This window comes from Bufo gargarizans, chromosome 2 (assembly GCF_014858855.1).
Source record: "Bufo gargarizans isolate SCDJY-AF-19 chromosome 2, ASM1485885v1, whole genome shotgun sequence".
Lineage (NCBI taxonomy): Eukaryota > Metazoa > Chordata > Amphibia > Anura > Bufonidae > Bufo > Bufo gargarizans.
The window spans coordinates 67,511,794-67,800,151 of NC_058081.1; the positions used below are offsets into that span (position 1 = coordinate 67,511,794).

General features: G+C 46.0%; 1 protein-coding gene across 2 annotated transcripts; it reads left to right on the forward strand.

Moving 5' to 3' along the window:
• The first annotated feature begins 17,854 nt into the window (after positions 1–17,854).
• LOC122929443 (adhesion G protein-coupled receptor E3-like) lies at positions 17,855–192,724 on the forward strand. 2 transcript variants are annotated; one of them, XM_044283007.1, is made up of 24 exons: positions 17,855–18,165; positions 41,972–42,040; positions 65,010–65,132; positions 85,031–85,180; positions 88,513–88,563; positions 94,690–94,791; positions 120,731–120,889; positions 125,165–125,287; positions 125,964–126,086; positions 133,451–133,573; positions 134,532–134,654; positions 136,663–136,724; positions 138,363–138,443; positions 144,856–145,048; positions 159,308–159,421; positions 163,760–163,938; positions 164,662–164,832; positions 165,744–165,947; positions 174,890–175,125; positions 175,988–176,051; positions 187,485–187,576; positions 187,734–187,902; positions 190,018–190,110; positions 191,984–192,724. In XM_044283007.1, exons 1-24 carry the CDS (start codon positions 18,123–18,125, stop codon positions 192,062–192,064), a joined length of 2,928 nt encoding a protein of 975 aa, XP_044138942.1. In that variant the 5' UTR covers positions 17,855–18,122; the 3' UTR covers positions 192,065–192,724. The 2 variants fall into 2 exon arrangements, with proteins under 2 accessions (XP_044138942.1, XP_044138943.1); XM_044283008.1 differs by lacking the exons at positions 125,165–125,287; positions 125,964–126,086; positions 133,451–133,573.
• The last annotated feature ends 95,634 nt before the right edge of the window (positions 192,725–288,358 follow it).

Sequence of the window (288,358 nt, forward strand, 5' to 3'; positions counted from 1 at the left end):
GCTGCAAAAGGCAGCAACATGTAGGTAAATCCCCTGCAAACAAATGTGGATAGGGAAATGAATAAAAATAAAAATAAAATAAATAAAAATTAACCAATATCAATTGGAGAGAGGTCCCAAAGCAGAGAATCAGGCTTCACGTCAGCCACCAGTGCAACAGTCCATTGTCAGATATTTAGGCCCAGCACCCAGGCAGAGGAGAGAGGTCCCGTAACAGACAATCTGTCTTCATGTCAGCAGAGAATCAGTCTGCATGTCATAGCAGAGAATCAGGCTTCACGTCAGCCACCAGTGCAACAGTCCATTGTCATATATTTAGGCACAGCACCCAGGCAGAGGAGAGAGGTCCCGTAACAGAGGATCTGGCTTCATGTCAGCAGAGAATCAGTCTGCATGTCATAGCAGAGAATCAGTCTTCATGTCAGCAGAGAATCAGTCTGCATGTCATAGCAGAGAATCAGTCTTCATGTCAGCAGAGAATCAGTCTGCATGTCATAGCAGAGAATCAGGCTTCACGTCACCCACCACTGTAAGAGTCCATTGGCATATATTTAGGCCCAGCACCCAGGCAGAGGAGAGAGGTCCCGTAACAGAGAATCTGGCTTCATGTCAGCAGAGAATCAGTCTGCATGTCATAGCAGAGAATCAGTCTTCATGTCAGCAGAGAATTAGTCTGCATGTCATAGCAGAGAATCAGGCTTCACGTCACCCACCACTGTAAGAGTCCATTGGCATATATTTAGGCCCAGCACCCAGGCAGAGGAGAGAGGTCCCGTAACAGAGAATCTGGCTTCATGTCAGCAGAGAATTAGTCTGCATGTCATAGCAGAGAATCAGGCTTCACGTCAGCCACCACTGCAACAGTCCATTGGCATATATTTAGGCCCAGGCACCCAGGCAGAGGAGAGAGGTCCCGTAACACAGAATCTGGCTTCATGTCAGCAGAGAATCAGTCTGCATGTCATAGCAGAGAATCAGTCTTCATGTCAGCAGAGAATTAGTCTGCATGTCATAGCAGAGAATCAGGCTTCACGTCACCCACCACTGTAAGAGTCCATTGGCATATATTTAGGCCCAGCACCCAGGCAGAGGAGAGAGGTCCCGTAACAGAGAATCTGGCTTCATGTCAGCAGAGAATTAGTCTGCATGTCATAGCAGAGAATCAGGCTTCACGTCAGCCAACATTGGAACAGTCCATTGGCATATATTTAGGCCCAGGCACCCAGGCAGAGGAGAGAGGTCCCGTAACACAGAATCTGGCTTCATGTCAGCAGAGAATCAGTCTGCATGTCATAGCAGAGAATCAGGCTTCACGTCACCCAACATTGGAACAGTCCATTGGCATATATTTAGGCCCCGGCACCCAGACAGAGGAGAGAGGTCCCGTAACACAGAATCTGGCTTCATGTCAGCCGAGAATTAGTCTGCATGTCATAGCAGAGAATCAGGCTTCACGTCACCCAACATTGGAACAGTCCATTGGCATATATTTAGGCCCCGGCACCCAGACAGAGGAGAGGTTCATTCAACTTTGGGTAGCCTTGCAATATAATGGTAAAATGAAAATAAAAATAGGATTGAATGAGGAAGTGCCCTGGAGTACAATAATATATGGTTAAGGGGAAGTAGTTAATGTCTAATCTGGACAAGGGACGGACAGTTCCTGTGGGATCCATGCCTGGTTCATTTTTATGAACGTCAGCTTGTCCACATTGGCTGTAGACAGGCGGCTGCGTTTGTCTGTAATGACGCCCCCTGCCGTGCTGAATACACGTTCAGACAAAACGCTGGCCGCCGGGCAGGCCAGCACCTCCAAGGCATAAAAGGCTAGCTCTGGCCACGTGGACAATTTAGAGACCCAGAAGTTGAATGGGGCCGAACAATCAGTCAGTACGTGGAGGGATGTGCACACGTACTGTTCCACCATGTTAGTGAAATGTTGCCTCCTGCTAACACGTTGCATATCAGGTGGTGGTGCAGTTAGCTGTGGCGTGTTGACAAAACTTTTCCACATCTCTGCCATGCTAACCCTGCCCTCAGAGGAGCTGGCCGTGACACAGCTGCCTTGGCGACCTCTTGCTCCTCCTCTGCCTTGGCCTTGGGCTTCCACTTGTTCCCCTGTGACATTTGGGAATGCTCTCAGTAGCGCGTCTACCAACGTGCGCTTGTACTCGCGCATCTTCCTAACACGCTCCAGTGCAGGAAGTAAGGTGGGCACATTGTCTTTGTAGCGTGGATTCAGCAGGGTGGCAACCCAGTAGTCCGCACACGTTAAAATGTGGGCAACTCTGCTGTCGTTGCGCAGGCACTGCAGCATGTAGTCGCTCATGTGTGCCAGGCTGCCCAGGGGTAAGGACAAGCTGTCCTCTGTGGGAGGCGTATCGTCATCGTCCTGCCTTTCCCCCCCAGCCACGCACCAATGATGGGCCCGAGCTGCGTTGGGTGCCACCCCGCTGTGACCATGCTTCATCCTCATCCTCCTTCACCTCCTCCTCCTCATCCTCGTCCTCCTCATCCTCCAGTAGTGGTCCCTGGCTGGCCACATTTGTACCTGGCCTCTGCTGTTGCAAAAAACCTCCCTCTGAGTCACTTCGAAGAGACTGGCCTGAAAGTGCTAAAAATGACCCCTCTTCCTCCTCCTCCTCCTCCTGGGCCACCTCCTCTTCCATCATCGCCCTAAGTGTTTTCTCAAGGAGACATAGAAGTGGTATTGTAACGCTGATAACGGCGTCATCGCCACTGGCCATGTTGGTGGAGTACTCGAAACAGCGCAACAGGGCACACAGGTCTCGCATGGAGGCCCAGTCATTGGTGGTGAAGTGGTGCTGTTCCGCAGTGCGACTGACCCGTGCGTGCTGCAGCTGAAACTCCACTATGGCCTGCTGCTGCTCGCACAGTCTGTCCAGCATGTGCAAGGTGGAGTTCCACCTGGTGGGCACGTCGCATATGAGGCAGTGAGCGGGAAGGCCGAAGTTACGCTGTAGCGCAGACAGGCGAGCAGCGGCAGGATGTCAACGCCGGAAGTGCGAACAGACGGCCCGCACTTTATGCAGCAGCTCTGACATGTCGGGGTAGTTGTGAATGAACTTCTGCACCACCAAATTCAGCACATGCGCCAGGCAAGGGATGTGCGTCAAACCGGCTAGTCCCAGAGCTGCAACGAGATTTCGCCCATTATTGCACACCACCAGGCCGGGCTTGAGGCTCACCGGCAGTAACCACTCGTCGGTCTGTTGTTCTATACCACGCCACAACTCCTGTGCGGTGTGGGGCCTGTCCCCCAAACATATGAGTTTCAGAATGGCCTGCTGACGTTTACCCCGGGCTGTGCTGTAGATGGTGGTGAAGGTGTGTGGCTGACTGGATGAGCAGGTGGAAGAAGAGGAGGAGGAAGCCGAGAAGGAGGAGGTGGCAACAGGAGGCAAAGAATGTTGCCCTGCGATCCTTGGCGGCGGAAGGACGTGCGCCAAACAGCTCTCCGCCTGGGGCCCAGCTGCCACTACATTTACCCAGTGTGCAGTTAGGGAGATATAGCGTCCCTGGCCGTGCTTACTGGTCCACGTATCTGTGGTTAGGTGGACCTTGCTACAGATGGCGTTGCGCAGTGCACACTTGATTTTATCGGATACTTGGTTGTGCAGGGAAGGCACGGCTCTCTTGGAGAAGTAGTGGCGGCTGGGAACAACATACTGTTGGACAGCAAGCGACATGAGCTGTTTAAAGCTGTCTGTGTCCACCAGCCTAAATTACAGCATTTCATAGGCCAGTAGTTTAGAAATGCTGGCTTTCAGGGCCAGGGATCGAGGGTGGCTAGGTGGGAATTTACGCTTTCTCTCAAATGTTTGTGAGATGGAGAGCTGAACGCTGCCGTGTGACATGGTTGAGACGCTTGGTGACGGAGGTGGTGGTGGTGTTGGTGGTACATCCCCTGTTTGCTGGGCGGCAGGTGCCAACGTTCCTCCAGAGGTGGAGGAAGAGGCCGAGGCGGCAGCAGCAGAAGAGGCCGAGGCGGCAGCAGCAGAAGAGGTAGCAGGGGGAGCCTGAGTGACTTCCTTGGTTTTAAGGTGTTTACTCCACTGCAGTTCATGCTTTGCATGCAGGTGCCTGGTCATGCAGGTTGTGCTAAGGTTCAGAACGTTAATGCCTCGCTTCAGGCTCTGATGGCACAGCGTGCAAACCACTCGGGTCTTGTCGTCAGCACATTGTTTGAAGAAGTGCCATGCCAGGGAACTCCTTGAAGCTGCCTTTGGGGTGCTCAGTCCCTGATGGCGGCGGTCAGTAGCAGGCGGAGTCTCTTGGCGGCGGGTGTTCTGCTTTTGCCCACTGCTCCCTCTTTTGCTACGCTGTTGGCTCGGTCTCACCACTGCCTCTTCCTCCAAACTGTGAAAGTCAGTGGCACGACCTTCATTCCATGTGGGGTCTAGGACCTCATTGTCCCCTGCATCGTCTTCCACCCAGTCTTAATCCCTGACCTCCTGTTCAGTTTGCACAGTGCAGAAAGACGCAGCAGTTGGCACCTGTGTTTCGTCATCATCAGAGACTTGCTGAGGTGGTATTCCCATGTCCTCATCATCAGGAAACATAAGTGGTTGTGCGTCAGTGTATTCTATGTCTTCCACCGCTGGGGAAGGGCTAGGTGGATGCCCTTGGGAAACCCTGCCAGCGGAGTCTTCAAACAGCATAAGAGACTGCTGCATAACTTGAGGCTCAGACAGTTTCCCTGATATACATGGGGGTGATGTGACAGACTGATGGAGTTGGTTTTCAGGCGCCATCTGTGCGCTTTCTGCAGAAGACTGGGTGGGAGATAATGTGAACGTGCTGGATCCACTGTCGGCCACCCAATTGACTAATGCCTGTACCTGCTCAGGCCTTACCATCCTTAGAACGGCATTGGGCCCCACAATATATCGCTGTAAATTCTGGCGGCTACTGGCACCTGAGGTAGTTGGCACACTAGGACGTGTGGATGTGGCAGAACGGCCACGTCCTCTCCCAGCACCAGAGGGTCCACTAACACCACCACGACCATGTCCACGTCCGCGTCCCTTACTAGATGTTTTCCTCATTGTTATCGTTCACCACAAAAACAAAAATATTATTTGGCCCAATGTATTGTATTCAAATTCAGCTGAATATAAATTTGAGGCCTAGTATTTAGGCGCTGGGTGACAGGTATAGGTTTACTGACAGAATTAGACTTGGAAATGCACAGTAGCGGGTGTGTGAAGTTATTCTGAATGACCCTATGTGCACCTTGAATATGATATACCCTTTTAGGGATAGATTTCAAATAGCTCTGATACAGCAGAAACCACTAAATTATGAAATTGCTAAATTGGGAATTGTATTTCAACCCAGAACAAAAACTGTGCTTTGACGGACACTAAATAACTTGCCCAGCCACAACAGTACAGCAGTAACGACAGATTTAGCAGGATATAAATTTGAGGCCTAGTATTTAGGCGCTGGGTGACAGGTAGAGGTTTACTGACAGAATTAGACTGGGATATGCACAGTAGCGTGTGTGTGAAGTTATTGAGAATGACCCTATCAGCACCTTGATTCTGATATACCCTTTTAGGGATGTATTTAAAGTAGGCCTGATACAGCAGAAACCACTAAATTAGGAAATTGCTAAATTGGGAATTGCATTTCAACCCAGAACGAAAACTGTGCTTGGACGGACACTAAATAACTTGCCCAGCCACAGCAATAACCACAGATTTAGCTGGATATAAATTTGAGGCCTAGAATTTAGGCGCTGGGTGACAGGTATACGTTTACTGACAGAATTAGACAGGGATATGGCCAAAAAATAACCACACTATTGATGGTTAAATGCACTTTGTGTGACAGCTTGACCAACCACACTACTGAGGGTTAAATGCACTTGGTGACAGGCGCAGCTTGCCCCTGATGTAGTATATGGCCAAAAAATAAACAGACTATTGCTGGTTAAATGCACTTGGTGTGACAGCTTCACCCTGATGTAGGCTTTAGCCAAAAAACAACCACACCATTGAGGGTTAAATGCACTTGGTCGCAGCTTGTGCTGGCGCACCACAAGACACAAAATGGCCACCGATCACCCCAGAAAAAAGTGACTGACAAACGGTCTGGGCAGCCTAAAAACAGTAAGCAATTGAGTATCAGCAGCTCAATGATCCACAGCTGCAGATCGATCAATTAATCAAGTCCTTTGGAGGAGTTAATCACTGCCTAATCTCGCCCTACTGTCGCAGCCGCAACCTCTCCCTATGCTGATCAGAGCAGAGTGACGGGCGGCGCTATGTGACTCCAGCTTAAATAGAGGCTGGGTCACATGGTGCTCTGGCCAATCACAGCCATGCCAATAGTAGGCATGGCTGTGACGGCCTCTTGGGGCAAGTAGTATGACGCTTGTTGATTGGCTGCTTTGCAGCCTTTCAAAAAGCGCCAAGAAAGCGACGAACACCGAACTCGAACCCGGACTTTTACGAAAATGTCCGGGTTCGGGTCCGTGTCATGGACACCCCAAAATTCGGTACGAACCCGAACTATACAGTTCGGGTTCGCTCATCCCTACTCCTGACCCATCATGTAAGCTCAATTATGATGAATTCACCGTGAGAGGTCAGTCAATTAAGTTGATGGGGAGAAGCCTTAAGGGAGCCAAAATGTTTCAGAGTAAAACATATTTCTTTGTAATGAGGGTGCCTGTTGGTATTTGCTGCTGCCGGAACCAGCTTTAAGCATGGACATTTAGAATAGAGGTGTTGCAGCACTTCATAGACCCCTCAGAAATGTAATATACTGGAAATCACTGACACTGGCATTCTAAGAGACAAGGCACTTAAAGGGGTTGTCCAAGATATTTTTATTAGGAGAAACTGCCAGTAACCTAAATAGCCTAAACTAATTTATACTTACCTCCCCAGTCCCCTTCCATCCAGCACTGCTCCTCCATCTCTATTGGGCTGTAGACAGAAACATATTCTTACCAGGGGCGTAGCTAAAGGCTCATGGGTCCTGGTGCAAGAGTTCAGCTTGCCCCCCCTCCCTCTTTCACACAGCACTGGTGCACCTAGCTTTTCTGCTGCCCAAGTCAAATATTGAAATGCCCCCCCTTCCCTCCAGTCCTACTGTTAAAGGGGTTGTCCTATTTTTACTACTGATGACCTATCATCAGGATAGGTCCTCAAGATCAGCTATTTGAAGAGAGGGCAACGCTCATATGAGAGCGTATACTTTTCTATTATCCTCCTCACCTTCTCAACACCCCATCTCAGACCAAACCCCCTTTAGACCTCTGTCAGTCCCCATATAAGACCCCAGTTTTAGACCTCAGATCAGACCCCCATTAGACCTCCATGTAAAACCCTGACCCAATTTCAGACCTCAGGTAAGACCCCATTAGACCTCCAGACCCCCATTAGACCTCCAGACCCCCATTAGACCTCCAGACCTCCATTAGACCTCCAGACCCCCATATCAGACCTCTAGACCCCCATTTGACCTCCAGACTTCCACTAGACCTTCAGACCCCCATATCTGACCCCCATTAAACCTCCAGACCCCATATATGACCCCCATTAGACACCCAGACCCCATATCTGACCCCCATTAGACCTCCAGACCCCCGTTAAACCTCTAGACCCCCAATCAGATCCCCATTAGACCTCCATACCCCCAATCAGACCCCCATTAGACCTCCAGACCCCAATCAGACCTCTCCAGACCCCCAGTCAGACCTTTCCAGACCCCCCAGTCAGATGTCTCCAGACCCCCCAGTCAGATCTCTCCAGACCCCCCAGTCAGACCTCTCCAGACCCCCCAGTCAGACCTCCATACCCCCAGTCAGACCTCCAGATCCCCCATTAGACCACTCCAGACCTCCAGTCAGACCTCCAGACCCCCCCCCCAGTCAGACCTCCATATCAGACCTCAGATCAGACTGTAAAATAATAAAGTATAACTCACCTCACTCTCCTTGTCCTGGCTTCTCTTCTCAGGGCCCGCACTGCATCTGACATCCGGCAGCTTCAGGTCAGAGTGCGCTCTATATGTCCTGATGCTGCATGCAGCCAGGACACAGCAGCGCGGGCCCTGAGAAGAGCGAGCAGGAGGAGGGGTAAGTACTGTACAGCGCTCAAAGCACTTCTCTCCCCCTCCTCCTGCAGACTAGTGAGCGCTTCCATTATGGAATGCTCGCTAGTATTCCCTTTATAAGATGCACTTGGTCTTATAAAGGGAAAAGTACAGTACCACTGGCCCTCTGGGCCCCCCTGGCTTAGGGGCCTGGTCGCAACTGCGACTGCTGCGACCCCTATAGTTACGCCAGTTATTGTTACTGAAGCCAGTGATTGAGGGATGACATCCCATACACTGCTGCAGCCAATCACTGGCTTCAGTAGTCTTGTGCTCTTGGGCTGAGTAGGTGAGTGCAAGACAACTTTAGGTCAGTTTAATAAAAAAAAGTTTCTTGGGCAATCCCTTTAAATCAATAGGAGTTTGCTTAGTACGTTGTGTAAGAGATTTTCATTGATGAATGATTAAATTGTTAAAATTGTTAATAAAACAATTAATTAAATGTTGTCAAAGGAAACGGACTGCACTATAATTTTGGAAATCAGCCATTACAACTTACATACTCTACTGTATGATGCAATCTGCTAACAAGTCTCTTTGATATCGGAAATTTGGAGTACATTTCCCGGAAAGAGTACCTCCAAAATGCTGCACCTGATGAGTAACCATATGATCGCACCTGGAGTCCACAAGGGAGGCCATGTGTAGATCTACAGCTATATGACCATGACACTGGAAGTGGCCACGTAGTAGACAGAGATCACAAAGTGATCTTGTGATCTGTGACCCCATGCTCTGTGACTACCAACTCCATGCTTAAAGGGGTTCTCCAGGAATAAAGTTTTTTTTAATCTAATGCATTGCTCATAGACTGCCTTAAATAAAAAAAATCATAGTGTACCTGCTCCGCGCTGCTCCAGTCCTCCCCACTTGCTCCCGCATGTCCATGTCCCCAGACTGTTTACATCTGGTGCTACATGGGCATAGTCAAATGTTCTATAGCCAATAACTGGCTTCAGTGGTGATATGCCGCCTGTGGTCACATCCCCGCTGAAGCCTGTTATTGGCCCTAGCAACCCCTTTGAAAAGGGGTTGTCCATAATTAGAAAAGTATGGTTACTTTCTTCTAAAAACAGCACCACACCTGTCCATATGCTGTGTGTGCTACCGCAGATTAGTTGTACTGAAGTTTGCAGGGGAGATCTCCAATATCACATCTGTTTTCCTAATTCTAGACAACCTATTTACTATGGATGCTCAATGTATGAGTTTACTGTTGCCATATATTGAAATATGCAGTTAATGAAAGAAAATATTTCAATTTCCGACTCAGCCTCTAGGATTGACAAGCTGCAATATTTTGCCCTGGCTTAGACAAGACTTGTACTTTGTGTTTGCAGCCAGAGTTCCTATAACAATTTTAATAATCTCTCGTCAAAATGAATTGTTCGTCATTGCTTTTCCAATCTTGTGACTCAATGAACTTGATCTCCTGTCCTTGGTCACTTTGACCTTGTTTGGCCTTGTTTGGTCTTCATGCATGGCAGATACTTGAAATCATTTCATGGGCTTGGTCATTACATCAAGAGACATATTCAAAGGTCTCGTAATTTATCTGAAAAGGCTTATGTCTTGGTTCCACCACGCCACATAATTGCATCAAGACAAAAACAAAATTGAGAAAGACAGACTGCTTGATAGATGTTCTAAAAGTAATTAGTTTTGATCAAATTCCTCATATACAAGAGCATATCTCTGCTTATTGAACAATAAAAGCCATTCTAATATAGAAATATCTAAAAATGATAGAGATTCTAAAAGTAATTAGTTTTGATCAAGTGCCTCATATACAAGAGCATACCCCTTATTACTGAACAATAAAATCCACTCGAATATACAATGAGCTGAAATTAAGCCCTATTTATTATTTTAATGCTCAATTACAATTTAGCATTGTACAGTAGAGCATTGTCGTCTAAAAACAGAAGGTATTTCAACTGTAAGCAGCACAGAAAACCGCCAAAACAAGGGGTCTATTCCTTATATTTGGGTAATGGGTATGGCTTTATAAAATATTCTATTCCACTATTTTGGCTATTGGGTTAAGTATAGCATAGGTTGGGATATAAAATACAGATTGCTGTATGCATATTGTCACTGTTTCACAAAGTGGACGTGGATCCATTGTGTTGAAATGAATTTTCCTTGGAGCCAAACCTGGGTGTTAAATTTAAGGGATTCCATGTTGTTCACCTTTTAACCCCATGTAACCCCATGACTTCAGTGAATCCCCAGATCAAAATCGGAGGTCTTGTCTACATTAGCAATAGCTGACGGCATACATCAGAAGACAGTTAGTTAGCAAAAGACTAAGTCAAGTGGGCGGAGCAGGCAAAGTTCAGGCAGCACAGTAGCCAGGCAGAAGGTCAGGAAGGAAATGACCATGCCTTACCATGGAAAATAAAGCTGCTTCAACCCATTACCAGCTAATGAGTCAACATGCTTATAAAATGCAGACTGATGCGGCAAGGGGAGCTAACTGAGGATAGCTGCGTATAGTTGAGATATCTGTAACCAGTTTAGAAGTACTATGGGGTGTGGACAATGCTTATATGTAGTGTTCAGCGAATCAAAGTCAAACAAATTGACTTTGATCTTAATTTCAGGGAAAATGAAATTCACCATGAAGCCGAATTTCCCTAGGCTTCGTGGTAACTAATCAATTTTCCCTGAAGTGGTGGTAACAGAAAAACCAAAACATACTCTCCTCATCCGTTTGCACTCAAAAAGGCTGTCGCAGCTATTTTGATTGCAGAAACCACACAAAATCTCACAAGGGGTGACATGTGACATCACCACACTGGCCGACTGGCCAGGTGCAGTGACGTCATCAGTGATTGCACCTGGCCAGCGTAATGATATTATCACATCACTGTTCGATATTTTGCCCATTGTTTTTAATCAAGATGGAGTGCTGCAATCAGCAATGAATGTGGCATCTGAGGGGTTTAATGATGGGGGGCGGCACCAGGGGTGCACCACCAAAGAGGCGAGGTGAGGCGATTGCCTTCGGCAGCACCAGGTACGGGCAAGAGGGGGGCAGCAGAAGGGGGATTATCTGTTTCTGTAAAGTATTGGGAAGCACAGTGGGCACAGTATGTGACGCTGTATTACCCTGTATGCTTTGTAGCTCTGTATGTAATGTTTTCCAAGTATGTCTTTAACAGTAGGGCTGGAGGAAAGGGGTTAGATAAAGAAATTGGCATTGGGGGTTGGGGCGCCGTTTCAGTTTTCGCCTCAGGCAGCAGAAAGGTTAAGTGCAATCCTGGGCGGCACGATTGCCGTTCCCCATTGTTGCGCCTGCTAAACACAAAGAAATGCTCTTTAATTCTTTGTGAAATTCGTCAAACCAGTCAAATAGAATTTTTCCTAACTTCGCTCATCTTTGGTTATATGACATAGGGCTCCTTGAAAAAATGAGTTTTCGAGTCATGCTTTGAACTTGGAATGTTACAAGTAAGTTTATGGCTAGTTATACACTAGCGGCAAGGAACTCCGGAAGGCTGTTCCGGCTGGTGAACAGCCTGTCGGATCCGTGCTGCTGCTAGTGCACGCATGCCCCTGGACTACAGCTCTGGCCCCATTGACTATAATTCGGGCTGGGCGGACTTCTGGCAGCAGCACGGCAGCACATGCCGAGAGGCGGCCGGAATAAAACCACGCGCCAGAACTCCGGCCTGCCCCCATTATAGTCAATGGGGCTGGAGCGGTAGTCCGGGGGAATGCATGCACCAGCGGCAGCACAGATCCGACAGGCTGTTCACCCGCCGGAGTAGCCTGCCGGAGTTCCTTGCCGCTAGTGTGAAACTAGCCTAATAGTTTGGGGTAGTGAGTTCCACAGTATGAGTGCAGCATGGGAGAAGCATATAATAAGGGAGGATGAACTTTGTTGGTCATTTGTTTAGCAAGGAGAATGAAGGAGTTGAAAAATGGAGATAAATGAGAGCTATGATAGTGAAGCATGTCTACATGAAAACCTTGCAGCTCCACATCATTTACCGTAACATATTCTCTGTAGCTAAGCCATGTAGTAGGTGAATTTCTTTGCTTGTGCTGCAGTACCTCAGAATAGGGTACTTGCAAATTTGTATTGATGTGCAGTGTTATTTAATGCTATTTAAAGGGAACCTGTCACCTCCCAAGCCGCTGCCTCCTTGACTTCAAGCATGTGTGGAGAAGTGCGCCAAGCAGGGGATAAAACAACGTTTTAGGTACTTTTGCTGCATTTGCCTTTAGGAAGAAAGGCATAATCAGAAACACTCTGCTGGCTACACACAGGTACTGCTGGCGGCTTAGGATGGTTTTGGGAGGTGACAGGTTCCCTTTAATATGTTAATGCCTTGTAATGTACCAGCTTATCTCTGTATGAATCAGGCGAGCTGTGACGAATACCGTACCCCTCGTGCCCCGACTGACACCGGATGTCAACTACGTCGAGCTCACGAGATACGGTATGGTCACTGGTTACCAAGGCTCGACGTTACACCCTCCTGGAGGAGCGGGTAAGGTCAGTATTAGTACAGTTTTAACAGACTCCTCCTGTCCACACAGCAGAGAGAGGCAAGAAACTAAGAGAGCCTTTTCACTGCCCCACTGAAACAGCACATTCTCACCCCAGGAAGACTGCCACCAGTTTCTTTTTTGATATAAGCCCGGTCCGCTAACAGGATTATATAGGGTAAGAAACCAACCCGCGGTAGCGTATAACGAGGCCGAAACACGGACGTGGGGATTCGTGATCGAGATATAAGACAGCACAAGATTAAACTATATATGTAATCGCCTTAAGGGCACACTAGATACCACACTATACACAAAGAATATATACAGTGGTCTGAGGTTACGAATACAGGTAGTATGGTACAAACAGGATTACGCAGAGTACAAGTCAGTTACCGGGTAGATGAATGTTCCTTTGGGTTATGATGGTGGAATAGTCCTTGGCTGCGGTCATGTGGGGGCAGTGATGTCAGCAGTTTCCAGGTCTCTGCAAACACATGGTACGATGTGACCCCCTTTCAGAGAAAGACACACCTGCTTGCTGGCACAAGCCTTTTAAACTGTAGCCGGCCCTTCCTCTTCCTGCCTCTGGGAAGGGCCCCCACTCCCTGCTGATCCTGGCAGCTCAATGACCCACAAAATCCTTTAGGGTTCATAGCTCCGGACCAGAAGGTCACAGGGAGATGGTTCTAGGACCAACAGACCCGCCTGGGTTCCGGCTACAAGTAGAGTCCAAGCATGGTACCGGTATTTGGTTTCTGTGGGGAGATATGTATATCTCCCTTCCCTGGCCTCCCACCGCCAGACTTTGACCACGGGCCTGTTCATCATGGCCACAGGGACACAAATATGTATCCGGTTTGCACCTGTGATGGCCGGACGATTCATAATTCCTTATAAATTGCTGGTTCCATGCTGTCTGCTAGATTTGATTGAACTGGGGAATGGTTTAGACCACCTGCACAGAGGTATTTCCTGTTCTATTAGCTGGAGTTCCTGGCTGGTTGAATGGAAGTGTGAAAAGTTGTAAACACTAGTGGACTGCTAGAGGTCCTTGGCCATCTGCTGGTTTTGAAGCAGGCCCCCCCCTGTGGAGCTCACTACCTCTGCTACCTTTCAGCTGATGGCTGGTGTGGGGACATGGCTGACAGTAAATATTAATCCATATTCTTTACACTGGGTTAATATTCCTGACTTTGCCCCTTTAGGAAGCTAGTAGATGGACTTAGCTCCGCCCTAACGCAGCTAGTAGTGTGTTAGCTGAGACAGTGAGAGAAGCTACATGTGCTCACTCCTCAGAAGACCAGGCCTACATCCCAGATAATCACTAATCTTTGAGAGATCTACAGAGAGAAAGTGATCTCTACTCTATAGTACTCTAGGAAAAAGAGAGAGAAAGAACCAAGAAGGTCCAGAATCTGCATGGAGTCAGGCAGTAAGGTACGTGCTGCTTGAAGCTGATAAAGACTTTACTGCTGTGATAGGGACATTGCTAAGACACCATTCACACTTGGACATGGTCTGGTCCACTGTATCTTAATCCTGAACCCCTAAGCTAAGAATTATAGTGAAGCTTGCAAGAACATTTTTGCCAGCCTTAGATTCTGCACAGGAAGAGAGATAGAGGAAAGGAGAACTACAATCCACATTCTAGTCTATATCCACATATTGCTATCTGGGAAGATTTGCACTGTCAATTGTTTGGAACTGTGTTTGATACCGTTGGATGTACTACAACTCCCATTCTGTACTTTAGTAAAGAGAAAGTTGTTTATTTTCTGAAACTGGCCTAGTAACTGACTCCAGTGCTTTGTCCATTTCACTGGTTGCAATTCTCTTACTTTACCATATCAGATAAGGAAGACAAACCCACTTGTACACTGTAACTTCCTCTTAAATTTGCACAACCAGACAATAAGGAACTCCGGAAGGTTGTTCCGGCTGGTGAACAGCCTGTCGGATCCGTGCTGCTGCTAGTGCATGCATGCCCCCGGACTACAGCTCCGGCCCCATTGACTATAATTTCGGCTGGGCGGAGTTCTGGTGGCACCACATGCCGAGAGGCGGCCGGAGCAAAACTATGCGCCAGAACTCCGGCTCGCCCCCATTATAGTCAATGGGGCTGAAGCGGTAGTCTGGGGGCATGCGTGCACCAGCGGCAGCACAGATCCGACAGGCTGTTCACCCGCCAGAGCAGCCTGCCGGAGTTCCTTGCAGCTAGTGTGAAACTAGACTAATAGTGAGTTCCACAGTATGAGTGCAGCATGGGAGAAGCATATAATAAGGGAGGATGAACTTTGTTGGTCATTTGTTTAGCAAGGAGAATGAAGGAGTTGACAAATGGAGATAAATGAGAGCTATGATAGTGAAGCATGTCTACATGAAAACCTTGCAGCTCCACATCATTTACTGTAACATATTCTCTGTAGCTAAGCCATGTAGTAGGTGAATTTCTTTGCTTGTGCTGCAGTACCTCAGAATAGGGTACTTGCAAATTTTTATTGATGTGCAGTGTTATTTAATGCTATTTAAAGGGAACCTGTCACCTCCCAAGCCGCCAGCAGTACCTGCGTGTAGCCAGCAGCGTGTTTCTGATGACGCAGCAGCCTCCTTGCTTCAAGTCACGGTAACCACGCCCCCTTCCCTGCCCCTTCGCTGTGACTGACAGCTGGCTGTTCAGCAAAGGCAGCTGAACTTTCGTGCATAAGCGCTGTCAGTCACAGCGATGGGGCAGGGAAGGGGGCGTGGTTACCGTAACTTGAAGCAAGGAGGCCGCTGCCTCCTTGACTTCAAGCATGTGTGGAGAGGCACGCCAAGCAGGGGATAAAACAACGTTTTCGGTACTTTTGCTGCATTTGCCTTTAGGAAGAAAGGCATAATCAGAAACACTCTGCTGGCTACACACAGGTACTGCTGGCGGCTTGGGATGGTTTTGGGAGGTGACAGGTTCCCTTTAATATGTTAATGCCTTGTAATGTACCAGCTTATCTCTGTATGAATCAGACGAGCTGTGACGAATACCGTACCCCTCGTGCCCCGACTGACACCGGACGACAACTACGTCGAGCTCACGAGATACGGTATGGTCACTACTGGTTACCAAGGCTCGACGTTACACCCTCCTGGAGGAGCGGGTAAGGTCAGTCTTAGTACAGTTTTCACAGACTCCTCCTGTCCACACAGCACAGAGGCAAGAAACTAAGAGAGCCTTTTCACTTCCCCACTGAAACAGCGCATTCTCAGCCCAGGAAGACTGCCACCAGTTTCTTGTTTGATATAAGCCCAGTCCGCTAACGGGATTATATAGGGTAAGAAACCAACCCGCGGTAGCGTATAACGAGGCCGAAACACGGACGTGGGGATTCGTGATCGAGATATAAGACAGCACAAGATTAAACTATATATGTAATCGCCTTAAGGGCACACTAGATAACACACTATACACAAAGAATATATACAGTGGTCTGTGGTTACGAATACAGGTAGTATGGTACAAACAGGATTACGCAGAGTACAAGTCAGTCACCGGGTAGATGAATGTTCCTTTGGGTTATGATGGTGGAATAGTCCTTGGCTGCAGTCATGTGGGGGCAGTGATGTCAGCAGTTTCCAGGTCTCTGCAAACACATGGTACGATGTGACCCCCTTTCAGAGAAAGACACACCTGCTTGCTGGCACAAGCCTTTTAAACTGTAGCCGGCCCTTCCTCTTCCTGCCTCTGGGAAGGGCCCCCACTCCCTGCTGATCCTGGCAGCTCAATGACCCACAAAATCCTTTAGGGTTCATAGCTCCGGACCAGAAGGTCACAGGGAGATGGTTCTAGGACCAACAGACCCGCCTGGGTTCTGGCTACAAGTAGAGTCCAAGCATGGTACCGGTATTTGGTTTCTGTGGGGAGATATGTATATCTCCCTTCTCTGGCCTCCCACCGCCAGACTTTGACCACGGGCCTGTTCATCGTGGCCACAAGGACACAAATATGTATCCGGTTTGCACCTGTGATGGCCGGGCAATTCATAATTCCTTATAAATTGCTGGTTCCATGCTGTCTGCTAGATTTGATTGAACTGGGGAATGGTTTAGACCTCCTGCACAGAGGTATTTCCTGTTCTATTAGCTGGAGTTCCTGGCTGGTTGAATGGAAGTGTGAAAAGTTGTAAACACTAGTGGACTGCTAGAGGTCCTCGGCCATCTGCTGGCTTTGAAGCAGGGCCCCCCTGTGGTGATCACTACCTCTGCTACCTTTCAGCTGATGGCTGGTGTGGGTTACATGGCTGACAGTAAATATTAATCCATATTCTTTACACGGGGTTAATATTCCTGACTTTGCCTCTTTAGGAAGCTAGGAGATGGACCTAGCTCCGCCCTAACTTAGCTAGTAGTGTGTTAGCTGAGACAGTGAGAGAAGCTACATGTGCTCACTCCTCAGAAGATCAGGCCTACATCCCAGATAATCACTATCTTTGAGAGATCTACAGAGAGAAAGTGATCTCTACTCTATAGTACTCCAGGAAAAAGAGAGAGAAAGAACCAAGACGGTCCAGAATCTGCATGGAGTCAGGCAGTAAGATACGTGCTGCTTAAAGCTGATAAAGACTTTACTGCTGTGAAAGGGACATTGCTAAGACACCATTCACACTTGGACATGGTCTGGTCCAATGTATCTTTATCCTGAACCCCTAAGCTAAGAATTATAGTGAAGCTTGCAAGAACATTTTTGCCAGCCTTAGATTCTGCACAGGAAGAGAGATAGAGGAAAGAAGAACTACAATCCACGTTCTAGTCTATATCCACATATTGCTATCTGGGAAGATTTGCACTGTCAATTGTTTGGAACTGTGTTTGATACCGTTGGATGTACTACAACTCCCATTCTGTACTTTAGTAAAGAGAAAGTGGTTTATTTTCTGAAACTGGCCTAGTAACTGACTCCAGCACCATTTTCCGGCCATTGCACTAGGGAGAATTGATGAGAAGTTTGCCACTGTAAATAATAATAGCCAGAGCCACTACTACTCCCATTCTCCACTTCTTCTCCGGGGCTTGTGGCAGTGCTTTGTCCATTTCCCTGGTTGCAATTCTCTTACTTTGCCATATCAGATAAGGAAGACAAACCCACTTATACACTGTAACTTCCTCTTAAATTTGCACAACCAGACATGAGAAAAGAGATATAAACAGTTTAAAGGAAGAACACACTGATATAATGGCAAGAGGACACGTACAGAATAGCACCTAATGAAATACCAGGGCGGGAGATGCAGCTTATGAATGAAGCCTGAAATATTTATATGTAGCCCGTAGAACAGAAAACTTTTATGAAGAACTCCTAGGAGACCCAGACACTTTCTGGAGATATTGGACTGATATAGCAGTGGTGGTGTGGTCAGAACAGGACAGTCACCTTAGTTCTACATGACCTACTGTGCTAGACCTCAGTAAACAAAGAAAACCAGGCGTATCCTGAAGTTAAAGAACTTAAAGAACTTGGGATGGATCAGAGGTTCTCCACACATTTACTGCTGGTGATACTTGGTAATAGTCTATGTGTGTCTTATTACTGTATAAAAGTCTATGTCTGGTCACTGTCTATGACTAGTCACTGCATTCATTACCTAAACTCCAAAAACTGATCTTTCCACTTCATAGTTTCCAGAATCGGGTCACTCAATGAGAGGCTGTCAGAGTTGACTGAAAGCCTCCTACAGCCTCTCACTGAGCATATACCTGGATATTTTCGGGATAGAAAACATGTCCTGGCTGCACTATGTAACGCCCCAGAGTGCTGTTGCCACCTCTGCACCTTGCTACTGTCTCCTATGGTTAACCTAATGTCATCTGTGTATTTATTGCAGGTCATTCACAAGGTGCATTTCCTATTTTGTAACTGTTTAAGTGTAATCTGCCTGGTTCACCAGCAGACATGCAAACATGGCAGAGCTACAGGGACACAGAGGATGGCACCTTCTTTCCATTCTCTGCTCTCCCTCTAGGGAGGAGTTTAGTTTTAGGAGTCAGTCTAGCTTACCCCCTGCTAGGGGAAGGAAGCAGGAGCCCGTCCCGGCTGGACGAACTCTGTCTGGGCCAGCTTGAGCACCTTCAGCTCCGCTGGATAAGGAGGTCAAAGCTCAAAGCCTCAGAGAACAGGAGGAAAGTTCTCCCTGGTGCAACACCACCAGGTGCAACACCATTAAGGGACAGTTAGGCCACCCTAGACCACTCTGGCATTCCTACACCTGGGTACCACCAAATCCCTAAAAGGGGCCCTGTGCCCTTGTTGCTTCACTGCAACTGGCGTCGCGACAAAACAAGTAACTTTTTCCCTCTTAAAGGGACTAGCGGCGGCATAACGCTGCAATTACATAATATCTCATGGACTACGGGGTGTTATTATACACGGTTATATCTCATGAGGCTGCTATCACTGCCCTGCAGTGGCTCCTATCCATGTACAGTGATTACAGTTCTGATCTGAAGGATTTTTTTGTGTTCTGCTATCTGTTATCTCCTAAAACACAATAATTTTATGTTCAATAAGGAGTTTTTTTTTTTTGCAGATTTCCGTAGCGTCTATGACGAACGTATTTTTTTTCCTTGTCCGTTCCATTTTTTTTTTTTTGCAGACCGTATGCAGAACCATTCCTTTCAATGGGTCCAGAAAAAAAACCTGAAGTAACTCCGTATTTTCCTTCCGCCAAAAAATAGAACATGTCCTATTATTGTTCCGCATTACGGACTGCAAAATACATACGGTTGTGTGCATGAGCCCTAACCAAGGTGGCTGAACAGAGCAGCTAGCCCTGTCCACAAACAGACTGGGGGACAGTATCTGTGCTACAGATTTAGCTTTTTTTTTTTGTACACGACCATATGTATTTTGCGGTCTGCAAAAACCAGATCCGCAAAAAATACGTATGACGTCCATGTGCATTCCGTATTTTGCACGGAACAGTTGGCCCCTAATAGTACAGTTCTATCCTTGTCCGTAACTCATGAATAAAATGTTTAAATTAAATGGGTTCTGCAGTTTGTTATAACTGATGATCTATCCTCTGGATAGATCATCAGAATCTGATCGGTGGGGGTCCGGCACCCGGGACCCCTGCCGATCAGCTGTTTGAGAAGGTAGCGGCGTTCCAGCAGCGCTGCGGCCTTCTCACTGTTTACCGCTGGCCCAAATACTTATTGAGGGGTGCTATATTCCTGTTTCCGCCAAATGCTGATTGAGGGGTCCCATGTACCTTCTTCTACAAAATACTGATAGAGAGGTGCTATTGCTATATACCTTCTTCCACCAAACACTGATTGAGGGCTGCGATACACCTGCTTCCACACAATACTGATTGAGAGGTGCCATATACCTGTTTCTGCCAAATACTGATTGAGGGGTGCTATATACCTGTTTCCGCCAAATACTGATTGAGGGGTGCCATGTACCTTCTTCTACAAAATACTGATAGAGAGGTGCTATTGCTATATACCTTCTTCCACCAAACACTGATTGAGGGCTGCGATACACCTGCTTCCACACAATGCTGATTTAGAGGTGCCATATACCTGTTTCCACCAAATACTGATTGAGGGGTGCCATATACCTTCTTCCACTAAATACTGATTGAGGGGTGCTCCGTATAGTAGGTATAGTACCACTGTAATCCAGAATAATCTCTAATCCCTAGTTCTATTGTTTGCATGTATAACAGTGTGCTGCCATACATATTTTGTTTGCTGTCTGCATGTTAGCTTTATGGATGTGCACCTGTGACTTTTGATGTGCTAGTCTAAATTTTCTTGCATCAGCTTCCTAAAGGCAGAAGACTCTACTAAGTGGTATGGCAGAGACTGCAGCACTAGCAAGCTGGCCAGTGGGAGTTAAAACTGCACACAACCAGGTTGCTGGATGTGTAAAGTTGTATCTTGGCCGCACATTCTGTTATCAATGACTGAAGATGGAGCGGAGAAGGAGTCTGAGCAGGAGAAGCATTGGAGACTAGGAGAAGAAGGTTACTCTTGTTTGTGTCTTCCCTCCTCTGCTCTTTATTGCTGCTGCTGCCACCACCCTCCTCCTCTGATGTGTAACCCCCCTCAGCACCCCGATCCGACTTCCAGGTCCTATCCAACACACAATCATCACCAAATGCAGTGCGGTCTACAGTGCCTCGCCCAATAATATCATGAAGAAACAAACAGTAATCTAGTAGAAGAGACATATTTTAATGGTATGTTTATTTCCACAAAAACTGGAGTGCTTGTGGTTAGTAATAGACGAATATCGGCCGGGACGATTCGCGAACGCATGTTCGCGATCAAATGTTTGCGAACCTCGCGTTCGCGGCGGGCCCCATTTACTTCAATGGCAGGCGAACCTGAAAAACCTTCAGGTTATATTTGCAGCCAGCAAACACTTACTAGAAGTACACAAATAGTCCCACAACATGGACAGTAATAATACCAGAGCGGGATCATTGGCAAAAATTCCCACAAAAATATGTATTTTAATCAGAAGGCATTTCTATGTCTTAAAGGGAAACTCTCAAAAATGTGCCTTGCTGGAGCCTAGAAATTTTTTATTTCCTATTGGTTTGGTGTACATAAATGTGCAGCACCCCACTTTTTTGTATCCTGCAGAGTCCATAAAAAAATGCATATTTTAACATACATTTTTTTTCTACCATGGAACTGCATGGTGAACAGCCACAACTGTACGGCATCAGTCTGAGGCATCTGTTAACGCATACATTTTTGGTATACATTAAATGGATGTCAAAAATAGGATTTGAACCCAGCCCTAGTGTCAGAATAAGCACCAGTACACAGAGTAGCAGCGTGGCGGAGAGGGGAGGCCGCCATGTACTGACAGAGCGCTACCTGGTCCTGGTAGTCAAGGATGAGGACTGTGTTTCCCAAGGATCATTTTCTACTGGGAAATACAGGGCACAGTATAATACACTAGAATCTATATAATATAAAGATATCAGCCCTACCCCCAAATAATAATACAATTAGGTTGTCATTTATTATATACAAATACGTCTGTTAGGAGTATTTCTGACACAGATTGTTTCCCGCTCATGCCAGGTCTAAAAAAGGATGTCGTGGGCAGGGAAAGGGATACAGTTATGGCCATCAAGTTATTGGATACCACCGCCAAACATTGACCGGATAACACCTCTGTACAGTGACCGGATAACACCACCATACCGTGACCGGATAAAAGGGTATAAGAGGGCACAGTACAGGGAATGACTAGGGGGACTGCACAGGGTGTGGTAAGAGGGCACAATGCAGGGTATAAGGGGGCACAGTACGGGGTGAGGGGCACAGTCACATGACCCTGTGACATTAGAAGGTCCTTATGGTGAATGCGGTTCAAACGCCACCATAATGAGAGGCAGAGGAGTGAGACAGGGGTGTGATTATGAGGCTAGAGATAAAATAAATTTACAGTCGGCCAGTACAGGCCCCCAAATTTAGGCAATAAGCATTCACCTGACAGCATAGAACTTTGGATTCTGTGGCTGGATTTGCATTAGGCGGTCATAGGATAAATTTGTAACTGTTGGCCAGTACAGGCCCCAATAATTAGGCATTCACCTTTTATACCACTGTATATACATAAGGCAAGGACCATTCTTTGTTCAGGGTGGTGGCGGATATGTGTGGGCTGGCATGAGGAAATTCAATTACACATGGTCATCATAGGTGTTGAATTCCTCCGAGATCCATGCCTCGTTCATTTTTAAAAATGGGAGGTAGTCCACACTGTCGTGAGCTAGGCGAGTACGCTTATCGGTCATGATCCCCCCTGCTGCGCTGAATGTCCTTTCGGACAGGACACTCGATGAGGGGCAAACCAAGAATTCCATGGAAAACTGTGCCAGCTCTGACCACAGGTCAAGCCTGCACACGAAGTAGTCAAGGGGTTCTTCGCTTCTCAGAGTGTCCACATCAGCCGTTAACCTGATGTAGTCGGACACCTGATGGTCTAGGCATTCCCTGAGGCTGGATCCAGAGGGCGGCCGTCGATGGGTTGGATGCAAGATTAATCTCATATCCAAAGTGACCAACACATCTTCAAACCTCCCTCTATTTGCAGGCATGGTAGGATTGGTACTCGCACCTGTTTCGCTGTGGGTGGAAATTCCTTCGCCAGTGCCCACAACAGCAGAATGCAGCATCTCTTGCAGCAAGGCCTGGAAATGCTGCATTCTGACAGCCCTCTGTGATGCTAGTATCATGTCCGCCATTTTGTGTTTGTACCGGGGGTCTAAGTACGTTGCCACCTAGTACAGGTCCTTGAACCTTTATGCTTTTTATACGGGGGTCCCTATTCAAACACTGCAGCATGAAGGCCCCCATTTGCACTAAATTAGAAACGGTGGAGCGCACAGGCTTCTGCTCATCGCCTAGGAGAATGTCGTTCTCGGTCTCCTCCCCCCAGCCACGGACAACACCAGGGATCCCTGAAAGGTTTAAATCCTGCTCTTCTTGCTCCTCCTCCCCCCCAGCCACAATCCTCATCTGACTCCTCTTCAGACTCCTGCTGACTTGTCTCAGATGGAGTAGCCCCCTTGGAATTCATTCATCATTGCGACTTCCTCATCTTACAGCTCCTGCTCCTCCACAGCTTGATCAATGACACGACGCAATGCAAGCTCCAGAAAGAAGGTGTAAGGTACAATGTCACTGAAGGCGCCCTGGCTGCGACTGACCAGTTTGGTGATCTCATCAAATGCATGCGTCGCGCATGAGGAGCCACTGGCGCGGTGAAAAAAACCAAGCTCCCAGAGCCTGTCCTGGTAGCAATTAACGGCACGTTTCTGCTGGAGAAGCCTATCAAGCATATACAAGGTGGAGTTCCAGCGCATCGGGCAGTCACTAGGGATGAGCGAACTCGAACTGTATAGTTCGGGTTCGTACCGAATTTTGGGGTGTCCGTGACACGGACCCGAACCCGGACATTTTCGTAAAAGTCCGGGTTCGGGTTCGGTGTTCGTCGCTTTCTTCGCGCTTTTGTGACGCTTTCTTGGCGCTTTTTGAAAGGCTGCAAAGCAGCCAATCAACAAGCGTCATACTACTTGCCCCAAGAGGCCATCACAGCCATGCCTACTATTGGCATGGCTGTGATTGGCCAGAGCACCATGTGACCCAGCCTCTATTTAAGCTGGAGTCACATAGCGCCGCCCGTCACTCTGCTCTGATTAGCGTAGGGAGAGGTTGCGGCTGCGACAGTAGGGCGAGATTAGGCAGATTAACTCCTCCAAAGGACTTGATTAACTGATCGATCTGCAGCTGTGGATCATTGAGCTGCTGATCCTCAATTGCTCACTGTTTTTAGGCTGCACAGACCGTTTGTCAGTCTCATTTTTCTGGGGTGATCGGCGGCCATTTTGTGTCTTGTGGTGCGCCAGCACAAGCTGCGACCAAGTGCATTTAACCCTCAATGGTGTGGTTGTTTTTTGGCTAAAGCCTACATCAGGGTGAAGCTGTGACACCAAGTGCATTTAACCAGCAATAGTCTGTTCATTTTTTGGCCATATACAAAATCAGGGGCAAGCTGCGCCTGTCACCAAGTGCATTTAACCCTCAATGGTGTGGTTGTTTTTTGGCTAAAGCCTACATCAGGGTGAAGCTGTCACACCAAGTGCATTTAACCAGCAATAGTCTGTTCATTTTTTGGCCATATACAAAATCAGGGGCAAGCTGCGCCTGTCACCAAGTGCATTTAACCCTCAATGGTGTGGTTGTTTTTTGGCTAAAGCCTACATCAGGGTGAAGCTGTCACACCAAGTGCATTTAACCAGCAATAGTCTGTTCATTTTTTGGCCATATACAAAATCAGGGGCAAGCTGCGCCTGTCACCAAGTGCATTTAACCCTCAATGGTGTGGTTGTTTTTTGGCTAAAGCCTACATCAGGGTGAAGCTGTCACACCAAGTGCATTTAACCAGCAATAGTCTGTTCATTTTTTGGCCATATCCCAGTCTAATTCTGTCACTAAATCCATACCGGTCACCCAGCGCCTAAATACTAGGCCTCAAATTTATATCCAGCTAAATCTGTCCCTAGTGCTGTAGCTGGGCGAGTTATTTAGTGTCCGTTCAAGCACATTTCTTGTTCTGGGTTGAAATACAATTCCCAATTTAGCAATTTCATAATTTAGTGGTTCCTGCTATATCAGAGCTCTTTGAAATCTATCCCAAAAAGGGTATATAATATTGAAGGTGCACATAGGGTCATTCAGAGTAACTTCACACACACCCGCTACTGTGTATTTCCAAGTCTAATTCTGTCACTAAATCCATACCGGTGACCCAGCGCCTAAATACTAGGCCTCAAATTTAATTCCCTCTAAATCTCTCGTTACCCACCGCTGTACTGTTGTTGCTGGGCAAGATATTTAGTGTCCGTCAAAGCACATTTTTTGTTCTGGGTTGAAGTACAATTCCCAATTTAGCAATTTCATAATTTAGTGGTTTCTGCTATATCAGAGCTATTTGAAATCTATCCCAAAAAGGGTATATAATATTGAAGGTGCACATAGGGTCATTCAGAATAACTTCACACACACCCGCTACTGTGTATTTCCAAGTCTAATTCTGTCACTAAACCCATACCTGTCACCCAGCGCCTAAATACTAGGCCTCAAATTTAAATCCCTCTAAATCTCTCGTTACCGTTGTCCTGTTGTAGCTGGGAAAGTTATTTAGTGCCCGTCAAAGCACATTTTTTGTTCTGGGTTGAAGTACAATTCCCAATTTAGCAATTTCATAATTTAGTGGTTCCTGCTATATCAGAGCTATTTGAAATCTATCCCAAAAAGGGTATATAATATTGAAGGTGCACATAGGGTCATTCAGAATAACTTCACACACACCCGCTACTGTGTATTTCCAAGTCTAATTCTGTCACTAAATCCATACCGGTGACCCAGCGCCTAAATACTAGGCCTCAAATTTAATTCCCTCTAAATCTCTCGTTACCCACCGGTGTACTGTTGTTGCTGGGCAAGATATTTAGTGTCCGTCAAAGCACATTTTTTGTTCTGGGTTGAAGTACAATTCCCAATTTAGCAATTTCATAATTTAGTGGTTTCTGCTATATCAGAGCTATTTGAAATCTATCCCTAAAAGGGTATATAATATTGAAGGTGCACATAGGGTCATTCAGAATAACTTCACACACACCCGCTACTGTGTATTTCCAAGTCTAATTCTGTCACTAAACCCATACCTGTCACCCAGCGCCTAAATACTAGGCCTCAAATTTAAATCCCTCTAAATCTCTCGTTACCGTTGTCCTGTTGTAGCTGGGAAAGTTATTTAGTGCCCGTCAAAGCACATTTTTTGTTCTGGGTTGAAGTACAATTCCCAATTTAGCAATTTCATAATTTAGTGGTTCCTGCTATATCAGAGCTATTTGAAATCTATCCCAAAAAGGGTATATAATATTGAAGGTGCACATTGGGTCATTCAGAATAACTTCACACACACGCTTCTGTGCATTTCCAAGTCTAATTCTGTCACTAAATCCATACCGGTGACCCAGCGCCTAAATACTAGGCCTCAAATTTAATTCCCTCTAAATCTCTCGTTACCCACCGCTGTACTGTTGTTGCTGGGCAAGATATTTAGTGTCCGTCAAAGCACATTTTTTGTTCTGGGTTGAAGTACAATTCCCAATTTAGCAATTTCATAATTTAGTGGTTTCTGCTATATCAGAGCTATTTGAAATCTATCCCTAAAAGGGTATATAATATTGAAGGTGCACATAGGGTCATTCAGAATAACTTCACACACACCCGCTACTGTGTATTTCCAAGTCTAATTCTGTCACTAAATCCATACCGGTGACCCAGCGCCTAAATACTAGGCCTCAAATTTAATTCCCTCTAAATCTCTCGTTACCCACCGTTGTACTGTTGTTGCTGGGCAAGATATTTAGTGTCCGTCAAAGCACATTTTTTGTTCTGGGTTGAAGTACAATTCCCAATTTAGCAATTTCATAATTTAGTGGTTTCTGCTATATCAGAGCTATTTGAAATCTATCCCTAAAAGGGTATATAATATTCAAGGTGCACATTGGGTCATTCAGAATAACTTCACACACACACGCTTCTGTGCATTTCCAAGTCTAATTCTGTCACTAAATCCATACCGGTCACCCAGCGCCTAAATACTAGGCCTCAAATTTATATCCCGCTGAATTTGAATACAATACATTGGGCCAAATAATATATTTGTTGTTGTGGTGAACCATAACAATGAGAAAAACATCTAGTAAGGGACGCGGACGTGGACATGGTCGTGGTGGTGTTAGTGGACCCTCTGGTGCTGGGAGAGGACGTGGCCGTTCTGCCACATCCACACGTCCTAGTGTACCAACTACTTCAGGTCCCAGTAGCCGCCAGAATTTACAGCGATATATGGTGGGGCCCAATGCCGTTCTAAGGATGGTAAGGCCTGAGCAGGTACAGGCATTAGTCAATTGGGTGGCCGACAGTGGATCCAGCACGTTCACATTATCTCCCACCCAGTCTTCTGCAGAAAGCGCACAGATGGCGCCTGAAAACCAACCCCATCAGTCTGTCACATCACCCCCATGCATACCAGGGAAACTGTCTCAGCCTCAAGTTATGCAGCAGTCTCTTATGCTGTTTGAAGACTCCGCTGGCAGGGTTTCCCAAGGGCATCCACCTAGCCCTTCCCCAGCGGTGAAAGACATAGAATGCACTGACGCACAACCACTTATGTTTCCTGATGATGAGGACATGGGAATACCACCTCAGCATGTCTCTGATGATGACGAAACACAGGTGCCAACTGCTGCGTCTTTCTGCAGTGTGCAGACTGAACAGGAGGTCAGGGATCAAGACTGGGTGGAAGACGATGCAGGGGACGATGAGGTCCTAGACCCCACATGGAATGAAGGTCGTGCCACTGACTTTCACAGTTCGGAGGAAGAGGCAGTGGTGAGACCGAGCCAACAGCGTAGCAAAAGAGGGAGCAGTGGGCAAAAGCAGAACACCCGCCGCCAAGAGACTCCGCCTGCTACTGACCGCCGCCATCTGGGACCGAGCACCCCAAAGGCAGCTTCAAGGAGTTCCCTGGCATGGCACTTCTTCAAACAATGTGCTGACGACAAGACCCGAGTGGTTTGCACGCTGTGCCATCAGAGCCTGAAGCGAGGCATTAACGTTCTGAACCTGAGCACAACCTGCATGACCAGGCACCTGCATGCAAAGCATGAACTGCAGTGGAGTAAACACCTTAAAACCAAGGAAGTCACTCAGGCTCCCCCTGCTACCTCTTCTGCTGCTGCCGCCTCGGCCTATTCTGCTGCTGCCGCCTCGGCCTCTTCCTCCGCCTCTGGAGGAACGTTGGCACCTGCCGCCCAGCAAACAGGGGATGTACCACCAACACCACCACCACCACCTCCGTCACCAAGCGTCTCAACCATGTCACACGCCAGCGTTCAGCTCTCCATCTCACAAACATTTGATAGAAAGCGTAAATTCCCACCTAGCCACCCTCGATCCCTGGCCCTGAATGCCAGCATTTCTAAACTACTGGCCTATGAAATGCTGTCATTTAGGCTGGTGGACACAGACAGCTTCAAACAGCTCATGTCGCTTGCTGTCCCACAGTATGTTGTTCCCAGCCGGCACTACTTCTCCAAGAGAGCCGTGCCTTCCCTGCACAACCAAGTATCCGATAAAATCAAGTGTGCACTGCGCAACGCCATCTGTAGCAAGGTCCACCTAACCACAGATACGTGGACCAGTAAGCACGGCCAGGGACGCTATATCTCCCTAACTGCACACTGGGTAAATGTAGTGGCAGCTGGGCCCCAGGCGGAGAGCTGTTTGGCGCACGTCCTTCCGCCGCCAAGGATCGCAGGGCAACATTCTTTGCCTCCTGTTGCCACCTCCTCCTTCTCGGCTTCCTCCTCCTCTTCTTCCACCTGCTCATCCAGTCAGCCACACACCTTCACCACCAACTTCAGCACAGCCCGGGGTAAACGTCAGCAGGCCATTCTGAAACTCATATGTTTGGGGGACAGGCCCCACACCGCACAGGAGTTGTGGCGGGGTATAGAACAACAGACCGACGAGTGGTTGCTGCCGGTGAGCCTCAAGCCCGGCCTGGTGGTGTGTGATAATGGGCGAAATCTCGTTGCAGCTCTGGGACTAGCCAATTTGACGCACATCCCTTGCTTGGCGCATGTGCTGAATTTGGTGGTGCAGAAGTTCATTCACAACTACCCCGACATGTCAGAGCTGCTGCATAAAGTGCGGGCCGTCTGTTCGCGCTTCCGGCGTTCACATCCTGCTGCTGCTCGCCTGTCTGCGCTACAGCGTAACTTCGGCCTTCCCGCTCACCGCCTCATATGCGACGTGCCCACCAGGTGGAACTCCACCTTGCACATGCTGGACAGACTGTGCGAGCAGCAGCAGGCCATAGTGGAGTTTCAGCTGCAGCACGCACGGGTCAGTCGCACTACAGAACAGCACCACTTCACCACCAATGACTGGGCCTCCATGCGAGACCTGTGTGCCCTGTTGCGCTGTTTCGAGTACTCCACCAACATGGCCAGTGGCGATGACACCGTTATCAGCGTTACAATACCACTTCTATGTCTCCTTGAGAAAACACTTAGGGCGATGATGGAACAGGAGGTGGCCCAGGAGGAGGAGGAGGAGGATGAGGAAGAGGGGTCATTTTTAGCACTTTCAGGCCAGTCTCTTCGAAGTGACTCAGAGGGAGGTTTTTTGCAACAGCAGAGGCCAGGTACAAATGTGGCCAGCCAGGGCCCACTACTGGAGGACGAGGAGGACGAGGATGAGGAGGAGGTGGAGGAGGATGAGGATGAAGCATGGTCACAGCGGGGTGGCACCCAACGCAGCTCGGGTCCATCACTGGTGCGTGGCTGGGGGGAAAGGCAGGACGATGACGATACGCCTCCCACAGAGGACAGCTTGTCCTTACCCCTGGGCAGCCTGGCACACATGAGCGACTACATGCTGCAGTGCCTGCGCAACGACAGCAGAGTTGCCCACATTTTAACCTGTGCGGACTACTGGGTTGCCACCCTGCTGGATCCACGCTACAAAGACAATGTGCCCACCTTACTTCCTGCACTGGAGCGTGATAGGAAGATGCGCGAGTACAAGCGCACGTTGGTAGACGCGCTACTGAGAGCATTCCCAAATGTCACAGGGGAACAAGTGGAAGCCCAAGGCCAAGGCAGAGGAGGAGCAAGAGGTCGCCAAGGCAGCTGTGTCACGGCCAGCTCCTCTGAGGGCAGGGTTAGCATGGCAGAGATGTGGAAAACTTTTGTCAACACGCCACAGCTAACTGCACCACCACCTGATACGCAACGTGTTAGCAGGAGGCAACATTTTACTAACATGGTGGAACAGTACGTGTGCACACCCCTCCACGTACTGACTGATGGTTCGGCCCCATTCAACTTCTGGGTCTCTAAATTGTCCACGTGGCCAGAGCTAGCCTTTTATGCCTTGGAGGTGCTGGCCTGCCCGGCAGCCAGCGTTTTGTCTGAACGTGTATTCAGCACGGCAGGGGGCGTCATTACAGACAAACGCAGCCGCCTGTCTACAGCCAATGTGGACAAGCTGACGTTCATAAAAATGAACCAGGCATGGATCCCACAGGACCTGTCCGTCCCTTGTCCAGATTAGACATTAACTACCTCCCCATAACCATATATTATTGGACTCCAGGGCACTTCCTCATTCAATCCTATTTTTATTTTCATTTTACCATTATATTGCGATGCTACCCAAAGTTGAATGAACCTCTCCTCTGCCTGTGTGCTAGGCCTAAATATATGCCAATGGACTGTTGCAGTGGTGGCTGACATGAAGCCTGATTCTCTGCTATGACATGCAGACTAATTCTCTGCTGACATGAAGCCAGATTGTCTGTTACGGGACCTCTCTCCTCTGCCTGGGTGCTGGGCCTAAATTTATGACAATGGACTGTTGCAGTGGTGGCTGACGTGAAGCCTGATTCTCTGCTATGACATGCAGACTGATTCTCTGCTGTCATGAAGCCAGATTGTCTGTTACGGGACCTTTCTCCTCTACCTGGGTTCTGGGCCTAAATTTATGAAAATTGACTCTTACAGTGGTGGGTGACGTGAAGCCTGATTCTCTGCTATGATATGAAGACTGATTCTCTGCTGACATGAAGCCAGATTGTCTGTTACGGGACCTTTCTCCTCTGCCTGGGTTCTGGGCCTAAATTTATGAAAATTGACTCTTACAGTGGTGGGTGACGTGAAGCCTGATTCTCTGCTATGATATGAAGACTGATTCTCTGCTGACATGAAGCCAGATTGTCTGTTACGGGACCTTTCTCCTCTGCCTGGGTTCTGGGCCTAAATTTATGAAAATTGACTCTTACAGTGGTGGGTGACGTGAAGCCTGATTCTCTGCTATGATATGAAGACTGATTCTCTGCTGACATGAAGCCAGATTGTCTGTTACGGGACCTCTCTCCTCTGCCTGGGTGCTGGGCCTAAATATATGCCAATGGACTGTTGCAGTGGTGGCTGACGTGAAGCCTCATTCTCTGCTATGACATGCAGACTAATTCTCTGCTGACATGAAGACAGATTCTCTGTTACGGGACCTCTCTCCTCTGCCTGGGTGCCGGGGCCTAAATATCTGAGAATGGACTGTTCCAGTGGTGGCTGACGTGAAGCCTCATTCTCTGCTATGACATGCAGACTAATTCTCTGCTGACATGAAGACAGATTCTCTGTTACGGGACCTCCCTCCTCTGCCTGGGTGCTGGGCCTAAATATATGCCAATGGACTGTTGCAGTGGTGGCTGACGTGAAGCCTCATTCTCTGCTATGACATGCAGACTAATTCTCTGCTGACATGAAGACAGATTCTCTGTTACGGGACCTCCCTCCTCTGCCTGGGTGCTGGGCCTAAATATATGCCAATGGACTGTTGCAGTGGTGGCTGACGTGAAGCCTCATTCTCTGCTATGACATGCAGACTGATTCTCTGCTGACATGAAGCCAGATTCTCTGTTACGGGACCTCTCTCCTCTGCCTGTGTGTGCTGGGCCTAAATATATGCCAATGGACTGTTGCAGTGGTGGCTGACGTGAAGCCTCATTCTCTGCTATGACATGCAGACTGATTCTCTGCTGACATGAAGCCAGATTCTCTGTTACGGGACCTCTCTCCTCTGCCTGTGTGTGTGCTGGGCCTAAATATATGCCAATGGACTGTTGCAGTGGTGGCTGACGTGAAGCCTCATTCTCTGCTATGACATGCAGACTAATTCTCTGCTGACATGAAGACAGATTCTCTGTTACGGGACCTCCCTCCTCTGCCTGGGTGCTGGGCCTAAATATATGCCAATGGACTGTTGCAGTGGTGGCTGACGTGAAGCCTCATTCTCTGCTATGACATGCAGACTGATTCTCTGCTGACATGAAGCCAGATTCTCTGTTACGGGACCTCTCTCCTCTGCCTGTGTGTGTGCTGGGCCTAAATATATGCCAATGGACTGTTGCAGTGGTGGCTGACGTGAAGCCTCATTCTCTGCTATGACATGCAGACTGATTCTCTGCTGACATGAAGCCAGATTCTCTGTTACGGGACCTCTCTCCTCTGCCTGTGTGTGTGCTGGGCCTAAATATATGCCAATGGACTGTTGCAGTGGTGGCTGACGTGAAGCCTCATTCTCTGCTATGACATGCAGACTAATTCTCTGCTGACATGAAGACAGATTCTCTGTTACGGGACCTCCCTCCTCTGCCTGGGTGCTGGGCCTAAATATATGCCAATGGACTGTTGCAGTGGTGGCTGACGTGAAGCCTCATTCTCTGCTATGACATGCAGACTAATTCTCTGCTGACATGAAGACAGATTCTCTGTTACGGGACCTCTCTCCTCTGCCTGGGTGCCGGGGCCTAAATATCTGAGAATGGACTGTTCCAGTGGTGGGTGACGGGAAGCCAGATTCTCTGCTATGGAACCTCTCTCCAATTGATTTTGGTTAATTTTTATTTATTTAATTTTTATTTTAATTCATTTCCCTATCCACATTTGTTTGCAGGGGATTTACCTACATGTTGCTGCCTTTTGCAGCCCTCTAGCTCTTTCCTGGGCTGTTTTACAGCCTTTTTAGTGCCGAAAAGTTCGGGTCCCCATTGACTTCAATGGGGTTCGGGTTCGGGACGAAGTTCGGATCGGGTTCGGATCCCGAACCCGAACATTTCCGGGATGTTCGGCCGAACTTCTCGAACCCGAACATCCAGGTGTTCGCTCAACTCTAGCAGTCACAAATCGGACGTCTGACAGGCAAGTGGTGTCGCCGCTCAATGTCAGCAAGGAGAGCCATGGCCGTGTAAGATCTTCTAAAATGGCCAGAGATTTTCCTGGCCTGCGCAAGACGTCCTGGACCCCGGGGTATTTGGCAATGAATCGCTGCACGACTAAGCTCAGGACGTGTGCCATGCATGGCACATGTGTCATTTTGCCCTGTTTCAGCACGCTCAGCAGATTGGCACAGTTGTCTCACACCACTTTACCAACTGTCAAATTGAGCGGGGTTAGCCACTGATCGGCCTGTAACCACAGAGCTGAAAGGAGTGCAGGATCGGTGTGTCTCTCAGCTTCCGGGCACAACAGCCGCAGCACAGCATGACAACGTCTCACCTGGCACGTTGAATAGGTTCTGGGGAGCTTGGGGGGTACAGCGGTACGGCCTATATTTGTGGGAGGGGCGTCCTGGCCTATATCTGGCTCATACCTCTCTCCATGTGACGACTGACGGCAGCAGTGTTCCTGTTACAGCCGACGGCGTCAGCGTCTCCTAGGTTACACAGCGTCACTTCTGGTCGGCGCTTCCTCCGGCAGTCTGGCGTCCTGGTCCTCCTCGTGCGGCGGGTAAGTAGCTGCTGCCTCAGCGCAGCTTCGGTTCGTCAAGTCCGGTCAGTGGGGTCGGTCCCTCTAAGGTAAGAGAGGGACATCCCCACACCGGAGCGGCAGTCTGGCAGCACACCCCGCTCCCACGTGACTCGCACGCAGGTAGCAGGAGTCTGCGAGACTCCGATTCCTTCAATGTTCCTCCGTCCAGTTCGTTTTGATTTTTCAGGGTGATATTGCTAGAGGCCTGTGAGAGAGAGGGGGGGCATCAATAGCTCGACTCTCATAGAAGGAAGTATGTATGAAGATGTCTTTCCAATTCTTTCCTGATTGGCCTGGAATCCTCCTGACTCAGTAGTTCCATCATCCTGGCAGATGCCATACCCAACACATAACCTCAGGAGCACAATTGCCAGCTTGCAGTAGTTTATGCAGGTGTCTAAGCAGATGTACCTGCAGAAACGGCAGAAATACATTTGGGTTCTGGTGGTATTAATATTCACGTTTACTTCTACACATGTTTTTTCCCTGGTAAATGACTCCATCATACACTGGCAGAAATGTAGGAAATGTGACAGTTTTGAGTCCCGTCTCATCAACCATAGACATCACGTCAAGAATTGTATTTTATCAACAGAATGTTCACCTTGGGGCTCAAATGTTAACCCCTTAAAAGGGGTTATCCCATGATGAAGAAGAAAAAAAAAAAAAAAAGGGAACTTGCAGACAGCATTTTGTGGGGGGCAAAGTCTGGCACGGGCCGCCGTGCTGTTAGTTAGGTGGGGGGGGGGTTTATGCCATGCAGTGTGGTGGTGGTGATGAGTTTTTTGGGTGCCGTGCCCCCAGTAACAAGCGCCCCTAAAATGTTTGGCAGCAGGGGCACGCCGGACCCTTCACATTGCATGGCATTTAATTCATTGTTCTGCGGTAGTGGGGCAGGTTTTTTCAGTTGCCTGTCTTCATACACCTTCAACACTTTGCTACCACTTAGATAGCCGTGTTTTTTCTGGCGCTGGCTCGTCAGCCGTTCAGCCAACTCTGCGGTTTCTCCCGGTAATCAGACAGTCGTACCTCGTCACCCAGCCTGGGTCATTTGTACGCTGGCGCTAGCAAAAAAACCTTTTTTTTTAATTCATGCGTACAGGTCTACTTCCGCGGTTGATCCCTTTTGTGTTCTTCTCATACCAGCATCTTGTCCTGTCTCTGTAAGGTCTTTGGCTCCAAATTCGTCCACTGTCACACGTCTCTTCTTTCTCAATACCTCAGCTGTCAGGTGGTCACCAGGGTCGGTTTTTCTTTGCATGACTGTTTCTGCAGTGACGGTGGTGGTGTCAAAGCACGGGTGTTAGTCAATCTTGGCACTTAACAGTGGTAGTGACGGTTCGTCATTTTGCTTGTTTCAACAGTCCGGTCATGTCTCACGGGTCAGATATCGTGGATGCTTCTGGCGAAGACCTGGGTTCTAGGGCATCGGAATCCGTCAGTATTCCATCTCTGCGCAATTGGACTGTGCCAAAACTCATGTCTAAATTAGCCAAAAGAGGCATTCCTTTCCCGGCCGCTGCCCGGAAGGCGAAATGATATAGGCTACTGGTGTCCACCCCTGCAGAACCTGGCCAGCAAGAGGTCTCTATGGCCACGGTTCAGACCTCTTTAACTCAGCTCCACGTCATGCTGAATAGCCTCACCTCCTCCGTGTCCGGTGTGCAATCCAGATTGGAGTCGGTGGAGGCTAGGGTCGCTGGCTTGTCCTCACCCGCCACTCTGTTGCCAGTCATAGCGGCACCCGTTGCCAGTACTTCAGGTAACTTTGTTACAGTGCCCAACGTCACTCCAGCTCATTTCATTCCGGCTAACATCAAGAAGAACATCCTCGATGGCAGAGACGTGAACCTAGCCTCCCTCCTAATTGCCACTCGTGACTTATCGGACAATAGGGTCATTGCGTGCGGCGATGTTTCTGTCGTCCTGAAGGGACGCGATCTTAGGCTTAGCAGGAAGTTGACGATTCCGGAGTTTGTACTTGCCTTTAGTCTCTACCAAGATATCATCTGTTTGGTACGACCAGATAGGAGAGAAGAGTTGGACCTGTATCTCTTCAGGGTCACTGAGTTGGGCTACAAGTACGGAGGCTTCGGGTTTTATGATTACCATTGCTCGTTTTCTGCTAAGGCAGCAGCTGCGCTCAGTCAGTTCCAGTTTACTACCAACTGGGCCAACATAGACACAGAAATATTCTGTAGGCACTTCGCTGGGCTTAAAGCACCGGCATGCTCTTCATGCCAGTCTATCTATCATACTGGAGAATGGTGTCATAATGCCGCAAGCGCCCCAAGGTCCAATCCTTCTCCTCCTATTCCTGGTCCATCGACTGGCATCCAGCAGAATTCGGCGGTTGATAAACTCGGCCGGCCAATCAAGTATCTGGGCAGGTCGCAAATCTGCAACAACTACAATTTTGCCACTTGCAATTATAGTCAGTGCCGTCTGTTGCACATTTGCGCCAACTGTTTTCGAGCCCACCCGAAAGTTGCCTGCTCATTAAAAACCGATAAACATTGCATGAGCGTGGTAAATGTAGACCTCTTGGAATTGTACTTACAGGGGCATGAGGATGCTTCCTTCTGTGACTTTCTTGTGTCAGGTTTCACCCATGGTTTCCACACAGGTCTTGTGGCGTTACCGGACCACACCCATGAGTGTAGGAACTTGCAGTCCGCATCCCTCAACCCCGGGTCCATAGATAGACTCCTCCAGTTGGAGCTAGACAAGGGATACATCATCGGCCCCTTCTTGTCATCCCCATTCGAATGCTGGAGGGTCAGCCCCATAGGGGTGGTCACGGGAAAGTTCAGCTGCAAAGAGAGATTGATTTTCGATCTGTCAGCGCCTCACGGGTTAGCTACTCCCAGTATGAATTCACTTATTCCAGCGGAGGAGGTCAGCATGGTGTACGCCTCCATCGATCAGGCTATTGCACTCATCCTTGCCACAGGCCCTGGGGCAATCTTGTCCAAAGCGGACATATCAGACGCCTTCAAGTTGATGCCTATCAGGCCAGAACTTTGGCAGTGGCACGGGATCAAGTGGAATTCCCTTTATTATTTCGCCACAAAGTTGACTTTCGGGTCCCGTAGCAGCCCTTGGATTTTCGATCAGCTGGCGAAAGCCTTGCACTGGATACTCGAGAACAGGTTTTGTTGCGAACACGTGATACATTACTTGGACGATTTTTTGCTGATCGAATCTCCACAGGGCTCGCGTCGCGATCTTCAGAGCTTGTTAGCTTGTTTCGCCCAACTAGGGGTTCCCATTTCCCCCAAGAAGGTGGATGGTCCTGCGACCACCATCACCTTCCTGGGCATCGTGTTGGACACAGAGACCATGTCAGCAAAGTTGCCAGAAGACAAGTTGGCTAGGGTCCGGGCAGTTATTCGCAGTTTCGTCACTGGGAGGATCACCACCAAGGTGGAACTACAGTCGTTGTTAGGCATGTTAAATTTTGTTATGCGCGTCATTCCCCAGGGTATGTCTTTTGTAGCCAGATTGTTGCCACTTCTCTCAGCAGCTCCCTGTCAGGATAGTCCAGTATTCCTGGACAGTCAAGCGCAAGCAGATTTGAGCATGTGGGACCACTTCTTGAGTCATTGGAATGGCGTGTCCATGTTTGTCCCGGCGGTCTCGCATAGCTCCCCCGTCATATTCTCCAGCAGCGGGGTCAGCACTGGTTTCGCTGCTATTTTTGGCCCCCATTGGCTGAACGGGGCATGGCCGGAGGAGATTTGCGAGACCACGGGAGTTCCCCAGACAACGGAGGCTAGGGACTTGTATCCCGTAGTGGCGGCGGCTCGCGTTTGAGGTAACCAGTGGACAGGCCGTACCGTGGTCTTCGCCTCTGCTAGTCCCTCCTCCCTGGCTATCCTTGACAGTGGCAAATCCAGGTCCCAACTGGTCATGTCTTTGATGAGACGTCTGGTACAGTTGTCACTCCTACACAACTTCTTATTCTGTGGTTCCCTCATATGTGATGCGCAGGTAGTAGCAGTTGACGCCTTAGCTAAGCTGAATTACTCTTTATTTTCCCAGGTTTGCCCCGAAGCCGACACATCGAGAACCCCGTCTCCTCGTCCGGCCACGCTCTTTCTCAGTTAAACCAATACTTGACCACGGCCCATGGGCTGTTTGCCAGGTCGCTCTCGGCTAATACCACCAGGGCATACAACACCGGCTGGCGGTTGTACTGCAAATTCCAGCAGGAACACCCCCGAGGTGGCCTGGGCCATATAGACTTCATATTGGCGTTCATCGGGTACTGCCATGAGCACATGCACCTTTCTCCCGGCACCGTCAAAACTTACCTGGCAGGGGTCCAACATCATTTGTCTCGCTCTCAGCCAGAAAGAACGTCGTTGTTTTCCAGTCACGTGGTCAAGGCCACGTTGAAAGGTTTACAGAACTGTACCCCAGGTGTCACCTCCCGTAGACAGCCCGTGTCCGGCCCTATATTCAGCGGCATGTCCGATTTGTTAGACCTTAGGCCCTTCGGGGTTCTGCAAAGCTTAGTACTTAAAGCTGCCATTTACTTGGCCTTTTACGGCTTCATGAGGCCGGGGGAGTTCACGTCACTGTCACTTAGCGGCCCCTTCCTGTCCCGCCGACAGTTGGTTCCCAGCCCAGAGGGCTTTGTCTTGTCTTTGCCTGTGACCAAGACCTCCCAGTCGGGTCCCTCTACCCAGATCAAATTCTTCCCCACCTCACACAAATGGTGTCCGGTCCATGTTCTGCAGGAATTGTCAGAGGCACTGGCCAGTCGCGACACTGACACCCCACTGTTACCCTTCGGGACAGCAGCATTGTCCACATCCCAATTCATAGCGCACGCACGCATACTGGCGGCCAATTTAGGTTTAGACCCCCTCACGGTGTCAGGGCATTCGTTCAGGATAGGAGCAGCCTCTGCCGCTTCCAGGAATCAGGTGCCAGCTCACATTATTCGTAAGTTGGTCATCTTGTTACAGCCGGTATGTTCCGAACCCTGTCAGTGAGATTCATTGTGCCTTTCAGAATTTGGCGTTGTAATATGTCAATAAACACGTTTGTATTTTCATGCTGGGTTTTTGGCCTCTTTCAGGTGTACTCTCGACGGAAGCGGTTATGCCACAACTCAAGCCGCCAGTTCTGTTTGGGGGGTATTTCAGGGCGGTAGGTTCTTTCACACATAGCCCCGGCCACAAGTAGCAAGGCCGATTCATTGGCCTGTATTTGTGGGAGGGGCGTACTGGCCTATATCTGGCTCATACCTCTCTCCATGTGACGACGGACGGCAGCAGTGTTCCCCTCCCAGCCCGCCCCATTCCTTTACATTCTCCCATAGGGTATACCCTCTTTCAGGTGTACTCTCGACGGAAGCGGTTATGCCCCAACTCAAGCCGCCAGTTCTGTTTGGGGGGTATTTCAGGGCGGTAGGTTCTTTCACACATAGCCCCGGCCACAAACATACAATAACAAAAGGCACAAGGTACTGGGAGGATGGGGCGCCCTGTGTAATGGAGCCACAAACCCTCACCCTCACAAATACCATACTGACAGGGGAACATGCCAAGAATACCGGGTGCTGAATCACATAAACATAGGTGAGATGTAACCTCACCCAGAGTAACATATAGCTGCATGCATCTCACAGATGTACCAAATATCACCAATCACACACGCCATAGCTGCCAGCCACAAGAAGCGTCTGGGGCCTACCCTAGATATGGAGCAGGATACCCGGTAACAAGGGCAATAGCAACAGAAGCGTGTGTGAAAGGTAACCAAATCAGTATTTGGTGGAAACTTGTATATAGCACCCCTCAATCAGTATTTGGTGGAAACAGGTATATAGCACCCCTCAATCAGGATTTTGTGGAAGGTATATAGCACCCCTCAATCAGTATTTGGCGGAAACAGGTATATGGCTCCCCCCAATCAGTATTTGGTGGAAGCAGGTGTATCACAGCCCTCAATCAGTATTTGGTGGAAGAATGTATATAGCAATAGCACCCCTCAATCAGTTTTTTGTGGAAAAAGGTATATCGCACCCCTTAATCAGTATTTTGTGGAAGCAGGTGTATCTTAGCCCTCAGTCAGTATTTGGTTGAAGAAGGTATATAGCAATAGCACCCCTCAATCAGTATTTTGTGGAAGCAGGTGTATCGCAGCCCTCAATCAGTATTTGGTGGAAGAAGGCATATAACAATAGCACCCCTCAATCAGTATTTGGCAGAAACAGGTATATAGCACACCTCAACCAGTATTTGGCGGAAACAGGTATATAGCACCCCTCAATCAGTATTTGGCGTAAACAGGTATATGGCACCCCTCAGTCAGTATCTTGTGGAAGCAGGTGTATCGCAGCCCTCAATCAGTATTTTGTGGAGGAAGGTATATGGCACCCCTCAATCAGTATTTGACAGAAACAGGTATATAGCACCCCCAATCAGTATTTGGTGGAAACAGGTATATAGCACCCCTCAATCAGTATTTATATTATAGGTATATCACATCACTTCCTCAATTAGTTTATTTGGGGGGCAACTGGTATATCACACTAGTTGCAATTAGTTGTTCCAATAGCATTTGTCCCTCTGTATAGCTGCGATATCTCAGCAGAACCGCACACAAGTGCTGCACAATACAAATTCACTATATAGAAAGTATAATATAAGTACAGTATATCACACTCCTGCCTCAATCAGTTTTTTGGGGGGCAACTGGTATATCACACCAGTTGCAATTAGTTATTCCAATAGCGTTTGTCCCTCTATATAGCTGCAGTATTGCAACAGAACCACACACAACTGCTGCACAATACAAATGCACTATAATATACTTTCTATGTTAGAAGTATATTATAATTATATCACACCCCTCTGTATGTCACACCTATCGATAGCACACCTATACCAGTACTTAGAAGGACTTTTTTGACCCCATTAGCTAGCATTTGGTGTCCCTAACAGCCTGTCCCTGCTCCACACAGCAACCTCTCCCTACACTGGCAAAAAACTAAATGTAAAATGGCTGCCAGATCGGGTTCTGTTATAGGGTGGGGGTGTGTTCATGTGCTAAAACGTCTCAATTGGCTGTCCTGTCCCACCTGATGGATGTTTCATGGGTCAAAGTTCAGCTCTATGCAAAAAAATATGGCGCATGTGAATATCTCCATATGTTCACATGTCCGGCGAATCGCGAATGAGCAAAGTTCGCCGCGAAACGGGTGAACCGCAAGGCCATCTATACTTGTGGTCCTTTCTCTAATGAATCAGGGAATAATTAGTTATCAGTGTAAAAATTAAATTACCAAAGGAACATTCCATTCATGTCTTAAAGGTCATAAGCATCAAATAGGTTAAAACAGTAAAAAAAAAAAATAACAATAACAGTTCATCTTTTTTTTCTATTTATCAAACTATAGATATTTAAAGGGGTTCTGGACTTTGCTTAAACTGATGATCTATCCTCTGGATAGATCATCAGCATCTGATCGGCGGGGGTACGACACCCGGGACCCCCGCCGATCAGCTGTTTGAGAAGGCCGCGGCGCTCCAGCAGCACCGCGGCCTTCTCACTGTTTACCGCTGGCCGAGTGACGTCACGACTTGTATCAACTGGCCTGGGCGGGGCTAAGCTCCATTCAAGGGAACGTAGCTTAGCTGCGCACAGGCCAGTGATACTAGTCGTGACGTCACTGGCCCTGCAGTAAACAGCGAAAAGGCCGCGGCACTACTTCCAGTGCCGCTGCCTTCTCAAACAGCTGATCGGCAGGGGTCCCAGGTGTCGGACCCCCGCCGGATCTATCCAGAGGATAAAATCATCAGTTTAAACAAAGTGCAGAACCCCTTTAATGCTAACACACGAATGAAAAACCACAAAAAAACACAAGGTCTCAAATACTAATGCAGTCAATATTACAAGTTATTGCTGTCAGAATAGACTAAAGCAAAAAAAAAAGTGCTTTAAAGGGGTTCTGCACTTTCATTTAACTGATGATCTACCCTCTGTATCCAACCCACGGGATCCCCGCCGATCAGCTGTTTGAGAAGGCACCGGCGCTCCAGCGGCTCCGGGGCCTTCTCACTGTTTACCGCCGGCCCACTGACGTCACGACTAGTATCAACTAGCGTGGGCGCGGCTAAGCTCCAGTCAAGTGAACAGAGCTTAGCCCCACCCACGCTAGTTGATACTAGTCGTGACGTCAGTAGGCCGGCGGTAAACAGTGAGAACAGAGGATAGATCATCAGTTAAATGAAAGTGCCGAACCCCTTTAAGTATCTCTTCCCCTAAAGTTCTAGGGTTTTAATATTGATGACCTATCTGACAGATTTGGGGTTCCCTGGGACAAAAAAGTTTACATAATTTTTTAAATGTTTTATTTCCATTCTCAGGTCTTACAAGTGTCACCATCGCTCAACAAGATCAGCTTCAATGTGTGAAAGAAGATAACCCTCTAAAAGGTTAGAGAATCTTTCTGAAGTTACAGTATCTCGAGCTGAACCGATAAATTACATAATTAGAACTTGCTGCAATGATGAAAAAGAGAACTACAAATTATGGATGTTACACAAAAAGCCTGATATGTTAGAAAAAAACTGTGAAGCAATACTAAATTTTTCTCATAGAAAAGAGAACAATTGAAGCTTGACTGTTTAAATCAGACAGATATGCCACTAACCATAGACTTCTCAAAATGTAAGGTCAACTTTACACAAATATACCACTGAAATTTTAACTCGTACACAAATGGACAACATTGTTGGTACTAGTGATGATCGAGCATGCTCGGTCTACGCAGCCAATAAAAATGTGCAGATAAGTACTGCCCTCACTGTAATGCTGTAGCCATGTTGGCTGCTGGCATTACAGTGATTGGCTGGCTGGAACGCGTCATCGGGTGCTACATACAGTCAGGTCCATAAATTTTGGGCAAATCGACACAATTCTAACATTTTTGGCTCTATACACCACCACAATGGATTTGAAATGAAACGAACAAGATGTGCTTTAACTGCAGACTGTCAGCTTTAATTTGAGGGTATTTACATCCAAATCAGGTGAACGGTGTAGGAATTACAACAGTTTGCATATGTGCCTCCCACTTGTTAAGGAACCAAAAGTAATGGGACAATTGGCTTCTCAGCTGTTCCATGGCCAGGTGTATGTTATTCCCTCATTATCCCAATTACAATGAGCAGATAAAAGGTCCAGAGTTCATTTCAAGTGTGCTATTTGCTGTTGCTGTCAACTCTCAAGATGAGATCCACAGAGCTGTCACTATCAGTGAAGGAAGCCATCATTAGGCTGAAAAAACAAAACAAACCCATCAAAGAGATAGCAAAAACATTAGGCATGGCCAAAATAACTGTTTAGAACATTCCTAAAAAGAAGGAATGCACTGGTGAGCTCAGCAACACCAAAAGACCCGGAAGACCACAGAAACAACTGTGGTGGATGACCGAAGAATTTGTTCCCTGGTGAAGAAAACACCCTTCACAACAGTTGGCCAGATCAAAAACACTCTCCAGGAGGTAGGTGTATGTGTGTCAAAGTCAACAATCAAGAGAAGACTTCACCAGAGTGAATACAGAGGGTTCGCCACAAGATGTAAACCATTCGTGAGCTTCAAAAACAGGAAGGCCAGATTAGAGTTTGCCAAACGACATCTGAAAAAGCCTTCACAGTTCTGGAACAACATCCTATGGACAGAAGAGACCAAGATCAACTTGTACCAGAGTGATGGGAAGAGGAAAGTATGGAGAAGGAAAGGAACTGCTCATGATCCTAAGCATACCACCTCATCAGTGAAGCATGGTGGAAGTAGTGTCATGGCGTGGACATGTATGGCTGCCAATGGAACTGGTTTCTATTGTATTTATTAATGATGTGACTGCTGACAAAAGCAGCAGGATAAATTCTAAAGTGTTTAGGGCAATATTATCTGCTCATATTCAGCCAAATGCTTCAGAACTCATTGGACGGCGCTTCACAGTGCAGATGGACAATGACCCAAAGCATACTGCAAAAGCAACCAAAGGGAAAGAAGTGGAATGTTATACAATGGCCAAGTCAATCACCTGACCTTAATCCGATTGAGCATGCATTTCACTTGCTGAAGACAAAACTAAAGGGAAAATGCCCCAAGAACAAGCAGGAACTGAAGACTGTTGCAGTAGAGGCCTGGCAGAGCATCACCAGGGATGAAACCCAGCGTCTGGTGATGTCTATGCGTTCCAGACTTCAGGCTGTAATTGACTGCAAAGGATTTCCAACCAAGTATTAAAAAGTGAAAGTTTGATTTATGATTATTATTCTGTCCCATTACTTTTATTCCCTTAACAAGTGGGAGGCACATATGCAAACTGTTGTCATTCCTACACCGTTCACCTGATTTGGATGTAAATACCCTCACATTAAAGCTGACAGTCTGCAGTTAAAGGACATCTTGTCTGTTTCATTTCAAATCCATTGTGGTGGTGTATAGAGCCAAAAATGTAAAAATTGTGTAGATGTCCCAATATTTATGGACCTGACTGTAGCACCCGATGACGCATGTTCGGATGATTCTTATTCAGGGAGAGCTGTTCTGAGGAAGGGACAGAGAGTGTAGGGAGTGATTTAAGAATATTTTTACCACCAAAACTTTTCAGAGACCCAAAAGTTCTTTTAAGGACTATTGTGTGTGGCAGCAGCAATATCTTTTTTTTAGCACAAACTGCATTAAATAGCTAAAACTTTACAGACCCCCAGTCCTTCTAAGGACCATTGTGTGTGGCAGCAATATCTATTTTTAGCGCATCCTGCGCTAAATAGCGTACAATAGTTAGGCCGCTGGAGACAGCGACATTAGCTGCACCACATCTCTTGTGTAAAGTGTGCACATCCAAAAAATACCTGTGACATCTATTGTACTTTTTCAATAGACGGTGTTCGCTACGGATAGTGACATTACCATGGCCACATCTCCAGTGTAACGTGTGCGCTTAAAAAATGTATCTGTGACACAGATGTACAGTGTACTTTTTACGTAGACGCTTTGGACAGTGACATTACAGTGACATTACTGGTGGTACCTCTCCTGTATAATGTTTCCTCATTCCAAATACCTGTGACATTCCCTGTAATTTTTTATTAGCCGCTGGTGACAGCATTGAAATTATCTGCGGGATATCTCCTGTGTGACGTTTCCACATCCTAAATACCTTTTCAAATTTGTTTGCGCATACACTTCCAAATCCTATGCTACTGTACATGTGACAGACTTTCAAGAATATATAACATTTAATATAAAGAAGGCGAGCAGAAAAGGACGGGGAAGTGGCCATGATGCTGATGGTGCACGCAGAGGCATATAAAAATAAGAAAAACAATCATCCACGATACCTAGCTTCATGTCCCAGTTTGCAGGGTGGCGCAGGACACCACTTTTAAAGTCAGACCAGTGCGACCAGTTGGTCGGTTGGATTGCACAGATAATGCTTCCAGTCGCTTAAGCACCACCCTGTCTTCCACCAAGTCCAGTCTCGGTAGCCAAGCGTCTGCTCAACACAATCCTCACCCAGATCCTCCTTCCTCCCACCATGGAGAGTCTGGGCAAACAAGTGATCCCACACTCGGCAATTCCGAGGAGCTATTTTCTGCGCCATTTCTTTGAATTGGCCTTTTTGCTAAGCACACTTGAAGAGGGACAGATCTTGTGTCTGATTCCCAAACTCTTGAGCATCCCCAGTCACAAGAAGATGGGGGACAGCAATGACTGTTTAATGAGGTGTATGATGATGAGACACAGTTGCCAATAAGTCAACGGCAATTACTGTCTCAAGAGGTTGATGAAGAGGATGAGACACAGTTGTCGATCATTGAGGTTGTGGTTAGGTCAACAAGTCAGGAGGATGAGCAGAGTGAGGAAGTGGAAGAGGAGGTGGTGGATGATGAAGTCACTGACCCAACCTGGGAAGGTGGAAAGCCGAGCAAGGACAGCAGTACAGAGGGGGAGGGATCTGCTGCACCACAACAGGCTGAAAGAGGCAGTGGGTGTCAAAAAGGAGAAGGCGGGCCATACCAAAGAGGCCCGCAACTGTTGCACGGAGCACCCCCTTAAGGAAATCTCCCTTGCCAAGGGGTAGGTGTTTCACAGTATGGCGTTTTTTTAGGAAAGTGCGGACGACAAAAGAATAGTAACTTGCAACCTGTGCCATACCAAAATGAGCCGGGGCGTGAACACTATCAACCTCACCACCACCAACATGATCCGCCACATGGCATCCAAGCACCGTAATAAGAGGGCAGAACGCCTGGGTCCACAGTCTGTTTCTGAGGGTCACACCACTGCCTCCTATTCCCCTGTGTTACGTGCTGGCCAATCCCCTGTCAAAGGCGCAGGCCCAGATGCCTCCCGCCCTGCACCTGGACCTTCGCAAGCACCATCAGCAACTACATCCACTTCTGTGACCCAGTGCAGCGTCAAAATGTCCTTACCCCAGGCATTTGAACGCAAATACCCATCCACCCACCCACAAGCCATAGCACTAAATGAGCAACTTTCCAAATTACTGGCCCTGGAAATGTTGCAGTTTAGGCTTGTGGACACTGAGGCCTTCCGCAGCCTGATGTCGGCGGCCGTCCTGCAGTACGCACTCCTAAGCCGCCACTATTTTTCAAGGTCTGCCGTGCCCGCCCTACACCAACATGTGTCCCGTAACATCACACGTGCCCTGACCAACGCAGTTACTGAGAAGGTCCACTTAACCACGGACACATGTACAAGTGCATTCGGCCAGGGACGCTACATTTCCCTGACCGCACACTGGGTGAACGTTGTGGATGCCGGGAGCGAGTCATACCCTGGGATGGCACAGGTGCTACCGACACTAAGGATTGTGGGCCCTAATTCCATCAGTGTTTCCATCACCACCTACATTAGTGGTTGCAACCCCTCATTCTCCTCCTCCACTTCCACCTTTGAATTCTCATCTTGCAGCACCAGTCAGCCAGTAGCTGGAAGCAGAGTAGCACTGTAGCAGGGAAGCATCAACAGGCCGTGCTGAAGCTGATCTGCTTAGGTGACAAACAGCACACCGCCGCAGAGCTGTGGCAAGGGATAAGAGACCAGACTGAGCTGTGGCTCTCGCCACTCAACCTAAAACCAGGCATGGTTGTGTCTGATAATGGCCGTAACTTGGTGGCGTATTTGGAGCTTGGCAAGCTCACATACATCTCATGCCTAGCCCACGTCTTAAACTTAGTGGTTCAGCGGTTTCTGAAAACCTACCCCAATTTGCCTCAGCTACTGGTGAAGATGCGCCGTGTGTGTGCACATTTCTGCAAGTCATCTATAGTCATCTACAGTTGTGCGACGTGAGCATGCGCTGGAACTCCACGTTCCACATGTTGGCCAGGCTTTCTGAGCAGCAGAGGGCAGTAGTGGAATACCAGCTGCAACAAGGTCATTGCCTGCTTCTCCAGTCAGCTTCCGCTATTCACAAGTGAGGAGTGGGCATAGATGTCTGACCTCTGTGAGGTTTTAATAAACTTTGAGGAATCGACACAGATGGTGAGCAGTTATAACACTATTATCAGCGTAACCATCCCACTTCTGTGTCTACTCAAACGCTGACTGCTCACAATTAAGGACAACGCTTTGCATGTGGAAGAGGTGGAAATGGGGGAAGACATTACTCAGGGTGATAGTCAGACCACCCTCAGTTTGTCTTCTCACCGCTAATTGGACAATGAGGAGGAGGAGGAGGAGGAGCAGGAGACTGTTGCCTTCACTACAGAAGGTAGTACCCATGGAAGTTTAATTCCATCTGTTCTGCGTGGGTGGGCAGAAGAGGAGGAAGAGGATGAGAAGATTGAGAGTCTTCCTGATGACGACAGCGAATTCTTTCCTGTTGGTATTTTGGCACACATGGCAGACTTCATGTTAGGCTGCCTTTCCAGCGACCCGCGTATTATACGCATTTTAGACAACACGGATTACTGGTTGTTCACCCTTCTCGACCGCCGCTACAAAGAGAACTTCTCCTCTCTCATTCCTCCTGTGGAGAGGACGAGCAAAACGGTGCAATACCAGAAGGTCCTTGTTAAAAAATTGCTAGAAAAATTTCCATCTGACAACGCTGGTGGAAGAGTCCGTAGTTCCTTGGGCAACCGAGGAGGGAAGACAAAGGGAACAAACAGCAGTTTCAACAGAGACAGGGCAACACTCTTCAAAGCCTGGGACAGTTTCATGACACCCCACCAGCACCCTCACCCTGATGCGCGGCGTACTGTCACAAGGAGGAAAAATCTTTGGAAGATGGTGAAGAAGGAGTACATAGCAGACCGTGTCAGCGTCCCCAATGATCCCTCAGTGCCTTACAATTTCTGGATGTCCAAGCTGGACAAATGGCACGAACTGGCGCTCTACGCCTTGGAGGTGCTGGCCTGCCCTGCCGCCATCGTTTTGTCTGAGCGGGCATTTAGTGCGGCTAGTGGCATTATAACAGATAAGCGTATCCGCCTGTCAACTGAAAATGCTGACAGGTTGACTCTCATAAAAATGAACAAGGCCTGGATTGACCAAGACTTCTCAACTCCACCAGAGGAAAGCGGCTGAACATAAAGACACTTTAAATGTGTTGTTTATAATGTACTGAATATACTGTATTCTCATGCACCCCTTCCACCACAAACAAGGGTATATGGTTGAATCTTCCTTTTCTCATCCTCCTCCTCTTCCATCATATCAACATGCTTATTCGTCGCAAATAATGCCCCCGCATATATGCCCTTTGCATATATGTTTTATAGGGTCAGCTCCCCTGCAGGCCCTCACATATAATTTTTTAAAAGACCAGCTCGGCCGCAGGCCATCGCATATAATTTTTTAGAGGGCCAGCTCAGCTGCAGGCCCTCACATATATAATTTTTTAGAGGGTCAGCTCACCAGCAGGCCCCGACCTACAATATTTTACAGGGTCAGCTCACCTGCAGGCCCTTGCATATAATGTTTTACAGGGTCAGCTCACCAGCAGGCCCTTGCATATAATTTTATTGAGGGTCAGCTCAGCTGCAGGCCCTCGCATATAATTTTTTAGAGGGTCAGCTCACTACCAGGGCTTCACCTAAAATCTTTCACAAGTTTCGGCTCACCAACAGGCCCACACCTAAAATCTTTTACAGGGTCAGCTCACCAGCAGGCCATCAATCATAATTTTTCAAGGTTGTATGATGCCCTCCTTTATGTGTAATAAAGGGTGTATTTGAGCACTGGTTCCTTGTAATTTCTGGCAGCCCTTTCCCTTAGTGCATAGGCTTTATGATTGTAGGAGTCCCACTACCTAAACAATTGTAACACAATGTGAATGAGGCCCTCCTTTATGAGATATACATGTTGTATCGGAGTGCCTCTTCCTTGTAATTTTTGGCGAGTAAATATACAGAAAAGAATGTTTCCTAACAATTTTTTCTCCGTCTAAAATCGATTTTATCTTTGGTTTAGTGCGTATTATTGTCAGTCTGTAAAAGTGGCGTACTACTCGGACAACATCGTTCCCAGCAGAGACCTGGGAGTCTAAGATGCATCTAGACATCCACCCCATGCTGTTCCCAAACCATTTCAGTGGTGTTTCCATCAATTTAGGAACGTTTCAAATGAACCACACTCCCCTCTTCAGAGCAGGGGGTGCCTGGATTAATGCTCGGGTTCTCCCATTGACTTCCATTGTGCTTGGGTGCTCAGTAGAGCACCCTAGCATCCCCGGGTGTTCGGTCCGAGCCCCCTAGCACTATGGTGCTTGATCAACTCTAGTTGGTACCCTTCCATTAAACAAAGAAAAACTCAGTGGTCAGTAAAATAACTTGAAACTGACAAATAATGTACAGCATAAGAATAATACAGAATAATGTATACAACAAACTAATGAAACTGGTCTGGACAAATATGGTACCCTTAACTTAATATTTTGTTGCACAACCATTTGAGGCAATCACTGCAAGCCTGCAATCATGTGATATCTGTAACATTCATTCACCTGTCCACAGGTATTTTGGCCCACTTCTCGTGAGCAAACAGCTCTTGATGTCTCAGGTTTGTAGTGTGCCTTCTCCAGACGCATGTTTCAGCTCCTTCCACAGATGTTGAATAGGATTTAGATCAGGGCTTATCGAAGGTGTGTTTTGGGTTATTATCTTGTTGGAGGACCCATGACCGGTGAAAGAGACCAAGCTTTCTTACGCTGGGCAGAATTGCTTCATAGTCTTGAGATTTCATTGCATCCTGCACAGATTCAAGACACCCTGTACCAAATGGAGCAAAGCAGCCCAATAGCATAATTGAGAGCCTCCAGCATGTTTCATAGTAGGTGCAATGTTCTTTTCTTTGTATGCTTCATTTTTGCATTTGTGAACATAGAGCTGATGTGACTTGCCAAAAGGTCCAAAGGACATTCTCCCAGAACATTGGTTTCCTCCTTGGTTGTCTTCTATTACAGGAGTTCTTCAAGATTTTAATACTGATGACCTATCCTGAGGATAACCCATCAGTATCTGATTGGTGGGGGTCCAACACTCGAGACCCATGCTGATCAGCTGTTTGAGAAGGCACCAACGCTCCTTTGAGCATCTCAGCCTGCTATTAGCAATTACTAGGCCAGAGTCGACACGTTGTACTTGGTAAGTAGCAAGAAGGCCGTGGCATTCACAGGATCACTGGTACCTTCTCAAACAGCTAATCAGCGGAAGTAGTGGCTATTGGACCCCCACCGATCAGATACTGATGACCTATCCTGAAGATAGATCATCAGTGTTCAAATCTTTTAAGTCCACTTTGGATAAGACAAAAATACATGGTGTGATCTGACACTGATGTACCTTAACCTTATAGTTTACCTCTAATCTCTTTGGAAATTGTTCTGGGCTCTTTGTCACCATTTGTATTATCCATCTCTTCAATTTGTCATCAATTTTCCTCTTACGGCCACTTTCAGGCAGGTTGGCTGCAGTCCCGTAAACCTTAAACTTCTGAATATTATGTGCAACTGTAGTAGCAGGGCCATCAAACTGTTTGGAGCTGGTCTCATAGCCTTTTACGTTTAACCTATAATTTTCTTTATAATCCCCTGAGACAACTCTCTCCTTAGCTTTCTTTGGTCCATGCTCAGTGTGGTACTCACCATGAAACCAAACGGCACAGTGACTACTTTTTACAATTTAAATAGGCAGACTGACTGACTGATTACAAGTTTAAAAATACATGTGATGCTAATTATAGGACACACCATAGTTTAAGATATCCATTTTCACTTTTTTTCTAGGGGTACCATCATTTTTGTCCAGGCCAGTTTCATTAGTTTTTTATTATTATTATTATTCTGTTGAACACAATTCAAAACCAATGTCTGATTTTCAATGGCTGACTTTCAGTAATTTTAAAATGTATTATTACTTTTGTTAGTTTCAAGTTGTTTCAGTGACCATTGTGGGTTTTTCTTTCTTTAATGGAAGGGTACCAACAATTTTGCCCACCTGTGTATTTGCACATTCTCAGCCATTTCTACTATTGTCCTAATGCATTCAACAAAAATTAAGCAACTTTCCAGGTGTTGATTAAAATATCCAATCATTTTTTACTGTAGATTTCATTCCAGAGCAGGGACAGCTGGATGAAGCTACTAAATTATGACAATGCCTGCACCTTGTCAAAAATTAGACGCATCCTCAGGTAGAGCAGGTGATTTCAAAGCAAAAAATTCCATTCTTTGATAAATCACCCCCTTTGCGTCTACAGCTGCTATGCAGACCTATGCATCTCTGTGGTAACAAATAGCAGACATATCCTGTGTAGTCTGATCCTGCACTCATAATTCCTTCTATTTGCACCCTACCTTATGACCAGTTGCGTAGCTAGAAGTGACTGGGCCCCCCAGCTAATTTTTGTATGGCCCCCCACGCTTCGCAACTCCCTCCTCCTGTGTAAACCCCACTCCTTTGGCTAGTCACGATCTAGACCAGATCAGGCTGCCACGCCATCCTTTTCTTATATAATATATATATATACATATATACACACACACACTGTCTGTCATGTAGTGTCATTGTACAGGGCAGCCTCCCCTTTCTGCCCACTGTTCCGCCATGCACTAGTGCTTATTATGGCACATACAAGGGCACAACCTCTGCATATATAAGAGTAACAAAATAAGCAGTAGTAGATGGCAGAACAGCAAGCAGTGGGACGCAGAACGGGGCCAGGGGGGCACAGTACAGGGGGACACAGACAAGGCCCAGGGTAGGGGCAGGCAAGAGCCAGGGGGGTTCGCAGACAAGGGCCAGGGGGGCACAGGCCAGAGCCAGGGACGCAGATAAGGGTCAGTGGCTGCACTGAAAGGCCCAGGGTTGCGCACACAGGGGCCAAGTGGGCACAGACAAGGGCTAGGGAGGTGCACACAGGGGCCAGGGGCACAGACAAAGGCCAAGGGGGGCACAGATAAGGCCCAGGGGCGCAGACAAGGGCCGGGGGGGCACAGATAAGGGCCAGGAGCGCAGACAAGGGTCAGGGAGGGGGCACAGATAGGGGCCAGGGCACAGGGGTTAAGACAGGGGCCAGGGAGGTTCAGACATAAGCCAGGGGGGCACAGGCTAGGGGGGCACAGATAAGGGCCAGGGGTGCAGCTGCTCAGATAAGAGTCAGAGCAGGAATATGCTGAAAGAGCCAGGGAGGAGCAAGGGGGGCACACAGGCAGCGGGCACAGACATGCCTGAAAAGCGTAGTGACTGATGTGCGCTGCACTGCTGTTTCTCACGCCTGCTGCTCCCTCCTCCTCCTCAGGTCAGGTCAGAACTTGGTAGGTGGGCCTAATTAGACCAGCGTGATGCCGACTTGTACCGGCTTGCGCTGTCTGACAGTAAGATGCACCGGAGGGTCGAGCTGCACTGTATGTGAAGGGGTTGCCGCTGTATTAAATAATCTGAGACTTGTCAGGCCGAGCCCCCTGCTTCCCCGGTAGTTATGCCACTGCTTATAGCTAGAAGAAAGAGAGTATGACTGCAGGATCAGACTACACGGGGCTTGTTTGCTGTCTGTTACCATGACGACTGTTTCTGCACAAGAATAAATGAAATAAAACAATTTTTTTTTTACTCAAGACTTATAGCAAAATTGCTTGATTTTTCATTTTTGATGCCTTGGATAATATAGAAAAGGGACAAAGGAAACTTTATTTGTCAGCTTAATGGAAGACTTAACCATAATGGCCATCAATTGTAGACTTCCAATAATAAAAAGGAGCAATATCAATGTACAAAAACAAAACAGCATTATGCTGTTTCATGCCAATGATGCTCTATATTGTGCAGTAGATGACAAAATGATACCCATGATATGTGATGGAAACCAATGACAGCAGGGAATCTCATCTATTTAATGTTTCTTTCATAATCCCCTCACCAGAGACTAGAGAGTGACAGCGGTAAAAACACATAAAACTGCACAGCCCACCACCACATTAAGAGATTTGGATCAGGTATACACACATTTAGAACTATTATGGTCACAGATGATGTTCAGATCCTTCCATAGATGTGTAGTCGATCTCCACTTTGTGTTTCTATGGACAACCTCACATCACAGATGATATGCTAAACATCTTGAAAAAATGTGAACAAATTATGCAATAGTGAGGTATATTAACACATGGTCATCAGTGCAAGATCCAGTATACTCACAGGATGAAGATCTTTCAATCATGTTACTCAAATATTCCCACTTTAGCTACCCCCAGGAGATTCATTTTTTATTTTATTTGTCCTCCTTATGTCAAGGACTTGCAAAAGGATTGCAACACTGAAGCAACAGCAGGGATCTGTCATGTCAAATATTCTGTATAATAAATTGTGCATATTTGACCGTTCCTTGGCTTTGCATCACTATTGTGATCTTTTTGCATGTCCTTGACTTAAGGAGAGTCAGATTCTAAAGTCAGGTCCATAAATATTGGGATATCGACACAATTCTAACATCTTTGGCTCTATACACCATCACAATGGATTTGAAATGAAACTAACAAGATGTGCTTTAACTGCAGACTGTCAGCTTTACATCCAAATCAGGTGAACGGTGTAGGAATTACAACAGTTTGCACATGTGCCTCCCACTTGTTAAGGAACCAAAAGTAATGGGACATAATAATAATCATAAATAAAACTTTCACTTTTTAATACTTGGTTGCAAATCCTTTGCAGTCAATTACAGCCTGAAGTCTGGAATGCATAGACATCACTAGACGCTGGATTTCATCCCTGGTGATGCTCTGCCAGGCCTCTACTGCAACTATCTTCAGTTCCTGCTTGTTCTTGGGGCATTTTTCCCTTCAGTTTTGTCTTCAGCAAGTGAAATGCATGCTCAATCGGATTCAGGTCAGGTGATTGACTTGGCCATTGCATAACATTCCACTTCTTTCCCTTAAAAAGCTCTTTGGTTGCTTTTGCAGTATGTTTTAACCTCCTCAGGACTGCCGCACGCAGAATTGCATCCTGGCGGTGGCCCTGTTGTTCCTCCTGGACGTGCCAGCGCGTCATCTCGCGAGTCGCGGGCAGGGAATCGTTACATCCGAAGTTCGTCACCACCCTGCCAGCCAATGATCAGTGCTGGCAGGTTGGTGACTTTTAACAAATCGAATCAGAAGCCATTTAACACCTTATATTTATAAATATCAGGTGTTAAATGGCTTCTGTGCTCCTCTGCTGGTCCTTTTCGTCGGTTGGTCCCAGCAGAGGAGCAGGCATCACAGTGAGTAGCACCAAACACTACTCTTAGCCCCCAGATCACCCCCCATGACCCCAATTAACCCCTTGAACACCCCTGTCAATCACTAGTGAAAGGGGAAAAAGTGATCAGTGTAAACTGTCACTTTTTCTTTTTCACTAGTATTGACGGTTAGGTTTTAGGTTAGTTTAGGCCCCTTTGTTAGGTAGTTAGCGTCAGTTAGCGCCGAGCCCACCGCACCGCAGTCACTGATTCGCTGATTAGCGTATCGCTAATCAGCATTTGTACTTTTATAGTATCTGTAAGTGATCAGAACTGATCACAGTCAGATCTATAAAAGTATTAGTGTCACCTTAGTTCGCCCTCCACCCAAAACGCAGTGTTTGCCCGATCAGGCCTGATTGGTCGCCCACACGTGCGTTCCCCCACGCCCGCCCCGCCGCAGTGACAAAATTTTATTTATTTTTTTATCACTGCACAATCACTTTACAAGCGCTGCGGCGATAAAAAGAAAAAAACGTTTTGATATTTTTATCAATCGCAGCGGCCTCCGGTACTTCGTTAGCCTCCCATTTGTAAGACAGGCTTGCTGTTTTTTCTAGGGCAGTCTCAGGGAATACCCCCTAAATTTAGTTGACCAAATGGCAAGTAAGGGGTATTCTTCTGAAGAGGCCTACAGGCTTCTGACCCAGTCGGATGAGGAATGGGAACCTGTAGAAAGCAGTGGCAGTCTGACCCAAAGTTCGGACAATGAGGTTGAGGTCCCTGATACCACCAGGCGTACCCGGCCCCATGTTGCTAGACCACAGGTTGCGCAAGGGCAGCAGAGTGGGGCTGGCGCTGTCGGATTACGTGGTGAGGCATACACCAGCAGCGCAGCCCATCCTGGACCTAGTACCAGCACTGCCGTAGAACATGGTGAAGTGGCGAGCACCAGAAGGGCAGTTAAAGCTGGTACAGTGGCACGTGCATTAGTTCCCCCGTCGCAGCCACGCACAGACAGGCCCGTAGAGCTCCTAGAGTCCCTAAGGTGCTGGCAAACCCTGATTGGCAGCCCCCAACTTCAGCCACACCAGTAGTTCCCCCTTTCACCGCCCAGTCTGGAGTTCGGGTTGAGAAAGCTCAGATCGGATCGGCACTGGTTTTTTTTGAGCTGTTCTTGACTGCGGAGCTTTTGGACTTAGTCGTGGCAGAAACAAACCGGTATGCCACTCAACTTATAGCCGCCAACCCGGGAAGCTTTTATGCCCAGTCTTTCCGGTGGAAACCCGTCCAAGTTTCTGAATTTAAAACTTTTCTGAGCCTTCTCCTCAACATGGGCCTGACAAAAAAGCATGAATTATGGTCATATTGGTCCACGAACCCAATTCATCACATGCCCATGTTCTCTGCTGCCATGTCCAGGAAACGATTTGTTGAGACCATCATGCGTTTCCTGCACTTTAGTGACAACAGCACCTCTCGTCCCAGAGGCCACCCAGCTTTTGACCGGCTCCACAAAACTCGGCCCCTCATAGACCACTTTAACACCAAATTTGCAGATTTGTATACCCCTGAGCAAAACATCTGCATAGACGAGTCCCTTACACATTTTACTGGGCGCCTTGGCTTCAAACAATACATCCCAAGCAAGCGCATCCGGTGCGGGGTCAAATTGTATAAGCTCTGTGAAAGGGCCACTGTCACGGAAGGTGTACAGGAAACACGACAACACAAAATGAATATATGACTCACTGGATCCAAAACTAAGGAACAAAAAGGGAGACCCCTGCATCAGACCTGGCACTCTCCCTATGCGAAAATTCCAATGGTAGATGATCGCATATCCTCGTACCTCGACTGTATAACACCTGAACACCCTATAATAGTGAGGGGACACGACCACCGGCTCCCTACACTAAACACGGAGGGAGTCAGGGTCACCTGGGATCCAACAAACATAAAATCACAAATGAATGTACAACACTTATCTTGTAGAAGACTGGGAAATAGGATCAGCATGCACACACACTCCAGGAAGTTGTATAAACCGCACACTAATGCATTATGGGGAAGAATTTAAAGGGATGCAATCAGTCCAACTACATGACAGCTGAGAGAGGCTAACGAGATGAGGAACTGAAAACCAAAACAAAGGAAGCTCAAGGAGGAGGTTCTGAAAGGCATCTGTCAGAGCTTCTCAGTTGTCTGGTGGTGACAGTACCCCTCCCTCTACGAGTGGACTCCGGACACTCAGAGCCCACCTTCTCAGGATGGGACCTATGGAAAGCCCTGATGAGACGAGTGGCCTTAATGTCCATCACTGGGACCCACATCCTCTTCTCAGGACCATAACCCTCCCAATGAACGAGGTACTGGAGAGAACCGCGGACAACATGAGAATCGACAATCCTAGAGACCTGAAATTCAAGATTACCATCAACCATAATCGGAGGAGGAGGCAAAGGCGAGGGTACAATGGGTTGAACATAAGGTTTTAATAAGGACTTATGAAAAACATTATGGATCTTCCAAGTCTGAGAAAGATCAAGACGGTAGGCAACAGGATTGATGACAGACAGGATTTTGTAAGGCCCAATAAACTTAGGACCAAACTTCCAGGAGGGAACCTTCAATTTGATATTCTTGGTAGACAACCACACCAGATCACCAACATTCAGGTCCGGACCAGGCACACGTCTCTTATCTGCCACACGCTTATATCTCTCACTCATGCTCTTTAGATTATCCTGAATCTTTTGCCAAATAGATGACAAAGAATAGGAGAATCTGTCCTCATCAGGTAAACCAGAAGACCCCTCTCCCGAGAATGTCCCAAACTGCGGATGAAACCCGTATGCATCAAAAAATGGTGACTTATCAGAGGACTCCTGACGACGGTTATTTAAAGCAAACTCAGCAAGGGACAAAAAAGAACACCAATCCTCCTGATTCTCCGCCACAAAACAGCGCAGATATGTCTCCAGATTCTGATTGACGCGCTCTGTCTGGCCATTCGACTGCGGGTGGAAAGCAGAAGAGAATGACAACCGAACCCCCAAGCGAGAACAGAAAGCCTTCCAGAATCTGGAAACAAACTGCGTGCCCCTATCAGAGACTATGTCTGAAGGAATACCATGCAATTTGACAATGTAATCAATAAATGCCTGCGCCAGCGTCTTAGCATTGGGCAAGCCAGGAAAAGGGATGAAATGCACCATTTTGCTAAAACGGTCCACCACCACCAGAATCAGTCTTCCCCAAGGAACGAGGCAGGTCCTTTATGAAGTCCATGGACAGATGTGTCCAAAGACGGGAAGGAATGGGTAAGGGAAGGAGAGGACCTGATAGCCGCGAATGAGGGACTTTGGCACGAGAGCAAATCTCGCAGGCTGCCACAAAACCCTCAACCGACTTACGAAGCGCAGGCCACCAGAATCTCCGAGCGATGAGATCCAATGTGGCTCTTGCCCCCGGGTGCCCAGCAAGGACAGTATCGTGGTGTTCCTTAAAAATCTTGTGTCTTAAAGCGAGAGGCACAAACAACCTCCCAGGAGGACAAAGATCAGGAGCCTCTGACTGGGCTACCTGCACCTCTGCCTCCAATTCAGGATAAAGAGCAGAGACCACCACACCTTCAGCCAAAATGGGACTCGGGTCTTCAAAATTCCCTCCTCCCGGAAAACAACGTGACAGGGCATCTGCCTTCACATTCTTAACCCCAGGGCGGAAGGTGACAACAAAATTAAACCTTGAAAAGAACAAAGACCATCTGGCCTGTCTCGGGTTCAGACGCTTGGCTGACTCCAAGTAGGCCAGATTTTTATGGTCAGTAAACACGGTAATAGGGTGTCTGGCTCCCTCTAGCCAATGGCGCCATTCCTCAAAAGCCAACTATATGGCCAACAACTCCCTATCTCCCACATCGTAATTTCTCTCTCTGCGGAGGAGAGTTTCTTTGAGAAAAAGGCACACGGTCGCCATTTGGCAGGAGAGGAACCCTGAGACAAGACCACACCCACACCAACCTCAGAAGCATCAACCTCAACTATGAAGGGTAGAGAAATATCAGGTTGTACCAAGATGGGAGCGGAAGCAAAACTCTCCTTGATATTAGAAAAGGCCTTACGCGCCTCTACCGACCAGGAAGAAAAATCTACCCCCTTTCTGGTCATATCAGTGAGTATTTTAACAACAGAGGAATAATTAAAAATAAACTTCCTGTAATAATTGGCAAAGCCCAAAAAACGCATCAGTGCCTTCTGATTCTCAGGAAGCTCCCACTCAAGCACAGCGCGGATCTTCTCAGGGTCCATGCGAAAACCAGAAGCGGAGAGAAGAAACCCCAGAAATTGAATTTCTGGAACTGCAAACACACATTTTTCCAGTTTCGCGTATAATTTATTCTCCCGCAGGATGAGCAAGACTTGACGTAAGTGTTGCTTATGAGTTTTGAAATCAGGAGAAAAAATCAAAATGTCATCCAAATACACTAATACAAATTTTCCCATTAAATGATAAAAAATGCTGTTCACGAAATGCTGAAAAACGGCTGGGGCATTCATCAAACCAAAAGGCATAACCAAATTCTCAAAATGGCCCTCAGGGGTATTGAAGGCCGTCTTCCATTCGTCTCCTTCTCTGACCCTGACCAGGTTGTATGCCCATCTTAGATCTAATTTGGAAAAGACTTTAGCCCCAACAATCTGGTTAAACAGGTCCAGGATCAGAGGAAGCGGATAAGGGTCACGAATAGTGATACTGTTCAGCTCCCTGAAATCCAGACAAGGTCTTAAAGAACCATCTTTTTTCTTAACAAAGAAAAAGCCAGCGGCAACAGGTGACTTTGAGGGTCGTATGTGTCCTTTTCTTAGACTCTCAGAGATATAAGCACGCATAGTGACCCTTTCAGGTTGGGAGAGATTGTATAAACGAGATTTAGGCAGCTTGGCGCCTGGGATGAGATTAATAGGGCAATCGTACTCCCTGTGCGGGGGCAAATCCTGAACTCCACTCTCAGAGAAGACATCCGAAAATTCAGAGAGAAAAGATGGTACAGTCTTAGTAGAAACCTCAGAAACAGATGTCGTGAGGCAATTCTCTCTGCAAAAGTTACTCCAACCATTTATTTGCCTCGCTTGCCAATCAATGGAGGGGTTATGTTTAGTGAGCCAGGGTAGCCCCAACACAAGAGGAGTAGGCAATCCGCTAAGGACGAAACATGACACATTCTCAACATGAGTATCACTCACAATTAAACGGATATTGTGAACTATGCCCTTTAATGATTTCTGAGAAAGTGGAGCGGAATCAATAGCAAAAACAGGAATATCCTTTCCCAAAGTGCATACCTGGAAATCATGAGTTATCGCAAATTGATTATCAATGAGATTGACAGCTGCTCCACTATCTACAAAAATCTCACGAAAAATGTTCTTGCTCTCTAGCGCCACCCTGGCAGGCAGGACAATACGGGAACTACAAGCAAACGGAAAACCTTCAATTTCCGCCTGAACCCTGCCAATAGTAACAGATGGAACATTTTTAAAAGATTTTTTACTTTTTGTTTTTTTATTACTCCCAAAAAACTGCCTGAATCTCCTAGAGGGACAAACATTTGCCAAATGATTTATACCTCCACAACAAAAACAAACCTTCCCATGCGGGCTAAATCTTCTATTGTCAGAGGCAATCAACCCCAGCTGCATGGGCTCCTGCTCAGAAGGGGCTGACAGCGACTGAGACCCCTGCGCACAGAATGAGACCGCTGCACTGTCCTGGGATTGAGTATGACAGGAAGGAGTGATCTCTCCTCTCTCTCTAAGACGCCTGTCAATACGAACGGCCTGAGACATAGCAGAGTCCAAGGAGATAGGCCTCTCATGAAAGGCAAATGCATCTTTCAATCCCTCTGAAAGACCATGGCAAAATTGACTTCGGAGTGCAGCATCATTCCAACCAGTATCAGTTGCCCATCTCCGAAATTCTGAGCAGTATATCTCTGCGGATTGTTTACCCTGGCATAACAGACGTAGTCTAGACTCAGCCAAAGCTATACGATCCGGATCATTATATATCTGACCCAGGGCTAAAAAGAATTCATCCACTGAACAGAGGGGCCACGCCCCCACCGGCAGCGAAAAGGCCCACGACTGAGCGTTACCCCTGAGCAGCGATATAATGATCCCCACCCTCCGTTCCTCATCACCAGAGGAATGGGGAAGAAGGCGAAAATGGAGTTTGCAAGCCTCTCTAAAACGCACAAAATTCTCACTACCCCCGGATAACGTATCCGGGAGCGAGATCTTAGGCTCAGAACAAACTCCATGAACGCAAGCTGAACTGGTCACTTGAAACTGAGAAAGAATCTTACGGAGATCTGCTACCTCCAATGAAAGACCCTGCAAGCGTTCAGTCAAAAGTGAAACCGGATCCATGCTTGAGACGGTTTTGGCGGTTTATAATGTCACGGAAGGTGTACAGGAAACAAGACAACACAAAATGAATATATGACTCACTGGATCCAAAACTAAGGAACAAAAAGGGAGACCCCTGCATCAGACCTGGCACTCTCCCTGTCTGCTCAGCCTATGCGAAAATCCCAATGGTAGATGATCGCATATCCTCGTACCTCGACTGTATAACACCTGAACACCCTATAATAGTGAGGGGACACGACCACCGGCTCCCTACACTAGACACGGAGGGAGTCAGGGTCACCTGGGATCCAGCAAACATAAAATCACAAATGAATGTACAACACTTATCTTGTAGAAGACTGGGAAATAGGATCAGCATGCACACACACTCCAGGAAGTTGTATAAACCGCACACTAATGCATTATGGGGAGGAATTTAAAGGGATGCAATCAGTCCAACTACATGACAGCTGAGAGAGGCTAACGAGATGAGGAACTGAAAACCAAAACAAAGGAAGATCAAGGAGGAGGTTCTGAAAGGCATCTGTCAGAGCTTCTCAGTTGTCTGGTGGTGACAGCCACAGGCTATACACACAAATTTCGAGTCTATGAGGGTAAAGATCAGACCCTGGAGCCGGTCAGTTGCCCTAACTACCTGGGGAACAGTGGGAAGACTGTCTGGGACTTGGTGTCACCCTTATTTGGCAAAGAGTACCATCTTTATGTGGACAAGTGTGCCCCTCTTCAGGCATTTGTTTTTAGAACGGCTTGGCTGCTGTGGCACCGCGCGACCTAGTCGCCGGGGCTTCCCACAACGGCTCATTACCACCCGTCTTGCAAGGGGGGAGAGGGCTGCTTTGTGTAACGAAGAACTGCTCGCGGTGAAATGGAGAGACAAGCATGACGTTTACATGCTCTCCTCCATTCACGCAGACACGACAATCGAAATTGAATGAGCAACTGGAGTCATTGAAAAGCCCCTCTGTGTCCACATCTATAATTCGCTCATGGGAGGGGTGGGCTTCAATGACCAGATGTTGGCTCCTTATTTAGTTTCCCAACGCACCAGACGCTGGTATAAGAAGGTGTCTGTATATTTAATTCAATTGGCGATATATAATAGTTTTGTTCTCTACAGTAAGGCCGGGAGAACAAGATCCTTCCTCAAATTTCAGGAAGAGATCATCGAGAACCTCCTGTATCCAGGAGGTTCCGTGGCCCCAACCACCAGTGTAGTGAGCCGTCTACACGAGCAATGTTTCCCCAATGTCGTTGCTGGTACCTCAACCCAAGCACCACCCCGAAAAAAATGTTGTGTCTGTTGCAGGAGTGGAATAAGGCGTGACTCCCGCTATTTCTGTCCTGACTGCCCTGACCACCCTGCCCTATGCTTAGGGGAGTGTTTCCGGAAGTACCACACACAGGTACACTATTAGTATAGGGATTGCGTCACACAGAACAGGCACACAGGGCTCTTAGGGCCCTTTCACTCACAGCTGCTGCAAACCTCTCCTTTCACCTGGGACAAAGTGCATAATGTACTTCGCCACATCTCTGGGCGCTTTGCGCTTTGTACATTGTCCCTTGGGGAAGGAGAAGTTTGTCCTATAAAGGTAAAAAAACAAAAAATAAAAATAAAATAACAGGTAAGCAAAAAAGTTAATGTTCCAAAAGTTCAATAAATTTATTGCGTTGCGGCCTGTTTTTTTTTTTTTTTTTTACCTTCTAGGTGGACCAACCGATTGACCAGCTGCAGCACTGATGTGCATTCTGACATAAGCATTGCGCTGCTGTCAGATTACACAAAAGTCTGTGTATACGAGATTTCTCCTCTGCAGTAAAAAAGATACGTTTGCCGAGGCTTATGATCTGAGGGGCGGTGTTCATATGCTTTGGCAAACACTTTGTATATAAAAAAATAAATAAAAAATTCCGGCAATAATTTATTCATCCACATCGGCATACGATCTAAGTGGGTTTGGATGCTGGGCGGAGCTCCTATGTCCTGGCAGATGCCTTTCCCCTCCTTTTTTTTTGCACATTTTTTTGGCAGAGATTTTTACATCCACATTGATCGATGCAAATGAAGAAATCTGTGCCGTTCATTTTTTCTTTCAGCCCAGAGGCTGAACGGAAAAAAAAATCTCATTACCCGTATGCTCAATATAAGGAGAATAGCAGAAACTCCTAATGCCATACATGTAATGATTGTGGAGACCCTCAAATGCCAGAGCAGTACAAACACCCCAAAAATGACCCCATTTTGGAAAGAAGACACCCCAAGGTATTCGCTGATGGGCATATTGAGTCCATGAAAGATTGAACTTTTTGTCCCAAGTTAGCGGAAAGGGAGACTTTGTGAGAAAAAAACAAAAAAAAATCAATTTCTGCTAACTTGTGCCAAAAAATTAAATCTTCTATGAACTTGCCATGCCCCTCACAGAATAGATTGGGGTGTCTTCTTTCCAAAATTGGGTCATGTGGGGTATTTATACCGCCCTGGCATTTTAGGGGCCCTAAAGTGTGAGAAGAAGTCTGGAATCCAAATGTCTAAAAATGCCCTCCTAAAAGGTACTCAATTGAATTTGGGCTCCTTTGCGCACCTAGGCTGCAAAAAAGTGTCACACATGTGGTATCGCCGTACTCAGAAGAAGTAGGGCAATGTGTTTTGGGGTGTATTTTTACATATACCCATGCTTGGTGAGAAAAATATCTGTCAAATGACAACTTTGTATAAAAAAAATGGGAAAAATTGTCTTTTAGAGAGATATTTCTCTCACCCAGTATGGGTATATGTAAAAATACACCCCAAAACACATTGCCCTACTTCTCCTGAGTACGGTGATACCATATGTGTGACACTTTTTTGCAGCCAAGATGCGCAAAGGGGCCCATCATTAGGTTGCCACCACCACACCACTCCAGTCCTGCTGTGTCAACATTCGGTTTTATGGCCCCTGCAGCCAATCACTGGCCGTAGCGGGGACACATCACCCTTGCGTCACATGAGCCATTGAAGTGACTCAAGGGGGACATTTCATCACTGCGGCAATTGATTAGCTGTAGCAGCCATCAGACCAGATGTTGACACACAAGGTCTAAAGCGCTGCACTGGCACCAGGGGAGCAAAAGAGCTAGAACCAAGCATTGAGGAGCAAATAAGTATGTTTCCCTCCGCAGGTCCAGCCACGTGGGGGGTTCTGCCCAAAAATCCCCAAAGATGGAAATCCCCTTTAAAGGGGGTGATTACGCATTACAAACACATGCCGCATTCTAATTGTCTAATTCAGGGAACCATCTTCAGTGGTCGACTAAGGTACAAGATGTGTCACACGGCACCATTTAGTCCATAAGGCAGGGAATATACTGCAACTCCAGGGTCTAGTGGCAAAATCACTATGTCAAAATTAAATAATGGCTTAAATGTGTATACACTAGAAAAAGAAAGCCACTCATTTCTTTCGAGCTGTTCTTTATACCATCTATGGTTCCATCCCCGTTGCTTCTGGTCCCCTGTGACCCAAAAGTGCGGCGTCTCATCCGTCATCACATTCGCCACTGCAATCATTCACTGGCCTAAGTGGTTATGTGCCGTTTGTGTTTACGTCACCACTGAGGCCCGTGAATAACTCCGGCGGTGCAAATGAAGACGGACAAGGGAACCAGAAACAGTGGGAATAGGATGTAAACCTAAAGCCAATCTCTAGTTAGCAATGCTATAACCAATTGATGACAGAGATTGATCCACAGATGATTGCCTTCCAACATGTCGGGAAAGTATATTTCCTGCGTTGTCAGAACAAATGGCCAAGTATTTTACATGGGCTTTGCTTTTATATTATCTATCACCTCTCCTGACATGTCTGTTGTAGTAACTACTTGCATGCCCCATGTAATAACAATTCTGGAACATCTATTCTTATAGCTCTAAAGGTAAAGCTGGGTGTTACCAGTAGTGGGTGGGTCTGGCTCTATCCACTCAGTGCTGCTGGTGTCAGACTGTACAGGGACACACGCCCACATGGTAACACCCATCCATACCTTTACTCCAAGCTGCTGGCAATTCATTCATGCATTTCTAGTAGAGATAATAAAGGAATGGCACAAGAAGAATAAAAGCTCCAGAATAGGTATTACATGGGGTATGCAAGTAGTCACTAAAACTGACATGTCAGGGGAGCTGACAGCTCTTCTTTAAGATTAACAGAGCAGCCAAATACAATTGACCGTTTCAATGTATAAAAGAAAACTGTGTAATCATATGAAATAATGCTCTGTTCTCAGATGAAAAAGCATGCCCCAACGACTGGATCTGCCCATCAAATGAAACCTGTGACAACAGCACCATGTGCCGCTGCAGAAAAGGATATCGCCAGCGTTATATAGAAGGTGCCGTCCTTTGTTTCGGTAAGTGATTTGTTATCCAGCAAAGTTGATCCAGAGGAAAAAAATAACTCATGAGACAGAAGCCAATTTCCTCATTTTAGGGGACAAAATTCCTTCCTGACTCTAATCACAATACAGAGTTCCATAGCGTCACTGCTCTTACCGTAAAGAGAATCCTCTTCTATGTCTGTGTACAAACCTTCTTTCCTCCAGACGCAGAGGATGTCCCCTCGTCACAGTCACAGTCCTGGGGATAAATAGATGATGGTAGAGATCTCTGTACGGACCCCTGATATATTTATACAAGGTTATTAGATGTCCCCTCAGTCATCTTTTTTCTAAAGTGAATAACCCTAATTTTGATAATCTTTCTGGGTATTATAGTCCACCCATTCCAGTTATTACTTTAGTTGCCCTCCTCTGAATCCTCTCCAGCTCTGCTATGTCTGCCTTGTTCACAGGAGCCCAGAACTGTACACAGTACTCCATGTGTGGTCTGACTAGTGATTTGTAAAGTGGTAGGACTATGTTCTTATCACGGGAATCTATGCCCCTTTTGATGCAACCCATTATCTTATTGGCCTTGGCAGCAGCTGCCTGACACTGGTTTCCACAGCTTAGTTTGCTGTCCACTTAAATTCCTAGGTCTTTTTCCATGTCAGTGTTACCCAGTGTTTTACCATTTAGTATGTACGGGTGACTTGCATTATTCCTTCCCATGTGCATAACCTTACATTTGTCAGCATTAAACCTCATCTGCCACTTATCTGTCCTAGCCTCCAATCTATCCTGATCTATCTGTAGCAGTGTACTGTCCTCTTCCATGTTAATTACTTTACACAGTTCAGTGTCTTCTGCAAAAATGTATATTTTACTGTGCAAGCCTTCTACAAGATCATTAATAAATACAGTTGTGTTCAAAGTTATTAAACCCCCACTGAAATTGAGTGTTTTGGCCAGTTTGACATTGATTTTGATCATTTCAGTCATCTTGTTTACAATTAAATCAAAGAGGCCCTTGTAAGTCAGACAAATATCACATAACATTTATAATGAAATAACCACAAATGTATTTTCTGTGCTCACATCATTATCAGTTTTATTCAACCCCCAAGTGACATTCAATCTTAGTACTTAGTACAACATCCTTTTCCAGTTATAACAGTTTTTAAACGTGAAGCATAGCTTGACTGTCACGACCCATGGTTATGGTCGTGACTCTTGTGGTTGCATGCGGTTATCAGCGGTTTGGTCTGGTTGTCAATCACAGGTGAGGGCGGTAGTATTTGCCTCACCTGTGGTTGCCGCTGGCAACATTATTTATGTGGCAGCATAGCAGCCTGAGCTGTATCGTGGCAGCTTGCTATGTTGTGCATGCGGTTGCACCTAGCAATCTCTCTTTTTAGGTGTGCCTTTTATCGGTGTGCACGGGGTGTTATATGTGTTGTGTGAACTTCCCCTTTAAGTTGATGTCTTCCCTTCCCTGGTGTTGGAAGGGTTAACTTCCACCCTAGTGTGTGTGTGTGCACAGGGTTTGTCTCACTGTGGGTGTGGCTACTTGGCCCTATAAAGCCTCAGTGAATAGCAGTAGTCAGTGGGGGTGCTTCAGCCATGCTTGCAGGAGACATCCTCCTGGTTACTTACCATCTGCCAGTGAGGGCCACCCTGGTGGTCATAAACATTATGTCTGGTGTTAGTTTATGGTTTATCTGTTATTGCAGCATATGGTTTACTGGGTTCCCGTGTGATGTCAGTTGTGTGCTGTGTCCTTTGTTTTGGTTGTGGATAGCAGCACTTGGACGTGGGTTCCAGGTTGTGTGTCTGTGGCAGGTAAGTGTGGTACTAGTCTCACTTACCTGTCATTGCCATATGTCTGTTTATGTTCCCCTTTCTATGTAGCTTGGCCAGTGAGACTACTGTTCCTCCGTGTCTAGGAGGAACGGGTCGTCTTACCCTGCTCCTAGTCCAGGGCCACCCTGAGGGCGAGCAGGAATATCAGGTTCCGGAGTATGAGCCCTCCTACCTTCAGGGTTGGCTCATACGGATAGGAGACAGGGTCAGAATTAGGGATGTGTAGGAGGTGACCTTCTCCCTTATTCCTGTCCTGGCCATGCTCTGACCATCCATCTTCTGATACCATCCTCAGCCGTGACAGTATGACCACCCTGGCTCCTCACATGGCGGGCCTTCGAAAGAGGGTGCAGCATGTATTGCCAGCCGTTTTCGGCATACATGCGCGTTCTCCGGAGGGAGAGCGTTATGGGGTTCACCGTTAACGGCGCGGTTGGTGGCTTATTCCCCGCCACCTTGCTAACCGTGTCCGTGTTGGTGACCCCTCGTCCCTCTCAGGGTTCCTTGCTCTGGTCGTCTGCTGGCAGTATTCCTTGGTATACCTGCTCGGTGCTGGTCTGGGAATCTCTGCTGGCAGCGACTTGAAGTAGGAATGTTTTCCTGAGTTGGACACGGTGTCCAGTGTCCCTCCTCCAGACTGCTTTGGTAGCTGGCTGCCTGGGACCTAGGTGTCGGTCCAGGTATATTGGCGGCAGTTCTGGAGGAGGATACGGGTACCTGTCTGGCAGTGCCTCCAGTTGTTCTTTCCTCCAGTCTGCTTTGGTGGCTCACGACCTGGGACCGTTGTGTCGGTCCAGGTTTGTTGGCAGGCAGTTCTGGAGGGAGACACTGGTGGTTATCAGGCATTCCCCTCCCCCCTCCCTGTTGTTTGGCCCCACCAGCTTCCCTTTTCGGTTGGGGGGGCTTTGAGGGGTGGGAGTGTCACGACCCATGGTTATGGTCGTGACTCTTGTGGTCGCATGCGGTTGTCAGCGGTTTGGTCTGGTTGTCAATCACAGGTGAGGGCTGTAGTATTTGCCTCACCTGTGGTTGCCGCTGGCAACATTATTTATGTGGCAGCATAGCAGCCTGAGCTGTATCGTGGCAGCTTGCTATATTGTGCATGCGGTTGCACCTGGCAACCTCTCTTTTTAGGTGTGCCCTTTATCGGTGTGCACGGGGTGTTATATGTGTTGTGTGCACTTCCCCTTTAAGTTGATGTCTTCCCTTTCCTGGTGTTGGAAGGGTTAACTTCCACCCTAGTGTGTGTGTGGGAGACAGGGTTAGAATTAGGGATGTGTAGGAGGTGACCTTCTTGTCATGGTCTTACCTTCTTGCTGTTCTCCTTCGTTTGACATGTGCTGGTGGCCATCTTGGTTTCTGGGTTTCTTGTAGCCTCCCACCCTGCGGCTTCTCCTTCCCACTGGGAGGAGCTGGATGCCTAGCTCATATATATAGGAGGTCTGTGGCTTCAGTTCCTTGCTTGGTCCTCCTGTGTTCACATGCTTCTAAGACTGCTGCTGCTTCTGGTTCCTGATCCTGGCTTCGTCTGACTACCCTGCTGGTTCCTGATCCAGGCTTCGTCTGACTACCCTGCTGGTTCCTGATCCAGGCTTCGTCTGACTACCCTTCTGGTTCCTGACCTCTGGCTTCGCAAGACCCTGCTTCGGTTTAGCCATCCGTTTGGACTTTTGCCTTACAGCTTGATTTTCAATAAAGCCTTCTTTTCCACTTATCTCTTGTTGTACGTTTGGTTCATGGTTCCATGACATTAGGACCAAGCCATGAATTCTGACGGTACAGGGCCATCCTCGCTACCTACGCTGGTTGCCAGACTTGATCAGCAGGATCACCTGTTGGGTCGGTTCGCTGTGGCGTTGCAAACCCTGCTTGAACGCACGGCTCATTTAGCTTCCGTTGCCGATGGGTCGGTTGTCGCTCCTGGGCCCGCTCCTACTGCCGCTCCGGTTCTTGCGCCAGAGTCTACCCCGACACCTGTTGCTGCGCCTGCGGTGTTTCGGAGTATGACCGGTTCTGCCCCCCTTCCACAGCGCTTTGGGGGAGAGCCAACTCAGTGCAGAGGTTTCCTTAACCAGGTGGGCATTTATTTCGAGTTGCTGCCACATGCCTTTCCTACTGAGAGATCGAAGGTGGGCTTCTTGATCTCGCTGCTCTCGGACAAGGCCTTGGCCTGGGCCAGCCCTTTATGGGAGAACAACAATCCGGTGGTTGCCGAGTTTTCCGGTTTTGTTGCTTCTCTTCGGAAGGTATTCGATGTGCCGGCTCGTGCTGCCTCTGCTGCGAAGCTCCTTATGTCCATCAGACAGGGTTCACGATCCGTAGCTGAATACGCCATTGAGTTTCGTACCCTGGCAGCAGAGGTGGGCTGGAATAATGAGGCTCTGGTCGCTGCTTTCTCTCATGGTCTCTCGGATGCCTTGAAGGATGAGGTTGCAGCTAAGGACCTACCAGTGAAGCTCGAGTCTCTTATTTCTTTCCTGATTTTGATTGACACCAGACTCAGGGAGAGACCTTCCTTTAAGGAGAGCCTGCGGAGGTCTTCTAACAGATTGGCGCCTACGTTTGCTGTCCCACCCGTGCCTCCCTCTCCTCCCACGCCTCCTGGGGATGACTTGTCTGGGGGTGAACCCATGCAGCTGGGGTTTGCTCGCCTGTCCGAGGGGGAGAGGGTACTCCGGAGACGCGAGGGCCGATGCATGTACTGTGGTCTCGGTGGGCATTTTCGGTTGGCATGCCCGAACCGTCCGGGAAACGCTCGCACCTGAGATCCTGTCGGGGGCAGATCTTGGGTGGAGTCTCCTCGTCCCCGGTTTCCCGTGTTGACAAACCACTGATTACTGTTGTCCTCTCCTGGGTCGGGGGCTCGGTGACGACCCAGGCGTTGGTGGACTCTGGTGCTGGTGGTTTGTTCATTGATAGTGTGTTCGCTGCCGCCAATTCCATTCCTCTGCAGCCTCGAGGTTCCCCACTGGCTCTTGAGGCGATAGACGGCAGACCCCTTCTGCCGCCACACGTGACTCATGAGACCCTTCCAGTGGGGATGGCCATTGGTGCCGTTCACAGAGAGTCGGTCTGTCTCCAGGTTATTTCGTCTCCACACTACTCGGTGGTCTTGGGGTACCCCTGGCTCCAGAAGCATAATCCGACTTTCGATTGGAGATCGGCCAAGATCCTCTCGTGGTCACCGCAGTGTGGGGCTAGTTGCATCCATGGGCCTGTCAAGTTGCTGTGTACTTCCTCGGACTCTCTGTTGCTTCCTGAATACGAGGAGTACCGGGATGTATTCGATAAGGTGCGTGCGGTTGCCCTACCTCCGCACCGCCCATACGATTGTGCCATAGAGTTACAATCTGGTGCCGTTCCTCCTCGTGGCAAAGTCTATCCACTGTCGGTAGCGGAGAATGAGGCCATGGAGGAGTACGTGAGGGAGGCGCTTTCACGCAGACACATTCGCAAATCCTCGTCCCCGGCAGGGGCTGGATTTTTCTTTGTGAAAAAGAAGGGCGGTGAGTTGAGGCCTTGCATCGATTACAGGGGTCTCAATCGCATCACGATCAAGAACGCTTACCCGATACCCTTGATTTCCGAGCTGTTCGATCGCCTCAAAGGGGCCACGGTCTTTACCAAACTCGACCTGAGGGCGGCATATAACCTGGTAAGGATCAAGGCGGGCGATGAGTGGAAGACCGCGTTTAACACCAGGACCGGTCATTATGAATCCTTGGTTATGCCCTTTGGGTTGTGCAATGCGCCCGCAGTCTTCCAGGAATTCATCAACGATGTTTTCCGTGACCTGTTGCAGCAGTGTGTGGTGGTCTATTTGGATGACATCTTGGTATATTCTGAATCCATGGAGGCCCACATTCTGGATGTCAGACGAGTGTTGCAACGGTTACGAGAGAACAAGCTGTTCGGTAAGCTTGAGAAATGCGAATTTCACCAATACCAGGTAACCTTCTTAGGTTACATCATTTCCGCTGAGGGGTTCTCCATGGATCCTGAGAAGGTTTCGGCTGTCTTACAGTGGCCCCAGCCCAGTGGTCTTCGTGCCCTGCAGCGCTTTTTGGGCTTCGCCAATTATTATCGGAAGTTCATCAGGGACTTTTCCATGCTAGCCAAGCCTCTCACGGATCTGACCAGGAAGGGCAGTAATCCCCAGGTCTGGCCGCTCGAGGCCATCCGAGCTTTTGAGGCTCTAAAGTCCGCCTTTGTGTCGGCTCCGATTCTGTCGCATCCCAACCCTGGGTTGCCTTTTGTCCTCGAGGTGGACGCGTCTGAGACGGGAGTAGGCGCCCTTCTGTCTCAGCGTAGAACACCAGAGGGTCCTCTGCTTCCTTGTGGGTTTTACTCCCGGAAACTGTCTTCCGCGGAGCGCAACTATCAGATTGGTGACAGGGAGTTATTGGCCATCGTGCAGGCCCTTAAAGAATGGAGGCACTTGCTCGAGGGCTCGGTGGTTCCGGTTCTCATCCTGACGGACCACAAGAATCTGACCTACCTCTCTGAGGCCAAGAGATTGACACCACGTCAGGCCAGATGGGCTCTGTTCTTGTCACGTTTTAATTACGTGGTCTCCTACCTACCCGGTTCCAAGAACATCAGAGCGGATGCCTTATCACGGCAGTACTCCGAGCTGTCCGGGGAGGAGTCGATTCCGACTTCGGTCATACCTCCGAATCAGATCCTGGCCGCCATTCGCACCAGCCTGACCTCTCCCCTGGGTGAGCAGATTTTGGCGGCTCAATCTGGTGCTCCCTCTGGGAGACCCAACGGCAGATGTTTTGAGGAGTTGCGCACTCGGTTGTTGCGAACCTACCATAACTCCAAGGCCACGGGGCATCCTGGAAAGAATCAGCTGTCCTGGGCTGTTTCACGTCTGTTCTGGTGGCCTTCTCTACGTTCCGACATCGCCGCATATGTAGCGGCATGCTCTGTTTGTGCCCAGAGTAAGTCCCCTCGGCACCTTCCGTTGGGCCTTTTGCAACCCATAGCCACCGGGGAGCGTCCATGGTCACACCTGGGGATGGATTTCATTGTGGACCTCCCTGCATCCCGAGGCCATACGGTCATCCTCATGATTGTGGATCGGTTTTCCAAAATGTGCCACTGTGTTCCTCTCAAGAAGTTACCCTCTGCACAAGAGTTGGCCACGATTTTTGCCAGGGAGGTCTTCCGGTTGCACGGTTTGCCCAAGGAGATTGTGTCGGATCGGGGGAGTCAGTTTGTGTCCAGGTTCTGGCGCGCCTTTTGCTCCCAGTTGGGGATTCATCTCTCTTTCTCCTCGGCCTACCACCCTCAGTCCAATGGGGCCGCAGAACGATCCAATCAGGCCTTGGAGCAATTCCTTCGTTGCTATGTCTCCGATCACCAAGACAATTGGGTTGACCTCCTGCCTTGGGCTGAGTTTGCCAGGAGCACGGCGGTGAACTCTTCCTCTGGGACGTCTCCCTTCATGGCCAATTATGGGTTCCAACCTGCCGTGTTACCGGAGGTATTCTCTCCCCAGGATATTCCGGCTGTGGAGGATCACCTTTCCGTCCTACGTGCTTCTTGGTTACAGATCCAGAGGTCCCTTGAGGTCTCTGCGCAGCGCCAGAGACTCCAGGCTGATCGCAGACGAGCGCCAGCTCCTTCCTACCAGGTCGGAGACCGCGTATGGTTGTCCACCCGCAACCTCAACCTTCGAGTGCCCACTCCCAAGCTGGCGCCTCGCTTTGTTGGTCCCTTCCGAGTGCTTCGCAGGGTAAACCCGGTAGCCTATGCTCTTGCGCTTCCTCCTGGCATGCGGATCTCCAACGTGTTTCATGTCTCCCTGTTGAAGCCACTGGTGTGTAATCGTTTCACTTCCTCGGTTCCTCGGCCTCGTCCGGTCCAAGTGGGCAATCGTGAGGAGTATGAGGTGAGCAATATCCTGGACTCACGCCTGGTCCGCGGTCGGGTGCAGTTTTTGGTCCATTGGCGTGGTTATGGTCCAGAGGAGCGTTCCTGGGTTCCCTCCGCAGATGTCCATGCTCCTGCCTTGCTCCGAGCCTTCCACGCACGCTTCCCTCAGAAACCGTTCTTTACTCCGCAGAGGAGGGGCCCTTGAGGGGGAGGTACTGTCATGGTCTTACCTTCTTGCTGTTCTCCTTCGTTTGACATGTGCTGGCGGCCATCTTGGTTTCTGGGTTTCTTGTAGCCTCCCACCCTGCGGCTTCTCCTTCCCACTGGGAGGAGCTGGATGCCTAGCTCATATATATATAGGAGGTCTGTGGCTTCAGTTCCTTGCTTGGTCCTCCTGTGTTCACATGCTTCTAAGACTGCTGCTGCTTCTTGTTCCTGATCCTGGCTTCGTCTGACTACCCTGCTGGTTCCTGATCCAGGCTTCGTCTGACTACCCTGCTGGTTCCTGATCCAGGCTTCGTCTGACTACCCTTCTGGTTCCTGACCTCTGGCTTCGCAAGACCCTGCTTCGGTTTAGCCATCCGTTTGGACTTTTGCCTTACAGCTTGATTTTCAATAAAGCCTTCTTTTCCACTTATCTCTTGTTGTACGTCTGGTTCATGGTTCCATTACACTTCTCCCTTATTCCTGTCCTGGCCATGCTCTGACCATCCATCTTCTGATACCGCACGGCTGAGGGTTTTCCCCATCCTCAGCCGTGACATTGATACAAGTGTCTTGCAGCAATCTACGGGTATCTTCGCCCATTCTTCATGGGCAAAAGCCTCTAGTTCAGTCACATTCTTAGGCTTGCACGCTGCAACTGCTTTCTTTAAGTCCCACCAGAGGTTCTCAATCGGATTTAAGTCTGGTGACTGCAATGGCCACTTCAAAATGTTCCAGCCTTTAATCTGCAACCATGCTCTAGTGGACTTGGAGGTATGCTTGGGATCATTGTCCTGTTGAAAGGTCCAACGTCTCCCAAGCCTCAGGTTTGTGACGGACTGCATCACATTTTCATCCAATATCTCCTGGTACTGAAGAGAATTCATGGTACCTTGCACACGCTGAAGCTTCCCTGTACCTGTAGAAGCAAAACAGCCTTAAAGCATGATTGACCCCCCGCCATGCTTCACAGTAGGCAACGTGTTCTTTTCTTCATAGGCCTTGTTCTTCCTCCTCCAAACATAGCGTTGATCCATGGGCCCAAACAGTTCTAATTTTGTTTCATCAGTCCACAGAACACTATCACAAAACTTTTGTGGTTTGTCCACATGACTTTTGGCATACTGCAGTCGACTCTTCTTATTCTTTGGAGACAGCAAGGGGGTGCGCCTGGGAGTTCTGGCATGGAGGCCTTCATTGCGCAGTGTGCGCCTTATTGTCTGAGCTGAAACTTCAGTACCTACATTTGATACTTTTCTCCACTTTGCGCTTCAGGTAGCGCACAGCAGTCAGTCAGCATCTTCTTTCTGTCACGACCAGGTAGCGTTTCAACAGTGCCCTTTGCCTTGAATTTGCGAATGATGCTCCCTATGGTGTCTCTTGGTATGTTTAACATCTTTGCAATTTTCTTATAGCCATTGCCCTTCCTGTGAAGAGAAATCACCTCTTCTCTTGTCTTCCTGGACCATTCTCTTGACTTCACCATGTTTGCAAACACACCAGTAAATGTCTAGAAGGATCTGAGTATCACAGTCCTTTTAAATCTGCCTAATTGGTGCTTATTATGCTTGATTGCTGCTCCTTGACATCCACAGGTGTTTTCAATACCTGATCGAAAACACTTGAATGAACCTCTGTTCTTAAGAGTGGTAGTCGTTAAGGGGTTGAATAATTGTGTCAATGAAGAAATCACAAAAAAAAAACCATTTAATTCTGTATTACAAAAACAATTGATGTCATTTTAGTTGCATTTGGTTCTTTAAAAAGTCCTTGTAAGATTTCATTCTGAACACAATTACAAATGTACGCTAAATTCCCTAAAACCCTTTACAGCATTGGGTGTTGAATACATTTGAACACAACTGTATATTGAGGACAATAGGGACCAATACTGACCCCTGTGGTACAGATGTAGCAGGGTTAGCACTCAAATGTCTTAACTCATCGCATTATCTTGAGACAAAAGCCATTGAAAAGCAATTGAAGGTGTTTGCTTAACGCATTTAGTTTAGTAACACGTCTCATAAATCATGAGTGTTAACTCTACTACATCCGTACCTTCATTAGTGACAGTGACCCAATGTAGTATGAACTGTTAATAACCACCCTCTATTTTGTATTACTGACCCACTTAATTAGCAACATACACACATTTTTCCTCAGCCCAAGCTTCCTCATCTTATGTACAAACCTTTTATGTGGTACAGTATCAAATGCTTTGGAGAAGTCAAGATATATGACATCCATTGACTCGCCACGGTCAAGCTTAGAACTTACCTCCTCATAGATTAATCCCTTATGAAGCCGTGCTACTGTTGATATGGTGTTATATGCTTAATTTTATTGAGATAGTCCTTGATAGCATCTCTTAGAAAACCCTGAAACAGTTTACCCACGACAGATGTTAGAATTACAGGCCTATAGTTTTAACCCTTTTTGAATATTGGCAACACATTTGCTAAACACCAATCCTGTAGAACATTTAAGTCCTTAAATATCAGAAATAAGGGTCTATCTATGACATTACTTAATTCTCTTAGGATACAGGGGTGTAGTCCATCTGGACCCAGTGATTTGTTTATTTTAATATTTTTTAAGACGCCGCTGCACTTCTTCCTGGGTCACATAGGCCACTTTTAATTTGGAGTTTCATTTTGAAGAACTTTTATTTTCCTCAGTATATACAGTTCAGAAAAAATATTTAGTAGATTCACTTTCTCCTTATCTCTTTCTATAACTCCTCCCTTATCACTCTTTAATGGACCAACACTTTTTCAGGTTTAAACTTTTTACCATTGATATACTTAAAGAACATTTTAGTATTAAAAATTTAGTATTGCACTCTTTGGCACTGAGCCTCTCTCTAATGACAGGGTTGCATCACAGACGCCATTGGCTCCAGATGGACCCCATTGACTTGACATCATCTGTCAGAGAGAGTGAAAACACTCCCATAATAAAGATGAGCAAATCAAATCTAAATTAACAGGATTTGTTTCGTATTTCGCAGAAATTCATCCTCCAAATGAATCCAAAGCTTTTGCAATTCAGTTCGAATCAATTGCGTAAAAATGGTGCCCAGTTCCATTTTACTGTTAATATTGCCAGGGAAAAACCATGAGGGAGGAAGCAGACGGAGGATCACGTGACACTGGAAAGAAAGCCTCATTGATAATTAGGGGGGCAGTAAGCAGGGAGGTACCTATACTGAACAAGCAGAAGAGCCATAGTGTGTTCAGCTTCTAATCTGGAAGGAGTGTGTCTGCATGGTGTGCCTAAAATGTATTACAGAGTCACAAGCGACTATTGTAGTGTGATAGGTGGTTAAGGTTGAAGCTCAGCCTGTGTTTGTGGGAGGGCTAAGGAGGCCTATATAGCGCCGCCTCGCTTTCCCATCACTTCCGGGTCAGGTTCGCATGCCGCCGCTCCAGCCTCGTTGCCACTCTGTACTCTCCGCTCCGAAGTTATACCCGCACTCAGTCGGTCCTCTCACCTCCGGTAAGCCAAGCGGCGCCTTGAGCTGCTCCCCATCCTGGGAGCCCCGGCGCCGTTCTTTCTGCGTCTCCTGTTACATCCAGCTCGCCGCACGTGTTCCCGCGAGACTGGGCCCCGACTCTCATGCACCAGTCTCCTAGGCAACGCCAGACGCTCACGTCACTGCTTTGCTTACAGGTGATCGGCGTCTCATATACTCCTTCTGCACAAACAGTATACATACATTTTTTCCACAACCATCAGTGCAGCATTGAATAAGCTATTTGACGGCAGGTTCGGTGTCTGTCACACATGTAGTATACCAATCATCTCAGCCCTTCGGTCCTATCCAGACACTGCATAATAGCAACAATGCATGAAATAACGCTTGATAATAGGCTCAATACTGTGATATCATAAGGCCGGCCATCCCTCTGGGGGTCGGTTTTAGTAATTACTTACATTTAAATGCACAGAACACATATCAGGCACTCGTGTCTGTATCAGGTCACCCATATGAAAGATCAGGTCCCTCAGAAGTGTATCACTGATTAATTTTTTCTCAGGGATTGTCCCATGGTTGGCGCAGGCGGCGATCGGATATGTGGTGCATGCCGATATCTTTCTAGCGGCCTTGAAGCCGGCCATGCGCATCACATGGGATCCGACGATTCCCCATTTATTCACTGCAAAAGTAGGAAAAAAAAAAAATTTAAAAATCTGGTGGCCTGCCACACATCTGGTCCATCCGGTCATTTGTCTGCCACGCAGCAGTTTCATGTCATTCTATTTTTTCCTGGCACGCGTCAGGTTCATCAGGTAATTTTTCTGCCACGCAGCAGATTCATGTCATTTCATTTTCCTGAGACGCAGCAGGTTTTATCCGGTCATTTGTCTGCCACGCAGTAGATTCATGTCATTTTATTTTCCTGACACGCATCAGGGTTTATCTGGTCATTTGTATGCCACGCAGCAGATTCATGTCATTATATTGTCCTGACACGCATCAGGTTTTATCCAGTCATTTGCAAGCCACACAGCAGATTCATGTCATTTTATTTAATTTTTTCCTGACACGCATCAGGTTTATTCGGTCTTTTGTCTGCCACGCAGCATTTCCTGTTTTATTTTTCTGACACGCATCAGGTTCATTCGCCGCCCTGACACGCATCAGGGACATGTTTTTCTTTTTCTGTCATTTTGTATTTCCTGACACGCATCAGGTGCTTTCTTTACGGTCCTGCCACGCAGCATGTACATCGGTCGTCTGACACGCATCCGGCATGTTTCAATCTTGTCTTACCCTGATGCGCGTCAGGTGCATTTGCCACTAGCCACGCAGCTAGTTCACGTGTTCTTGACCGCCTGACACGTATCAGGTTATTCATTTTTCTGATTCCAGGTGAACGCTCACTTGCCTCACATGTATCAGGCACGGTTCAGTTCCTCGACATTTCGGGCTCCCACCCCCTGATCCACGTCGGGTTCTAAATTATCTCCAGCATCTCTCAAGCCTCACCCCATGTTTTCCAGGGTCATCCCAGAGGTCTGTCTGGTTAGATTTCCGTTTAGCTGGTTTCCTCCAGGTACCAGTCTTAGGTCCCTCTCCATCCAGGTCATTCCAGTTCCACGGTATCATATGCCAAGTCCAGGTAAGTTTCGGCTTTTCACTACTTCGTCCTTCAGAATCTGTCCGGAATCATGTATGTTGCCTTTCTTTCAGGTAATCTAGGCCAGCTCGTCAGGTGGGTCAGCCCTCTTACCCCTCTTCTTGGTGACGGCTTTTTCTGTCACACTTCGGTGTTTACATTCAGAGGGTTCCGCAGGTTCACTCGATGGTGTCAGGTGGCTCTACCACCCTCCTTACTTTCCCTCATTTATTTTACAGCACAATGTCCCACGCTTCCGATATCGCTGAGACTCGCTCCATTCTGGAATCACCCAGCTCGGCCCATGGAAGCAATCTTTCATTCAGGCAGTGGACCATTCCAAAGCTAATGACCAAACTAACTAGTAGAGGCATCCGCTATCCTGCCTCGGCTTGCAAAGCAAAGTTGTACAGACTGCTAACTGCTGAGCCTATCTTAGCTGCGGAAGAACAAGTGTCCCTGTCCACAATCCAGACAGCGCTGGCCCAGCTTCACTCAACCATCAACATGCTTGCCAGTTCAGTGTCTAACATCCAGACCAGGTTGCTGGCTGTGGAGACCAGGCCGTCAATTCCGAACATTCCTACCTCTCCGGTTCCAGGCCCCTCCGCCACTCATGCCCAAACCCCAGGTAGGGCTCCCAGCTCCTTTACCATTGCCCCGTCACACTTCGTTCCTGACAACATCCGGAAGGATATTTTAGCAGGTAAAGACATAAACCTGGCTTCCATACTCATTTCTACCCACGACTCCAACGAAAACAAGACCATTGCATGTGGAGACGTGTCAGTGGTTCTTAAATCCAAAGATGCCCGCTTGCACAAAAAACTGTCCATTCCGGAGTTTGTGCTGGCATTCAGCCTATTCCGGGATATTCTATGCTGTGCCCAACCACACCGTAGGGAGTAACTCGACACCTACCTATACAGGGTCACTGATTTGGGTCACAAGTATGGAGGTCATGCTTTTTATGACTACCATTACTCGTTCTCTGCCAAAGCCGCTGCTGCTCTGTCCCAATTACAGCACATCACGGATTGGTCCACACTAGACATGGAGCTATTCTGCAGGCATTTTGCGGGTCTAAAAGCGCCCACCTGTTCCACCTGTCAATCTATCTCGCATTCCTCCGACTGGTGTCCCAATTCAGGATCTCTGGCCCAAGGTAGACCCTCTGCCATCCCTTCCAGTTCCTCAAGGAATTGGTCTGACTGTTATTTTGCAAAATGCAAGGCCTTGCACGTTTGCTCCATTTGTTTCAGGGCCCATCCCCAGTCATCCGGTCCGCAAAGATCGTCCAAACATCTATGACTAGCCGGAGTCAATATCGATCTATTAGCTGCCCTTCTTTTGCATCATCACGAAACCACATTTGTGCATTTTTTGATTTCTGGGTTTCTACAGGGGTTCCACACAAGGCTAGTTTCCTCCCCGCAGACATCATGGGAAGGCTCCAATCTTCATTCCGCCTTGGCAGATCCAGAGTCAGTGGACTCCCTCATCCAGTCCGAAATCAGCAAGGGTTTTCTCCTAGGTCCATTTGCAGTCCCCCCTTTGACATCTGGAGGGTCAACCCCATTGGTCTGGTCACAAAAAAGTTTTCAAATAAAAAAAAGGCTGATATTTGACCTCTCTGCTCCTCATGCTTCCAGCACACCTAGTTTAAATTTGCTAATTCCTTCGGAGGACTTCTCCATGCAGTACTCTTCCTTGGATGAAGCCATTCGGTTGATTCTCCAGCTGGGGCCAGGCGCTTGGCTTTTCAAGGCAGACATTGCTGACGCCTTTAAACTACTTCCAGTTTCACCTCAATTATGGAAGTTTTATGGCATCAAGTGGAGGGAACTGTACTATTTTGCAGACAGATTGACCTTTGGATCAAAGAGCAGCCCCTGGCTATTTGATCAATTTGACATAGCACTCCACTGGGTCTTGGTCAATCACAGCGGATGTTACAGGGTCATTCACTACCTTGATGACTTCCTGTTGATCGAGACCTCAGATCAAGCACCCAATTATCTCTAGGTACTTCTTGACATATTTTCAAAACTAAACGTCCCGGTTGCCCCGGCAAAAGTTGAAGGTCCATCTTCAGTAATAACCTTCCTGGGTATCATCTTGGACACTGGTAAGATGGAAGCCAGACTGCCCGACGACAAGCTACAAAAAATCCAAGATTCCATCAGGAAATCAGTCACGGCCAGGACCCTCGCCAAGGTCGAACTCCAGTCTCTTTTGGGAATGTTAAATTTTGCCTCAAAGATCATGCCTCAGGGGCGAGCTTTCATTTCCAGATTGCTGCAACTTTTACCTGCTGCCTCGGATCAGGACGCTTTGATCCATCTCGATGCCGCCGCAACGGCCGATTTACACATGTGGCACCATTTCCTTTCTAACTGGAATGGCGTCTCCCTCTTTGTCCCTTCGTGGGACCACAATTCACCTACAGTCTTTTCCGACGCAGCAGCTTCAAAAGGTTTTGCAGCCATATTTAACAACTACTGGTTTGCAGGTCCTTGGCCGCTTCAGATTTCTTCCGTTCAGAGTGCCATCAAATCCTCTCCACTTCTAGAAATTTATCCCATTGTCGCAGCTGCCCAGATCTGGGGGGAGAGTTGGAGGAATAAGCCAGTCATCTTCGTCACAGACAATCAGGCAGTCGTAGAAATCCTCAGCAAAGGCCGTTCCTCTTCTCCACAAATCATGCCTTTTGTCCGCAGACTAGTGTGTCTTGCTTTACAGTTCAATTTTCATTTCTCATGTAGGTTCATACATGGTTCAGCAAACACGGCGGTCGATGCCCTCTCTCGTTTCAACTTCCCTGTTTTCTTTCAGGTAATGCCAGACGCAGATCCATCAGGGGTCCCTCCACCCACCCTCGAGACACTGACAATGGACTAAGCAAGCACGTCAGAACGGCTAAGTCACTCATCCATAATTCCTTGTCCCTCAATACAGCCAGGAACTACAAGACAGGGTGGGAATTCTCCCTCAGACATCCACAAGAACAATTGGACCGAACAACTTACGTCATGGCATTCCTGGCTTATTGTCATACAGACCTTCACCTATCATTCAATACCATCAAGTTATACCTAGCAGGGGTACAACATTTTTTCACTTTACATCATCCAGCCAGACGGTCCATATTTTCTTCTCAAGCCATAAAATCCATCCTGAGAGGAATTCAAAAGAACAGCAACAAGCCAGAGTCCCGCAGGAAACCAGTCACCGGGGCAATGTTCAGGGCCTTTCCCACCTCCCTAGACAATGATCCTTTCGGGCCATATAAAAGCATAGTGATCAAAGCAGCCATGTACCTCTGTTTTTACGGGTCCTTATGGCCCAGGGAATTCACCAGGTCTCCTGGACACGCAGGCCCCACATTAGATCAATTAGCCTGGCAGCAGACGCATTGCACCCTATCACTCCACTCCACCAAAACCTCTCGAGTGGGACCACCAGTTAAAATTCGCTATTTCCAGACCTTCAATGACTGGTGCCCGGTTGCTGTGTTTAAACAGCTATTCGCCACCTCAAAAGATCCCACGCCAGACAGCCCTCTTTTTCCCTTCAACTCCAAACATCTCACGGCATCACAGTTCGTTCACCACATCAGAATCTTAGCTTACGGACTAGGGTTCGATGCCAAGGCCATTTCGGGGCATTCGTTTCGCATAGGGGCGGCATCCGCAGCGTCAAGTCATGGGGTCCCAGCGCATGTCATCCAAAAAATGGGCAGATGGCAATCCTCCTGTTTTACGCACTACGTTCCGAACCCGCAGGTCGAGATTGCCAAAGCCTTTACCAGATTAGCTCTATGAGTCCCGTAATTAACCATTTCCTACCTGATTGATTTTTGCCCCTCATTTAGCTCACACACGGCCATGGCTTCCGGCACACCTCAGCCATTTATAGTTGACAGTCAAGTCACTCTTCCCCAACTTGGTTCGTCCACTCTGTTCCCACCGTAGCCAGGACGACAAGTGGTTAAGGCTGAAGCTTAGCCTGCGTTTGTGGGAGGGGCGAAGGAGGCCTATATAGGGCCGCCTCTCTTTCCCATCATGGACGCCGCGCTCTTACCCCTCCCACCCTTCCCCTTTTTTCACCTCTCTCACCATCAAGGCATGCCCCTCATTTAGCCCGTACACGACCATGGCTTCCGGCACACCTCAGCCACTTATAGTTAACAGTCAAGTCACTCTTCCCCAACTTGGTTCGTCCACTCTGTTCCCACCGTAACCAGGACCACAAGGACACTATATGGAAAGAAAAGAAAGATATAATTGTGTAGATTTTAGGAAATTTAATGACAGAAAGCTTTTAGGTAGTGAGCCTCCAGTGTCATCTCAGATGAGGGTTTCATAATGGCAGGTGGCCCTGGAAGAAATACTAAAAGTGGCCCTGTTTTGTAGTCTGGTCCAAATTGATGGAAGGCAGGGCCAGCAATACTATATTCTGGCACATTATACCACCTGAACAGAGCCAAATACCACAGTCCATCACAAAATACTGCCAGCAGCACAAAATACATCCCAAAAAACTTCCACTGGCCGGCCGTGAGGAGGGCTCAGATAGCCCTCTGGGCATCGGCCCAACAGGAAATTTCCCTGTAAGGTCTATGGCCAAACTGCACCTGATTGTGACACCCAGACAAGGTTGTCCTCCATCAGTGTACAAAACATCATTTTTTTCAAAATGAACAAGGCATGGATCCGTGAAGATTTTCACACACCTCCAGCTGAGGCTGATGAATAGATATGCGCTTGCAGACAGTGCCACATCATACTATTGCTGCCTACTATCATCTTCTGTACTGTATGGCTGCTGCTACCGCCAGTTGCCATTATGACACTGCTGTTGTCTGCCTGCCTACCATCATGTTGGATGCCATATAGCTGGTGCTGCTTCTTCCACGGTGGCTGCTAGTCTTTGCTGCTAATCCCCCTACTGCCACTTCCATTACCACTACTGAGACATACATTACCTGTACACAGTCATCACTACTACTACTATTGCCCCTAAAGTGTTGCACACACATTTACTGCCTTGGCTGTTCCATGCGGTGCTGCTACTGATGCCGCTACTATTACTCTGCCCTTTCCATATCCACACTGTACTACTGCTGCTCCCAATTAAAAAGGAGAAATTTGCCACTCTCGTTCAGACCAAGCTACTCTTTCTTCTGACAATTATAGTTTGTGCATGAATAAATATGGGCAGACATTTAGGCTTAATTTTTGTATGCTTGTGCAGAACAAGCCACACTTTCTTCTGACATTAACCTGTATAAAGAGGGGTAAGTATTTGCCCCAGCAGAATCCCAGACCTAGGGGTATCTGCAGTTCTTTGTTATATGTTGTTCATGTTGTGCAATGTTAGTGTTGTGCTATGCCCAGCACACAATCATTAGAGGTATGGTTGTCAGGGACAGGATAGGGTTAACCACCCTGTTCCCCCCCTCTTGGTAGGAGTAGACTGGTCATATTTTCTGCCAATAGGGGGAGTCCAGGACCAGACAGAGTGGAGAAAGGAAGCAGATCCTTGAGCTCCTTCTTCAAGGGACATTATCCAGTTCTCCTGTACTCCTACTCTTGAGAGTAACCAAGACTACTTCCATCCTAAAATCTACTACGTGTTTAATTAGCAGAGCGACCAGCAACCACAGCTTCACAGACACTGCTGCAGGTGAGGGAAAACAGATCGGACAGCCATTACCTAAGAAGAATTCAGGCCAGATTAATTCCAAGCCTGTATTATACTGTGGACACCTATCTCCATACGTGCCAGCATACTGCTGTTATCCAGAATTACAAAAGAGAATTACATTAGCAAGACGGCACATTTGAACTAACATTTAATTGCTACATATCCAGCCACCATACCTCATCATCTGGTGATAGACTCTGCACTTTTTTACTTAAAGGGTGTGGGGATCCGCTCTGGTAGGCAGTGGTAGCGAGTGCACGTACCCCCGGTGGCACGTACCTCCCGTCTACTACCACCCCAGGTACTCTCCTACAAGGGGTTGTCTGACTTCAGCAAATAGCATTTATTATGTAGAGAAAGTTAATAAAAGGCACTTACTAATGTTTTGTTATTATCCATATTGCCTCCTTTGCTGGCTTGATTCTTTTTTCCATCACATTATACACTGCTTGTTTCCATAGATAGGGTCACCCTGCAATCCACCATGCCATCCAAGACCTCCACACCAGCTGTGGCAATAGTGGGGCTCTCACTCATATAAGCCCTTGCTCCAGTCACCAAGTATAATTAATCTAAGCGCCATGGTTCTGCGGTTCAGATCACATGGAAAAGGAAAGCTTCCAACTAACCCTCCCCTGAAAAGAAAACCATGGCTCCCTCTTTTCTCTAGCCTTGCCAATCCTATTCCTGCTATCAAGCCTAAATCCACCCAAACTTCAAGAAACCCTGTCCTAGCCCTGTTCATCCCTACAAACCCAGTCATTTTCATGCTTTCGCTAAATCTTTGCCCACTCTGTCCCTCTTACATCCAATGGATTGGGTCAGCCCAGACTTCGTACTTGTGTGCATGTGCATCACCTTACAGTTTTGTCTGTAATTAATCTTTTGCCAGACTTTCCAAGACATCTGTAGACAAAAGATCACTGTCGGCCAAATGCAGTCATCAGGCTGTGTATATAGACATGTATATTATCAATACCAACAGGTGAGTCCATGTGAGAGGATCATCAATGGAGAATGGACTATGCTTACATGTGTTCGACATTACCAATTCTATTGTTTCCCATTCAAGTCACGGTTAATATCACTAACTGAGATGCCAGAGTTATACACAGTTAGGTACAGTCTCTGCTTTCTCATCTCTTTCAGATATAAATGAATGTGCTGAGAACTATAGATGCGGGAATGGAGCAAAATGTAAGAACACCATCGGGAGCTTCTACTGTGAATGTGACACGAATCTCCAGGAGAATGACACTCAATTCTGCCCAAATCAAACTAATGAGAATTACTGTAAAGGTAGGCAAGAAATGTTTGGTATTAGCAATAATTATCCTTTTTTACAGCAATAACCAGCCATCTTCTCAATCCGTGAGGGGAGTATCAGGCGCTACTGTCACATACAATGTAATGGATGGTGTCAGATCCCTTTAAGAAAGACTGCAGACCATGGGTCAGATTTACTAATCCTGTAGATCAGGGATGGCCAACCTGCGGCTCTTCAGTTGCAAAACTACAGAGTGCTTAAAGGTATCAACCTACAGCAGGGCCTGGTGGAAATTGTAGATCTACAACATCTGGAGAGCCGCAGGTTGGCCAGCCCTGCTGTAGAGGAAGTAAATGTAGACGGCAGGCTAGACCCTGCACCAGATTTATCACAGGGGCTCAGGCTGGATGATAAATGTGGTGCAGGGATAGAATATGTGATGAAAAACAAAACAAAGGAAAAACTATATACATTTGGTATTGCCGTAATCGTACTGACCTGGAGAATAAAGGTAACTTATCAATTTTATCGCACAGGACACGTCGTAAAAACAAAAGCCATAAAACTGTGTTTTTTTTTTTTCCAATGGCATCCAATTTGGAATTTTTTCTACAGCTTCCCACTACACTGTATGCAATATGGTGCCATTACAAAGTACAACTTGTACAGCAAAAAAAAAAAAAAACTAACATCTCTGAATATACAGTTATAAAAATTATCCAGAAAAATGTTGCACTAGTGAAACCCAGACACCAAAGTAGGTGTACCTGTCCAAACGAGAGCACTCAAAGAAATCCGGGACCATGTGATTACACAAGAAATGTAATTTTATTTAATTATGCTATTGGGTCAGCACACAATAAAATCAATAAATGAATAACAGCCTAAGGTGTAGATAAAATACTTGGCTCTATAGATAATAGATAGCAGCACCATACAAATATAAACAATGCATAATGTAGCAGCCAAACAACAGAATTTAGTATTGATAGCCGGAGACAATGCAAATGATCATAAAATGCCAGATACAATATTCGATAAAATATTGGACCCAATGTCCATAGAAGGGGTATGGATCTCCCTAAAAAAAATCGATGGTACTAAAAATCGATCCTATCCAAAGTCCTGCAGACAAACAATCGATTAGCTCCAATAGATTTTCGAGACCAAGAGAAATGTTCATATGGCGATTTACCCACAACTGGAAACAGCGGCGTCCCGCTAAAACGGGGTAGGTAGCGGCATCCCGCTACTTAACAACTTGCAAGTAATTTTTACCTTTAAATCGACCTGACCTTTTGCCAGACCTCGAGATGTTCTCACTCCCCAATCGTGCCTCTGTTGTTTGTAGCACTATATTATCGGGAGATTCTTGCTGGTGAAGACCACGCTAATGGACTTTTCGTCGACACCTAGGCCAATGCTTGCCGTCCTTCTGTTTATTAATCCACGAAAGTACTGTGTTGGAAACTTTTGTCAATTTAAAGCAACACACCTCTGGTGAATGGCAGTCGATAGTTAGTAATCAATCTTTCGGCACAACAATAGGGGGGGGGGATGTAGCACCAAGTCGATGGTTAGTAGTCAATCTTTTGGCACAACAATAGGGGGGAGTTCTACATCCCCCCCCAATTGTTGTGCCGAAAGATTGACTACTAACTATCGACTGCCATTCACCAGAGGTGTGTTGTTTTAAATTTACGAAAGTTTCCAACACAGTACTTTCGTGGATTAATAAACAGAAGGCCGGCAAGCATTGGCCTAGATGTCGATGAAAAGTCCATCAGCGTGGTCTTCACCAGCAAGAATCTCCAGATAATATAGTGCTACAAACAACGGAGGCACGATTGGGGAGTGAGAAAATCTCGAGGTCTGGCAAAAGGTTAGGTCGATTTAAAGGTAAAAATTACTTGCAAGTTGTTAAGTAGCGGGATGCCGCTACCTACCCCGTTTTAGCGGGACGCCGCTGTTTCCAGTTGTGGGTAAATCGCCATATGAACATTTCTCTTGGTCTCAAAAATCTATTGGAGCTAATCGATTGTTTGTCTGCAGGACTTTGGTCAGGATCGATTTTTAGTACCATCGATTTTTTTAGGGGGATCCATACCCCTTCTATGGACATTGGGTTGAATATTTTATCGAATATTGTATCTGGCATTTTATGATCATTTGCACTATCTGCAGCTATCAATACTAAATTCTGTTGTTTGGCTGCTACATTAGGCATTGTTTATATTTGTATGGTGCTGCTATCTATTATCTATAGAGCCAAGTATTTTATCTACCGTATTTTTCGCCCTATAAGACGCACCGGCCTATAAGACGCACCTAGGTTTTTGAGGAGGAAAATAAGAAAAAAAATATTTTGAACCAAAAGGTGTGCTTTTGGTGGGTTTTGAACTAATTGTGGTCTGTGGATGGCACTGTTATGGGGGATCTGTGGGTGACGCACTGTTATGGGGGATCTGTGGGTGACACTTATGGGGGATCTGTGGGTGACACTTATGGGGGGTGTGTGGGTGGCTCTTATTGGGGTCTCTGTGTATGACAGTTATGGGGGGGATCTGTGGATGACACATAGCATCTTATGCTATGTGTCATCCACAGAACCCCTCCATAAGTGTCCCTGTAGTGAATGACCCTCAATACAGGGCTGGGGGCCGGCATCTGGCTTTATAATGACAGCGGGGCCCGTGCAGTGACTGTATTCTACTACACGGGCCCCGCTCACTGTATAATCGTATGTCTAATAGTAAATAGTTATGTGCATAATCGCATAATGAGCGGAGTACTTACAACTACAAGCGCTCGCCGAGAGGAGGGAGGAGGCAGGCCTCCCTCACAGCTGATCCCTCCTCCCTCACAGCTGATACACCCGCCGCGCGGCATCGTGGCGGGTGTATCATTGAAAATCGAAAAAATAATTAGTGCAAAAAATTCGCGAAAAGACTTTTGGGGGGGAAAAAGTGCGTCTTATACGGCGAAAAATACGGTACACCTTAGGCTGTTATTCATTTATTGATTTTATTGTGTGCTGACCTAATAGCATAATTAAATAAAATTACATTTCTTGTGTAATCACATGGTCCTGGATTTCTTTGAGTACTCTGCCCACATTTATTCACAGTTATAAAAATAGTAGACTATTTGTTAAGTGCCCCCAAAAAATATATAGTTGGTGTATCGTGATATTTTTTAGCCAAAATGATGCCAACCCTGTCTTGGGAGGGTGGGGGCTTTCAGCTTTGTTCTAGATTTTAGATTGCTATCTGGTCTAGTTCTTCTGTAGAATATGTGTACATCATAGGGTCACTTCATTATATTATGTGCAAACACTGACTCTTGCTCTTTTCTTTTTTTGTAGATGTTAAAAAGGAGCTGTCCTTGACCTGTCTTGTTGGGACTCTACCTCCAAGTAGGTCTCCTTGCTGTCCTGTACGAGCTGCTACCTATAGACAATATTTTCTTGCAAATGTTTGGCTGCATTTAGTTCTGCTCTGTTAGGACACAAGTAGCTTAGCTGCACTGTCTAAAATCTAAAATCTACCTTGTGCCCAGTCACAGGTTCAGGTAACCTTTTCGATTCCATGCTTTACACTGCATCTCAACTGGTTCAGGTGGACTGCTGTGTCTTAAGCCTCATTCACACGTCTGCGTTTTGGTCAGTGTTTTCCATCAGTGATTGTGAGCCAAAACCAGGATTGGAGCCTCCACAGACATAAGGTATAAGGGAAAGATCTGCACCTGTTCTGTGTTTTGAGCCGTACCTGGTTTTGGCTCAAAATCATGGAAATCACTGACCGAACACTGACGAGTGAATGAGACATTAGTATAACTCCACCAAGAGTTCCGTTTATTGGAAGCTGATTACATCGAGAATACAATTATTGCAATCTACAAAAATGTGCATCTCTCTCCATTCGCTTCTATGTGAGTTCTGAATATAGGTGAGTGAGGACCTCCCATAGAAGAGAACAGAGAAACCTGTCCATGCACGATAACCTCTCCTTTCACTGAGGCTGCAAGATCAGGTTCCAGAGATGGGACCTACATCTATTGGACATTAATGCCATAAATGGGTGTTGAAAACATTACAGGTCACTGAAATAAAGAGTTCGACAAACTCAGTGGGATCTCCTGAGAGAGATGGGGTTAACCATGGATTTATAGATTACGAGCCCGTCTTCAGCTAACGAGGAGACCCAATCCCTTGGTTTCAACTTTTCCACCATTTGTATTACCAAGAAGGGGGGAAAGATGCTACTAATGTATTGTGATCAGGGGCGAGCAAATTTAATATTTTGAAATTTGTTTTCGGTTCGGGTTGTGGTATAATGTGAATTGCGTTATGGATTCCGTAACCACGGACCACCACTGATGGATTACAGGGTGGTCTTAACCATGGAAATGAGAAGTGTATAATATAATGGAAAAATGAATCCAGCCAGTAAAGGAAGCAATATGGACAATCTTCTGTACTGTATCACAGCGCACTCACTCTGAAATGAACGACCCCTTTACAACACTGGAGCCGTTTCCCTAACCTGGCTAATATTCCCTGCAGTCATGGATATGTGTATGGCTACTGTACAGTATATTTCGCTAGTTTCTCTGACTCATCAGGAAGCACAAGATTCAGTTGCAGCAGAAAACTCAAGGACAGCAGTCCTGGCACTGGGTCATTTGTTTACTATGAGGGATAAATGCTTTTTACAGATATATAATACCAATTTTAAGACCCCCACTGAAGGGATATTAATGACCTATCCTGAGGATGAGTACCAGAAAGAACATTTAATATTTTTAGAGTTTGAAAATGTATTTCAATTTATTTTCTATCAAACTTTTGACACTACTGATGTATGCATTGTTCTCAGCTCCTGAGTCTGCTCCATGAACTCTCCTGTGACATGTAACATAGATGTATGTCATGTCGGGAAGGGTTTAAGGTGTCTAGTCTGGGGTCTGTATTTATTTAGGAAGTCTAGGGTCTGTATTTATCTAGGCAGCTTGGGGTCTGTAATTATGTAGGCAGTCTGGGGTCTGAATTTATGTAGGCAGTCTGAGGTCTGTTTTTATTTAGGCATCCTGGGGTGTGTATTTATTTAGGAAGTCTGGGGTCTGTATTTATTTAGGCAGTCTGTGTTCATGTAGGCAGCCTGGGGGGTGTATTTATTTAGGCAGCCTGGGGTCTATATTTATTTAGGCAGTCTTGGGCCTGTATTTATTTAGGCAGTCTGAGGTCTGTATTTATTTAGGCAGTCTTGTGTCTGTATTTATTTAGGCAGTTTTGGGTCTGTTTTTATTTAGGCAGCCTGGGGTCTGTATTTATTTAGGCAGTCTGAGGTCTGTATTTATTTAGGCAGTCTGGGGTCTGTATTTATTTAGGCAGTCTGAGGTCTGTATTTATTTAGGCAGTCTGGGTCTGTATTTATTTAGGCAGTCTGGGGTCTGTATTTATTTAGGCAGTCTGGGGTCTGTATTTATTTAGGCAGTCTTGTGTCTGTATTTATTTAGGCAGTTTTGGGTCTGTTTTTATTTAGGCAGTCTGGGGTCTGTATTTATTTAGGCAGTCTGAGGTCTGTATTTATTTAGGCAGTCTGGGGTCTGTATTTATTTAGGCAGTCTGGGGTCTGTATTTATTTAGGCAGTCTTGTGTCTGTATTTATTTAGGCAGTTATGGGTCTGTTTTTATTTAGGCAGTCTTGTGTCTGTATTTATTTAGGCAGTCTGGGGTCTGTATTTATTTAGGCATCCTGGGGTGTGTATTTATTTAGGAAGTTTGGGGTCTGTATTTATTTACACAGTCTTGTGTCTGTATTTATTTAGGCAGCCTGGGGTCTGTATTTATTTAGGCATCCTGGGGTCTGTATTTATTTAGGCAGCCTGGGGTCTGTATTTATTTAGGCATCCTGGGGTCTGTATTTATTTACACAGTCTTGTGTCTGTATTTATTTAGGCAGTCTGGGGTCTGTATTTATTTAGGCATCCTGGGGTCTGTATTTATTTAGGAAGTTTGGGGGTCTGTATTTATTTACACAGTCTTGTGTCTGTATTTATTTAGGCAGCCTGGGTCTGTATTTATTTAGGCATCCTGGGGTCTGTATTTATTTAGGCAGTCTGTATTCATGTAGGCAGCCTGGGGGGTGTATTTATTTAGGCAGCCTGGGGTCTGTATTTATTTAGGCAGTTTTGGGTCTGTTTTTATTTAGGCAGTCTGGGGTCTGTATTTATTTAGGCTGCTTTCACACTAGCGTTCGGGTGTCCGCTCGTGAGCTCCGTTTGAAGGGGCTCACGAGCGGACCCGAACGCAGCCGTCCAGCCCTGATGCAGTCTGAATGGAGCGGATCCGCTCAGACTGCATCAGTCTGGCGGCGTTCAGCCTCCGCTCCGCTCGCCTCCGCACGGACAGGCGGACAGCTGAACGCTGCTTGCAGCGTTCGGGGGTCCGCCTGGCCGTGCGGATCCGTCCAGACTTACAATGTAAGTCAATGGGGACGGATCCGTTTGAAGATGCCACAATGTGGCTCAATCTTCAAGCGGATCCGTCCCCCATTGACTTTACATTGAAAGTCTGGACGGATCCATCCCAGGCTATTTTCACACTTAGCTTTTTTTTTGCTAATATAATGCAGACGGATCCGTTCTGAACGGAGCCACCGTCTGCATTATTATGAGCGGATCCAATCAGAACGGATCCGCCCGAACGCTAGTGTGAAAGTAGCCTTAGGCAGTCTTGTGTCTGTATTTATTTAGGCAGTCTTGGGTCTGTTTTTATTTAGGTAGTCTGGGGTCTGTATTTATTTAGGCAGTCTGAGGGTCTGTATTTATTTAGGCAGTCTGGGGTCTGTATTTATTTAGGCAGTCTTGTGTCTGTATTTATTTAGGCAGTCTTGTGTCTGTATTTATTTAGGCAGTCTTGTGTCTGTATTTATTTAGGCAGTCTTGTGTCTGTATTTATTTAGGCAGTCTTGTGTCTGTTTTTATTTAGGCAGTCTGGGGTCTGTTTTTATTTAGGCAGTCTTGTGTCTGTATTTATTTAGGCAGTCTTGTGTCTGTATTTATTTAGGCAGTCTTGTGTCTGTATTTATTTAGGCAGTTTTGGGTCTGTATTTCTTTTTAGGCAGTCTGAGGGTCTGTATTTATTTAGGCAGTCTTGTGTCTGTATTTATTTAGGCAGTCTTGTGTCTGTATTTATTTAGGCAGTCTGGGGTCTGTATTTATTTAGGCAGTCCTGTGTCTGTATTTATTTAGGCAGTCTGGGGTCTGTATTTATTTAGGCAGTCTTGGGTCTGTTTTTATTTAGGCAGTCTGGGGTCTGTATTTATTTAGGCAGTCTGGAGTCTGCATTTATTTAGGCAGTCTTGGGTCTGTTTTTATTTAGGCAGTCTGGGGTCTGTATTTATTTAGGCTGTCTTGTGTCTGTATTTATTTAGGCAGTCTTGTGTCTGTATTTATTTAGGCAGCCTGGGGTCTATATTTATTTAGGCAGTCTTGGGTCTGTTTTTATTTAGGCAGTCTGGGGTCTGTATTTATTTAGGCAGTCTTGTGTCTGTATTTATTTAGGCAGTCTTGTGTCTGTATTTATTTAGGCAGTTTTGGGTCTGTATTTATTTAGGCAGTTTTGGGTCTGTATTTATTTAGGCAGTCTTGTGTCTGTATTTATTTAGGCAGCCTGGGGTCTATATTTATTTAGGCAGTCTGGGGTCTGTATTTATTTAGGCAGTCTTGTGTCTGTATTTATTTAGGCAGCCTGGGGTCTATATTTATTTAGGCAGTCTGGGGTCTGTATTTATTTAGGCAGTCTTGTGTCTGTATTTATTTAGGCAGTCTTGTGTCTGTATTTATTTAGGCAGTCTTGTGTCTGTATTTATTTAGGCAGCCTGGGGTCTATATTTATTTAGGCAGTCTGGGGTCTGTATTTATTTAGGCAGTCTGGGGTCTGTATTTATTTAGGCAGTCTTGTGTCTGTATTTATTTAGGCAGTCTGGGGTCTGTATTTATTTAGGCAGCCTGGGGTCTGTATTTATTTAGGCAGTCTGGAGTCTGGATTTATTTAGGCAGTCTTGGGTCTGAATTTATTTAGGCAGCCTGGGGTCTGAATTTATTTACACAGTCTGGGGTCTGTATTTATTTAGGCAGTCTGGAGTCTGTATTTATTTAGGCAGTCTGGTTTAAATCTGTACTTACAACCAGATGGATGCGGGGATGCGGGGGGACTCATGAAACCTTTGTAATGGGCCCACCAGTGTTTAAATAGTCCTAATGGGAGCATAGGAAAATGAGCAGAAATTAAGAAGCTAGGTAAGTCATAATTTATATTTGGTGCCATTAAAAATGTTTCAACCCCCTAATGGTACAGCTACACGACAACATTGGTCACCGCCAGGTTCGCAGAGTATTGGTGATCCCATTGAAATTAATGGGATCGCTGTTGCAGTCGCAAGAAATTCAGCAATGTTAGTTTTCTTGCGACTGCAGCGGCAATCCCATTCATTTCTATGGAATCACCAATACTCTGCGAACCTGGCCGCAGCAGCTGTGCTGTCGCGCGATCAGTGTTACCGTGTGGCCGTAACCTAAAAGGTCTACATTCAGTTTGGGTTATGAATGATGTTTGCATAGATCCAGGCAACATGGTTATTGCAGCATAAATTGTCATACTGAGGACTAAAGGTACGACCACGAGGTGCGGTTTTGATCCATTCGGCCAGCTGTGGTCGAGAACCGCTGTTCCAATTAGCCCTCAGCTGCCTTTTATTTAACTAATGAAGACCACACTGTATAGCCAGTCTTCATTGTTAAAGGTGGTGCGACACCTTCAATACCACATGGCCATTAACAATTTAGACCGGCTACACTGTGCAGTCTTCATCGGTTAGTTAAAAATCAGCTGCGGCCTAATTCTAGTTTTCAACCACAGCCGGCCGTGACCCAAACGGATCACAGCTGCACCGTGTGGTCATTCATACTCCTTAAAATCTGCAATGAATTTAAATGTGGATTTCATTGTGGAACATTTCTTCAGCGTGTAGATGAGATTTTTTTTAAAATGACATCCACTTTACTGCTACTTTAGATGCTGTGGATTTTCCACACAATTCCACTGACAAAAACATCTTCATTTTAGGTGAGGAGGTTTCTCACCTTCTTTTGTGAAAATCCTCATGGAAATTAATTAATTAAGCTTTAAAAACCACGTCCAAATCCATGCCAAAAACCAATTCAAATGGAAAACCTCATCCAGTGCAGAAAACTCATGGAACTTTCATGCGGACTCCATACCCATCTTTTCAGTGCGCTAATACAATTGTGTGAACATACCCTTCGAGGTCCTATTCATTTTGATTCTGATCCTGTTATGGCTAAAAAAAAAAGAATGCACTAAACAGCCACAAACAAACCTAACGTGTTGCCAACATTTACTAGAAAGTATCGCCGCATGAAAGCTTTTTGCCAAAATTATGTGGGGAAGTGGGGGGAAAATTGTACAGAAAATTCACAATGCCTAAAAATTCTTATCACTTTTATTATCCTACAGATACAACAAACTGCAATAATCGGATCTGCCCAGCAGGCCAGGTGTATAATGCCTCATTTCCCTGTGTCCCTGGGTATGAAGAAGATCTAGGAGCGTGTGTAGGTAAGTGGTGTGTGAGTAACTGGTGACTGGAGAGTGAATCACTCCTAGTTCCATTCAACCAAATTGGTTGAAAATTTTATTCTGAAGCTGGCGCCTCTTCATAACTCCAGTCTATGGGTTTATTAAGTCTAAAATGCCAGTCTTAATAAATGTGCCCCAAAATGCATATAGAAGAGTAATTTAATTGCAGACATGATCAATTAGAACATAACAATTCTTGTATAGCAACACAATAACTAAGTGACATAGGGTTCCTAGAAACAAAATAGCATCAAGAGTAACTTTGGATATAGTCAAAATCACCTAAAAACTCAAATTGGCCTAACTGGCAGCATGGCGGTGACAGAGTGATAATGTATAGTATTAAAAATTCATCCAAGTAACATATTGCATTCCAGTGGTGGAACCACAAGTAGCAGACATCCAAACACTAGAGGGGGATATGCAACATTATGGCATATATACTATGATATATATGATGTATAGAGGACAATGGTGATGAGGAAGTGGCTACTTAAAGGGGTTCTCCCATGACTAATGTAAACAATGAAAAATACATCATGAAAATCTCTTTCTAACAAAAGCTAGAACCAGCCCTGTACCTCACATGGATCCAGAGATCTCCCCAGGGGGCGTGTCTCAGCTCTCCCGATCCCATTGCAGGAGCCAGCTGAAGGATAAAACTGAGCATGTGCGGCCATCTCAGTGAGCAAGTCAAAGAAATAAGAAAAAAACTAACAGCAGGTGGCGCTATGCAGATACATTTTACACAAAATTTTTAATTACATGCAATTACAAAAGTATTCAGATACAGTTGCTGGTTTGAAAACTGCTGAATATTTTTCATGCAACAACCCCTTTAAGCAAGTATATCATCCAAAATATATAAAATTATGATAAAATCCGGCTCTTAAACAACAGGAGACACTTTTATTGATGCGGTAAAAACTTTCCAATCCTCTTAAGCAAGAGTACAGTCTACGCGTTTTGGACCTTCATATTTCAATCCTTAATCATGACATAAGTAACACATACCAAGCAGTTACTGTCAGAGATGTGTTCTCTTATCCTAGTTTTAATGGCATTTGTTGTACAGCCCACATATTGCAGTAAGCAGACATCACATGTGATTAAATAAATGGCAAATTTAGTATTGCAATTCAGGTAAGCCTTGACTGCAAATTGGGAAAGTACTGCTTCTCTCCATATGGCCGCAACAAATACATCTGGCATGTCCGCATTTAAAACTGCCTTTGTTGGATAACCATGTTGGTTGTGTCCTGGAACCCTCCGTCACACCACACATTTGATACCGCCCTTTGTGAACTTGGACCATTCCTTGTCAAAACTTAAAACAAGAAGATGTTTTTTAATAATTTGGCATATGTCCCTATACTCCTCACTATAGACCTTAGAGAACATGATGGCATTGTCACCAGGCAGACCGCTACCGTTCCGTTTGGAACAATGTACGCTATCAGGAAAAATCTAAGCTCTTCTATCCAATGACAGCGCCAAGTTCCTATGACCGGATAGCATCTTAGGGGGATAGAGTCTGTGCTCCAATCTCCCCTTAACTTTATTGGACTCCCTGTTAAATGTGCACACATCAGTACAATTACGTCTGGTGCTCATCATTTCCCCCTTGGGAATATTGCGCACAACATGTGGGGGGTGGCACGAAGTAGCCAACAAAATTGTGTCACCCGCAGTGTCCTTCTTATAAGAGGAAACATGAATGCCGGACATACCAGCATCGCCCCTGAGGGACAAATCTAGGAAATGAACAGACTCAGTGTCATACAAGCAGTCAAAGGAGATGGCTTCCAGACATTGGTTGAGGTAGGCAAAAAAGGTTGGTATGGCCGCCACATTGCCAGACCATATAATTAACAAGTCGTCGATGTAACGGCTATACCACCTTATGGATTCAGAGAAGGGGTTAGTGACAGAGAAAAGAAACCGTTTCTCCCACCATAAAGATAATAGCGATAAATGGGGAGAATTTGGCTCCCATTGACACTTCTGACCTGCAGATAGAAAATGTTGTTAAACATAAAAAAGTTATGCTCAAGTAGTGTTGAGCGCGAATATTCGAATATTGTAACTTCAAGATTTAGCAAATATTTAGAATATAGTTCTATATATTCGCGAAATATGAATATTCATTTTTTTTTTTTCATCTGAAAATATGATTTCTCCTTGCTTCTTGCTTGTGGGTCAATAAGCCATTGGCCCACAAGCAACTTAAGCAGGGGGGAATCATGTTGTCATATGGAAAAGAAAATGACCAATATTCTAAAAAACGAATACATAGCAATATAGTGAATATATTCGTTATTTAGAATTTTGGCATTAATTTTTTCCTATCTGTACAGTTGTTCGCATACTCCTCCCCGACAAGCGTCCCCATCACCATGGGAACACCTGTGGGTTAGAAAATACCATCGGATCTGAGTTTTCCCTGAGATCGTGAAAGCTCAGATCCGATGGTATATTCTAACGCACAGGCGTTCCCATGGTTACGGGGACGCTTGTTGGGGAGCAGTATGCCAAAGTGGAATAACAGTACACATAAATTACAGTCTATATGTGTATTTTGCGAATCATCATAATATTGCTCTAACTTTATATTCGTAATATTCTAAAAGACGAAGTTAGAGCAATATTACGAAAATTCGTAAAATACACATATAGACTGCAATTTAGCTAATATAGTGCTATAGTAATTTTTTTAATAGTGTATATATTTTCCAAAACTGAAGTTCAGAAGAGGCAAAAAAAAATAGACAAAAAAAAAGATTATAGCACTATATTAGCTACATTACAATCTATATGTGTATTTTACGAATATTCGTAATATTGCTCTAACTTCGTCTTTTAGAATATTCGTAATATTCTAAAAGATGAAGTTAGAGCAATATTATGAATATTCGTAAAATATACATATTAGCCTAGTCATAGTCAATGTCACAGGAACGTTGCCTTATACTGTCAAAAGAAAAATCGCAATAGAAAAATGACGAATATTCGATTTTGACCAATATTCAATCGAATATTCGCGAAATATCGCTAAATTGAATATGGCACCTCCCGCTCATCACTATGCTCAAGAAGAAATTCTGTCACCATTTCAACATACTCTGATGCTGAATCCGAGGAGTCCATCTCTGTAGAACTAAATGAACCCTTGGTAACATGTTTCTTTTTTTATTGATTCTTTTTTAGTATAGAGCGAGGTGTATACTTTCTAGCCTCAGTCCAGGTGTAGATAGTATTGGTTTGATAGTCCATCAGGTCCCTATTAAACTTAGATTGTTTGAGATGGATAAGGTTTTCTTCTAATTTATTTAGGTTATATGTGGGAGTGAGACGTCTGGTGTGTGTTGCACGATATAAAAAAGGAAGTGAAGAGGGAGCTCCGGTGTTATATGGGAGAATTGTCACCACAGGAGTATGTCTCAGAGGGTGGGAATGGCGAGAGATTGCAGGAGTACATGGAACAGGCGCTGTAGTTAATTTCAGTGGCATAGCGTGGGTTGCCAGCACCCGGGGCAAGCCATGTATTGGGCCCCAAACCTGTGGGCACGCCCCTTTTACAGATAATGTAGCAGTCCTATGTAACACCACAGATAACACAGTGATAACTCTCTGAGTACAGATAATCTAGCAGATGGGTGTGAGGCCCCAGAATTCAGAACACGCACAGTGTGACCTGAAGTCTGGGGCCAGGATGCGGCACGGTGGGCCATATTCTCAATCCACCCCCCAACTCTACCGTGAAACAAATATGTGTTTTGACATTACATACATCACTACAAAATATACAGTATAATACAGCACCACATACCTCATCCATCCAGTGCCATCTCCTGTGATGTAGACTTTCCTCAGCGTCTTCATTCGGAGATAAGACCGCCATGATACCTTCTTTCAGCCACGTCTAATCTCTGCAGAGTTTTATTATTATTAGTTATTATTATTATTATATATAATGGCCCCTCTATATAATATATAATGGCCCCTCTGTAATATTAGGATATATAATGGGCCATTATATATCCTAATAATAAGGAGGGAGCCATTATACAGACGTGGACAAAATTGTTGGTACCCTTTGGTCAATGAAAGAAAAAGTCACAATGGTCACAGAAATAACTTTAATCTGACAAAAGTAATAATAAATTAAAATTCTATAAATGTTAACCAATGAAAGTCAGACATTGTTTTTCAACCATGCTTCAACAGAATTATGTAAAAAAATAAACTCATGAAACAGGCATGGACAAAAATGATGGTACCCCTAGAAAACACAGAACATAATGTGACCAAAGGGACATGTTAATTCAAGGTGTGTCCACTAATTAGCATCACAGGTGTCTACAACCTTGTAATCAGCCATTGGGCCTATATATATGGCTCCAGGTAATCACTGTGTTGTTTGGTGATATGGTGTGTACCACACTCGACATGGACCAGAGGAAGCAAAGGAAAGAGCTGTCTCAAGAGATCAGAAAGAAAATTATAGACAAGCATGTTAAAGGTAAAGGCTATAAGACCATCTCCAAGCAACTAGATGTTCCTGTGAGTACAGTTGCACATATTATTCATAAGTTTAAGATCCATGGGACTGTAGCCAACCTCCCTGGACGTGGCCGCAGGAGGAAAATTGATGACAAATCTAAGAGACGGATAATCCGAATGGTAACAAAAGAGCCTAGAAAGACTTCTAAAGAGATTCAAGGTGAACTTCATGCTCAAGGAACATCAGTGTCAGATCGCACCATCCGTCGTTGTTTGAGCCAAAGTGGACTACATGGGAGACGACCAAGGAGGACACCATTGTTGAAAACGAATCATAAAAAAGCAAGACTGGAATATGCCAAACTACATGTTGACAAGCCACAAAGCTTCTGGGAGAATGTCCTGTGGACAGATGAGACAAAAATCGAAGTTTTTGCCAAGGCACATCAGCTGTATGTTCACAGACGAAAAAATGAAGCATATCAAGAAAAGAACACTGTCCCTACTGTGAAACATGGAGGAGGCTCTGTTATGTTCTGGGGCTGCTTTGCTGCGTCTGGCACAGGGTGTCTTGAATCTGTGCAGGGTACAATGAAATCTCAAGACTATCAAGGAATTCTAGAGAGAAATGTACTAGCCAGTGTCAGAAAGCTTGGTCTCAGTCGCAGGTCATGGGTCTTGCAACAGGACAATGACCCAAAACACACCGCTAAAAACACCCAAGAATGGCTAAGAGGAAAAAATTGGACTATTCTAAAGTGGCCTTCTATGAGCCCTGACCTCAATCCTATTGAGCATCTTTGGAAGGAGCTGAAACATGCAGTCTGGAAAAGGCACCCTTCAAACCGGACACAACTGGAGCAGTTTGCTCATGAGGAGTGGGCCAAAATACCTGCTGAGAGGTGCAGATGTCTCATTGACAGTTACAGGAAGCGTTTGATTGCAGTGATTGCCTCAAAAGGTTGCGCAACAAAATATTAAGTTAGGGGTACCATCATTTTTGTCCATGCCTGTTTCATGAGTTTATTTTTTTACATAATTCTGTTGAAGCATGGTTGAAAAACAATGTCTGACTTTCATTGGTTAACATTTATAGAATTTTAATTTATTATTACTTTTGTCAGATTAAAGTTATTTCTGTGACCATTGTGACTTTTTCTTTCATTGACCAAAGGGTACCAACAATTTTGTCCACGTCTGTATATTATAATAATACTGGGGGGTCATTATATATAATAATTATACAGAGGGGCCATTATATATATGTAATAATAATACAGAGGGGCCATTATATATCCTAATATTACAGAGGGGGCATTATATATAATAATTATACAGAGGGGCCATTATATATTACAATTATACAGGGGGGGGCATTATATATTCTACAGAGGGGCCATTATATATTATACAGAGAGGCCATTATATATAATATACAGAGGGACCATTATATATTGTACAGAGGGGCCATTATATATTATACAGAGGGGCCATTATATATAATAATTATACAGAGAGGCCATTATATATTATACAGAGGGGCCATTATATATAATAATTATACAGAGAGGCCATTATATATTATACAGAGGGGCCATTATAAATAATAATCATACAAGGGGGCCATTATATATTATACAGAGGGGCCATTATTAATATATAATGGCCCCCCTGTATAATTATAATATATAATGCCCCCTCTGTAGAATATATATATTGGCCCCTCTGTAGAATATGTATTGGCCCCTCTGTAGAATATATTTTGGCCCCCCTATAATATGTATTAGCCCTTCTGTATAATGTGTAATGGCCCCTTTGTATAATATGTAATGGCCCCTCTGTATAATATGTAATGGCCCCCATTCTTTCCCCCACCTCCATAGTGCCCCCAATATGGCCCCAAGTACTTACATAAAAAAAAAAAAATGAATACTCACCTCTCTTCATCGCCTCTTGTAGCTTTTTCTCAGGCCTGGCCTGAAGCTTATGAGGCAGAATGGAGGGGATGGGAGCCATAGGCTTCCATCACCCTCAATATACTGCCTGCTGCCTGGCGCCCCCTACAATTTGCCCCCCCCCCCCCCCCCATGCTATGCCACAGTTAATGTACAGCAATGGAGAGGAGCACCAAGTAAAGTATAAGGCACCATGAGGAGGTAAGGCGAATCAATGGATGTCGTATATCTTGACTTCATCAAAGCATTTGATACTGTACCACATAAAAGATTAGCATTAGAGATGAGCGAATCAAAGCTGGCAAAGTGGAATTCGATCCAAATTTCAGGAAAAATTTGATTCGCAACTAATGCGAATTTCCTTGCGCTTCGTAGTAACAAATCGCAATTTTTCCTAAAATGCTGGCTAAAATGGCAGCTACACGTGTGAGGACATGGGACAAGGAACTCTGGGAAGGCGGGATGACCCATAATGCCATGCATGCAGCCAATCAGCAGCCAGCCAGCCCTGTGATGTCACAGCCCTATAAATACGGCGGCCATCTTGGATTCAGACATTTTCCAGCGTTCTGAGTGCAGGGACAGATGTTGCAGGCGCTAGGGAAAGTTATACTAAAAACCTCATTGTGAAAAAAAAAGCAATTTATAAGTGCAGGGAAACATTATTCAAATTGCAGGGAAACGATAGTGAGGAATCATTTCACAGCGTCTTAGTGCAGGGAGAGACGTCTGAAGTCGCTAGGGACAGTGCTATAAAAACCTCATTGTGAAAAAAAAAGCGATTTACAAGTGCTGGGAAACATTATTTAGGAATCCAAATAGCCATTATACAGCTCTGGCATTCCAGCAATTTGTTCTTGTTATTGGGGCGCAAGTGCTATGTTGAAAAACCTTTAGTGGCTTATATCTGTGGAAAAAGAAAAATATATACGCATTTTACTTCTGCAGTTATATGTGGTGAAAGCGTTCAGTGTCCTATTTCAGTACAAAAAGGAAAAAAGTATGCACTTCACTGTTGCATTTATTTGTGGTGAAAGAGTTTAGTGGCCTATTTCAATACAAAATGAAAAAGATATACGCATTTCACTTCTGCAGTGATATGTGATGAAAGCGTTCAGTGTCCTATTTTAGTACAAAAAGGAAAAAAATATACGCACGTCACTGTTGCATTTATTTGTGGTGAAAGAGTTTAGTGGCCTATTTCAGTAAAAAAGGAAAAATATATACGCATTTCACTTCTGCAGTTCTATGTGGTGAAAGCATTCAGTGTCCTATTTCAGTAAAATATATGCAGCGTTCACTGTTGCAGTTATATGTGGTAAAACCTTTAGTGACGTATTTCGGTCGAAAAACAAAATTTATCCAGCGTTCAGCGCTGCAGTTATATGTGGTAAAATCGTTATTGATGTGTTTTGGTCGAAAAACAACATTTATTCAGCGTTCAGCGCTGCAGTTATATGTGGTAAAACCTTTTGGGACGTATTTCGGTAAAAAAACACATTTTATTCAGAGTAAAGTGCTGCAGTTATATGTGGTAAAATCTTTATTGACGTATTTCGGTCAAAAAACTAAATTTATTCAGCATTCAGCACTGCAGTTATATGTGGTAAAGTCTTTATTGCCGTATTTCAGTCGAAAAACTAATTTTATTCAGCGTTCAGAGCTGCAGTTATATGTGGTAAAATCTTTATTGACGTATTTCAGTCGAAAAACTAATTTTATTCAGCGTTGCAGTTATATGTGGTAAAATCTTTTTGGATGTATTTTGGTCAGAAAACACATTTTATTCAGTGTTCAGCGCTGCAGTTATACGTGGTAAAATCTTTATTGATATACAGTACAGACCAAAAGTTTGGACACACCTTCTCATTCAAAGAGTTTTCTTTATTTTCATGACTATGAAAATTGTAGATTCACACTGAAGGCATCAAAACTATGAATTAACACATGTGGAATTATATACATAACAAAAAAGTGTGAAACAACTGAAAATATGTCATAGTCTAGGTTCTTCAAAGTAGCCACCTTTAGCTTTGATTACTTCTTTGCACACTCTTGGCATTCTCTTGATGAGCTTCAAGAGGTAGTCACCTGAAATGGTCTTCCAACAGTCTAGAAGGAGTTCCCAGAGATGCTTAGCACTTGTTGGTCCTTTTGCCTTCACTCTGCGGTCCAGCTCACCCCAAACCATCTCGATTGGGTTTAGGTCCGTTGACTGTGGAGGCCAGGTCATCTGGCGCAGAACCCCATCACTCTCCTTCATGGTCAAATAGCCCTTACACAGCCTGGAGGTGTGTTTGGGGTCATTGTCCTGTTGAAAAATAAATTATGGTCCAACTAAACGCAAACCGGATGGAATAGCATGCCGCTGCAAGATGCTGTGGTACCCATGCTGGTTCAGTATGCCTTCAATTTTTAATAAATCCCCAACAGTGTCACCAGCAAAGCACCCCCACACATCACACCTCCTCCTCCATGCTTCACGGTGGGAACCAGGCATGTAGAGTCCATCCGTTCCCCTTTTCTGCATTGCACAAAGACACGGTGGTTGGAACCAAAGATCTCAAATTTAGACTCAGACCAAGGCACAGATTTCCACTGGTCTAATGTCCATTCCTTGTGTTCTTTAGCCCAAACAAGTTTCTTCTGCTTGTTGCCTGTCCTTAGCAGTGGTTTCCTAGCAGATATTCTACCATGAAGGCCTGATTCACACAGTCTCCTCTTAACAGTTGTTCTAGAGATGTGTCTGCTGCTAGAACTCTGTGTGGCATTGACCTGGTCTCTAATCTGAGCTGCTGTTAACCTGCGATTTCTGAGACTAGTGACTCGGATGAACTTATCCTCCGCAGCAGAGGTGACTCTTGGTCTTCCTTTCTTGGGGCGGTCCGCATGTGAGCCAGTTTCTTTGTAGCGCTTGATGGTTTTTGTGACTGCACTTGGGGACACTTTCAACGTTTTCCCAATTTTTCGGACTGACTGACCTTAATTTCTTAAAGTAATGATGGCCACTTGTTTTTCTTTACTTAGCTGCTTTTTTCTTGCCATAATACAAATTCTAACAGTCTATTCAGTAGGATTATCAGCTGTGTATCCACCTGACTTCTCCACAATTCAACTGATGGTCCCAACCCCATTTATAAGGAAAGAAATACCACTTATTAAACCTGACAGGGCACACCTGTGAAGTGAAAACCATTTCAGGTGACTACCTCTTAAAGTTCATCAAGAGAATGCCAAGAGTGTGCAAAGCAGTAATCAAAGCAAAAGGTGGCTACTTTGAAGAACCTACAATATGACATATTTTCAGTTGTTTCACACTTTTTTGTTATGTATATAATTCCACATGTGTTAATTCATAGTTTTGATGCCTTCAGTGTGAATCTACAATTTTCATAGTCATGAAAATAAAGAAAACTCTTTGAATGAGAAGGTGTGTCCAAACTTTTGGTCTGTACTGTATTTCGGTCGAAGAACAAAATTTATTCAGCGTTCAGCGCTGCAGTTATATGTGGTAAAATCTTTATTGACGTATTTTATTCAGCGTTCAGCGCTGTAGTTATATGCGGTAAAATCTTTATTGATGTATTTTGGTCGAAGAACAAAATTAATTCAGCGTTCAGCGCTGCAGTTATATGTGGTAAAATCTTTATTAATGTATTTCGGTTAAAAAACTAATTTTATTCAGCGTTCAGGAATACTATTATATGTGGTAAGATCTTTATTGAAGTATTTCGGTTGAAAAAAAAAATTATTCAGAGGTTAGCGCTGCAGTTATATGTGGTAAAACCTTTTGGGACGTATTTCGGTCGAAAAACTAAATTTATCCAGCGTTTAGCGCTGCAGTTATATGTGGTAAAATCTTTATTGACGTATTTTGGGTGAAAAACAAAATTTATTCAGCGTTCAGTGCTGCAGTTATATGTACTAAAATCTTTAGTGACATATTTCGGTTGAAAAACTAATTTTATTCAGCGTTCAGCACTGCAGTTATGTGGTAAAATCTTTATTGATGTATTTTATTCAGCATTCAGCGCTGTAGTTATATGCGATAAAATCTTTAGTGACGTATTTCAGTCGAAAAACTAAATTTATTCAGCCTTTACTGTTGCCGTTATATATGTGAAAAAGTCTTTATTGACGTATTTTGGTGGAAAAACAAAATGTATTCAGTGTTCAGCGCTGTCGTTATAAGCGGTAAAATATTTAGTGACGTATTTAGGTTGAAAAACTAAATTTATTCAGTATTTAGCGCTGTAGTTATGTGGGGTAAAATCTCCATGATGTCTCTATGATAAATCTGCAGCGTGGGGCCCCTTGTGGCTTCTACACACTTTCAAAATACTCCTTCAGCGGGGCGAATAGATTCCAGATGACCGGGACGCTCCATGACCTTCCCAGGAGCTGCTGTCGGGAGCAGCGTTTCATTTCTGAGAAATCCGTATAGTGAGGGGAAAATACGAAGACACTCTCCATATCCGAGCACCATAGGATGTCCTCCTTCCCATCCATGATGACTGGGAACTTGTGAGGTTTTCCCTGACGAAGAGACCAGGGGCTGGTAGTTATGGTTTCAATCTTGATGTACTTCGCGACTATTCCGGGCTCCAAGCTATCTTGAAGCTTTGTCTTCTCATTGTCTGTAGCTACTAGAGGCTTGTTCATGCCAGGCAGGTTCCCCCAGATGTATCTGGCTCGATGAGCAGCCGAGACCGCACTTGCATTAATCTTGACAGGATTCATCTCCAGGTGGAGAAAAATTGTTTTTGGGAATGCTTTCTCCATCGCAACCACATCATTAAATAAACAGAAGACTGGCAGATTCTCTCCTGTCTTAGGCAACACTCTGTGCCCTCCTCATGCTGCTGCCACCTCCGCAATCTCTTATCGTCGTGCCACTCTGCGGCCTCCTCATGCTGCTACCACCTCTGCAATTTCTCATTGTCGTGCCACTCTGTGGCCTCCTCATGCTGCTGCCACCTCCACACTATGTCACCTCGCCAGCTCCATACTCTGTCATTGTGCCACTCTGTGGCCTCCTCATGCTGCCGCTACCTCCAGACTCTGTCATTGTGCCACTTTGTGGCCTCCTCATGCTGCCGCCACCTCCAGACTCTGTCATTGTGCCACTCGGTGGCCTTCTCCTGATGCTGCTACTGCTGCTGCCACCACCTCCAAACTCTGTCATTGTGCCACTCGGTGGCTTCCTGATACTGCTGCCACCTACACACTCGGTCATTGTGCCACTCTGTAACCTCCTCATACTGCTGCCACCTCCACACTCTGTCATTGTGCCACTCGGTGGCCTCCTCATACCTCCACCACCTCCAGACCCTGTCATTGGGCCACTCTGTGGTCTCCTCATGCTGTTCCCACCCTCCTCACTTCATGACTGGGCCACTATTTTGCCTTTCGGCCTCGCTGACATCATCATTTGTTTAAACCTTCTTTTGATCTGTTAGAAGGAAGGAAATATGAGACACACAACAGATCCTGTCTGTGTAGCAGCTGTAAGGCCTGGCTTATGATTTGGTAGCCAAATGCAGGAATGGGTAAAAAAAAAAAAACAGAAGACATGGAAATATTCCAATCACGTATCATCTGTTTTAGATCCACTCCTGGTTTTTTTTAGTATTAGAAATACTGATGGATTATTGAGCAAATGCTGACCGGGTGAAGGCGTATGCTCCACAGACAGGATCCGTTTTTTGTGGGTTATTGCTCTGATGAATCAGAGGAAGGGCAAATTAATCAGTGACGTCAACATAAATTACTGCTGACACCCTCTCCACTCTGTTGGGGGGGCTCTAATTGTATAAGCATTAAATAGAACAGGTTCTGTAGACATCTATGTGAAATTAGCTGCCGACGGTGTAAAAGAAGTGCGCTTCTCCTTGACGCTAACATCGACCTGTAAGGCTGAGTTCATACTTGAGTTATTTAATCAGTTTTGGCCCCGTGACTACCCAAATAAGTGAAGTGTGCAGTGATTCTAAGAGTGACATCTGTCATCTGCATGTCATACTGACTCACAGCATTATTTCACTACCACAGCACACTCCCTATGCTTGTTACTGCAAGGGACAGTGTTCTACACCCCTATAAAGGCTCTCTGCAGCCCGGAAATAGCCGTTTTTAACGTGATTCGCGTAAATAAATTCGGATCGAAGAGAATCTTTTCGGAAAATTCTGCGAACCGGCCAAATCGAATTTTTGCAAATATTCGCTCGTCTCTAGTTTAGTATATAAAATAATAATGCTTGGACTATGTCTGTATGTGGGTAAGTAACTGGCTAAATGATACAAAACAGAGGGTGGTTATTAATGGTACACACTCAGATTGGGTCACTGTCACTAGTGGAGTACCTCAGGGGTCAGTACTGGGCCCTATTCTCTTCAATATATTTATTAATGATCTTGTAGAAGGCTTGCATAGTAAAATATAAATTTTTCCAGATGACACTAAACTGTGTAAAGTAATACTACAGAAGACAGTATACTGTGTATATATACTACAGAGGACAGTATACTATATATATATATATATATATATATATATATATACAGGGAGTGCAGAATTATTAGGCAAGTTGTATTTTTGAGGATTAATTTTATTATTGAACAACAACCATGTTCTCAATGAACCCAAAAATCTCATTAATATCAAAGCTGAATATTTTTGGAAGTAGTTTTTAGTTTGTTTTTAGTTTTAGCTATTTTAGGGGGATATCTGTGTGTGCAGGTGACTATTACTGTGCATAATTATCAGGCAACTTAACAAAAAACAAATATATACCATTTCAATTATTTATTTTTACCAGTGAAACCAATATAACATCTCAACATTCACAAATATACATTTCTGACATTCAAAAACAAAACAAAAACAAACCAGTGACCAATATAGCCACCTTTCTTTGCAAGGATACTCAAAAGCCTGCCATCCATGGATTCTGTCAGTGTTTTGATCTGTTCACCATCAACATTGCGTGCAGCAGCAACCACAGCCTCCCAGACACTGTTCAGAGAGGTGGACTGTTTTCCCTCCTTGTAAATCTCACATTTGATGATGGACCACAGGTTCTCAATGGGGTTCAGATCAGGTGAACAAGGAGGCCATGTCATTAGATTTTCTTCTTTTATACCCTTTCTTGCCAGCCACGCTGTGGAGTACTTGGACGCTTGTGATGGAGCATTGTCCTGCATGAAAATCATGTTTTTCTTGAAGGATGCAGACTTCTTCCTGTACCACTGCTTGAAGAAGGTGTCTTCCAGAAACTGGCAGTAGGACTGGGAGTTGAGCTTGACTCCATCCTCAACCCGAAAAGGCCCCACAAGCTCATCTTTGATCATACCAGCCCAAACCAGTACTCCACCTCCACCTTGCTGGCATCAGAGTCGGACTGGAGCTCTCTGCCCTTTACCAATCCAGCCACAGGCCCATCCATCTGGCCCATCAAGACTCACTCTCATTTCATCAGTCCATAAAACCTTAGAAAAATCAGTCTTGAGATATTTCTTGGCCCAGTCTTGACGTTTCAGCTTGTGTGTCTTGTTCAGTGGTGGTCGTCTTTCAGCCTTTCTTACCTTGGCCATGTCTCTGAGTATTGCACACCTTGTGCTTTTGGGCACTCCAGTGATGTTGCAGCTCTGAAATATGGCCAAACTGGTGGCAAGTGGCATCTTGGCAGCTGCACGCTTGACTTTTCTCAGTTCATGGGCAGTTATTTTGCGCCTTGGTTTTTCCACACGCTTCTTGCGACCCTGTTGACTATTTTGAATGAAACGCTTGATTGTTCGATGATCACGCTTCAGAAGCTTTGCAATTTTAAGAGTGCTGCATCCCTCTGCAAGATATCTCACTATTTTTGACTTTTCTGAGCCTGTCAAGTCCTTCTTTTGACCCATTTTGCCAAAGGAAAGGAAGTTGCCTAATAATTATGCACACCTGATATAGGGTGTTGATGTCATTAGACCACACCCCTTCTCATTACAGAGATGCACATCACCTAATATGCTTAATTGGTAGTAGGCTTTCGAGCCTATACAGCTTGGAGTAAGACAACATGCATAAAGAGGATGATGTGGTCAAAATACTCATTTGCCTAATAATTCTGCACTCCCTGTATATATATATATACTACAGAGGACAGTATACTGTATATATACTACAGAGGACAGTATACTGTGTATATATACTACAGAGGACAGTATAATATATATATATATATATATATATATATAAATATATATATATATATATATATATATGTATATATATATATATATATATATATATATGTATATATATATATATATATATATACCGTATTTTTCGCTTTATAAGACGCACCTGGTGACAAGACACACCCCAGATTTTAGAGGAGAAAAATAAGTAAAAAAATATTTTTCATCATACCTCATAACAGATCCTCAGATCAGACCCCCATAAATATCAGGACATCACATCAGACCCCCCCATATCAGCCCTCCATGTCAGAACCCAACAGACCTCAGAACAGCCCTTTTCTTTCAGACCCCCATCCGACCTTAGATCAGACCTTTTCTTTTAGACCCCTATCAGACCTTAGATCAGCCCCTTTCTTTTAGACCCCCATCAGACCTCAGATCAGCCCTTTTCTTTCAGACCCCCATCAGACAAAAATAAAAAACTTCCTTACCTCTCCTGCCCCGCGGCTCCGCTACGGGTCCGGCACAACACTCCCCTGTCTTCTCCGGCCCGCGCTGCACTGTCACCTGACTGCGTGCAGCGTCAGGTCAAAGTGTGCGCACTACGTCCTGACGCTGTACAGGGTCAGAACAGTGGAGCACTGGCCCTAACAAGAAGACCAGGGAGGGTGAGTATCGGAAGCGCTTGCAGCGCTTCTTCCCCACTCCCGGCACCTAATACATACTAGTAAGACGCTTCCATAATGGAGGCGCTCACTAGTATTTACTTTTACCCCTACTTTTGGGGGAAAAAAGGGCATCTTATAAAGCGAAAAATACGGTATATAGATATAGAGAAAAAATAAAAAATAAAAAGCAGCACTTCTTTGATGCCAGGTGCAAATCCCCAACTGTTTCTAGGACATGGAACGATAAATGTAAAGCAAAAAAAGTAAGGCAGCACTCCGGTCTTCTGGTGAATAGGTGAATACTTTATTACACCCAACAGCACTGCAGCATTTCAGCTCTCTCAATGGAGCCTTTGTCAAGCTAGTGATAATAGTGCTCCAACACATTCAAATATAGCTGAGGACATAAGTGTTTCATAATTGGCAATAAACATATTAACATGATTACAAGGTGAATACATGATTATAAATCGAGTTCTGTATCATTAAAAATATAAAAACAACAAGTGCTTACAGCGACGACAGTGACATATTAATACATTATCTCAATTCCATATTACTGTGCATATACTATAATTACATATTATTATTAGTTCATTATTAATTAATCAATCAGGTGCTCCTGTGTAAAATATGTGATTAAAAAGGACAACCCCAACATGATCAAATCCATGTGCCCTGCCAAATCCATGTGTCCCATGATGTGTATTGCGCATGCGCCGGCAAGCGTCACGCTACCGCGAGAGTCCTCCATGTCTCGCGCATGCGCACAGCACTTACAACTTTCCTTCTCCCTGCTAAACAGTGCGCACGCGCCGGTACGGATCCTGCCGACGCAGGAATTCACGTACCACGCGCCTGGATTTGCCACACTAGACATGCCCCGTCCTGTGCGGCAAATCCTACTGCGCATGACTACAGGTCAGGCTGTCATATTCATGCATGGGACGAAAACTGAAAGGTTGTGGTGACGAATAAAGCAATAAGAGTAAAGAGTAAAGGGCTTCCCTGTAGTGTGTATAAGCCCTTTACTCTTATTTAGTAATCAGCTGGAGGTGCCTTATTTGATTTCGACGAAATTTGTGAATATTCGCTAGAATATTTGTCTCATATTCGTCTAAATCGAATATTCGTCATTATTCTAGTTATTGCGATTAATATATGCGATTTAAATAATCGCGTATTGCGATTTTAACTTAAGGCAACTTTCCTATTGGTTTGATATCTAGAATTAGCGAAGATGACGAATATGACGAATGTATTCGTCATCTTCCTCGAAACGAAGATAACAAAATATTCTCCATCTTCGTTTTAGATCCATATTCATCAACTTCGCTAATTCTAGCAATCAAATAGGAAAGTTGACTAGAGACAGCTAAGTTTTTAATTCGCTATGTGATAATATTACTTAGCTTTTTTTTATAAATAGAATAATTATAATAATTATCAAGTATTATAAATATTCTATTTATTTTAAAAAAAAGCTAAGTAATATAATCGCATAGCGAATTAAACACAGCTGTCTCTATAGTCAACTTTCCTATTTGATTGCTAGAATTAGCGAAGTTGACGAATATGGAGCTAAAACGAAGATGGAGAATATTTCGTTATCTTTGTTTTGACTAGGGATGAGCGAACTCGAACTGTATAGTTCGGGTTCGTACCGAATTTTGGGGTGTCCGTGACACGGACCCGAACCCGGACATTTTCGTAAAAGTCCGGGTTCGGGTTCGGTGTTCGTCGCTTTCTTGGCGCTTTTTGAAAGGCTGCAAAGCAGCCAATCAACAAGCGTCATGCTACTTGCCCCAAGAGGCCGTCACAGCCATGCCTACTATTGGCATGGCTGTGATTGGCCAGAGCACCATGTGACCCAGCCTCTATTTAAGCTGGAGTCACATAGCGCCGCCCGTCACTCTGCTCTGATTAGCGTAGGGAGAGGTTGCAGCTGCGACAGTAGGGCGAGATTAGGCAGATTAACTCCTCCAAAAGACTTGATTATTGATCGATCTGCAGCTGTGCATCATTGAGCTGCTGAAATTCAATTGCTCACTGTTTTTAGGCTGCCCAGACCGTTTGTCAGTCACTTTTTTCTGGGGTGATCGGCGGCCATTTTGTGTCTTGTGCGGTGCTGCGACCAAGTGCATCCAAGCTGCGACCAAGTGCATTTAACCCTCAATGGTGTGGTTGTTTTTTGGCTAAAGCCTACATCAGGGTGAAGCTGTCACACCAAGTGCATTTAACCAGCAATAGTCTGTTTATTTTTTGGCCATATACTACATCAGGGGCAAGCTGCGCCTGTCACCAAGTGCATTTAACCCTCAATGGTGTGGTTGTTTTTTGGCTAAAGCCTATATCAGGGTGAAGCTGTCACACCAAGTGCATTTCACCAGCAATAGTCTGTTAATTTTTTGGCCATATACTAAATCAGGGGCAAGCTGCGCCCGACACCAAGTGCATTTAACCCTCAGTAGTGTGGTTGGTCAAGCTGTCACACCAAGTGCATTTAACCAGCAATAGTCTGTTCATTTTTTGGCCATATACTACATCAGGGGCAAGCTGCGCCCGTCACCAAGTGCATTTAACCCTCAGTAGTGTGGTTGGTCAAGCTGTCACACCAAGTGCATTTAACCAGCAATAGTCTGTTCATTTTTTGGCCATATACTACATCAGGGGCAAGCTGCGCCCGTCACCAAGTGCATTTAACCCTCAGTAGTGTGGTTGGTCAAGCTGTCACACCAAGTGCATTTAACCAGCAATAGTGTGGTTATTTTTTGGCCATATCCCAGTCTAATTCTGTCACTAAATCCATACCGGTCACCCAGCGCCTAAATACTAGGCCTCAAATTTATATCCCGCTAAATCTGTCGTTACCGCTGTACTGTTGTGGCTGGGCAAGTTATTTAGTGTCCATTAAAGCACATTTTTTGTTCAGGGTTGAAATACAATTCCCAAATTAGCAATTTCATAATTTAGTGGTTTCTGCTATATCAGAGCTATTTGAAATCTATCCCTAAAAGGGTATATAATATTCAAGGTGCACATAGGGTCATTCAGAATAACTTCACACACACGCTACTGTGCATTTCCAAGTCTAATTCTGTCAGTAAATCCATACCGGTCACCCAGCGCCTAAATACTAGGCCTCAAATTTATATCCCGCTAAATCTCTCGTTACCGCTGTCCTGTTGTGGATGGGCAAGTTATTTAGTGTCCGTCAAAGCACATTTTTTGTTCTGGGTTGAAATACAATTCCCAATTTAGCAATTTCATAATTTAGTGGTTTCTGCTATATCAGAGCTATTTGAAATCTATCCCTAAAAGGGTATATAATATTCAAGGTGCACATAGGGTCATTCAGAATAACTTCACACACACGCTACTGTGCATTTCCAAGTCTAATTCTGTTAGTAAATCCATACCGGTCACCCAGCGCCTAAATACTAGGCCTCAAATTTATATCCCGCTAAATCTGTCGTTACCGCTGTCCTGTTGTGGATGGGCAAGTTTTTTAGTGTCCGTCAAAGCACATTTTTTGTTCTGGGTTGAAATACAATTCCCAATTTAGCAATTTCATAATTTAGTGGTTTCTGCTATATCAGAGCTATTTGAAATCTATCCCTAAAAGGGTATATAATATTCAAGGTGCACATAGGGTCATTCAGAATAACTTCACACACACGCTACTGTGCATTTCCAAGTCTAATTCTGTCACTAAATCCATACCGGTCACCCAGCGCCTAAATACTAGGCCTCAAATTTATATTCAGCTGAATTTGAATACAATACATTGGGCCAAATAATATTTTTGTTGTTGTGGTGAACCATAACAATGAGGAAAACATCTAGTAAGGGACGCGGACGTGGACATGGTCGTGGTGGTGTTAGTGGACCCTCTGGTGCTGGGAGAGGACGTGGCCGTTCTGCCACATCCACACGTCCTATTGTACCAACTACCTCAGGTCCCAGTAGCCGCCAGAATTTACAGCGATATATGGTGGGGCCCAATGCCGTTCTAAGGATGGTAAGGCCTGAGCAGGTACAGGCATTAGTCAATTGGGTGGCCGACAGTGGATCCAGCACGTTCACATTATCTCCCACCCAGTCTTCTGCAGAAAGCGCACAGATGGCGCCTGAAAACCAACCCCATCAGTCTGTCACATCACCCCCATGCATACCAGGGAAACTGTCTCAGCCTCAAGTTATGCAGCAGTCTCTTATGCTGTTTGAAGACTCTGCTGGCAGGGTTTCCCAAGGGCATCCACCTAGCCCTTCCCCAGCGGTAAAAGACATAGACTGCACTGACGCACAACCACTTATGTTTCCTGATGATGAGGACATGGGAATACCACCTCAGCATGTCTCTGATGATGACGAAACACAGGTGCCAACTGCTGTGTCTTTCTGCAGTGTGCAGACTGAACAGGAGGTCAGGGATCAAGACTGGGTGGAAGACGATGCAGCGGACGATGAGGTCCTAGACCCCACATGGAATGAAGGTCGTGCCACTGACTTTCACAGTTCGGAGGAAGAGGCAGTGGTGAGACCGAGCCAACATCGTAGCAAAAGAGGGAGCAGTGGGCAAAAGCAGAACACCCGCCGCCAAGAGACTCCGCCTGCTACTGACCGCCGCCATCTGGGACCGAGCACCCCAAAGGCAGCTTCAAGGAGTTCCCTGGCATGGCACTTCTTCAAACAATGTGCTGACGACAAGACCCGAGTGGTTTGCACGCTGTGCCATCAGAGCCTGAAGCGAGGCATTAACGTTCTGAACCTGAGCACAACCTGCATGACCAGGCACCTGCATGCAAAGCATGAACTGCAGTGGAGTAAACACCTTAAAACCAAGGAAGTCACTCAGGCTCCCCCTGCTACCTCTTCTGCTGCTGCCGCCTCGGCCTCTTCTGCTGCTGCCGCCTCGGCCTCTTCCTCCGCCTCTGGAGGAACGTTGGCACCTGCCGCCCAGCAAACAGGGGATGTACCACCAACACCACCACCACCTCCGTCACCAAGCGTCTCAACCATGTCACACGCCAGCGTTCAGCTCTCCATCTCACAAACATTTGAGAGAAAGCGTAAATTCCCACCTAGCCACCCTCGATCCCTGGCCCTGAATGCCAGCATTTCTAAACTACTGGCCTATGAAATGCTGTCATTTAGGCTGGTGGACACAGACAGCTTCAAACAGCTCATGTCGCTTGCTGTCCCACAGTATGTTGTTCCCAGCCGGCACTACTTCTCCAAGAGAGCCTTGCCTTCCCTGCACAACCAAGTATCCGATAAAATCAAGTGTGCACTGCGCAACGCCATCTGTGGCAAGGTCCACCTAACCACAGATATGTGGACCAGTAAGCACGGCCAGGGACGCTATATCTCCCTAACTGCACACTGGGTAAATGTAGTGGCAGCTGGGCCCCAGGCGGAGAGCTGTTTGGCGCACGTCCTTCCGCCGCCAAGGATCGCAGGGCAACATTCTTTGCCTCCTGTTGCCACCTCCTCCTTCTCGGCTTCCTCCTCCTCTTCTTCCACCTGCTCATCCAGTCAGCCACACACCTTCACCACCAACTTCAGCACAGCCCGGGGTAAACGTCAGCAGGCCATTCTGAAACTCATATGTTTGGGGGACAGGCCCCACACCGCACAGGAGTTGTGGCGGGGTATAGAACAACAGACCGACGAGTGGTTGCTGCCGGTGAGCCTCAAGCCCGGCCTGGTGGTGTGTGATAATGGGCGAAATCTCGTTGCAGCTCTGGGAATAGCCAATTTGACGCACATCCCTTGCTTGGCGCATGTGCTGAATTTGGTGGTGCAGAAGTTCATTCACAACTACCCCGACATGTCAGAGCTGCTGCATAAAGTGCGGGCCGTCTGTTCGCGCTTCCGGCGTTCACATCCTGCTGCTGCTCGCCTGTCTGCGCTACAGCGTAACTTCGGCCTTCCCGCTCACCGCCTCATATGCGACGTGCCCACCAGGTGGAACTCCACCTTGCACATGCTGGACAGACTGTGCGAGCAGCAGCAGGCCATAGTGGAGTTTCAGCTGCAGCACGCACGGGTCAGTCGCACTACAGAACAGCACCACTTCACCACCAATGACTGTGCCTCCATGCGAGACCTGTGTGCCCTGTTGCGCTGTTTCGAGTACTCCACCAACATGGCCAGTGGCGATGACGCCGTTATCAGCGTTACAATACCACTTCTATGTCTCCTTGAGAAAACACTTAGGGCGATGATGGAAGAGGAGGTGGCCCAGGAGGAGGAGGAGGAGGAGGAAGAGGGGTCATTTTTAGCACTTTCAGGCCAGTCTCTTCGAAGTGACTCAGAGGGAGGTTTTTGGCAACAGCAGAGGCCAGGTACAAATGTGGCCAGCCAGGGCCCACTACTGGAGGACGAGGAGGACGAGGATGAGGAGGAGGTGGAGGAGGATGAGGATGAAGCATGGTCACAGCGGGGTGGCACCCAACGCAGCTCGGGCCCATCACTGGTGCGTGGCTGGGGGGAAAGGCAGGACGATGACGATACGCCTCCCACAGAGGACAGCTTGTCCTTACCCCTGGGCAGCCTGGCACACATGAGCGACTACATGCTGCAGTGCCTGCGCAACGACAGCAGAGTTGCCCACATTTTAACCTGTGAGGACTACTGGGTTGCCACCCTGCTGGATCCACGCTACAAAGACAATGTGCCCACCTTACTTCCTGCACTGGAGCGTGATAGGAAGATGCGCGAGTAGAAGCGCACGTTGGTAGACGCGCTACTGAGAGCATTCCCAAATGTCACAGGGGAACAAGTGGAAGCCCAAGGCCAAGGCAGAGGAGGAGCAAGAGGTCGCCAAGGCAGCTGTGTCACGGCCAGCTCCTCTGAGGGCAGGGTTAGCATGGCAGAGATGTGGAAAAGTTTTGTCAACACGCCACAGCTAACTGCACCACCACCTGATACGCAACGTGTTAGCAGGAGGCAACATTTCACTAACATGGTGGAACAGTACGTGTGCACACCCCTCCACGTACTGACTGATGGTTCGGCCCCATTCAACTTCTGGGTCTCTAAATTGTCCACGTGGCCAGAGCTAGCCTTTTATGCCTTGGAGGTGCTGGCCTGCCCGGCGGCCAGCGTTTTGTCTGAACGTGTATTCAGCACGGCAGGGGGCGTCATTACAGACAAACGCAGCCGCCTGTCTACAGCCAATGTGGACAAGCTGACGTTCATAGAAATGAACCAGGCATGGATCCCACAGGATCTGTCCGTCCCTTGTCCAGATTAGACATTAACTACCTCCCCTTAACCATATATTATTGGACTCCAGAGCACTTCCTCATTTCAATCCTATTTTTATTTTCATTTTACCATTATATTGCGAGGCTACCCAAAGTTGAATGAACCTCTCCTCTGTCTGGGTGCCAGGGCCTAAATATATGCCAATGGACTGTTCCAATGTTGGGTGACGTGAAGCCTGATTCTCTGCTATGACATGCAGACTAATTCTCTGCTGACATGAAGCCAGATCCTCTGTTACGGGACCTCTCTCCTCTGCCTGGGTGCTGGGCCTAAATATCTGACAATGGACTGTTGCAGTGGTGGCTGACGTGAAGCCTGATTCTCTGCTATGACATGCAGACTGATTCTCTGCTGACATGAAGCCAGATTGTCTGTTACGGGACCTCTCTCCTCTGCCTGGGTGCTGGGCCTAAATTTATGAAAATGGACTCTTACAGTGGTGGGTGACGTGAAGCCTGATTCTCTGCTATGATATGAAGACTGATTCTCTGCTGACATGAAGCCAGATCCTCTGTTACGGGACCTCTCTCCTCTGCCTGGGTGCTGGGCCTAAATATCTGACAATGGACTGTTGCAGTGGTGGCTGACGTGAAACCTGATTCTCTGCTATGACATGCAGACTAATTCTCTGCTGACATGAAGCCAGATTCTCTGTTACGGGACCTCTCTCCTCTGCCTGGGTGCTGGGCCTAAATTTATGAAAATGGACTGTTGCAGTGGTGGGTGATGTGAAGCCTGATTCTCTGCTATGATATGAAGACTGATTCTCTGCTGACATGAAGCCAGATCCTCTGTTACGGCACCTCTCTCCTCTGCCTGGGTGCTGGGCCTAAATATCTGACAATGGACTGTTGCATTGGTGGCTGACGTGAAGCCTGATTCTCTGCTATGACATGCAGACTAATTCTCTGCTGACATGAAGCCAGATTGTCTGTTATGGGACCTCTCTCCTCTGCCTGGGTGCTGGGCCTAAATTTATGAAAATGGACTGTTGCAGTGGTGGGTGACGTGAAGCCTGATTCTCTGCTATGATATGAAGACTGATTCTCTGCTGACATGAAGCCAGATCCTCTGTTACGGGACCTCTCTCCTCTGCCTGGGTGCTGGGCCTAAATATCTGACAATGGACTGTTGCATTGGTGGCTGACGTGAAGCCTGATTCTCTGCTATGACATGCAGACTAATTCTCTGCTGACATGAAGCCAGATTGTCTGTTACGGGACCTCTCTCCTCTGCCTGGGTGCTGGGCCTAAATTTATGAAAATGGACTGTTGCAGTGGTGGGTGACGTGAAGCCTGATTCTCTGCTATGACATGAAGACTGATTCTCTGCTGACATGAAGCCAGATTCTCTGTTACGGGACCTCTCTCCTCTGCCTGGGTGCCGGGGCCTAAATATCTGAGAATGGACTGTTCCAGTGGTGGGTGACGGGAAGCCAGATTCTCTGCTATGGGACCTCTCTCCAATTGATTTTGGTTAATTTTTATTTATTTAATTTTTATTTTAATTCATTTCCCTGTCCACATTTGTTTGCAGGGGATTTACCTACATTTTGCTGCCTTTTGCAGCCCTCTAGCCCTTTCCTGGGCTGTTTTACAGCCGTTTTAGTGCCGAAAAGTTCGGGTCCCCATTGACTTCAATGGGGTTCGGGTTCGGGACGAAGTTCGGATCGGGTTCGGATCCCGAACCCGAACATCTTCGGGAAGTTCGGCCGAACTTCTCGAACCCGAACATCCAGGTGTTCGCTCAACTCTAGTTTTGAGGAATATGACGAATACATTCGTCATATTCGTAGGTTATGGAATATAGCAGTGCTAAGTTGAAATCACCATGCGATTAATATAACTTGAAGTAATCGCATCGCGATTTCAACTTAGCACTGCTATATTCCATATTCATTAACTTTGTTAATTCTAGCAAGCGGACCCATTAGAAACCCAGCTCTAAGTTGAAATCGCAATGCGATTACTTCAAGTTATATTAATCGCATTGCGATTTCAACTTAATTCTCACATCCGACAATACATTCTAGTATGGAGGCATTCCCATGGTGATGGGGATGCTCCATGAGCACGGAAGTCGGCAGAAGCGGCAACAGGCACTGACTGGAGCAGCCAGGAAGCCAGGAATCCTCAGAACAGGTAAGAACTACTTTTGGGAAGTGGGAAAGAAAAAAATATAACAATAAAAAATAAAAAAACAAATATTCGAAATAACGAATTTATAGCGCTATATTCGAAATATTCGCAAATTAGCGAAGTGCCGATATTCGCAAAAAAAAATCGCTATTCGAATATTCGCGCTCAATACTACTCCTATTGCTTTATTCGTCACAAGTGCTGCCTTACTTTTTCTGCTATATATATATATAGATATATATATACATACTACAGAGGACAGTATACTGTATGTATATATTACAGAGGACAGTATACCGCTACAGATGGATCTGGATAGATTGGAGACTTGGGCAGAGAAGTGGCAGAGGAGGTTTAACACTGACAAATGTAAGGTTTGCACATGGGAAGGAATAATGCAAGTCACTCGTACATATTAAATGGTAAAACACTTGGTAACACTGACATGGAAAAGGACTTAGGAATTTTAGTGAACAGCAAACTAAGCTGTAGAAGCCAATGTCAGGCAGCTGCTGCCAAGGCCTATACGATAATGGGTTGCATCAAAAGGTACATAAATGTACGTGAAGAAAACATAGTCCTGCCACTTTACGAGAATCCCTTGTCCTGCCTGGTGCCATGACCACTGTGAATGGAGAGGTGGCCTTGCATTTGTGGATACACCTGTGGATACTCCATACATTTCTAAAAGATTATAATACCCATTTACATATAGAATGAAGAATCTTTTTGGGGATATAATGAAATATTCAATAGTCTGGCAGACTTCAGGAATCCTATAGAAGTAATTGGAGACAGCCATATGTGCATGTCTATTCCACCATTCACAGAAGCCTGAAAAATGCCAAAAATGGCAATAATGAGCTGAGGCTCAGCTGATATTTGACATTTCTTTCCATTTTATCGTCTCTCTACCCGCTTCACAAGAGTCATACCCCTGGTCCCCAAAGGCAAGATGGCTCCTTTCTGCCACTTCCTCCAAACCAGCCATACACACATGCAGTAAGGCACTACCATACCATGCTGCTAATCATGAGCTTAGCATTACAGTATTGGATATTTCATCTGTAAGGTTAAAAGCAAAGCTAAATTTCATTTATATCATTATATTTTTATATGTTTTACATTTTTAATGTTCATTTATTCCTGTAGGTGTCCATTTCACTTAAGTCTCTTCTACTTCTCTTTTCAGATATACACGAGTGCGTTGTTGGCAACCATGTCTGTGGATATAATGCTTTATGTAAAAACACGAGGGGTGGTTATCACTGTACTTGTAGTGCAGGCTACCAGAATGGAAATCAAACCGCCTTCTGCCCTTCCAAAGATAGAACGCAGAATGAGTGTACAGGTAAATGAAAAGCAGCAAACTCAATAAAGCTTTATAAGAAATATACCATATGCTTGACAAAATTCTGAAAAAAAAAACTTCCCGGGACACTTCGGAGTAAAAGGAGACATTTTGTTCAGCAAGTTTCTTGCTCTTAGGGGGGCTATTGGGTAATTAACATTGTTATACCTAGTGCAGAACAGCAAGACGTGATACAGGACACAAAGATGTTCTCTTCTGTACTCTCTGAAAGATTGCAAAGGATAAAATCCACATCTAACAACAGGGGCTAGGGATGGTTACATGTTTAAAACCACTACCTTGGTGCAGGAAAGCCAGAGAGTTACAAGTATGGTTGTTTGCTTAACATCCAACTCTTTGCTTACTGCTCCTCTACTGCTCCAGGTGCCACACTGCATCTTGACAACTTCTAGCACCAGGACATAGTGTGCAGCGGTGCATGCAGTGTCCTGGCAATGTGTGGTGGCACTCAATGCAGAAGAGAGGAATTTGAAAATGTTCTTCCTCTGGCCTAAAGTGTTAATATAGAGATCTAGTCTGAAGTCTTAATTATTTAGAAGTCTGATCTGGAGTTTGGATTAATCGATGGGTCTGGTGTGGGGTTTGATTAATTTAGGGTTCTGGTCTGGGGTCTGATTAATTTATGCTTCTGGTCTGGCGTCTGATTAATTTAGAGGTCTGGTCTGGGGTCTGAATAATTAAGACTTCTAGTCTATGGTCTGATTAATTTAGACGTCTGGTCAAGAGTCTTAATTATTTAAAAGTTTGATCTAGAGTCTGGATTAATTGATGGGTCTGGTATGGGGTTTTATTAATTTAGGGTTCTTGTGTGTTGCCTGATTAATTTAGAGCTCTGGTCTGGGGTCTGATTAATTTAGGGTTCTGGTCTGGGGTCTGATTAATTTAGGGTTCTGATCTAGGGTCTGATTCATTTAGAGGTCTGGTCATGAGTCTTAATTATTTAAAAGTCTGATCTTGAGTCTGGATTACTCGATGGGTCTGGTGTGGGGTTTGATTAATTTAGCGATCTGTTCTGGGATCTGATTAATTTAGGGTTCTAGTCTAGAGTCTAGGTAATTTATTAATGTAGTCTGAGGTATGAACATTTATGTAGAGGGTTTGAACTTGTTTTGAGGTTTAGGCTGGGGGGGGGGGGTGTAGCATGTGGCCCCTGTTTGAGCTATGTATGTGAATAAAGCTTAGAAAATAAGCAGACCATTTTAAAGTATTGCTTCCTATGAAGGTATTGTTTCCATACTGTTTGGCATAAATAGTTAAGGAATATATATTGGTTTTAATTACATTTCTTTAGTACTTTACGTTACCACAGTGAAGCATTTTATATGTATACAGTAGGGAGCTTTCAGTGTTTCTTAATCAAGTACCTCCTACATACAGTATTCAAGTCCATGAATCCCCCTTGACAACATCCTGTGTAAGCTTCTATGTACAACACACATGCAACGTGCATCTAATTGAACGCACCAGCATGGTTATAGAAGTATAGAAGTCGCTCCATCACTGATTTCATTGGCATTTTGGTTTCAGTTTGGCCCCCGTAAACCCTGTTGCTAGACCATAGTGGCAGCATTTCCAGGCGGCTACATGGCTGGCTATGGACTAGGAGCTAAAGCTGATTGGTGTAGAGCTGTACAGAAACAAAACATCTCAGTTCCATTATCTACAACATGTACATGGATTTCTACAAATCCCTATCAGATGAATGGAACAGTAGTGTTGGGCGCGAATATTCGGATAGCAAATATTAATCGTGAATAGCCGCACTTCGAGAATTCGCGAATATTTAGAATACAGTTATTTATATTCAAAATTTCAAATATTCTGGATTTTTCTTTTCCATCAGTAACCTCCCTTCTTGCTTGTGGGCCAATGAGAAGGATGCAATGTCTTTGTCTGAGCTTAGCAACATCCCTAGCAACCAATAGGAAAGTTGCCCACCCCTTACTATATAGGAACCTCCCCGGCAGCCCTTGTATGTAGTATTTAGCAGATCTGAAAGAGACAACAGTGTTATTGCTGTGCTCTATGCTTTGCTTTGTCATTACATTAGATAGTTAATTAGTTAGTGGGAGATAGTTAGTGTAGGTTAGATAGTGATATAGTGCAGCTGATTCTGCTGTCCATACATACATGCTACATACATAGTGCTGTGATGTCACAAGTTCGCAACAATACTTAGTGCACCAATCACTAATAAAGAGGACCTTTCACCTGGAAAAACATTGTGAACTAAGTATCCTGACATATACAGCGGCGCCTAGGGATCTCACTGCACTTACTATTATCCCTGGGCGCCGCTCCGTTCTCCCGTTATGTCCTCCGGTATCTTCGCTTAGTAGGTTATAGTAGGCAGAGACTTAGGACTCTTGGTTATAGTAGGCGGAGTCTGCCCTTGTTCTGCTGGGCGTCTCCTCCTCCTAGGCTGTAGCGTTGGCCAATCGCAGCGCACAGCTCACAGCCTGGGAGAAAAAAACCTAGGAGGAGGAGATGCCCAGCAGAACAAGGGCAGACACTGCCTACTATAACCAAGAGTCCTAAGTCTCTGCCTACTATAACCTACTAAGCGAAGATACCGGAGGACATAACGGGAGAACGGAGCGGCGCCCAGGGATAATAGTAAGTGCAGTGAGATCCCTGGGCGCCGCTGGATATGTCAGGATACTTAGTTCACAATGTTTTTCCAGGTGAAAGGTCCTCTTTAAGTAGTCAGACTTGTTAAAATGTGAAGTTGCACATAATGCGCCAAAATATTTGCATCATTAGTGCCGATTTCGCAATTGCGAATATATTGGAGCACTCTATCTGCATATAAAGCTATTGTAATGTTCTGCCGTGCCAACCATTTTCTCCAGTCTCAGGAGAGACTCAGCTTGAAAAATGTAGCTATATTTACCCATGCCTGTATTTCACACGCATTACGCGAATATTACATTGCCGATTTTTTGCGGTAAAGAAAATAATCTCAAATTCACAAATTCTACCAAATAGTCGCAAAATATAGCAAATTCAAATATTGCCCCTGCTGCTCATCACTATGGAACAGCTGCAGAAATGTATGCAACAAATCTGCTGTATGTGAACATACCCTTTTAGGATGACATCACAAATAAGGGTTTATGAGTAAAGATGACTGAATTGATTGCAAATAAATCTAATTAAATCGAAATTTTGTAAAAATTCTAATTGAATCTAAATCCAAATTTTTGTGTCAAACACAAATTTTCAGGCCAATTGAAGCTCTTTTGCATCGGGTAAAATCAATTCACTCCCTAATCAAATTGACCAATCGATTCACTCACTTCTATTCACGAACCCTGACTTGGAGCCATACAGCCTCATCATACAAGTTCCTTCTGAGCAATACCTGCAGGAGAAGATAAGTCTGTACACGTGAACTCCAATGGAATATCACACGATTTAATTTTTGTCAGACTCATACAATGTGACAGAAATCTTTGTACGCTTTGTAAAGATTTAAGGGGTAAGGTCATTGATGGCAAGTATGTATTACTGAGGCTTCTGCTGAAGTCCTGGAAGCATCTAGTGACCAGTCATGCTAAGTCACTGAGTCTGTTGGTTAGAGCTGGAGTTTGGGTCCAGGATTTAGGAGTGACTGAAGAGCTTGGGTGGGTAAGTAACTCCCATACTCCATCCCGGGTGTTCGCTGCCTCAACCAGGTGCCATACTAAATAGAAAAGGCAAACTTCCACTGAGCAGTGTGTGTGTGCTGGTCTGAAAATAAAACCCGCTGAGAAGACCACTGTGCCAAGTGGAAGCTCCAGCTGAGCCTAAAGTGAGTGAGAAACCAGTGTCACACCTTGTGGATACCTGAATGTAAGGACATTTATGTTTCATGAACTTTTTGCTGAAGCAAGCCTGTATAATTTGTCGGTTGTGGTGAATAAATCCTGGACAAGGAAACTGTATCTCTACCAGTGTGTGCCGGTATTGTCCAACTAAAAGACTGTGGAAAAGGTACTGTTTCCCAGCTTCTGTATAAAAATTGATCACAAAAAGGTACAGTAGAGGGCTGAATGATCACAACGTAAGACATTTTACAGGTCTGTACTAAACAAAGCCATAATACAGTTACATGCTTGAGGTCCAAACAGTTAATTTTCTCCCTAGCCGGACAGAGGGGTGAAAACGTTGCGCACTTTTGGCACCTGATGTCGGTTTATTACCAGTTTTGCAATCAGTTCCAGAGTGATAATTTCTAAGTGTGATCCTGGTTTGTGTCCTCTTCTTCTACAGATATAGATGAATGCTCAGAGGTTCCAGGTATCTGTGGTTCTAACTCGATCTGCAACAACATACTGGGATCGTATGTGTGTTTTTGTAACAAAGGATTCACATACATTTCTGACACATGTAAAGGTGAGTACAATGTTAGGGTCCTCTTACAGGGACCTATGTCTCGGGCAAAAAAACAAGGGAAAATCGATAATATATGTACATGTTGACCTGTGCTCATATGCAGGGCCGTTACCTGGCCAGATGAAAACTGAAAGGGGGAAGAACGGTCATTATTATGATTATTAGTTTTGAGCGAATCGAGCGTCGGATCTTAGATCCGAAGTCAATTAGTTCCAAACTTTATTCTAATGCTGCACGGAGAGACCCGTTTCAGTACAGCATTAACTGAAGTCTTGTGAAAACATGCATCAAGGTGCTCATTTAGTCGATTAATGTATTAATGTCATCTTACATAGGATTTTTGGACTTTTGTAAACTCTGCATCCATCTCAATTACAATGTTCTGCTGTGGTTTTGGGGTCTGACGCAGACAATCTTTTACTTAAGCTGGGTCCTGTCGACTGGACATTGTTTCCTGCATATCGGAAACCAGAGGGATCCATTATGCTTGTCCATAGACTTTTTTTGTGACGGATCAAAGCAGAATGCCTCTTAAAGGCTTCCATTTTGCATTCCATCTGGGCATTCCGTTATAAACGGAATCTTTAACGGAATACCGTAACGCTAGTGCGTTATTATCAGTTCTAGAGCAATAGTTTTCAAGTGTGATCCTGGTTTGTGTCCTCTTCTTCTATAGATATAGATGAATGCGCAGACGTTCCAGGTATCTGTGGTTCTAACTCGATCTGCAACAACATACTGGGATCGTATGTGTGTTTTTGTAACAAAGGATTCGCAAACATTTCTGACACATGTAAAGGTGAGTACAATGTTAGGGTCCTCTTACAGGGACCTATGTCTCGGGCAAAAAAAACAAGGGCAAATCGATAATATATGTACATGTTGACCTGTGCTCATATGCAGGGCCGTTACCTGGCCAGATGAAAACTGAACGGGGGACGAACGGTCCTTATTATGATCATTAGGGTTGAGAAAATCAAGTGTCAGATGTTAGATCCGAAGTCGATTAGTTGCAAACTTTATTCTAATGCTGCACGGAGAGACCCGTTTCAGTACAGCATTAAAATGTATGGGATACGCCAGGGCGAAATGAGTTATTACTGAAGTTGGCCTTACCCGACATCGCTGCGTCCGACGACGCATGCGCCCTGTGGCGGCGCCGTACCCCCGTTTGGCCGAATCATGTGATTTGGTCCGGTCACGTGGGTCGGCGTCATGCGGGGCGCATTTAAATACAGCGCGCCAAGGCATATTGGCCAGGCGTACACCTTGTGTGATGGACGGCATAACAAACCTGTATGCCACCGCTTCTGGACTTTCCTGACACCGCTCCAGCAGTAATGTGAGTACAAGCTCACACCTAACATAAGGTGGGCAGCATGGGCACTTAGATGTAGTCATGTATTTATACTGCCTTTTTTCTATGTGTCTCTATAGGTATTCCACATGCCTCACTCTGTCAATAGTCTTTATTAAAGTGGAGGGAATTCTTTGATTAAATACCCCCCACATACTTGCTACACTGGTATACCTGATACAGTGGCAATAACTAGACTGACAGGAGCCACAACACTAAGCCCCGTGTCCCCTGACGATTTATGGGGTCTTAGCCTTAAGAAAGTGGATTTAAGTCAAGAAATGTTATACTAAAGAAACGCGTCGGGACATGCTCACATATCACTAGACACGTGGTCCTTCCATCATAGGTCTTTTGTGACAACTTCCATAGGCCTGGGAAGGGCGATACCTGTGTTAGTGTGCAGCACTACCCACGCTGCTCAAATCCAACCCCCCCCCCCCCCCTCTTAGGGGTTATGTCTGTCTGTTTGTGCATTTTTTTGTGTGTAAGGGGTCTTTTACTCCCCACCCTGGGAGAATAGACATAGTAAAAGTTAAGTTTTAAATTGTTACTGCTCCCTTTCTTTTCATATTTCTTATTTCCCTGAGCGGTACCCAGGTGAACTGCCTCCGCAGCCAAATATCCTGGGAGGACACCACATTTTTTCTACGATTCGTCTCTAGGAACATGGCGGGTTTTCTTACAGCCGGCCTGGACAGGGAGACATGGCTAACTGAGGCAAAGACAATATTTTCAGACCAATCCTTCACCTAAAAGAAATATACCCCCACACTTAACGGGGCTTTTTCAGAACTCACTCGCATCTATAAGAAACATATTAGTTCCTGGTGGGAGTTGCAGGGGTTGGAACACTATATAAAACAAGGAATAGTGCCCCGGGGTCTCCGTATTTCCCTTGCACCAGCGAATCGCATCAGGAATCCAGAACTCCTGGTGAAGTGGGAAAAGGAGGCAACCAGCAGCTCCCTGAAGTTTATGCAACTTCTTGTAGATGAGGAAAGGGTCATACTTGCACGGCTGGATAAAAATCTAGCAGAACAAATTGAAATTGTCAAGAAATTTCATTCAGACACAGAATTTAGCATCAAGGAGAGCCAACTGCAGAATACCATAGAGCGCTACTAGTACCATCTAAAGGAGCGCAAGCACAAGCAGTTTACCAGGGACCTTCAGGACTTTAGAGATAACAAGGTGTACCTGTTTCTCACGAATCCTGACACGCCCCCCACTGACACAGAGGTCTCGGATTCCGACAGGGATAGATACCCTAGAAACAGAGGTCGCGGCAGAGTTGGCTACAGAGGCATGAAACGGGGAGGTGGTAGATACAATACAGGTCAATTCGCAAATCAGCCACAATGTCCCCCCTCTACCCAGCCGCCCTCCTCCACGCAACCCTCTTCCTCTTCCTCTTTTTTAGAACAAGGGACACACTACCCGCTGCGCAACCGGAACCCCACGCTACAAAATGCGTAAAACCAGAGGACGACAGATTGGTTATTAATTTATCCTCTCGTCCCTTGAAAAAGGGGCTCTCCTTTGTTCCTACGCAAAAGTATGACGTTTTCCGTTGCGTCAAGGATCTCCACCTGTTTGCCCGGAAGCTCAAATGGCACAAGCACTTTAGACTCAAAGACCACAAGTAGAGTTGAGATCTGGGCATCCCGGTGGAGATCCTTGACGATGTCCATTTGCTATACAATTTGGACACAGTACCCGCCAATGTGGAGGGGAGAGGTCCCTTCACAAACCTCAAGAAGAATAGCACAAAAATGCCCCCAGTAGGTGAAGTCTCTTGTATAGATGTCTTCATTAAGCAAACTGTAGCCGAACTTTGCTCTCTTGAATCGACTGCCATTTGGTTTAACTGTAGCAAAGAAGAAATGGACATCATTAAATCACTTGGGGGTGATAAAAATATAGTCATAAAGCCATCTGACAAGGGAGGTAACATTGTCCTTATGGACACCCCAGTATACAAATCAATGTGTCTGGCCATTTTGAATGATAAAGAGGGTTACGAAACCCTGCAGAACAACTCTACGTTGAGTTTCCAGGGAGAATTATGTGCAATACTTGCTAGTGCCAAGACTGCGCAACTCATCAATGGAGAGGAGTTTGAAATCTTATATCCCCCCCACCCGGTGACAGCAAAATTTTACTGTCTTCCCAAAGTCCACAAGGACACAACACCTATGAGGGGACGCCCCATTGTGTCAGGGGTGGGCAGTCTGTCACAAAATGCGGGCATTTATGTCGACCGTCTTCTTAGCCCATTTGTGCAAGCATTGCCCTCCTATATAAGAGACACTGGGGACCTCCTAACCAAACTTGAACACATCTGCATTGAACACGAGTAGCTCTTGGTGTCAATTGACGTCGAGGCACTATATTCCTCAATCCCCCATGACAAGGGTTTGGGGGCAGTCGCACACTTTTTAAGAGCAAGAGGGTGCCAGCATATGGCACATAGTGATTTTGTCCTGGAGCTTCTGCAATTTATCCTCACCAGGAACTTCTTTCTATTTGATGGCCGTATGTACCACCAGCTCAGGGGCACGGCTATGGGCAGTTCTTGTGCACCCTCGTATGCCAACCTGCTCCTGGGCTGGTGGGAGGAGACATTGGTGTTTGGGGACACACCCAGTGAGTTCACGGAACACGTTGCCCTTTGGTCTCGCTACACAGCCGTTCCTGTGGAGTGGGACCGAAGGGCAGTTTAATGGCTTCGTCCAAGAGTTAAACATTAACTCTACTGGACTGAAGTTTACCTCTTCCATCACGAGGGACGACCTTCCATTCTTAGACATCACTATCTCAAGGGATGATGTGGGCGGGCTGAGGACAACTATATACCGGAAACCCACGGCAACCAACTCACTTTTAAGATGGGACAGTTGTCACCCTGTCCCACTCAAACGTGGAATCCCCTTCGGACAATATATTCGCCTTAGACGCAATTGCTCTGAACTGGGTGAATTCAAACAGCAGGCGTCTACCATGAGAACTAGGTTCTGTGAACGCGGCTACCCAGATAGAATATTGAGACAAGCATATCAAAAGGCCCTGGGACGCAGTAGGACCACTCTCTTATATCCCATTACACAGTCCAACCTAGACGCAAGAAAAACAATAAGGATAATAGGCACCTTTGATTCAGCCGCAACCCAAGTAAAAGGAATCCTTGGCCGTAACTGGGAGACCCTTTTGATGGATCCCGACTTAGCCGAAGTTCTGAGCCCGCACCCCTCGGTTACTTTTAGAAGAGGCACCAATTTGAGGGATAGATTAGTACACAGCCATTTCAGCCCCACTGTCAACCAAAGGACTTGGCTGGACAGGGATACCGTAGGTTGCTATAAATGCGGCCACTGTAGCTTTTGTGAATGGCTGATAAAGGGCAAATCCTTTGCGGCGAACCCCCCGGATAAAACCCACACGATCAAGCAGTTTATTAACTGCCACAGCGTAGGGGTGATATACCTACTTAGCTGCGAATGCGGCTTACGTTATGTGGGCAAAACCCGGAGGGAACTCCGCAAAAGGATGAGCGAACACTTGGGGGATATCTGCAATGGAAGGGACACGCCGGTAGCCAGGCATGTTCTTTTGCTGCACGGAGGCCGCACATCAGCCATCAAATTTATGGGAATCGAAAGAGTGAACAAACCGGTTCGAGGGGGTGACTGGGACAGGCGGATCCTCCAGCGTGAATGCTGGTGGATCTTCAAACTTGATACGTCCCACCCTCACGGCCTGAATGAACAATTACATTTTGGCTGCTATATCTGAACCCCCCCTCCCTATATATTATATTTAATCACTGTACTGGTTACCTATATTGCCATCCATAATGTTTCTCTATGTGCATTATTTAGCTACAGGATACTTTACAATGCCTTCCTCGCTAATTGCCTGCTCTCCCTTTTCCCCCCTCCAGGCTGGTTAGCACTTTAACCTATCAAAATGTCCCACTCTGTCCAACTAGTGAGGGGTTAATCTTTCCCCATTCTGGGAATAGTAGTGTTGTAGCTATTGGGTTTTGACTCTCACTCCCCTTGTGTAGCTCCACCCCCTCTATCAGCAGATTATACTGCCGGGACGCATCTTAATGGGGCGGTCTGGTGATTTCCTCCACTCCCCCCCTTTCTCTGAGTCGCGCCCCTTGGACAGCGCTGTAGGCATGACGATGCGGCCGCGTCGTAACAGTTGCCTCCCCCCTCGGCCTTACCCGACATCGTTGCGTCCGACGGCGCATGCGCCCTGTGGCGGCGCCGTACCCCCGTTTGGCTGAATCATGTGATTTGGTCCGGTCACGTGGGTCGGCGTCATGCGGGGCGCATGCGCACGGACCGGCGTCTCTCCACCTTCTCCATTTAAATACAGCGCGCCAAGGCATATTGGCCAGGCGTACACCTTGTGTGATGGACGGCATAACAAACCTGTATGCCACCGCTTCTGGACTTTCCTGACACCGCTCCAGCAGTAATGTGAGTACAAGCTCACACCTAACATAAGGTGGGCAGCATGGGCACTTAGATGTAGTCATGTATTTATACTGCCTTTTTTCTATGTGTCTCTATAGGTATTCCACATGCCTCACTCTGTCAATAGTCTTTATTAAAGTGGAGGGAATTCTTTGATTAAATACCCCCCACATACTTGCTACACTGGTATACCTGATACAGTGGCAATAACTAGACTGACAGGAGCCACAACACTAAGCCCCGTGTCCCCTGACGATTTATGGGGTCTTAGCCTTAAAGGGTTTCTACCACTTAGGTGTCACATATTTAGCTGTCAGACACTAGCGATCCGCTAGTGTCTGCTCTGGCCAACCATCCTAATATAATTGCTTTTGGGGTGGTGGTTTGGCTAAAAAAACTACTTTTATTAATATGCTAATGAGCCTCTAGGTGCTATGGGGGCGTCATTAGCACCTAGAGGCTCCGTCTACCTTCAGAAACTCCCGCCGCCCAGCGCGTCCCTCCAGCCCGCCCATCTCCTCCTGAATGCGATCGTATGTATTCTGCGCATGCGCAGTGAATGTCTGACCGCTTCCTTGCTCAGACATCTCCACTGCGCCTGCGCGATGACGCCATAGTGCTCCGAGGAACAGGCGCAGTGGAGATGTCTGAGCAGGGAAGCTGTCAGACATTTACTGCGCATGCGCCGAATACAGGCGCTCACAAGGAGGATCGCATTCAGGAGGAGATGGGCGGGCTGGAGGGACGCGCTGGGCGGCGGCAGTTTCTGAAGGTAGACGGAGCCTCTAGGTGCTAATGACGCCCCCATAGCACCTAGAGGCTCATTAGCATATTAATAAAAGTAGGTTTTTTAGCCAACCCACCGCCCCAAAAGCAATTATATTAGGATGGTTGGCCAGAGCAGACACTAGCGGATCGCTAGTGTCTGACAGCCAAATATGTGACACCGAAGTGGTAGAAACCCTTTAAGAAAGTGGATTTAAGTCAAGATATGTTATACTAAAGAAACGTGTCGGGTCACGCTCACATATCACTAGACACGCGCAGCAATTTGTGCGCAATATTTTTTTCAATCCTAATGATTTATGAGATATATACAATTGAAGTCAATTATATCTCTACCTGCCTTGAGATAGAGAATTTGCTCCTAGTCACCCTTTGTTAGGGTCACTTAGGGCTTTCGCATCAGGGCAAGGTTCCGGACGGGGCCACCCCTTGCGGGGCACGGACCCCGTGTTAGGTCACTAGGGCCGGATAGGTCAAGCAGGGAGGTACTAGGGTGAGTTTCTTCTCTGAGGCCACTCTAATACCGGACTGTATGGATACCTCTGATGTCCTTCTTTGTCCCCCACGAACATCGGACGAAGTACCTACCTGCTACATGTGACCACCTCCTGTTTTAACCCATAAACACGCGGTTACTAAGTGAGGCCCTCTTAAAAACTGGTAAGAATGATCCTTTGACTACTCTAAGGGATTCAGACACTAGGGATCACGTGGTCCTTCCATCATAGGTCTTTTGTGACAACTTCCATAGGCCTGGGAAGGGCGATACCTGTGTTGGTGTGCAGCACTACCCACGCTGCGCAAAACCAACCCCCCCCCCCCCTCTTAGGGGTTATGTCTGTCTGTTTGTGCATTTTTTTGTGTGTAAGGGGTCTTTTACTCCCCACCCTGGGAGAATAGACATAGTAAAAGTTAAGTTTTAAATTGTTACTGCTCCCCTTCTTTTCATATTTATTACTGAAGTCTCACAAGACTTTGGTGAATAACTTTCGGGATTTGATTTTTAAAATGTAAAACCATTTTAAAACATGGATCCAAAGTACCAGTACCGACTTCGGATCCATGTTTTATTTAGCTTTAGTCGTTATATAATAATCAACTGCAGTGATTTCTTTTTTAAATTTTCATAGACTCAGAAAACTCCTTCAAACCATGCGATGACCATCTGTATTAATGTCATCTTACATAGGATTTTTGGACTTTTGTAAACTCTGCATCCATCTCAATTACAATGTTCTGCTGTGGTTTTGGGGTCTGACGCAGACAATCTTTTACTTAAGCTGGGTCCTGTCGACTGGACATTGTTTCCTGCATAACGGAAACCAGACGGATCCATTATGCTTGTCCATAGACTTTTTTTGTGACAGATCAAAGCGGAATGCCTCTTAAAGGCTTCCATTTTGCATTCCATCTGGGCATTCCGTTATAAACGGAATCTTTAACGGAATACCGTAACGCTAGTGCGTTATTATCAGTTCTAGAGCAATAGTTTTCAAGTGTGATCCTGGTTTGTGTCCTCTTCTTCTACAGATATAGATGAATGCGCAGACGTTCCAGGTATCTGTGGTTCTAACTCGATCTGCAACAACATACTGGGATCGTATGTGTGTTTTTGTAACAAAGGATTCACAAACATTTCTGACACATGTAAAGGTGAGTACAATGTTAGGGTCCTCTTACAGGGACCTATGTCTCGGGCAAAAAAACAAGGGCAAATCGATAATATATGTACATGTTGACCTGTGCTCATATGCAGGGCCGTTACCTGGCCAGATGCAAACTGAAAGGGCGACGAACGGTCATTATTATGATCATTAGGGTTGAGCGAATCAAGCGTCAGATGTTAGATCCGAAGTCGATTAGTTGCAAACTTTATTCTAATGCTGCACGGAGAGACCCGTTTCAGTACAGCATTAAAATGTATGGGGTACGGCGAGGCAAAGTGAGTTATTACTGAAGTCTCACAAGACTTTGGTGAATAACTTCGGGATTTGATTTTTAAACTTTAAAACCATTTTAAAACATGGATCCAAAGTACCAGTACCGACTTCGGATCCATGTTTTAAAATGGTTTTAAAGTTTAAACATCAAATCCCGAAGTAATTCACTGAAGTCTTGTGAAAACATGCATCAAGGTGCTCATTTAGCTTTAGCCGATTATACAATAAGCAACTGCAGTGATTTCTTTTTCAAATTTTCATAGACTCAGAAAACTCCTTCAAACCATGCGATGACCATCTGTATTAATGTCATCTTACATAGGATTTTTGGACTTTTGTAAACCCTGCATCCATCTCGATTACAATGTTCTGCTGTGGTTTTGGGGTCTGACGCAGACAATCTTTTACTTAAGCTGGGTCCTGTCGACAGGACATTGTTTCCATCGCATAACGGATCCATTATGCTTGTCCATAGACTTTTTTTGTGATGGATCAAAGCGGAATGCCTCTTAAAGGCTTCCATTTTGCATTCCATCTGGGCATTCCGTTATAAACGGAACCTATAATGGAATACCGTAACGCTAGTGCGAACCCACCCTTATCAGTTTATTATCAGTTCTAGAGCGATAATTTACAAGTGTGATCCTGGTTTGTGTCCTCCTCTTCTACAGATATAGATGAATGCGCAGACGTTCCAGGTATCTGTGGTTCTAACTTAATCTGCAACAACACACTGGGATCGTATCATTGTATTTGTGGCATCGGATTCTCATACATTTCCGACACATGTGACGGTGAGTACATTAGGATCCTCTTACACAAGCCTATGTCAGACAATAATTGAGCAGCTGATTGATGTTATAAATGTTGATCATCATTTACAGGGCCTTTCACTTGTTCTGATGTAAAGTGAAATGGGGACGAACAATGACTATTATGATCATTCATACCCCATTTACTTTATATATTGTAGGCAACACATCCCTTCCTTACAAAAAGCCGATGCGCTGCCAATAAACAACCATTTTTAGTGCCATATGAAAGATACAATCACCCAACAAACAGGGTTATTGCCATTACACAGGTCATCATCAGACAGAAGGGTTCGTAGGATAATTTGCTCACTTGCTCACACGTCAGTGTTTTGGTCAGTGATTTCCATCAGTGATTTTGAGCCCAAACCAGGTGCGGCTCTAAACCCAGAACAGTTGCAGATCTTTCCTTATACCTTATCTCTGTGGAGGCTCCAATCCTGGTTTTGGCTAAAAATCGTGTATGGAAATCACTGACCAAAACACTGACGTGTGAATGAAGCTTTATGCTGGTGTAGAAGGGCTCTTATATTTCTTGTCTTCCCTTCATTTTTTATCTTCCAAACCATTTTCTTTTAGATTGTGTTTAATTACCCTAGTTTTTATTTGTGTTGTTTGAATATCCATGACTTCAACCCATGCCATGATCATCTTCGCTTGTTCATCGATGTTCGTCTTACATAAGATTTTTAGTCCTTTTTTTGGACTTTGCATCTTTCTACTTTCTATCCTGCTATGGTTTTGGGGGAGCCTCAGACAGTCTTCAACAATGCAACCCAGTTCCTTGATAAAATTCTATCAAACCTAAGTTTTCACATGTTCGGAAATAATTTCTATCCTATTTTTATTTTCTGTTCTATCTAAACTTCCAAGAGGACATTAAAATGAATTCAAGATCTAGATTTATGAGGGAACTATTCTCTCTAGATCCATGTTGTATTCAGTTAAACGAAGAAAAAAAGGGAAAAAATGTGGTTTTGGGGAGCAAATCAGTAAATTGGTAGTTTAATGAATAAAATACATAAGTAAATGAAAACAGAGAGTAAAATATTTTGAATCGGACAACCTCCTTCCACAGGAGCTCCTTGCAGAAATGCACTTTCAAATATAGTAATATTTAGCGTCCCCGTTTAGCCTAGGGGGTGCATTTCTCACTAAAGCTTGTCTACAATGCCCACTGTGGTGTGAAGAAATTAAGACAAAAGCACCATCTGTTACACTGGTATGACTGGGATCCGGAGGCTGTTTAAACCTAGCCTTGGCTATAAAGTCCAGGAGCCATAAACATGTTAACTTCACAGACTATTTCCATGTACAAACCCTCTTCTCTTGCCTGTTCTCTTTTTTTTATATATATACAGAATTATTAGAGGTGTTATATGTTTAGATCAACTTATATATGAAAATACTGCGCAGTATAGTTGCCTTGAATCACTGCCTAATTGTAAAGACTACAATAACATTTCATACTTGCCTATCAATAAAGGTAAGGTTACAGCATATGTCATTAGGAGTAGCAATAGGTGAGGCATAGGGGTGACTTTATGGAAATTCCTCAGAAATATTTTCTGTTATGTACTTTATGGGTGTTTGGAGGCTTGGGCTCTTCTGTGACCTAGTCTTCCTTCCCTGCAAGATCTTCTGTGCTCTCCTCCTGCTCTCATAATCCTTTACAGAATTTCTCTTGCACATCCCAGCCAACCCGATTACTCATTTTTTCTGGACAAGTTATCAAAAAAATTCCGGAAGCTAATATTTTTTATGGGTGAAATGCAAAACCACAATGATAAGTGATATTTTTCTACAGCATAGTATGGTAACTTGGTTCCATTGAAGTGAATAAGGTAAGACTGAGCTGCAATAACATACACAACCTGTGGACAGGTGTGGTGCTGTTAAGAAAACAGCTATTTTCTTATAATTCTGGACAACCCCTGTATTTTTCACTGTAAATGTTCAGGTTAACATACTCTGACTTTTTTCTCATTAGATGCACAATTTCAGAACCCTAATACAAGCGAGCCTCAGAGCTCTAGCAGAGGACAGCACCAGGTAGGTTTCCTAGCACTAATTCAACATATTCCTTTTGACAATATCTTAACCTCAGACTAGTAAAAATTAAGGAGTCTTTTTGAGATTTAGATATTGATAACATATCCTCAGCTCATAAATATCAGATCGGCAGGGCTCCAACTTCTGGCACCCCAGCAGATGAACTGATGAGACCACTGGGTTCCAGTGAGGTCTGGACCTCTTCTCACACATCCCATCTCTCCCAGGCGCATGGATTACAGATCCCCTGATAAAGGTCATTAGTGACCGAAACGTCAGGACCACTGTACATATCGCATGCTATGCCTTAAAATAATATTGGATGTAATGTGACACAAAGTGTTCAAAAAGAATGAATAAAACCACACTTTAATATCAGTCAAAATTAATGTGCCATAGACTTTCTCTCACACATTGACTCCTCACTCTGTGAGCACCCACCTTCAAAAAGGTGTGCAGATCTCAATAACCAAAGAATTGGACCTCTTCTTAGGCCGGTGACGTCATGTTCATTGGTTATGCGGCCTAGGCGCAACTCAGCCTCATTCAACTGAATGGGACTGAGCTGTGACATCAAGCATAGCCACTATCCAATAGGCAGCACTGTGTTTGTTAAGCTGCAAGGAGGTCATGGCGCTCACACTCCACAAGCAACTGATTGGTGGGGGTGATAGGAGATGGACCCCCACCAATCTGATACTAATGATCTATCCTGATGACAGGCCATCAGTATCACAATCTCTGAAAACCCCATTTAAATGGTTAGAACTCAACTCCTCATCTTGGTCATTAGTGGTTTCTCTATTTTGTGACTGGTGGCTTGAAAAAGTACAGTCTAGATTTTGTTGTTATCTGTGACCCCATATGGTTACCGCCACATAAAGTCCACATCTCGCTCACACAAATCTGTGGCAAAAATGAAGCAAAATTACTACACTGAAAGTGAAGAAATCCATTCTTAAAATCTGCAACAGAATGAGTTTTCTCTAAGGCTTATGGCGCATTTATACACATCGACTAAGCCGGCAGTTATTGGGAAGAACCTATTCCTTCCTGATAATTGCCTGCTCATCAGTAGAGGTAAGAGCTGCATTTACATGCAAAAATCACGGCCACTGTAATTCAACATATTCCTTTTGACAATATCTTAACCTCAGACTAGTAAAAATTAAGGAGTCTTTTTGAGATTTAGATATTGATAACATATCCTCAGCTCATAAATATCAGATCGGCAGGGCTCCAACTTCTGGCACCCCTGCAGATGAACTGATGAGACCACTGGGTTCCAGTGAGGTCTGGACCTCTTCTCACACATCCCATCTCTCCCAGGCGCATGGATTACAGATCCCCTGATAAAGGTCATTAGATAAAGGTCATCACTACTGCAATTGCCCGTCCCATACAGATTCATTGATCTCTGTATTTATGGATCGCTGTTCACCCAGTACAATCTTCTGGCCATAAATGATGGTTTACACGTGTCAGCATAAACTATGAATTCACAATAACAAATTTCATTCCCGATAATTGGCTCGATAATGGTCCCAATAGACTGAAAGCTTCTAACAGCAGAATATCGGTATCAATACTATTGCACCTGTAAGATCTTTCTTTTAATTTTAATCTCTAAACTTGCAGAATACTGTCTGCTCTGTGCTGCGGGCCACAATTGCCAATTTAAATGTTTCCTGCCATTCAAATGTCAAATTAACCACCAAGGTAAGTACCTCAGAAGAAATTATACCTCTATGTCGACACATATTTAACTACCACTGCTCCTTTTATACTTGTCCACTCAATTTTTAAGTATCGTTTTTAATTATTTCAGTATGCATCAGTAAAGTATATATTTTTATGATATTTTGTGTTAGTGGTATTGTTTGTTGTTTTGGAAGGTTACCTGGCGATATATTATTGGCAGACTTTCCCCCTTTTTTTTCTCTTTTCTCAAGCTTGAGAAAGATGGCAGGCTAAAACATAGCATTGAACACCTGAGTAAACACATTTTACATATGTCACAAACTTTGGAGTGCTGCTGCATATTTGATTATATTACAAACTGGAGGTCTGGCCTGTACAGATTGGATCTGCACCTGATATTATTTTCCTCTATGCTGATTATAATTTGCTATGACAGTATCTATCTACAAACCGGATTCCAAAAAAGTTGGGAAACTATACAAATCGTGAATAAAAACTGAATGCAATGATGTGGAGGCGCCAACTTCTAATATTTTATTCAGAATAGAAAATAAATCACGGAACAAAAGTTTAAACTGAGAAAATGTACCATTTTAAGGGAAAAATATGTTGAATCTGAATTTCATGGTGTCAACAAATCCCCAAAAAGTTGGGACAAGGCCATTTTCACCACTGTGTGGCATCTCCCCTTCTTATTACAACACTCAACAGACGTCTGGGGACCGAGGAGACCAGTTTCTCAAGTTTAGAAATAGGAATGCTCTCCCATTCTTGTCTAATACAGGCCTCTAACTGTTCAATCGTCTTGGGCCTTCTTTGTTGCACCTTCCTCTTTATGATGCGCCAAATGTTCTCTATAGGTGAAAGATCTGGACTGCAGACTGGCCATTTCAGTACCCGGATCCTTCTCCTACGCAGCCATGATGTTGTGATTGATGCAGAATGTGGTCTGGCATTATCTTGTTGAAAAATGCAGGGTCTTCCCTGAAAGAGATGACGTCTGGATGGGAGCATATGTTGTTCTAGAACCTGAATATATTTTTCTGCATTGATGGTGCCTTTCCAGACATGCAAGCTGCCCATGCCACACGCACTTATGCAACCCCATACCATTAGAGATGCAGGCTTCTGAACTGAGCGTTGATAACAACTTGGGTTGTCCTTGTCCTCTTTGGTCCGGATGACATGGTGTCCCAGATTTCCAAAAAGAACTTCCATTTTGCCGCACTCCATTTTAAATGATCCCTGGCCCAGTGAAAATGCCTGAGCTTGTGGATCTTGCTTAGAAATGGCTTCTTCTTTGCACTGTAGAGTTTCAGCTGGCAACGGCAGATGGCACGGTGGATTGTGTTCACTGACAATGGTTTCTGGAAGTATTCCTGAGCCCATTCTGTGATTTCCTTTACAGTAGCATTCCTGTTTGTGGTGCAGTGTCGTTTAAGGGCCCGGAGATCACGGGCATCCAGTATGGTTTTACGGCCTTGACCCTAACGCACAGAGATTGTTCCAGATTCTCTGAATCTTCGGATGATGTTATGCACAGTTGATGATGATAGATGCAAAGTCTTTGCAATTTTTCGCTGGGTAACACCTTTCTGATATTGCTCCACTATCTTTCTGTGCAACATTGTGGGAATTGGTGATCCTCTACCCATCTTGGCTTCTGAGAGACACTGCCACTCTGAGAAGCTCTTTTTATACCCAATCATGTTGCCAATTGACCTAATTAGTGTTAATTGGTCTTCCAGCTCTTCGTTATGCTCAAATTAACATGTCCCAACTTTTTGGGGATTTGTTGACATCGTGAAATTTTGAATCAAGGTATTTTTCCTTTAAAATGATACATTTACTCAGATTAAACGTTTGATCTGTCATCTACATTCTATTACAAATAAAATATTGACTTTGCCATCTCCACATCATTGCATTCAGTTTTTATTCACGATTTGTATAGTGTCCCAACTTTTTTGGAATCCGGTTTGCATATGTCTGTCTGTCTATCTGCAGTGCCCCAGATGTTATTTGGTTCTTCGTAATGTTATTTGATGTATTCGATTTTACCAATATAGTTTTGTATGGATCAGTCAGGGTTAACAATCCTGACTTTGCCCTTGGAGTAGGTTAGGAGATGGATTTAGGTCCGCCCCTAGTTCACGCTAGTGCTAGCAGAGGAAGAGAGAGGAGCTACTTGTGTTCACTTCTTGGAAAAACTAGGCCTGAGTCCCAGGGAATCAATATCTCTGAGATATTTGCATTAACCCATTGCTACAGTACTCTGGACAGAGAAAGAACTAGAAGGTCCAGAATTTGCATGGCCAAGTATTGTAGTCAGTCAGTAAGGTATTCACTGTATAAGCCTGATAGAGACTTTACTGCAGTGAGAGGGATATTGCCTTAATCTTGTACCCCTCAGCCTGGGAATTAGAGACAAGTTTTGCAAGAATAATATTGCCAGCCTTAGATTTAACAGAAAGAGAGGAGTACTAAAACCCCCATAATTGCTCATATCCATACATTGCTATTGAGAAAGATTTGCGCTGTCAATTGTTAGAACTATGTTTTGATACCGTTGAATGTACAACTCCCATTTTGCACTTTAGTAAAGAGAGACTTGTTTAATTACTCTGTTTCCAGTACCATTCACCAGCCACAGTACCTACATCTCCTGCCTTGCACCCCTACAAAAGTCATAGCACCAAGGTCACACAACTACTATAAGTCAAGGGCCCCAACATTACTGTGTGCCCCCAGGGAAAAAACGGTATTCCCTCCCGTCACTGCCAGGCACTAGGGAGAGTTTAGGACTGCCACTGTGATTTATGTGAATAACTGTTGCAGCTAGAGCCACTACCACTCCCACCCTCCGCTCTGATCCTCCTCGTCTTGTGGCAATACATACAGTAGATACTATTCTTTTTTTTTGTATTATTCTATTTTTATTGAAATACAACAATACAAATCTGTTTCAACTGTATGCACAATTGTACAAGGTAAAGTAAAAAAGGCAGAATGCACAACATATTCAACAAAGGAACATATACTATAATATCACGTGTTACGTGCAATGTAAATCAGACAAAAAACAATAAAGGTTACATGAAAATCCAGCGTCTTGCTGTACTCATTTCTTTGAAAAGAATAGATATTTGAAAAAAAATGAAAAGTAAAAAAAGACAATTATCAATGGCTTCCCACCGTATAAAGAACGTTTCTGAGGAAGTAGCTACATAAATCTATTAGGGTGGGTGTGATCTATGCTGAAGCCTATTTGAACAACACTGTAACAACAGAGTAAAGAAAGACTTAGACAATACAATGACACATCAAGGGGAGGGGAGGAGGGAGGGGGGATTACATTATTCTCTTGGGCTCATCTCAGGGTTGCCTAGAAGCCCAATAATTGTCCAAAACATCCCAAATAGCATGAAATAGATCTATTTTGTCCTGGAACATTGAAGTCGTGTATTCCAGGGTCCGGATTTCCATCACTCTGGCATATAGGCCGGAGACTTTTGGGGGGTGAGATCGTTTCCAGAAGCGGGCAATAATGCAGCGGGCTGCAGTCAATACTTGTATTAACAGTTTAAGTGGATGTTTCCTTATATGTGCTGGTGTGATATTAAGTAGGAAAGATATGGGGTCAGGTGGTATACTGCAGCCAAAGATATATCTCTCAAAAGAGTGTTGACTCTGGTCCAGAAGGTGCGTATTAGGGGCAGTCCCAGAAAATGTGATGTAGCGTACCCCCAGGTGTCCCACATCTCCAACAGACCTTCGCAACTACCAGGTTCAATCTATGGAGGAGATCAGGAGTATGGTACCAGTACATCAGGATCTTATATTGTTCTCTTGGCAGAGAACTGATATTGAGGATTTCGCTGCTCTCCTCCATATAAGGTACCACAGTGTGTCTAGTAGAGCTGTCCCTAAGTATTCCTCCCATCGGACCATGTAAGAGTGTCTATGAATCTGTTCCGGGAAGGGGGTCAGCAAAATGGAGTATAGCTCAGATATTAGCCCCTTCATATGCACCCCTTTTCTACAAACGCCTTCAAATGCCATCGGGAGGGAGACATTGAACCTCAAGAAGATAGATTTGGCAAAGTGTCTAATCTGAATGTAGAAGTAATTGGTCGAAGAGGGAAGGCTATATTTGTTCTGAATAGCTGGAAAAAGGTAATAGGTCCCTAGTGAATGGGTCTACAATGTCCACATAGTGAAAGACGCTGTGCTGAAACCACAGTCTCGTTACTGAAGTGGTGAGACTCGCTAGGAGTAGTGGATGATATAGAAAGGAGGTCATGGAAGAGTAGAGGTCTGTGTAATGGGGGGTAAGCTCCACACCCAAGTATCACAAGGAGTCCTTCTTCCAATGGAAAGGAAATGAAAGTTTGACCGGAGGGGGCCAAGTGCCGCCTGAGGTATCATAGATACTATTCACTCATGTGAAGTTTCATCCCTTCCTTTTGGGGCGCAGAGAAAGACATGAGCCAGTAAAGCACTGTACACTTTTTCATTACATACTATATTTCAATAGGACACCAACCTGAAAGTCCTGGAATGATAGCACCTAGTTATACAGCTCTATCTGTCTGTCTGTCTATCTATCTTGAGAGAGCCAAGAAGAGAGGGGAGGATAGGAGTGTTTGCAGCAATAATGTTGCTAGTAGTCCCTCTGACGCTCCCCTGGGCCGTGCAGTGCTGGTAAAAATGCATCTTTTCTACCCTTTTGGGGCAATCCCTGGGTTTGGGTTTCTCCTGCCTCAAAGTGGTTTGTGGTGCCCTTGACGGTGTTGAATTCTGATGTGCAAGGTACAGTTGAAGTGTAAGGCAATGATGAGGTTTAACAAATGAACGGTTCTTTAATTGCAAGTAAAGTTCGGGCACATCAGTTACAGCTCAGACTTGGCATGGACTGGCCAATCTTCCACAGTTTTACAGTGTTACAAATCTTACAATTCTCACAGCTGTAAAGGTAGTTAATAGGCCAAGGTCTTTCTCTAAAGCTATCTTCCTCACACTGCACTTTTCTCTCTAGCTTTAGTATCCAGAAATAGGAGTGCACGCTTTACTTGAAGCTTTCTTCTGTATCTCACTTTTTCTCTATGCCCAAAAGTGGATCCACAATGTCCCCTGCTGGATGTGGGCCTTAGCAGATCTCCAGTCTGCCTCTATAGTATGTCCAGGCTGCTGAAGCCTTTTGTCTTCTGGATAAATCAGCTGTGTCACAATTTTGCACTCTCAACACTGGTAGCTTCTACAATAATCACTTTTGCTCTTCTCTCATAAACTGGTTTTATAGCTTTCTCCCCATATTCTCTGCTCCTCTGGCTGCTTCCCAAGGCTGCTCCCTGCTTCCACACACCCCACTGCCCCACCCCCAACCAACTTACTCCATCCCATGGGGAGGGCGAAACAGCCCCACCTAGCAATGATAACTATGGCCTGTTAACTCCTTGTGCAGGTCACAAACAGAAAATGCATAATACGCATTTTTAACCCTTTAAGCAGTACACCACTGCCGTAGCAGTGGTGGCACTGCATATTTGTCTATCTATGAACAGCAGATGATGCAGCACTCCAAGTAAGGTGAATTGGTTGTGGACCACGTTATTCATCCCGTCTATCATCTACCCATGCTTTTGTATGATGTTATTTTGTTAGTTCTCCCTCCAAACCCCTTCATATATTCCCTTCAGCCTGACCTCCATGGGAAACACACGCACACATAATTTTGTAATCTGTTTCCCGAAAATTCACGCAATTATCCCCCGCCACATACGAAGACATTAGAATAATAACTGGTATATAGTAGGTGGTGGCCCTGTTACAGATTTTGCCCTGTAGGCCTTTGTTATGCCCTTTCCTAAGCACTGGCATCTACCATTGGCTGAATATTTTCAGTATAATATATACATATTTACCAACATTATAGCTAGTAAATTTGGGGCATGTAAACCCCATCCCAGGAGTGCCCCCAATCTCAACTGATGTGCAGGGGTTATATAATCCCCACAGATTTTTTTTATCCTGGGATAAGACTGAATTTGCCAAGTCTGTTTATGAAAATTAAGGACCATCCCTACAAATTTGGGACTGTTGGCAACTATGTATATATTTTTTATCTTAATTCTACTTGATTCTGATCCTTGTTCTAATATTTGAGTCAGACTGTAGTATTATGATCATTAAAATCATGTCCTTTTTGTAAGTATATACAGAAGGATTTGCCTCCTAAGGGTTGCTTCTTTCCAATGTTCCTCTCGATTCAGGGATAGGAAGACCTGATATTTAGTTTCTCCTGAACCCTTATAGATGAGTATAAGGACCCATAACCCTCAGGTCTTTACCCCTTCTTTGTTTTTGAACTCACTAGTTCCTCTTGAGTTGATTTGAGTTGTTTTTTTGTTCTTCATTCCATTGTTCATAGGAAGCTGAGAATCAACTTGAAAATGGCACAAAAATACTCAGTGACATACTCGAAGAGTACCATACCTTGTCAACTCCTGACAGCCCAAATACTGGTAAAACTACTACAACCATTCTAAAAAATGTGGAGACATTTGTTCTGAAGTCTTTTATTGATGCACCAAGGAACCAAACCATCATCACACCTCAGCTCGGTTAGTATATGTATAACTCCACTACCAATTATTCAGTGTTGTACTCGGGCAGGAGGAAAAAGATAATACAGTTGTGCCGGAGCAGCGCTCAGACACCACCGTGAGTGCAGAGAGAGCTGCTTGTAATGAGAAGCAACTTCTCCCTGCAAAGTAAAAATTCAGTCAACTGTTTTGCTCCAATTTGCTCTAAATCTAGAGCTCCTTTTCCTGGTCATCATCCTCCGTTAAATATTAAGGCCTTCAAGTATCGGCATCCCCAAGGGACATGGTTTTCATTAAATTGCTTTCCTATGGTGACACAGATCATAAATGTTACGAACAGCTGGAAACTTCTGTATGTATCTTGGGTAGGGCAGGCTAATCTTCTTAAAATGGTGATTGTACCAAAGATCTTATACTTCTTCCAAACAATGCCCATACACCTTTCCCACACTTTTCTTTCTGGACTATGTAGGAGGCTACTCAAATACTGTACCTCTGGTGGAACTCTGGTCATAGAATCGCACATACAAATGTAACCAAAGGTAAAATGGTGGAAAGCATAGGTCTTACTGATATTGAAGTGTTGTCAGTTCAACTTTCTGGGATTATAGATTGGCATAAATTTGCCTCTCCTAAATTATATGTTCATTTTGAAAAAGCAGTTGCTGGATTTTCCCTCACTCAGGCCTTTTTGTTGACGCAAAAAACCTCTAAACCTTTCTTAATGTCCTCACTAGAGCACCCCTACCAGTTTGGAAATCATTGGTCAAGTCTTCCTCATATGTCACGCCTTTCCCCTCTCATGGGTCTGGGTGACTTGTTTGGCCTTTATTCACCTTACTCCCCAACCTGGTTGCACCTTCAAAAAGGCCTGAATGTGAAAAAGGCACCCTCCCTGTTCTCCCGACTTGACAATCCTACTTCCCCTCTCTTCGATAATCCCATCTGACATACACCTACTATCCCTTGGCTATAAGGTATTTTTTAAGCTGGGTTGACTATCTAGGGAACTTACATGATTAGAATACCCTCTGGCTCTGCATTTGGCCACCACAAAATGCAAGGCAATCTGAAATTAACATGTTATAGAGCAGGAGAAGCTGACCAGCTTGATATATAGTTTTCTGAGAAAAGATTTAGTAAAACCTGTAGTTTATACATTTATATATCTGCTTTTTCCACTTCCTGGTAACAGCCACTGTACAGAGAGCAGGTGTTATCAGTGACTGACAGCTATCTCTAATGCACACTTATATACACTCAATACAATCACTGGTAACCCCTGAAATCTTTTTAGTTAGTGCACATAATTGCCAGTATTGATAGAATTTGGGCCTGTGCTAGGGTTAATTTGCAGAACTTTCATGAGGTTCTTTTACTGTCAATTGTTCTTTTTCTGTGGATAAACGTAATGGCCTTTGTTAGCTTATATAGTTGGAACTCTATTGCTTCTCTTACATCGGCGTGTAGTGTTCATAAAAAAATCTATAAAAAATAAATTTGCAACTATTTTGAAAAAAAAACCTGCAATATGATATGTAAGGTCCCGCACCATGTACTCTCCCCCCCTCTCTTACACCTCCATACTGTGGATATACTCGTGTAAATGCCCAGCTTCTTACAAGGATAATATTTTTACCTTGCTATACTCTGCTGCAGCCTTGATACACGTGTCTGAAGTGTCCTCCGTGTCGGTGTTTTTCTTGAAGGGTGGGATTGAGGTACTCTTCTACGGCATAAAGGAGCATGCCCCGGCTGGCGGCTCTGCTCCGTACGTATGCCAAAAACAAAAATTCCGTTCACATGTAGCGGCTTGTGACGTCACTTTCCAAACTACAAATGCCTAAGAGGATCAAAAAAGCATCCAACGTGTTTCGGATAGACCGCTATCCTTCATCATGGCTATGGCTTGACTCTCCTAGGTGGTTCTTATATAAGCCTCTTTCCCATTGAACCCTTCCTTGGCTGGTATGTTTAAAACTCGACACCTACAAAAAATTCACAAAAATGATACCCACCCCCCAGGTAGACCTATTGTATGAGGCGTAGAGTGCCTAACTAGCAATCTGTCGCTTTATGTAGACCTACATTTACAACCCTGTGCCCAAAAATTACCAACATATTTAAAGGACAACACACATATATTGCAAATATCAAACGAAGTGGAATGGACGCACTATATCATTGGTACACAATGTAAAACCACTGTACAACGGTGATAAAGAATAAGAAAGGATGTAAGGCTGCATTATTATTTTTAAACAAAATGGGAGACATGCCTGGGGATCACATAGCATTCATAGGGGAATGAGTTTTATTTATTTTACAATTTTTTAAAATTTGAAGAGGGGGGGGCAGATGAATTGAATTGACACAATTTTTGAATGATATAAATAAAAATTAGTTTTATCTGGAATTCACACCTACGCACAGCAGGAGTGAGGTCAACTTTTTAGATTTAACCATTTATATTCAGGATACTAAAATATATACTAAAACTTTTAATAAACCGATGGATACTAACCGTTTCATATCTAGAGTTGTCATCTTTCCCAATGGTTAGAGAATATACCAAAAAGTCAATTCATGAGGATTAAAAGAAACTGTACAAAAATTGAGGATTATGAAAAAGAGGCGAGAGAATTACAACAGAAGTTTGAATCAAAAGGGTATGATGAAAGTAAATTGAATGAACAGACAATAGCAGTGGGTGAATTGACTAGGAAAAGTTTACTGAACAAGAGTACAACTGTTTGGTTTGACGTAGAAAAGCACAATAGTCAAACCAAACAGTTTTAAAAAAAATCTTTAAAAAAACATTGGGATATTCTAAAGGAGGATAAAATAATAGGTGAGCATATCCCGCATAGGATAGTATTAGAAGTAGAAAACCACCTATCATTACACGGTACAATAGTCAAACCAAACAGTTTAAAAAAATCATTAAAAAACATTGGGATATTCTAAAGGAGGATAAAATAATAGGTGAGCATATCCTGCATGTCCCTAAGTTTGTATACAGGAAGGTGATGAATATAGGTAACATTGTAGCAGCTACAATTATGGAAAGGTTTCTTCCCATGTGGAAGATGTGCGGCATATAAAAAGTTAAAAATAGGCAGAAGATAAGGAACAGTTACAAGCAAAAAGCGCAGATGGCTCGTTCACACATAATATAAAAGACCATACTACCTGAAAAAATCGAGGTGTGATTTATGCACTTACATGCCCATAGTTGTAAAGTATACATAGGGCGTACAAAAAGAACATTAAGTAAGAGAATAGGGGAACACATCAATAACATTAGTAGAAAATATAGGTGAAACTCGAAAAATTAGAATATTGTGCAAAAGTATTTTTTTTTCAGAATGTTGTGATAAGGTTCCATATTCTAGGCTCAAAGTGTCACACTCTAGTCAGCTAATTAATCCATACCCCCTGAGCAAAGGGGACCTCAAAATTGTGACTTTGAGGTTTCATAAGCTGTAAACTGTAATCATCCAAATTATAACAAATAAAGGCCTGAAATATCTCGCTCTGCATGTGATGAGTCTCATATGTTAGTTTCACCCTTTAAGTTGCATTACTGAAATAAATGAACGTTGCACGATATTCTAATTTTTTGAGTTTCACCTGTATGGGAGTCATTCCTTGTCAAGACATTACAAACAAACATGTTGAAGGGACAAAATTCAGTGGATTGGAAATAGTAAAAGGTGATAAGAGGGGAGCGGATTACATTAAAACAATGTCGAAAGCAGAAACCAGATGGATTTTTAATATGAATACATTGGCGCCAGTGGGGTTAAATGCAGAGATTGAATTGTTTGGTTTTGAATGAATGGGGAGGTGTCGAGTTTTAAACATACCAGCCAAGGAAGGGTTAAATGGGAAAGAGGCTTATATAAGAACCACCTAGGAGAGTCAAGCCATATCCATGATGAAGGATAGCGATCTATCCGAAACACGTTGGATGCTTTTGTTGATCCTCTTAGGCTACATGCACACGACCGTATGTGTTTTGCGGTCCGCAAATTGCGGATCCGCAAAAAAACGGATAACGTTCCGTATGGCATCCGTTTTTTTTGCGGATCAGTTTTTTTTGCCGATCCATTGTAATAATGCCTATCCTTTTCCGCAAACTAGAAAAAAAATAGGACATGCACGGACCCATTCATTTCTATGGGTCTGCAAAAATTGCGGAATGCCTTTCATTGTCATCCGTGTGCTGTCGGAAACTTACGTTGGGCGGTTGGGAAAGGGTTAAAAGGCTATCAATATCAAAACCTGGAACTATACAGCTCTGGTGCTAAAACTACACCGCAATGTCCTATTTGTAGTGCTGCTTCAGTTCAGTCAGAGCAGCGCTGCAGTTACCAGCTCCATCTACTGCATAATGGTCGGAGCTGTGTAGTTCCGGTGCCTTCTTCAGGCACCAGTACGTCAAGGTAACTTAAAACATAGCTGATTGGTAGAGGATTGGTGGGGGTGCAGGGTGCTGATCTAATGTTGATGGCCTATCCTGGACCCCTTTAGAAGACGCATTGGAAATAAAGAAAATATGAACAGGAGTTTACCTGTAGGGGGTATACAGGCTGCAGATAAGCCTTGGCACAACAGATCACTCTACCATGCAAAGGTCCTTAAGTATTATGGCTGTTTTTGTATTGGGGCCCAAAAGTCATTTATGCCTTTTGCTAAAGATCACAGTGGATATATGTAAAAATCCTTATTTACTAATTATCTGAGTTTCAGTTTTTCAGCTATCACCATGAAAGTGTCCAGTGACCACTGCACCTCTGTTGGCTTGTTCTTTAGGCTGATGTTGAATGACAAAAAAATAAATAAATAAATAGGACATGCACAATTTTTTTTGCGGAGCAACGGAAAGGACATACTGATGCGGTCCGTGTTTTTTGCGGACCCATTGAAATGAATGGGTCCGCATCCTATCCGCAAAAAAAAAAACAGAACGACACGGAAACAAAATACAGTCGTGTGCATGAGGCCTTAGGCATTTGTAGTTTGGAAAGTGACGTCACAAGCCGCTACATGCGAGCGAAAGTTTTGTTTTTGGCATACGTACAAAGCAGAGCCGCCGGCCAGGGCACGCTCCTTTAGGGAGCATTCACACGACCGTGTTGGTTTTGCGGTCCGCAAATCACGGATCCGTGTGTTCCGTATGTCTTCAGTTATCTTTCCGTTTCCGTTCCATAAGTCCATATAATACGGACATGGTGCTTCCGTGTGTCATCCGTTTTTCACGGTCCGCAAAAAACTGAAATGGGGTTTCCTAGAATGTTTTCAGTCCAGGGGTCCGCAAAAAACGGATGACATACAGATGCATTTCTGTGTGCTATCCGTTTTTTATACGACCCAATGACTTTCTATGGGGCCACGGACCGCAATTTGCGGCCAAGTATAGGACATGTTCTAAAATAAAAGCAACGGACACACGGAACGGACAGCACACGGGTGACAATGAAAGGCATTCCGCAATTTTTACGGACCCATAAAAATGAATGGGTCCGTGCATTGTCCGCAAAAATTGCGCAACGGACACGGAAGAAAAACACGGTCGTGTGAATGCTCCCTTATGCCGTAGAAGAGTACCTCAATCCCACCCTTCAAAAAAAAAAAAAACACCGACACTGAGGAGACTTCAGACACTTGTATCAAGGCTGCAGCAGAGTATAGCAAGGTAAAAACATTTGACTTACTGGGATGGAAGAATTCCCCTCCGGCTAGATTCACAGAAACCCCCTTACTTACCAATAACCACACTGACACCTTCTTGCTTGGTAAAATGACCATTACGGCCAACTTTATTATCCACACAAACAATAATAATAACAACAAACACTTTAATACATCCTTCAACATTAGGAGCAATTATACCATAACAAGGATCCTGGAGGGCAACCCCAACAAGCGGTATCTTCCGTAACCATCTCTCCTTATACTTCAAAGTTACCCTTGGCCGCGCTCACCGACCCAAGGGCACCAAATCCTTGAAGTACCCAAGTATCTCCTCCTGTAGGCCTTTTAGCCCAAACAGGAGCCCCATCCTCGGCATTCACAAACCACATGAGATACAGGCTCCAACATGTCCTGCATCTCTTAAACCATTGTATTGCTCCCCCAGGATCTCTTACCAATCAGCCAACCCCTCAACCTCCAATACCCACAGCAAACCACCAAATAAAGGGCGGGAGGGCGGGAAAACACTCTGCCTTCCACTGACGACTGCCTCCCAAACCACTCCCACAACCATATATCCTGCCCACGAAATTACTACTCCTCCCCCCCCAGCAAGCCTCCTGAACTTAACCCCTTCCTAGCCTGAGGTCTTCCCCCCAAGTCAATGCGCACTCCGCTACGTCTGCGCCCCGCTCCATTGCTGTTATGACTTACTGGGATGGAAGAAATCCCCTCCGGCTAGATTCACAGAAACCCCCTTACTTACCAATAACCACACTGACACCTTCTTGCTTGGTAAAATGACCATTACGGCCAACTTTATTATCCACACAAACAATAATAATAACAACAAACACTTTAATACATCCTTCAACATTAGGAGCAATTATACCATAACAAGGATCCTGGAGGGCAACCCCAACAAGCGGTATCTTCCGTAACCATCTCTCCTTATACTTCAAAGTTACCCTTGGCCGCGCTCACCGACCCAAGGGCACCAAATCCTTGAAGTACCCAAGTATCTCCTCCTGTAGGCCTTTTAGCCCAAACAGGAGCCCCATCCTCGGCATTCACAAACCACATGAGATACAGGCTCCAACATGTCCTGCATCTCTTAAACCATTGTATTGCTCCCCCAGGATCTCTTACCAATCAGCCACCAGAAGACCACCGGTGACACCTCACCTGTGGGCGTCCTGCCACACCCTCAGAGCAATTTCCAACCCCTCCTGAATACCTAAGGCCCACATGTCAATCCCCACATCATTAAGGTGCACGCCATCAGATCTCAAGAACTGAGGCGACGCCGCCTCCAATTCCCGATGACGAACCACCACGCCTCCTTGCCTGCGAACAAAACGCCCCACCTCCTTGTTCAACTTCGCCCTCGCCTTGTTGATCCTCTCCACCGACCTAGCGAAACGCCAACTACTCCGCGCCACCACCTCCGACCAGACCAACAGCAAATCCGGAAAATCCGACAACAAGCGCAACACATCCAACTTAATGTCCCGAATCACGTCCCGCGAGCGACGAACCCCCAGATCATTGCCACCCACATGCAAAACCAAAACATCAGGCGGGCGATCCAACAGGACGTTCGTATGAATCTCAGGCAACACCCGCCCCCAGAGAAGCCCCCGTATACCAATCCACCGAACTTGCAACTCCTCCATCGAAAACCCCAATTGACGGCCGTTCCTCCGAACGTCTGCTCGCAAAGCCCCCCAGTAGACGTATGAATGCCCAAAAATCCACGCCAGGCAAGGAGCAGTCCCTGCAACAAAACAAACAAAATCAACATAACAGATAAAAACGACCCCACCACTCCAACCACACAAAGCAGCCTACAAAACCAATTCCACCCCCACACATCATAAGAGATGAGGCCGAATATATGAACGGAAACAATCCGACTCCCATCGCCCCATGCGCTTGATCACCTCCTCTGCAAGCCCCCATCTGGCAGCCTCAGTCGCGGCCCCAATCCGAAACGAGTGCGATGCAAAATCCCCGGCCGGAAGGCCCGCGGCCAACAAACACCTCCTAAACACAGCCACAAACTGAAACCGAGACAAACATGAACCATCCACATGAACCAGCAACGCGCCCGGGCCGCGCGGACGCAACGCCAAAAAGTCCTCGACACACCGCACCGGGCAAACAACCGACCCCGCAAGCGGCCTAAGCCACAGCACCACACCCCTACCCACCTGATCCGTCTTAGACCTGCGAACCAAACACCTCAAAGCACCGTCCACCAGCACAACATCCTCACACAACAAACCACCCCCACTCGTGCGACTAGCAGCCACCAGCTCCGAAATCCGAAAAGCCCCAAAAAAGGCCAATGCAAACGCCGCCCGAAACAGACACACTTCATACGCCGACCTGCACACCGACCCCGCCACCTTCCACAGTAGCTGCAACACCGCAAAGGAAACCGGCCTACGACCATCCCTCCGCACCGCACCACGACGGTAACCCTTCAAAGCCTGGCGCACCATAAAACACCTAGACACGTCGGCCAAGCCCCTCAAGCGCAACCAAAAGGCGACAGCCGCCACCCTCTTCGATGCAACCGAAAAAGACAGGCCATCCGCATAAGACTGACCCACCCAGAAAACCAACAACAGCCGAAAATCCTCAAAGGAACTACAACCCCCCGTCCGCTCAATCAATTCCTCCCACAACGCCCACACTGAAGAATAGGCCGCCCACGTACCTCTACTCAGACTGTCTAATCAGGCCCGCCGACACCCCAAGGCCACGCTCCAGAGCCACTGGGGGCAGGGCAGCCCCTCGACCTCGGCACCCGGCGCCAGGCTGCGGAACCGATCCCACTGAAAGCGAGAAAGGGAATCAGCAAGTGAGTTATCCATCCCAGGCACATGCACCGCAACAAAACACGCATTCAACTGCAATCCCCGCAACACTAGATGCCGCAACAAATTCAACACCGGAGGCGAGTTCGCCGTCTGACTATTAATTGCCTGCACAACACCCATATTATCACAATAGAACCGAACCCGCAGGTCCTTAAGCCTGTCCCCCCACAACTCAGTAGCCAAAACAATAGGAAAAAGCTCCAACAAAACCAAATTAGTAAGGAAACCAGCCTGCCTCCATTCGACCGGCCACGCCCCCGCACTCCACTGACCCTGACAAAAGACCCCATAGCCAAACGAGCCCGACGCATCGGAGAACAAGTCCAAATCAACATTACCAACAACCGCCTCCATCCACACCGACCTACCATTATACTCGGACAAAAAGGTCTCCCAGACCACCAAATCCTCCTTCACCGCAGCAGGCAAACGCAAATAATGAAAAGGAGCGACAACCCCTGCCGTAGCAAGCGCCAAACGACGACAAAAAACCCGCCCCATCGGCAAGATGCGGCAAGCGAAATTCAATTTACCCAGGACCGATTGGACCCGCTTGAGCTGGACCTTCTTCGCCCTCCGCAAAAACACCACGTCCTCCAACAAACCAGACACCTTATCAACAGGCAAACGACACTCCATTGCCACACTATCTATCTCAATCCCCAAAAACTTTATCACCGTGGAGGGGCCCTCAGTCTTATCAGCCGCCAATGGAATCCCAAAACGCGCCGCAACCCTCTCCATGGTATGCAACAGAACAGAACACACCCGAGATCCGGCCGGACCCAAAAACAGGAAGTCATCCAGATAGTGCAACACCGAACTCCAACCCGCCTCCCTCTTTACCACCCACTCCAGAAAAGAACTGAACGCCTCAAACAGAGAACACGAAATCGCACAACCCATCGGCAAACAACAATCAACGTAGTAACAACCGTCCCACTGAAAACCAAGCAAGTGAAAGCTATCAGGGTGAATAGGCAACAACCGAAAGGCGGCCTCAATGTCCGTCTTCGCGAGCAGGGCGCCCTGCCCAAAACGCCGCACCCACCGCACCGCCTCGTCAAAAGACGTGTATGAAACGGAACACAGCTCATCCGCTATACCATCATTCACCGACCCCCCCAGCGGATAGGACAAATGATGAATAAGCCGAAACTTATTGGGCTCCTTCTTAGGGACCAAACCCAAAGGAGAAACCCACAAGTCCGGCAAAGGACACTCCACAAAGGGGCCCACAACCCTGCCAGCAGCAATCTCACTCGCAATCTTGTCCCTAACCACAGCCGGATGACGCAACGCAGAGGACAAATTCCGCAGCGCCCGACTAACGCCACCCCGAGCACAAGGAATCACAAAACCATCGGTAAATCCCGCCAACAACAACTGCGCAGCCTCCTTATTTGGATACATCCTTAAATAAGGCTCCATCTCGGCCACCCTCACCGGCGTCACCCCTCTTCTGCACAACCTCAGATCCCTTACCCTTTCCCCGCTTGAAACATCTCGACAAGCTATGGGAACCGCCGCAGCCGGAGCACTCATGCTTATACCGACAGTCGGACAAGAACCTGCAATGACCCTCATTGTATTGCCAACAACTACCCCTCCTACTTCCCCCTGAGGACTCAGAGGCCGAGGCACCCCCGGCCGCCCCACGAAAGGGCTGGGAGCCCCCCCTCGGCGCCGCCATCAACCGCATCCACAGACCAATATCCTTATGGTCCCAACGAATGCTAGGCCTGACCGCCTTCCGCTGCCGGAACTGCTCATCATACCTAAGCCACGCCACACCCCCATAGGTCCTATGCGCCTCACCGATGGCGTCCATATAACAGAAGAGCGCGGAGCAGTGCCCCGGCGCCCTCTCCCCAACCACACTAGCTAAAATTGCAAAGGCCTGAAGCCAATTCTGAAAGGTACGCGGAATCAACCTGTACCGCCTCCTCTCCTCCTCCTCCTTCTTACTCTCATCCAGCTTACCCCTATCCAAATTAAACTTCTCCAACGGAAGCAACGAAAAAATCTCCACATACTCATCCCTCCATATCTTTTCCTTAACCTCCTGCTTCAAGTGAGCCCCCAGCGGCCCCTCAAAACACACATAAATCTCGCCCTTAGCCGCATCCGCCAACCGAACCCCATCACCCACTTCGCCCGCAACCTTCGCTACGACACCTGACCCGAGCGCAGGGCCACCCCCCGCCACGGCGTCCTCACCAACCCCCACCGAAACCTGCGCCATCCCCTGCTCCTGCCCCACAGGCCGAACCGGAGCCCAGACCGGTACCGGAGACCCCCCGGACCCCGAACCCAAACGAGACAGCAACGACAACATACCCGACAACACCTCCCGAACCAACACATCAGAGCTCCCCACAGTATCCGCAACAGCACCCCCTCCCCCCACAATGTGCCCTTGACCCGCCGATCTCTCACCTGGCCGTCCCCGGAGACCATCACCGGCAGCCGCGGAACTCCTTCCAGACGACAGCCGTGGCGAAGACAACCCACGTGGCACGGCATCCTCCCCCACAGGAACATCCAGAACGCCTGCCGCCGAATCCTCGCACGACTCCACTTCCCCTTCTTCCAGTAGCGACATCTCAAAGTCCCCCTGCACCCGCAGGTGACCGCCATCCCGGACATCCTGAGCCGCACTGGCCCCCACACTGGGCCGCAGGTCCTCTTCATCAGACAATCCCAGCATCCCCGGCTCCCCAGCTGGATCGCTGGAAGCCGCATCCTGACGCACCAAATCCGGAGGCGGAGCACCAACCACCGCCCCATCCAGGCTGCCATGACGCCGACTCCCCGCCAGGGGGCGCGACGCATGCGCCGAACTCCCCCGTCCTCCTCGCTCACCAGACCCCGAACGTTCCTGCCGCCGGCCGCGGCGCAGAAGACCTCTCACCTCTCCTCACCGGAAGGCCCAGGCCGCCAGACTGCCCGACCGCACCGCTCCGCCGACCAGCAGGTAAGGCCGCAAGGGTTCGCTCCCCACGCCGGACCGCACCAGGGGAGGCACCCGCTCGCCCACGCTCTCGTCCTCTAACCGCCTGGGAGACGGGACCGGGCGCCACCCGGCCCTCCCCCGCCGCTCCTCCACGCACAATCGAGGTCCTCCCGCTGCGCCTGGGCACCGCGCCAAGCACCAGAACCGCAGGCCGCAACGGAGGGTTCGCCGGGGGGCTCCTGAGACGCCGACGCACTCGGGGGGTGGACTCCGGACTCAGCCGCTCCGGGGGAACAGACCTCCTCGCCCTGTAAGGACGCGCCGCCACAGCCACCTCAGATGAAGGGACAAGAGCCGCCTGTATCGTCTCCTGCAGACGCTCCGCACCATGCTCCTGCACCGCAGCCCGGACCGCTGACAAAAGGACCTCCAGAGACGACATCTTGCAGCTAAAACACTCTGCCTTCCACTGACGACTGCCTCCCAAACCACTCCCACAACCATATATCCTGCCCGCGAAATTACTACTCCTCCCCCCCAGCAAGCCTCCTGAACTTAACCCCTTCCTAGCCTGAGGTCTTCCCCCCAAGTCAATGCGCACTCCGCTACGTCTGCGCCCCGCTCCATTGCTGTTAATCCTTGTAAGAAGCTGGGCATTTACACGAGTATATCCGCAGTATGGAGGTGTAAGAGAGAGGGGGGAGTACATGGCGCGGGAACTTACATTCTAAGGTCTTTTAAGCAACAGTAGAGTGTGCAGAGAGCATGTGACATTTTAATACATATTTTGAAAAAAAATATAAAAAATCGGACAAATACTTGATCATCAACTTAAAAAATAAAATAAAATGTATAGATAGGAACAGAAAGCAAGTAAAGCTGCAGTCCATCCTTTGCTCCCTACTGACTTCAGCTCTGATCGACTCTCCATGTTTTCTTGTCTTGCTCCTTGATCCCTCCTGCTCTTCAATCCAATCCACCTGCTTTTCAACTGATATAAAAGTCTGGCCCTTCTACTGTATAAACGAAGGTCTCTTGTTTCAGAGAGCACCATTTGTAGCAGAAAATGTATTAAGTACAGTATAAGAGATTTTACAAAGAAAATAGAGATTAACCTCTTCACTACCAGAAAGCTGGAGCGAAGTGCAAACATGGTGCTCGCTCCGCACATGGAACAGGTGTCTTTACCGGCGGGTACTACTTAGACATAAAAAAAAAAACCTATACATATGTTGTATCTTTGTAATTGTACTGACCCAGAGAATGAAGGGCACAGGTCAGTTCTTCCGCAAAAGGGAACGCCGTGGGCACAAAACCCATAAAACGGTGGAAGAATTGCACTATTAAATGGTGGCTTTAGAAAGTACAATTTGTTCCCCCCAAAAAAAGGCCCTCATACAGCTATGTAAACCAAAAAATAAAGTTATGGCTCAAGAAAGATAGGGAAGAAAAATGAAAACGAAAAAACCTCCGGTATCCTAAGGGTTAAGGGTAGAGTTTGTGTTTTAAGTGAATTGCGTAATGGATTCGGTTCTCACGGAATCCATAATGTAATTTAATGCCGGCTTGCCAAATGGAACTTGTATTACGCGGCATGTCCCGTGCATTGAGGACTGCAGATTGCGGTCCCCAATGCACGGAACGGCGTGTGCATGAGGCCTTCACTTCCCAAAAACCTCCCATTAGTCTTCAGTGAAAAATGAACGCACCACGGATGACATCCGTGGTGTGTCCGTGATTTTCATAGACCCATACACTTTTATGGGCGTGCTTGGTTTGCATCACGGATCAAAGTAGTGCATGTCTCTGTGATTTTTTATTTTTTTTACTGACCCACGATCAGTAAAAAAAATACTGAAATGTGAACAGACACATTTAAATCAATGGGTACGTGTGCTGTGCATGGAAAATGCGGACGGCACACGTCAGTAAAAAACGGAAATGTGGACGAGGCCTTATAGTTCTCATAGGGACCTATAACAAGCAATCGTTAGATTGCTTGTCTCATACACTCCAATGCGGAGTCAATGAGAATTTTATTATGTTCCTATGGAGCTTACTGTCACACAGGAGGACAGGGGTTGTCCCATACATGCTCCGGCACTCCCGATCCCTGCCGAGGGGAGCCGGAGCCCACCCGGAAGCAGTTTTAGGGCATCCAGATGCCAAGGTCACATTAAACGTCAGCAACTATCATTACCACCAGTCGTGGACATTAGTGCAGGATGCCATTTTTAAATGCCCTCCCGTCGATGGAAATTTACATTGGGCGGTTGGGAAAGGGTTAATAGGCTATCAATATCAAAACCTGGAACTAAACAGCTCTGGTGCTAAAACTACACCGCAATGTCCTATTTGTAGTGCTGCTTCAGTTCAGTCAGAGCAGCGCTGCAGTTACCAGCTCCATCTACTGCATAATGGTCGGCGTGTGTAGTTTTGGTGCCTTCTTCAGGCACTAGTACATCAAGGTAACTTAAAATATAGCTGATTGGTAGATGATTGGTGGGGGCGCATTGGAAATAAAGGAAATATGAACAGGAGTTTACCTGTAGGGGGTATACAGGCTGCAGATAAGCCTTGGCACAACAGATCACTCTACCATGCAAAGGTCCTTAAGTATTATGGCTGTTTTTATATTGGGGCCCAAAAGTCATTTATGCCTTTTGCTAAAGATCACAGTGGATATATGTAAAAATCCTTATTTATCTAATTATCTGAGTTTCTGCTTTTCAGCTATCTCCATGAAAGTGTCCAGTGACCACTGCACCTCTGTTGGCTTGTTCTTTAGGCTGATGTTGAATGACAACCTTATGGAAGTTCCATGTGATCAGTTAGATCGAGATACAGGTAACGTGAATTGTGTATTATAATTCTACATCAAACTAGTCATCAGAGAGGTTACTAGCATTACTACTTTTAGGCTTCAGCTCAATCCAAAAGTTTTACTCTGATCTGCCCCATCATTCCTATGAAGCCCATTTCTGGACAGACTTCATCCCAATTGATTTCCTTGAGCTAAGGTAGGCGTCCTCCATACTTTTGGTCTTCACATCAATCCAAAAGTTACACTCTGATTTGCCATATCATAATCATGTGCAAATTGGTATAAGGAATTAGGCCAGAACTAGAAGAATAGAAGTCTCTATTTCCTTATTGCAAGAGTTGTAGTACACAGTGTAGTTTCTCTCCCCAGTTGAAGTCTGGTGTTTGGGACTGACAGATGATGGCACCTCTGGTATGCTACCTTGCTGATGTCTCTCCTCTCGAACTTTTGGCTAACAGCTGAAAGCCAGCAACTGTGGTTGTGGATGTTCACTGTGAAAATACAGGCTTTGTTGAGTTGGCCTGGCCTGGATGGGAAGGTGATAGGCAGTGGCGACTCTAGGAACAATATATAGGGGGGGGGGGGGGGGGCACAAAGAAACCACAGTCAAAAATGGGGGGGCAAAAACAAAATAAGTATATATAAAATTACAAAATACGAGAGTATTGCGGTATGCAGGGATACATTTATAATAAAACAATTTACTTACAAAAGAAGCTATTCAGTCGTCTGCTGTGCCGTCCTCTGCTTGCTTCCGCGGATTCTTTAGAGCACTGTTATGGTGGGTCTGTGGATGACACTGTTATTTTGCCTCTCATTAGCCCTCATTATGCCTCTCATCACTCCCATATCAGACCCCATGCCTCTCATTAGCCCCCATATCAGCCCTTATGCCTCATTAGCCCCCATTATAAGCCCTTATGCCTCATTAGCCCCCATTATTCCTCTTATTAGCCCCATTATGCCTCTTATCATCCCCATATCAGCCCCATGCCTCCCATAAGCCCCCATATCAGCCCTTATGCCTCATTAGCCCCCATATCAGCCCTTATGCCTCATTAGCCCCCATTATAAGCCCTTATGCCTCATTAGCCCCCATTATTCCTATTATCCCCCATTATGCCTCTTATCACCCCCATATCAGCCCCCATGCCTCTCATTAGCCCCCATATCAGCCCTTATGCCTCATAAGCCCCCACTATAAGCCATTATGCCTCATTAGCCCACATTATGCCTCTTATTAGCCCCCATATGCCTCATTAGCCCCCATTATGTCTCTAATTAGCCCCCATTATGCCTCTCATTAGCCCCTATAATGCCTCTTATTAGCGCCAATATGCCTCATTAGCCCCCATATGCCTCTAATAGTCTAATTAGCCCCCATTGTGTCTCTAATTAGCCCCCATGATGCCTCTCATTATTATCCCCTATTATGCCCCCAGCAGCCAAATTTTTTATAAAATAAAAAAACACTTACCTCTCCTGCTCCTGGACGCCGCCTGCAATTTTCTCTCTCCTCAGTCAACTGTGCTCTGAACTGGCGCTGCACAGCGTGAGGTCACAGAGCGCCATCACGCTGTGCGCAGCCCTGCACAGCCGACAGCCGAGGACCAGGAAGTAGTAAGTACTGAGCGTTCACCACTTCCTGATCCATAATGGAAGCGCTCATTAGTATTCACCTGGGGGAATCAGCGGGGGGCACCCGGGGGGGCAAAGAACAACATAGGGGGGGCAGTTGCCCCCCCCCTCGCCCCCCTCTAGCGACGCCACTAGTGATAGGCATGAGCAGTAGTACCTAACCTGCATAAAAGTCTGGATAGCTATGGTTGGTGGTCACTTTGCTGACTGTAAATGCTGTAGCATTCCCATGAAGCCCATTTTTGAACATTAGGAAATTGTTTGTTTCCTTCCTTGAGCTAAGGTAGCCTCCAGTGCTCAGCAAATCAGCCTGATTGGGCTTACTTAAGATTTGACCTATTTTCTGTTGTCTCTAACTTTATATTAAAATAGTTTCCTGATGTATTTCTGGAGTGTAATAATATTACAGGCTATAGCTACTAGAGAGGGGTCGTTGATCCAGGGAGTTATTCTGATTGCCTGATTGGAGTCGGGAAGGAATTTTTTTCCCCTTAAGGCCTCATGCAGACGACCGTTGTTCTGGTTTGCATCCACTTAGGCCTCTTTCACACTACCGTATGGCTATTTCAGTGTTTTGCGGTTCGTTTTTCACGGATCGGTTGCTCCCTTTTTTTGTTTCCATTGTGTTTCCATTTCGGTTCAGTTTTTCTGTTCCGTTTTTCCGTATAGCCTATACAGTATACAGTAATTACATAGAACAAATTAGGCTGGGCATAACATTTTCAATAGATGGTTCCGCGAAAAACGGAATGCAAACAGAAGACAAACGGATGCATTTCCGTATGCATTCAGCTTTTTTTTGCAGACCCATTGACTTTAATGGAGCCACGGAACGTGATTTGCGGCCAAATATAGGACATGTTCTATCTTTCAACGGAACGGAAAAACGGAAATATGGAAACGGAATGCATACGGAGTACAAAACGGAAACAAAAAACGGTAGTGTGAAAGAGGTCTTAATCTGCTGCGTTCCAACTTGCTGGGATTCAACATTGCACATGCTATAGTGTCTGTACGAGCAGCAAAAAGCTGTGATTGATTTTGTAATGCACCAGACCGCTTCAGCAGGGGGCAAGTGTTGTTTCCAGGTCGTCACTCATGCTGCATTTGTCCCTCACCCCCACCACTATTAATGCTACACATCTGCTACTACTACCACTAATACCAGTACTAACACTACTACTACCCATACACAGCCGACCTTCTGCCTTGTACTGTATGTAGTGATGGCCAGTTCGCAGTGTTCGCCGATGAACACATGCGATCTGCCATCTTTATTCCCAAGCCCGGCGATGCAGAGGTAAGTCCTTACCTGTGCCTGTGCCGCCAGCCACTCTGAAACACATACGGTCACCGGGAGCAGGCAGTTCCGAGAACAGCCTTCAGGTAAGGACTTACCTCTGCATCGCCGGGCTTGGGAATAAAGATGGCAGATCGCATGTGTTCGTCGGCGAACACTGCGAACTGGCCATCACTGACTGTATGTTCCATGCTATGCTGCTTCTGCTGCCGCTACTATTATGGCTATATGCCTCTGATTACTCTGCCCTCCCCACGCCCACACTACACTGCTGCTCCCAATTAAAAGAGAGAATTTTTCTACGCTTATTCACAACAAGCCACATTTTCTTCTGACCATTAACACTTGTGCATGTCATATGGCCAGGCATTCTCATCCTGTCAAAGCATAATTTTTGGATGCTTGGTCCCCCAACAAGCAACTTTTCAAAAAAATGTATCCCATAACACTGTGGGTGTTTAAACGCCATCTGCCCCTGATAAGAGAACATTGTTATAAGCTTTAGAATATGAAAAATCATAAGGCTACTGTCACACTAGCGTTTTTGCTGGATCCAGCAAGGCTCAGCAAAAACACTTCCGTTACTGATAATACAACCATCTGCATCCGTTATAAACGGATCTGGGTGTATTTTCTTCAACATAGCCAAGACGGATCTGTCATGAACACCATTAAAAGTCAATGGGGGGCGGATCTGTTTTCTATTGTGTCAGATTGTCAGAGAAAACGGATCCGACCCCATTGACTTGCACTGTGGGTCATGCTGGATCTTTTTTGCTCCGCATCCCATGACGGAAAAAAAAAGCAGTTTGCTCTCCGGTATGGGAACGCAGCTAAATGGAATGGAATACTTTTTGGAGCATTCCGTTCTGTTTAGTTAAGTTTTGTCCCCATTAACAATGAATGGGACAAAACAGAAGCGTTTTTCTCCGGTATTGACATCCTATAAAAATAAGAAAGTAGCCTAACATATGTGCCATCAAACATCAGTTTACCCATAGCTATGTACTGTATGTCAGTGTCACTTAGACAAAAAATTCTAGAGGGTATTATTTACCAGTTTCTAGGGCAATTGGAGGCAATCTGGTTTGGTCCGAATCAACTTGGGTCCGAACCAAACTTTTTGAAACATTCGGCAAACCTGAACCAAAAAGAACCTCCACAGGTTTGCTTATCTCTTTGGTGCTGATGCATGATTGTCGACCTAATATGAAACTTATTTATGGATGCACTAAGTGTGCACCACTTTCAATATAAGATGGTGCACTATAATATTTGACTTTTTATGAATACTAGTCCTATGCATTTTAGATTGTAAGCATCATTTGCGATTGCTGTGTCTACCCTCCAGATAATAGTGTCTGACTACAACATGTGTGCTGTGCCTATCGTTTTCATATACTGACTGCCTTTCTTCCATTAGATGGTGGTGTTTTTATTGTCTACAAAGGCCTCGATTCCAGCTTAAATGGTAATATACTCGAGTCCTCACAGATCTCAGAAGATGATGATGACATGGCTATAGTCAATTCAAGGGTGGTCACTGGTGCCATTACAAGAACTCTAACTTCACAAGTGACATTCAAGCTTGCTCATATCCGGGTTGGTATATTGAGGAATAAGATTTGGTTAAAGTGGTAGTTGACTCATCTGGACGTTTATGGCATAGCAATAAAATATTCCATAAACATCCAATAGGTGTGGGACCTGCTCCTGTCTCAAGAATGAAGCTCAACTGGGAACAGAGAGGATACAGTGCATGTGTGGCTTACTCCATTCACTGATATGGGGCTTTCAAAAATAGTAAGCGCATTATTTTTGGAAATCCCATAGCAGTGAATTAATAAAGTCATGCCTGCACAGCATCCTCTCTATTCCCAGCTCAGCTCTGTTATTGAGATAGGAATTGGTCCTAGAGGTGGGACCCCCACTTATTGGACATTTATGGTATATCCTATCGGTATGCCATAAGTGTCCAGTTGGAACAACTCCTCCAATGTTGGATAAAGAGTGAGCAATGCATTTTTTAATGACAACAGTTGTTTGAAAGTCTCACTGTTCTCTGGAGATCTTGCATCAAAAGGTACGACAAAACAAGTCAGTATTAAAGAATGAGGTACAGGAGAAGAAGCTGTGTTTTTACTGAAATATCTGAAAAATATGTAGGCCTTCAAGAAGTCAATAGTAATCCTTCCACCAACCCACCTATCCATTCCACAGCAGAATGGAAAATCTTTTAAGTTTCATGTGTTTCGATATTGTGACTGTCCTCAATGCTCCTATATGTTAGGAATACAAGGAATTGCTTAACGTTTATCATTCCAGAGTCTCAAGAATTTTCACAATCCGGTGTGTGTTTTTTGGGACCCTATAAAGAATGGTTGGAGCAGAGATGGTTGTATCACCAAATCTTCAGAATCTAATGATACACACACGACCTGCTCCTGCAATCATTTGTCCAGCTTTGCAGTAATCATGGCACCATTAGGACTTGAGGTAATTAAATGTTTTGTTCTGGAAATTATGCTGTTTTAACCATGAGAAAGGACAGGATTTTTTTTTAATGAAAAAATAATAAAGAGCGGAGATATGGGAATTATGAGGGACAAGCAGGGAAAATTCCTTCTCTCTCTCCCACTTGTAAATTTGGACAATGCTCAGTGAGAGCAGATGAGCATTTTGATGTCCCACCGACATTTTGATGCGGGCATGGTTAAAATCAAGATAGGTTATGGTTTGCTGAAATGGTGAATAGCCTTGAGATTGCTCTCATGACCATATTTTAAAAGGTGCTATCAGCTGATTATACTGTATAGTTGTAGCAGAACCATTTTTGAAGATCATGCTGTGGTCTCTGTCTACCACTGATATCTGACTGAGATTAAACGTCCTCACTTCTGGGCAGGAACATCAGTAATCCTTCAGTGGAAAATTGCCATTAATGCACAGTCCAACTTTACGGTATGCAATTTTGTTATCCTGAGAGGTCAATAATAAATGTGCTGCAACTAAAATTGCCAAGGAGGAATCCTTACAATGAATACATATTCCTATCAATCCAAAGCTTAGAGTGTGAAGGAGTGGTTTTTAACCAAGATGGACTGCCCAACCAATATAAAAGAGAATTGTCTGGAGGATACAGTCTCTTGCACAATAATGGGTCTAAAGGTCCAGAAATCAAATTTGTAGGTGACTTTGGAGCCAATAACTTATCACAAGGGTCTTTCTCTTATAGGATGATACACAGATAACCTATTAGATCTTAAGATATGTCCTGTGTGTACGATAGCAACAAAGGTTATGATGCAATGTGGAATTGGCCTTTAGAATCATGCCATGTGTTTAGGCAAAGGATTGAACCATATAGGTTCTAACTCTGCTAAGCAATATATAATTTTTTTTTACAGGACATACAGGACAATCATGCCCTTACCATTCTTTCTTATTTTGGCCTAATTGTATCTGTTTTATGCCTGGCGCTGACTCTTCTCACCTTTGTCTTTTGCCGCACTCTGAGGAGCGCTCACACATCTGTCTTGACCGCTCTGTGCAGTTGTCTTTTCCTTGGCCAGGTTCTATTTCTAGTGGGAATTAATCAAACATGCAACAAGGTAAGTCACCCAGAAATTCACTTATTCTGCATCCTAGTCTCTAGTAAATTTGCAATTAAAATGAAATGCTGTGGAAACATGTTGAGCCATACATGATGGAAATGTCTTATACATGGTGAAATACAGCCAAAACTCCCACCTTATTTATTTTAATAATTACAGGGTTAGTGTCTAAGTTAAGGTCTTGCATGGTTGGTCAATATTGCTTCAGCTCTGGCAAAATACAATTTCCTTCTGCATTTCTGATATAAAGAAACTAACTGTTCATACAACTTTGCATAGATCAGTAGTGCAGGTCAATACAAAAAACCTTGTAATATATCTTATCAGAAAAATATGAATCTTTCCACTCCCACCCCTCAAACTAACATTCTCTGAGACCGACTGTGGGCTTATTCATTTTTTTTCCCTCCCTACTTTATAGACTTCTATGGGCAGCATGTAATCTGACACTTTAGTGAGCTGTCAGTCTTCTATTTGCCTCTGAGAATGTTAGTTTAGAAGGTGGAGTAATAGAGCTGATAAATAAAAAATACATGTTTCTATGATAAGACACATTGTACAGTTTCTTATTTTCACCTGTATATTCATTTAAAGTTGTTTGAAAATGTAGTGACTATTGAAGAGAATGGAACATGTAATATTTATCAATTACATCTTTCAAATGCAGCCGGTTGCAGGTAAAGTTTGTCTGCTTTGGACAGTTATTTATTTATTTTTCTCCACAAGGGTCCCTGACAATCATCTGTAGCGCCGGCTGTATACCTAGTATGGTCCTCAGAGTGCCTGATGAAGGGCGATTATTACGCCTGAAACGTTGCAACTGACAAAACCACCTATTCCGGCTTAAATAACATGAAATAAAATCATTTAATTATCACCAAACAAAGGAGTGCTGTCTAAATATTTGTGACAATCATCTGTATGGTGACTGCCAGTCTTCGTGGACTTAGATTCAGAAGGGGAGCCTGCCGGGTCATGCTGGACCTCCCTTTGTCAGCACTCCTTCCAGAAACTAATCAATCTTAGCTGCCACCACTCGTCATATCAGGCTGATGAGACAACTTTGCATTAAATATCACCAAAGTACACTCTACAACTGCTAGCATTCACAGGGTTAATAACTCAATATAGGTAACGCTTCTTCTAAGGTCATGGAATCGTTGGAACACAAGAAGGCTCTTATTAAAGTGAAGTTTCAATATCAAAAAAGGATTTGTTGGTACTATTTTAGGGTACATATGATTTTTGGTTGCTCTATATTACACTTTTTGTGAGGCAAGGTAACAAAAAAGAGCACCGTTTTTATTTAATATTTTTTTTACGGTGTTCACCAGAGGTGTTAGTTCATGTGATATTTTTATACAGCAGGTTCTTATGGATGCAGCGATACCGAATATGTATACTTTTTTTGTTTATTTAAGTTTTACACAATAACAGCATTTTTGAAACAAAAAAAATCATATTTTAGTGTCTCCATATTCTGAGAGCCATAGTTTTTATATTTTTGGGCTATTGTCCTTTTTTGCGGGATGAGATTACCGTTTGATTGGTATGATTTTGGAGTGCATATGACTTTTTGATCGCGTATGGCTTTTTGTGGTGTAAGGTGACAAAAAATTGCTTTTTTTACACCGTTTTTATTTTTATTTTTTTACGGTTACGGCGTTCACCTGAGGGGTTAGTTCATGTGATATTTTTATAGAACCGGTCGTTACAGACATGGTAATACCTAATATGTATACTTTTCTTTTTTTCCCCTATTTTTTACAATTTTTATTTTATTTTGGGAAAAGGACACTTTTTTTTTTTACTTTAAACTTAAAAAATTTTTATTATAAAAAAAAAATACTTTTTCATATTTGTCCCACTGTGGGACTTCACCTTTTCAGGGTTTGATCCCTGTTTCAATTCAGTACAATACATTCTGTATTGTACTGAATTGAACTGTCAGCGTCTTAAACAGTAAGACGCTGACAGTAGCCTAGTAGACCCAGCCCTCAGGCTGGATCTCCTGGGCTTCCGTAGTTGGCAGGCCCCGATGCCTGTGGATGGCTAAGGAGCGCAAACCTCCCATATGCTGCGGTCCATGCTGCTGATCACGGCACAGCACATGGGGGTTGTTGACAGTGTTTACGACCACTTGCTGGAAACCAAGTCTGCCTCAAAATCTTTGTATTGGAATATCTTTTCGGGTATTTACCTTAGCAATTTCATATTACCGCCATCCACTCCGTCTGAATGTCCCGCCCACGTGCCTACTAAACATGGCGGAGGTAATGACAGGATGGCTGTAGTTATCTAATTGCTCTCTGTTACTAAGCTGGGATCGATTTGGTTTTAATACCATGGAAGCATATCCGTGGCTTGAGTTCTCAGGAGGAAGCACGTGGCTCAAATATGGATTTGGCCATTTATTTCTTCCATGTACTGTATATTGCCAGATAGTTTTTTTTTTTTTTAAGTGTGACCTCAGTGGAAAGGACACTAGCCTTTTCCTGACCCCTCTAACGGTTCTGGTCTGTATCACGCTGGTATCTGACATCTTCACACTTTATGATAGGGGTCTCTGCAGGGGCGTTGCTAGGGTCTCAAAAGGTTCGGGGCCCAAGCCCCAATTAATATGGCCCAGTTCTTTAAGTCATCACCCCCCCCCCCCCCTCCCACCTACACACCGCATTTTGCTGTACTTGCTATACAGCAGCACATACCTGTCACATCCAGTGTCTCCCAGGTGACATCTCCTCCTCTGTCATCATCAGCGGACATCTTTGACTTCCTCACTTTTCTATCATCATCCCCCCAAACTAGAGTCCCCACAGTGTTATCCTACTGCTTGTTTTGCCCCCCAATACCCCCAGATAATATCCTGAAGAAAAATGTGTGCCCCCATAGTAATGCTGCCCCCTTCAGTGCCCCCAACCATGATAACGCTCCCCAAGAGTGCCCCCATTTGTAATACTGCCCCCTACAGTGCCCCCAACCGTGATAACGCTCTCAAAGAGTGCCCCCTTTAGTAGAAGAGCCCTCCAGTATTAATAATACCCTCACAGAGCCCCCAGTAGAAATAAGGCCCCCTATTGTTCCCCCAGTGGTAATAAAGCTCTCTACAGACCCCTCAGTAGTAATACGGCCCCCAAAGTGCTCTTAGTAGAAATAAGGCAGATCTATAAGTCCCTCCTCTAGAGCCCTCAGTAGTAATAAGAACGCCTATAATGTCCAGTGGATTTGTAGTGCACCCTGTAATTATATTCCTCCTTCCACCATAGAGCCCCATGTAAATAACATCACACCATCTTTCCAGCCCCCTTCAAAATACAGTCCCATGTAAATAACATCACCTTCTCCCCAGCCGCCTTCAACATACAGTCTTAAGTAAATAATATCACCCCCTCTCCAGCCGCCTCCAACATGCAATCCCATGTAAACATCACCCCCTCAACATTCAGTCCCATGTAAATAACATAATTCCCCGCCACCAACCACCTTCAACATACAGTCCCATGTAAATAACATCGCCACTTAACATTCAGTCCCATGTAAATAACATCACTCTCTCCCTCAGACCCCTGTAACATTCAGTCCCATGTAAATAACATCACTCCCTCCCACAGCCGCCATCAACACACAGTTCCATGTAAATAACATCACTCTCTCCCTCAGACCCTGTAACATTCAGTCCCGTGTAAATAACATCACTGCCTCCCACAGCCCCCTCCAACATACAGTCCCATGTAAATAACATAATCCCCTCCCACAGCCACCTTCAATGTACAGTCCCATGTAAATAACATAATCCCCTCCCACAGCCGCCTTCAACATACAGTCCTGATGTGAATAACATCACCCTGCCCCAGCCACCTCCAACATGCATTCCCATGTAAATAACATCCCTCACTCCCACAGCCGCCATCAACATACAGTCCCATGTAAATAACATAATCCTCTCCTCCAGGCCCCTCCGACACACAGTCCCATGTAAATAACATAATCCCCTCCCACAGCTGCCTTAAACATACAGTCCCATGTAAATAACATAATCCCCTCCCACAGCCACCTTCAACATACAGTCTCATGTAAATAACATCACCCTGCCCCAGCCACCTCCAACATGCATTCCCATGTAAATAATATCCCTTACTCTCACAGCCGCCATCAACATACAGTCCCATATAAATAACATCACCCTGCCCCCTCCAACATTAAGTCCCATGTAAGTAACATCACTCCCTCCCACAGCTTCCATCAGAATACAGTCCCATATTAATAACCTGACCCCCTCCCCAGCCACCTCCAACACACAGTCCCATGTAAATAACATCCCTCCCTTCAGCCCTAACATACAGTCCCGGTAAATAACCACAACTCCCAGCATTCCTCTGCCTTTCTCTTCACTTACCTCTCCTCATGTAGCAGACCTCACCACCAGTGGCGTGCCTAGGGGGCTTGGTCCATCCAGCGTGCCGGCTCTCGGGGGTGTGCCAAAAGCAATGAGTGCTTCCTTCAATACAGATGGAAGGGCTCATTGCCAGAACGCTGGCGCGCACATACTGCGGCAGGCCACAGGAGCGCATAGTTCCCTGCCCCGCCGCCAATCACCGCCATAGGCTTCATGCCTAGTAGGCCTGAGGCCTATGCAGTAGTGAAATCCTGCCGCAGGCATGCGTGATGATGTCATTGCGTGCCTGTGCCGGGACGCAGCAGCACAATTGCAGGTGAGTATTTTTAATTTATTTATTTTTTTATGAGCCAACTTTGGGGGAAGATATGGGGGACATGGGGGGGCACACAGGAGGACATGTGGGGTAAAAATATTATGGTGGGATACTGTGTGGGGGCAAATTATTATGGGAGGGATTACTATGTGGGGGCAAATAATTATGGCAGGGATTACTATGTTGGGGGCAAATTACTATATGGGGCACTGTGGGGTAAACTACTGTGTGAGGCAAATTACTATATGGGGCAGTGTGTGGTAAATTGCTATGTGCGGGGCAGCGTGGGGGAAATTACTGTGGGGGGACAGTGGGGGAGAAATTACTGTGGGGGAAACTACTGTGTGGGGGGAAGTACTGTGTGGGGGACATTACTGTGGGGGCAAATTACTTTATGGGGGCAGTGTGGTGGGCAGTGTTGAGGAAATTACTGTATGGGGAAGTGTGGGGGAAATTACTGTGGGTGGGGGGGGGGAAATTACTGTGGGTGGGGGGGGGGGGAAATTACTATGGGGGGATTACTATGCGGGGCAGTGTGGGGGAAATAGTATATGGGGGCAGCGTGGGGGGCATTGTTATTGGGGAGGCACTGTAGGGGAAATTCTATTATTTCTGGGGACACTATACAGGGATTATTACTTGGAGCACAATATAGGGTGTTATTATTACTGGGGGCACTCTAGGGGACATTATAGCTGCTGTAGACACTATAGGGACATTTAGGGTAATTTATCACACTGATGTAAAGTAGAGCTGGCTTAGTTACCCATAGCAGCCAATCAGATTCCACCTTTTAATTTTTGACAGCTCTTTTGGAAATCCAGTTCTACGTTACACCAGTTTGATAAATGACCCCAATTATGTCTACTGAGGTCACAATTTTTTCACCAGTATAGTACCTGGGGCATTGGGGGGCACAACTGGCACAGTATTGGGGGTGGCAGCAGGATGACACTGTGGGGACACCAGGATCGGGAGGTTGATGGAAAAACTGAGAAATCTAACGTGTCTGTGGTACAAACTCTGTAGAGACAAGATGCGGCTGAAAGAATTTGTCACGGAGGAGAAGAGGAAAGAGAAGGTCTACATGACAGGAGATGTCCCTGGATGTAAGAGGTATGTGGTCAAGTATTGGGGGGCAGGGGGGGTGCCAGAGAAAGGACCCACCCCGGGTGCCAAACACCCTAGGCACGCACTCCACTGCTCACCACAGCTTCTTCTCCCAGGTCTTCTCTTCACTGCCATCCTCTCCTGCACTGGTCACATGATGGTGACATCATCGCAGGTCCTTTTCAACCACTGCCTGTTTTACTGGTCACTCATCACAGCCCCTTCAGCTTTTCCAGTGCATTAGATGTAATTGTATTGCAGTCCTGAGGACGCCAATACAGTTATATCTAGCTGACAGGCAGGACATTCGGGGCCTGGGACAAAACATCAGGGGCCCAGGCCCCAAATATTTTAACCTAGCAACGCCCCTGGTCTCTAGTTTTCTGTGTTGTTCCATCTTGCTACTTTTTATTGCTGCAATCTCCGGCCTGGACGGACCTGGAAGAGGTGATGACCCCCTACAGGAATGTAAAGGGAGGGGTTGCTTACTCCCAACAATCCTAACAATCTGGATCCCTCGCTCACCACAGTGACCTGTCACTTGGACCACAGCAATCAGTTGTATTCTGCAAGGGAACAAGGCAGATCATATTCAGTTTCCCTGCAGTGTCACCAGAGGAATATGAAGCATTTTATGGTTGTAGTTACTTTCTATCCTAATTTGTAGTTACTTTCCTCTCAGTTGTGATCAGCTTTGGGGAAATATGGCAGTAAGAGGGTCAATTACTATCAGAAATATGCCTATATTAGGCTTTTTTCTGACACAGGCCTGTCTCATTCATCATTTTCTACACCTGTTTTAGGGGTAGAAAATGTTCTAAATTTAAGTCAGCAAGGAAGTAGGCTAACATTTAGACCAGCGGTGGATATGGCAAAGGAATGTAGATGCTGGCACCTCTACATAACTTCTCCGTATCCATTGCCAGCTAAAGTGGCTACTAAGACCAGCGTCCAGTCATAATAAATAACCCCCCCCCCCCCCCAAGTCTTCAATTTCACTTTAGCGTCATCACATGGCAAATTAAAGGGGATGTACAGGTTCAGAGCTGAACCCGGACATACCCACAATTTCACCCAGACAGCCCTCTGATATGAGCATCGGAGCATTTCATTTGAAAGGCATTTTATGGAGTTCCTGTAAAACGGCTAGGGCAGTGCTAAAGCCCGCCCATCAAAGCCAGTGACGTCATCGGAAGCCTCCGCCCAGCAGTGTGTTATTATAAACAAAAAAAGCCCTTGGGGAGAGCATGGGAGCATAAAATTCTGGGTATGCCCAGGTTCAGCTCTGAACCTGGACAACCCCTTTAAACATTACACAGTGCCCACTGAAATCGGTTGTCTGTATTCGAGTGAGAGCAAGACATAGTTTACAACCACTTTATATTCTGGCCATAAAATGAGAGTCCTGACCTCCCCTCTTCCAATATCTCAAATGAAAATAATTGTTCTAAACTCAAATTACCAAACCACTGTTATATTGATTCTAAAAACTGAGCTCTTGTATTACCCTAGACCTGGGGGTACTACCAATGTAAATTGTAAATAATGTAATGTCATGCTATACACTTGGTTCACCAGCTGGGATGGGGTTGGCAGTGTTTTGCAACAGTAATAGAATTTACCATTCCCTTCCTCCTTTCTTGATGGAAGAGGGCTGCTCTGACTTCCTGCCAAGGGGGGCAGAGCTAGTTAGTGAGTTAGAAAGTATAGAGAGTGAGGATTAAGGGAGCCTGCGATCCAGCTCCTGCTCGTCCAGTCCATGGTCACCCCAGGGGCAGCACATCTAGAAGGAACACTGCCCCCAGAGAGACTGCAGGGTCTCAGGCTACATACAATTTGTAAGCCATAGCATATTTCTGTCAGCAAAGTGATCAAGCAATCAAGCTACACAGACTCTGCTACAAGATGCAGGGAAACACGTCAAGACACCACCACCATAGTTCAGGGCAGGCATAGCTAGAAGCCTGCATCATACAGTAAACACCTACTGCCACAGGTGCCAGGGTAAAGGCGTAGGGAGAGGAATCGGGGAAAAAGACCTTGTCTGCTAGCAAACTTCTGTGTGTTATCTTCTGCCACATTGCAGTTTCTCCTCCCAAATAATGAGGTATGGTGGCTGGCAGAGTACAAACTAATGCTGGATGTGCTGCTATTCTTTTTCACTTACTCAGGGACAGACTGGGAACTTAAAGGTCATGGAAAAAGACCTAAAAGTGGCCCCATACTATAGGGGGCTCCAAATTGACAGAAGGTGGGGCAACAGAAGTAGGTGGGGACAGCAATACCATAATGCAGAACAAAATACTGCCTCAGTAGAGCCAAATACCACAGTGCAGCACAAAATACTGCCACCCGCTCCACAGTATAAAACTATATCATTGTCCTGAGTATGTTGCAATACATGAGCAATACAGTTGAAATCAGGAGTGCACATGTGGCCGCAGGCCAGGTGCCTAAATAACTGATGCTCTTACATTAATTAATGCTGGGAGCATCAGATCTTTATGTATCTGGCTGGTGGCCAAGAGGAGGGCACGGGTTGCAGAACATTTCCCTGTAGGGTCTATGGCCAGTTCACTCATGCACTCAGTAAAGAAAGATATATTTTGTTCTATAATCTCTGCTTGGCTCCTTAAATTCACAGGGAACCCCAGGGAGCTCACAGTGACACAACATCTAATCAGGACCACTACCTCCTCCATCCTCTGTACTGGTTCCTCAGAGATTAACTGGACTCTTAGCTATACTTTATAACAGTGATGTCTTTATTTCTTCAGTTTCAGGTGGGCAGGGAGAGCAGGAATTCCTGAATAACCATGACTCTTCTCAGGTGGCCGTGATTCTTATCCAGGCCCAGTCTGCAATGATTGTGATGTTGGTTCTCGGCAACCACTTACTTTTAACTTTTAAATGACAGACCGCCGAAATCAACTCACCTGTCTCTACTCTATGCTGCCTTTAGTATTGGCAGAATAAAGTTGATGACAGGTTCCCTTTAAATAAAAATATATTTGGCACATTTTACTCCAATGTACGTTAATAACCAATGACCCACCCAAGTTCTTCGTAAAATGTTTTTCATGCTTCTCATGCCACCTTCTTTTCCATTCTGTCCAGATCCTGTGCTCAGTCATTGCTGGTGGACTTCACTTCTTATTCCTCAGTGCCTTCTGCTGGATGTCGATAGAGAGTGTAATGTTGTTTATGACTGTGCGGAACCTAAGAGCTGTGAATTACATGACTTCTCACCGGTCTAACTTCCCAATGATGTCCTTGTTGGGGTTTGGGATTCCCGCTTTGATTGTTGGGATCTCTGCAGCCATAGAGGCAGATGGCTATGGAACAAATCAATAGTAAGTCACTTCCAGCCTTCTCTTCAGTCTTGACTTTGAACAATAAGGTATTTTTTTTATGATTTTAGACTCACATTTGTTCCACTATAAAATATAAATCTATGAGTTTGTTGAACATCCTATTCTAATGCCATGGTCATTACTATATACAATAGCCAGGTCCCTTTTGCGGTCACAGCTTTTACTCTTCTGGGGAGGCTTTCCACAAATGTGTCTGTAGAAAATGATGTCGATTTGGCCAAAAGAGTTTTATCAGGCCAAACGCTGATGTTAGATGACAAGATCTGGTCCCATCTGGTAACCCTCAAATGTATAAAAACGGCAGGTGTTTTGTTTCAAGGGGTTGTCCGGGTTCAAAGCTGAACCCGAACACAACCAATCTGCACTCATTCACAATGAATGAGCGGAGCATCTGAGCTTTTCACGCTCTGATGCTCTCCCTTGCCCTGTGCTGAATTGCGCAGGGCAAGAGAATTTTCTTGAGATCCAGTGATGTACCAGGCTCTCCATGGATAAGCTAGGTGGAAGCCTCTGCCAAGCAGTGTCCAAATGTAAACAAACAGCCCTTGCCCTATGCAATGCAGCGCAGGGCAAGGGGGAGCATTGGAGCATGAAATGCTCCAGTCATTCATGGTGAATGAGTGCAGATCAGGTTGTGTCCGAGTTCAGGTCTGAACCCGGACAGCCCCTTTAAGTGTACTCATGTATGATCTGCAGAACTCATGTGCTTCTGATAAGGTCCTTTATATGGCTAAAATTAAACGATTGTGAAAGGTACTGTTCTAGTCATAGAAAAGTATATTAGATGTGTAATATGACAAACCACCATAATGGTTAGCATTGTATCATATATTTTTTACAGTTGTTGGCTCAGACCCAACTCTACAATTTGGAGTTTCCTTGGCCCAGTCGCTCTGGTTATCGTTGTAAGTACATATAGTATTATCAGACTGATCGTCTATCTAACTAACCCTTTTTATATGCTTCTTTACATATCAATATAGCTAGATATAAGCATTATACAATGCATCTAGAAATTTTCATAAAAATGTCCATCGTCCACAATGAAGACGTAAAAGTGTATTACGATGGCAGATTTTCTGCCCGATGATCCCTAACATTAGCATACGAACACAGATGAAAAATGACCAGCGTCTTCCTTTATGCAAGATTTATTTCCAACCAACACAGCAGACAAGCCTTTCTCAAGCCATATTAAAATCCACAAATTGTGAACATATATACTTCCCACAAGGGGTTGTGCCAAATTTTCCTCCAATGAGCGTTTAATATACATTTATACCTCATCATATATATCATCATACAGTGTTAACCCATGTAATAAATCACCTTATACATCCTCCTCTCAACAACATTAGTGCACAAGTGAGCTGCAGTATGGCTGCCACCGTCCGTCTCCTCAGCGTCCCTGACAATTCACTGCGCATGTCTCTGCTCATCACGTCTTACATCACAATCTCTCCTACTGCGCATGTCACGTCCCTTCTTTTCATCTTCACACAACTTTATTGGCAGGGACAACGGCATAACAAACATTGTTTCCGCATTATATATACTATCATATCTACCGCAATGTGAAGGAGTAAAATTTTAACTCCTTCCACAGCGATTCTATAACCCTGGACCCTGTACATATACTGGATCGTTGTAATACATATTCAAATACCCCTACATAACGCCAACGTCCCGTCCCTGTCAGAGTGTATTTACTATGGAGACATGCGCATATTGCCAACATTCCGCAGCTCACTGTAAGACAAAAACATAACCCGATATTAGCATATATATACTCTAGTGATTCAATTGCTTAATAAAAATACACCATATATTTCTCATTTAGTGATTAAGTTGCTTAATAAAATACACCATAATACAATATTATAAAATACATTATCATCCACCCATAACATCCCATATACACAGGTCTAGACCATACAAGGATAACAGAGGCGTCATAGGCGACTCACATTGTATTCCACATTCAAACCCCTCGGCTGTAATGTCTGCAGCGTGTGAATCCATCTGAGTTCCTTCTTTCATAGAAGGGCTTCCCTGTCCACACCCCTACGTAATGGGAGTACGGAATCAATGAACCTAAGCCTCAATTGGTTTACAGAGTGCCCTTTCTCTTTAAAATGTTTCAGTATCGGCAACTCCATAATCTCCTATCTAATGGTACTCTTATGCTTGTTGATTCTCTCCCTAACCTCCATAGTTGTTTCTCCTATATACATCAAGCAGCACAGACATGTTATTGTGTATATCACATAGTCTGACCTACATGTATACCTTTCTTTAATCCTATACACGTCACCACTCTGTGGGTGAGTAAATGTATCGCCTATCACCAGATTTCCACAATTACAACATCCCAGACATGGGAAATTTCCTTCTCGTGGTGTCATTAGATATGTCTGTCCATCTTTTTTCATAGACCCAATGTCTGATTTTGCCAGCCTATCCTTCAGATTCGTATTCCTTCTATACGACATCAATGGTTGTTATTTAAACTCCATCACCTCAGGGCAGCCCCTCTCTAACATGATCCAATCTTGTCTCAAAATATGTGCTACACTTGGACCTAATCCTCCAAATGTGGACACAAATGGTATACGCGTCCCCTTATCTTGTTTCTTTCCCTTATTCTTTTTCTTTTTCATCACACCTCCTCCCTCCTCACATGTTAACATCTGTGTGCCCAGTCTATGCAGAAGGGCACCTGGGTATCCCCGCTGCATGAACCTAGAACACATCTCATCAATCCTTATCTGTATTTTAGCCTCATCCGATACAATACACCAAACCCTCAAGAGTTGGCTCCAGGGCAAAAAATCCTTCATATATTTCGGGTGATTACTCCAAAAATATAACATGTCATTCCCATCAGTTGGTTTCACAAAATTGTCTGTCTTAATCACTCCATCCTCTATGTATACAAGCACATCTAAGAATGGGATTGATTGTTGTGACCTCGTCATAGTAAAGGACAACCCTTCCACACTCTGATTCAGATAGTTAAAGAAGTAAATTAGATCATCCTCCTCTCCTTTCCATATCATAAAGATATCGTCGATGTAGCGCCACCAGCACTGGATGCGCCCACCAAACCTGGACCCATACACGTACCGATTCTCGAACCGCCCCATAAAGATATTTGCATAAGTCGGGGCCACATTCTATCCCATCGCCGAGCCCCTCCTCTGCCAATAGAGGTCGTCCCCAAAGAGGAATTAATTCCTCCCAAGGACTACCTCGAGCAGTCCGGGTATCAGCTGTGCACAAGGTGGAGCACATCCCGAGTTGGCCAGCGCCACATCGACGGCATCCAAACCTTTCTTATGTTTTATGGACGTGTATAATGACACTACATCCAATGTCACTAACTGGTAACCCTCCACAAAGGCTATTCCTTCCAATTTTGACAGGAAATCTGCAGTGTCCTTCAGCTGTGGCAAATAGGCGAAGCACTTTATCCAGAAAAATGGCTATTGGGCTAAAAATAGATCCCCCTCCTCGACACAATTGGCCTGCCAGGTGAATCATTAAGATCCTTATGTATCTTCGGAAGTGTATACAATACTGATGTAATTGGTTTCTCCACAATAAGAAATTTACTCAAGTCATTGTCTATATCATAGGCATCATTTACCTTCTTTTCTATTATACTTTGAATCACAAATGTGGGGTCCATATTCAGCACTGTATACACTTCACTATCCCCCAATTGTTTCCAAATCTCTGCCCTATATTTTGCCGCATCCATCACCACAACTGCACCCCCTTTGTCCACTTGTTTGATGACAATTTTTTTTTATTATCCATCAATTGTTTTAACGCATCTCTTTTCAGTCTTGAGAGGTTATGTCCCGGACTTCCCATAGAGGATCCGGCCCTCCTCAATTCAGCCACCCTGCGAGTCACCAACTCAATGTATGACTCCACAAAGTGATTGTCTTGAGGAGGGGCAAATCCACTCTTGAGCCTTAGGCCACAATCCCTGAGACACATCATATTCACATGACAAGGGGTACTCCTTATCTCATTTGGTTTATCAGAGAAAAAGGCACGTAATCTTAAACTGCTAAAGAAGCGCTGTAAATCAAGATCCAATTGAAACCAATCCACTTTTTCCCACAAGGCAAAATAAAAGTCCCTTATTTAACACATTAATCTCTATTTCTGTTAATTCAACTGAGGATATATTTACCACCAAACTCAATTCTGAGGATTCTTTTTGGTTATCGGGCGTGTCCTCTCTACTTGATGCTTTGGGAAATATTTCCCCCTTCTTCTGGGAGCGCCGGTGTTTCCTTCCGCCCCTTCTGTTCTTCCTCCTTGGGCCAATTCTCAACCTCCTAAAAAATCAGATCTCATTGACTCATCCGTAGAGTCCGAATCACATGTTGTAAAACCAAATTGTGTACATCCAAATCTCCTTCCTCTCTGTCTGAGGGCCACCACCCTGAGATCTCTGCCAATTATAGACCTTACCGGTCTTATAGTCCTGCAAATTGTGATGCCATTTATCCCTTCACTCTTTCTGTTTCCATTCTATATCTCTGAATCCGCCGAGTCCTCTTTTCTTTAAAGGCTGTAAAATCGGCTGTTGTCATTAAGCCCTTAATATCCTCTTCCAATGTTAGGATGGCAGCTTGTGTAGTTATTATTTCCTTTTGGAGAAATTCAACATTTAAAATAATCACTTCAAAGGCATAATTGTTGTTTACCAGTTAAATATTTTTTTACAAAACTCCTCATTATCAGGGAACAAATTCGGTCTTAAATTAGACCTCATACCACGTGGTATATGTTGGGTTTTGTAATACTCCAGGAGTGTATTTAGATGCAATTCAATAGTCACTGCTTTTTTACTCTCCTGTTCCAACTTTCTTTTCAACAGCTCTTATGAGGATGCACTTAAAAAGGTCACATTACCCTTAGCAGCCCTCAAAAAGCCCTGTATGTCCTCCTCTGTATACGAGTATGTGTTGGTATTGTACTTGCCATTTTTGTTATTGGGCCCAGGGATATATTCTTCTCCTCTCCGGGATTCCCTCTGTGCACGTCCTTCAAGTCCAAAATCAGAAAGGTATATTTCAAGGACAGCACCAATGTCCCAAGTCTTCGGCAGCGTCACGGTCACCAGCAGTGAGACTCTTCCCCCGCTGTCTTACAGTGTTTGTTATGCCGTTGTCCCTGCCAATAAAATTGTGTAAAGATAAAAAGAAGGACGTGACATGTGCAGTAGGAGAGATTGTGCCGTAAAACGCGATGAGCGGAGACATGCGCAGTGAATCGTCAGGGACGGTGGCGGCCATACTGCAGCTCACTTGTGCACTAATGTTGTTAAGAGGAAGATGTATAAGGTGATTTACTACCTGGGTTAATACTGTATGATGATATATATGATGAGGTATAAATGTATATTAAACGCTTATTGGAGGAAAATTTGGCACAACCCCTTGTGGGAAGTATATATGTTCACAATTTGTGGATTTTAATATGGCTTGAGAAAGGCTTGTCTGCTGTGTTGGTTGGAAATAAATCTTGCATAAAGGAAGACGCTGGTCATTTTTCATCTGTGTTTTTATGTCTATTATTGACAGCGGGGAAGAGTCTCTCTGCTGGTGACCGTGACTCTTCCGAAGACTTGGGACATTGGTGCTGTCCTTGAAATATATCTTTCTGATCCCTAACATTAGCAATCATAGAACTGCTGATCGCCCAGTGAAAGAGGAAACGCTCGTTCATCGGGCAATCCAGATCTTTCAGCATGCTGAAAGATCAGAATTTGCCAGAGGAAGATTGTGCTGCCGCCGGCAAACCACTGTACAGCATGGGGACATGCCATGGCATAACGATCACTACTCCCTATGCTGCGGAGGAGATCGCTGCGTGTAATAGCAGTGGTCTCCTCCATTAAGGAGCAGGCGATTGCCGGGGAGGAACACTTGCCTCCCGGAAATCGCCTGCATGATCGGGGTGTCTAATAAACCCTTAAGATTTACTTTCCTAACTACCTTTATGTATTACATCATACCATTTTATAAAGTGTGAACTAGTGAGTAGTTTTTGTATTCCTACCATAGTCCTTGTGGTCTAGAGTTGCTGTAATTCCTTAACCAGTAACCAACCTATTTGGGGTCTTAAAGGAAGTCTGTCACCAGGAAATTCACTTATAAACCAGGCACAATGAGAGAGATTTATCAAGACAGGCACTTTCTGCGGTGGTCTTGATATCCTCTGTGCTGCCGGAGGATGCTCCTACTTTATGATGAGGCACTCGCCTTATAAAAAATTATCGCATGCTCTGAAAGTCCATGCGCCTAAATAGAAAGCTGCTTTAGATTTCTGGCTTCATTTGCACCAGAAAACTGGTTTAAATGAAGATAAATTTTTCTCGGCTGTTGGCCATGCCCCTTTCCAACCCTTGCCATGCCACCTTTTGGAAAATGGGCGAGGGCTGCATAAAAAGAGGAACTTGCGTGGCCCAAGCCACTCTGTGCACCCTTGGTCCTCCTGCTTCCACTGTCAGCTCCTCGCTCTTTCTTGTGTGGCAGGACCAGGCAAAATGACTATGCAGTTACCCGAAGGAGATGGAAGTGATGGCAGAGAAAACAGGAGGAGCAAAGGTGCACAGAGTCGCTTGGGCCCCCCCTTAGTGCACTTAACTGCTCATTTGCATATGGCTTAAAAGTACTTTGTCTCAAGAATTAAGCAACAGATCACTAAGTGAAAGGTATCATTACATTCAGCTTGAGCTAGCCCTACATGGTATTGTGCCTGGTCTAACAGTAAATTCCTGCTGACAGATTACCTTCAAGCAGTCCTTTCTATTGCCATATTCCAAGAGTCATAACTTTTTTATTTTTCAGTCAATATACTGTATGTATATGAGGGCTTGTTGCTAGGGATTGTGTTGCTCTTAATGGCACCATTTTGGGGTACATATAATGGATCGTATACTGACTGCAATTACTTATGCCATGTTCTCATAATACTACTTGCCTGTCGTCATTATTTCCCTACTGATACTTGGCAGTTGTATTTGACCAAAGTTCATATAGTCGGGAATGCCTAGTAAATAGAAAAGTAGAAGATACCAAAAATGAGAGACAAAGGAAGGTCAAAGAGGCAAGCCGAGGTCAGAAACACAAGATATCAAATAGCGATCAGGAACTGCAATCAAAGAACCAAGCTAGTGAGCCCAAAGATTATCACTGGTACTGGTGTATGGCCAGGAGGGCATTTAAATTGAGCGCCGAGCCCTGGATCAGAACCTGATGGCTTTATTGGTCGGAAACACAAGCTACACAGTAATAGAGCAGCTGAGCTGTCAATCAGCCGACTGCTAATCTCCCCCAGCGCACACAGGCTGCGGGGAGAAACAGAACATTCCATCTGGTTACTAAGGGTGTGGTTACATCACCCGGGGGCATGGCTCAGAAGCGCGTCTCTTGACACGGCCTTGCTGAGGCTTAGGATCGAGCCGCTGGAGCCAGGACAAGTAAACTTTAATACAAATAACATTTTTATTTTGCAGTCAACAACACTTATAGGAGGCTTATTTTTTGCAGGACGACTTTTGGGGTATTTGCAACTTTTTTACTACTATTTATTCCTTTTGTGGAGGCAGAACGATTTATTTAAAGGGAGTCTGTCAGCAGATTTACCCCTTTTTAACAGTTGCCATTATGCTGTAGCTGCAAAACAGACGATTAACACGGTACCTTTATATGCTTTGGTGGACTTTTAAATCTGCCAAAAACGAACTTTGATGCCCCGGCCAAGGAAGTTATCGCATCGGCGCGGGATCTCGCTGAGGGGGAGAGACAACAGATAGGCGAGCAGAGGAGGAGGCTGGGCGGGGATAAGAGCCGAAGAGGCAGAGCTGCCTGGATTCCAACACGGTGGACTCCGCCCTGGGCACTTGCGAGCCCTCATCAAAGTTCGTTTTTGGCAGATTTAAAAGTCCACCAAAGCATATAAAGGTACCGTGTTAATCGTCTGTTTTGCGGCTACAGCATAATGGCAACTGTTAAAAAGGGGTAAATCTGCTGACAGACTCCCTTTAACTTTTTCATGCAATATTTATGCAGTCTGACAAGGAGACTTGAACACGCAATCGCTTGTTCAGTTATACATCAAGCCCGGGAAGTGAAGACAGAGAGGATAGTAGTCGTACTCACTGTGCTCACTGTTCACAGTCCTCCCTCCAGTTCTCCTTTGGGCCATGCAATAAATGATGGCCGCATTCACTTTTCTCTCTGGGCCAGTGGCGACTCTAGGAACAATATATAGGGGGGGGGGGCACAAAGATACCACAGTCAAAAATGGGGGGGCAGTAATAATTTTCACCACTTAATCATACTACTGAAAAAAATACGAGAGAATTGCGGTATGCAGGGATACATTTATAATAAAACAATGTACTTACAATTGAAGCTATTCAGTCGTCTGCTGTGCCGTCCTCTTGCTTCCGCGGATTCTTTCCCCTCGTTTCTGTCTCTCCTCAGTGCGCCGACGCAGTGTTATGAGGGATCTGTTGATGACACTGTTATTATGCCTCTCATTAGCCCCCATTATGCCTGTCATTGGCCCCCATATCATCCCCCATGCCTCTCATTAGCCCCCATATCAGCCCTTATGCCTCATTAGCCCCCATTATAAGTCCTTATGCCCCATTAGCCCACATTATGCCTATTATTAGCCTCCATTATGCCTCTCATTAGCCCCCATTATCAGCCCTTATGCCTCATTAGCCCCCATTATGCCTCTCATTAGCCCCCATTATGCCCCCAGCAGCCTAATTTTTTATAAAATAAAAAACCACTTACCTCTCCTGCTCCTCGCCGCCCGCGATTTTCTTCCTCCTCCGTCGGCTGTGCTCTGAACTGGCGCGCACAGTGTGAGGTCACAGTGCGCCCTCACACTGTGCGCAGCCCTGCACAGCTGACAGCCGAGTACCAGGAAACGGTAAGTACAGAGCGTTCGCCGCTTCCCGGTTCTTCGGTACTAATGAGCGCTTCCATAATGAAAGCGCTCATTAGTATTTACCAGTCATTGGGGCTCAAGAGGCAGCGCAGCTGCCTTGGGGAATCAGCGGGGACAACGGAGTACAGAAAAAATGATCAGGCCTGTTGCTTATAATGAATAAAGTCTCTTTAATTTGATGATAATAGTAGTAGCACAGGTAGCAGCAAATTCACAGTTTAGTGGTATTTTACTGAGCTGCAGTACCCTCAATAGCAGTGTATACGCAACAAAGATGGAGGTTGTAGTATTCCCAGTCTCTCTGTCACTCTCTCTTTCTACAGTCTTTCCAGGTAATCATAGGTGCACTATACTGGACTTGGTAACTCTCCTTCTGCAGTTCCCAAACTGAGCAATGCAGATTAAGATTTGGGTGGTCACCCTGGATCCCAGGTTGGTAGGTGCCTGATCTAGATTTGCCTCTCACAGTAGAGAAGTTGCATGCCATAAACAATCTGTACCTCACTGATGTTATCTCGCATGGCCTTGCAGGTTCTAGACCTTCTCAAGATGTCTGTTCTGCTTTTCTCTGGAGTACTTTGATGTGGAAGTTGTTCTTTAGCAGCTAAAGTCTCAGAGACAGCAGTTCTCTGGAGCTTTAGGCCTTGCATGCAGAACTTTCTCACACACATCTTTACTCTTCCTCAAACTTTACTCTCTAACTAGGGAGTGAACCTTGGTCCATCAACCTAGCAACCTAATAAGTAAATAAGAGTTTAACCTCTTAGGTGCCTGCACACTTACCACTGGGTTTACATAACATAGGTAATCACAAAATCGCACTAAAAACTGTAGATTAATTGACTTGGCAATAATTGCCAACATTTGCAGCGCCCCACTGGGCTACTGCACTTACGGCATTATTTGTGTACAATAGTTCAGTGTATTATATGCTTGTCAATGAGAAACTGAATGTCTGTCAGTGTAAGGCCTCATGTACACAAACGTATTTTAATTCTGTGTCCGTTCCGCTTTTTTTACCGACTGTATACGGAACCATACGGTACTCCATGTGCATTTCGTTTCCGTATATCTGTATTTCCGTTCCGCAAAAAAATAGAACATGTCCTATTACTGTCCGCATTAAACAAGGATAGGACTGTTCTATTAGGGGACAGCTGTTCCATATTTTTTGCAGATCCATTTTTTGCGGACCACAAAATACATACAGTTTTGTGCATGAGGCATAACAGTGACATGCAGCCTACTAGGACCTAGTAAGACTGCAAACATGGCAGATCTGGAGGTCTTCAATAGGGCCATGGAAACACATCTTGTCTTCTAGAACTTGGTTGGTGGTTACTACATGGAATCAGTTTGTACTGCTGACATATACTCCCCAAGCAATTGCTTCTGTAATCCTTCTTGCACTCTTGAGAGGTTTATTTACAGTATATACTCTAGATTGCACAGGGCTGAATTACAGGAAGACATACTGAAGATATTGTAAAAGCTTTAAAGCGTATCTCCAACAATATAAAGGCTTTAGAGTGCTAATCTGTGTAAAGAGCTTATTACACAGCTTTAATTACTACGGGTTTTATGGGAGCTTTGTTCTCCTTGCATGGAGCTCCAATAAACTATAAGCGTAAACTGCTACTAGAAAAAAATCCAGTGGTTCAGTATTATTGGGAGAGGAAGATAGATATACTCAGCTAGACACCGCTGGTACCATATAGGTCCAAGATCAAATCACCAGGCAAATAATCCAATGATCCTTGTTACACTAGACATAGCCATCAGTAGTCCTCATGCAGGGTAGAGTTCTGCTAAATCTTGTTGACATCAGCAAATGTATAACACAAGCTTTGATACTGCCTCTATGGGTATGACCCCAACGTTGTGGACTCAGCAAGACCAACAATACAGCAGAAAACCCTGCAAACATGCAAGTCTATGCCTTCTTCAAAACTGCCTGTTTAAAGTCTATGTATACTTTTGGAGGCATTTTTTGTTTATGCTTGCATTTCACTAATTTTTGGCAAAAAATAATATTTTCCATTGGCCTTTATTAAAATTATTGAGCCATTCTGTCAAAAAGGGTTAACTGTTTTTCTAACTGTGTGACTGATACTTTCACTTCCTGCCTCTAATAAACCTTATCTCTAAACTACTAAGAAGTCATAAACACTTATTTAAGCCACATTCTTATCAGTAAGATAAGAGCTTAGCTATAATGAGTGTCAAAGAGCAGAGATAAGGAGCCCGTCAGCTCCCCGCCTGACGGAAATGAGAGAAAAGGCTGCTACTAGAGAATCTCAGATATGTACAGAAAAAAGGACTCCATATTTTTAATAAAACCCATTGAAAAAAAGATTTTAGCTCAAAATGAGCACAATGCAATAATAATAATAATAAAAGAAATTGTCCCCAACGGTGTACATAGCCTTTAAAGATTGACAGCTAATTGGTGATTAATAATGGTCTAGCAGTTTTGTAAGTCTGTGTGCTTTTCTATGCTCCACGGCCACATTTCAAACACATGGTAGCTGCTACATGGGCTGTATCCTAAGAGGAGGCTACCAACATTTTTTTTACCTGTTTAGGCTACATTCACACCACTATATACGTTTTATGGTCCACAAACCTCGGATCTGTAAAACACGGATACCAGCCATACCCCGTATTCCTTGGTCCTTATTATGGAATTGCCTGTTTTTGTCCACAAAATGGACAAGAACAGGACATGTTCTATAGTTTACAGAATGGGCGCATGGATGCAGACAGCAAACGTATGACATCCATGTGCTGTCCGATGATATCTGTGTGTTGCCTGCATTTTTGCGCCCCCATAAAAATAAAAAACATCTGAGGCTGACGAAAATGGGGTCATGTGAATGTTTTGACACTGACATAAAAATAACACCTGGAGGACTCCAGATATGCTGGACACTGTAATGGTATTGTGCGGCGGCTTGACTTTGAAGACTGTTAAGACTGATAAAAAAAATTGGCCATTGGGGTGAACACCTTGTAAAACAAATTCCAAATTCCAGCGCCACATCTCCTGTTCTTGCCACTTCTGGAACTGTGACTTGCTATCTACATGTGACCAATTTACGGCTTCACTGTGACGTGTGCAGGAACGGCAGCGTGTCCAGCCCACTGGCAAATTTTTAGGACAACTGTAGAACTATGTTTCAGTGATCAACATTTTGATCACAGATCTGAATGTGTTTACATATTATACAGAGTACATTTGGTTTGTATGATTCATACCTTCACATTGTACATATGTTTTTGACCGCTACGTTTATTTCCTAAACTTTCTACCTTCTCTTCCATGTCATTCCCATTCTTTATAGATGAACACTGCACTCTTGGTCTTCACATTCATACTCCTCAGGAGGAGGCTTGCCACCATCAACACAAATGTGTCCACCCTGAAAAACAGTAGGTGAGTAAACAGACAGTGAGGAGGCTAGTGCACGACGGTGAATATCCAAAAGGATGATAAATCATGAGTAACAGGAGAAAATAGACCATAACAACTGTAAAGTGAACTTCTTGTATAAATGATGGAGATTCTCATTTCCCTTTTCTTTCCTCTTCAGGTCACTGACGTTCAAAGCCTTGGCTCAATTCTTTATTCTTGGCTGTACTTGGGGTATTGGATTCTTCCGATTTATAAATGTTTCCTTGGTCATCGCTTATATATTCACCATATGTAACAGTCTACAGGGCGTCTACATCTTTCTCGTACATTGTGTATTCAACTATCAGGTAATCATTTTTTGTGAAGGTATATCTTAAAAATGATATGTAATGAACAGCTGCTAAACCATAGCATGTGTCCTACAACATGTGGTCTTAGGCAAAACAGCATAGCAGAACACTGACTGTGTAATGTGCCCAATCTCACCACCTAAATAACAGTAGTCTGGAGCACCCCCAATAACAGCAGTCTGGTTGTGTAGTCTGGAGCGCGCCCTATAACAGCAGTCTGGTTGTGTAGTCTGGAGCGCCCCCTATAACAGCAGTCTGGTTGTATAGTCTGGAGCGCCCCCTATAACAGCAGTCTAGTTGTGTAGTCTGGAGCGCCCCCTATGACAGCAGTCTGGTTGTGTAGTCTGGAGCGCCCCCTATAACACCAGTCTGGTTGTATAGTCTGGAACGCCCCCTATAACAGCAGTCTGGTTGTGTAGTCTGGAGCACCCCCTATAACAGCAGTCTGGTTGTGTAGTCTGAAGCGCCCCCTATAACAGCAGTCTGTTGTGTAGTCTGGAGCACCCCCTATGACAGCAGTCTGGTTGTGTAGTCTGGAGCGCCCCCTATAACACCAGTCTGGTTGTATAGTCTGGAGCGCACCTTATAACAGCAGTCTGGTTGTGTAGTCTGAAGCGCCCCCTATAACAGCAGTCTGTTGTGTAGTCTGGAGCGCCCCCTATAACAGCAGTCTAGTTGCATAGTCTGGAGCGCCCCCTATAACAGCATCCTGGCACATTTTTCAGTCAGTGGCCTTATCTCTGCTGGAGTCCATTATAGTCAATGGGACTGGCAGGCGGTTCTGTGGTTCAGGCATAGCCAGATGTTACCTCAATGCCTGCCAGAGATCTTAATGCTGATGTGAAAGATCATTAACCTTCTACAGCATCCCCTATAACAGCAGTCTGGCTATTACAGCATAGTGACTCATTCAGCTCTAATGCAGCTGGTCAAGAACTGCACTCTATCAATGAAGGTCCATGGTGGCCCAGCTAATTCTTTAAGGTAGGCATGAATAGTTGAACTTCCTCCAGTTTTTGATGATGTGCAGTTGAACAGGCTGTTTTGACAGAAGTGATAATATACTGTTTGCTTCTTCTGCTACATAAAGTTTGTCTCTTAGCAGGAGTCTATTATACATCCCAAAAATGTGGCAGAAACTGTCACTGTGACAGATCCAGAAGAAATCCACAACAGATTGGACATTTCAAAATTAGTACCTTCTCCACCCAACTTGTGAGATTTACCCATGTTCTGGCTGTTGGGATTTCACTATAGAAAGTTTGAGATACCATGTTCTAGGCATGGATCCTAGAGGTTGAACTCCACCAATAAGACACCAGTCCATTATATTAGTATGCCATCAATGTTTGTGGTAGGAAATGCCTTAAAATGAAACATTTGTGTTGTATTGTTAGGACATATGGATGTGATAGGAGGGAGGGGCCCTCCTTGGTAACTCCTTTTATGTACCACAGAAGCTCTGTTGGACCAGATGTGACCATGCCTTACATGAATCTCCATTCATTCCTGTTATAACAGCTGATTGCTGGGGTGAAAAAAGCCAGACCCACTGTCATCAGCTGATCACCAAACCAACTTCTCTTAAAGGCAAAGGATCCCCAGTGACTTTGGCCATGTCACATATCACATGTCCAAAGGTCGAAGTGTATTGCTCCACCACTGCAACTAGTGAAAATTAATGGGGTCTTGTTTTATGAGCAGGGCAATTTGCTGCGATCCAACAATCGCAAGTAATCTTAACCCGCTGGATTTCTTGTGATCCTCAGTGTTCCTGTCTGGCGTCGCAGCAACTTTCGTAACATGAATCTATTCACCTTCATGTTTTTAAATGCTGCAGCACTACGCTGCGATCTTTGGCCATCTGACGTGTTGCACTCTCTGTGTAGCCTCTGCAAATCACATATACGGTATATACAGCTTACATAGGTGATCTACATGTTTTTCAGTATTTGTCTTCTGGAGAGTTTTGGATCAGGTTCCTGTAGTCAACATTTATACCTCTACTAGAATAAACATGATTCAGAATACATATAACACAAGAAGGTTGAGAAGATTTGTCGGAGACTTAAGATCATGCATCTGTTGCGATTTTTTCTTTCTGCTTTACAGGTAAGACAGGAGTACAAAAAACTGTCCTGCAAGGCTCGGAAACGTGGCAAGCTGTCAATGGATGACTCCACCCCTAACAATGTCACTAAATCAGTAAGTGTCCACCCGTACATTTGCCCCAAGCCTTGGCGAAGCAGAGTGGAGGATGGGAGTGGTTGTGTCCCTATCTGCAATAATTTTTCACAGTGACAATCCTCACACCGATGCTTCCTAGGGCCAGGACAGTGACACCCTTTCTTCCCTCGAGGCACATCATGATGTTGGAGGTAGTTGGGATACCCTTGATGTTATTAGTGTTGTACTGGTACAAGACAGAAGATGTAGGAGCTAGATCGGTGTAAGTCAGTAACCAGGCCAGTTGTAAATAGAATAGAAAATAGACAAGTCTCTCTTTACTATAGTGCAGAATGGAAATTGTAGTACATCCAACTGTATCAAAACACAGTTCCAAACAACTATGTTCCCAGATAGCAATGTATAGAGGATGGGGATTGTAGTACTCTTTTTTCTATCTCACCAAAGTATCTCTCTGCAGAATCCAAGGCTGGCAAAATTATTCTAGTAATGGTGCTGTAATTCCCAGGTGAGGGGTACAGGGATAAGATACAGTGGGCCAGACTGTGTCAAATAGTGAAAGGTGTCCCTGTCACTGCAGTAAAGTCTCTCAACCGTAAACAGCAAATACCTTGCTGGCTGACTCCAATGCTCAGCCATGCATATTCTGGACCTTCTAGTTCTTTTCTTTCTCTCTTCCTGGTGTGCTGTGAAGAAGAGATGGTTTTCTCTCTGAATTTCACAGAGACAGTGATTCTCTGGAGTTCAGGGCTAGTCCTCTAAGGAGTGAGCAAATGTAGCTCTCACTTCCGCCACTAGCACAGTGATCCCTGAGCTAGGGGCGGAACTAAGTCCAACACCTAACCTCCTACAGGGTCCGAATCATTAATGCTCAATAATCCATACAGTGATATGCTTGTATATTACAAGGTATCAACACATTAATTAGCACTAGTGATGAGCGGCAGGGGCTATATTAGAATTCGCAATATTTCACGAGTCGAGAATTTGAGATTATTTTATTGAATGCGAAAGATCGACAATGTAAAAATCGCATAATGCAAATTCGTAACACGAAATACAGGCGTGGGTCACTTTGGCTACATTTTTCATGAGTTTCTCCTGAGACTGGAGAACATGGTTGGCACGGCAGAACATTACAGTAGCTTTATATGCAGATAGTCAAGTGCTCCAATATATTTGCGATTGCACTAATCGGCAGTGATTAGATTATTTTTTCGCACTATGTGCAACTTCACATTTTAGCAGGTCTGACTACAGACTACAGATTGGTGCACCAAGTATTGTTGTGAACTTGACTTTGTTTTCTTCTCATTGGCCCACAAGCAAGAAGCAGAGAGGAATCGTGTTCAGATGGAAAAAGAAAAATGCTGAATATTCGATATAAGAAATACATAGCACTATAATCTAAATATTTGTGAATTCTCGAAGTGGTGATATTCGCAATAAGAATTAGCTATTCGAATATTCGCGCTCAACACTAGTGATGGCCAGTTCGCATTGTTCGCCAGTGAACACATGCAGGCTGCTATCTTGACTCACCCGTCCGGCGATGCACAGGTAAGCCCTTACCTGTGCCGCGAGCCGGTCTGAAATCAAATGCGGCCAGGGGCCTTCATCGGGCTGTTCTCGGAACTGCCTGCTCCCGGTAACTGCATTTGATTTCAGACCGACTCGCGGCACAGGCACAGGTAAGGGCTTACCTGTGCATCGCCGGATGGGTGAGTCAAGATGGCAGAACGCATGTGTTCGCTGGCGAACTGGCCATCACTGCTCAACACTAATTAGCACTGCATAATAACAACAGTTTTTAAGTCCCCTATTGTGAGGTGCTGCACATTTATTACTGGAGCCATTTTGAGGTCTAAATGTGCCTTTTTGTCCTCCCCAGATAACCTTAACTGAAATTAGTAAACCTGCATGCAGTGAAAAGACTACGGCTGAGACAAAAATAACCTGGACACAGGACTAGACCTCTAGATACCAGCTATAAAGCCGACCGACCACACACATCAGAGGTATCAACCATACCATGGACGTTTATAAGAACGATCCCACCAGCAAAGTAAATTGCACGATCATGCAGTTTGTACAAAATGGCAAATGATCGGCCAAATTCAGTTGAACATGCCAGACACAAAATTTTCCAGCTGGAATTTTCTGAAGACATATTGGCTACATTAATGCGACATGAAAAAAAAAAGTCTGTTAAAAACGGCAAAACAGGACCACTATGTGTTACATTATTACAGCTAGGGACCACTATCAGGGACATTATACTGCAGCAGTTGGTATTTAATTTACTAAAAAATTCATCAATTTTTAACGGCCATGTAAAATGATTGCAAAACGACCATTAAAAACGGACAGATAGCCATAAAATGGATACATAAATGGTAGAAAAATGGACACTGTGGCTGTTTTTTTTTTTTAACCATTGAGAATAATTGTTCACATAAAATTTTCATACAGTGGTCGGTCAAAATGGGTAAAATTGTCCATTCCAGCCAACTTTTGTCTTAGGCTACTTTTACATTAGCGTTTTTTGCGGATCCGTCATGGATCTGCAAAAACGCTTTCGTTACCATAATACAACAGAATGCATGCGTCATGAACGGATCCGGTTGTATTATGTCTTCTATAGCTATGACGGATCCGTCATGAAAACCATTGAAAGTCAATAGGGGACACAATAGAAAAAGGATCCGTCCCCATTGACTTACATTATGTGTCAGGATGGATCCGTCTTTCTCCGCACCACATTGCGGACAGAAAAACGCTGCTTGCACCGTTATTCTGTCCGCCATGGGAGCGCAACCAAATGGAACGGAATGCATTTTGGAGCCTTCTGTTTCGTTCAGTTCAGTTTTGTCCTCATTGACAATGAATGGGGACAAAACTGAAGCGTTTTCTTCCGCTATTGAGATCCTATGACGGATCTCAATAGCGGAATTGAAAACGCTAATGTGAAAGTAGCCTTACGTGTATGGACACCTTGAGCCTTTTCTATGTCACATGATGTGTTTTATTTTTTGTACAGCATGTAGCCACTCAATGTTTATGATCATATATTGTATGCAATATGTAGGTTTTATTTTTTTGCCAGTTTCTGTCATTAATGGGGGCACCAGGTTTGTGTTTGTAGACCACCATCAGTTGCCCCATGTTTTACCAATAAATGAATACAGATAAAGGTGTCTGTGTCATTACCGATTTTGAATGTTGCCTTAATGATTTAACAGGGACACATTTATGCAGGGTGATTCAAAAAGAATGGTGCGATATTATAGTCTCCGTATTTATAACTGAGAGAAAGTAATACTTATGGGCAGGGCTGCATACGTATTGGTCGTGGGTAAGGCATGCCAAACCTGAACTATATGGCTGAGTTGTGCCTGGAGCCACGGGCGTGGGTAGGCCTGGAGAGGGCGTACCCTATTGGAGTGTATGAAAAAAGGGATGGGAGGGAGGGGTGAGTAAGACACACCACCAGTGGATAGGAGTGGTGGGTATATATAGGGAACTTACGCCCTGCCCACAAATACAGGCTGAAATCAGCCTTAATACTTATGGGCAGGGCTGCATACGTATTGGTCGTGGGTAAGGCATGCCAAACCTGAACTATATGGCTGAGTTGTGCCTGGAGCCACAGGCGTGGGTAGGCCTGGAGAGGGCAAAAAGTCAAGGACACTATGTTGACTAGACCAATTATTTGTATTTTTCCAACACGCATGACCTATAACGCCATTGACTGAAAAGCCTGGGAGATCTCCCTGTGTGGACTGGGAACGTACCTGCCGAATCAAGATGATCTCCAGCGCCCCAATGATCGGATAACATGAGCGTGGACCTGGGGTTTGAAGCTGACGATGCTGCCCCGATGTGGCATGAATGGCCCGAAATGACTCTTGGGTCGTACCCAAGACCTGCCGCCAGGGAGCAGATATAGGACGTGAATTGGTTTGAAGAGAGTGGCTTGTTTTTGAAGGGCAGGAGAGGACTGACAGGAGGTGCTGTATGCAATAGGGACATTAATTTATGAGGATCTGGACCGGGCACCAGCTATTCTGGATGGGAAAATATTTATTTCCGTGGGCGGCCCCATCTGGCTTGTCTTGGTCAACGGGATGCTGAGTATGTGGTAGTTATTATGCCAAGACAGCTGTTCTATGCGGAGACAGCCGTGTCCCAGAGGGCTGCTAGTGAACTCTCCTAGGAACATGACCTCTTGAATTATCGCTGGTAAAAGGCCCAAAAAGGGTTGCCGTCCAGTGCAGAAGACAAATCCCTGAACGCTCGCTGGACACTGGCTGTGTGCGGGTGGAAGCCTGCGCTGCGTTTTATTTTTATTTTTTTTTAGATTCCCCTGAGAGCCGCCTTGATGGCCTGGTTGGACAAAAATGGAAGAGCGACCTGGGTTATTAAGTATGAAGTGGTGTTGGAGGCCTGGTAGGCACAATCCGATGGCATTGGCTTCTGTTGGGAGAGACAGAAAGCTAAGAACGCCAATATGTAAGATATTTCGTCCCAGCCACCCTGAGTGTAGAGAAGTCTAAACTATCGAACGCTTTCCACCCAGCTCTGTAATTCCTGGTCGTATTTGGAGCTAACGACTGTCTTATGAGGTGTTTCGCTGCTGAAACCGCCTTTGCCCTTGTTGCGCATTTCTTACCTTGTGGAGGCCTTGTCTGATTTGAGAATGATAGTGGCCGGAAGACACTTCTAGGAATCTGAGGGGAACATTAAGTTGATTAAATACCGTAACTGTGGAAATCTGATGAGGACCACGAGACCCCTTGACTGTCCAGGAGCCCCCTAACTAAAGGCCGAGCCTGGATAGACTGAAGTGGGATGTGGCAGCTTTAACATGACATATAGCGTGATAACAGCAGCGCTGGGCCTGACGGTCCAGATGTCACCCAAACATTTAGCTTGTCCTGGGCATCCAGCAGACGAGACAAATAGCATGACATGACAACAGCAGTAGCTGAACCTGGGCGGTCCCGGTGACATACATCATTTAACATGGCCTGGACAATCCAGGTAACACTCGGCCTGGCGATCTAGGTGACATGCAGCATACGGGTAGGCTACCCGACACTGCTAGATTTGAGTGTGTAGTTCCCTTTAAGCCAGTCAGGCCGGTTACCGGCAATCCTTATCACAGCCAGCAGAGGGAGCCCCCAGTTCAGTATAAATAGGCTAGGGCCTAGCTCAGGAAGGGTAGAAGTTTCCAGACTCAGTGCAGAGAGGTTTCCTCCTGAGTCACCATCCGTTTAGCTGAAGCAGCATAAGCAAGCCACAAGCCAAGACACAGAATACCACAGAGGCCGATCAGATAAGCAAGAGGTACTCCATATAACAGAGGAGGTACTAGATAAGGACAGCTTCAAGGGTACGCCAGATAAAGGGCATTAGACCTTGGAGAGAAAGTCACATATGAGTCAGGACCCAGTCAGGAATAGTGTGTAAGCCGCCTGTACTGCATCTCCTGCAATCAACACTCTGTATTATACATTGCTAGGACCGGCCATTCTGTAACTCCCAAGAACCACCTGTATTGCTATAAGAAACCAACCGTCTTTTATGGAACTGTGCTCTTCCTGTGTCCATGTATTACCCTGACTGATATTCAGTAAAAGTTCCAGTTTTTGTTGGCTATCCTGTGCTTGCTTCATTCTTCCACCATACTTTACACGGCGTGTCACCGTTTAACTGACACTGGCGTCACGAACTGTTAAATACCTGCCTGTTCCAGTATTTGCCCCAATTGAAGACGACAGTGGATCCCAGGTTAGTGGTCAATCTGCACTACAAAGCCCAGCACACACTACTGACCCCCTGGGACACTGCATCGCTCTTTTTGGCGTCACGAACAGGATCCGCATACTTCGACAGTGCAGAGAAGTGTGAACTGTGTGCTTTAACTATTTCACCACCGTATGGCAAAGACTGTAACCCTTTATTTCCAAGCCGGTGGATTAAAATTGTGCCTGGTAGGAATCAGAGGCGCTGTACTGTGTTGCGCTACCCCCAGAGAGAAAATCGTATTTGTGGACTGTGATTTATTGGACTTTGCAACACCCTGCTTGCTGTCAGGGAATCGTGATCAAGATGGCCACCGGCCGCCTGGAGTAAAGTTTCCCGCGCTGCTGAGGACCTCCGTGGGCGGATCCCTTCAAAGACACAGAGAATCCCGCCCCTCTTCATCATCGCACCGCCGCGGCCCTGCTTTTCCTGCGTCAGCAACGTCACCGCGTACACAGGACGTCCAGAGTCTCCCGAGATTTGGCCTGCGCGAACCCGCCGATACCGGTAAGAACTTGTATCCGGAGGGAAGGGGATTGTTCCGGCCCCTTTAGTCACCAGCGGCCACCTCGTAATAAGTTAACATGTCAGATCCGGGAGTTGCCGAGCGGCCGGACCCGGGAGAGCTTGCGGCTCCTAATCATCCTATAGCCCCCAGCATGATGCCCTTTACCATGCCTTACTATTTTGGGGCCCCATGGTTTCCCCGCTATAACGGAGAGGCCCATACCCTAAGAGACTTTAAAGAAAAGTTGCTGGCCTTATTCAAACTGTACCCCATAAATGCCGATCAGCAAATGGAAATCTTGCTAGCGCAACTTGAGGGGGCTGCCCGCAGAGAGGTATTATCCTGGCCTGCTGCTGAAAGGAGTACTCTAGAGCAGATATTCACCCGCCTCAGGGCCACTTTTGAAACGAGGACTGCCTCAGAGATAAAGATGCACTTCTTTGGCAAGAAACAGAAGTCCGGTGAGTCCCTCCGTGACTATGCCCTATCACTTCAGGAGGCTTTGGGGGCTGTAATCCAGATAGATCCCAAGGAAGCTGATAACCAGGATCAGACCCTGAGGGAACAATTTATTACTGGAGTGGCTAGTGAGCAAATAAGGACCCAATTAAAGATGCTGTCCGCCCAACACCCTAACAGTACCTTTCTGGACTTTAAAGAACTGGCTATAAAAATTCTGGGGTCAGCAGTATCTACAGAGTTGAGCACCCCACCTGAGTTATCAGCCTGCAGGTCAAAACCGTTTATCATTAACCGAGCTGAGGCCGGTCAAGCTGTTCAAGCTACAGCTACCGATACTATTGCCATGCTGACAGAGCAAGTAAATCACCTCACTAAAAGCCTAGAGAGAGTGTGCAGAAAAATGGAGGAATGGGAAAAACCTATGATGTCAGAAGAGGAGTTCCTGTCACCCTCTAAGCCGTTCTCACCTCCATACCAAGAGACTCACCCCAGGGATCCGGGGAGGCGCAATAGGGGTCGCCAGCGGCCCGTGTGTACATACTGCAAAAAGATGGGACACACAGAATCCACTTGCTGGCAGTTAAACGGGCAACCCCTGAGGCTGAGGACCACCCCTCGGGAGGTAGAACACTAGGTCCAAAAGATCCAAATTGGATGCCACGGTATGTAGGATCCCATCCTAAAATCAATGTGGAGATTAACGGGGTCCCCTTTGAAGCCCTATTAGATACTGGGTCTCAGGTCACTACTATTCAGCTGCCCGCCTTTGAAAGATTCTGGGACACCAATCAATTGACCCAGCCGCCTGAATCCTGGGTAGAGATTATCGCCAGCAATGGCAAACCGGTAAAGATCCATGGATACTGGGAACCCACCCTGCAGGTGGGAGAAGTCACCTTGCCTCAACAGGGGGTGATAGTAGTACAGGCCGGCGACAGAGGAGGACATCCTGTCATTCTAGGCACCAATGTCTTCAAAAACTGTTATGCTGAAATACTTGCCGTATTACATCAGACTCTGCCCACCGCTTCCTCTGCGTCCAAGAGGGTGATTCAAAAGACTATCACTGTGTTAAGTGCCCAGCAGAGGTTTGCTAACGGGAAAGGAGAAATTTGTACTGCCAAGATTCGTGATAATAAGCCTGTGACTTTGCCTCCTAATTCCCAAACTCTCTTATGGTGTCGTGCTGTCCTGGGAGTCCAAGGCCAAGATTATCCAGCCCTGGTGGAGCCAATCCAGATGGAGAACTACCCTTATGTGAGAGCTGCCAAGTGCCTGGTGAACGTCTCCCAAGGTAAAGTACCTGTCCGTCTGATTAACCTGAGTGATCATCCTGTGGCGCTTACTAAGCATTACCCTGTTGCCCAGCTTTCTCAGGTGTTCTTCCAAGACATCATCCGTCTTCCAGTGACAGAAAAGCCGCCAGCTGCAGTCAGCGGATGTCCGCCGGTGCCCCAGTCACAAGTACCCTGGTGGGAAGAGCTACATGTCGGGGACGAGACTACCCCCCAACATCAACAAGAAGGGATACTACGGCTTGTCAAAGAGCACCACCAGGCCTTCAGTAAACATGCTGCTGATTATGGAGAGGTTAGTGCCATACAACACACCATACCTACTGGCTCTCATCCTCCTATCAAGGAGAGATACCGACCCTTACCGCCTACTTCTTATCAGACTGTAAAAGAAATGATCCAAGAGATGAAAGACTCTAATGTAATCCGGGACAGTCGTAGCCCGTGGGCGGCACCCCTGGTCCTTGTAAAGAAGAAGGATGGTGGTATCCGTTTCTGCGTGGACTATAGAAAAATTAACCAAATAACCCACAAAGACGCATACCCACTGCCCCGCATTGAAGAGTCACTAACTGCTCTGGGCTCCGCTGCCTATTTCTCCACATTGGACTTGACCAGTGGCTACTGGCAAGTACCCATGGCCCCGGCAGATAGGGAAAAGACTGCTTTCACCACTCCCATGGGCCTGTTCGAATTCAATTGTATGCCGTTCGGGTTATGTAATGCCCCAGGAACTTTCCAGAGACTAATGGAGCGGTGTTTGGGTCACAAAAACTTCGAAACAGTGCTGCTGTATCTAGATGACGTCATTGTGTACTCAAAAACATATGAAGACCACCTGAAACACTTAGCAGAGGTCTTTGAAATCCTTGTCAAATATGGCCTGAAGGTAAAACCATCTAAATGCCACTTGCTCAAACCTGCGGTAAAATACCTGGGGCATGTGGTAAGCGGAGAGGGCGTACAACCTGACCCTGATAAGTTAGCGGCTGTCCGTAACTGGCCGGTACCCACTACCGTCAAAGAGGTGAGGGGTTTCCTTGGTTTTGCCGGCTACTATAGACGTTTCATCCCCCATTTTGCTCAAATAGCCGATCCTCTCCAGGAACTCTTGAGGGGGCAGCCCAAGAAAAGTCCTAGAACTCCAGTGCTCATTGAGTGGAATGAAGAGAGAGAGATAGCGTTCCAGTTGTTAAAAAAGAAACTGACCGAGCCTCCCGTGTTAGGTTATCCCGACTACAGCAAGCCCTTCCATCTGTATACTGATGCTAGCAAGCGAGGCCTGGGGGCTGTGTTAGCCCAGATTCAAGAGGGAAAAGAAAGAGTGATAGCTTATGCAAGCCGCTCCCTGAAAGGAGCTGAGAAAAATGACCAGAATTATAGTTCCTTCAAACTAGAATTCCTGGCATTAGTGTGGGCAGTGACGGAAAAATTCAAAGATTATCTAGCCGCTACCCCATTCATTGCATTCACTGATAATAACCCTCTGGCACATCTAAATACAGATAAATTGGGGGCTCTGGAGCAAAGATGGGCCTCTCGTCTCGCCAACTATGATTTCTCTGTAAAATATCGCGCTGGACGTACTAACGACAATGCTGATGCTTTATCCAGACTTCCCACAGAGACAGCTCCTGATGATGTGCGAGATGCTTGGGAAGATGTAGAAATGCCGGCCTTCTACCATAAATTTGCTCAACAGGATCAGGCTCGGGCTACCAGTAACAGAGCTGCAGTTCCTTCACCCTCCAGTAGGCCGGAACTCAAAGAAGAAAGGTGGGTGAAACTACAGTCTGAAAGTAGAGTGATGGGTGAATTGTTGGACTTCATTACCAGTGGCAGAACCCCTGAGAGGATTCGGCGTAAGAGTACAGATCCTGAGCTCATCAAACTGTGGAGACAGCGCCATCAACTCTTCATACAAAAGGGCCTGTTGCTACGGAGAAGCCTAGACCCAGTGTCCAACGAAAGAGTGCATCAAATTCTCATACCCCGACGAGATGCAGGTATGGTGTTGGAGATGTACCACAATCAATCCGGTCACTTCGGGGTCCAAAAGACTGAGGCAAATATCCGCCAGCGGTTTTACTGGGTGGGCATGAGAGAAGACATGGAGAAGTGGTGTCGGGAGTGCGTAGCCTGTGCCTTGAAACGAGGTGAACACCATGATCAGAGGGCACCACTGAGACCCATTGTAAGTACTCGTCCTCTTGAACTTGTCGCCATCGACCATGTGAAACTGGAGCCTAGTCGCTCAGGGTATGTGTACGCTATGACTATTATTGACCATTTCACTAAGTTTGTTGTAGCGGTGCCTGTGAGAGACCAGACGGCCAAGACTACAGCCGAACTGTTCTGGAAACACTTCCTCCTGCCCTACGGTTGTCCAGAAAAGATCCTCACCGATCAAGGTCCTGCTTTTGAGTCCCATCTGTTCCATGAACTGTGCCGCCTACACAACTGTAAGAAGATCCGGACGACGGCCTACCATCCGCAAGGTAATGGATTATGTGAAAAAATGAATCAGACCTTGATAGAGATGCTGAGGACCGTGCCTCCTGAAACCAGGGGAGATTGGCCTAATCTGTTGCCACAGCTCATGTTCACATACAATCATACCATACACTGTTCCACCGGGTATACCCCCTTTTATTTGATGTTTGGGCGCCAAGGATTATTGCCTGCTGACCACTCCTTGGATGTACTCGTACCTGATTGCATCAACCCATTCCCTAATACCGACTGGGTTGCTGAACACCAAAGGCGATTGAATACGGCCCAAGCTATTGTTCAGGAACGTATGGACTATGCTAGAGACCGGCAGCAGAGAGACTATGACCAAGCAGCCCATGCAGAACCCCTGAAGATAGGGGCTGTGGTATGGTTAAAAAATAACCGCCGTACCAGTAAACTGGACAGTAAATGGGAGCAAAGTCCTTATGTTGTCACTGCAATCCCAAATGTTGGAACTCACACTTATGAGATCACCCGGGAGGGCAGGGGATCCCAAATTGTACACCGAAACCGGTTAAAGCTCTGCCTGACACCAGAACCCAGTGCCGAGAGTTCTATATCTGAACCCCCTGTGTCAGAGTCACCAACACAGCCCGAGGATCCTATGCAGGCTGTCCGTAATCTAAGGTATGACGCTGATCCCATGCATTGGCTTCTGACACCATGGTTGAACTTGTTGGTGCCCGCTCCGGCACCTACAGTACCTTTACTTCCAGAAGAGCCGGTTCAAGATGCCCCGGATCCAGTTCCCCCTCTAGTTGTTCCTGTTGTTCCTGTTGTTCCCGTTGTTCCTGACCAAGGTCTCACGGATGGAGATCCTCCTGTTGCTCCTCTCTCTTCTACCCCGGCGCTAAGAGGAGAGGAAACCCCTGTGTTGAGAAGGTCCACCCGGATGACCAGGGGACGTCCGCCAGTCCATTTAAGAGACTTTGACTATGCTGGTGGTGTCTCCTCTCGAACAGTTACTATCGGAAATAGCCTGCTTGATGTTTGTGCGCAAGAATGGACTCCTCCACGTGAGCCCTTGCCTGTTCTACACCCACGGGGAAACCCTGTGTAGTTCCTTATTATACCTCAGTCAAGAAAAATAGACTAACCTGGTTCACCTTAAGTCCGCTGTGCCAGGTCAGCGGCCGTGCCTAAGAAGAAAAAAGACGCCCCTTTTTCTTGCGTCAGTTATTGCAAATGTTATATTTTTATGTGAAATAGTTGTTTATTATATTTATAATGTACTGTTTAAATTATGCATCAGCTTATGTTGGTTCAGGCATGTGTGTGAGTATGAGGCCTTACTCACGTTAAAGTCTGGGGGTGTGCAGCATACGGGTAGGCTACCCGACACTGCTAGATTTGAGTGTGTAGTTCCCTTTAAGCCAGTCAGGCCGGTTACCGGCAATCCTTATCACAGCCAGCAGAGGGAGCCCCCAGTTCAGTATAAATAGGCTAGGGCCTAGCTCAGGAAGGGTAGAAGTTTCCAGACTCAGTGCAGAGAGGTTTCCTCCTGAGTCACCATCCGTTTAGCTGAAGCAGCATAAGCAAGCCACAAGCCAAGACACAGAATACCACAGAGGCCGATCAGATAAGCAAGAGGTACTCCATATAACAGAGGAGGTACTAGATAAGGACAGCTTCAAGGGTACGCCAGATAAAGGGCATTAGACCTTGGAGAGAAAGTCACATATGAGTCAGGACCCAGTTAGGAATAGTGTGTAAGCCGCCTGTACTGCATCTCCTGCAATCAACACTCTGTATTATACATTGCTAGGACCGGCCATTCTGTAACTCCCAAGAACCACCTGTATTGCTATAAGAAACCAACCGTCTTTTATGGAACTGTGCTCTTCCTGTGTCCATGTATTACCCTGACTGATATTCAGTAAAAGTTCCAGTTTTTGTTGGCTATCCTGTGCTTGCTTCATTCTTCCACCATACTTTACACGGCGTGTCACCGTTTAACTGACACTGGCGTCACGAACTGTTAAATACCTGCCTGTTCCAGTATTTGCCCCAATTGAAGACGACAGTGGATCCCAGGTTAGTGGTCAATCTGCACTACAAAGCCCAGCACACACTACTGACCCCCTGGGACACTGCAGACATACCACATTTAACACGGCCTGGACGATCCAGGTAACAGACAAAGACATAGCTGGTAACGGCAGCGGCTGAACCTGGGCGATCCAGGTGACATGCAACGATTAACATGGCCTGGACGATCCAGGTGACATACAACATTAAACTCAGCCTGGACGATCCAGGTAACAGACAAAGACATAGCTGGTAACGGCAGCGGCTGAACCTGGGCGATCCAGGTGACATGCAACGATTAACATGGCCTGGACGATCCAGGTGACATACAACATTAAACTCAGCCTGGACGATCCAGGTAACAGACAAAGACATAGCTGGTAACGGCAGCGGCTGAACCTGGGCGATCCAGGTGACAGGCAACATTTAACATGGCCCGGACGATCCAGGTGACATACAACATTGGACTCGGCCCGGACGATCCAGGTGACATACAACATTGAACTCGGCCCGGACGATCCAGGTAACATACAACATTGAACTCGGCCTGGACGATCCAGGTAACAGACAAAGACATAGCTGGTAATGGCAGCGGCTGAACCTGGGCGATCCAGGTGACATACAACATTTTTAACATGGCCTGGACTATCCAGGTAACATATAACATTGAAACTCGGCCTGGACGATCCAGGTAACATACAACATTGAACTCGGCCTGGACGATCCAGGTAACATACAACATTGAACTCGGCCTGGACGATCCAGGTGACATACAACATTGAACTCGGCCTGGACGATCCAGGTAACATACAACATTGAACTCGGCCTGGACGATCCAGGTAACATACAACATTGAACTCGGCCTGGACGATCCAGGTAACATACAACATTGAACTCGGCCTGGACGATCCAGGTAACAGACAAAGACATAGCTGGTAACGGCAGCGGCTGAACCTGGGCGATCCAGGTGACATACAACATTTTTAACATGGCCTGGACGATCCAGGTAATATACAACATTGAACTCGACCTGGACGATCCAGGTAACATACAACATTGAACTCGGCCTGGACGAACCAGGTGACATAACAACATTGAACTCGGCCTGGACGATCCAGGCGACAGACAAATGACACAGCCGGTAATTGCAGTGGCTGAACTCGGACGAACCGGATAACATACAGGCCTGTTTGAGACTGTTCGCTCGTCACTGTCAAATCCTCCTGGCTATGACATGTGTTGGAAAGCGATGAGCCTATTACGCGCAATCTTGGACCCCTGGTACCGCTGGCATTGTGAGGCCCCGTCTCCATATTATGAAGCAACCCCAGCCTGCATAGTCCAAATAAACCTTAACTGACCTGTTTGTCAAGATACTATGTATATGTTTTGCAATATTGCCCCTGACACAGGCTGGGTGCCGGGCTACTACTGCCCAACTTGCCGCCCTGCACCCGATGTGCCCACTGCTTCTTACCTGTGCCGTCTCTGCTGCATTGCGCTTCTCTGCTGTTTTTTTTTTTTTTAAGTAGACTCAATATTGTAACCGTGGAGATAGGATGAGGACCGCGAGCTCTCCTGAGGTGACACGTAACATTTGACTCGTCCTGGGCGATCCAGGTAACATACAACATTCAATTCGACCTGGCGACCCAGGTAACGAGACAAATGACATCTAGCATGGTAACTGAAATGGTTGAACCTGGGCGATCCAGGTGACATGCAACATTTAACTCGTCCTGGGTGATCCAGGTAAAACACAAACATGTAACTTGGCCTGGATGGTCCAGGTAACACACAACATTTACTTCGGCCTGGGCGATCCAGGTGACAAAACAGTGGCCTAGAGTAGCATCAAGAGCGAGCTGAACCTGGGCGATCCAGGTGACATACGATACTTAACTCGGCCTGGGCGATCCAGGTGACAATACAAGTGGCATATAACAATTTAACTTCCTTCACTCTTCACTGTTGACTCATGTTTGGCAAGCCACACGCTGCAGAAAAAACGCTGGAGCAAGTCACGTGCAAGTGGAGCCCTGAACCTGTTGACACTGCGAGCCCCCTAACAACCACCAGATCCAGCGTGGCACAGCCTCTATGTCACAGCGCAGCCCCAGCCCAAAAACAACCTGAATGAGCCCTTAATTCTTGTCACCAACACAGGCTGAGCTCCGGGCTGCGACCGCACGACTCGCTGCTGGCACCCGGCTTGCACCCTGCTTCCCCCTGTGACCAGTGGCGTACCGCCCATAGAGGCAGACCACGCCACTGCTATGGGGCCCGCGGCACTGGGGGGCCCGTAGCGTAGATAAGGCCCCGCCCACTCATGACCTGCAGCCGGCTATGCGGCTGCTTTTCTCCCCAGGGCCCCCCCCATGTTTAGCTGAATCGCCTCCCAGAGGCGCGGCTAAGGCCCTAGACACCCGCCCCCCTCCTCAGCGCCGCGCTCTGCAAATACCCGATCTTCCTCTCGTCGGCGTCCCAAATCCCGCGCAGGCGCAGTGCCGGCGATTGCCTGCGCCTGCGCTCTGATAATACGGCTGAGGGCAACAGCTTCAACATCGTCACTGGGCATGCGCCGAGCCCAGTGACGATGTTGAAGCTGTTGCCCTCACCCGTATTATCAGAGCGCAGGCGCAGGCAATCGCCGGTACTGCGCCTGCGCGGGATTTGGGACGCCGACGAGAGGAGGATCGGGTGTTTGCAGAGCGCAGCGCTGAGGAGGGGGGCGGGTGTTGAGGACTTAGCCGCGCCTCTGGGAGGCGATTCAGCTAAACATGGAGATGTTAGAGTTTTCATATTTAGGCGGGCACGGCACTTCAGAGGGGCACCGTTCCTGCATTTGCATATCCTAAGAATCGATTTTTAGAAGAAAGGACAAGACTGACATGGAAAAGAAGAACACAGATGGAAAAAAGGTACTTTATTAAACATGGATCCATGAGTACCTTTTTTCCATCTGTCTTGTTCTTTTGATTGTGAGTCTTGTCATTTCTTCAAAAAATCGATTCTTATGATATGTAAATGACGCTGTAAGGAGCCCAGAGGGGCGTTATTCTTTCTCCACGGTGCCCAGGAACGCCCCTCTGAAGTGCCGTGCCCGGCTAAATTTGAAAACTAATAACGCCTCCAAGTTCATCTAAATCGCCTCCCAAATCCGATCCTCCTCTCGCTGGCATCCCAAATCCCGCGCAGGTGCGATTGCCTGCGCTATGATAAGATGACTGACGGCACTGCGCCTGCGCGGGATTTGGGATGCCGGCGAGAGGAGGATCGGGGTGTTTGCCGCAGAGCGCGGCACTGAGGAGGGGGGGTGTTGAGCACTTAGCCGCGCCTCTGGGAGGCGATTTAGATGAACTTGGAGGCGTTATTAGTTTTCAAACTTAGCCGGGCACGGCACTTCAGAGGGGCGTTCCTGGGCACCGTGGAGAAAGAATAACGCCCCTCTGGGCTCCTTACAGCTTCATTTACATATCATAAGAATCGATTTTTTGAAGACATGACAAGACTCACAATCAAAAGAACAAGACAGATGGAAAACAGGTACTCTGTTAAACATGGATTCATGAAAAAAAAATTGGGGGTAAATTGCTAGTGACAGATTCCCTTTAAGGCTACTTTCACACTTGCGTTCAGAGCGGATCCGTCTGGTGTCTGCACAGACGGATCCGCACCTATAATGCAAACGCTTAGATCCGTTCAGAACGGATCCGTTTGCATTAACATGAACAAAAAAAAAAAAACATTTATTTTTTTTGTTCATGATAGTGCAAACGGATCCGTTTTGACTTTACATTGAAAGTCAATGGGGGACGGATCCGTTTGAAAATTGAGCCATACTGTGTCAACTTGAAACGGATCCGTCCCCATTGACTTACATTGTAAGTCTGGACGGATCCGTTTGCCTCCGCACGGCCAGGCGGACACCCGAACGCTGCAAGCAGCGTTCAAGTGTCCGCCTGCTGAGCGGAGGACAGACGGAGCCATACTGATGCATTCTGAGCGGATCCGCATCCACTCAGAATGCATTAGGGCTGGACGGATCCGTTCGGTGCCGCTTGTGAGAGCCTTCAAACGGAACTCACAAGCGGAGACCCGAACACTAGTGTGAAAGTAGCCTAACATGGCACCCCAAATAAGGAGACCTGCAGGCTGCAGCAGATATCCCATGTGACAGGTCACCCCCAGGAAACCCCTAACAGTTTCTGTAGGTCATGTATAAATTTATTTAATGTGGGTGTGACATGGGAGGAGCAAAGTCAGGAAGTGGGAGGGGCCATGGTGGGTAGTGGGCGGGGTTAAGGGGCCCAATTCAGATTTTTGCTATGGGGCCCAGTGATTCCTATGTACGCCTCTGCCTGTGACGCCTTTCAAGATAATAATGGGGAAAGTCTGGACATGCTTGTATTGATGAGTGTGCTGCGCCCCTGGCCGCCTTTCAAGGGGAACCTAGAATTTGTGCTCTTCCCTAACTGAACATAGCTGCCCCCGACTGCCCATTTCGTCCCACCGTAGGAGCTCCGGAAGGCAGAGCGAGCGGTAGACGTGTGCAGGAGAGACATTTCTTCGGCGCTTGGCTGAACATGCCTGTGGAGGCCCGGTGGTCCCGTGTGCGTTCCACCATGAACCGCACATCATCAGCGAGAAGGGGAGACCGACCCGTGGCCGTAAGTATACGGCGCGCTCCATTGGGCAGGTACTCACCTGGTGACGGACCAGAAAACACTTTAAGTATTGCACTATACCGTGTAGCGAACCGAAAACTTTGAAACGACTGCGATGCTTGCACGTGCCGGCAGCTAGATGTGGCTCCTCCTATGAAAGTGAGTAAGACACACCACCAGTGGATAGGAGTGGCGGGTATATATAGGAAACTTACGCCCTGCCCACAAATACAGGCTGAAATCAGCCTTAATACAAGTGTATTAATATTAAAAGGCGTACTATCTATCCAAGTGTTATCTATACACTACACATGTTGGATGTGAGCTGTATTGGTGACATCACAGATATCTAGGCATTTTCTAGGCTCCACTCATCCATGTGGAAGGTGCTGTCAATCAATTTGCCTAGGAATCCATACTTGCAGATGACATACATGCTGATTATATTCTCTGTTCCCTGGGATGTTCCAGCAAGACAATGTGACGTGTCACAATGCTTGACATGTACAACACTGGTTGGAGGAGCCTGACTAAGACTTCCAAATACTACCCTGGCCCCCTAATTCCCCAGACTTGAACCCAATTCAGCCTCTGGGACCACTTTGATGGCCGTGTTCGTTCTATGGTCGCCCCCCCCAATGACCCCTCCAGCAGCTGTGGGATGCACTGCAGTCAGCATGGCTCCAGATACCTGTGACAACCTACCAGGACCTTACTGAGTCACCCCCAGCCCGTCTAACTGCTGTCCATGCTGCACACAGTAGTTACTCTGGATATTAGCTGGTGGTCATAAGTAGAATAAGGCTACTTTCACACCTGCGTTCAGGTGTCCGCTCGTGAGCTCCGTTTGAAGGGGCTCACAAGCGGCCCTGAACGCAGCCGTCTGGCCCTAATGCATTCTCAGTGGAGGCGGATCCACTGAGAATGCATCCGCCTGCCAGCGCTCAGCCTCCGCTCCGCTCAGTGAGCGGACACCTGAACGCTGCAAGCAGCGTTCGGGTGTCCGCCTGGCCGTGCGGAGGCGAGCGGATCCGTTCCGACTTATAATGGAAGTCAATGGGGACGGATCCGCTTGAAGATGACATAATATGGCTCAATCTTCAAGCGGATCCGTCACCCATTGACTTTCAATGTAAAGTCTGAACGGATCCGCTCAGGCTACTTTCACACTTAGAAATTTTTCTAAGTTATAATGCAGACGGATCCGTTCTGAACGGATGCAAACGTCTGCATTATAGGAGCGGATCCGTCTGATGAAACATCAGACGGACCCGCTCCGAACGCTAGTGTGAAACTAGCCTTAGGATGACATTGTGACAGTTCTGTTGTTCTCTTGATAGGTTTAGATAAAGATGCCCACAAACATAGCCCACCAGGTGAGCTGACCCTGTAAAACATTACATGCGAGGGCCTGCAGTTGAGCTGACCCTGTAAAACATTATGTGCGAGGCCCTGCAGTTTCGCTGACACTGTAAAACATTATATGCGAGGGCCTGCAGTTGAGCTGACCCTGTAAAACATTATATGCGAAGGCCTGCAGTTGAGCTGACCCTGTAAAACATTATATGCGAGGGCCTGCATCTGAGCTGACCCTGTAAAACATTATATGTGAGGGCCTGCAGTTGACTGACCCTGTAAAACATTATATGCGAGGGCTTGCAGTTGAGCTGACCCTGTAAAACATTATATGCGAGGGCCTGCAGGTGAGCTGACCCTGTAAAACATTATATGTGAGGGCCTGCAGGTGAGCTGACCCTGTAAAACATTATATGCGAGGGCCTGCATCTGAGCTGACCCTGTAAAACATTATATGCGAGGGCCTGCAGGTGAGCTGACACTGTAAAAAAAATTATATGCAAGAGCATATCTGCGAGGGCATTATATGTGACGAATAAGCATGTTGATATGATGGAAGAGGAGGATGAGAAAAGGAAGATTTAACCATATACCCTTTTTTTTGGTGAAAGGGGTGCATGGGAATACAGTGTATTGAGTACATTAAACACATTTAAAGTGCCTTTGTTCATCCACTTTCCTCTGGTGGAGTCGAGAAGTCTGGGGCAATCCAGGCCTTGTTCATTTTTATAAGAGTCAACCTGTCAGCATTTTCAGTTGACAGGCGGATACGCTTATAGGCTTATCTGTTATAATGCCACCAGCAGCACTAAATACCCGCTCAGACAAAATTCTGGCGGCAGGGCAGCCCAGCACCTCCAAGGCCTTGGAGAGTGTTGCCCTGCCTCTGTTGGAACTGCTGTTTGTTACCCTTGTCTCCCCTCCTCGGTTGCCCAAGGAAGTACGGACTCTGCCGCCAGTGTTGTCAGATTTTTGGAGCAATTTTTCAACGAGGACCTTCTGGTATTTTGCTCATCCTCTCCACCTGAGGAATGAGAGATGAGAAGTTCTCTTTGTAGCGGGAGTCAAGAAGGGTGAACACCTAGTAATCTGTGTTTTCTAAAACGCGTATAACGCGCGGGGCGCGGGAAAGGCAGCATAACATGAAGTCAGCCATGTGTGCCAGAGTCCCAACAGGCAAGACTTTGTTGTCGTTATATGGAGGATCACTCTCAATCTCCTCATCCTCTTCCTCCTCTTCTGCTCACCCACGCTGAACAGATGGAATTAAACTTTCATGGGTACTACCCTCTGTAGCGGAGGCAACCGTCTCCTGCTCCTACTCCTTCTCTTCATCGTCCAATCCTTGCTTCTAATTAGCGGAAGCTGACTGGAAAGGCGACGACCATGTTGCAGCTGGTATTCCGCTACTGCCCTCTGCTGCTCACAAAGCCTGGCCAACATGTGGAACATGGAGTTCCATCACGTGCTCACATCGCACAACAGCCGGTGAGCTGGCAAGTTAAAGCGCTTCTGCATCGTTGACAGACCGGCTGATGACTTGCAGAAATATGCACACACGCGGCGCACCTTCACCAGTAGCTCAGGCAAATTGGGGTAGGTTTTGAGAAATCGCTGAACCACTAAGTTTAAGACGTGGGCTAGGCATGGGATGTGTGTGAGCTTGCCGAGCTCCAGAGCCGCCATCAAGTTACGGCCATTATCACACGCAACCATGCCTGGTTGTAGGTTGAGTGGCAAGAGCCACAGCTCAGTCTGGTCTCTTATCCCCTGCAACAGCTCTGCGGCAGTGTGCTGTTTGTCCCCTAAGCATATCCGCTTCAGCACGGCCTGTTAAAGCTTCCCTACTGCAGTGCTACACTGCTTCCAGCTACCGGCTGATGGTTGACTGGTGCTGCACGCGGATAATTCAAAGGTGTAAGTGGAGGAGGAGGCGGAGGAGGAGAAGCGGGGGTTGGAGCCACTAACGTAGGTGTTAGCAGAAACCCTGATGGAATTAGGGCCCGCAATTCTCTGCGTCGGTAGCACCTGTGCCATCCCAGGGTACGGCTCGCTCCCGACCTCCACAATGTTCACCCAGTGTGCCATCGGGGAAATGTAGCATCCCTGGCCAAATGCACTTGTCCATGTGTCCGTGGTTAAGTGGATCTTCCCAGTAACTGCGTTGGTCAGGGCACGTGTGACGTTTCGGGACACATATTGGTGTAAGGTGGGCATGGCACACCTTAAAAAATAGTGGCGGCTGGGGACAGAGTACCGCAGGAAGACCGCCGACATCAGGCTGCGGAAGACCTCAGTGTCCACAAGCCTAAGTGGCAACATTTCAAGGGCCAGTAATTTGGAAAGGTGCGCATTTAGTGTTATGGCCTGTGGGTGGGTGGCTGGGTATTTGCGCTTGCGTTCAAATGCCTAGGGTAACGACATTTGGATGCTGCGCTGGGACAGGGAAGTGGATGTGGTCGTTGATGGTGCTTGCGAAGGTCCAGGTGCAGGGCGGGAGGCATCCTCACCTGCGCCTTCGACAGGCGATTGGCCAGCACGTACCATAGGGGAAGAGGGGGCAGTGGTGTGACCCGCAGACACAGATTGTGGACCCAGGTGTTCATCCCACTTATTACAGTGCTTGGATGCCATGTGGCGGTTTATGCTGGTGGTGGTGAGGTTGCTAGTTTTCACGCCCCGGCTCATTTTGGTGTGGCACAGGTTGCAAACTACTATTCTTTTGTCGTCCGCACTTTCCTCAAAAAAGTGCCATCCTGCAGAACACCTACCCCTTGGCAAGGGAGATTTACGCAAGGGGGTGCTCCGTGAACAGTTGCGGGCCTGTTTGGTGTGGCCCGCCTTCTCCCTTTTGCCACCCCACTGCCTCTTCCAGCCTGTTGCAGTGCTGCAGATCCCTCCCCCTCTGTACTGCTGTCCTCGCTCGGCTTGCCACCTGCCCAGGTTGGGTCAGTGACCTCATCGTCCACCACCTCCTCTTCCACTTCCTCACTCTGATCATTCTCTTTATTTGTTGACCTAACCACAACCTCAGTTATTGACAACTGTGTCTCATCCTCTTCATCAAACTCTTGAGACAGTAATTGCGGTTGACTCATTGGCAACTGTGTCTCATCATCATCCACCTCATTAAACACTAATTGCAGTTCCCCACCATCATGTTCTAGTGACTGTGAATGATCAAGAGGTGTCCAATCAGGGCACAAGATCTCATGTCCCTCTTCAAGCGTGCTTGTCGAGAGGGCCAAATCAAGTAATGGCGATGAAAAGAGATCCTTGGAATTTCCGAGTGTGGGATCACTTGTTTGGCCAGACTCTCCATGGTAGGAGGAAGGAGGATCAGGGAGAGAATTATGTTGACCAGACTCTTGACTACTGAGACTGGACTTGGTGGAAGACAGGGTGGTGCTTAACTGACTGGAAGCATTTTCTGCTGCAATCCAACCAACCACCTGGTCGCACTGGTCTGACTTCAAGAGTTTTGTCCTGCGACTCCCTGCAAACTGGGACATGAAGCTAGGTATCATGATGGATGATTGTTTTTCTTGTGCTCTGGCAGCAGGCACAGTTTCAACGTGCCCAGGGCCACAGCCTCTGCGTGAGCCATCTGCATCACGGCCACTCACTTATATTTCTCCAATCTCTGTCCCTGACACACAGAAGGTATTGGACAGATGTCACTAGTCACTGCAGACATCCTCTATAGAAAAAGTATTTAAAATGATGGAAAAAATATATTAAAGAGGACCTTTCACCAGAATAAAACTTCGAAACTAACTATACAGACATTCCCCCGTTATAGCCTCCGGTATCTTCCCCCGTTATAGCCTCTGGTATCTTCATAGTTAGGCTCCACCCAGGGGAACCTGCCGTCGTCTCATTCTCCCATGCTGTAGCGCTGGCCAATCACAGCGCTCAGCTCATAGCCTGAGAGGCTTTTTTTTCTCTCCGGCTATGAGCTGAGCGCTGTGATTGGCCAGCGCTACAGCATGGGAGAATGAGACGACGGCAGGTCCCCCTGGGTGGAGCCTAACTATGAAGATACCGGGGGCTATAACGGGGGAACTGAGCGGCGCCCAGGTATAACAGTAAGTGCAGGGGGATCCCTGGGCGCCGCTCTACATGTCTGTATAGTTAGTTTAGAAGTTTTATTCTGGTGAAAGGTCCTCTTTAATTTTCACTTATATTTCTCCAATCTCTGGCCCTGACCACAGAAGGTATTGGACAGATGTCACTAGTCACTGCAGACACCCTCTATAGAAAAAGTATTGAAAATGATGGAAAAAATATAGTAATTTTCACTTATATTTCTCCAATCTCTGGCCCTTACACACAGAAGGTATTGGACAGATGTCACTTGTCACTGCAGACACCCTCTGAAGAAAAAGTATTGAAAATGATGGACAAAATATATTAATTTTCACTTATATTTCTCCATTCTATGAGCCCTGACATACAGAAGGTATTGGACAGATGTCACTAGTCACTGCAGACACCCTCTATAGAAAAAGTATTGAAAATGATGGAAAAAATATAGTAATTTTCACTTATATTTCTCCAATCTCTGGCCCTGACACACAGAAGGCATTGGACAGATGTCACTTGTCACTGCAGACACCCTCTATAGAAAAAGTAATGAAAATTATGGCAAAAATTTAGTAATTTTCACTTATATTTGTTTAATCTCTGCCCCTGACACACAGAAGGTTTTGGACAGATGTCACTATTCACTGTAGACACCCTCTATAGAAAAAGTATTGAAAATGATGGAGAAAATATATACATTTTCACTTATATTTCTCCAATCTCTGGCCCTGACACACAGAAGGTATTGGACAGATGTCACTAGTCACTTCACCCGATGACGTGTTTCGGCCAGCCAATCACTGTAATTCCAGTAGTCAACATGGCTACTAGCATTACAGTGAGGGCAAAACTTACCTGTTCGCTTATTGGCTGCATAGCAGCCGCGAAACGTGCAGTAAGGAGACTCGAGGATGACAAATGTCAGATCTTGGAGGCTGGTGCTGCTACTAGGGGTCATACTAAGGGGGAGTAGTAAATCCCACCATAATGCCCCCCCAGTAGAAATAATTCTCCTTATAATGTGACAGTGCAAAAAAATACCCCCATATCAGTAGCCACCAGTATTGTACACATATAAAAAAAAACTTATACTTACCTCCATGTCAGCGATGCGATGCAGGCCTCTTCCGGCCTGTGTCCCACGCTGCACGGCTCAGGCGGCATCACGCCGCCTGCACCGGCCTCTGATAGGCTGCCGGCCTAGTGCCAGCAGCCTATCAGAGGAACAGGGAAGGGACATGCCTCTGCCTCCCCTGCCCCACAGCCCAGCCATCTGTATCGCTGACCTGAGGACAGCGATACAGATGATTATGGAGATGAGCGGTTCCACAATGGAAGCGCTCATCTCCCTGTGTGACTGTCCTGCCACAGCTGCCCCCACTTGCCGCCATCGGGCCCACGAAAATATATTTAGTTGCGGGAGGGTGGGGGCGCCTAAGGGCTTTGAGGCCCGGGGGCAATTGCCCCCCTTGCCTTAATTGAAGCGCCGGACCTGGGGGGCATTGCCGTTATACCTACAGGCTCTGTTCTCTCTGCAACGGCCACGCCCTCTCCACTTTGATTAACAGGGCCAGGCAGTTAAAACTACAGTATAGTGGGGTTAAATTAATTTAATGCAGTTTTTTACATACAATCTATTTCACTATTATGGGAAGTGACTGGCTGTCACTATGCGAGCAATGAAATGGGTTGGCACTGCGATGGAGAAATTGTGACTGGTTATTCGAGCACTTAAGCTGGTTGGCACTGCTATGGATAAAACTGGTTGGCACTAGAGATGGCCTTGCGGTTCGCCCTGCGGTCGTTTCACGGCGAACTTTGCGTGTTTGCGATTCACCGAACATGCGAACATATGGAGATATTTGTGCCCGCCATATTCTTTTACATTGAGAAGAACTTTGACCCATGACACATCCATCAGGTGGTACAGGACAGCCAACTGAGACGTTTCAGCACATGGACATACCCCCTACCTTATAACTAAACCTGATCTGGCCGCCATTTTACATTCAGTGTTTTCCCAGTGTAGGGAGAGGTTGCTGTGTGGAGCAGGGACAGGCTGTTAGGGACACCAAACGCTAGCTAATAGGGCCACAAAAGTTATTTTTAAGGACTGGTATAGGTGTGCTATCGATAGGTGTGATACACAGAGGGGTGCGATATACTTGTAATATACTTTTATAATGAATCAAAAACACATAGATCTATATAGTGATCACCTGGAAGGCTAGGGGCTTACTAGGTCCATTTTTATATAGGGTAAGGTTCCGGACGGGGTCGCTCTTATCAGGGCGGGTGGTCTGTGGTTAAGCTATCAGGGCCAGAATAGCACCCCCCTGTAGGGCAATATCAGGGACAGTTCTTTGCCCAGCCTGTCCTTCAATACCACATCATCATCTAGCCCAGGGATAGATGGCTTTTGCTTTCCCTCCAGGATTCATGGATGTGCACTGGAACCGCCCGGATTGTGGTAGGACATATGGTTTCTGATTTGGTGCCGCCGAGGACCTGATTTTAGTGCCGCTGAGCACTTGTTATTACCGACCACATCCATGATTTTTGCTTAACTTTAATAATTTTATTTATTTTCATTTTGAGGGATGTCTTTTCCATTCACATGTCCACAAAATTGGTCCGCATCCGTTCCGCAATTTTGCGGAACGGGTGCAGACCCGTTCATTTTCAATGGAGCTGGAATGTGCTGTCCGCATCCGCATTTGCGGATACACAGTTCCGCATCCGTGCTTCTGTTTCCGAAAAAAAAAATAGAACATGTCCTATTCCAGACAAGATTAGGCATTTTCTATTATAGTGCTGGCGATGTGCTGTCTGCAAATTGCGGAATGCACATTGCCAGTGTCCGTATTTTGCGGATCCGCAAAACACTTACGGACGTGTGAATGGACCCTCATAGTAACATTATTAAAGGTTAAGTTTTATCTTTATGTATATTCTAATGGATTGCCTTCCTTGTACAATGTTATAATATACTTTCTATGTTAGAAAGTATATTATAGTGCATTTGTATTGTGCGGCAGTTGTGTGCGGTTCTGCTGCGATACTGCAGGTATATAGAGGGACAAGCGTTATTGGAATAAATAATTTCTACTGGTGTGATATACCAGTCGCCCCTCCAAAAAACTGATTGAAGCGGGGTGTTATATACCAATATACTTTCTTTATAGTGCATTTGGGTACTGTATAGTGATTTTGTGCATGCGCGTAAATTATATTGCCGATATTTCGCATTGAAAAAAATTATGAATGGAGATTGCAAATTCGAATAATACATCTGGTATGTCACTGTCCATGTTGTGGGACTGTTTGTGCACTTCTAGTAATTATTTGGCTGCAAATATGAGCTGAAGGTTTTTCAGGTTCGCCTGCCATTAAAATGAATGGGACCCGCAGCGATCTTGCGGTTCGCGAACATTTGATCGCGTTTGCGAACCGTCCCGGCAGATGTTCGTCCATCACTAGTTGGCACTGCTATGGATAAAACTGGTTGGCTATCAAACTTATGGGGCACTGTGGCTGGCTGTCACTGTGCGAACTATGGCAGCCTGTTACTGTGATGAGAAATCTAAGGATGGTTGGGAAGCTTACAAGGGATGCGTGGCATTGCTATGGAGGCACTGTGGCTTTCTGCATAGCTGTCATTAATAGAGCACTTGAGCAAATATATCTCTGTGGGTATTATGACTACAGCAGCTGGCATTGCTATGTGCATACTGTATATTATTATTAATTGTGGCCTCGTTTTATTACAGAAACCTCTGTGTACAGTACTGCTAAAATACCACTAGATGTCGCTGTTCTGTTAGTTTCTCAAAGGTTGGTTGATTTAGAAGCCTGTTGGGAAATGGGTTAAGACTATAGATGAGCGAATTTCATATTTTGAAATTCCTTGACAATTCATTTGGTGGTAAAAGGTGAATTGCCTTATGGATTTCGTTTCCACGGACCATAATGCAATTCTATGACGGAATGCCTAACAGAATGCCTTTAGAGGCATTCCGTTATTCATTCCGTCATAATAGAAGTCTATGGGCTGAAAAGCGAATCCGTCCAGTTTCCGTTATGCAGGGGAGTCCTCTCCTGTATAACGGAAACTAGACAGATCCGATTTGCAGCCCATAGACTTCTATCATGACGGAATGAATAACGGAATGCCTCTAAAGGCATTCCGTTAGGCATTCCGTCATAGAATTGCATTATGGTCCGTGGTAACGGAATCCATAACGCAATTCACCTTTCACCACCAAACAAAGTGTGAGCGAATTTCATAAGCGGAAATTCGCTCATCTCTAGTTAAGACGCTTAACCCTTTCATGACCCTGCCATTTTTCACCTTAAGGACCAGGCCATTTTTTTTTTTAGTTTATTTATTTTCCATACAACTTAATCTTAAACATTATTAAGTTCCTAATTTTTACCACATTAACCCTACCCGTTCCTTGCGATGCGTCTCCTATCCCCTCCGTCACTAGGATGGAACAGCGATGACGAGGGGTGAAAGGAGGAAGACTTAAAGAGGACTTTCACCAGAATTAAACTTCTAAAGTAACTATACAGGCATGTAGAGCGGCGCCCAGGGACGCCCCTGCACTTACTGTTATACCTGGGCGCCGCTCCGTTCTCCCGTTATTGCCTCCGGTATCTTTACAGTTAGGCTCCACCCAGGGGAACCTGCCGTCGGCTCATTCTCCCATGCTGTAGCGCTGGCCAATCACAGCGCTCAGCTCATAGCCTGAGAGAGAAAAAAGCCTCTCAGGCTATGAGCTGAGCGCTGTGATTGGCCAGCGCTACAGCATGGGAGAAGGAGGCGCCGGCAGGTTCCCCTGGGTGGAGCCTAACTGTAAAGATACCGGAGGCAATAACGGGAGAACGGAGCGGCGCCCGGGGATAACAGTAAGTGCAGGGAGATCCCTGGGTGCCGCTCTACATGCCTGTATAGTTACTTTAGAAGTTTAATTCTGGTGAAAGGTCCTCTTTAAGACTTCCAAATCCCCCACACCTTATTCCATTTCTCCTCAACATTTCTTTGTTTATATATGATTTTTTCATGGATATGGATCAGATTTAACCATATGTACACACTGGGAGAATTTGGTGAAAACCATCCTCGTGTAATTAAAAGTGTCGCCAAGAGCAGTATTTTTATCAGGAGGATTTTTTTTTATACTTATCACAATTGACTTTGGAAAAATCACCCAGGATCCAACATTCCACCGTATATTGAATCACTGTTTTCAGTTTCTGGATGAGAAGTTTAGCTATTACCTCCCAATATTCTGTTAGTTGTGTACAGAACCAAAACATGTGTAAAAACTCAGCCCCAGGTGAATCACACAGTGGACAATTAGACGTACTTTTCAACCCACATATATGAAGCCAAACTGGTGTAACATATACTCTATGTATAATATTAAATTGAACCAAAACATGATTAAAACTATGTGACACTAATCTTACGTTATTTTCCCCCAATCATCTGGTTGGATCCTTAAAGAAGATCCCCAAGCATTTTGTCCGGGGGAGCGTATACCATTAAATAATGCTTCAAGAAGCAATTTATAAAATTGAAAAATTTTAAACTTCTGCCCCAAATTGCCCATGAAATCATTCAGAGGTGTACAAGTATCTATCTGTAACAAAAATGTCCCCTTTACATTACAAAGTGCCGAGCGTAACTGCAAATATCTAAACCAAGATCAATTTGTTATATGTAGGGATGAGCGAACTCGAACTGTATAGTTCGGGTTCGTACCGAACTTTGGGGTGTCCGTGACACGGACGCGAACCCGGACATTTTCGTAAAAGTCCGGGTTCGGGTTCGGTGTTCGTCGCTTTCTTGGCGCTTTTGTGACGCTTTCTTGGCGCTTTTTGAAAGGCTGCAAAGCAGCCAATCAACAAGCGTCATACTACTTGCCCCAAGAGGCCGTCACAGCCATGCCTACTATTGGCATGGCTGTGATTGGCCAGAGCACCATGTGACCCAGCCTCTATTTAAGCTGGAGTCACATAGCGCCGCCCGTCACTCTGCTCTGATTAGCGTAGGGAGAGGTTGCGGCTGCGACAGTAGGGCGAGATTAGGCAGATTAACTCCTCCAAAAGACTTGATTAATCGATCGATCTGCAGCTGTGGGTCATTGAGCTGCTGAAATTCAATTGCTCACTGTTTTTAGGCTGCCCAGACCGTTTGTCAGTCACTTTTTTCTGGGGTGATCGGCGGCCATTTTGTGTCTTGTGCGGTGCTGCGACCAAGTGCATCCAAGCTGCGACCAAGTGCATTTAACCCTCAATGGTGTGGTTGTTTTTTGGCTAAAGCCTACATCAGGGTGAAGCTGTCACACCAAGTGCATTTAACCAGCAATAGTCTGTTCATTTTTTGGCCATATACTAAATCAGGGGCAAGCTGCGCCCGTCACCAAGTGCATTTAACCAGCAATAGTCTGTTCATTTTTTGGCCATATACTACATCAGGGGCAAGCTGCGCCTGTCACCAAGTGCATTTAACCCTCAGTAGTGTGGTAGGTCAAGCTGTGACACCAAGTGCATTTAACCAGCAATAGTCTGTTCCTTTTTTGGCCATATACTACATCAGGGGCAAGCTGCGCCCGTCACCAAGTGCATTTAACCCTCAGTAGTGTGGTTGGTCAAGCTGTCACACCAAGTGCATTTAACCAGCAATAGTCTGTTCATTTTTTGGCCATATACTACATCAGGGGCAAGCTGCGCCTGTCACCAAGTGCATTTAACCCTCAATGGTGTGGTTGTTTTTTGGCTAAAGCCTACATCAGGGTGAAGCTGTCACACCAAGTGCATTTAACCAGCAATAGTCTGTTCATTTTTTGGCCATATACTACATCAGGGGCAAGCTGCGCCCGTCACCAAGTGCATTTAACCCTCAGTAGTGTGGTTGGTCAAGCTGTCACACCAAGTGCATTTAACCAGCAATAGTGTGGTTATTTTTTGGCCATATCCCAGTCTAATTCTGTCACTAAATCCATACCGGTCACCCAGCGCCTAAATACTAGGCCTCAAATTTATATCCCGCTAAATCTGTCGTTACCGCTGTCCTGTTGTGGATGGGCAAGTTATTTAGTGTCCGTCAAAGCACATTTTTTGTTCTGGGTTGAAATACAATTCCCAATTTAGCAATTTCATAATTTAGTGGTTTCTGCTATATCAGAGCTATTTGAAATCTATCCCTAAAAGGGTATATAATATTCAAGGTGCACATAGGGTCATTCAGAATAACTTCACACACACGCTACTGTGCATTTCCAAGTCTAATTCTGTTAGTAAATCCATACCGGTCACCCAGCGCCTAAATACTAGGCCTCAAATTTATATCCCGCTACATCTGTCGTTACCGCTGTACTGTTGTGGCTGGGCAAGTTATTTAGTGTCCGTCAAAGCACATTTTTTGTTCTGGGTTGAAATACAATTCCCAATTTAGCAATTTCATAATTTAGTGGTTTCTGCTATATCAGAACTATTTGAAATCTATCCCTAAAAGGGTATATAATATTCAAGGTGCACATAGGGTCATTCAGAATAACTTCACACACACGCTTCTGTGCATTTCCAAGTCTAATTCTGTCACTAAATCCATACCGGTCACCCAGCGCCTAAATACTAGGCCTCAAATTTATATCCCGCTGAATTTGAATACAATACATTGGGCCAAATAATATTTTTGTTGTTGTGGTGAACCATAACAATGAGGAAAACATCTAGTAAGGGACGCGGACGTGGACATGGTCGTGGTGGTGTTAGTGGACCCTCTGGTGCTGGGAGAGGACGTGGCCGTTCTGCCTCATCCACACGTCCTAGTGTACCAACTACCTCAGGTCCCAGTAGCCGCCAGAATTTACAGCGATATATGGTGGGGCCCAATGCCGTTCTAAGGATGGTAAGGCCTGAGCAGGTACAGGCATTAGTCAATTGGGTGGCCGACAGTGGATCCAGCACGTTCACATTATCTCCCACCCAGTCTTCTGCAGAAAGCGCACAGATGGCGCCTGAAAACCAACCCCATCAGTCTGTCACATCACCCCCATGCATACCAGGGAAACTGTCTCAGCCTCAAGTTATGCAGCAGTCTCTTATGCTGTTTGAAGACTCCGCTGGCAGGGTTTCCCAAGGGCATCCACCTAGCCCTTCCCCAGCGGTGAAAGACATAGAATGCACTGACGCACAACCACTTATGTTTCCTGATGATGAGGACATGGGAATACCACCTCAGCATGTCTCTGATGATGACAAAACACAGGTGCCAACTGCTGCGTCTTTCTGCAGTGTGCAGACTGAACAGGAGGTCAGGGATCAAGACTGGGTGGAAGACGATGCAGGGGACGGTGAGGTCCTAGACCCCACATGGAATGAAGGTCGTGCCACTGACTTTCACAGTTCGGAGGAAGAGGCAGTGGTGAGACCGAGCCAACAGCGTAGCAAAAGAGGGAGCAGTGGGCAAAAGCAGAACACCCGCCGCCAAGAGACTCCGCCTGCTACTGACCGCCGCCATCTGGGACCGAGCACCCCAAAGGCAGCTTCAAGGAGTTCCCTGGCATGGCACTTCTTCAAACAATGTGCTGATGACAAGACCCGAGTGGTTTGCACGCTGTGCCATCAGAGCCTGAAGCGAGGCATTAACGTTCTGAACCTGAGCACAACCTGCATGACCAGGCACCTGCATGCAAAGCATGAACTGCAGTGGAGTAAACACCTTAAAACCAAGGAAGTCACTCAGGCTCCCCCTGCTACCTCTTCTGCTGCTGCCGCCTCGGCCTCTTCCTCTGCCTCTGGAGGAACGTTGGCACCTGCCGCCCAGCAAACAGGGGATGTACCACCAACACCACCACCTCCGTCACCAAGCGTCTCAACCATGTCACACGGCAGCGTTCAGCTCTCCATCTCACAAACATTTGAGAGAAAGCGTAAATTCCCACCTAGCCACCCTCGATCCCTGGCCCTGAATGCCAGCATTTCTAAACTACTGGCCTATGAAATGCTGTCATTTAGGCTGGTGGACACAGACAGCTTCAAACAGCTCATGTCGCTTGCTGTCCCACAGTATGTTGTTCCCAGCCGCCACTACTTCTCCAAGAGAGCCGTGCCTTCCCTGCACAACCAAGTATCCGATAAAATCAAGTGTGCACTGCGCAACGCCATCTGTAGCAAGGTCCACCTAACCACAGATACGTGGACCAGTAAGCACGGCCAGGGACGCTATATCTCCCTAAGTCCCTCCCTATGCGACGTGCCCACCAGGTGGAACTCCACCTTGCACATGCTGGACAGACTGTGCGAGCAGCAGCAGGCCATAGTGGAGTTTCAGCTGCAGCACGCACGGGTCAGTCGCACTACAGAACAGCACCACTTCACCACCAATGACTGGGCCTCCATGCGAGACCTGTGTGCCCTGTTGCGCTGTTTCGAGTACTCCACCAACATGGCCAGTGGCGATGACGCCGTTATCAGCGTTACAATACCACTTCTATGTCTCCTTAAGAAAACACTTAGGGCGATGATGGAAGAGGAGGTGGCCCAGGAGGAGGAGGAGGAGGAGGAGGAGGAGGAAGAGGGGTCATTTTTAGCACTTTCAGGCCAGTCTCTTCGAAGTGACTCAGAGGGAGGTTTTTGGCAACAGCAGAGGCCAGGTACAAATGTGGCCAGCCAGGGCCCACTACTGGAGGACGAGGAGGACGAGGATGAGGAGGAGGTGGAGGAGGATGAGGATGAAGCATGGTCACAGCGGGGTGGCACCCAACGCAGCTCGGGTCCATCACTGGTGCGTGGCTGGGGGGAAAGGCAGGACAATGACGATACGCCTCCCACAGAGGACAGCTTGTCCTTACCCCTGGGCAGCCTGGCACACATGAGCGACTACATGCTGCAGTGCCTGCGCAACGACAGCAGAGTTGCCCACATTTTAACCTGTGCGGACTACTGGGTTGCCACCCTGCTGGATCCACGCTACAAAGACAATGTGCCCACCTTACTTCCTGCACTGGAGCGTGATAGGAAGATGCGCGAGTACAAGCGCACGTTGGTAGACGCGCTACTGAGAGCATTCCCAAATGTCACAGGGGAACAAGTGGAAGCCCAAGGCCAAGGCAGAGGAGGAGCAAGAGGTCGCCAAGGCAGCTGTGTCACGGCCAGCTCCTCTGAGGGCAGGGTTAGCATGGCAGAGATTTTTTGTCAACACGCCACAGCTAACTGCACCACCACCTGATACGCAACGTGTTAGCAGGAGGCAACATTTCACTAACATGGTGGAACAGTACGTGTGCACACCCCTCCACATACTGACTGATGGTTCGGCCCCATTCAACTTCTGGGTCTCTAAATTGTCCACGTGGCCAGAGCTAGCCTTTTATGCCTTGGAGGTGCTGGCCTGCCCGGCGGCCAGCGTTTTGTCTGAACGTGTATTCAGCACGGCAGGGGGCGTCATTACAGACAAACGCAGCCGCCTGTCTACAGCCAATGTGGACAAGCTGACGTTCATTAAAATGAACCAGGCATGGATCCCACAGGACCTGTCCGTCCCTTGTCCAGATTAGACATTAACTACCTCCCCTTAACCATATATTATTGGACTCCAGGGCACTTCCTCATTCAATCCTATTTTTATTTTCATTTTACCATTATATTGCGAGGCTACCCAAAGTTGAATGAACCTCTCCTCTGTCTGGGTGCCGGGGCCTAAATATATGCCAATGGACTGTTCCAATGTTGGGTGACGTGAAGCCTGATTCTCTGCTATGACATGCAGACTAATTCTCTGCTGACATGAAGACAGATTCTCTGTTACGGGACCTCTCTCCTCTGCCTGGGTGCTGGGCCTAAATATCTGACAATGGACTGTTGCAGTGGTGGCTGACGTGAAGCCTGATTCTCTGCTATGACATGCAGACTGATTCTCTGCTGACATGAAGCCAGATCCTCTGTTACGGGACCTCTCTCCTCTGCCTGGGTGCTGGGCCTAAATTTATGACAATGGACTGTTGCAGTGGTGGCTGACGTGAAGCCTGATTCTCTGCTATGATATGCAGACTGATTCTCTGCTGACATAAAGCCAGATCCTCTGTTACGGGACCTCTCTCCTCTGCCTGGGTGCTGGGCCTAAATTTATGAAAATGGACTCTTACAGTGGTGGGTGACGTGAAGCCTGATTCTCTGCTATGACATGCAGACTAATTCTCTGCTGACATGAAGCCAGATTGTCTGTTACGGGACCTCTCTCCTCTGCCTGTGTGCTGGGCCTAAATATATGCCAATGGACTGTTGCAGTGGTGGCTGACGTGAAGCCTGATTCTCTGCTATGACATGCAGACTGATTCTCTGCTGACATGAAGCCAGATTGTCTGTTACGGGACCTCTCTCCTCTGCCTGTGTGCTGGGCCTAAATATATGCCAATGGACTGTTGCAGTGGTGGCTGACGTGAAGCCTCATTATCTGCTATGACATGCAGACTAATTCTCTGCTGACATGAAGCCAGATTGTCTGTTACGGGACCTCTCTCCTCTGCCTGGGTGCTGGGCCTAAATTTATGAAAATGGACTCTTACAGTGGTGGGTGACGTGAAGCCTGATTCTCTGCTATGACATGAAGACTGATTCTCTGCTATGACATGAAGACTGATTCTCTGCTGACATGAAGCCAGATTGTCTGTTACGGGACCTCTCTCCTCTGCCTGGGTGCTGGGCCTAAATTTATGAAAATGGACTGTTGCAGTGGTGGGTGACGTGAAGCCTGATTCTCTGCTATGATATGAAGACTGATTCTCTGCTGACATGAAGCCAGATTCTCTGTTACGGGACCTCTCTCCTCTGCCTGGGTGCCGGGGCCTAAATATCTGAGAATGGACTGTTCCAGTGGTGGGTGACGGGAAGCCAGATTCTCTGCTATGGGACCTCTCTCCAATTGATTTTGGTTAATTTTTATTTATTTAATTTTTATTTTAATTCATTTCCCTATCCACATTTGTTTGCAGGGGATTTACCTACATGTTGCTGCTTTTTGCAGCCCTCTAGCCCTTTCCTGGGCTGTTTTACAGCCTTTTTAGTGCCGAAAAGTTCGGGTCCCCATTGACTTCAATGGGGTTCGGGACGAAGTTCGGATCGGGTTCGGATCCCGAACCCGAACATTTTCGGGAAGTTCGGCCGAACTTCTCGAACCCAAACATCCAGGTGTCCGCTCAACTCTAGTTATATGCTCTATTTGTGTCAACTCCAAAAAAGGAAGTATATCTCCATTACTCACCACTTGTGCAACATACAGAATATAGTTTTTTTGCCAGTATTTATCTTCAGCTAGATCATCCAACTCCTGTAAATAATAATTATGCCAAAGGGGCATACAGTGAAGAGATCCCCTTATTCCTAACAAACCTCTAATAGTTTACCACGTCTTAATAAATAATTTCCTAGATTCCCTATAATTCTGGTGGACTCTGGATAATGACCCAGACTCTAATAATGTAAACATATTATCATATTTGGATCTACTCAACAAAATCTTGCATAACAAACTTTCCTCCCAGGTATAAAGCCATAGCTGTGAAGTTATGAAATAGCCCTTAAAATAGGGAAGGTTCAACCCTCCCTGTTCCATCGGCTTATAAAGGTATTCTAATTTAAGCCTCACCCGCTTTCTTACCCACAGCAGATCATTAATAATTCTCTCAATTAACTTGAAAAATGTATCCTCAATAGGGATGAGCGAACCCGAACTGTATAGTTCGGGTTCGTACCGAATTTCACGGACCTGAACCCGAACATTTTCGTAAAAGTCCGGGTTCGGGTTCGGTGTTCGGCACTTTCTTGGCGCTTTTTGAAAGGCTGCAAAGCAGCCAATCAACAAGCATCATACTACTTGCCCGAAGAGGCCATCACAGCCATGCCTACTATTGGCATGGCTGTGATTGGCCAGAGCACCATGTGACCCAGCCTCTATTTAAGCTGGAGTCACGTAGCGCCGCACGTCACTCTGCTCTGATCAGTGTAGGGAGAGGATGCAGCTGCTGCTGTTAGAGCGAGATTAGGCACTAGGCAGGGATTTACTCAGCAAAAACACTTAATGAAGTGATCGATCTACAGCTGTGAATCATTCATCTTCTGCTATTCAATTGCTCACTGTTTTTAGGCTGCCCAGAGCGTTTTTCAGTCACTTTTTTCTGGGGTGATCGGCGGCCATTTTGTGTCTTGTGGTGCGCCAGCACAAGCTGCCACAAAGTCCATTTAACCATCAATAGTGTGGTGTTTTTTTTGCTATATCCTACATCAGGGACTTGGCTGTGCTTGCTATTTTATTGAGGGGTGAAATACAATTGCCAAAATAGCAGTACCCTAAATCTGGTGTTTCAGCTGTGGCTAGCCAATTGTAATACTGTCTGCTGTCTGGCAAAGGATACATTTTTGTTCTGGGTTGAAATACAATTCCCAACTTAGCAATTCCCTAAATCAGTGGTTTCTGCTGTATCAGGCCAAGTTTAAATCGATCCATAAAAGGGTATATTAGATTGAAGGTGCTGATAGGGTCATCCTCAATAACTTCACATGCTACTGTGCATCTCCAAGTCTAATTCTGTCCGTAAACGTATACCTGTCACCCAGCGCCTAAATAATAGGCCTAAAATTTATATTCAGCTAAATCTGTGGTTATTGCTGTGGCTGGTCAATTCATTTAGTGTCCACCAAAGCACAGTTTTTGTTCTGGGTTGAAATACAATTCCCAACTTAGCAATTCCCTAAATCAGTGGTTTCTGCTGTATCAGGCAAAGTTTAAATCGATCCATAAAAGGGTATGTCAACTTCTGTGTCTCCAAATTGTCCACGTGGCCAGAGCTAGCCTTTTATGCCTTGGAGGTGCTGGCCTGCCCGGCAGCCAGCGTTTTGTCTGAACGTGTATTCAGCACGGCAGGGGGTGTCATTACAGACAAACACAGCCGCCTGTCTACAGCCAATGTGGACAAGCTGACGTTCATACAAATGAACCAGGCATGGATCCCACAGGACCTGTCCATCCCTTGTCCAGATTAGACATTAACTACCTCCCCTTAACCATATATTATTGTACTCCAGGGCACTTTCTCATTCAATCCTATTTTTATTTTCATTTTACCATTATATTGCGGGGCAACCCAAAGTTGAATGAACCTCTCCTCTGTCTGGGTGCCGGGGCCTAAAAATATCTGACAGCGGCCTGTTCCAGTGTTGGGTGACGTGAAGCATGATTCTCTGCTATGACATGAAGACTGACTCTCTGCTATGGGACCTCTCTCCTCTGTCTGGGTGCGGGGGCCTAAATATCTGACAATGGACTGTTCCAGTTTTGGCTGACGTGAAGCCTGATTCTCTGCTATGACATGAAGCCTGAATCTCTGCTATGGGACCTCTCTTCTCTGTCTGGGTGCCGGGGCCTAAATATCTGACAATGGACTGTTCCAGTTTTGGGTGACGTGAAGCCTGATTCTCTGCTATGACATGAAGCCTGATTCTCTGCTATGGGACCTCTCTTCTCTGTCTGGGTGCCGGGGCCTAAATATCTGACAATGGACTGTTCCAGTTTTGGGTGACGTGAAGCCTGATTCTCTGCTATGACATGAAGCCTGATTCTCTACTATGGGACCTCTCTCCTCTGTCTGGGTGCCGGGGCCTAAATATCTGACAATTGACTGTTCCAGTTTTGGCTGACGTGAAGCCTGATTCTCTGCTATGACATGAAGCCTGATTCTCTGCTGACATGAAGCCTGAATCTCTGCTATGGGACCTCTCTCCTCTGTCTGGGTGCCGGGGCCTAAATATCTGACAATGGCCTGTTCCAGTGGTGGGTGACTGTCATGGTCTTACCTTCTTGCTGTTCTCCTTCGTTTGACATGTGCTGGCGGCCATCTTGGTTTCTGGGTTTCTTGTAGCCTCCCACCCTGCGGCTTCTCCTTCCCACTGGGAGGAGCTGGATGCCTAGCTCATATATATAGGAGGTCTGTGGCTTCAGTTCCTTGCTTGGTCCTCCTGTGCTCACATGCTTCTAAGACTGCTGCTGCTTCTGGTTCCTGATCCTGGCTTCGTCTGACTACCCTGCTGGTTCCTGATCCTGGCTTCGTCTGACTACCCTGCTGGTTCCTGATCCAGGCTTCGTCTGACTACCCTTCTGGTTCCTGATCTCTGGCTTCGCAAGACCCTGCTTCGGTTTAGCCATCCGTTTGGACTTTTGCCTTACAGCTATATTTTCAATAAAGCCTTCTTATTTCCACTCATCTCTTGTTGTACGTCTGGTTCATGGTTCCATGACATTAGGACCAAGCCATGAATTCTGACGGTACAGGGCCATCCTCGCTACCTACGCTGGTTGCCAGACTTGATCAGCAGGATCACCTGTTGGGTCGGTTCGCTGTGGCGTTGCAAACCCTGCTTGAACGCACGGCTCATTTAGCTTCCGTTGCCGATGGGTCGGTTGTCGCTCCTGGGCCCGCTCCTACTGCCGCTCCGGTTGTTGCGCCAGAGTCTACCCCGACACCTGTTGCTGCGCCTGCGGTGTTTCGGGGTATGACCGGTTCTGCCCCCCTTCCACAGCGCTTTGGGGGAGAGCCAACTCAGTGCCGAGGTTTCCTTAACCAGGTGGGCATTTATTTTGAGTTGCTGCCACATGCCTTTCCTACTGAGAGATCAAAGGTGGGCTTCTTGATCTCGCTGCTCTCAGACAAGGCCTTGGCCTGGGCCAGCCCCTTATGGGAGAACAACAATCCGGAGGTTGCCGAGTTTTCCGGTTTTGTTGCTTCTCTTCGGAAGGTATTCGATGTGCCGGCTCGTGCTGCCTCTGCTGCGAAGCTCCTTATGTCCATCAGACAGGGTTCACGATCCGTAGCTGAATACGCCATTGAGTTTCGTACCCTGGCAGCAGAGGTGGGCTGGAATAATGAGGCTCTGGTCGCTGCTTTCTCTCATGGTCTCTCGGATGCCTTGAAGGATGAGGTTGCAGCTAAGGACCTACCAGTGGAGCTCGAGTCTCTTATTTCTTTCCTGATTTTGATTGACACCAGACTCAGGGAGAGACCTTCCTTTAAGGAGAGCCTGCGGAGGTCTTCTAACAGATTGGCGCCTACGTTTGCTGTCCCACCCGTGCCTCCCTCTCCTCCCACGCCTCCTGGGGATGACTTGTCTGGGGGTGAACCCATGCAGCTGGGGTTTGCTCGCCTGTCCGAGGGGGAGAGGGTACTCCGGAGACGCGAGGGCCGATGCATGTACTGTGGTCTCGGTGGGCATTTTCGGTTGGCATGCCCGAACCGTCCGGGAAACGCACGCACCTGAGATCCTGTCGGGGGCAGATCTTGGGTGGAGTCTCCTCGTCCCCGGTTTCCCGTGTTGACAAACCACTGATTACTGTTGTCCTCTCCTGGGTCGGGGGCTCGGTGACGACCCAGGCGTTGGTGGACTCTGGTGCTGGTGGTTTGTTCATTGATAGTGTGTTCGCTGCCGCCAATTCCATTCCTCTGCAGCCTCAAGGTTCTCCACTGGCTCTTGAGGCGATAGACGGCAGACCACTTCTGCCGCCACACGTGACTCAGGAGACCCTTCCAGTGGGGATGGCCATTGGTGCCGTTCACAGAGAGTCGGTCTGTCTCCAGGTTATTTCGTCTCCACACTACTCGGTGGTCTTGGGGTACCCCTGGCTCCAGAAGCATAATCCGACTTTCGATTGGAGATCGGCCGAGATCCTCTCGTGGTCACCGCAGTGTGGGGCTAGTTGCATCCATGGGCCTGTCAAGTTGCTGTGTACTTCCTCGGACTCTCTGTTGCCTCCTGAATACGAGGAGTACCGGGATGTATTCGATAAGGTGCGTGCGGTTGCCCTACCTCCGCACCGCCCATACGATTGTGCCATAGAGTTACAATCTGGTGCCGTTCCTCCTCGTGGCAAAGTCTATCCACTGTCGGTAGCGGAGAATGAGGCCATGGAGGAGTACGTGAGGGAGGCTCTTTCACGCGGACACATTCGCAAATCCTCGTCCCCGGCAGGGGCTGGATTTTTCTTTGTGAAAAAAAAGGGCGATGAGTTGAGGCCTTGCATCGATTACAGGGGTCTCAATCGCATCACTATCAAGAACGCTTACCCGATACCCTTGATTTCCAAGCTGTTCGATCGCCTCAAAGGGGCCACGGTCTTTACCAAACTCGACCTGAGGGCGGCATATACAGTCATGTGAAAAAATTAGGACACCCTTTGAAAGCATGTGGTTTTTTGTAACATTTTTAATAAAAGGTTATTTCATCTCCGTTTCAACAATACAGAGAGATTAAAGTAATCCAACTAAACAAAGAAAACTGAAGAAAAGTCTTTTCAAGATCTTCTGTAAATGTCATTCTACAAAAATGCCTATTCTAACTGAGGAAAAAGATAGGACACCCTTGCCCCTAATAGCGAGTGTTACCTCCTTTGGCTGAAATAACTGCAGTGAGACGGTTCTTGTAGCCATCTACCAGTCTTCGACATCGGTCTGAGGAAATTTTACCCCACTCCTCAATGCAGAACTTTTTCAGCTGTGAGATGTTTGAGGGGTTTCTTGCACGTACAGCCCTTTTCAAGTCACCCCACAGCATCTCAATGGGATTCAAATCTGGACTTTGACTTGGCCATTCCAGGACTCTCCATTTCTTCTTTTTCAGCCAATCTTTGGTTGATTTACTAGTATGTTTTGGGTCATTGTCATGTTGCATGGTCCAGTTCCGCTTCAGCTTTAATTTTCTAACTGATGGTCTCATATGTTCTTCAAGCACCTTCTGATACACAGTAGAATTCATCGTGGATTCTATGATGGTGAGCTGACCAGGTCCTGCTGCAGCAAAGCAGCCCCAAACCATGACACTTCCACCTCCATGCTTCACAGTTGGTATGAGGTTCTTTTCTTGGAATGCTGTGTTTGGTTTACGCCAAACATGTCCTCTGCTGTTGTGTCCAAATAATTCAATTTTGGACTCATCTGTCCAAAGAACATTATTCCAGAAGTCCTGGTCTTTGTCAACTTTATCTCTGGCAAATGTCAGTCTGGCCTCGATGTTTCTCTTGGAAAGCAAAGGTTTCCTCCTTGCACACCTCCCATGCAAGTTAAACTTGTACAGTCTCTTTCTGATTGTAGAGGCATGTACTTCTACATCAACAGTAGCCAGAGCCTGCTGTAGTTCTCGAGATGACACTTTAGGGTTTTTGGAGACCTCTTTTAGCATCTTGCGGTCTGCTCTTGGGGTGAACTTGCTGGGGCGACCAGTCCTGGGCATGTTGGCAGTTGTTTTGAAAGCCCTCCACTTGTAGACTATCTTCCGGACAGTGGAATGGCTGATTTCAAAATCTTTTGAGATCTTTTTAAATCCCTTCCCAGACTCATAGGCTGCTACAATCTTTTTTCTGAAGTCCTCTGACAGCTCTTTTGCTCTCACCATGGTGCTCACTCTCACTTCAACAGTCAGGAGCACACCAAACTAAATGTCCGAGGTTTAAATAGGGCAAGCCTCATTCAACATGCAGAGTAACGATCTACTAATTATGTGCACCTGGTGTGATATACCTGTGTGAGATCTGAGCCAATTTAAGAGGGAATACATGTGAGGGTGTCCTATCTTTTTCCTCAGTTAGAATAGGCATTTTTGTAGAATGACATTTACAGAAGATCTTGAAAAGACTTTTCTTCAGTTTTCTTTGTTTAGTTGGATTACTTTAATCTCTCTGTATTGTTGAAACGGAGATGAAATAACCTTTTATTAAAAATGTTACAAAAAACCACATGCTTTCAAAGGGTGTCCTAATTTTTTCACATGACTGTAACCTGGTAAGGATCAAGGCGGGCGATGAGTGGAAGACCGCGTTTAACACCAGGACCGGTCATTATGAATCCTTAGTTATGCCCTTTGGGTTGTGCAATGCGCCCGCAGTCTTCCAGGAATTCATCAACGATGTTTTCCGTGACCTGTTGCAGCAGTGTGTGGTGGTCTATTTGGATGACATCTTGGTATATTCTGAATCCATGGAGGCCCACATTCTGGATGTCAGACGAGTGTTGCAACGGTTACGAGAGAACAAGCTGTTCGGTAAGCTTGAGAAATGCGAATTTCACCGATCCCAGGTAACCTTCTTAGGTTACATCATTTCCGCTGAGGGGTTCTCCATGGATCCTGAGAAGGTTTCGGCTGTCTTACAGTGGCCCCAGCCCAGTGGTCTTCGTGCCCTGCAGCGCTTTTTGGGCTTCGCCAATTATTATCGGAAGTTCATCAGGGACTTTTCCATGCTAGCCAAGCCTCTCACGGATCTGACCAGGAAGGGCAGTAATCCACAGGTCTGGTCGCTCGAGGCCATCCGAGCTTTTGAGGCTCTAAAGTCCGCCTTTGTGTCGGCTCCGATTCTGTCGCATCCCAACCCTGGGTTGCCTTTTGTCCTCGAGGTGTACGCGTCTGAGACGGGAGTAGGCGCCCTTCTGTCTCAGCGTAGAACACAAGAGGGTCCTCTGCTTCCTTGTGGGTTTTACTCCCGGAAACTGTCTTCCGCGGAGTGCAACTATCAGATTGGTGACAGGGAGTTATTGGCCATCGTGCAGGCCCTTATAGAATGGAGGCACTTGCTCGAGGGCTCGGTGGTTCCGGTTCTCATCCTGACGGACCACAAGAATCTGACCTACCTCTCTGAGGCCAAGAGATTGACACCACGTCAGGCCAGATGGGCTCTGTTCTTGTCACGTTTTAATTACGTGGTCTCCTACCTACCCGGTTCCAAGAACATCAGAGCGGATGCCTTATCACGGCAGTACTCCGAGCTGTCCGGGGAGGAGTCGATTCCGACTTCGGTCATACCTCCGAATCAGATCCTGGCCGCCATTCGCACCAGCCTGACCTCTCCCCTGGGTGAGCAGATTTTGGCGGCTCAATCTGGTGCTCCCTCTGGGAGACCCAACGGCAGATGTTTTGTGCCTGAGGAGTTGCGCACTCGGTTGTTGCGAACCTACCATAACTCCAAGGCCGCGGGGCATCCTGGAAAGAATCAGCTGTCCTGGGCTGTTTCACGTCTGTTCTGGTGGCCTTCTCTACATTCCGACATCGCCGCATATGTAGCGGCATGCTCCGTTTGTGCCCAGAGTAAGTCCCCTCGGCACCTTCCGTTGGGCCTTTTGCAACCCATAGCCACCGGGGAGCGTCCATGGTCACACCTGGGGATGGATTTCATTGTGGACCTCCCTGCATCCCGAGGCCATACGGTCATTCTCATGATTGTGGATCGGTTTTCCAAAATGTGCCACTGTGTTCCTCTCAAGAAGTTACCCTCTGCACAAGAGTTGGCCTCGATTTTTGCCAGGGAGGTCTTCCGGTTGCACGGTTTGCCCAAGGAGATTGTGTCGGATCGGGGGAGTCAGTTTGTGTCCAGGTTCTGGCGCGCCTTTTGCTCCCAGTTGGGGATTCATCTCTCTTTCTCCTCGGCCTACCACCCTCAGTCCAATGGGGCCGCAGAACGATCCAATCAGGCCTTGGAGCAATTCCTTCGTTGCTATGTCTCCGATCACCAAGACAATTGGGTTGACCTCCTGCCTTGGGCTGAGTTTGCCAGGAACACGGCGGTGAACTCTTCCTCTGGGACGTCTCCCTTCATGGCCAATTATGGGTTCCAACCTGCCGTGTTACCGGAGGTATTCTCTCCCCAGGATATTCCGGCTGTGGAGGATCACCTTTCCGTCCTACGTGTTTCTTGGGTACAGATCCAGAGGTCCCTTGAGGTCTCTGCGCAGCGCCAGAGACTCCAGGCTGATCGCAGACGAGCGCCCGCTCCTTCCTACCAGGTCGGAGACCGCATATGGTTGTCCACCCGCAACCTCAACCTTCGAGTGCCCACTCCCAAGCTGGCGCCTCGCTTTGTTGGTCCCTTCCGAGTGCTTCGCAGGGTAAACCCGGTAGCCTATGCCCTTGCGCTTCCTCCTGGCATGCGGATCTCCAACGTGTTTCATGTCTCCCTGTTGAAGCCACTGGTGTGTAATCGTTTCACTTCCTCGGTTCCTCGGCCTCGTCCGGTCCAAGTGGGCAATCGTGAGGAGTATGAGGTGAGCAATATCCTGGACTCACGCCTGGTCCGTGGCCGGGTGCAGTTTTTGGTCCATTGGCGTGGTTATGGTCCAGAGGAGCGTTCCTGGGTTCCCTCCGCAGATGTCCATGCTCCTGCCTTGCTCCGAGCCTTCCACGCACGCTTCCCTCAGAAACCGTTCCTTACTCCGCGGAGGAGGGGCCCTTGAGGGGGAGGTACTGTCATGGTCTTACCTTCTTGCTGTTCTCCTTCGTTTGACATGTGCTGGCGGCCATCTTGGTTTCTGGGTTTCTTGTAGCCTCCCACCCTGCGGCTTCTCCTTCCCACTGGGAGGAGCTGGATGCCTAGCTCATATATATAGGAGGTCTGTGGCTTCAGTTCCTTGCTTGGTCCTCCTGTGCTCACATGCTTCTAAGACTGCTGCTGCTTCTGGTTCCTGATCCTGGCTTCGTCTGACTAACCTGCTGGTTCCTGATCCTGGCTTTGTCTGACTACCCTGCTGGTTCCTGATCCAGGCTTCGTCTGACTACCCTTCTGATTCCTGATCTCTGGCTTCGCAAGACCCTGCTTCGGTTTAGCCATCCGTTTGGACTTTTGCCTTACAGCTTTATTTTCAATAAAGCCTTCTTATTTCCACTCATCTCTTGTTGTACGTCTGGTTCATGGTTCCATGACAGTGACATGAAGCCTGATTCTCTGCTATGACATGAAGCCTGATTCTCTGCTATGACATGAAGCCTGATTCTCTGCTATGGGACCTCTCTCCTCTGTCTTGGTGCCGGGGCCTAAATATCTGACAATGGCCTGTTCCAGTTTTGGGTGACGTGAAGCCTGATTCTCTGCTATGACATGAAGCCTGATTCTCTGCTATGGGACCTCTCTCCTCTGTCTGGGTGCCGGGGCCTAAATATCTGACAATGGCCTGTTCCAGTTTTGGGTGACGTGAAGCCTGATTCTCTGCTATGACATGAAGCCTGATTCTCTGCTATGGGACCTCTCTCCTCTGTCTGGGTGCCGGGGCCTAAATATCTGACAATGGCCTGTTCCAGTGGTGGGTGACGTGAAGCCTGATTCTCTGCTATGACATGAAGCCTGATTCTCTGCTATGACTTGAAGCCTGATTCTCTGCTATGACATGAAGCCTGATTCTCTGCAATGGGACCTCTCTCCTCTGTCTGGGTGCCGGGGCCTAAATATCTGACAATGGCCTATTCCAGTGGTGGGTGACGTGAAGCCTGATTCTCTGCTATGACATGAAGCCTGATTCTCTGCTATGGGACCTCTCTCCTCTGTCTGGGTGCCGGGGCCTAAATATCTGACAATGGCCTGTTCCAGTTTTGGGTGACGTGAAGCCTGATTCTCTGCTATGACATAAAGCCTGATTCTCTGCTATGGGACCTCTCTCCTCTGTCTGGGTGCCGGGGCCTAAATATCTGACAATGGCCTGTTCCAGTGGTGGGTGACGTGAAGCCTGATTCTCTGCTATGACATGAAGCCTGATGCTCTGCTATGACTTGAAGCCTGATTCTCTGCTATGACATGAAGCCTGATTCTCTGCTATGGGACCTCTCTCCTCTGTCTGGGTGCCGGGGCCTAAATATCTGACAATGGCCTGTTCCAGTTTTGGGTGACGTGAAGCCTGATTCTCTGCTATGACATAAAGCCTGATTCTCTGCTATGGGACCTCTCTCCTCTGTCTGGGTGCCGGGGCCTAAATATCTGACAATGGCCTGTTCCAGTGGTGGGTGACGTGAAGCCTGATTCTCTGCTATGACATGAAGCCTGATGCTCTGCTATGACTTGAAGCCTGATTCTCTGCTATGACATGAAGCCTGATTCTCTGCAATGGGACCTCTCTCCTATGTCTGGGTGCCGGGGCCTAAATATCTGACAATGGCCTGTTCCAGTGGTGGGTGACGTGATGCCTGATTCTCTGCTAGGACATGAAGCCTGAATCTCTGCTATGGGACCTCTCTCCTCTGACTGGGTGCCGGGGCCTAAATATCTGACAATGGCCTGTTCCAGTGGTGGGTGACGTGAAGCCTGATTCTCTGCTATGACATGAAGCCTGATTCTCTGCTATGGGACCTCTCTCCTCTGTCTGGGTGCCGGGGCCTAAATATCTGACAATGGCCTGTTCCAGTGGTGGGTGACGTGAAGCCTGATTCTCTGCTATGACATGAAGCCTGAATCTCTGCTATGGGACCTCTCTCCTCTGTCTTGGTGCCGGGGCCTAAATATCTGACAATGGCCTGTTCCAGTGGTGGGTGACGTGAAGCCTGATTCTCTGCTATGACATGAAGCCTGTTTCTCTGCAATGGGACCTCTCTCCTCTGTCTGGGTGCCGGGGCCTAAATATCTGACAATGGCCTGTTCCAGTGGTGGGTGACGTGAAGCCTGATTCTCTGCTATGACATGAAGCCTGATTCTCTGCTATGACTTGAAGCCTGATTCTCTGCTATGACATGAAGCCTGATTCTCTGCAATGGGACCTCTCTCCTCTGTCTGGGTGCCGGGGCCTAAATATCTGACAATGGCCTGTTCCAGTGGTGGGTGACGTGATGCCTGATTCTCTGCTATGACATGAAGCCTGAATCTCTGCTATGGGACCTCTCTCCTCTGTCTGGGTGCCGGGGCCTAAATATCTGACAATGGCCTGTTCCAGTGGTGGGTGACGTGAAGCCTGATTCTCTGCTATGACATGAAGCCTGAATCTCTGCTATGGGACCTCTCTCCTCTGTCTGGGTGCCGGGGCTTAAAAATATCTGACAATGGCCTGTTCCGGTGTTGGGTGACATGATTCTCTGCTATGACATGAAGCCTGATTCTCTGCTATGGGACCTCTCTCCTCTGTCTGGGTGCCGTGGCCTTTTCCAGTGTTGGGTAACATGAAGCATGATTCTCTGCTATGACATGAAGCCTGAATCTCTGCTATGGGACCTCTCTCCTCTGTCTGGGTGCCGGGGGCCTAAAAATATCTGACAGTGGCCTGCTCCAGTGTTGGGTGACATGAAGCATGATTCTCTGCTATGACATGAAGCCTGATTCTCTGCTATGGGACCTCTCTCCTCTGTCTGGGTGCCGGGGCCTAAAAATATCTGACAATGGCTTGTTCTAGTGGTGAGTAACATAAAGCCTGATTCTCTGCTATGACATGAAGCCTGATTCTCTGCAATGGGACCTCTCTCCTCTGTCTGGGTGCCGGGGCCTAAATATCTGACAATGGCCTATTCCAGTGGTGGGTGACGTGAAGCCTGATTCTCTGCTAGTGACATGAAGCCTGATTCTCTGCTATGGGACCTCTCTCCTCTGTCTGGGTGCCGGGGCCTAAATATCTGACAATGGCCTGTTCCAGTTTTGGGTGACGTGAAGCCTGATTCTCTGCTATGACATAAAGCCTGATTCTCTGCTATGGGACCTCTCTCCTCTGTCTGGGTGCCGGGGCCTAAATATCTGACAATGGCCTGTTCCAGTGGTGGGTGACGTGAAGCCTGATTCTCTGCTATGACATGAAGCCTGATGCTCTGCTATGACTTGAAGCCTGATTCTCTGCTATGACATGAAGCCTGATTCTCTGCTATGGGACCTCTCTCCTCTGTCTGGGTGCCGGGGCCTAAATATCTGACAATGGCCTGTTCCAGTTTTGGGTGACGTGAAGCCTGATTCTCTGCTATGACATAAAGCCTGATTCTCTGCTATGGGACCTCTCTCCTCTGTCTGGGTGCCGGGGCCTAAATATCTGACAATGGCCTGTTCCAGTGGTGGGTGACGTGAAGCCTGATTCTCTGCTATGACATGAAGCCTGATGCTCTGCTATGACTTGAAGCCTGATTCTCTGCTATGACATGAAGCCTGATTCTCTGCAATGGGACCTCTCTCCTATGTCTGGGTGCCGGGGCCTAAATATCTGACAATGGCCTGTTCCAGTGGTGGGTGACGTGATGCCTGATTCTCTGCTAGGACATGAAGCCTGAATCTCTGCTATGTGACCTCTCTCCTCTGACTGGGTGCCGGGGCCTAAATATCTGACAATGGCCTGTTCCAGTGGTGGGTGACGTGAAGCCTGATTCTCTGCTATGACATGAAGCCTGAGTCTCTGCTATGGGACCTCTCTCCTCTGTCTGGGTGCCGGGGCCTAAATATCTGACAATGGCCTGTTCCAGTGGTGGGTGACGTGAAGCCTGATTCTCTGCTATGACATGAAGCCTGATTCTCTGCTATGACATGAAGCCTGAATCTCTGCTATGGGACCTCTCTCCTCTGTCTTGGTGCCGGGGCCTAAATATCTGACAATGGCCTGTTCCAGTGGTGGGTGACGTGAAGCCTGATTCTCTGCTATGACATGAAGCCTGTTTCTCTGCAATGGGACCTCTCTCCTCTGTCTGGGTGCCGGGGCCTAAATATCTGACAATGGCCTGTTCCAGTGGTGGGTGACGTGAAGCCTGATTCTCTGCTATGACATGAAGCCTGATTCTCTGCTATGACTTGAAGCCTGATTCTCTGCTATGACATGAAGCCTGATTCTCTGCAATGGGACCTCTCTCCTCTGTCTGGGTGCCGGGGCCTAAATATCTGACAATGGCCTGTTCCAGTGGTGGGTGACGTGATGCCTGATTCTCTGCTATGACATGAAGCCTGAATCTCTGCTATGGGACCTCTCTCCTCTGTCTGGGTGCCGGGGCCTAAATATCTGACAATGGCCTGTTCCAGTGGTGGGTGACGTGAAGCCTGATTCTCTGCTATGACATGAAGCCTGAATCTCTGCTATGGGACCTCTCTCCTCTGTCTGGGTGCCGGGGCCTAAAAATATCTGACAATGGCCTGTTCCGGTGTTGGGTGACATGATTCTCTGCTATGACATGAAGCCTGATTCTCTGCTATGGGACCTCTCTCCTCTGTCTGGGTGCCGTGGCCTTTTCCAGTGTTGGGTAACATGAAGCATGATTCTCTGCTATGACATGAAGCCTGAATCTCTGCTATGGGACCTCTCTCCTCTGTCTGGGTGCCGGGGGCCTAAAAATATCTGACAGTGGCCTGCTCCAGTGTTGGGTGACATGAAGCATGATTCTCTGCTATGACATGAAGCCTGATTCTCTGCTATGGGACCTCTCTCCTCTGTCTGGGTGCCGGGGCCTAAAAATATCTGACAATGGCTTGTTCTAGTGGTGAGTAACATAAAGCCTGATTCTCTGCTATGACATGAAGCCTGATTCTCTGCTATGACATGAAGCCTGATTATCTGCTATGACATGAAGCCTGATTCTCTGCTATGACATGAAGCCTGATTTTCTGCTATGGGACCTCTCTCCTTTGTCTGGGTGCCAGGGCCAAAATATCTGACAATGGCCTGTTCCAGTGGTGGGTGACGTGAAGCCTGATTCTCTGCTATGACATGAAGCCTGATTCTCTGCAATGGGACCTCTCTCCTCTGTCTGGGTGCCGGGGTCTAAATATCTGACAGTGGCCTGTTCCAGTGGTGGGTGACATGAAGCCTGATTCTCTGCTATGGGACCTCTCTCCAATTGATATTGGTTAATTTTTATTTATTTTATTTTTATTTTTATTAATTTCCCTATCCACATTTGTTTGCAGGGGATTTAACTACATTTCGCTGCCTTTTGCAGCCCTCTAGCCCTTTCCTGGGCTGTTTTACAGCCTTTTTAGTGCCGAAAAGTTCGGGTCCCCATTGACTTCAATGGGGTTCGGGTTCGGGACGAAGTTCGGGTCGGGTTCGGATCCCGAACCTGAACATTTCCAGGAAGTTCGTCCGAACTTCTCAAACCCGAACATCCAGGTGTTCGCTCAACTCTACTCTCAATGCATTTTACTGCTGGTTTGTTGGAGCACAGTGTTGGAATGTAACTAGACTCAGTACTACTTACACTATACACCGCTTACTCTAGTTTAAGCACAAAAAGGATAAGACTGTGGACTGGATGGCTTACTCCACCTCTCAGCCATAGTAGGATGATGTGGAGGTCACCACTAATTCTTACACCGTGCTTTGAAGCCATGGGTCATAGCATTCCTCCTATTCCTCCTCCTTGCAAACCCCAGAGAAGCTTTTCTGATGCATTTACTCTGTCTTTGCTGCCCTCTGCTAGTGGAGCACCTTTTTTCCTAAGAAGCGGCAACAAAACCCCACCATGCAATTTGGAAGATACTCAAGAGAGTCTCCCTGTTGATAAGTTGTGTGAGAATACCTAGCATTTGGACTGCCATGAAGAGTAGGTTCAGGGGGAGGTGGAGAACCCCATGCATAGCTGTATTGGTGGTGATGGCAGTAGTGGCACCTGTAGCCATGGTGGAGGCGATAGGGATAGTAATAGTAAGGATAGCACCACTCAGGGCAGATACAGAGCAGGGAATTGGTAGGGGGCCAAGGAGCCCACAATGAGATATCACAGTCCGACAAAACGAAGTGGTGGAGAACCAGGGGCGGACTGACCATTCGTGCATGGAACGAGGGCCCATTTTGGAAGTGTTGATTAGTACCGGAGGACCGGGAAGTGGTGAAGGATCGGTACTCACCGCTTCCTGGTCCTCGGCTGTCGGCTGTGCAGGGCTGCACACAGCGTGAGTAGTTCTGTGACGTCACGCTGTGCGCGCCAGCCGACAGCGGGAGGAAGAAGATTGCGGTGCCGGTGAGGAACGATGGAGTCCAGGAGCAGGAAAGCTAAGTGTTTTATTTATTTTTGCTGTTGGCATAATGGCCAGGTTGCTGGGGGCTGAGGCATAATGGGGGCCTGAGAGGCAAAATGGGGGCTGAGAGGTGCATAATGGGGGCTGGCTGAGAGGAATAATGGGGGCTGGCTGAGAGGCATAATAGGGCTGAGGCATAATGGGCGGCCTGAGAGTCAAAATGGGGGCTGAGAGGTGCATAATGGGGGCTGGCTGAGAGGCATAATTGGGATGGCTGAGAGGCATAATGGGGCTGAGGCATAATGGGGGGCCTGCGAGGCATAATGGCGGGCCTGAGAGGCATAATGGGGGGCTTGAGAGGCATAATGGGATTGGGGGCTGAGAGGCGCATAATGGGGGCTGAGAGGCATAATGGGGGCTGGCTAAGAGGCATAATAAAGGCTGGCTGAGAGGCATAATGGGGGTCCTGAGTGCGGCATAATGGGGTTTGGCTGAGAGGCATAATGGGGGCTGAGAGGCATAATGGGGGTCCTGAGTGCAGCATAATGGGGGCTGGCTGAGAGGCATAATGGGGGCTGGCTGAGAGGCATAATAGGGCTGAGACATAATGGGGGGCCTGAGAGGCAAAATGGGGGCCAGAGAGGCAAAATGGGGGCTGAGAGGCGCATAATGGGGGATGGCTGAGAGGCATAATAGGGAATGGCTGAGAGGCATAATGGGGGGCTTGAGAGGCATAATGGGATTGGGGGCTGAGAGGCGCATAATGGAGGCTGAGAGGCATAATGGGGGCTGGCTAAGAGGCATAATAAAGGCTGGCTGATAGGCATAATGGGGGTCCTGAGTGCGGCATAATGGGGTCTGGCTGAGAGGCATAATGGGGGCTGAGGCATAATGGGGGGCCTGAGAGGCATAATGGGGGCTGAGAGTGGCATAATGGGGGCTGATGAGAGGCATATAGGCTGATTATGAGGGCTAATTAGAGGCATGGTAGCTGATATGGGGGTGATGAGAGGCATGGGACTCTTATCTGAGGTCTGATTGGGGGTCATTTACATTGGGGTCTGAGGTCTGATTGGGGTCTGATTTGGGGTCCTTTTGGAGTCTTTTTAACATTGGGGGTCTAATTGGGGTTGTCAGCTGAGGTCTGATAAATATTGGGGGTCTGATTGGTGTTCTGACCTGAGGTGTAATGAAAAATATAATTTTTCTTATTGTCCCCCTCTAAAACCTAGATGCCTCTTATAGGTCTCCTTCCTGAACTGCAGAGCAGTGCCCACTTCCAGCCCTGAGCCCAGCTGCCCCCTGCCCAGAGCACTGATCCTGAGCCTGCTGGAGTCTTCAGAACTGTAAGTATTTACAGTAATTCACTGTAAGTTATATTATATATATTACTTGTTTTATGTGAGTAAGGGTGCTGGGTGGTTGGAGAAGGGGGAGGGAGAGGGGTATAATACTATCTGCATATTGTAAAAAAATAAATAAAAGTAATCTGCAAAATACTATATATTTGTGTCAGAAGTTGTGCTTTTTTAAGTTTTTGAATAATGATGCAGCCATTTTATTTGATACTTTTGTGCTGATTCTTTTTTTTTTTCTTCTCTATATTAAGGGACACTATAGTCACCAGAACCACAACAGCTAAACATAGTAGTTCTGGTGTCTATAGCATGTCTCTGCAAGCTGTTTCATGTAAACATTGGGCCAGATTTATCATTAGCTCAAGTCAGAATAATGGAGTGAAAAAGTCGCAAATTTTTGCGCAATCACTAAAACTGCGCAAAAATGTGCAACTTTTTTCTGCTCTGCACTATGCTCGCCAGTTTTCTGAAAGTGGGCGTGTTTTCTTATGTAAATTCATCTCTAGACAGATTTACTATTGCGACTATTTAAAAAGTTGCAAAAAATTGCGCAATTTCACTCCAGTGAGGACCATGCTTATCTTATGAGACTTTTTAATAGAACATGTGACTTTTTCGTAAAGACGTGCGACTTTTTCGTAAAGATGTGCGACTTTTGTAAAGCTGCTTACTGACGGATAAACTGCTACCGTCAAACCACATTTATTACAGTCTTAAAGGGCCGTTCATAAATCTGACTTGGCTAAAACTGACTTTAGCCATATGTGAAAGTGGAGTGAGCTGTCAGAGTCATGATAAATCTGGCCCATTGCCTTTTCAGAAAAAAGGCAGTATATTTACATTATAGGAATAAATCTAGTGGCCACTCATCAGACGGCCACTAGTGGTGCTTCCTAATCCAGTGTTGCACGTTGTGCAACACTGGCATTTACGCTAAACACTCCTCATAGAAATGCATTGATTCAAAGCATCTCTATGAAGCCACGCATGCGCAATAGCCTCCCAATGCTTCCCTATGGGAAAGCAGTGGGTTGGCTATGATATACTTATACACTGCACATTCCTGTGCATTGTATTGTTGAGGTGAACTGTGATGTACTTGCACATCGCACATTACTGTGAATTTTGTATTGCTGTGGAGCTATGCGATACACTGAGTCTGAGATACGCTTGTGTTGTGGTAGAGGGCGTGATATTTCTTTTTTTAATTAGTAAACATTTATTTTGTACATAGTGAAAAGAAATTCTGTACCAAGTGTAGGTGATGTGGGCGGTGCCATATGTGGGTGGGGCTGTGGGTGGGTGTGGCTTGAGGGTGGGTGGGGACACAGGGGCCCCATAATCTCCTATTGCCTGGGGGCCCCATGAGTTGTCAGTCCGCCCTGCAAGGAACATGGGCTGCTTCTTACAATTGTCAGTGTGCAGCAAGGTGCATGCCATGGTGGACCCCTGGAGCAGACCTAGGGTTATCTGCAATTGCCTGTATGCTTTATTATGTATTGTTGTGTATTTTCATATGTTCAGGCTGTTCATTCTAGCATAAAAAGTGTGGTTCGCAGGAACAAGGCTAATCACCCTGTACCTCCCCTCTTGGTGGGAGTAGGCTCTTCCTGCTTTACAGACACTGCTACAGGTGAGGGACTACTGCTCAGACACACATCACTTAGAACAACCCCCAGGCCACACTAACTCCCAGCAAGTATAACAGTGGACACCTATATCCACAAGTGTCTGCAACTGCCATTAAATTGCCATACAACTGGCCACACTCATCTGGTGCCCAAAACTTTGTACTTACTACTGCTGGATGTGCCACAAATTATATTTTGCAAAAAGTAAAGAGAGACTTTTATACATTTACTTCTGGCCTGATTCTTTAAACTACCACTGCAACGGCCTGAGGGCGTACACCTTGACACAACACCTCATCGGGGTCAGTACTACTCCCGTTTTATGCACCAGCTCCTCAGTTCATACAGCTCTAAAACCAGCTGCCAAATTCATTCAGACCCCAAATTTGTAGAGATCCCAGATCAGCCCATAAATTTATGAAGACCCCAGATCTGACCCCAAATTCAGATCTGTTCCTATAATCCCCACCTCAGCATCTCCGAATTTCAGACCTCCCCTCTGGTCTTGTGCAACGTGCTGCCCCCCAGGGCCCCTAACACGTCCCAGATGTAGTAGGAGTGCCGACTGGTGTAGTGCGGCCTAAATGTCTCTTTATGTCACTGTGCTCCTACCTGGACACTGCCAGACCCCAGGATTTAGCGCCGAAGCACAAAATAAAGGGGGGTGGTTGACTTGAGCTATGTTAGAAAGATTGAGTCCAGACCTTGCATGTAGTTGAACAGCAGCTTTACTTGAGTAAACGTTCATCAAAAACAATCTTTTGAGCTTTGTTTTGGTCTCAGCAGGCTTTAGCATAAACTGGCAGGCAAACTCAACTCTGCTTTCTCTCTTTCTCTGCTGTACTGACAGGCTTGCTTAATAACTTTGTTTTCCTTCTTTAGGCTATGCTAAATTATACTTTGGTCTGGTTTCTGTACTCCTGATCTGCTCTGGTATCCTTAGATGGGGTGCCGTTCACTGTTATTCCCCTCCTGACACTCAGTAAATCTTATCTTCAGCCGAAGAAATCTTCCTTCTTGTCCAGCAGAGCTATGGGTGCTCTCGCTGGCGTAGGCACGCCTGAACGTGCCCCTGCTCACACTCCTCCTGTCTAGCTTAGAACTAGAACTAACTGGAAACTCCTGCCCCACCCTTCCGGCTAAAAGCAGGACTGGCCCACTTCTGCACAAAGGTGGGAGAATGGAATGGTGAGTTCTATTCTCTCTAACTATAGCTCTCCCATTTGCACTGCCACCTGCTGGTGAACCAGGCACATTACATGTAATAAACAGTTGCATAACAAGATTAGGAATGCACAGTGTGAGTATTGTCAGTGGCGCTATATTCACCACTCCCTGGGCCTTCTGTGCCAATGAGCGTTTCCACAAGCCATGGAAAGTGCAACCCTTCCTTACATCATTACTATACATTCCCGCCATCATGTTCTCAATATTTACAAGGGCGTCTCATCCACACTAGTACACATACATTCATCATTACCTTGCTGGCGTCTCACAGTGGTTTAAAGGCACAGTGCATAGGCAATCACAACATAGCAAATTGTCATGGGTGCAAATGACATGGCTGAGACATATAATATTAAGCATAAACATAATAGCAATGCTGCCATGTTCTATCAACAGTCACGTTACTGTTCATCTAGGCCAGGCATGCTCAACCTGCGACTCTCCAGCTGTTGCGAAACTACAACTCCCAGCATGCCTGAACAGTCTACAGCTATCAGCCTACAGCAGGGCATGGTAGGAGTTGTAGTTTTACAACACCTGGGGAGCCGCAGGTTGAGCATCCCTGATCTAGGTGGTATTACCACCACACCAGGGTCAGGAGGTAATCCATAACAACAGTTACTGTAATTGATGCAATTTTCTTTGTAAGAGGTACAAGACTAATTTCCAAACCTCTTATGCCTCATGCACACGGCCGTTGATTGACCATTCCGTGCATTGGGGACCGCAGTTTGCGTTCCCCAATGCATGGGCAATATCCGTGCGGGTCTGTGGTCCGTCTGCATGGACCTTCCAGATTGTGGACTGCAATACAGGCATGGGCAGGCAACGGCCATGTGTATGAGGGCTTACAAGTGGGTCCACACTGAAACCATGACACTCGGGCTGGAAAGACAGCAGGGGTCCCAGGGGATTGGCATTTGACCAAGACAGAATTGAAAAGTTAAATACATTAGAATAATATGTTTATAATATATATTAGGTTTATATATTATATTAGGTATATTATTTTTAGATTTCAGGTCCACTCAATATGAGGTTAATGTGCAATGTATGATGGACATCAAGTAATCCTTAGTTGTAGAAGTTTCTGTACTCTTTAGAAGACAGTTTCGACTCGTGTTTGTTTTTGAGTTCTCTATGGAGACAGTAGTCTACCACAATGTTATCCACTTGTGGTTGTAGTCACCACGATTCTTTTTGTAAATGTACAATTTCCTTTATGCATGACCTCAGCAGTGGTGAGCCATTATATGCCCCCACAACAAATGTGTTACCACGCTCCAGCCATATCTACCAGGTGTATGCACAACACACCAAACAGGTAGATTTTTGGGGCTACAAATGGTAATTTGTATTAAGTTATAAAAATAGTAATGCAATATTGTAAAGGACGTGCTATCACTTTACACTACCGTATGCAATTAAAAAGTCATATTCTTCTTCATTGCAATGTACTGTGGAAAACATTAGGCCACAAACATGATATTTTTCTCTCATTTCTATGGTGACATCACAGAGGGATGGAAATGGCTGCATTTCATCCAGACGCTATTGTTTATCCCAATGCCACAGTTGCCTGCCAACCGTTTATCTTGATTCCACCATAATTACAATTAAAGGGGCTTCCGGGTTCAGACGGTTCACTGGGGGGCTGTCTGGGTGAAAATGGGGGTATTTCCAGGTTCAGCTCTGAACCCGGACAACTCCTTTAACTGGAAATGGTACTTTACTGTAGAATGGCTGCTAGGATGATGGCATCTATTAGGGAAAAAGTTTTGCTGGGATACATAATACGGTACTTACGTTTTAAGTGGGTGTTCAGCTTTTTTTAAAGAATAGGTCATTACTATCTGATTAGCAGGGTCTGACGCCCTGTACCCCAGCTTTTCTACAGTAGCTCTGGTGCCGGGAGTCGGCACTGGAACTGCACAGCTCCGTCCATTCTATAGCAGTACTGGTTATCTCAGCACTACTCCCGTTGAAGTGAATAGGAGCAACACTACAGTACAGAATGGGCATAGCTGTGCAGTGTAGGACCTTACTTTTGTCACTGGAGATACAGCTAAAAAGTTGATCGGTAGGGTGTCAGTGTAGTCCTGTATCTGCATCCTTGGCCATTTTTCTTTTAACAGTATTTGGTGACATCAGGCAGCACGTTCGGTACATTAATGGACACAGGGAGCACATGGGCAGCAGCAGGCAAAGTATTGGTGGTAGCCTTCAGGATGGCAGCGTTAAAGGAGGAAACTGAGTAAGAAGTTTCAGCTATTACAGAGGGTGAGGATGGTCTGCAGAAGTCAGAGATGTAACCTTCATTTAATGGACCACAATGCAAAATTGGTAACATGGTCCCCACCTATTATTTGACATTGGTTAATACTGGTGTGTTCTTATGTGACAGAGGGCCAAAGATGTCTTGCAGTAAACTGCAGTATTCAGTAGAAATGGTCATGATTGTCTGGGCCAAATGGAAAAGAAAAGGAATGAGAATGCTTTCAACCAGAGAAGGTGTTAAAATTGTTAAACAAATAACCACTTACATATCACTAATCTTTGTAAATATGTCCCGTGTGGCAATACTCCACTGATGCGTAAATAGACCTGGGACTGTGAACTGGTATACAATTTTGGAAATCCAGCATCGCAATTGAAGACTACATTTTAATGATACATGTAAGATGTTAAGGAAGAAGTTGTGACCTTGATTCAATATTTATTCTGCTGGTGACTTTTTCTTTTAATATGTGTTGAAATGTCTTTATTGACAAGTAATGTCATTTTGCATTGGTAGTTATTTTGTCTAAACTGCCTAGCGCACCAAAAAAAAACTGACAATGTTGGGCCCCCAGCAGCAGTGCACCTAGCCTTTCTGTTGCCTGAGGCTAAAACTGAAATGGCGCCCCCCCCCCCATGCTAATTTCTTAACCTAACCCCTTTTTCACAATGAAATCGCTCATTGCCCATGGCCCTTCCGCTGCCACCCTCTTGCCCCTATCAGGTGCTGCCTGAGGTGATCGCCTTACCTGGCTCATTGGTGGTGCACCCCTGGCCCCCAGTCCTTCACCCCCTGCAGAAATGGCACATGGCACAGTAGATTGACCACGCCACATACAGATAGGTAGCATACAAAATTTCAACCAGCCTATGTCCATATAAAAAACTGGGTAAATTATTTACCAAACTACCCAGTTTATTACTATAGACGCGTCAGGTGGCTGAGAAGACTTGTAGGTACAGAAGCAGGCTAGTCATAACCTCTTTCCCCAGGGACTGCCTTCTCGAAGTCGCTGCAGGGACCCCCATAATCAATCAACTAGATCGACTGCTGCCTGCTGCTATGTGTGCAGGTAGTATTTGCATGTAGCTGTACAATGGGCACTTGTACACCTCACCATTCGCCGCATCCGCCAACAACACAACATCCACTGCAGTAGCCTTTCCTCCACTACTAGTCACCTCCCCTGATGATACCAGAACTTCAACTACAGCCGCCGCAGGTGCTGCATCCCCGCTGGGCGCTCCCAATCGTACCACCACCCCTGCCGGCAGTGAAGGTGAAAAAAACGCTGTTAGAGAAACCCCAACGACAGAGCCCACACAAGAGAGCAGGGGCAACAACCTCGATAACACCTCCTGTGCCACCCCTTCAGACCCAGCAACCCCAGACTATACCTGCATAACCCTAATGCCGCGGGTGGAAACCCACACGAACACACGGAGCACATAAAAATTCCATGCAGATACTGTTCTTGGTCAAATTTGAAGCTAGTACTCCACTGCAGCAAAGCACCAGTGCTAACCACTGAGCCACCATGCTTTCCCCATACATATCCATAGTGTGCTAACAGATCTATACATAGGCCTCAGAAATTAAGGAGCACCTGATGGATTTCAACACCTTCTTTTACTAGGAGGCTTTTCAGGCACCATTTCAGGTTTGCAGAGGAAACCACACTCCTCAAAACTCACCTTATAAACCTTCCTCCATTCCAGCACAGCCTCTTATGATAGTCAGAAGTGAAGGTCACCTATTCTTAATTATGAGACCACTGCAGCCAGTTAGTGGTCACTGCTCGTGTGTGCCATTCTAGGACTGCTGAGGACAATGAGTTACTGCAACAATCCTGTAATCGAGAACTGTTCCATGTTATTTCTGATCTGGCTTGGGCTGCAATAGAGGTCATTTTAAAGGATAACTGTCATTTTTTTTTTTGCTAAAGTGTAGGGCAAGTGATAGGTAACAATTTTGCAATAGACTTTATTTAGCCAAAACGTTTATTTTTGGTAGAGAACTGGAGCTGAAATGGCCCTTAGCAGCACTCTTCAAAAGAGGGCCACCCGTCTCCGATTAGAAAAGGGGATATGGGCTGTGCAGACGCTGTGCTTCTGCCTCGTGCTTCCCTGGGAGACAGAAGGCTGGGCACACGAGTCTTAGGAGCTAAAATTACATTTATATTCCCCCTTTCTATGCAATCTAATGCTCCGTTACATTCACTGACCTGCGATCCCTGTGATAATAATTCATGTACCAGCCGGCTCACTGCGCACAGTGCTTCTACTTCGGGCGGCTGCTTCATGAATTATTATCACAGGGATCGCAGGTCAGTGAATGTAACGGAGCATTAGATTGCATAGAAAGGGGGAATATAAATGTAATTTTAACTCCTATGACTGCTGTGCCCAGCCTTCTGTCTCCGAGGAAAGCACGGGAGGCAGAAGCATAGCGTCTGGCTGCACAGGTAGTCTTTTCTAATCCGAGACGGATGGCCCTTAGCAACGCTCTTTTGAAGAGTGCTGCTAAGGGCAATTTCAGCCCCAGTTTTCTACCAAAAATAAACGTTTTGGCTAAATAAAGTCTATTGCAAAATTATTACCTATCACTTGCCCTACACTATAGCAAAAAAAAATAATAATATGACAGTTATCCATTAATAAGAGAGGTAGTTTTCTTTATTACCTTTAACACACTTCTGCCTGCCTCCAGAGTTTTCTTCTTTTATATTATACCAGACAACCTGTTTATATATATTTATTTGTGCATGAAGAAGATATAAAGATAGGGTAAATAGAGGAGCTTATTATACCAGCCTCTGCTCCACTTCTTGTCTGAAGATGACTTTGCATGTAAGAAGGAAGTATAGCATATCATCAGATCTATCATAGAATATTATGTCTGGTTGTAAAACAGATACATGATCTTCCCTGTTCCCTTACTAGCACAATGCACCAAAGTAATATGCTGGCACCAAAAATATAAACGCAACACTTTCGGTTTTGCCCCCGTTTTGCATGAGCTGAACTCAAAGATATGAAACATTTTCTACATACACAAAAGACCCATTACTCTCAAATATTGTTCTAAATCTGTGTTAGTGAGCACTTCTCCTTTGCCGAGATAATCCATCCCACCTCACAGGTGTGGCATATCAAGGTGCTGATTAGACAGCCTGAATATTGCACAGGTGAATATTGCACGGATGGGTGGGGGGGGGGGGGGGGGGCAGAAAACCAGTCAGTATCTGGTGTGGCCACCCTCACGCAGTGCAGCACATCTCCATCGCATAGAGTCGATCAGGATGTTGATTGTGGCCTGTGGAATGTTGGTCCACGCCAACTTCAATAGCTGCGCGAAGTTGCAGAATATTGACAGGAACTGGAACACGCTGTCGTATACGCCGATCCAGAGCATCCCAAGCATGCTGAATGGGTGACATGTCCGGCGAGTATGCTGGCCATGCAAGAACTGGGATGTTTTCAGCTTCCAGGAATTGTGCACAGGTCCCTGCAATATGGGGCCGTGCATTATCATGCTGCAACATGAGGTGATGGTCGTGGATGAATGGCACAACAATGGGCCTCAGGATCTCGTCACGGTATCTCTGTGCATTCAAAATGCCATCAATAAAATGCACCTGTGTTCGTTGTCCTTAAAGGGAATCTGTCACCTGTTTTTACCATTTTAGGCCTCATGCACACGACCGTTGCGTGCATCCGCGGCCGTTGTTCCATTTTCAGTTTTTTTCCGCTGACCCATTGACTTTCAATGTGTCCGTGGAAAAATCGGAAAATGCTCCATTTGGCAGCCGCATCCGTGATCCGTGTTTCCAGTCCGTGAAAAAAATATGACCTGTCCTATTTTTTTCACGGACAACGGTTCACGGACCCATTCAATCAATGGGTCCGTGAAAAATCACGGCTGCACACAAGATTGTCATCCGCGTCCGTGTTTCGTGTCCGTTTTTTTCTATCATTTCAAAGGCAAACTTGACTTTGATTTATTTATTTATTTTCATGTCCGTGGATCCTCCAAAAATCAAGGAACACCCACGGAAGAAAAAACGGACGCGGATCACGGAACAACGGAAACCGTTTTTGCGGACCGCAAAAAAAAAACGTCCGTGTGCATGAGGCCTTAAGCTGTCACCATCGCTATGTTCACTAAAGTACCTTATTTCCAGCAGTCTTCTTTTTACTTTATTTCGTTTTGTCCTTTTGATATAAAAGCGCTTTTTATGATATGCTAATGAGGCTCCAAGGTGCCCAGAGGGGCGTTTTTTTCCTTCTCTGGTGCCCAGTGACGCCCCCCTGCAGTGCCCAAGAACGCCTCCTGATCCTCAAATAACCTCCCACAGCCCTGGCAAACGGTTCCGCCCCCTCCCCACGTCATAGTCTACCTTCTAGAAATGCCCCGTCCTTCTTCCTGTCGGCGGCCAGAAAACTCGCGCAGGCGCAGTACCACCTGCGGCCTGCGCGATCATCAAGCTCCTGAGGGCAACAGCCTCAAAAGTCTCTCTGGGCATGCGCCGAGCCCAGTGATGTGACCTGAGCGCTGTTGCCCTGAGGAGGTTGATCATCGCGCAGGCCGCAGGCGGTACTGCGCCTGCGCAAGTTTTCTGGCCGCCGGCAGGAAGAAGGACGGGGCATTTCTAGATCGTAGACTATGACATGGGGGGGGGCTGAACCTTTTGCCGGGGCTGTGGGAGGTTATTTGAGGATCAGGAGGCGTTCTTGGGCACTGCAGGGGGGCGTCACTGAGCACCGGAAAAGGAAAAGCTTTTATATCAAAAGGACAAAACGAAATAAAGTAAAAAGAAGACTGCTGGAAATAAGGTACTTTAGTGAACATAGCGATGGTGACAGCTTAAAATGGTAAAAGCAGGTGACAGATTCGCTTTAACATACGACTGCCCATACCATAACCCCACCGCCACCATGGGCCACTCGATCCACAACGTTGACGTCAGCAAACCGCTCACCCACATGACGCCACACACGCTGCCATCTGCCCTGAACAGTGAAAACCGGGACTCATCCGTGAACAGGACTCCTCTCCAACATACCAGACACCATCGAATGTGAGCATTTGCCAACTCAAGTCAGTTACGATGACAAACTGCAGTCAGGCCCAGACCCCGATGAGGACAACGAGCATGCAGATGAGCTTCCCTGAGTCTGTTTCTGACAGTTTGTGCAGAAATTCTTTGGTTATGCAAACTGATTGTTGCTGCAGCTGTCCGGGTAGCTGGTCTCAGAAGATCATGGAGGTGAACATGCTGGATGTGGAGGTCCAGGGCTGATGTGGTTACACTTGGTCTGCGGTTGTGAGGCAGGTTGGATGTACTGTCAAATTCTCTGAAACGCCTTTGGAGACGGCTTATGGTAGAGAAATTAACATTTATTGCACAGCAACAGCTCTGGTAGACATTCCTGCAGTCAGCATGCCAATAGCACGCTCCCTCAAACGTTGTGACATCTGTGGCATTGTGCTGTGTGATCAAATAGCACATTTCAGAGTGGCCTTTTATTGTGGGCAGTCTAAGGCACACCTGTGCAATATTCATGCTGTCTAATCAGCACCTTGATATGCCACACCTGTGAGGTGGGAAGGATTATCTCGGCAAAGGAGAAGTGCTCACTAACACAGATTTAGACAGATTTGTGAACACTATTTGGGAGCAATGGGTCTTTTGTGTACGTAGAAAATGTTTCAGATCTTTGAGTTCAGCTCATGCAAAATGGGAGCAAAACCGAAAGTGTTGCATTTATATTTAACATAATAATATATGTTGCTCTACATGCACACAAACCTATCTGTGATCCATATGATAGGTTTGTGAAGTCCTAGAAAAGTTCATAGAGAAAAAAACTAAAAGTGAAGGACATTTCATCACGTATTATATAATGGATGAGTTCTTCTTTAGGATTATTACACGTACTCAGTACAAAGTGACCGCACCCTTGGCAACTAAGGATCTTGACAAGGAAGAATGAGGAAACATGAGACACTGATGGGTCTACCATGGCATTCAGGAGCCTAACAAATGCCTCAGGTCTTCCATTGTGTCTCGGAGGGGAGGCATTTTTGGTGAGGTGCCGGACTGCCGGTGAAAGAGGCTAAGAGATGGTAAGCTCTCCTATTTATTACATCTAGGGGAGAGGCAGGAGCAACCACCATAGAATGGCTGCAGGAGAGGGGCAGGAGGGGCCAGCAGCCCATGTAAGGCAGCAGTAATAAAGCTACAGCCATGAACACCCCTGCGAGCTGGATCATTAGACTTCCCAGCAGGAAGTTATGCATAGCTTAACCCCTAGCCTCCTAACCGGGACTCCGCAGTCAAGGACGCCTACACTATACGCTGGGGCGTCCACTAGAACAAATCACAACTTTTAACTTGGTAACATTAAATTAACTCTTTTGGCAGTAATTAAACCTTTTCAATAGTTCTCTACGATACTGCACTGAAACGTTTGATATGTGATAGTGACATATCAAAGGTTTTTATAGGTCGGGGTCTGAGGGCTGAGACCCTCCCTCCCACAATTGCTAGAATGAGGAGAAAGAAGCGCCATCAAAGCCTTTCATATGTCACTATGATATTTCGAAAGCTTTTTGAAAGGTCATTGACAAAGCTTTATATAAGCGATCAAAAGATCATCCCTCTAGTGGATGAAAAAAAAAGATGTATAAATAAAAAATGATGTAAAACTCATCCTGCGAAAAAAAATGAGCACACATTCAGCTAAGGGCGGGTTTGTATTGGCGTTACAGAATTCCATTATAGGTTCCATTAAAACAGAATTATAACAGAATTTTAGGACGGAATGCAAAACGGAAGCCTTTAAGAGGCATTCTGTTTAGCTCCGTCCTAATACATGTCTATGGGGACACATAACGGTTCCATTTTGGTTCCATTATACATGATGGAAAAAATAGTCCTGTCAACAGGACTTTCTTTTCCATCTTGGATAACAGAAATCAGACGGATCCGTTATATTTGCCCGTATACCTCTATTATGACGGATCAAAATGGAATGCCTCTTAAAGCTTTCTGTTTTGAATTCCTTCATACAATTTGAATGACCCAGAGTGCCATTACCACTCCTTTTGACACCTTGCTACCATCTCCTATGTGCTAATACCTGTCATCCAATGTATTTCATTTCATCTGAGAATAATGTGCATATTTATTCCATGTAACTGTTGTAGTTCATGTAATGTGCCTGGTTACCACAAGGTGGCAGCAACACTTGGCAGTGCTAGTTGCAGGGAATGGACTGGATTGTCCATTCTCTTTCTCCCTCTAGAGGGAGAAGGAGAGGAGGAGTTTAGTTAGTAGTAGTCAGTTTAGCTTAGCTAATGGGGAAGCAGCAGGTTCTCGTCCCTCCTGGGCGAGCCTGCAGAGTAGTCTAGTCTACCCTCCTAAGGGAGAGGTTGTGTACAGGCCAGCAGAGCCCTGCCTTCTTTTCTGGGCCTGCAAGCACTGCCTGCAAAAGGTTCTACATGGTCGCATGGCCCCTCCTGTGCTTGCATTGCCTTCACCCAAGCTGAGCCGAAGCTTGAGGTACTAAATGCCAGGACAAGAAGTTCCTAGGATTACCTACAGTAAGAGACAGACTACTATTGCTAACATAGCAGAGCTGAGAGAGCTACACTAAGGATACAGCAGTGAGGAGTTTGTTTTGTATTTGTCTGCCATTTGTCCTGCTGAAACCAAGATTAAGTCTGGAAACTGTATGGACTGCCGTTTATGCCGAGTAAAAGCAACTGTTCAAACGTTTACTCAAGTCTGGACTCAACTTTGTTCTACCCCATCTATGTTCAACTACCCTTTTGCACTGCTTCGGTCGACCACGTCTGGGATCCACCCGTATTCAGGTAGGAGCACTGTGACAAAAGTGCTACACAACATCTCCAGGGATATTGTGGCCTATTCAGCACCACTCTGGCCTTCCTACACTGGGTATTAACACTACCATCTACAAAGGGGACTCCACGTTCCCGTTACTTAACCGCAACTGGCGTCACGTTTACTTGCTCTATAAGAGGGACATATTTCATAAAAACCTCCTAAGGGGCAAGGTATCCCCCAGGCACTGGCCCCGGCCGTGAGCACCACACAACTCCATTATTTTGCGCTCAATAACAGAATCGCAAACGCTGATGTGAACCCGCCCTAAGTTAAAGGGATTATGTCACCTAGATTTTGCACATAGATCTCCTATAGCAGTGTTCCTCAACTCCAGTCCTCAGGGCCCACCTGCTGGTCATGATTTGGGAATATCCCACAGAATGAAGACCTGTGGTAAGTCCTGATGTATTAACACTAATTATATCACCTGCTCAATACTAAGGAGATCCTAAAAACATGACCGGCAGGTGGGTCCTGAGGACTGGAGTTGAGGAGCTCTGCCCTATAGCATGTCCGCAATATACTATTGCCATAGATATGAATGCTTTAGTTTATTCAGAAAATAGATTTTATCAATAAGCAAATTATCTCTGAAAGGAGCCCAAGTAGTTGTTTCTAATGTCTCTGGAGCCCAGCAGCGCCCATTCTGAAGGAGGCCAGCACCTTCCCAAAGTCCCCTGCTAGCTACTCCGACATCACTCAAAGGACTCCGCGTGACAGCCTGTGTTCCTGACGTATTGATAAAATTGATTTTCTGAATAAATTAAATCATTCATATCTAAGGCAAAGATATCATGCAAACATGCTATAGGCCAGTGATGGCTAACCTTGGCACTCCAGCTGTGGTAAAACTGCAACTCCCAAGATGCCCCCCTTGCTTGGCAGCGCTCAGAACTGTATAGAAATAAATGGAGCATGCTGGGCAGGGCCGTCTTTAATATTGATTGGACCCTGGGCAAAAATTTACTTGGGCCCCCTGGATTCTGCCCTTCCACACCATAGCAGGCAATCACGCCCTCCACCACAACACACAAAAAATCCACATATCTGGTAGAGTACAGTGAATGACTGTAAATACTTCCAGTTCTGAAGACTCCAGCGGCTCAGGATCAGTGCTCTGGGCAGCTGGGCTCAGGCTGCAAGTGGGCACCGCTCTGCAGGAAGGAGAGCAGGGCTCGGCTCACCCTAGTGTTACAGTGCACCCCAGCACCCCACAGTATGCAGTATAGCACCCTATAGTATACAGCACCACACAGTATGCAGTATAGCACCCCACACTATAAAGTACCCCACAGTATATAGTAGAGCAGTATAGCAGCCCACAGTATACAGCACCCCACAGTATACAACACCTCACAGTATAGCACCTCACCGTATACAGCACCCCAAACTATACACGATACAGCCCCCCACACTATACAGTACAGCAGTATAGCACTCCACACTATACAGCACCCACAGTATACTGTATACAGACCCCAACAGTATACAGTACAGCAGTATAGCACTCCACAATATACAGCCCCCCACACTATACAGGCCCCCCACACTATACAGGCCCCCCCCCACAGTATACAGCCCCCCACACAGTATACAGCCCCCCACACAGTATACAGGCCCCCACAGTATACAGCCCCCCACACTATACAGGCCCTCCACAGTATACAGCCCCCCCCCCCCACAGTATACAGGCCCCCCCACAGTATACAGGCCCCCCCACAGTATACAGGCCCCCCTCACAGTATACAGGCCCCCACACAGTATACAGGCCCCCACAGTATACAGCCCCCCACACTATACAGGCCCTCCACAGTATACAACCCCCCCCCCCACAGTATACAGGCCCCCCCACAGTATACAGGCCCCCCCACAGTATACAGGCCCCCCTCACAGTATACAGGCCCCCACACAGTATACAGACCCCCACACAGTATACAGACCCCCACACAGTATACAGCCCCCACACAGTATACAGCACCCCACTATACAGTAGTTTACCGTATATTAACATAACAGCCCCTGTCACCTTTTTCTGATGCAATCTTCACACAAAAAAGCTCCACAGTTAACTGAGGCAACAGAAGGAAACAGAAGGCAACACTCCTGCTAGGACCTGTGATGACCTCATAGCCATGTGACAGTAATATTGCTAGGTTACTGGTCACACGGTGATGATGTCATCTAAGATCCTAGATCACATTCACAGCTTTAACACAGTACGATGCCTGGACTCAGTGCCGGCAGGCATGGCAGCACCCCCTGTGTAGCTGACAGCCTGACACCCAGGGCAGTGGCTAGAAGGGCTCAAGAGGCATCTGCCTTGGGCCCCCCAGGAGCAACTGGGCCCGGGGCAGCTGCCCCTTTTGCCCCTTGGTAAAGACGGCCCTGATGATGGGTGTCATAGTTTCACCACAGCTGGAGTGCCAAGGTTAGCCATCACTGCTATAGGCGATCTGGCAGACCCTAAGAATGGCTCTATATGCAAAATCTAGGTGACAGATACCATGGGAAAAAGTTATTGCTGTCAGAATACAGCACCTCAAAAATATGTTGTGTTCCATAACACATGTATTTATATGCAAAAATACTAAAACCATTAAAAAATTTGCATTTGTTTGGTAATGTCGTAATGCACTGGCCTGTAGAAAAAAATAAAGATAACAGAGTAAAATAGCTTATAAGGCTGAAATAAGATATCCATAAGCGGAAGAACTTGGACTGGCAGGGCAACTGGGACTATATATCGGGGAAGACTACAATATACTGCAATCACATAGCCCCATATCTTAAAGTGCCAGTGTAATCATAGACTCATATTACATATCAAATCAATTAAAATAGTGACAAACTAAATCAATAAAATAAATATATTAAAAAACTAAATAATTCATAATACATTGAGTCCACATAGGGACCCGTAAAAATGATAAAAAGTGAATAATAAATAAAGTGCATTAAGTGTCGATCTCTATTCATACAGCATTAGTGCCAATAATTATGCAAGCCTTAAATTTAGATCATATAAGGTCCATCCCTACTAATTGATCAGGGGAGGAGAAGGTCCATCTCAAAGATCACACTACAGAAACCACTGGGCAGAAATCTATTCATATAACTACCACACATACCACTAATTAACTATCACCCAAAAGGGTCAGTTAGTAGCCAACAGGTCACTATCTACCCCACCTTCACAATGGTGACCTACTTATGAGCATTAATTAATCTTCCCCTCTCTCTCATAATATTCCAAAAAGGGGCTATAACACCCCAAAATCCCATTCCATATATAAGAACTAATTGTGAAAAAAGTCCACTTGTATTAGTAATTTTGTTGGCTCCATTTCTTCATTTTTATATCCGAAGATCACCATCTCATGGCCACTTCATTGAATCACTTCCACATTGTCCCGAACAAAGAGGCAGAATATAATAACCTCAAATAGAGAGAAAAAAGATAACAAAATATAAAAAATAGTTCCTAAACATAAACTAAAATTATATACCCTGGTATATAATTATGAATACAAAATATAAGATTGGCAGACTAATATCTGGAATTGGGTATGATTTAATAGATAAGTAAAAAATGGTAATGATTTAATAGGTAAGTAAAAAAAATGGTGATAACAAAGTATCATAAAAATATCATAAAAATATATATATAGTATATATATATATATATATATATATATATATGGGGGGGGTCCTTGGGTTGGTCAAGGGAAGAAAAGGGTGAAGGGAATGTCAATTAATCGCAGATAAAAACAGTCCGGTTTATTCTCACTTCATGCAGACGGTGCATATGGTGAAATTGAGTAAAAGTAAAGTATGCAAGTTCATCAAAAAATGCAAGTTCAAAGGAAGAAATCCATAAATGTAACTCCTGTCAGGAAGTAGATAATTCCAATAAATGTCAGATAAAGGAATATACAGTTCATATAGATATAAATCTGCAGCTTGTGGCCAAAGTGGATAATAATATGGGATCCTGTATATAATGTACAAACCGGATTCCAAAAAAGTTGGGACACTAAATAAATTGTGAATAAAAACTGAATGCAATGATGTGGAGATGGCAAATGTCCATATTTTATTTGTAATAGAACGTAGATGACAGATCAAACGTTTAATCTGAGTAAATGTATCGTTTTAAAGGAAAAATACGTTGATTCAAATTTTCACGGTGTCAACAAATCCCCAAAAAGTTGGGACAAGTAGCAATAAGAGGCTGGAAAAAGTAAATTTGAGCATAACGAAGAGCTGGAAGACCAAATAACACTAATTAGGTCAATTGGCAACATGATTGGGTATAAAAAGAGCTTCTCAGAGTGGCAGTGTCTCTCAGAAGCCAAGATGGGTAGAGGATCACCAATTCTCACAATGTTGCGCAGAAAGATAGTGGAGCAATATCAGAAAGGTGTTACCTAGCGAAAAATTGCAAAGACTTTGCATCTATCATCATCAACTGTGCATAACATCATCCGAAGATTCAGAGAATCTGGAACAATCTCTGAGCGTAAGGGTCAAGGCCGTAAAACCATACTGGATGCCCATGATCTCCGGGCCCTTAAACGACACTGCACCACAAACAGGAATGCTACTGTAAAGGAAATCACAGAATGGGCTCAGGAATACTTCCAGAAACCATTGTCAGTGAACACAATCCACCGTGCCATCCGCCGTTGCCAGCTGAAACTCTACAGTGCAAAGAAGAAGCCATTTCTAAGCAAGATCCACAAGCTCAGGCGTTTTCACTGGGCCAGGGATCATTTAAAATGGAGTGTGGCAAAATGGAAGACTGTTCTGTGGTCAGACGAGTCACGATTCAAAGTTCTTTTTGGAAATCTGGGACGCCATGTCATCCGGACCAAAGAGGACAAGGACAACCCAAGTTGTTATCAATGCTCAGTTCAGAAGCCTGCATCTCTGATGGTATGGGGTTGCATGAGTGCGTGTGGCTTGGGCAGCTTGCATGTCTGGAAAGGCACCATCAATGTAGAAAAATATATTCAGGTTCTAGAACAACATATGCTTCCATCCAGACGTCATCTCTTTCAGGGAAGACCCTGCATTTTTCAACAAGATAATGCCAGACCACATTCTGCATCAATCACAACATCATGGCTGCGTAGGAGAAGGATCCGGGTACTGAAATGGCCAGTCTGCAGTCCAGATCTTTCACCTATAGAGAACATTTGGCGCATCATAAAGAGGAAGGTGCAACAAAGAAGGCCCAAGACGATTGAACAGTTAGAGGCCTGTATTAGACAAGAATGGGAGAGCATTCCTATTTCTAAACTTGAGAAACTGGTCTCCTCGGTCCCCAGACGTCTGTTGAGTGTTGTAAGAAGAAGGGGAGATGCCACACAGTGGTGAAAATTGCCTTGTCCCAACTTTTTGGGGATTTGTTGACACCATGAAATTCTGATTCAACATATTTTCCCTTAAAATGGTACATTTTCTCAGTTTAAACTTTTGTTCCGTGATTTATGTTCTATTCTGAATAAAATATTAGAAGTTGGCACCTCCACATCATTGCATTCAGTTTTTATTCACGATTTGTATTGTGTCCCAACTTTTTTGGAATCCGGTTTGTATATTCAGATGCTTGTAAATCAGGTAAAAGTTAAAGTAGAAGTAAGCGGGCAATATATCCACCAGCAGTGGCGTCCCACTATGGCTGGGATGTGCTCCGCTGAAATTACCTGTTGGATGGGTCTCCTGGAGTCAGTGAGCGGCCCGCTGGAGTTCCCTGTCCAGGCGATCCCCTGAAGTTGTAGGCAGCGTGTCTCCTTCTCCTGCAGCTTTCAGCAGTCGGCGTCCCACGTGCTGTTTGCGCGCGCTTGAGGTCCGTCCGTTTGTGCCGCTGAACTGAGAGAGTGGTCACGTGTGCCGTATCTGGTGGATGCTGGCGGAGAATAGCCCTCACAGTGATAATTCTCAAGTAGAGATGTTGCGATCTTTAGTTCTCTTATTCCACTGTACTTTAAAAATCCTTCTTGTCGATCTTTGTAGCAGAGTTAGGCAGACTGGCAGGGCACCCAGACGTGTTTCGAAGTATACTAACTTCTTCCTCGGTGGTAGCCCTTGTCCTCTGCCAAAGTCTCTTAAATAGTTTATCCTGGGGGTGTGGAAAAACTGGGGTGGATTCTGTGTGATATGATCGACTAGGCCCCCAATCTGCCTATGGTGTCCAATTTAAATAGGAATAAATAGATCAAGATGTATAATAAAATAAAAAATGTATAAAAAATGCAAATACAATGAAAATGACAATAAAATATGCCGATGGAATAAAAATTGCCAGTAGAATATATGTTGAATGGGAAATATTAATAAAATATAAAAAAAATTGTAAAAAATAGTATAATGCAGCTCCTACATCCTTGGTAAAATGCAATAAAACGCTATTGTGGTATCTTGGGTGTAGTTTGATGGGGTAATGGGGGGAAAGGCCCGTGGTCGAGGGGGGGTCAGAGTGCTGATAGACAGCCAGACTCTGACCCGCCATCAGATGCAGGGCCCCCACCCCAGGGGATTCATAGGAAGCCAAGAATTTCTAATTCTGAATTTAAACCCTCAGGTAGGAGTGTATTGAATTCAAATATATGTTTGGATTCCAGGCGGGACATTCTCATAATGTGATCCCCTCCTCTCCAGTGTCTTTCCACTTTTTCTAATGCTGCAAATGTCAATCCAGTAGGGTCCTTATTATGAGATATTTTAAAATGTTTGGAAAGTGTGTGTTTTTCATAACCTTTTGTTATGTTGTTGATGTGTTCTGATATGCGTTTTTTCAGGGTCCTCTTGGTCCTCCCAATATATTGTTTTTTGCACGTCTGTGCTATTACAGGTCACGAAGTCCCTAATTTCATGTTAGTGTTTGTTAGACGTGGACTGGATACTCTCCGTTTTTTGGGGGAACGTTGTGGTTTTACAATTGCAGCATTTATCACACCTATAGAAGCCTTTTAATTTTAGCCAACTGTTGATTGAATATTCCTCTTTCTCATGTGGTTTAATAGTAGGTGCTATCCTTAATCCAAGGTTGGGGGCTTTTGTGTATACGATTTGTGGGTTATCTCGCAGATATGGGCCTATAGTTTTATCTTTGGAGATGTGATGCCAGTATTTGTTGATGATTTGTTCTACTTTCTTGAACTGAGCACTGAAGGGTAAAATGATCCGGCTGATGTTGTTTTGCCTTTCACTTAGTTGTTGAGTGGTGTCTGATATTCTGAAAAAGGATTTCCTGTCTAATTTATTCACTTTGGAGAGGGAAGTTTCTATGTTTCTTATAGGGTATTGTTTGGCAACAAATTTTTCTTTCAGTTTCTCTGCTTCCTGTTCAAATTGCTCTTCCTTGGTGCAATTGCGTTTTAATCTTTGAAAATGGCCTGTTGGTATATTAAGCAGCCATCGAGGCAAATGGCAGCTGGAAAATAGAATGTAGCTGTTTCTGGCCATGGGTTTTTGATATGTGCTACATGTTAGTTTATTGTCAGTAGCTATATAATTATCCTGCAAGATAAAATGGTCACTCCATCCTGAAGGCCCAAAATAGTCCAGTCCTCTGTGGGTTAGTAACTTCTGAGCTATGTGAAGATATAAAACACATGTTGTGCGCTAGCTTCCGAGGCTATAATCAGCAAAGCACGAACTAGGCTTAAATTTCCCTAATGTTTTAGTAAATTTTTATTTTTTTTCTAAAAATCAGCGTCATCTCATATATCTCATCCTTCTATCAGTGATTACTGGTTAGAAACGAAAAGCTTCTAACACCAGTTATCCACCAGTACTTCATGTCTCTGGCTAGAGAAAGCATGCAGATTTGGGGGGGGGGGGGGGGGAGTGCATAGCCATTAACCCTTAAGGACACAAGGATTTTGGAGGTTTGGTTTTCATAAATAATCCTTTTTTATTTTTAGCATTTATTTAGAACAGTTTTACATGTACAAGCTTCAACATGTGTGGCCGAAACCCCGGTAAGGGCTGTGCAGGTAATACCTTGATTTTACGCACAAAATCTTTCACTTGGCCCACAGGTGGGCTATGCTTTGGCCACATTTCGTATCTAGAGTGTGTAAACCTAGCCTTAAAGGGTTTTTCTAGGAGTACAATATTTATGACCTATCCTCAGGAAAGGTCGTCAGTATCTGATAGGAGTTCCAACTCCTGGCGCCCCTGCCGATCAGCCGCTTGAAGAAGTTATAGTCTTCCAGAGAGCATACCAAGCACAGCGCTGGACATTGTAAAGAAAAAAATTGGCCTCTTTAAGGTCATTTTTCTTTTCATACTTCACATTACATGTTTTATTACTATTTATGTGACCAACAGATGTTTGACTTCTAAAGTAGACTAAACAAATCCTACGAGGAGGCAGACTTCTAATCTCCACAGCATCTCTGAGCTTGCTCTCAGTGACCTTCAGTGACCACATCCTCCTCTGCTTGAGGAGCTCATATTAATTCCTCATAGTTGAAGAAAAGGATGTTTTCATATGTGTAGGAGTTGTTTCTTCGCCCCGCCACCTCCCATGTTTGGCTCTTTTGGGTGCAGATTAGTTAGTGCTATTGCATTCAATAGTACTGCACAACTCTTCTCAGGTTCTCTCTTGGGCAGGTTTCACATGTAGTTTTTATTTTAGTTGTGTTTTTATATATTTTGCTTATTTATATAGCACAGACATATGGGATTATAAGTCATAACAGGGCCCCATAACATATTATTTTAGCAATAATAATCATAATAATAAAAGACAGACACTGTAAATTAAATGGAAGTATTTTGGCCACGGCCATTATTAGTTTACCTAAACATTTGACAATCAACTTTAAACATTCACCATGAAATTAAAAAAATGTATATTATTAAGTAACAAACCATTTAAACCCAATAAGAACAACCATAAAGATAATAAACCATAAGCTCAGACATCAGCTCGAGCCTCTTCACCAATTCGCTTATCAAAAAGCAATTTTGTCCCGGGTTAAGGACAAAACGGAGGGAGGACGTGTGATTCTTGGTGAAGTAAGACAACAATACCCCCACATACCCCTACATTTATACACTAAACACGCCACATGTCCCGGACCTCTAATACAATCATAGAAGAAAACCGGCACTCCAATAATCTTTGCTGATAAGAAATTCATTGGTCACTCATATTAGGGTGTCGCACCTTGGAGTGCCGAAATGCGCGTCACCCTAATATGAGTGACCAATAAATTCCTTATCAGCAAAGATTATTGGAGTGCCGTTTTTCTTCAATTTTTCTGATTCCGGGATTACATCCGCATAAACCGAGCACCCATTGACCAGCACGCAGTGCCGCCTGACTTTATCATACAGTACTTTAATCCAATCAATCCATTGTTGCTGGGCCAGAAAGATAACTTCACAACCTGAACCAGCAACAGTTGGTCACTTCAATAAACAAATATAATGACGGTTACTGGCCTGGCCAAATACTGGCCAGGCCTGGAAACAGCCCTGACCCAATCCCTGACCTTTCGTATCCTAGTGAACTCTGCCCAGTGATGAACTACATGACGTCCCTTAACAAAATGTTCCCTCCAAAACTAATGTGAAGAAATAACCCACCATGTATGCCTATAATCTCATGGGGATCCCTCCTAAAAGTCCAGGCTCCAGTCATTCCACAGACCGCATCGCTCACTGTCCCTATTGGGGCTGACAATCTAAGTGCCCTATCAGTATGGCTTTGGAGTGTTAAAGGAAACCGGAGAACCCGGAAGAAACCCACACAAACATAGGGAGAACATACAAACTCCATGCAGATGTTATATGTGATTAGCTTTCAACCTAGGACCCCAGTTTCTAGTGCTAACCACTAAGACACTGTTCGTTCTGTATACAACTTAGCCATGAATACACAGAAGCAGTCCATGTTCTCACATGCCCCAGATGCCTGGTGATATATAGTATCTGGGTCTTACAGTGCAGCTGCAGCAAGCCCCCGAGAAGCTGGCGCAGAGGATGGGAGTGGTAGTGGGCCTGATGAGATATTGTATGACGGTGTACTCCCTCAGGCCTCTGCTCCCTGAGGATCTGTGTAGTGGAAAGGTATTTTGAAGAATTTAGGCCAGAAGTAAATGTACAAACCGGATTCCAAAAAAGTTGGGACACTATACAAATCGTGAATAAAAACTGAATGCAATGATGTGGAGGTGCCAACTTCTAATATTTTATTCAGAATAGAACATAAATCACGGAACAAAAGTATAAACTGAGAAAATGTACCATTTTAAGGGAAAAATATGTTGAATCAGAATTTCATGGCGTCAACAAATCCCAAAAAAGTTGGGACAAGGCCATTTTTACCACTGTGTGGCATCTCCCCTTCTTCTTACAACACTCAACAGACGTCTGGGGACGGAGGAGACCAGTTTCTCAAGTTTAGAAATAGGAATGCTCTCCCATTCTTGTCTAATACAGGCCTCTAACTGTTCAATCGTCTTGGGCCTTCTTTGTTGCACCTTCCTCTTTATGATGCGCCAAATGTTCTCTATAGGTGAAAGATCTGGACTGCAGACTGGCCATTTCAGTACCCGGATCCTTCTCCTACGCAGCCATCATGTTGTGATTGATGCAGAATGTGGTCTGGCATTATCTTGTTGAAAAATGCAGGGTCTTCCCTGAAAGAGATGACGTCTGGATGGGAGCATATGTTGTTCTAGAACCTGAATATATTTTTCTGCATTGATGGTGCCTTTCCAGACATGCAAGCTGCCCATGCCACACGTAATCATGCAACCCCATACCATCAGAGATGCAGGCTTCTGAACTGAGCGTTGATAACAACTTGGGTTGTCCTTGTCCTCTTTGGTCCGGATGACATGGCGTCCCAGATTTCCAAAAAGAACTTTGAATCGTGACTCGTCTGACCACAGAACAGTCTTCCATTTTGCCACACTCCATTTTAAATGATCCCTGGCCCAGTGAAAACGCCTGAGCTTGTGGATCTTGCTTAGAAATGGCTTCTTCTTTGCACTGTAGAGTTTCAGCTGGCAACGGCGGATGGCACGGTGGATTGTGTTCACTGACAATGGTTTCTGGAAGTATTCCTGAGCCCATTCTGTGATTTCCATTACAGTAGCATTCCTGTTTGTGGTGCAGTGTCGTTTAAGGGCCCGGAGATCACAGGCATCCAGTATGGTTTTACGGCCTTGTCCCTTACGCACAGAGATTGTTCCAGATTCTCTGAATCTTCGGATGATGTTATGCACAGTTGATGATGATAGATGCAAAGTCTTTGCAATTTTTCGCTGGGTAACACCTTTCTGATATTGCTCCACTATCTTTCTGCGCAACATTGTGGGAATTGGTGATCCTCTACCCATCTTGGCTTCTGAGAGACACTGCCACTCTGAGAAGCTCTTTTTATACCCAATCATGTTGCCAATTGACCTAATTAGTGTTAATTGGTCTTCCAGCTCTTCGTTATGCTCAAATTTACTTTTTCCAGCCTCTTATTGCTACTTGTCCCAACTTTTTGGGGATTTGTTGACACCGTGAAAATTTGAATCAACGTATTTTTCCTTTAAAATGATACATTTACTCGGATTAAACGTTTGATCTGTCATCTACGTTCTATTACAAATAACATATTGACATTTGCCATCTCCACATCATTGCATTCAGTTTTTATTCACAATTTGTTTAGTGTCCCAACTTTTTTGGAATCCAGTTTGTATAACAGTCTCTCTTTACTATAGCTTGTGGCAAATCCAGCAGCATTAAGTACAAAGTGCAGATTCTGCCACCAGAAGAGGAGGTACGGTGGAAGTTTGGATGGCAATTGATTGGCACTAACAGGCACTTGTGAATATAGGTGTCTACTGTAATACAGGCTTGATGTAAGTCTGGCTTAGTGGTGGTTTAGGTGATGAGTGTCTGGGCCATAGTCTCTCATCTGCAGCAGTGTCTGTAAAACTGTAATTTCGAAACACTGATGCTTTCTGGAAGCTGTGCTCTGTATTCTGATGATCTCTATGGAGTGTTGGTCTCACAGGAGAATTGGATCTGGTTCCTCAGAGTAGGAGCTCTAAAGTGTGCTTCCCCTCTTCTCTCTCTCTCTGAACCGGAACTCTCCCTCCTGGCAGAAAGCAGGGCCAGCCCATTGCCAACCATTTCTCCTCTGCTGGAAAAAATGCCCAGTACATAGCCCTGGTAACACACTACAATCTAACACCAATCAACTCACAACCCAGTTATGTCTCTAATACCATTCGACTATAAAACAGGTAGGTCTCTTCAAGGCGTACAAGTACTTTGTTATAGTGGGGCTTAGAGGGATAAGAGAGAGACAATTTAAAAGATATAAAAATATAAGTGGAAAAATATAAGTGAAACAAACAATGCATACAAAAATTTACAGAAAAGAATACGATAGCAAGCTGGGAAACATGTGTAAAATAAACGGGATAAAAAGAGAAATTACTATCTTGGACCTTGCCTATGCAAAATCCAGCAGGGCAGCCTATCGGCGGTGTGACCACAGGGCAAAAAGCCCAATTTTTCCTTGTGCAGGAATTTTTATGCCCCATATTCTGGGAGTGGCAGGGGTTTGGCCCAGCCAGTCACTGAACAGGGGAGGCTGTTCAGTGGGTGTTTCCTGAGGCGGGTCTGCTTCGCCTCCCTGCCGCCTCCGGCCAGAGTTTTCCCATTTTTACCAAAAGAACCCATAATTTCGCCTGCACAATAGTTATGGAAAATCTGGCGCTTGGGCTGGGTTCCCCATGAATTTATGAACAATTCCGTGGGTGACATGCCACCCCTTTGCCTTACAGGAGACCGCTACCCCGTTTCTCATATGAGGGGGGCCCTAGCTCTGTCATGTCTGGGTTCTGTCTGCTCCCCTCGATACAAGCTTTGTTTTGAAGGGGCTCCCATGCCCGTACCCTAATTCCGGCCCGAGTTATGGCCAAATATGTTTTCCTGGGTGACTAAGAGATTGGCTCCCAGGCGCTCCCTGCGGACACCACATGCCATTCCTTTGAAGTGGACAGTGGAGGGGAGTGGGGAATGAGCATTCGTTTCCCCTGGGTGCCTATGAAAGCAGTTGGGAGACACATGTCTGAGGGTTTCCTTTGATGCTAAATTGAACTTGTAGACTAGGTGTCGATTCTCTCCTTTGAAGCTTGCCCCGAGTGTGAGATACTCTCAGCAGGGGGTAATAGAGTATTAACGCTACAAGAACGGCCATATATGGACATCCTGTTCCCTGGCTAAGGTAGAACTCTAATTCCCACTGGAAGGGGTTCATATAAAACGGACGGTCACTCGTACCTCAGTCATAAAGACATGTTTATGAGTAAGGTCCGGACGGTGGCGCGACATCGCGTCACATCTGGGTCTTACAGGTAGTATCAGTAGTTTTACTGTGTGGCAAGTATCAGAAGTTGCTACTCTTATAGTACAAGGTGGACCATCAAAAACAGAACCCTGGATAATGGAAGAATTACGTACTTACCCTTTTTATTTTAGAGGAGATTTCTGCAACTGGCAAGGTAAAGTTTACATCAAGTTTACATCATGTTCAGGAACACCTTCTGCAGCACCACACATTCCATATGGAAGACATGAATTTCAATGTGGGCACCATCTGGGAATCACTTTTATAAACTCTTCCTGTTCTGCCCCAGCAGAGGTTCTGAATCATTTCTAATTCATTGTTAGAGTTCCTGTAGTTATGTAGTTATTAGTTTGGTTATACCACCATCTAGCGGTCTTAAAAATGTACTACACTTTGTTTTTCTGTTAATAAACATTATTGTATTCTGGGAGGTGCAAAGCATTGTGGGACGGTAATGCATCCTGGGAAAGAGAAGCCCAGTCTCCAGTCATCAAGGACACACCAGCAGAGCTGTCCTTCTGCATATCTTCTTCTTAAATTCCACCATCCTAGTACGAGCATATCTGGTAAGAAATCTACCTCTGTCTCAGGGATATTGTGTTATGCAGTACTGTTTTGCTAGGAATAAGTGTTACTCACCGAAGAGGTTGTAACTGTTTGTTAGCTATGCAATCCTATGTATAGGCAACCATTTTATCATGTGCTTTCAGTGTTAATGTAATGTTACAGTACACGCAATTCTATATACTTATTCATGTTATTTGTATTCTTATAGTTTTACCAATCAGTTGATCAATCACCAAATACTCCTGTTTTACCAATAAACAAGTTAGACTACAAAGAACAGTCCTCTTATTTGAGAGATAGAAATGGTTTATGCTGAATGTCAGATTGCACACTCTGTGAACGTGTATGAAGACAGAACACTTCCTTTTAGTCAACTCTGCTCGTAAAAGTCGCACACCATTATGTCTAGTGACTGTGGAGGACACAACCCTTTGCTCAGCATTAGTGTTGGGCGAGCATGCTCGGTTGAACCCTTTTTTTATCGAGCATCGCGCTTGGCACATCACGGTGTTTGGCCGAAGTGCTCGAGTCTTCTCCCCGCACTTCTACGGAGCCATTAAACGTGCACGGAGGTACTGGCACTCACTGTAATGCCGTAGCCATGTTGGTTACTGGCATTACAGTGATTGGCTGGCTGGAACACCTAATGACACATGGTTCGGCTCAGTCTTAGTCAGAGAGAGCTGCAGCAGAAGGTACAGATAGTGTAGGGACAGGAGTTGTTTTATTTTTTTAGGCAGGGTTTACTGGTAAAATGTGTTAGAGACCCAATAGTCTTTTTAAGGACTATAGTTTTATCTGGCTGCCATATATATTATTAGCGCAACCTATACTAAATTGCGTGCAATTGTTTGGCCGCTGCTGACAGTGACACAACCTCTGCTACATCTGTTGTGTTACATTTGCACTGTGAAATTCAACACAATTGTTTGGCCGCTGGTGACAGCTACATTACCTGCGCTACATCTCCAGTATAACTTTAGCGCATCCAAAATATCAGTGACATTCAGTGTAATTTTTTCGCTGCTGGTGGCAGCGACATTACCTGTGCTACATCTCCTGTATAACGTTTGCCCATCCTATCAGTGACATTCAGTCAAATTCTTTTTCTGCTGATGGCAGCGACATTACCTGCGCTACATCTCCTGTGTAACGTTTGAGCATCCTAAATATCTGTGACATTCAGTCTACTTTATTTGCACATACACTTACAAAACCTGCGCTACTGTACGTGTGACATACTTGCAAGTAGAGTTGAGCGAACACCTGGATGTTCGGGTTCGAGAAGTTCGGCCGAACATCCCGGAAATGTTCGGGTTCGGGATCCGAACCCGATCCGAACTTCGTCCCGAACCCGAACCCCATTGAAGTCAATGGGGACCCGAACTTTTCGGCACTAAAAAGGCTGTAAAACAGCCCAGGAAAGAGCTAGAGGGCTGCAAAAGGCAGCAACATGTAGGTAAATCCCCTGCAAACAAATGTGGATAGGGAAATGAATTAAATTAAAAATTAAATAAATAAAAATTAACCAAAATCAATTGGAGAGAGGTTCCATAGCAGAGAATCTGGCTTCCCGTCACCCACCACTGGAACAGTCCATTCTCAGATATTTAGGCCCCGGCACCCAGGCAGAGGAGAGAGGTCCCGTAACAGAGAATCTGTCTTCATGTCAGCAGAGAATTAGTCTGCATGTCATAGCAGAGAATGAGGCTTCACGTCAGCCACCACTGCAACAGTCCATTGGCATATATTTAGGCCCAGCACCCAGGCAGAGGAGGGAGGTCCCGTAACAGAGAATCTGTCTTCATGTCAGCAGAGAATTAGTCTGCATGTCATAGCAGAGAATGAGGCTTCACGTCAGCCACCACTGCAACAGTCCATTGGCATATATTTAGGCCCAGCACACACACAGGCAGAGGAGAGAGGTCCCGTAACAGAGAATCTGGCTTCATGTCAGCAGAGAATCAGTCTGCATGTCATAGCAGAGAATGAGGCTTCACGTCAGCCACCACTGCAACAGTCCATTGGCATATATTTAGGCCCAGCACACACACAGGCAGAGGAGAGAGGTCCCGTAACAGAGGATCTGGCTTCATGTCAGCAGAGAATCAGTCTGCATGTCATAGCAGAGAATCAGGCTTCACGTCAGCCACCACTGCAACAGTCCATTGGCATATATTTAGGCCTAGCACACAGGCAGAGGAGAGAGGTCCCGTAACAGACAATCTGGCTTCATGTCAGCAGAGAATCAGTCTGCATGTCATAGCAGAGAATGAGGCTTCACGTCAGCCACCACTGCAACAGTCCATTGTCATAAATTTAGGCCTAGCACACAGGCAGAGGAGAGAGGTCCCGTAACAGACAATCTGGCTTCATGTCAGCAGAGAATCAGTCTGCATGTCATAGCAGAGAATGAGGCTTCACGTCACCCACCACTGCAACAGTCCATTGGCATATATTTAGGCCTAGCACACAGGCAGAGGAGAGGTTCATTCAACTTTGGGTAGCATCGCAATATAATGGTAAAATGAAAATAAAAATAGGATTGAATGAGGAAGTGCCCTGGAGTCCAATAATATATGGTTATGGGGAGGTAGTTAATGTCTAATCTGGACAAGGGACGGACAGGTCCTGTGGGATCCATGCCTGGTTCATTTTTATGAACGTCAGCTTGTCCACATTGGCTGTAGACAGGCGGCTGCGTTTGTCTGTAATGACGCCCCCTGCCGTGCTGAATACACGTTCAGACAAAACGCTGGCTGCCGGGCAGGCCAGCACCTCCAAGGCATAAAAGGCTAGCTCTGGCCACGTGGACAATTTAGAGACCCAGAAGTTGAATGGGGCCGAACCATCAGTCAGTACGTGGAGGGGTGTGCACACGTACTGTTCCACCATGTTAGTGAAATGTTGCCTCCTGCTAACACGTTGCGTATCAGGTGGTGGTGCAGTTAGCTGTGGCGTGTTGACAAAAGTTTTCCACATCTCTGCCATGCTAACCCTGCCCTCAGAGGAGCTGGCCGTGACACAGCTGCCTTGGCGACCTCTTGCTCCTCCTCTGCCTTGGCCTTGGGCTTCCACTTGTTCCCCTGTGACATTTGGGAATGCTCTCAGTAGCGCGTCTACCAACGTGCGCTTGTACTCGCGCATCTTCCTATCACGCTCCAGTGCAGGAAGTAAGGTGGGCACATTGTCTTTGTAGCGTGGATCCAGCAGGGTGGCAACCCAGTAGTCCGCACAGGTTAAAATGTGGGCAACTCTGCTGTCGTTGCGCAGGCACTGCAGCATGTAGTCGCTCATGTGTGCCAGGCTGCCCAGGGATAAGGACAAGCTGTCCTCTGTGGGAGGCGTATCGTCATCGTCCTGCCTTTCCCCCCAGCCACGCACCAGTGATGGACCCGAGCTGCGTTGGGTGCCACCCCGCTGTGACCATGCTTCATCCTCATCCTCCTCCACCTCCTCCTCATCCTCGTCCTCCTCGTCCTCCAGTAGTGGGCCCTGGCTGGCCACATTTGTACCTGGCCTCTGCTGTTGCCAAAAACCTCCCTCTGAGTCACTTCGAAGAGACTGGCCTGAAAGTGCTAAAAATGACCCCTCTTCCTCCTCCTCCTCCTCCTCCTCCTGGGCCACCTCCTCTTCCATCATCGCCCTAAGTGTTTTCTCAAGGAGACATAGAAGTGGTATTGTAACGCTGATAACGGTGTCATCGCCACTGGCCATGTTGGTGGAGTACTCGAAACAGCGCAACAGGGCACACAGGTCTCGCATGGAGGCCCAGTCATTGGTGGTGAAGTGGTGCTGTTCTGTAGTGCGACTGACCCGTGCGTGCTGCAGCTGAAACTCCACTATGGCCTGCTGCTGCTCGCACAGTCTGTCCAGCATGTGCAAGGTGGAGTTCCACCTGGTGGGCACGTCGCATATGAGGCGGTGAGCGGGAAGGCCGAAGTTACGCTGTAGCGCAGACAGGCGAGCAGCAGCAGGATGTGAACGCCGGAAGCGCGAACAGACGGCCCGCACTTTATGCAGCAGCTCTGACATGTCGGGGTAGTTGTGAATGAACTTCTGCACCACCAAATTCAGCACATGCGCCAAGCAAGGGATGTGCGTCAAATTGGCTAGTCCCAGAGCTGCAACGAGATTTCGCCCATTATCACACACCACCAGGCCGGGCTTGAGGCTCACCGGCAGCAACCACTCGTCGGTCTGTTGTTCTATACCCCGCCACAACTCCTGTGCGGTGTGGGGCCTGTCCCCCAAACATATGAGTTTCAGAATGGCCTGCTGACGTTTACCCCGGGCTGTGCTGAAGTTGGTGGTGAAGGTGTGTGGCTGACTGGATGAGCAGGTGGAAGAAGAGGAGGAGGAAGCCGAGAAGGAGGAGGTGGCAACAGGAGGCAAAGAATGTTGCCCTGCGATCCTTGGCGGCGGAAGGACGTGCGCCAAACAGCTCTCCGCCTGGGGCCCAGCTGCCACTACATTTACCCAGTGTGCAGTTAGGGAGATATAGCGTCCCTGGCCGTGCTTACTGGTCCACGTATCTGTGGTTAGGTGGACCTTGCCACAGATGGCGTTGCGCAGTGCACACTTGATTTTATCGGATACTTGGTTGTGCAGGGAAGGCACGGCTCTCTTGGAGAAGTAGTGCCGGCTGGGAACAACATACTGTGGGACAGCAAGCGACATGAGCTGTTTGAAGCTGTCTGTGTCCACCAGCCTAAATGACAGCATTTCATAGGCCAGTAGTTTAGAAATGCTGGCATTCAGGGCCAGGGATCGAGGGTGGCTAGGTGGGAATTTACGCTTTCTATCAAATGTTTGTGAGATGGAGAGCTGAACGCTGGCGTGTGACATGGTTGAGACGCTTGGTGACGGAGGTGGTGGTGGTGGTGTTGGTGGTACATCCCCTGTTTGCTGGGCGGCAGGTGCCAACGTTCCTCCAGAGGCGGAGGAAGAGGCCGAGGCGGCAGCAGCAGAATAGGCCGAGGCGGCAGCAGCAGAAGAGGTAGCAGGGGGAGCCTGAGTGACTTCCTTGGTTTTAAGGTGTTTACTCCACTGCAGTTCATGCTTTGCATGCAGGTGCCTGGTCATGCAGGTTGTGCTCAGGTTCAGAACGTTAATGCCTCGCTTCAGGCTCTGATGGCACAGCGTGCAAACCACTCGGGTCTTGTCGTCAGCACATTGTTTGAAGAAGTGCCATGCCAGGGAACTCCTTGAAGCTGCCTTTGGGGTGCTCGGTCCCAGATGGCGGCGGTCAGTAGCAGGCGGAGTCTCTTGGCGGCGGGTGTTCTGCTTTTGCCCACTGCTCCCTCTTTTGCTACGCTGTTGGCTCGGTCTCACCACTGCCTCTTCCTCCGAACTGTGAAAGTCAGTGGCACGACCTTCATTCCATGTGGGGTCTAGGACCTCATCGTCCCCTGCATCGTCTTCCACCCAGTCTTGATCCCTGACCTCCTGTTCAGTCTGCACACTGCAGAAAGACGCAGCAGTTGGCACCTGTGTTTCGTCATCATCAGAGACATGCTGAGGTGGTATTCCCATGTCCTCATCATCAGGAAACATAAGTGGTTGTGCGTCAGTGCATTCTATGTCTTTCACCGCTGGGGAAGGGCTAGGTGGATGCCCTTGGGAAACCCTGCCAGCGGAGTCTTCAAACAGCATAAGAGACTGCTGCATAACTTGAGGCTGAGACAGTTTCCCTGGTATGCATGGGGGTGATGTGACAGACTGATGGGGTTGGTTTTCAGGCGCCATCTGTGCGCTTTCTGCAGAAGACTGGGTGGGAGATAATGTGAACGTGCTGGATCCACTGTCGGCCACCCAATTGACTAATGCCTGTACCTGCTCAGGCCTTACCATCCTTAGAACGGCATTGGGCCCCACCATATATCGCTTTAAATTCTGGCGGCTACTGGGACCTGAGGTAGTTGGTACACTAGGACGTGTGGATGTGGCAGAACGGCCACGTCCTCTCCCAGCACCAGAGGGTCCACTAACACCACCACGACCATGTCCACGTCCGCGTCCCTTACTAGATGTTTTTCTCATTGTTATGGTTCACCACAACAACAAATATATTATTTGGCCCAATGTATTGTATTCAAATTCAGCGGGATATAAATTTGAGGCCTAGTATTTAGGCGCTGGGTGACCGGTATGGATTTAGTGACAGAATTAGACTTGGAAATGCACAGAAGCGTGTGTGTGTGAAGTTATTCTGAATGACCCTATGTGCACCTTGAATATTATATACCCTTTTAGGGATAGATTTCAAATAGCTCTGATATAGCAGAAACCACTAAATTATGAAATTGCTAAATTGGGAATTGTATTTCAACCCAGAACAAGAAATGTGCTTGAACGGACACTAAATAACTCGCCCAGCTACAGCACTAAGGACAGATTTAGCGGGATATAAATTTGAGGCCTAGTATTTAGGCGCTGGGTGACAGGTATGGGTTTAGTGCCAGAATTAGACTTGGAAATACACAGTAGCGGGTGTGTGTGAAGTTATTCTGAATGACCCAATGTGCACCTTGAATATTATATACCCTTTTAGGGATAGATTTCAAATAGCTCTGATATAGCAGAAACCACTAAATTATGAAATTGCTAAATTGGGAATTGTATTTCAACCCAGAACAAGAAATGTGCTTGAACGGACACTAAATAACTCGCCCAGCTACAGCACTAAGGACAGATTTAGCGGGATATAAATTTGAGACCTAGTATTTAGGCGCTGGGTGACAGGTATGGGTTTAGTGCCAGAATTAGACTTGGAAATACACAGTAGCGGGTGTGTGTGAAGTTATTCTGAATGACCCAATGTGCACCTTGAATATTATATACCCTTTTAGGGATAGATTTCAAATAGCTCTGATATAGCAGAAACCACTAAATTATGAAATTGCTAAATTGGGAATTGTATTTCAACCCAGAACAAGAAATGTGCTTGAACGGACACTAAATAACTCGCCCAGCTACAGCACTAAGGACAGATTTAGCGGGATATAAATTTGAGGCCTAGTATTTAGGCGCTGGGTGACAGGTATGGGTTTAGTGCCAGAATTAGACTTGGAAATACACAGTAGCGGGTGTGTGTGAAGTTATTCTGAATGACCCAATGTGCACCTTGAATATTATATACCCTTTTAGGGATAGATTTCAAATAGCTCTGATATAGCAGAAACCACTAAATTATGAAATTGCTAAATTGGGAATTGTATTTCAACCCAGAACAAGAAATGTGCTTGAACGGACACTAAATAACTCGCCCAGCTACAGCACTAAGGACAGATTTAGCGGGATATAAATTTGAGGCCTAGTATTTAGGCGCTGGGTGACAGGTATGGGTTTAGTGCCAGAATTAGACTTGGAAATACACAGTAGCGGGTGTGTGTGAAGTTATTCTGAATGACCCAATGTGCACCTTGAATATTATATACCCTTTTAGGGATAGATTTCAAATAGCTCTGATATAGCAGAAACCACTAAATTATGAAATTGCTAAATTGGGAATTGTATTTCAACCCAGAACAAGAAATGTGCTTGAACGGACACTAAATAACTCGCCCAGCTACAGCACTAAGGACAGATTTAGCGGGATATAAATTTGAGGCCTAGTATTTAGGCGCTGGGTGACAGGTATGGGTTTAGTGCCAGAATTAGACTTGGAAATACACAGTAGCGGGTGTGTGTGAAGTTATTCTGAATGACCCAATGTGCACCTTGAATATTATATACCCTTTTAGGGATAGATTTCAAATAGCTCTGATATAGCAGAAACCACTAAATTATGAAATTGCTAAATTGGGAATTGTATTTCAACCCAGAACAAGAAATGTGCTTGAACGGACACTAAATAACTCGCCCAGCTACAGCACTAAGGACAGATTTAGCGGGATATAAATTTGAGGCCTAGTATTTAGGCGCTGGGTGACAGGTATGGGTTTAGTGCCAGAATTAGACTTGGAAATACACAGTAGCGGGTGTGTGTGAAGTTATTCTGAATGACCCAATGTGCACCTTGAATATTATATACCCTTTTAGGGATAGATTTCAAATAGCTCTGATATAGCAGAAACCACTAAATTATGAAATTGCTAAATTGGGAATTGTATTTCAACCCAGAACAAGAAATGTGCTTGAACGGACACTAAATAACTCGCCCAGCTACAGCACTAAGGACAGATTTAGCGGGATATAAATTTGAGGCCTAGTATTTAGGCGCTGGGTGACAGGTATGGGTTTAGTGCCAGAATTAGACTTGGAAATACACAGTAGCGGGTGTGTGTGAAGTTATTCTGAATGACCCAATGTGCACCTTGAATATTATATACCCTTTTAGGGATAGATTTCAAATAGCTCTGATATAGCAGAAACCACTAAATTATGAAATTGCTAAATTGGGAATTGTATTTCAACCCAGAACAAGAAATGTGCTTGAACGGACACTAAATAACTCGCCCAGCTACAGCACTAAGGACAGATTTAGCGGGATATAAATTTGAGGCCTAGTATTTAGGCGCTGGGTGACAGGTATGGGTTTAGTGCCAGAATTAGACTTGGAAATACACAGTAGCGGGTGTGTGTGAAGTTATTCTGAATGACCCAATGTGCACCTTGAATATTATATACCCTTTTAGGGATAGATTTCAAATAGCTCTGATATAGCAGAAACCACTAAATTATGAAATTGCTAAATTGGGAATTGTATTTCAACCCAGAACAAGAAATGTGCTTGAACGGACACTAAATAACTCGCCCAGCTACAGCACTAGGGACAGATTTAGCTGGATATAAATTTGAGGCCTAGTATTTAGGCGCTGCGTGACAGGTATGGGTTTAGTGACAGAATTAGACTTGGAAATACACAGTAGCGGGTGTGTGTGAAGTTATTCTGAATGACCCAATGTGCACCTTGAATATTATATACCCTTTTAGGGATAGATTTCAAATAGCTCTGATATAGCAGAAACCACTAAATTATGAAATTGCTAAATTGGGAATTGTATTTCAACCCAGAACAAGAAATGTGCTTGAACGGACACTAAATAACTCGCCCAGCTACAGCACTAGGGACAGATTTAGCTGGATATAAATTTGAGGCCTAGTATTTAGGCGCTGGGTGACCGGTATGGATTTAGTGACAGAATTAGACTGGGATATGGCCAAAAAATAAACAGACTATTGCTGGTTAAATGCACTTGGTGTGACAGCTTCACCCTGATGTAGGCTTTAGCCAAAAAACAACCACACCATTGAGGGTTAAATGCACTTGGTGACAGGCGCAGCTTGCCCCTGATTTAGTATATGGCCAAAAAATGAACAGACTATTGCTGGTTAAATGCACTTGGTGTGACAGCTTCACCCTGATGTAGGCTTTAGCCAAAAAACAACCACACCATTGAGGGTTAAATGCACTTGGTGACAGGCGCAGCTTGCCCCTGATTTTGTATATGGCCAAAAAATGAACAGACTATTGCTGGTTAAATGCACTTGGTGTGACAGCTTCACCCTGATGTAGGCTTTAGCCAAAAAACAACCACACCATTGAGGGTTAAATGCACTTGGTCGCAGCTTGTGCTGGCGCACCACAAGACACAAAATGGCCGCCGATCACCCCAGAAAAATGTGACTGACAAACGGTCTGTGCAGCCTAAAAACAGTGAGCAATTGAGGATCAGCAGCTCAATGATCCACAGCTGCAGATCGATCAGTTAATCAAGTCCTTTGGAGGAGTTAATCTGCCTAATCTCGCCCTACTGTCGCAGCCGCAACCTCTCCCTACGCTAATCAGAGCAGAGTGACGGGCGGCGCTATGTGACTCCAGCTTAAATAGAGGCTGGGTCACATGGTGCTCTGGCCAATCACAGCCATGCCAATAGTAGGCATGGCTGTGATGGCCTCTTGGGGCAAGTAGTATGACGCTTGTTGATTGGCTGCTTTGCAGCCTTTCAAAAAGCGCCAAGAAAGCGTCACAAAAGCGCGAAGAAAGCGACGAACACCGAACCCGAACCCGGACTTTTACGAAAATGTCCGGGTTCGGGTCCGTGTCACGGACACCCCAAAATTCGGTACGAACCCGAACTATACAGTTCGAGTTCGCTCATCCCTACTTGCAAGCATATATACCATTTAATATGCTCAAGGGAGCAGTAAGGGACGGGGAAGTGGACGTGCTGCTGATGGTGCACGCAGAGACCGTGGCCCTGTGCGCGGTGAAACTATGCTCTGACAGAGCACAAGAAACACACTCATCCACGATTATTATTATTTATTTATTATTAAAGCGTCATTCATTCAATAGCGCTGTAGATATGAAAAGTGGTATACATACATAATACAGACAATTGCAGACAGGGTGAGAGGTAGATTAGTCGGGCAGCCAAGTTGAGGATAGATTAGAGGGGTGTGAGAGTGCTAGATGGAAGGCCACAGAGGAGAATGTTGCAGTAGTCTAGGCGGGAGATGAGGAGGGCAAGTACAAGCATTTTCGCAGATTCAAAGTTAAGATGTTTTTGAGTTGGAGGCGGCAGGTGGTGGGAAGGGCTTGGATGTGCGGTCAGAAGGAGAGGGCAGAATCCAAGGTCACTCCAAGGGAGCGGACTTGGTTGACCAGGGAGAGTGTGCAGCCATTGATCGTGATAGATAGGTCTGTTGGGGGGTTGAGCAAGATGGGGGAAAGACAATGAATTCTGTTTTATCCATGTTAAGTTTTAGAAAGTGAGAGGAGAAGAAGGATGATATAGAAGATAGACATTGTGGGATTCTGGATAATAAGGTGGTGATGTCTGGACCAGAGAGGTAGATTTGTGTGTCGTCAGCATAAGAGTGACACTGAAAGCCATGGGACTCTGAGATGTCCCAGGCCAAAAGTGTAAATAGAGAAGAGAAGGGGTTATAGGACAGAGCCTTGCGGGACACCAACAGAGAGGGAATGCGACAACGAGGTGGTGTGAGAGTGGGAGACGCTAAACGTCCAGTCTGTGAGGTATGATGTGATCCAGGAGAGGGCCAGGTCAGTGATACCAAGAGATGAGAGTTTGCAACAGAAGGGAGTGGTCGACAGTGTCAAAGGCAGAGGACAGGTCAAGGAGGACAGAGTAATGTTTTTTGGTTTTGGCTGTTACGAGGGGCATTCATTAAAAATTTCCCCTGACCCACTTCTATTTATCACAGGACGCTGAAACTGCACATGTGTAATGATATAAGTCTCTATAGGTTACAGGCCAATTTGCAACTCAGAACTGATAAAGGTATTGATTTTAAAGATGCTGAAGCGGTGTGAGGTTTGATAATGGACCCAGTGGAATACAGAGCAGTCATCAAGTTTCTTTACTTGAAAGGCCGCACACCAAAGGAGACGTTCCATGAGATGAAAGAGGTTTATGGAGATGATTCCCCATCATAAGATGTAGTCAAGAACTGGCATCGTCAATTCAAATGTGGTCGAACTTCGGTGGAAACAGCTCCAATTCCAGGGCGACCCCACTCTGCTATCAATGAACACACCATCTAGCAAGTGAAGGTCGCCATTTTGAAAAATCGCTGCATAACCATTCGCCACCTAGGCCAAAATGTGAAAATTAGTGTGGGGTCCGTGGAAAAAATCATCCAAGACCATCTTCACACGCATAAGGTATTCGCTCGCTGAGTTCCCCCGACTGCTCACACCTTTCCAGAAGCAGGAAAGAGTCAAATGGTCTCAGGCTCTATTGATGATGTGTCATGGAAACCAGGAGGACTTTTTCAACAGACTGATCACACAGGATAAAATCTGGGTCTATCACTATGATCCGGAGACTAAGGTCCAGTCGATGCAATGGAAGCACCATGACTCAACGCCTCCAAAGAAAGCAAATGCCCAACCCTCGGCAAGGTCATGCTCACAGTCTTTTGGGACCAGCACGGAGTAGTATTGATGGATTTCCTAGCAAAGGGTACCATGATCACTGGGGCATACTATGCTTCACTGCTGCGGAAATTGCGGTAGGCCATCAAAACCAAGAGACGTGGCATGCTCACCAAAGTTGTCCACCTTCTGCAAGACAATGCACCAGTTCACAACTCACATGTTGCCCAAATGGAAGCATGCTCCTGTGGCTATGAAATTCTACCGCATCCCCCTTATTCACCCTATCTCGCATCATCGGACTTCCACCTCTTTTCAACAATGAAGTTATTTTTGAAGGGCAAGCATTTTCCAGATGATAAGACTCTGTTTTCCGAAGTAACGACGTGGCTTTTGGAGCAACCTGGCGACTTCTACAAGCGAGGTGTTTACAGTTGCATAAAGAGATGGGAGAAGTGTGTGTCCCTAGGTGGCACCTACAGTTGCAATAAAAAGTATGTGAACCCTTTGGAATGATATGGATTTCTGCACAAATTGGTCATAAAATGTGATCTGATCTTCATCTAAGTCACAACAATAGACAATCACAGTCTGTTAAACTAATAACACACAAAGAATTAAATGTTACCATGTTTTTATTGAACACACCATGTGAACATTCACAGTGCAGGTGGAAAAAGTATGTGAACCCCTAGACTAATGACATCTCCAAGAGCTAATTGGAGTGAGGCGTCAGTCAACTGGAGTCCAATCAATGAGATAAGATTGGAGGTGTTGGTTACAGCTGCCCTGCCCTATAAAAAACACACACCAGTTCTGGGTTTGCTTTTCACAAGAAGCATCGCCTGATGTGAATGATGCCTCGCATAAAAGAGTGCTCAGAAGACCTACCATTAAGAATTGTTAACTTGCATAAAGTCGGAAAGGGTTATAAAAGTATCTCCAAAAGCCTTGCTGTTCATCAGTCCACGGTAAAACAAATTGTCTATAAATGGAGAAAGTTTAGCACTGCTGCTACTCTCCCTAGGAGTGGCCATCATGTAAAGATTGCTGCAAGAGCACAGCGCAGACTGCTCAATGAGGTGAAGAAGAATCCTAGAGTGTCAGCTAAAGACTTACAAAAGTATCTGGCATATGCTAACATCCCTGTTAGCGAATCTATGATACGTAAAACACTAAACAAAAATTGATTTCATGGGAGGATATCACAGAGGAAGTCACTGCTGTCCAAAAACATTGCTGCACGTTTACAGTGCACCTGGATGTTCCACAGCAGTACTTGCAAAATATTCTGTGGACAGATGAAACCAAAGTTGAGTTGTTTGGAAGAAACACATAACACTGTGTGGAGAAAAAGAGGCACAGCACACCAACATCAAAACCTCATCCTAACTGTGAAGTATGGTGGTGGGGGCATCATGGTTTGGGGCTGCTTTTCTGCGTCAGGGCCTGGGCGGATTGCTATCATCGAGGAAAAATAGAATTCCTAAGTTTATCAAGACATTTTGCAGGAGAACTTAAGGCCATCTGTCCACCAGCTGAAGCTCAACAGAAGATGGGTGTTGCAACAGGACAACAACCCAAAGCATAGAAGTAAATCAACAATAGAATGGCTTAAATAAAAGAAAAGACGCCTTCTGGAGTGGCCCAGTCAGAGTCCTGATCTCAACCCGATTGAGATGCTATGGCATGACCTCAAGAAAGCAATTCAAACAAGACATCCCAAGAATATTGCTGAACTGAAACAGTTCTGTAAAGAGGAATGGTCAAGAATTACTCCTGACCGTTGTGCGCGTCTGATCTGCAACTACAGGAAACGTTTGGTTGAACTTATTGCTGCCAAAGGAGGTTCAACCAGTTATTAAATCCAAGGGTTCACATACTTTTTCCACCTGTACTGTAAATGTTTACATGGTGTGTTCAATAAAAAGATGGTAACATTTAATTCTTTGTGTGTTATTAGTTTAAGCAGACTGTGATTGTCTATTGTTGTGACTTAGATGAAGATCAGATCACATTTTATGACCAATTTGTGCAGAAATCCATATCATTCCAAAGGGTTCACATACTTTTTCTTGCAACTGTATGTAGAGAAGGACTAATAACTGTGCCAAGTTTCATTGCTCTCAGTCCACAGGAAGTGGGTCAGGGGAAATCTTTAATGCCCCTCATAGTAGGTCATTGGTGACTTTGGTAAGGGCAGTCTCAGTCGAGTGTTGGGGTCGGAAGCCAGATTGTAGCCGGTCAAAGAGGGAGCAGGAGGAGAGGTGAGAGGACAGTTCCGAATGGACATGTTGTTCAAGTAGCTTTGAGGCATACGGAAGAAGTGATATGTGGCGATAACTGGACAAAGAAGATGGGTCAAGTGAAGGCTTTTTGAGGATGGGTTTAATGGTAGCATGTTTAAATGCAGAGGGGAAGACACCATAGGTTAGTGATAGGTTGAAAAGATGAATTAGGGCTGGGATAAACACTGTGGTGAGGTTAGGGATGAGGTGGGATAGAATTGGGTCAAGTGCACAGGTGGTGAGATGTGATCTGGAGAGTAGAGTGGAGAGTTTTTCTTCTGTAATGGTGGAGAAGTGGGTTTTCGGACCGAGAAGTTGTGTAGAGGGTCTGTGGGGACTGTGTACTGAAGCTTACTCTGATGTTGACTATCTTTTGTTTGAAGTATGTAGCAAAGTTCTCAGCTGAGCTGAGAGGAGAGGGTGGGGGGCGCTGGGGGAAGGAGAAGGGAGTTAAAAGTGTTAAAAAGTTGTTTAGGGCTGTGGGACAGGGAAGATATGAGGGATGAGAAGTAGGCCTGTTTTGCATCAGCGAGTGAGGATTTGAATGTGAGGAGGGATTGCTTGTATGCAGTGAATTAATCTTTAGAATGGGATTTCTTCTATTGTCGCTCAGCAGCCCTGGAAGCTTGTCTGAGTTTTTTGGTCAGGTTGGTGTGCCAGGGTTGTCTGTTGATTTTTCGGTTTTTGGTGTGTGAGCTGTACTTATTGTGGTATTAAATAGGGTGGTGGCAGCATCTGGGTCTTGGAGGAAACAGATGGTAGAGAGTGGGAGAAGAGAGTCAGAAAGTAAGCGAAAGTCAAGATGTTTAAGGTTCCTGCAGGTGCTAGTGTGTGGACAGGGGGAGCAGCAGAAGAGACCAATGAAGAAAAGGTGAGTAGGTTGTAGTCGGATAGGGAGAGAGGCAAATTAGAAAGGTTAGATAGGGAACAGAGGCGAGTAAAGATAAGATCCAGAGCGTGACCATCTCTGTGGGTGGAAGCTGAAGACCACTGTGAGAGGCCAAAGGAGGAAGAGAGTAATAGGAGTTTAGAGGCGGCTAAATGGCTGGTGTCAATAGGGATGTTGGTGTCACCCATGATGATAGTGGGGATGTCAGCAGAAAGAAAGTGGAGTAGCCAAGTGTTAAAGTGGTCAAGAAAGATGGTGGCTGTGCCTGGGGGGTGGTAAATAACAGTTAATTGAAGGTTGGAGGGAAAGTAGATGCGAACAGAGTGTACATCAACTGAGGTGAGCATAATGGAGGGTAGCAGTGGAGTTTGGCTGTAGGAGCAGGTGTCTGATAGGAAAAGACCAACTCCTCCACCATGTTTGCACCCCTGGGATGGGGGTGTGACTGCAATGAAATCCATTATATGAGAGTGCAGCAGGGGAGGAGGTGCCAGAGGGTGTCAGCCATGTTTCTATGAGACCCAGAAAGGAAAGTTTTTGAGAGATGAAAAGATCATGAATGTAGGACAGTTTGTTACAGACAGAGCGTGTGCACGGTGTAACTGTGCCTGCTGCCAGAGCACAAGAAACACACTCATCCATGATACCTAGCTTCATGTCCCAGTTTTCAGGGCAGCACAGGACACCACTCTCTTAGTCACACCAGTGCGACCAGGTGGTCGGTGCGATTGCAGCAGATAATGCTTCCAGTCGGTTCAGCACCACCCTGTCTTCCACAAAGTCCAGTCTCAGTAGCCAAGAGTCTGGTCAACAGAATCCTCACCCTGATCCTCCCACCATTGAGAGTCTTGGCAAGCAAGTGATTCCACACTTGGCTATTCCGAGGAGCTCTTTTCATCGCCATTCCTTGATTTGGGCCTCACACCAAGCCCACTTGAAGAGGGACATGAGGAGATCTTGTGCACTGATTCCCAAACTCTTGAGCATCCACAGTCAGAAGAAGATGACGGTGGGGAACGGCAATTAGTGTTTCACGAGGTGGATGATGATGATGATGAGACACAGTTGCCAATAAGTCAACGGCAATTAGTGTCTCAAGAGGTTGATGATGAGGATGAGCCACAGTTGTCAATAAGTGAGGTTCCTGTTAGGTCAACAAGTCAGGAGGATAACCACAGTGAGGAAGTGGAAGAGGAGGTGGTGGACGATGAAATCTCTGACCCAACCTGGAAAGGTGGCAAGCCGAGCGAGGACAGCAGTACAGAGGGGGAGGGATACACAGCACCGCAACAGGCTGGAAGAGGCAGTGGGGTGGCAAAAGGGAGAAGGTGGGCAACACCAAACAGGCCAGCAACTGTTCCCCGGAGCACCCCCTTGCGGCAATCTCCCTTGCCAAGGGCTAGGTGTTCCGCAGTCTGGTGCTTTTTTGAGGAAAGTGCAGACGATAAAAGAATTGTCATTTGCAACCTATGCCGTACCAAAATGAGCAGGGGCGTGAACACTAGCAACCTCACCACCACCGGCATGATCCGCCACATGGCATCAAAGCACCCTAAAAGGTGGGCCGAACGCCTGGGTCTACAATCAGTATCTGCGGGTCACACCACTGCCGCCTCTTCCCCTGTGTTTCTGGCCAATCCCCTGTCCAAGACGCAGGCCCGGGTGCCTCCCACCCTGCACCTGGACCTTCGCAAGCACCACGCTGAAACTAATTTGCTTAGGTGACAAACAGCACACTGTCGCAGAGCTGTGGCAGGGTATAAGAGACCAGACTGAGCTGTGGCTTTCACCACTCAACCTACAACCGGGCATGGTTGTTTCTGATAATGGCCGTAACTTGGTGGCGGCTTTGGAACTCGGCAAGCTCACACACATACCATGCCTAGCCCACGTGTTCAACTTAGTGGTTCAGCGGTTTCTCAAAACCTACCCCAATTTGCCTAAGCCACTGGTGAAGGTGCACCGCGCGTGTGCTCATTTCCAAAAGTCTATCTACAGCTGCCGCTGGTCTGGCAATGCTGCAGCAGCGCTTGCAATTGCCAGCTCACCAACTGTTGTGCGACGTGAGCATGCACTGGAACTCGACGTTCCACATGTTGGCCAGGCTTTGTGAGCAGCAGAGGGCCGTGGTGGAATACCAGCTGCAACATGGCCGTCGCCCTTCCAGTCAGCTTCCGCTCTTCACAAGCGACGAGTGGGCATGGATGTCTGACCTCTGTGAGGTTTTACACAACTTTGAGGAATCAACACAGATATTGAGCGGCCATGGCGCTATTATCAGTGTAACCATCCCACTTCTGTGTCTAGTGAAACGCTCGCTGCTCCCAATGAAGGCGGACGCTTTGCCTGTGGAAGTGGAAATGGGGGAAGACATTACATAGGGTGATAGCCAGACCACCCTCACTTCATCTTCTCAGTGCAAATTGGATGATGATGAGGAGGAGGAGGAGCCAGAGACGGTTGCCTCTGCTACAGAGGGTAGTACCCATAGCAGGTTACTTCCATCTGTTCAGCGCGGATGGGCCAAAGAGGATAAGGAGATTGAGAGTCATCCTCCTGATAAGGACAGCAAAGTTTTGTCTGTTGGGACTCTGGCACACATGGCTGATTTTATGTTATGCTGCCTTTCCCGTGACCCTCGCGTTATATGCATTTTGGCCAACACTGATTACTGGTTGTTCACCCTTCTCGACACCCGCTACAAAGAGAACTTCTCATCTCGCATTCCTGTGGTGGAGAGGTGCAATACCAGAAGGTCCTTGTGGAAAAATTGCTCCAAAAATTTTCAGCTGACAACGCTGGAGGAAGAGTACGTAGTTCCTTGGGCAACTGAGCAGAGGAGACGAGAGGAACACACAGCAGTTCCAACAGAGGCAAGGGAACACTCTCCAAGGCCTGGGACAGTTTCATGACACCCCACCAGCACTCTCACCCTGATGCGCGGCCTAGTGTCACAAGGAGAGAAAAGTTTTGAAAGATGGTGGAGTACGTAGCAGACCGTGTCAGCGTCCTCAGTGATCCCTCTGTGCCTTACAAGTTTTGGGTGTCCAAGCTGGACACGTTGCACAAACTGGCGCTTTACGCCTTGGAGGTGCTGGCCTGCCCTGCTGCCAGTGTTTTGTCAGAGCGGGCATTTAGTGCTGCTGGGGGCATAATAACTGATAAGCGCATCCGACCGTCAAATGCTGACAGGTTGACTCTTATCAAAATGAACATGGTCTGGATTGCCCCTGACTTCTCTACTCCACCAAAGGAAAGCGGCTAAACATAAAGGCTCTGTGACCCGTGCAGAGGTCATTGTACGAGAAAGAATAGATAAGATGTGATATCACCGATTGTGAATGGTGGATCCTGTCTTATCTGTACACAGAGATGATATCGTTACAGGCAGGATTAGAATGACACATAAGCAGGTAACTGTAGTAAAGTGATCTGTATAGAGCCTATTATTAGGCTTAGTGGCCAGTGCGAAAACTGCAGGATTTTATCGTTTTTGTTTATATATACACTGCCTGTCCAAAAAAAAACTCGCCACCTGGATTTAATTAAGCAAATAGTTATGACCCTCCTATTGGATAATTACTGCATGGGCGATTATCTTTAAGCTGGCAATAAGTTAGTTAACCCCAACTGGAGCAATGAGTTGCTTCTCATTTCTTAAACAACCATGTCGAAAGACACATCTCGTGGTCGTGGAAAAGATGTTTGTCTGTTTGAGAAGGGTCAAATCATTGGCATGCATCAAGCAGAGAAAACATCTAAGGAGATTGCAGAAACTACTAAAATTGGGTTAAGAACTATTCAACGCATTATAAAAAATTGTAGGGAGAGTGGGGACCCTTCATATTCGAGGAAGAAATGTGGCGGAGAAAAAATGCTGAATGATCATGATTGGCGATCACTTAAACGTTTGGTGAAATCAAATCAAAGAAAAACAACAGTAGAACTCAGGGCTATGTTTAATAGTGAAAGTAAGAGCATTACTACATGCACAATGCAAAGGGAACTTAAGGGATTGGGACTGAACAGCTGTGTAGCTGTAAGAAAACCACTAATCAGTGAGGCAAACCAGAAAAAAAGGCTTCAATTTGCTAGGGAGCATATAGATTGGACTCTGGAGCAATGGAAGAAGGTCATGTGGTCTAATGAGTCCAGATTTACCCTGTTCCAGAGTGATGGGCGCATCAGGGTAAGAATATAGGCAGATGAAGTGATGCACCCATCATACCTAGTGCCTACTGTACAAGCCTGTGGGGGCAGTACTATGATCTGGGGTTGCTGCAGTTGGTCAGGTCTAGGTTCACCACTAGTATGTGCTCCAAGAAGGAGGTCAGCTGACTGAACATACTGAATGGTCAGGTTATTCCATTAATGGATTTTTTCTTCCCTGATAGCACCGGCATATTCCAAGATGACAATGCCAGGATTCATCAGGCTCAAATTGTGAAAGAGTG

What these genes read in the sequence shown, in the direction of transcription:
- LOC122929443 (XM_044283007.1), top strand. Translation starts at nt 18,123, where the DNA reads ATGGATCAGAGGTTCTCCACACATTTACTGCTGGTGATACTTG. An exon ending in TAATGAGAATTACTGTAAAG is followed by an intron (nt 85,181 to 88,512) that starts GTAGGCAAGAAA and finishes CTTTTTTTGTAG; the next exon opens with ATGTTAAAAAGGAGCTGTCC. An exon ending in CATTTCTGACACATGTAAAG is followed by an intron (nt 125,288 to 125,963) that starts GTGAGTACAATG and finishes CTTCTTCTATAG; the next exon opens with ATATAGATGAATGCGCAGAC.